Source organism: Ambystoma mexicanum, chromosome 11 (assembly GCF_040938575.1).
Source record: "Ambystoma mexicanum isolate Mex_15411 chromosome 11, UKY_AmexF1_1, whole genome shotgun sequence".
In the NCBI taxonomy this organism is placed as follows: domain Eukaryota; kingdom Metazoa; phylum Chordata; class Amphibia; order Caudata; family Ambystomatidae; genus Ambystoma; species Ambystoma mexicanum.
Genome location: NC_090934.1, coordinates 883,194,591 through 883,482,825, shown reverse-complemented (window position 1 = coordinate 883,482,825; position 288,235 = coordinate 883,194,591). Strand labels below are relative to the sequence as shown.

Below are 288,235 nucleotides of genomic sequence, written 5' to 3'. Positions count from 1 at the left end.
TGCAGCATTACACAGGCTATGATGACCTTGGCCACCTTCTCATGCCTGTAGAGGAGTGCCCCACACGACCGGCTGAGGCACCGAAATCGTGCCTTCAACAGGCTAAAGGTCTGCTCGATTACCACACGGGTACTGCTATGGGAACGATTGTAGTCCTCCTCGTGCCTGTTCTGTGGGTTTCAGACAGGGGTGAGGAGCCACAGCTTCAGGGTATAGCCCCTATCACCTGTATGAGAGGAAAATGAAGTAAATGTCAGGGGAATCATCAAGGACAACTGTACTAGTCACATATGCCTGCAGGTTATCGTTGCCCACATGCACATGTCCCTGGATGCATTAATGCCATTTTCTGTCCCTCCATGTGTCCTGTGCCATGGTCTAATGGTGTGGGTTGCATCTTCAAGATGATACATGGTGTGCACTGCCGTCTTGTTGCACATGCATGGTGTATGCATACAGCTGTGTTTGTGTCAAAATAGTGAGGTGTTGCCTCCGTTGAGATTTACTTAGAGGGAGCGTTGGCAGTAGTCTGTGCAATATTGGGCAATCAGCATTGGCATTCCCATGGTGACATGCAGAACTCCTGTGAGTGCGCCGGCCCTGTGGCGGACAGTAGATTCCCTAGTAGGTTCAGTTTGATGCACTCCCAGGGATGCTTGTCCTGTGTGGTGATATGCTGGAGACAGCAACATGGTGCATATGCAATGCATGGTGCAGGATGGCGTTACAGAGGGTGAGGGTCGCTGATGGGTGGTGCACGTGTTGTGGGATGTGGGGTGATTTTCTGTTAGTCATGTCATGATAGGTGTGGACCTTACTTCATTCATATGGGATTTGTGTGTCTTGTACGGTATGTGATGGTTTGGGGAACAATGTTTGGTGATGTGCACATCGTGCAGGCACATCAACATTGGCAGCATGGTGGTGTGTGCATCTCTCCCCCCTTTTCAATGCCATGTGCCAGTCCTGCTACTTACCAAGCAGCCAGGCACGTCATCCAGCATGTCGCTCCATGGAGCATGGTAGCGTGGAGTTCCCCAGGACCAAAGAGTCATGAGTTAATCCAGGATATCGGGCACAACAATGTGTGATGATCTTGCTGGCGTCGCATACCATCTGCACATTGATGGAGTGGTATTGCTTGGAGTTGCAGTACACCACCTCCATGGCATGCGGGACCACCAACTCCACGTGGGTGCAGTCGAGGGCACCTACACAATTTGGTATGCCTGCTAGTGCATGGAAGGCAACTTTTGTATCAAATATCTCCTGGGGAGTCCATGGTAGGGATATGTAGTCCCTTGTGTGCTTGAGGAGGGCATCCAACACTTGGTTCAGTATCCGGGAAAATAAGGGTTGCGATATGCCATGCAAGTGCCCCACTGTGTGCTGGTAGGTGCCTGTTGCAAGGAAGTGGAGCACAGACACTACCTTCAGTAGAGGGGGGATGGCGGTGCGTATTTCAATGAGGCTCACTATGTCGTCGTGTATCAGGTCCACTATGGTGGTGATGGTGTCCCGGTCCAGACGGTACAGGGTGTGCATCTGCTCTGGGGTTAGGTTGAAAGGACTGGCTCTGATGCGAGGGATTGGGGGCTGCCGGCGTGGTAACAGTGGCTGCACTGGTGGGGCAGGCTGGGCCTGTCTCGCCCTCATTCTCCTCCTGCGTCTCCCCTGTGGTGGCGGCTGTTGTTGTTGTTGATGTTGTGGCAAGCAAGTCCTCCAGCTCCAGTAATGATGCTACTATTGGAATCATCTTGGTGTGGGAGGGGGTGTGGTGTGTGGGTGTGCTCCTTTTGTACTGGGCCAGACTCCCTAGCCTCCACCTGTGCTGATTGTGTGCACCTGTGGCAGTTGGGAACACTGCTCAGGCCATTTAACGGTAGGTCAGCGATGCCAGTATTTACGGCATGCCGGTAAGCACTTTTTCCGACTTCATGAGGCCATTATTTACATCTCCACCTCACTTGGGATCTGCTCCAGTTTACGGCATGCCGCTAATGCCGGCATGGTGGGTTGCGTGCGCGTGCCCAGACCGTTATTAACGGCTCCGTACTTTCCGATGCCGTTAATAGGGGTCTGGTAGATCAGAATGTCCCGTAGCGGTAATCGATGCTGGCATCGTTTTTTCCTTAGCACCAACCTCGGAATGACCCCCATAGTCTCACCACAATTTGCAATGTCAAATTAGTCTCAGTGCAGTGGGTTGCATGCACTTTGCTATTTTGTCTCCTTCAAGTCCCTTAATACTGGACTTAAAGGAGTCTTGCACTCTTCTTCCTCCAGTCACTGTAATCTCTCCTTTGATGTCTAGCTTAAATCTTTCCTACACCCTTATTTTCTTGCATTGTTCTCCCCCTCAGACCGGTCCTGTAAACATTGCTGGGTTTTTCCCTAACAACTGTTGGCTTAAGGCTAAATTCTATTTGAGGCTCAAGTGGACTAAAAAGGGGCAGTTTCTCTCACATCACCCAAGGTTGCTTGAGTAGGGCCTTGTCAACTCCCAGTTTCAGGGTCCTGACCCGTACCCATGTCAGCACCTCTCTCCTGTCCTAATCTTCTCCTGTGCTCCTCAACACATGCACAATCCTCTGCCTACCATGGGTCCCAATCCTTCAGATTGGGGTCTTCCCCTCCCTAACATGCCTTGGGCATAACTGGCATCATCGAACCACTTAGTACGGTCTATCGGCAGGCTGCTACTGCTCCTGTCCAGCCTCCTCTTCTTCTCCTACCACCTTCTCCAAAGGGTCATTAACCCCATATTTCTCTTCTCCTGCCACCTCCTTTTCGTGTTCACCAACGTCCTCCTTATTTACTGCTACCTCCTCTTCCTTATGTTCCTCTATCTTCTGCTCTCCTCCTGACACTCCTCTCCAATCAATCAATAACCAATCCCCTCACTCCTCTAATTTTTCCTATGCCTCTTCTCTTTCCACATCCTCCTCTACTCCATCAACTTCTTTACTAACATTACCACTCCTTCTCAGTTCTCCATCACCCTCCATCTGAAGTTCTTCTGTTGTCTACTTCTCCCCTCCAATATCCAACCTCCACTCCAAATTACCCACTTCTTCCAACTTCGCCAACTCACACCAGCCACAACCATTTCCAACACCCACGGCATCTAAACTGAGAGACTGGGCTTATATAACCCTGTAGCCCCTTCCTTCAGGATGGACTCTCAGTGAGAGTCAGCACCTTTCCCGGTAAATTTATGAAGGACTTGGATTGGCTGAAGTCAGAAGGTTCACCTGGGCTCCATAATTGATTTACAGACAAGACTTTAAATGGTGCAAGCGTGAGGGCCCCATTTCACATGCGCATGATCAGTAGATTATTCATCCATCAACTGAGTTTCATAGGCTGCAGAGTAGTCGAGAGTAGCAATATAATATGTTCAATCCTGTTGAGAAAAAGACGACTTGTGTATTCATTAGATTTGTCATTGAATGTAGGTTTTCTTAACGGCAATTCATAGCTAGTACATGTTCCAAATGCCCTTCTTCCAACGCATTTTGACCTTTCCTTGGTCTTTCTTAAGGCTGTGATGGCTGCTACTACTGTCTAGAGTAGCAGAGGAAGCTCTTCTTATAGAGTTTGCCAATTTAACTCTCATCCAAGTTGTTACACCAGAATAATGTGTACTTGCTTGTACTCGCTAGAGCATAGGATCGCCCTCTGTTTTTGGTATAATAGTTCCATGCTACCTGCAAACTGTAATACTCCCTGATGGCTCACTCCTCATTACACAGTGGCCTGACCCTGGCCAACGCCAACCACTTGTCAGACTGTGCTCTTCAGCTTAATTTCTGTGTAAATCTCCTCTCCTTGGGTGTCACTCATGTCTGACATGTCTTCCCTGTGTGGTAGTTCTGCGAAAAAGGTTTTTAATTTCAACCTGCATGTGAATTTAAACAAGTCATCCTTGATGTTGAATAGGTTAGTGCTGTACGTGGGAACGTATTTCAGTCCTTTCTGTAATGTCTGTGTTTCGTGGTTAGTTAGTTGTCTGTTTGAGAGGTTTACCTCTAAGTTCATTGTGTCTGAAACGTAGTCTTCATCCTTTGACTTCTTCCAGATTGTAGTAGATGAAACCTTAGGGAACCTTTGTTTAGGACATAAATCGTGGTCCATGGCGCATGCGACTAGTAATGGTTTATCCGTCTGAGTAGGTAATTACAAGATTCCACTTTTACTCTTGGAGAGTCTGGGATAAGGTAACAGATGGTAGTTATCTGGACGTGATGTATACAAAAGGAAGGATATAAAAGTGCTTCAACCCCTACAGTCACAAATATGGACCTTTACCCAATACTCGTTTTAAAAATAAGTATATTTTGAATTCTTTTATACATGTCACACACATAAAACACTAAAATACATGTAAAAAACACACTCCACAATAATACACATATGCATACACAAATAGTCAATAGTGGAGAGGATCTCAGTATCTCAATCCAAACTGGTTTACAATCACTTCAATGTGTACATTTGTGAATAATTCTATTGCAAAACATTTTAAGACAGCACTAGAATCCACAACTGAGGTTGTTTTCTCTCCTAGGTTAGCGGGTGGAAGTTTGACTGACATTCCCCTTTAAGGAAGCCAGCTTCAGCAACACGTATAGGTTGCACCGAGTTATTGGAAAATCAAGTCCAAGCTTAACAAGCAGGTATTCCACTTAGAGCTATACATCATATACCCTAGGGGGCAGGGTTGTTTAGAGGTCTAATTATAAGTATTTTTGAGAAGATTTAAATTGAGCCATTATCCCATTAGGAAGCCCAGGGCCTCAGGAAGTTTAATTCCACACATTGCCGTTCAGACAAATGCTATGTTTTTCAATAGAATTGTTCACAAATTTACACGTTGAAGTCATTGTTTTGTGACTAATGGTTGAAGCACTTTTATATCCTTCCTTTTGTATATATCATGTTGAGTGCCCATAAAGTAGGCGGGCTGCGAATCCCTAATGTGGGATTAGCCATCGTGAGATCAGAGTAGTTATCTGGATACATTAGTAATAGATATATTGACACACACTTGCGCACAAGGATAATGACTGGTAAAACACGTGTGATTAGTGGGCAGGTCTTCGGAGTTTAAACTGTTCGTTGTCACGCATAAGTCTTTTGAGATCGGTCCATGAGAGAGCCAGGTTGGCTAATATATGGCGACTCACCAACACTATGCAGCATGGTAAAGTTATTGAAAAGGTGTGCTGAGTTAACTATATACACGTTAACGGAACTAGAACAGGCAGAACCAGACAGGCATATATAACAAAACCCACTATGGGTCCCTTAGATACATGTGTACAACTCACCAGCTCACGCCACTGAATATACAGCAATTACACAGCCATGTACGTCGGGTCTGTGATGTGACCACTTAAGCGGATATCAAAGCTACCGGGTTTGAATCAGCCACACTGGAGCGCAACGCGGACCAGGAGCACACTGTTGGTCCCACAAGTAACTCAGCACCAGCATAGAGCAGTTTACCATAATCTGTCACGATTAAAAAAAGTGTTTATTCATTTGAGGTTTTCCTGATTTTTGTTACCTTTACACGTTGTAGACATTTTGCAGTCTGACAAGTGGTTGGCGTTGGCGTGCTCTTGGTGTAGAACACAAAATAGTGGTTGTTAACTACGGTATCTATGCCTCAATTAAGATATTCAGGCACTGACTCACCCAGGTGATTGTCAACGGGTGCAGGCACTTTTTCTAACGCTTGTACTTTCTTCCCCATTGGTACTTTTATCATCAATCGCGCACCGACACATGGTTGTCATGAATTCATTTTCTTGCATGGTTTATTATGAATCTATGATCATAAATATTTGACACTGGAGTTTCTTCCCTCATCTCAATGACAATGTGCATTACAATCTATGTGTTCTGATGAAATCATTGCATGTTACATGTGGGTGATGGGTTGTTGGCCTGCACATTTCACACTACTGTCACAATGGAAATTGTTCAGATTTGTATATCTTAATAATGACAACAACCCATTTTGGGTGACTTTGATGTATTAATGTTGGATTTGGCTCCATGGGCCCTGGTGACGGCTTCCTGTACTCCATGTACAGCCAATTTATGTGCCCTGCCTCTGAGCTTGTCCGTCAGCTGCTCTGGCATTGTGATGGTAGAGAAGTCTGGAATTCCTGTAGGCAGTGTATCTAGGAAGTCTGTGATCTTCAGAAGCTCAACCATTGCTTGTTGTTCATCCTGTAAAGATTCCAAGTCATCTTGGCCTAGGGAGATCTCGGGGGCAAGATTATCTCTTGCCCCCTAGGTTTTTCCCTAACATATATCCTGGACCAATCATGTTCTGCAAGACAATCTTGTGTAATATGCAAATTAGACCACAATAGTGCCTCTGTTTCCTTTGGATGTTCCCCTTCAAGTTGGATTGTAACTATATACACATAATAGTCCTCAACCATTTCTCCTGTGGGAGTAATAACCTCTACTTTTTGAGTAGTAGAAATTCTATGTAACAGTTTTTGGGTCTTTCTTTGAATATGGAGACTTTGGTGCCAGAGTTCACTTTCACCACTAGCCAATCACTTGAATCCCTTGTCACTGATATGATCCTGTGAGTCTGGCTTAAACCTTTGGCCATTGTCCCCTCTTGAAGCTGTAGTTAGCTTCCTTTCTCCTTTCTTCTTCTCACTCCTGGCAAGCTTCAACTCTCCTTTGGGCTCCAGGACCTGTTTCTTCTCTTTCTTTGAAGTAGAAGAAGGCTAGTCTTCATCTCTGTATCTTTGTAGTTGCCTAAGCTGTGCCGTATCCCTTTAACGATAGGTACTTTTTTCACCACTTCTGCCTTTGTAGAATCTCCTATCCCAACTGCCTTCTTGCCTGGGCCAGGCGCTATCTATTTCTACAGATATAGTTCTGCTATGAAAGGTCTCCCTTTCTTCTTTAGCAGGGGCCATACTGAAAGTCCTTATCCTTCTCTGTCTGCCTCTAGCTGAGAAGGTATTTTTGCCTGGTTCTTATCTGGTACCAGTGGTACTAGTAGGTGGTGCTATTCTAGAGTGTTTACTCTCACCTGATTCCTTCCTTTGCTGTTTCCCTTGGGGTCTACCCAAGTGATCTCTGCCTAGGCACCTGTAGTTAGCTGTTACAATGTGACAAAACTGAAGTTTCCTTTCCTGGTCACTGGGCAATACTGCTAGATGTCTGAAGACATCTAATCTCACTGACTTACCTTTTATGATGGGTATGAGTACTCCTATCATAGAATAATTGCCCCCGGCTATTGTCAATCCCAAACTCATTGCTGCTTCTGCTCCCTGGGAGTTCGATAATCTTCCAGAATGAAATTAAGTGCTGAAATTGAAGGAGTTCCTATTAAATGAAGGTACAGCCAGCTACACACGGAAACCCAAACATCACAGTATTCCATTAGTGGATTACAACCTGTTGGCATTATAATTGCTAAAGCCCTCCTCCTCTGATGATTGACCCGAGGGTAGGCAACCTCTAGCTGGCTCAGTTTAGTGGAACATCATCTAGCAGTTTCCTCTTGCCTTGTGGAGCAGGTGCCCCAATAAGGCTTGAGGGTCCATCCTACTCTGCTATCAATGGTCTGGGTGCTGCCGGTGGAGCTCCCAATGCTCTTGATTCTATAGCTTGAGCGCAGACAGTGTCAACATGTCTCACCAGAATGTCTGAGGGCTCCCAGGTATATGGGCCATTTCCCTCCCGCCCCCTGTTTGGGTGGAACCTAAGGATGTGTTCTAGGGCTAAACCTTCAATTGATGAAGGACCATGTCTAGCACTTGTAGTGGGATAGGTCAAGCCCCCATTGAAACCAGTTCTGGTGGTCTACCTGCTGCAAGGCTAACTCTGAATACCTATAGGGCATGTACTGTATTTGATTTAGATCCTCCTAATGTTCAGCGTTTCAAACATGTCTCCTGGCTTGATGCCAGGTGTCTTCAAATATGTAAGCAGGGTTTTCCCTGGCAATCCTCCAGGCACTGCCACTGTAAACTTAGTGTTGATATCTCTAACACTTCCTTCCTGTATCCACCTGGTCAATGTGCAACAGCAGCAAACAGTTACAGGGACATCAATATGTGGGTTAGCCATTCTAATACCTCTTAGCTATATATCTGTTAAAAGTATTTGCTTGAAAAAACACCTTGCTATTCACTAGAGTGGTTTAAGATATTTCCTCTACACTCTGCTCTTCACTAGAGTGTATACCATTCTTTGTAACACCAGGCCTGTCACAGCCCCCATATCCGCTCTTCAGTAGCTACGTAGGGAGAATATTTTGAGGGTGTTGGAGAGGGTGAGCAGTGTCCTGCTCCAGTTGCCAAAAGTGATGTGATTCTTATCACCCGTAACTCCAGGGCCCCTCCTTCACCCCTAGGAGATTTGTCCAAGACCCCCCCAGCAGGGGTTGTGGTAGGAATAGAGATAGGGGAGAGCATATACCTGCACTGTGCATCAGTAAAGAGTGAAGGCAACAACCCCTGCAGTCGGTGGCTCAACTCTTTCATCTGCCCAGGAGAGGGTTACTAATATCACAATATTTTGAATTGATAGTCCACAGCTCTTACCTTTCAATAACCCTCTATAAGTGTATTAAAAAACATCTACCATATATAACACATGATATCATATGATAGTTTATTTATATAGCGCCTATACACAATGTGTTTCAAAGCACTTCACGGCAGGGGAGGGAACAAGGGAAAATACAATGACATTTTTGCATGCCCATGAACCACAAGAATTCAAAATGAACTATCATACTCGTCCTGGCGATATTTCAGATAGTGCAAGAGCTAAGACACAGATAGGTGGGAAGGGGTGGTAGGGAAATGGGAACAGACTGGCGACTACCGTACTAGGCCTGATGATATTTCTGGTAGAGCCGGATATAACAAGAGGTGAGGTGGAAGGGGAGGAGAAAGGAGGGAGAGGAAAAAAACAAACGACTGTCGTACTAGGCCTGACAACATTTCAGACAGTGCTGGAGGCGGGGACAACTAGTAAGGGAAGGGGGGGAGACAAACATTTGATGCTATCATACTAGGCCTGGGACAATTCTGATGGAGTAAGTGCATAGAAAAAGGTAAGGGAGGGCGGGAGGAGAGAGGGAGAAGGGAGAGAAGGAGAGAACAGAGAATAAACAGTGAAAAAGAGCAGCGAAGCAGAGGGGAGATCGAAAACAGTTGCAGAGGTCAGTAAAACACAATGGGCCTCATTACAAGTTTGCCAGTCCGGAAACAATGGTACCGGTAAGCTTGCCGGTACCGTTGTTTCCAGACCGGCAAACTATGAGGTCTGCGAGCGGGTGCCTTTCAGCCCGCCAGGTCTGACCTGGCGGTCGGAACAGCACACACTTGCAGAGCATGTCAGAATCACCGGCACCATTCACGGACCAATAGGACTCAAATGGGAATGGCGAGTAATATTTTCCAATGCCTGGGAATGGGCAATTACTGGGTCCACCAGGGCTGTAATGCCCCAGTAATTGCCCATTCCCGGGCACCGGAAAATTCATTTACCGGCACGGCAACCGCTAGAGTCATAATGACCCCCAATGTTGCAGGGAACAGAAAATGTAAGCAAGGATTCGAGATGGCGATTATCAGGTTTCATCATGATTCAGGACCACCCTGAGTACGAGATCCAGGGGAGGTCCAGCATGAGAGTTGAGAAGGTTAAGCAACAAAAGTCAATGTGTCAATGAAGTGAAATCCATGCGCTGGCAAGAGGTCGGTGATGGTGAAACAATAGTGAATCAAGACAACTCCTGCGGTAGTTAGGAGAGGGGGGTGGAAGAAAGGGATAGGCGCAAGGGGAAAGCAGCAAGAAGAGATCAGGCAAAGCAGGGTGGGGGGGGCAAAGCAGGATGTGGGCCCAGAGAAGAGGACCAGGGAGGGGGTAGGGGCACAAAGGACATCACAGGGAACAGGGAGGGGGAGGGGGCACAAAGGACAACACGGGGGACCAGTGAGGGGGTGGAGTGCACAAAGGACATCACGGAGGAACAGGGAGGGGGTGGGGGCACAAAGGCCATCACAGGGGCCAGGGAGTGGGTGAGGGAACAAAGGACATCACAGGGCACCAGGGAGAGGGTGGGGGCACAGCATCAATACACAACACATTTAATTAGATGCCCCACTCCTACAGTTCATGTTAAAATGTGTCTTGACAAAACACTCAGTAATGAACACTCAATGAATGCTTTTTACGCTCTTCTTGTGTAAAGTACATCTTTCAATAATGAGAAATAAGTAATAAAGAAACATTACTGCCAACAAACTTAAAATGCAAAAAGCAATTAATGAATAAGCAACAATCATTTTTATTGCCTCTACATCTACTCAAGAATAACAACTGATCAACACTCTCCAAGATATCATAGTAACATAAAATAAACAGGTCTTGCTAGGCTACCTCACCAAATCTTGCTAGGCAATGTTCATAGGAGCACCTAAAAGCACCTCAAAGCACCTAAAAGCACTTCCCCTTTCAATATCCTTTCTCCTCTCCCCCACCTCCCCACGCTGTCCCTTCCCCTTCCCTCCTCCTACCCCTCACCTGTCCCCACCCCACCTAGTCCTACTCCACTATTCTCCCTATCTCCCTTCAGTTAATTGCTCTTCTTGCTGTTTTATTGACTGATTCATATTGTAACTTTGCTTCTACTGTTATATTGTTTACGTTTATGTTTTCTGTATTAAGTTGTTCACTTGTACAGCGCTTTGGTGTAAAGCAGAAAATAAATCAATAAATACAAATACCTCAGTACCTTTCTCAATGTGATATCAATGAAGGGTATTAAACCTTCCAATATCTGTAATAGGTGGGTAGATGAGAGCTGGAGGAGCCTGAAGTGGATAACACAATCTCCACAATCCACCTCCTGGTCATCTCTTGTTTTATCCCTTCTCCTGTCTCCACCTCCTGATCCATCTCCTCACTACACACAGTCTCCTGGTATTATCTCCCTCCACTTGTTTCTACTCTCAAGCTCCTTCTTGCTCTCTCTCCTCCCCAAACTACCCCTGCCTCTTTTCCCCTCTCACCTTTCCTCCCCTCTCTCTCTATCTCTCGCTCTCTTTTCTCTCTCAATCGCTCCACCTCTTACTTTTTCTCTCTGCTGCTCTCCCTTCAAAACTACCATCAGTCACACTCTAACTCAATTATACACAAACTACCAAATTGGTATGATTCTCAATCCCAACTCCTTAACTTCTCTCCAAACACAACAAAGGTCTCATCCAAGTCATTCTCCACAATCTGCACATTACTCTCTTGTCTTTTTGTCTTCCTCCAACCTCACCTAAAACACCTTGCATTGCAGACTGACTCTTCTGGCATTTTATAGGCCTCTCCTTCCTGACTAGAACAGTCTCTCCACCCTCATTAGAAACCTGAGTCAGCTGTTCCCTGGTCCAATCTCTGTACAAACTACTGTAGAAACTACTACCAATCCCTCCTATCACCTCCCCTTGTTTGCAGAGATTTCCCCAGGAAGTCTTTATAAGGGCCTTTTGCAGCGAGCCCCTTTTCAGTCTCCATTTCCTTCTGCCCAGCCACTGTGGTCATTTGACCTCAGGCTCTCTCCTGTATCAAGTAAATGAATGTCCACAAAGGTTCTGGGAATGGTTCTCTGGCCTCCAATAGGGCTAAGCTGCTCTCTTCTGGTTCCAGTCCTGCTGCTCAGCTGTAATATGCTTAGGCAGTCTGTAGTGGGTGTTTGCTCTCACATTCGTCTCCAGAATGGGGAACCCCATCCCATTTGCATTTGGGTAACCAATTGGTTCCTCCTGTTCCAAGCCAGGTCTTTTCTGTTGGCCCATTATGGTACTTGACGTTTTCAGGATGGTGCTGCCTTCCGGGAACCAATGTCCATCTTAGAGTTCTGATGAGTCTGGTGCATTTTTATTTATTTCATTGTTTTTTTTATAACATGCCTAAATCTGGGATTCAAACCTCTGTTGCTCTGCATGGTCTTGCTTCCAAGACCAGCACGTTGCCCCTGTGCTATCCTCCGTTCATGATGGTAACAGAAGTCTCTTTGGAATCACTTTAAAGAGAAGAGAAAGAGACCTGGCCAGGATAGGGGCTGATAGGCATCACGTCCGGGAAACAGGTAGAGGTACCACTTTACATGCATGGCTCCAGGCAGACAAAGAAGACAGCGACCTAGGTCACCCTCAGCTCCTCCATACCATCTCTCGAGTCTTTGCCCACCCTTGGCATGGTCAAACCCATGACCCTGTCACAATGTAAACACCCTCTGCCTAAACATTCCAGAGACACAAATCTTGAAGAAAATATTTCTAATGGTGCCTGTTGAGGCATCCTCCCACACTTTCCGTGCCCCCCTAATTTTCACCATCGACTTGCAAGTCCTAGGCATGGAATTTTACCGTTTTTTTGCTCACTGCATTTTCCTTCGTTATGCACGTGAATGCCGTTACTAAATCTACCTGTTATCACCCAAAGCTTTTGAAAGGACTCCTACCTTGCTATTCAGTATTCAAAAAAATTGCATTAGACCCTGCAGTGGGTATGTCCTGCGGTGTTGGAAGTTAGCAAACATGAATGAATTACTTGTCAGAAATACCAGTCTTTTCTGATATTGCCTCGCTTGTGTCTTTGAAAGAAGTAGCTCTCCACATTGCGCAAATTTGGCCTGTGTCTCTCCCGCTCACGCATCTCCTTGTTCAGATCATGTGGCATGCAGCAGCCTGACCCTAGCCAACGCTATGGACATAGAAAGAGGACTGGATAGTAACGTTCCAGCTACATTATATCGACTGAATTTATGCTGAGAAACCAGTTAAAATGTGTACTGCAAAGTGCCCTCCATCTAATGTTTGGCCTAAACAGATCAGTTTACAATAACTGGACCTTGAAGTCATTGTGCTGGCTGCCTACAGAACAATGCGTTGCTTTCAAGATTTTTTCCTTGACTCACACCCACTCACTTTCAGGAGACATTATAATCGATATATGTCAGGGGTTGCTTTCTCATAAGAGACTGAGATCCTAAAAATATTTTCATAGAGGGTTGTCATCCGGCTGAACCAATGCTTAATTTGTAAAAAGAAATATGTGCCAGTACCCAAATATTTTAAAGCAGGTTGGGGACACATTGGGGTGGACAACTCCCGGACCACTGGTTCCACCATTCACGGCAGCACCCCAAAGTGTCAGCACATTTAGGGTATGGATGCTCACACTGCAGTAGCAGAGCTGCGGCATTGTCATGCAAGTTGACTGGGGCACCCAGCATTGTCACCTTCCAACTCATTGTTATCCATGAAAACTAGCACGGTCCTGCCCATCTGGGTCATTGAGCTCCGGAATAACAATGTGCCGGCCCAGAATGAAGACACTGCACCCAATACACAATGTTGTTGCTTGTGGTGTGACAACTACTGAATGAGAGTTAAAATAATACAGTGTCCAAAAACCTTGTCATAATCAGACTGAGTCTGAGAAAATAGTGCTGGGGCTCAGAATTAAGTGCCAGGGCTGAGCCCTGGCAAACACCCCCACAAATCAAGCACTGGGGAGACCGGTCATTGGTGTGATAACTGAGTGCTTTGGTTGCTTAAAGTCAAACCACAACACTTAACTGTGTGGGTCTGTACATATGTGAGGGGACTTCATGCATGGAGCCACGGGGTGACACTCTTAGGGTTTATTTGTAAGCATGCTTGCCTTCATTTTTAAAGCAACCCCCTTCATTGTTTCTGACAATAAGTCCCTCCGCTCTTCATTACAGTCCTTATATGATGTGAGTCAAACTAGCAGAGCTAGTCGTTAAGGGCGCTACTCTTGTCCAACGTGTGAGCTGGGAAAAGGCAAAAATAGAGGCAGTCGTGGAGATGATTGAGAAAGAAAAGGAGAGTTGAGGAGTGAGAAGGCAGAGCAATATCAGGGGAAGACAGGGAGGGAGACCATTAAGGGAGAGATAAATACGACAAGACAGCAGACACTGAGAGGAAAATGAGACCATTCAGGGGGGCGTGCATATTGGTTGAAAAATGACATGAGGTGATTGTACAGCAAGCACCCTATGATTGTGTGAATACATTTGTAAACACACAGAGGATTGTGTCGGCACATGCAGTTTGTGGGTGGCAGTCACGCCAAGATTTCTGCAGTGTAAGGAAAAAATAAGTGGGATTCTTCCGTTTTTTTTAAACACAACCTATGGTGAGAAAGGCACAATAGTGGAAACATGCCCTGGCTTGCTCTCAGCACAGACACCTTTCTATCCAACAACACATGTTTGCGGTGCACCCACCCTTACATCTGTTTGTAACCATTGCATGAAATATGCATAGTAAACTGAACGTAGGGAAACTGGAAACAAAATAACACCAATCAGGTGCAAGGCTCTGAAGCTGATAAAAGGTGCAAAATAGTCAAGTATTAGGCAGGTCACATCAAAACCAGAGTTAATATGAGTGCCAAGGTTGGATTTGGATTAGTGGCATGGTGTGAGTGTTTATACGTCTGTTGAATTTGCAGTAGTGTTTGTGCCTTAAAAGTGATTTCATAGAATATATTATACATATATATATATATATTACACGGCTTGCGGTAGCGGCCGTGTAGTTATGGTTAAGTTGGTCATCTCATAGGTAGAGCACTTTTTGTGCGGCTTATAATTCCACTCCCCTTGGACAAATCCTCACTAAACTGTGCAAAAAAAGTGCATGGCTTGCTCTGAATTGTTTTGGTAAATTTGGTGAGGTTTCGTGAAGGTGGACAAGGTTATAGGGGGAGGTCCGAAAAAAAATGTCTTTTTTCCATAGACTGAATGTAAAATATTTTGCTCATACCTACAGCTCAAATCGCTAGACGGATTTTCACCAAATTTGTCGCACGAGCGGCGACTGTGTCCCGAAAGTGTGCTTTTGCAAAGTTGGTGAAAATCCATCCAGTAGTTTTTTTTTAAAACATGCAAAGTGTAGGTAAAATAAAATCAGTGCTATCTAGCTCAGCTCCACAGATCCATTTTCCTGTTCGCTCCATAGACCGGACTCTAATTGGCCCGTAGGGACGCATCATGTCCGCGGACATCCAACGCGCTTGCTGTTTGGCTGGAGGGAAGCAAGATGTGCATCACATTTTCATGAAACGACTGGCATATTGTATACGCGGATATCTGCGGATATCACGTCGACGAAAGAGTCTGGAAAACATGTTTTGGGGCATATGGTGTTGGGTAGAGGGGCTGCAAAGGGTGGGGGAGTGAAAGATGGTTCATATGATGTATTTGTTTAGGTGGAAGAAGACTGTGATGTGTTCGCTGTGTCCGCGGACAGCACAGCAGTTCACGGGTAGGTCCCCTGGCGAGTAGGTTATGAGGTGACATCAGGCAGGCTGTATTATACTGTGTTGATTGTGACCAGCCACTAGACTCTGTAAGTAGTGTAAAGGTATGTGTACAAAAGGGGACACAGTTGTGGCAGGTGGCTTTTGTGACTGTCCTGAGATTCTTGGGTGTATGATAATGTATGCAGTGTGAGGTAATTGTGGCCAGTTACTCAGGTGGCTGGCTTACTGCACCCAATAGTGTAGTGACTGTTTGCAGGTACTGGAATACTATGTGTACAGAAGTGGACATTCTGAGGCGGCTAGCTTATGTGTGTGGGTTATGGTCAGTGTACAGATTGTTGGGTGCATGGCTGTATTATGCTGTGGTGATTGTGACCAGCTACTAGACTCTTGGGTGCAGTCTGCCCACTGGCTGCAAGTTGCGTAATAGTATGTGGACAAAAATGGACATGGTGTGTGACAGTTGGCTTGTTGGACTGTCCTGAGATCCTTGTTTGTATAATAGTTTATGCAGTGGGAGGTAATTGTGGCCAGCTACTACCATGTACCCAAGAGTCTAAGAGTCTGTCCACTGGTTGAAGTACTGTAATAGTATGTCTAGAATTGTGCACAGGGCCTCAGGTGGCTGGCCTATTGGACCCAAGAGTGTGCTGACCAGTTGTATGTTCTGGAATACTATGTATTTTTTTTTATTATTATTATATAAAGGAGACAAAAGGTACATTCCTCCACTATATACTGATCCATACATATGGTATGATGTGGAAATACCCTCCTTGTACCAATAGTCTTGAAAAAATAGACTTAGTACTTTGTTGTTTTTTTCACAATATCAAAAGACAGTTTATTTTAATAAAATTTATCACAACCCAATTTTTCTTTATAAAACCAACTCTAAAAACAGAATTTTCTTAAAAAGACCCAACACCACAAAGTGGGTACACATACACTACAAATTACTAATTTCACACACATGCATTTCTATAACATTACAATAAAGTAGATCAACATATAAAATTTATATAGTTTTTTAACACTTCCAATCACTGAGTGTTATTAGCTCAGGTTAAACAGTCCCAACATGTTTCAGTTCCTCATTGCGCTAAATGCATGAACATTCTTCAGGGGGAGAACTCTTTTATTCTTATTCTCCACCATGTAATCCAGGGCCACACAAAGACTCTTCAAATTGTACACCTATAATCATATAATTCACAAAGACAAGAACAAGAGGGTGTCACTACACATCAACATCATACCAATATATAAGTCAGAGATAGCTACACACTACTAGCTGCACCCCAGTCACATTGATATATATATATATACAATGTACTGGTAATATTCCAGATTATACAAACAAGATAACCACTATATACCTCACAAGCAGAAAATAAAACTCAGCTCGGCTGAGTTTTATTTTCTGCTTCTGCGTGTGCAGCACCTCAGCGGGCCGGGTAGTTTGTAGCTTTCTCTCTGGACTGGATAATACAGTATACGATATTTCATTGGCTGTTTGTCAGCCAATGAAATTCGTTATAGTGGGCGTGTGGGGTGAATGATGACACTGCTACCCACATGCATGCGCCCATGGGTGGCTCCTTCTGGGGTGTTCTGGGCGAGGGCAAGGCACGTGCGCACTGCGCAGTTTCACTTTCCCCCACGGACGGTGACAGTAGGAGTGTGCCTTTTGCCGACGGTGCCCGTGCTAAATTGCTTGCAGCCTTGTTGTTGCAACTGCAAGCACCCAAACGAAGATTCAGTGATCGATTTGCAATTGCAAAGCACAGCAGGTAAGAAGAGTTTTTTCATTCTCCCAGTTTTTGCAGCATGCTTTTCTTTGCCCTGGACCTGGCAGCACGGTCCCGTACACAGCCTGGCCAAAACATCTGTAAACTGAAGCTGAGAAGATACGTACATCGCACACTGGGCAAAAATCCCGATTTTGCTACTTAATCCTGTGTGATCCTGGGCAAATGTTTAATCTTAATATGTGTTAGCTCAGCTACCAACATTTGAACTTGAAGACCAAGGAATTCATTGAGTGTGCATCTTTTTTTTATAAAAATCAAATTCACTCTGATGGGTTGCTAGACTAGAATGTTACTACAAGTGCAATAATAGTAACCAGCTATGCATGAAAGCCCACAAAAAGTCATTGGGCCTCTGGGCTTACACAATGAAATGTCTTTTTATTTCACTACCAGTTATGCCCTGAGTATCAAAGTCTGATGACACTCCTTGTAGTGTTATTTTCTGAGCTGTTACTTCTGAACAATACAAATGCAAATGATGTTGTCTGCATGATTTTTGCTGCACAGGGCCTCGGAAATCCTTGTGCTGCTCCCAGCCCAAGCCCCCCCCCACCAACTCCCCCAACCGCTGAGTACGAATATCATTGCTGGGCCTGCCCTTTATGCCATAGCTGCTATAAGCTGTCACCCTAATTGCTTTTTGAAGAGCCTCGTGCACCCCTAGTCTGAAGACCATTGCACTAGGGGAAAAAGCTACTATGCCAGTCAGTTCCATGTATGCATACCAGCCCTACAGCCAGCTTGATCGTTTTTATTTTGCGCAGTTTTTGTATGTTGAAATGCCTTTTGCCACTAAGGATACCATAAAAGGGAATATGGGGGGTGGGGGGAAAGAGGGGTGCTAATGGTGTGTTATGGATGATGTGCCACACAAACTAGTCTGTTTCCGAAGCGCCTCCACATCTAACTTGTCCAAAGAAACCATTTTGTGAAGTTGGCCAACCTGCTTCCTGCAGCAGCTGACAACGCCAATGTCTGCAGACGCTGCAGGCCCAACTCTATGTACGCGCTGCAGCCACACCACACCATCCTTTATATGACACACTGCATCGTCTGCACACACTGAAGCCCTACCACAATGGCCCTTTCTATGCCACACTGCAGCAGCCCCAAATCCATTACCCTGTGTACACACTGCAGCCATAGCATGCAGCCCCTTGTACGATACTGCAGCCATACCACACAGCCCTTTGTATGGCACACTGCATACACTGAAGCCCTACCAATATGGCCCTTTCTATGCCACAATGCATCCCCATATCTATTACCCTCTGTACACAATGCAGCCATAGCACATAGCCCCTTGAATGACACTGCAGCCATACTGCACAGCCCTTTGCCTGCACACACTGACGCCCTACCACTATAGCCCGTTGTACGACACACTGCAGCCCCATCTCTATTACCCTCTGTACACACTGCAGCCATAGAACATAGCCCCTTGTACGACACTGCTGCCATACCGCACACAGCCCTTTGTATGGCACACTGCAGCCCCTGTACACACTAAAGCCACTGTGGATACTTCAGTCCCTTCTCCATTGCCCTCCATACACAATGCAGCCCATCAAGTTTTCATTTAACACCTGAGCCCCCCCAAATAGTCCTTTTGTAGAACACACTGCAGCCCCTCCTCTGTACACATTGCATCCATACCTCCATAACCCTTTGTACAACACTACAGCCTATTTTCACACTGCAACCCCTCCACTATTACCCTCTTTACACATTTCATCCACAGTTATAGCCATTTGTATAGCCATTTGTACACACAATGTAACCCGTTTGTTGTCCACTAAAAACACTGCAGCCCTTTTTATAGCCGTGTGTGCCTGTTACGCTCACCTGGCTGCCACAGGGGTGTTGGTTGGACCCGGACTGCTGCGGCCTCCACCCACGTGATGCGTAGTGCAGCGATGACTGACTGGATCTGCCCTCCTAATCTTGTCTGCTTGACCCGTAGAAATATTCTCCTACAAGTGGAGAGATGGATTTAGCCACTTGTGGATTCAAGTGATAGCTCCCCCACTGTCCTCCCCACTAATCACCTCTGTGCCCTCTCAGCAATCTCACCTTATATTCTTGAAGGATGAGCCCTCCATCCTGCGAAGCACGCAGGGGCGCGTTGATGACCAGTTACTTCACTGGCCTGAGGATATTGGAAGAGTTGTAGACGAATCCTGACTCCAAAAGGTCCTGGCGAAGAGCCGTAAGTATATAGTTCGTTAGAGTTCAAAATGTCTGGAATTCACTCCTGCCCAATTCCTCTTTTATCTTGCAACTTTGACCCAATAAGAAGATTGACTGCTGAAAGCGCTCCGGTAAAAGTCTGTGTTACCCAACAATCTCCGGTAAATAATGCCAAGGGTTAAACTTGCTGCTTTCTCCTTTTCTTACAGGTGCGGCATAAGAAGATGTGGCGTGCTGATGAATAATACCTCCGGCGGTAAAATCAGGTAAGCATATGGCGGCTAAAGAGATTGTCTCTGTCTGTTCTCTCTGCTCACCTTGTTGTTTCTTGTCCCCCTTAAGTGCCGGGATTCAGCGGTGTAAAGATGGAGACAGCGCCGGATCGAAGAAATGCTGCGTGGAACTGTGAGTATGGCGCGGCGCTGCTGCTGCGATGCGACGCGTTTAAAACAAAGTCTTTCCTCTGGTTTGAAGATGCGATGAATCCGGAATCAGGTAAGAAATCAGGTAATACTCTTGTTCTAACCTTTGCTTCTTTCCTTCTTTCTAGGTGCTCCAGGTTGGAGGCGGGCGTGGCAGAAGGCTGGATGCTGCTGCTGGCACGGTGAACGTTGCACTGCTGGATGCAGAATAACGCGAAGCGTGTGCTGCTCTTCGGATGTGGTTTAAATAGCCTCCAAAGTAGTCCCAGGTAGGTATTCCTCCCCGACCACACCCGAGTAACAAAATAGTCCCTAAGGTAAAGTAGTCCCTTCTAGGCCTCACATGGGTTTGGATCTTCTTGCAGCATGGTCTACATCAGGTAAGTGTGCACCTATGAGCCTGGCGTCCCATATGAGCCTGGCTCATAGACAGCCCCTAACAGGGGTTGCTGGGTTTTCTCAAGGCAACATGGTGCCTGCTCCCGGGGCTGATGGACGTGGCCTGGATGCCTGGGGGTATGCATCATGACAGTGCCTTCTGTAGCTCTTTGTGTACAAACACACCCACCTCTGTACACGCTGCAGTCCCTATAGTGGGCTCTCTACACACTGCACCGGGTTGCCACCTCACACAATTTCCCAGCAAAAGGGTTTCACTTCTTTGTGGTATTGGGCCACTTCAATAGAAATGAAAGGGCTGAAATGGAAATAAAAGCAGGGCCCAGAATTGGAGTAGGGTATTCTTCCTGACACGGAAGACTGACAGGATCCTTTGGTAGGTTTGCATTTAAAGTGTGCCTTAGGAACGTCTTCAGTGCTTTACTTTTAAACCTGATCCGTGTGCAAAATGTGCAGGACAATGCCTGAGATCTAGAGTTAATGCTCTGTTAGGAGTCTTCCATGCGGCCCGGGCCCCCTTGCCAGTCACACCCGCCAGTAAAGCGTCTGCAGGAGGTGGAGGTCTCAGCTGATGGAGGCAAAGAGTTTGTAGAAGAGAACGTGGGGTATTGCTGATACTTTTAGCCCTTCCCTCACAATTTACATTCTTGTGATGAACGTAATTTTAAAGTTATATGGCACAGCAGCAGTATGACTTATTTTCCCTGGATAATGGGAATGCGAGTGCAGGGTTAATGTCTGTTGGGGTCTCATCCTTCCAGAAGGCAGTGCACTGGAGGGGTGGTCCTGGGTGAAGGAGGCACACCATCCATTGCTGAAAAAGGTAGTGTGACACGTCCTTTCTGGACCGGATGGTCCATGAAAGGGGACGGGACGGGCCCGGCCAGGCACCTGGAGGGGGAAGCAATGCAAGTGGTGAAAGGGGAGGAGGACAAGGTCTGGAAGGGGAAACAAATGTGCATTGAAGAGGGCCTGGGTGAGTCAGTGGTTGAGGTTACAGGGATATCTCCTGGATTAGTGGCACCAAGTGTAACTGGGTTGGTGTAGGGGCAGGTTTGCGTTGCTTCCCCCGAAAGGTGTGGCGGAGTGGGTCGGGGTACCGGACAACAGATTAAGCAGCCTGCTGTTCTGGTCGGTGAGTACTCCTGCGAGGTGCTCTGGAGTCGCACACCCCCGCCCCTTATTCTTTGTTCTGACAGCCTTTCAAGTGGGGCAATTTATAAATTTGGCTCACTTAACAAGCCATTGTTTTTACACAGTATGTCGTGCTTAACATTTCAGTGTTAAGAACTGAACATGGGGCATTTGTATTCACCAGGCCAGCACAAGTATCAGTTAGCTGACCAAACCTATGCAATATTCAAAGAGAATTAAAATGCCACACAGGAAAGTTTAAAACTATTTTCTTTATTTTCATGTCTCTTTATTTGACCCAGAAAAACGTTTTTTTTTTATATTAACTTTTTAGTTACATATGCGCATCCCTGGGAAGGTTAACTCTAATTTTCCTGCTTCAGTATTCTAGTGGCTGCTTTGAGACATGGGGCCTCATTACGAGTTTGGAGGTAACCATGGCGCTATTAGCGCCATGGCTGCCTCCAAATCCTTACCGACTCCACCCTGGTGAATGGAGCTATTACCGCCCCATTCCAAGGTTGGCGGGGCGGTAATTCCCCATTCACCAGGGCCCTTCCCCATTTCCATTGAGCCCTATGCGGTACCGTTATTAGCTCCAAAACCCCTTTGCTGGTCCCGTCCTTAACGCTTGGTAAAACCAGGCGTTAAGGGGGGACCCGCAAATGGAACTCGTAGTAGGGCGGTATGGGATTACCGGCACCGGTGCCCTTACCGGTGCTGGTAATCCCTTACCACCCACCTCGTAATGAGGCCCATGGACTAAATACATCTGATCAGCATCAAACGTTGTTTAATTGTCTAAACAAGCCAGCCCCTGGCCAGCGCGCACATCAGATGGCAACTCAATGTCACTTGGCACCTTGATTTGGAAAGTAGAGTTCCTTGTCTGTCACCATGCAGACAGTAGTCCATGGCAAATTAGTGCAGTGATATGTTTGCAGCAATGATATGTGCCCTGCACAAGTCACTACCCCATTGGTTAATGTCGCCTATGTGGTGCTCCCTTATGTAACAGCACATATACCTGTTTTTGTCTGATGTGCCCAATGTCCGTACAAGAGCACACTGGAATGTTTTGTGTATATGATTCTGACGAGCATGCCATACTGTTCACACACTTAAACACATAAAGCAAAGACGTTGCCTCAATTTATAAATCCACTAGGCCAAACACCCTTTCTACACTGCTGCACGATGATTTTCACTAGCTGCAGGCCAGCACTAATAAGAGATGCTAATGCATAAAACATGGGCCTTCTCTTTTTTGCCAATAACTGCCCTGGTGGCAATAATCAAACACCAGCCCCCTTCTGCCTGCTTGCGGGCCCTCTTTAGGTAGAGGGGGAGCAGGCTTTTTTACTGTTGTCAATGCAGTGAATTCTAAAGGCCAACTGTTGTGTTATAAGTTTCCTAAGACTGGCGTGTCTTTAGAATTTAATTTTAAAGATACGCCACCAGTCTTATGAAAGTTATAACCAAGCACGTCTGCAATGAACTCTTGTCGTGTAGTACTTTAGTCTTATCCCTCAGTGCCAACGTCTGCCCACTCCACCGCACCCTTTTTTTCATTTGTCATGATGATGTCCCCCCCCCAACATTTTCAGCAAAGTTACTCCACTGATGCAGTGGGAGGTAATTGTGGCCAGCTACTATAGTCTTGGGGGCCTGGCCGGAGGTGAAGCACTCAAGAGTCCAAGTGTGTGCCCACTGGTTGAAGTATTGTAATGGTATGTGTAGAAAAGTGGACAGGGCCTCAGGAGGCTGGCTTATTGGAGTCAAGAGTGTGCTGACTCATTGCACGTACTGGAATACTATGTGTACAGAAGTGAACAGGGCCTCAGGTGGATGCCTTATGTGTTTGGGCTGTGGCCACTCAAGAGTCTAGGCCCTGGCCACAACCACTGCAGCATAATACAGCCATGCACTCAACATTTTGACAGTGGCATATGGATTTCATTAATATGTGTATAGAATGCAATTAGCAGATTACAAAGAAGTATGACACCAATAATTGTATACTCACTGTATGTATTGTTGAGGCCCTGTGCACCTTTTTTGCATGCACTTGCAGACTACTGTTCAAGCGGCAATAGCAGATTTTACTAATGTGGTATGTGGAAATGCAGGAGAAATCGTTGTTTCATTATCTGTGATAAAAGAAAACATAACATGTTAAAGTAGGTACTTCGTAATGTCATATTGCATTGCATTGCAGACATTTGTGTACTTTGTGGACCCTCATAATTAGTACTTCACAAGTACTATGCTTTAAACAAGTGCAATGTGCAATGTGCTCAGTTCCAGTGTTTGTTTGCATAATCATTGGGTCTGTGGAAAATAAAATCCATGCAGGATTAAAGGAAACCTTCTACGTTATTTTGTTGTTATGTGGAACACTCTGTTTCAGTGAAGTCTGCACAACTTACAGAAATGTTTAAGGTGCATATCTATGTGGTATTCTGGTTATAGGCAGGCACTGTTGCAGTAGGAGGAATTGAGGAGGAATGGAGGAATGTAGGAGGAATTGAAATTGTGTATGATTTTCCTTTTGGAAGTGGTGGTACTATGGTTGCAGTTAGATACCAGTTGGCGTTTTCTAACTGTTTGTTTTCTCTTTTATGCAGTATTTGTTTATGCATTTGCTTGCTGTTGATGTTTTCTAAGTACTGTGGTATTGCAGTCTAATATTGCAGGATTGTGAGGGAAGTTAGATACCTGTTGGCATATTCTAACTGTTGGTAGTTTGAAAGTTGTTGATGCTATGTTTGTCGCACTGTGATTGCTGAAGATTTATTTTGGCAGTTTGACCACTGGAAGTAATACTGTAGTACTGCAGGTGCAGTAAGTTACCAGTTGGCTTATGCTGGTTGTTTATACTTAATAAGTGTTGAAGGGTTTCCTCAGAAGAACTTTCATTTTTGCTGGTGGATTAATGGGAAGTAATATTGTAGTATTATGGTTGTAGTTTGATATCAGTTGGCGTATTCTAACTGTTTACAGTTTCTCATGTGTGATGGTGGGTATTGTGCAGTAGATCAATAGTACATTTTGGTTTCAAGAATATTTCAAGAATATTAAGTAGGCATTTGCAAGATTTGCTGGTAATCTATGCTTCAGAGTAATGAAAGTATCATTGCATTCAAACCATCCACATTTATTTTTAATGTATGCAGTATAGTGACCTGCACTGGTTGTGGCGCCCTTGTGCTAAATTATGCCTACTGTTGTGAAGGTTTTCTTGCCAAGTGATACTTGTCCGTTTGTGAAGCTTGTAAGCTTGCAGTTGTTTTTGGTACCATCTTCATTGTATCGTAAAAGCATTACTATTACGTATTGGCTATGTGATTGTATCTGTAAGGTGGAACGATTGTCGGAATTGCAAGTAGTACGTAGTATGCCATGATTTGCATTTTGTACGAGCTTCTGAAATGGAATGGATTCATGGGACTTGTTCGTGGACCACATGGCTGCAGAGAGTGCATGTATGTTTCCACACGTATGAAATCTGGAAGATTTCATTTATAGGTATGATTTTGCTTTCCAGTACTTGCAGTAAGCACATCAGACATTCTTGAGGATCGTCTTGTGCGAATTTCACTATTCCTGCATAGCAGTCCAATTCCTGCCTTAATCCTGAGTCACTGTAAGTGTTCTCAGGATTGTTTATTGCATTTCTGTGAATGAATAGCATTTGGAAACATACCTGGTCCATGCTGTTTAAATACATGTTTTCAACAATTGGTGGCAATTGAAATATAACATTGATTGCTACATTTGCATAGCAATTTACACCAGTTGTATTGGAAAATTTGAATGGACCAGACAGTTCTGTGTCCGACTCATTTGATGGAAGTCCATGTGGTTTCTTTGAAGAGGTAGTTCTCTTTGTTTATGCAGTTGGGTATGCATTTGCCTTTTCAGTACATGCTTCTGTGGTTGTGGTAAATGATGGAGTACCAGCTGTTTTCAATTTCGTTGGTGTTACTCTTGGGAGATCATGTATACGTTTTGTTTGCTTTCGTTTTCTTTTACAAAGTTTGCCTTTTTGAGGAACAGGGTACATTTTGAGATAGGGTGTGTAGAGTGCACGTAGTCTGTTGTAATCTACAATGCAAGGAATGTCAGCTTTGACTTTACCTACATCACAATTGTCTAGAAATAGTCCTTCAAGTGTACATAGGTGTGAAAGTGCTACGTAGCTCATGCCTTCTTTAAAGACGATGATGCAATGTCAATCAATGCTTGATCTAGGGTTAGACCTTGCAATTTATGAATAGAGACTGCGTATGCTAGAGACAGAGAAAACTGTTCTCTGCGTACATACATGTCATTGAAAAGAAGGAATCGGGCTGTTGAGCATCCTATTCTTTTAACTTCTGAAAGTTTATCAAAGTGAATATTGACAAACTGAATGCTATTGTCACGTGGGTATGTTTGGAAACCAACAACTGTACCAAGTGCTCAATTAACTAAGCCTTGTTCTATGTCAAGGTTACGCTTTAGCATTACCCTACAGTTTAAACACAATGTTCACATTTTCTCCAAACCAGCTGTGTTAGAGATAGAGTTCTCTATGGTATATAGTCGGGCTGTGGCTTGTTGACACATGGGTACTGTCATACCGTGCACATCCAGTTTATCTGTGGAGTAAATTTGCACTTATGGTTGCATTTCTTTTTTCAACATTGTTACATTGAATTGTGCACAGATTGGTAAGGTTGGCATTAAGGACATACAGTTTACATTTTTGTGTGCTAATTGTTACATGACATCAGTAGCAAATCTGTCATGCCCGTATAGCTCATGGATGTGTCCACTATTTAAGATAGACTGTGCTTCCTTAGAAAGCACACCAATGCAAATGCTTTTCAAAATGTTGGCATAGGTGAGGTCTGCATACTGATGCATGTTTTCAGTTAGTTCTCTGTATTTGAAATGTTGCCACAGATTTACATTTCCTAAGCTGCCAAGTGTATTACTGCACAGTTTGTGTCCTAAGGTTTTAAAAATAGGTTCACCTTTCACTATTGTTAATTGAAGAACTCCGAAAACAATAATGTGTTTTCCTCCAAAGAGTTCTTTGTAGTCTGTTTTAAGGACCTCTTGCAAGCTGAGGTGAATTAAAGCCAACATTAGGTGCATTTTCATTTGTTTGAAAACTCTGTGTTGCTGCATAGCAGCTTCTGCTGAAAGTGTGTATCAGTCTAATTTGTTTTGGTGTTCTACTGGAGGGAGTAGCAATCGGTGTAAATTAACACCACCTATGTTCTAGGCAGCAAAACCTGTTGGGGCAGTTACAACAGCTGAAAGCTTGTTGTTTGTCAATTGTTGGTGGAACTTGCTGATAATTTATATCAAGAATGTTTTGCCTGAACCAGCTTGACCCCTTACATAAAGGAGTACAGGTTTATAGTTTTGACAGGTACAAGTTTTAGTTTCGTGCTGCACACCATGTTCAATTTATTTAGTTACCTCTAGGAAAATGCTACGCTGCTCATTGTTTAGTTGTGATTTCAGTAAAGCAAAGTTTTCTGCAGATTGCTCATACTGAGGCATGGGGCCTCATTACAAGTCAGCTGGGCCAGAAACAACAGTGGCGGTAAATCCGGCGCCACCGTTGTTTGCGGACCGGCTGATTCCAAGACCTGCAGGTGTGAGGTGTCACTCATGCCAGGTCTGACCTGGCGGAAGTAAGAACACTACCCGCCTTCAGGCGGACATGGAAACACTGGCTCTGTCATAGACGGAACCAGTGTTTCCATGGTCCCCATCCCCATGGAGTCCTATGGGACTTCATGGGAATGGGGCCTTACAGAATTCCGCCTCCAGAATTACCGGGTCACCAGGGTTGTAATGTCCCAGTGATTCTGGCAGTCACGGAGGCGGAATGGAATTACTTGTCTGGCAGCAGCCTGCTGGTTTTTCTGGCACGGCTACCGTTGGACTCGTAATGAGGCCCATCGTGTTTTCTACTTCATTCATGGCTAATTATGCCTCATTTGCTATGAGTGGCTGTCCAAGTGGTTCTTGGCTTTCTATAAGAGAAGGTTGACTGCTCTCAGGAGTGTTTACATTTAGTTGAGCATGAAGTTCTTCTTCTTGTTGGCGTTCATTGTCCAACACGTTTTTGTACTGTGTAAAATTTGTATCTGTTATAGTGCTTTCAGTTGCATTGAAAGCATCTTCATAGGAGACATGGGTGTCCAATAAATCATCTTCTTTTCTCCATGGTTTAAAAAGTTGCAGTAGGTACATGTAGTACAGTTCTCTATGTTGAGGAGTTTTTTAACGATAACTTCTTATGATTAATGAGGCTGTGTTTGGTTAAGTTTAACCAGGCTGCCCTCACAATCTTTGACTATGTATTTGCCTTTTTTCTCATCTGGTTTAATATTATTTTGTATGAGAGGTTTTGGGGTATGTGGTATAGGCACATGGTTTCCAAAGCAGTACTCCTGTTTGGTTAGTATGTGTCCAATAAGTTGTTTTGCAAAAATGTCCTAGCTGTTGGGATCGTTTTTGGTAATTGGTTCTATGTCTTGATATGATTTGAGAACTCTTTTTCTGGATGCAGCAGTACCAAGGTTTAGCCAGACTATGTTTTCAGATTTCCCATACAAGGCGGTACCGGTTAAATGGTCTGCGGCTTCATGGCAGCCACAGCCATGTGGGAGCATTTTTATGCCAAAGCTGTACAATTTTTGTGACAGTGTTTTGTCAGATGATATGTCATCACAGAGGTCTTTCAGCTCTGTTTTCCCTGCTGTGGTTAAGTAGGCTGTGACATACTGTGCAACTGCAGTGGAACTGTCTGTAATGCATTGCACATCTATGTTTGCATTCCATAGGGGGGCAATGATGGCATTGTAGTCATTGATGTACTTTGATGCTTCGGTACTTTTTATGTAGTATGTGTTATTAGGCGATTTGCCTTTCACACTGTGTCTAACAGAAGGCATGAAGATGTTTACTTGTCCTTTTGCTCAAACAGGTCTATGGAAACCAAAGTGGCATTTGGTGTAGTATTTGCCTTTGTTTTTATATATGCGCCAACAATACTTTTGTCTTTGAAACTGCAAAATGTTTGCATGTAGGTCACTATGTGTACTTTCTGAAGGTATTTCACAAGTCACACATTTATGAATGAACTGCAAAACAGTGGCATCACTGTCCTGACCAGATTTAGGACCATCTTTAATCCACAAAATCATGTGGAAGGGTGGTGCTCCTCTGGCTTGATATTCTTTTCTCCAAAAGAATTGTTCCACTTCTCCGAGGGGAGGAATTGTTTTATTACAAATGAAGTGCAGCATGGCAATAAACAGACAATGGAAGTACCTTGATACATTTACAGGGTCAACATAGCAGAGTTCTCCTGGTGATTTCATGTCTATCCCAGCTTTGTTTTTGTTTGCTATGCGTAGGAAAGCAGGCAAGTCTCCCCAGGCATACTCTGCACAACTTAAAGTGACAAACCATGTGGGTGGGCCAAGGATGCGTAGCATACACCGTACGTCTGCATGATGTCAGAACCAGTATTCTTTCGTACCACGCATGTTTGCCTAGAGATTTGTAATACTTCACTGTAAAACTTCATCTTTCTCTTGCACCTTTTGAAGTAGCTGTGTAGCAGACATGTTTAGAAAATTGGAACCTGTTTTCAATCTGTGTGCAACTCGATAACATAGAGTTGCTAGTTCACTTTCAAAGAGGAGGTGGAATATGTATTCCTCGTTTTTTCTGAATCTGGGGTCTTCAGAATACATTCGTAAAGAGTGGTATTCTGATGCTGTTATTTTTGTAGGAAACAGTAGAGGAAAAGCGCATGCTTATTCACTTTTTTCCCATAAGCTTATTGGAGATCGTTTGGCTTTCCGCATTTGATATATTTCTAGTGCATTGTCTATGGTGTAGCGTGTGAATTGTATACTGGTCTAAAATATTGGAGGCTGTAGTAAGATCTAGAAGTTCAAATTGGCCAGTTGACGAGCAATCCAGAATTATTTTGGTGGTTTCTCTCAGGTTTTCTTCAATGTTTATTTCTCTATAGTAATATAGTATATATTGTTGTCTTTAAGATATTGCAGGGCTTCTCTAACTTTGTTTAAGTCTACTAGTTGCTACCAAATTTGTTTGTCTTTTGTAGGTACACCATTCACTAGGATAATCAATGATTGATCTATTGGCCGTTGCACTCCTGCAGTGTCTACATGTTCTTTGAGATCTAATGGCAAATAAACTACTTTGCCATGAATGCCTTTCACTAATTCAGAGGGAGGTAATTTCACTGTTTTCGGTTGAAGGAGTATTATCGCTTGAAATGGGTGCACTGTTTGGATTATAATGCTTTTATACAAATTAAGCTGTTGGAGAGGTTTTGGCAGGGGGAATATTTCCAAGTTATTAGTGATAGCTCGTGAAGGCATTTGGTTATTGTCAGGTTTTGCAGTGCAGTATGTGCAAAGTATTGAGGGGTTAGCAATTTGTTTTCCACTATAAGATAGAGAGCTAATTGGAACCATTGGGATTGCTCAATGACTTCTATTTTGTACGTTATATCTACAGTTTTGGTGCTCTTTGTATAAAAAGTTCTGCGGCAACACACATATACTTGGTATTGTACTTTAGCAGATGTGCTTTTAAACTTTGCTATTTCTTTTTTGTACGTGTGTAATAGAAGGTTGACATCTACAAGGTTGTCGATACTCTTTTCTAAAGTTACTGGATTTTTTAAGTGGTCTTCAGTTCCAAAATATTTGTTTTGGATGTGGTCTATTTCTTTGGTTTAGTTGTACCATGTAGGAGCATGTCATTTAAATGCTCCAGTGCTAAAGCATGACTTTTTGCATAGTACAGTCTGTGAACGAGATTTTGTACAGTAGAATGGTGTGTTGCTAACATTTTGATGTAGTGGAAGGTGTTTTTGCAAGCAGGTCAAGAAATGCAGGCGTTTTTGCGTAGTCCTGTGTATTCACGCACTGGACAGGAATACATTGTTTGTAATATTTTAATTTTTAATTTGTCTTTGGCTTTCACATACTGATTGAGGAACTCCTGCAAAGATTTGAAAGATTGTTTGTGCACATTACACATTGTTGTGCATGGCCATTTGTAGATGGGACATATTGGTTTGGTGGAATGGAGAGATGATTGTAAGTTTGTTGGGGATATTCTTGCAAGCAGCATTTCTTCTTCCATAATGGTATTGTCTACCTTTTCATACCCTCGCCCCCAGTGCTATGTATAGCAACTGGGTTTGTTTGCTCTTGTTTATATGCCTCTTCACTGAAATATGGCTCTGTGCTGGTGGTGTGAATACACTCACCTACACAGATTTTTGCAAAGGTATCTATGCTGATATTGCATCTGTAACAAAGTACTGTTTGTAGTTTACTAATTAATTATGTTATTGGTTTCATTCGGTTTAAAACTAATATAAATAATTTCCTTATAAGGAGCATTGCACTGTCTATAAGAGCTTCCAGGATCAGTTTTCTGCGGTAAGTTTTAAGGTTGGAGCGTAATTTATCCCCTGTTTTTATAAAGTTCTGAAGGATTCTATGGTGGAACATTTTTTGTTAAATACATTTTTTGGAATGCTTAATTGTGGCTATGTTGCCGTTGATAGATGTAATGTTAGCACTAATGGTAGTTGCATTCTTCTTAATGCATTTAGTTTTAGTTTTACACTTTGAAAGAGAAGTCACCCTTTTTTTGCTGGTACCTGGCTCCGTTTTTCTTAGTGACTGTATTAGCTGTTTTGTTTGAACTTTTTGTACAAGGTCTACTAGAGGTTGATGGCCATTTAGCATTTCTGGAGTTTTGTATGGTCTATGGTGGAGTTGATATTCGTTAGAGATTGTCTTGTGTGTGTTTGGAAGTTGTGCAATGTGTTTGTGTGTACTGTGCATGAGTGTCTGAATATGAGGGTAAGTATACATAGAGGAGTGTGATTTTGGAAAGGGCTGTTACTTTTGGTTGGGAAGGTTGTACTGCTATGTGTGTGTGTTCCTGTGGAAAAGGTTTGCCTGAGTGTGCATGACAGTGTAATGTGCCTGAGGAAGTAAGGGCATTGCAATGTTTTTTATAAAACTAGTGGGTGTTAAGATACTGGTGGTCTGATGATAATAGAAACAGTAGACCTGGCAAGGTGCAATGAATAAGAGTGAAGAGAGTGCTGTGGGCTTGGATAACATTCTCTAGGCTAAAATACAAAAGCACTGCAGTGTCTGAGTAACAGGCAGAGCACAATATCACTATTGCATTTACTTTTTTGGATGTCAAGAGTAGCTTTCTTCTGGGTTTTATCTTCCAGCAGACATGCAGGACAGGCAGGCTTTTAGCAGGCGGTCCTTCACTGCAATTGCAAAAGAAGGAGGTTAGTGGGTATGTGTGTTAATGGTACAGTAATAGCAGTAGGAGAACACATTGTTTTAGATCGTAGGAGGATGTGTTGGCAGGAAGCGTTAGTGGGCGTGTGAAATTGTACAGCACTGCATACGAGTGGGGACTTGCAAGTATTAGCATTGTTTGTATGGAGCCAGTGGTGCAGTGATAACTGTGTCCTATGGGGCTGCAGTTTTGAAGTGCGTGAGATGTTGTTTCACTATTAGTTTTGGAAATGGATTAGTGGAAGTCATAGTGCAGTGTGAAAAAGGGAAAAGGGTAGAGATTGGAAAGGGGAATGTTACTGTGTGTGGAATTTTGTTAAGTTCGTCACACTTAGATGCTTGCTATGTGAGTGCAGAAATGATTTTCAGTTGTTGCATTTATGTATGCAAATGTACAGATGGCAGTGTTTCCAATGTACATATGCATATCTTTTCTTTCTTTCCAATGGTGCATTTTGTCAATTGTGCAGTGTATGTGGTTGGCATGCTTTCCTATTATATATGCAGTTTCCCTTTTTTGTGTCCATTCTGGGCATCTCACATAAGATCTGGCACTTGCATGTGCTGTACAAATGTTCCCAATGTAGTTTTTTATTATAAACAAAAATCACAGGCAGTGGTGCTGAAATTAAAATATGTGGTTTGCAGTTGTTATGCTAATGGGCAGTACAAGAAAACTGTGAAAGCAAACAGTAGTGTTAGTTGATGTGAGGAGATGGTACAAATGACAGCATTATTATTTGGGAGGTTATGCAGGGCACGTGGTAGGCACCCTGTTCGCATGCATGCAATATATGCACTTGCTATGCTTTGCTAACATACATGCATTTTTGATTGTTTACATGCATTACAAAACATATGGATACCTGTAGTTTGCGTTGATGGATGTAGATGTGGATGAATCTGGAAGTAGAAATCTTGGAGTGTTTTGGATGCAGGTTCTTGGGACGTATAGGAGATCTGTGCTCTGAGTGTTGAACAGTGCATCTGCAGTGTTGTACTGAGTTGCTAGAGGTAGATGTAGAGATCTTGGATGTGATTGGTGCATGGATGTGGGACTGCTTACAGTAGCCAATTACAGAGTGCTACAAAGAGTGAAGTGGAAAGGGAAGTCGGGCCACCCCTGTGTTACGAGATCCACGGACACTGCGGATCACACATGCTATATCCGGGGATTTTCAGCATGCCTGGCATGGAAATGGGAGTGTACTGTGGGGATTAGCCAATCAGGTGTTAAGGGTGTGGTTCACAGGAAGGGAGGGTAATACTTTTTTCATGTCTGTGTTGGTTGTGCAGTGAAGATGGCAGGTGTTGTATGGATTGTTGGAGATTGTTCTGATTCTGTTGTAGAGAGCTATGCAAAGGAAAGAGGTGTTTCTAGAGATCTTAGGTTTCCAGGCCTTGAGGCTTTGAGGTTGAGTGTGTCTGGATGCCATGTGCAGGCACTGGCTTCTCTTTGCAGAAACATGGCTACATTTGGTAGTCCTGATATCGCTGTGGTGCACTGTGGTGGAGAGTATGTTGGGGTACATCAGTGCCCCAAGTTTCATTCCTGTACTGAAATCCTTGGTGGAGGAAATAATGCTAATTTTTCCATGTGCAAAGATGATTTTTTCTGAAATCCTACCAACAGCACAATGGAACAATCCAAATGGCTTCACTCTGCAGCAAAATGTTGGAAGGTGCCTTGTGAATAGAGGGATGGGTATAGTTCTGCAGCGTGCAAACATGTCTGTTTTCTCCAATGACAATATTCACTCGCTTAATGCGTACTATTTTACTGCTGGTGAAGTGTTGTTATCCATTTTTGGAAAAGCTTGTTTTTTTTCAGAATGTAAGGGATGCTGTGCAGAGGCTGCTCTGAGGAGGAAAAGAAGATGAAAAAAATCCCCAAAAATACAAAATAAAAGGCATTTGTTTTCAAGCACCTTTAAAACATTTTTTTAAAAGGCTCTTTTCAGAGTCACCACTAAAGGGGAAATCTGCTCTGGTTGAAAATTCTTTTCCCACCCCGGTGAATTGCACGATATGTCCGTGGACACTGCGGTAGTTCACGGAGTGCACGTCACATCTGGGGCTTTTGAGGATGGCAGGCATGGAAATGGACTGCCGAGGCCAGGGGATTGGTCAATAAGGTTTATTGGGTGTGGTGTGCAAGGAGAGAGTGTGGCAATAAGATTGCCGTTCTTCCACAATGAAAATATTACATTTCGTAGCAGCAACATTTCTTCACAGAGATGGAGTCCATGTTACTGATGCTGGTAATCAGCTTTTTTTGCAGAATATCCAAAATGCATTGCAGCCCTTTTTGCAACTGCAGCAAGCCTTTTTGCAGTTGGTTTTGTGAACTTGAAAGCTTTCACAAACAACAAAGATACCCCAAAAAGGCTCTTTTTCAGAGCCACCACTTTCTCCCGGAAAAGTATGCAATTTTTTCATACCGCCCGCCCTACATTTTTTTAGAAGTCTGCAGACTCCTGCACTCTGACTTCTCAGAATGCCTAGGGACCTGCACCATTTCATTGGCACTTCTGTTTTTAAACTGTGAAAGGGGGCTCTGAAAAGAGCCCTTTTTGGGGGGATTTTTCAGTTTTGTGTATTTTTTGGGATTTTCTAAACATGACACACAAGGAAGGGAATGGTAGGGAGGGTAGGGAAGGGGCACCAACCACAGGGATAATAAAGGGCAGATGGAGAGAGGGAGATGTTGGGTGCACCTCATTAAGTTAGGGGGCACTTACCGTCGTGGTCCTGGACCTCAGCCTCGAAACCACTCGGGAACTGCTCAACCATGTAAAGTACTGCATCGCAGTATATACATAAAAGAGAGACCTTTGAAAGGTAAGGATCCACTGCCATGTGTATAGCCTGTGGGGCTGCTTGAGGAATCTCTGTCTGACAGGAATGTTCTGTGTGGTGACAGTAGCAGATGTTGAGGATGCTGCACTGGAACTCAACCTACTAACCTGTTTGAAAGGGAACAACCCTCCGAGCTGCTGCTTTGTGGCTGGATCTTAAGTGTCGCCGCATGGAGGTAGTCCTATAAGTGAACAGACCTGGTTTGCTGCGACTGAGTACCATTCTGCACTCATTGCAGCGAACCTTGGCTGCACTAGCCTTCCGCCTACCATCAACGGTGGTAAAAAGCCTAAACACCCAAGACTCACATGGGCAGCTGGAAAGGGGGACTTCCAGAAACTCATCCCCATCCTCTTCTTCCTCCTCCTCTGCATTGTAATGACTGTTCCCCTCTACAAGCCCTTGGGGAGGAGGTGGTGGTGTTGGTGGGGGTGGGGTGGTGCTGAGGCAGAGGCAGCAGATGCCATTATTCTGGTAATTCAGCAACTCGGCAGCCCAGCAATGCAGCAATCCAGCAATTTGAAGTAGTACTGCAGCAATCCAGCAATGTGGAATAGAGAGGCAGCAATCCAGCAATCTGGCAGAGGGCTCTGTTCAGGAAATCCAAAAACAGAATGAGGAGCAGCACTGGGGTGTGGCCTTTTATATAGGTGCTGGGGATTGCTTTGCAGACAGTAGTGCGCTCCGCGGACACTTTGAACCACAAGCTGGGCTCAAAAAGTTCCGAAAAGTGTACAGATTGTGAGGGGCATGGTGTGGGACCTCAGCAAGGGTGAGGTTTCACAGTTAAACATCTTGGATTGCTCAATGAAGCACTTTTCTGCTGTCTTGGAGCCCACACCCTGTTCGCGAATGAGGGCCGACGCTCAGTGTGGGTGCGGTCACATGGTGACGTCGTGGATGTTTGTGAAAGGGACAGCTGTCCGTAGCACACCTATTGTGCGGGATCCATTGTGCACATGCGCATAGGTGTCCTGTGGACAGGGTTATGCACCCCAAACCAATTAAAAGTGCGACACACGTGCAGCGGACAGTTCCGAACAGGCGTGGTAGTCGTAGGGTCCAGGGGATAAGATGCACATGTGCCCAGGTGTCCGCCGGGCATGAGTGGGGTCCCCAAACTAATTAAATGATGTCACCACATTGCGGACATGGCGGATAGGCCCCTTGTCCGTAGGACCCGGGGAAGAGATGGACATGCCCCAAGTGTCCACCGGAGCGGGCCAGGGTCCTCGAACTAATTGAAACTACACCACAACTTTGTGGACAGGCAGCATGTTTGTAGGATTTGGGGGGGGGGGGTGTGCATACCCCCAAGTGTCCACCAGACAAGGTTGGGGTCCCCAAAGCAATTAAAGGTATGTCACAACTTTTCGGACATGCGGACAGGAGCACAGTCCTACAGACACCTCCATTTTAAATGCAGACTTACCGGACCAGCGCGGTGTCCATAGGTCACCGCCATTTTGATTGATTTCTGACATCCCGGACAGTACCACACACACACATACCAACAGTATACACAAAGAACTTTATTTACACACATAAATACACACAATTAGGAAAGGGAAGGGATAGCAGAAATGGAGACATATACAGGGGAATTGGGGTTTTCCACAGGTTGGGTATTAGGGGAGGAAGGGATTGAGGTCTCATCATAAGGTCTTTGCTTACAGGGAATTTGTGGGGATGGTTGGCTGGCACAGGGAGAAGGGGTACAGGTGCAGGTGGGCAGTGGTATTTAATATTGTCCATTAAATGTCTCTGCAGAAAATCTTTTAAGTCAGCAAAAGTGTTCATTTATTGGTCCATTTTTGCTACCAGGCTCACTAGTTGATTTTGTACACTGTTACTTTGGTGTTCTATGTGGTCCTGGACTAGTGGGGGAGCTGCTGTTTCTGGGGCATTCCCTTCGTTTCCTTTATGTACTGTTAAAGAAAAAAGATGTGTCAGGTACATGTGAAGCAATGTGTACTAATTGTTTTACTTTTCAAATTGTATTGTGTACCAATGGAGTTACTGTCTTCACACATTTCATCCCGAGGGAAATTCTCTTGAAGCCACTTAAGGGTGCTTGCCATTTCTGTGTAAAATAAAGAGAAATAATTTTTCCTAGCACTGCACACTGAACAAACTGCGGAATGATAGGAAAACATGTTGTGTACTTACCACTTAGTAGTACAGTTCTGCTGTCAGTAAATTGCAGTTGTCATGCTGACAGTTGCTTCTCAGTTTTATGTAAAGCAGCACTGAGGTAATACTGTTGGAAGCACAGGTTATTTATCTTCTTGGAGCATTCCATTATTTTGCATACCCTATGCATTTGCACTGTTGCTTTCATAAGTACAGAGTTTGTAGACATACTTTATTTTTCCTTCTAATTTACTTATGTGTTGATCTTTCAACATGGCCAGTGTCTTTGCTGCACACTACAACAATGTAATAGAACCCCTGAGCTTTTGGGCAGTGTGGATGCTTCCTGAGGTCCGCGAACAGTTGCACAGTCTGCAGACCCTGTGGTTATCTACATGGGGCTAAGGGGTTCAGTCTGTTGTATGGTACATCTATACAAATTAAGGGTATTCTGGTAAAAAAGAAACTATGAACTTCAGTGAAAAACTTTGTTAAAGGGGCATTATGGTTAAGTTGCGCTAATAAAAACCTATCAAATTCAGTGAAAAAACTTTGTTAAAGGGACGTTATAGTTACTTTGCACTAATAACAACCTATCCATATTATGGTTACAAGTAAAACCGAGAAACAGAAATTCGCCAGTTATGGTAAGCTAAGCAACCATAACTCGCGCCACCACCGTGCACTGCTAAGACTAACACCAAAGACATCACAAATGTCATTGATGACATCAAAGATGACATCACATGTGCATTTATTTTTTATGATAAGTCTCTACAAGGGATTCTTATTATAATGTTGGCAAAAAAGTGTTGGGGGTCATTGGGATAAATATGAGCTATGTAGTTCATTAAGCAATGCATTGCTATAAACACCATTGTATTACAGAGTTCTTTCCAGTATAGGAACCTACTCATGTAGAAAAATAGGCATTGTGTGCAGCATACACCATAAAGGTGCAATATTCATAATCTTGCCATGTTGGATAGTAAAATGACAAATGCTTTCATTTTAGAGTTTTGCATACTGTGAAAGATGTGATAAGTAGCTAATAAAGCCCCACTTACTACATAATTGTATTACTACAGACAAAACATAAAGAGTCCACAACACATACAAATATGAGCATAACAGGGAAAGTAAACTAAGCAAAAAAGCACCAGTACTACCAGAAAGTGTTCATTACCTAACTATCTTCATGTACAGAAATGATTGCTGTGTTTCAAGCCTGCTTCTTCCCCCTATGTATCATATGATGTGACTGGACCCTAAGGAAAGTAGTGTAAAAACATATGAGAAGAGTAAGGTCTTCAAATATAGTACCTTTTGAATGTTTAGTTCCTGACTGTCAGTGAAGCAAACCACCTGGCCTAGATATGTCAGTAAAGAAAAAAGAGGGAGCCAGACATGTGATGGCATCAGTGATGTCATCTTTGATGTCATGGGTGTTACCAATGCATGGTTGTGGTGCGAGTTATGGTTGCTTAGCTTACCATTACTGGCGAATTTTTGGGTTTTTTCAGTTTTACTTGTAACCATAATATGGATAGGTTGTTATTAGTGCAAAGTAATTATAATGTCCCTTTAACAAAGTTTTTGCACTGAATTTGATAGGTTTTTATTAGGGCAACTGAACCACAACGTCCCTTTAAAAAAGTTTTTTCACTGAATTTGATAGATTTTTAGTAGCGCAACTTAACCATAACGTCCCTTTAGCAAAGTTTTTTCACTGAATTTGATAGATTTTTATTAGCATAACTTAACCATAACCTCCCTATAATAAAGTTTTTTTTCACTGATTTTATATATATATATATTGAAAAAACAAGGAATGGGCGCACTCCAAATCCCTGCACAACCTACCAGGCCAATGGTGTTCTCCTCGGACCGGTTTCTGTGCCAATACACGTCATCAGGGAGGCTGTCTTAACTTGCAGCACACCGCAGGTGCAGGTGATGATAATCTGCTGCAAGGGCTTCTGGTGGATGTAGTCATCAGGTTAGCAAGGAAAACGCTCACGCCCAATCCCACAGTGGAGAAAGGGGGAGAGTGGCCTACAGTGAGGCACTCCAAAGCCGGGCATATATCACCCTGGAGCGGCACCCTGTCAGGTCTTGAAGATTCCACCCTTCAAGATCCTGCAAAAATCGAAAAAACAAGGAATGGGCGCACTCCAAATCCCTGCACAACCTACCAGGCCACTGATGTTCTCCTCCGACCGGTTTCTGTGCCAATACACGTCATCAGGGAGGCTGTCTTAACTTGCAGCTCACCGCAGGTGCAGGTGATGATAATCTGCTGCAAGGGCTTCTGGTTGATGTAGTCATCAGGTTAGCAAGGAAAACGCTCACGCCCAATCCCACAGTGGAGAAAGGGGGAGAGTGGCCTACAGTGAGGCACTCCAAAGCCGGGCATATATCACCCTTGGAGTGCGCCCCTTCCTTGTGTGTGTATATAAATATATATATATATATATATATATATATATATATATATATATATATATATATATATATATATATAATCACAGATGCTCCAGTACTAGAATGGCAATGAGTTCAGAAGATGGGAATTAAGGGGCACTTGCAGAGCTGTGTGGAAGGGTCCCTTTGCTCTAAAGTTCAGGGGATGCAGGACAGCAGTGTGTCATAATCTCTGTGGGTTGTTTAGCAGTGGTAAGGAGGGAGATGTGTCCTAATCTGTGCTTGGGGCCTGATTGTGGGCTATGGGCTACTGAGTGGGTTGTGATGTCACCGTGGAGCCCCGGGAGATGGCCTGGGGATTCTAGGGATGGGAGTTGGTCCTGCTCCTCTGGATGGGAAAGTATGTCCCGGTATTTTCTCCACATACTATCTTGAGTGAAGCGATAAACTCATGTATATAACTTACCTGGTGAAGGTTCTTCAGTAATAGCACTGGTGACGAGGATGGGATGTTGCTGGGAAGGGGCAGCTGCTAAGGAGTACCGCCTTCCAGTGGAGACATCGATTCCACATTGCCAGATCCTGCCGGCCTGAAGGAGTTGCCTTGGCGGACCCTGCAAGCCAGGTGGTTGCAGGGTCAGCAGAGGTGTGGCATCAGGGTCGAGGAAGGGGCCCGTGGTCAAGGTGCAGGGTTCAGTAGTCTAGTGGTCCGCATCGCGCCAGGCAAGACAGCGGGATCGTTATCCCAGGTGGGCTATCAGGTGGCTGAAGTCGTTGCTGCCCAGACACAAGCCGGTGAGGAATGGGACGATTTAAGTTGGCTGTGGATGTGGTGTTTGGGAGCGCCAGCCAAGGGTTCATGGTCATGGCGTCTGTGCTCGGGGGGTGGGGCGGCAGTCGTTGCTGGCTCCGTTGTGAGTGTGTGTGGAGTGGTCTGCATTGCTGCCGGAGCTGCTGTGTTTGCTGAGGTACTTTGGGGCAATGTGGATGTATGCAGCAGGACAGGCATGTGTATACAAAGTGGCAACGAGGAGTTGCTTGCAGATGGGGAAAGTGTGGACGGCGATGTTTATTCGTTGGAGCTGATGGAGGGACTGATGACATCGGCTGGCCGGGAGTGTGCGTTTCAGCTTGGAGAGCTGGAATGTGACATTGCCGTTGACGGCGGCGTTCTGCTGATGCATGGTGCGGGAGCCATGGTGGCAGGCCTGCAAGGTTGTGGAGCATCTCCAGTGGGATGGGGGCCATCCCCGGGCACAGCAGTCCCTGTTGCAGGAGCAGCGGGGTGTAGTGACTGTGTTCTGGAGGACGTGTGGTCGCCCCAGCAAGAGGGTGGACCGGCGTTGGAGATCTTGGGGTCGTTGTCACAATGCCTGCCCCCAGACATCCGGAACAGATCCATCTATCCAGGGAACAGGCATCCACAAAGACCTAGGAATTCCCAAAACCCTGTCTAGGGGCTATATGGGTTCAGTCCTGGCGGCGTAGGCGCCAGGCTCATATTGTCATCTTTAAACTGTGCAGGTCATCCTGCAAAGAACTCACGTACAGGCCATCATGAGGCCATGAAGGGACTACTTTCCTTTAGGAACTATTTTACTACTTGGGTGTGGTACTGGAACTCTTTACCTGGGAACTACTTTTTTGATACTATTTAAACCATGCCCGAAGAGCAGCACACGCTTCGCGTTATCCTGCATCTCAGCAGCGTAACGCTCACTGGCCCTCATTACGACCCTGGCGGAAATCGCGGTGCAAAATGCACCATGGAGCACGGCGGAAAGCTGCCGATAGCGCCATGGGGGTTGGCGGATTTACCGCCCCATTCCGACCTTGGCGGGGCGGTAAATCCCCATTCCCCATTTTACCCTTCCCCATTCCCATTTTTGCCCCATAGGGTATAATGGGAGTGGGGAAGGCGTTAATTACGCCACCGTAAAATACGGTGGCGTAATTAACAACAAGGTCCCGTAGCGCCATGGATTTCTCCGCCCGGAAAAACCAGGCGGAAAACGGCTCCATGGCGCTACGGGAACTCGTAGTAGGGCGGACGGGTCCGCCGCGAATAACGCTGGCGTAGACCCACTCCGCCAGGGTCGTAATGAGGCCCACTGTGTCTGCAGTCCAGTATTCAGTCTACAGCTACACCCGTTTGTTTCCGGAGCCGATCCTAGAGAAAAGGAAAGAAGAAGAGAAGGTTAGAACAGGAAGATTCCCATTTGGTCATCATCTTCACCTGGAGCAGCCGCACCTGTGAGAAAGGGAAAAAACATTTAAAACAACCGTGTTGCATTGCCAGCTGCAGCACCGCGCCATACTCACCTATCATTAGAGCATCTTCACGACCCAGCGCGATCCCATTGAATAGCTGCTCGCAACATCAGCATCTGAAAAAACAAGAACAAACAAAAGGTGAGCGGGGTTCCGCCAAAGGCATTCACTTACTTACCGCAAGATACTTACTTGGCATATTACCGCTCGAGGCAGCGATGGTCACCATTCTACGCTCGACATTTTCGCAAAGGCGCCGCACCTGCAACGAAGATAGAGAACTATTGGTTAATCGCACTTGGAACAATATTACTTGCTAAACAGTGCTTGGTGCAAACTGACTCTTACCAAGGCGCACCTTCATCCATCGAGGCGAACTCGCTCCTTGGACCACGCTGCATGGGGAAAGGTATGAAAGGAGCATGAGCAAATTAACTAACATTTGAACTCTAAAAGAACTATACATTTGGTTGACACACAACTTACCTCGGAGTCATAATTTGTCTGGAACTCTGCCAAATACCTTCGGATCAGTGAAGTAACTGAAGTTCTACGCGCCCCTGCACTCCAAACGCAGGATGGAGAGTTTATCCTTCCTAACTATAAGGTGAGACTTTACGAAGGGGAATACTAGAAGTTTTCGGGAAGATAGTGTTAGTGATAACCCCTCTACCACGTGTGGATAATTCCCTTTACTGCTTCTAGGAAAATCCTCTTGTGGGCCAGGCAGACCAAACTGAGTGGGCAAGTGCAGTCGATCATCACTTCGCTACGAGTCACACTGGTGGAGACCACAGCAGACCAGCTTCGTTCGGCGCCCCCTTGGAATCCAGGTGAGCGTGACAGTCATTCCCTGTTGAATTCGAGGCATTTATTGAGGACCGGGATGAGGAAAATGGGAAGGACTGCTCGTGGATGGTTATCCACGAGCAGTCCCTCAACAGTGCGGAATAACCTATCAGGGAAGTTCCATGCTTCATGTGTGCCAAGGGGTGGCAGCAGCAACAAGTTCTTCCGCAACGGGTGTCGTGACATTGCAGAAGGATTAAGAGAGTTGGATCCTAATTTGTGGGATTTGTACATCAGGAAGAAGGCTTCCACAAGTTCGGAGGACTGACAGAGGTAGGCGTTGGGGGAGGCCGGTTATACTGTTCATGCTGTTTGTGTATATGTTGTGGCCTCTAGGGTTAGGTGTGTATGGATTGGCTCTTGGTGGTGTCAGTTGTTTAAGGTCTGTAGTGATGTTCTGTGACTGTTGTCTTCATGTGGTGGCCTATTCTGTTAAGGATACTGTGTAGGGGCTGTGAGGACTCGTGGGTGCGGGGCTTTGGACATGTATTGTATTCATGTGGCTTTGTTCTTCTGCAGGGGGGTGGTTGGACTTTTCTCTGCGGGCTGTTTGCGTTTCTGGTTTCATTGGTCTTGAGGGTGCGGGGTGCAGCACTGGACTTTAGTGCAGTTTGACTTTGGTTATAGTGTATCTTTGTTCATCTCATTCTGGGGTTAAATGCTTATAGTGTTTTATCTGTGGTGTCGTGTTGTTTTGTGTTTGTTCGTAGGGGAGTGTCCCCTGGTAATTCTGTAGTGGGGCAGTGAGGTGTTGTCTTCTGTTATTGGTGGGGTACTGTCTATTTGGCGGATTGGTAGTAGTGAGGTGCTGTCTAGTTCGCGGATAAGGGGCAGTGAGGTGCTGTCTTCTTTACATTGGTGGGGCAGTGAGGTGTTTAGGGGTAGTGGTGATAGGCAGTGGGGTGCTGTCTATTAGCATAGGCATGGTTAGGTGCTGTCCATTTTGGTTTGAAATTGAGGGACTGTCTTCTTGTATTGGTGGGGACAGTGAGGTGTTGTTTAGTGGTAGTGGTGATAGGCAGTGGGGTGCTGTCTATTATTGTAGGGGTGGTTATGTGCTGTCCATTTTGATTTGAAAATGAGGTGCTGTCTTCTTGTATTGGTGGGGACAGTGAGGTGTTTAGTGGTAGTGGTGATAGGCAGTGGGGTGCTGTCTATTAGCGTAGGCGTGGTTAGGTGCTGTCCATTTTGGTTTGAAATTGAGGGACTGTCTTCTTGTATTGGTGGGGACAGGGAGGTGTTGTTTAGTGGTAGTGGTGATAGGCAGTGGGGTGCTGTCTTAGCGTAGGCGTGGTTAGGTGCTGTCCATTTTGGTTTGAAATTGAGGGACTGTCTTCTTGTATTGGTGGGGACAGTGATGTGTTGTTTAGTGGTAGTGGTGGTAGGCAGTGGGGTGTTGTCTATTAGCATAGGGGTGGTGAGGTGCTATCCATTTTGGTATTGGAGGTGAGGGGCTGTATATTTGGTGGTGGGCAGTTAGGTGCTGTCTATTAGTCGCGGGGGTAGTGAGAGTTTGCATTTTTGGGGTTTAATATGCTGGACATGGACTTGGTGGCCACATGTCTGTGTGGGATTTTGATGGTGAGTGGTCTAGTTTAGAGGTTGAGGTGTGCAGGGTGTCTAGTGGGGGTAAGATTCCTTTTGATTCAGTTATCTATAGCGGTTGTTGTTTCATCAGCGGGTTGTTGTTGGTGTGGGCCTGTAGACTTTAGGTAGGGTTTGTGGGTTTTTTGTTCCGGTGTTTGTGTTGGTTCAGTATAGGATTCTAGTGGGATTTTCTGTGGTGTGGCATGTTGGCTCCAGTGGTAAGGTTTTTTTTATCATCTCAAGGCTAGTGTGAGTTGCAGTTTTCCTTTATTATGATGTGTTTTTCCATCTTTTTGGTTGGTGCACAGTACCAAGTTCACCAGCTGATGTGTTGTTTAGCAGTGGTAAGGAGGGAGATCTGTCATAATCTGTGTGTGTTGTTTAGCAGTGGTAAGGAGGGAGATCTGTCATAATCTGTGTGTGTTGTTTAGCAGTAGTAAGGAGGGAGATCTGTCATAATCTGTGTGTGTTGTTTAGCAGTGGTAAGGAGGGAGATGTGTCCTAATCTGTGCTTGTGGCCTGATTGTGGGCTATGGGCTACTGAGTGGGTTGTGATGTCACTGTGGAACCTGGGAGATGGCCTGGGGATTCTAGGGATGGAAGTTGATCCTGCTGCTCTGGATGGGAAAGGATGTCCGGGCATTTTCTCCACATACTATCTTGAGTGAAGCAATACACTCACATATATAACTTACCTGGTGAAGGTGCTTCAGTTATATCACAGTGAAGTGCTTTGGCAGGCTGAGTGCAAGTCACAGAACTGCAATAGCATGTCGCGGTGCAGGGCCGACTGGGGAGGCATTGACACATCTGGGCTGTATTGCTGATAACCTGGGCATTTGTCCATTAGCTCAGCCGTTTGTATCCAACATTACTCATTTTGTCAGCCCCTTTCGTTTCCCCTCCAGTAAGGTGCTGCATGAGACATTTCCTTTGGTTTGGCATAACAAGGCCGCAGATTTATTTTTACATATACATAACCACTGCAAACAGGTATTAAAAATTAGTTCCAAACGGTGTGGCGACTGCTCCTCGTCCTGCTTCCCCCTTTACCTCCATATTGATTGCAGGCACAACTCCCCCAAGGCCTTCGAGTCTGAGAAACCGCCTGCCCCTGCAGGTCTTTGCGGACTGGGGGAGCGCCGTTTGTTGGGGGGAAGTTGAGCCCCAATTGCTACCGCCAGACACCCCCGCCGTTTAGGCTCCCAGGAGGCGCTGGCTAGAATGGGCGAAGCCCCTTCCGGTTTAGCAATGGCTCATTCTGAGTCTTTGTCTTATCATAGGTTGCCACAACCCGCCACGCCAAAGGTGGGTTACCGCCCACCGTGGCTCCCCCTTTTCCTAGTTTGTAGCTCTAGAAGTTTTGTGTACACCTTGCTGCCCGGTGCCAGTCCTTCTATCCTTCTTTGACCAGGGATGTCACCTTTGCCAGTTGTGCCTGATCCTGGGGTACCTCAGTCCCACCCCACATTTCCATCCTCCTTGACCAGCTCTCGCACCACCGGCTCCTGGTTCTACCACTGCTTTGAAGCCAACTGCCTCCTTCTCTTCCAACCTTCTCTTTACTAGGCACAACTCTCCCAACACTCCGTGCCTGGTAACACCCTGCCCCTGCAGGTGTTTTAAGGGTGTGAGAGCGCCATTTGTTCGAGGAGGCTGAGCCCTCGTTGCCAACACCAGACGCCCCTGCCGTTTTTAGGCTCCCAAGAGGCGCTGGTCCGATTCCGTTCCTTGCATTATCCAACCATCTCCTTCGTGGACACAACTCTCTCAACCCTCCGTGCCTGATACCTCCCTGCCCTTACAGGTGTTTTCGGGCTGAGAGAAAGCCATTTGTTCGAGGAAGCGGAGCCCTCGTTGCCACCACCAGACGCCCCTGCCGTGTTAGGCTCCCAAGAGGCGCTGGTCCAACTCCCGAGTAGTGGAGTCTATACACGAAGCTCCTGTACATACTGACTTGTCTTTTGGCTCAAAACTTATCCCCCTTTTGCTCCATACTACTGATGTTATATTGATTCCACCGAACTGACCCATGTGCGCCAGCCCAATAAATTGCGTTGTGTATTAGTAACTTTCGTGGCCACTTTCTGCAGCCCAATGGATAGCCTGAGCCCTCTCCCCCGCATCAATGCCCTTGCAACTACCAGGCCCTGCCGTGATAAGGTACCCCACCATGACCCCACCTGGACAACCTGTTTTGTAGGGTATGCCCTCCTGTGCATCAGCCACTGACCTGCGTGCCCCAGCAACCTTCACCCCCTGGCCAATTCATACTGGTGTTATCTTGTTCCAACCTAACTGACCCGTGCACACAATCCCCAATAAATTGCGTTATGTGTCTCCTTCGTGGCCACCTCAGCAGCCCAATGGATAGCCTGAGCCATCTCCCATGCTTTGATGCCCTTGCAACTACTAGGTCATAGGTCATGCCGTGATAAGGTACCCCACCATGCCCCCAACCTGGACAACCTGCCTTGTAGGGTATTCCCTCTTGTGCATCCACCTCGTTGGCCCCGCAACTGACCTGAGCGCCCCAGCAGCCTTTACCCCCTGGTCAACTAAAATATACCCTATACCGAGAACACCAGTTTCTGCTCAAGTATGACCGCCTACAAAGGTATCCATCTACCTCCGTGCCCTTATCACCTCCCCGGGCGCGGGTGGAGCGAAGGAAGGGCCCAGAAAGCAAAAGCACTAACCGCAACTTAACTGAACTTCATCGGTATATGCTATGCTGCGTTATTGTTAACATGCTTAATACCCAGAAGTTTCACCGAGCTTATTCGGTGTCTGCACATGTGCTGTTCCCTCTCCTCTTGCTCAAAGGGTGATCATGCTGCCAAGCCCCGACCCCTTACTGCTACAATGTGCCCCCATCAATTGTGACGTGCGTTCCTAAACCTTTGGAACCCTGATAACTAGCCTGTGTCCTCCACTTGCCACTTTCTGAAATTGGGAGGCCACGAACGGTAGTTGGTGTCCGGCTATCCTGTCCTGCCCCCCTAAAGGCAGCCGAGTGGCTCCCTAGCGCCACTGATTCTAGAATGCCACCACTGGAGGGCACCGGCCCGCAAAGCAATGTGGAGATCTACCCTCCTTCCAGGTGTAGAGAGATTCTGAGTATCAGTCCCTTCCCACTCCACCCCCGAGTGAGGTGTATGGGGCACAGTTTGTCCAATTAGACTTGAGCTACAAAGCTGTATTCCCCACCCGCAGACCATCCCCAAGCCTGCTTGCCTTAGGCCCGCTGCGGGTCCAACCTGAACTCTGCTCTTCACCCCTCCTCAGTTAACAAACTGTGGCTAACGACGGAAGCTGCACCATCGGCCCGCGGTAATGAATACTTTGCAGTCCCCGCAGGTACAACCTGTACCTCTGCGACAAACATGCCTGTTAAGTCCACCTGTCCTGGGCCTAACCCACCCAGATGGGACGATGTGTAAGCCCTCAAAAAACTCTAAATAAGCCGTAGCCCAACAGTACAAAGAGAGGAGCCCCAAATGTTCCACACCATCATAACAAGCGGTAAGACTGCAGCTACCCTTCCGGCAGATGGGTGATATTAATACCCACGCGCGCAAGGCTTTCGCTACCCATCCTTCCCCATGGCCTCTTATGGTTGGAGTTGCGCGCCGCTGTACAAGCTAAACCCCATCCCGGCTGCTCCAACTTTGCAACCCAACTACCACCTCTTGCCCTTATTTACCAATACATTTCTTATGCCCCCGCTGCAAACAATGGAGTAATAAACCATAGAAATCAACATGGCTTACCCCCTTCGTTTACCAAAGCCTGCTAACTGCTTCCCAAGGGCGACTATTAATTCCTGGCAGCCCATGCCCTGCTGACTATAACCAAGACTCAATTACACGTTCCGTCCCCTCGTTCTTCGCCACTGAATAAATCCACCAATTTTTTTTTTTTTTCACCCCTTAGCAGTAGAAAACCAAACACTGGGCCAACCATAGAAAATGCCATAGTCGAGCAATAGGACCAAGCAAACATAAATTACCAGCCTACTATCCTGCAGATACATCTTGTTACAACTGCACATTTACCGGTTTCGCCCCTTGAGTTCACTCCCTCAAACACAAATCGGTAATGCCCCATGTGCCAACTAACCCCTTATCAGTGACATAGCCCACAAAAGGGAGACCTCTATCTCCCCAGTGCCCCCAGGGACAATTTTGGCTAAGGGCGGAAGGCGGTGCGACCTGCTCGCGTTTACAACATTATTGGTTCATCCTGAATCTTGCGCGCTTTCCGGCCACTGCACCTTTTCTTATATTGGTGATGCACACATGCCATATACTTTAAACCGTGTACAAAATACTGTTCGCACTTACCACTACTCTATCATGTACATTTTCCAATACTTTCCCCCTGCCCCCGTGTCCCACGATGGTGGATTACACAATACTACTTGAACGAGGGCAAGTCGAACACCCTCACCCCACAACAACCCAACTGAGAAACTAACAAGAGGAATTAAAAGGTGGCAAAACCCATAATTGAAAGGAAAGAGTGAACAAGGTGTCCCAAGCTGCCTGTGGAGAGGTAACTAAAAATAGCGTTAGGAGCAAAGGGGCACTGAACCTGGGCACTTTGACTGCTGGATGGAGCAGCTAAACCTCTAGAGCATAGCTGCCCAGGCTGTGGCAGAACCCCTGAGCCACCAAGCCCACAGGCCAATGGCTACTCCGAGCATGAGTAGGCTTCGACTCAAGTATTGCCAGTGCAAGATTCTGTTCCATTTCTCCACGGGTAAACAAAAGCAGGGGAATAACAACAGGACTATGAGGTGCTTTTCACGCAAAGCGAGCATTGGCACGATGACGCTCACATTGTAATGTGCTCTGCAAGTGACAAGGGGGTTGCTGTGACCCAATGATAAGCCAAAATCGAAGGAAAGAAATGTAAACAGGTGGCCCAAGCAGTAGTGCACATTTCAGTCAAAAGGTTGCCTCGGCCACCAGGCCACGAGGGACATTGCTGCCCTAGTCATGTGTAAGTTTCACCCCCCTATTGCCTGTCATCGTTTTTTTTTTTTTCTCTTTGTGCCTGCAATTTGCACAAACCTCGATACGAAATATACACAGCCGTTTCAACCCCCTAGTATTTCCAAAATACATCGACTCTGGCGGGACCCGAACCCACAACCTTTGAATTGCTTTACAGCATCCTTAGCAGTCCAACGCGCTATCCATTGCGCAACAGAGCCTCCCAACAGGCTTAGCACAGTGTGCATTTTTATAGCGCTACGAATTTTTACCCACAGTGTGCGGTGCTCATTTATCGACCTCGGACGGTTGAAAGGCAGCGTTGGGCCCCGCCGGGTTCCTGCGTTCGCATGTTCTGCACAGATGTCCAAAGCTAGCGCTCTGCTCGCTGTGCCACCTGACTGGCTGGATGGGGGCCTCGGGCATTTGCAGAACCCCAGTACAAAAGTCTGTAAATATGAGGCGATGAAGCCTAGGCTCGAGGACTATTTATTTTCCGCCCCTATTAAAAAACAGGTGGGCCGTTTCAGATCGGCCCTGCCATTCGATCGCCTTCATGAAAACATCCGGAAAACCAACCCCCGCTCGCGTTATCTCTTGCCTGCCCTGCAAGTGCCGTAAACTCATGAAAACATCCGGAAAAAACAACCCCAGCGGCGTTATCTCCTGCCTGCCCCGCAAGTGCCATAAACTCCCCCAACTCAATTCCAGCGGAGGAAATGCCTGCGGATTCTTGGCCTCGCGGCATAGGTGGCGCCTAGCGCCACCCATCAACTCCACACCCTACCTTAGGTAAATCTGCCGAACTCTCGACTAGACGCCCTGCTCTCTCCGCCTCGTGAGCAACTGGATTCCTCCCTGGACTGGAATTTCTGCCGCCACTCCAACCGGACCGCTTCTCTCTCCATAACCCCCGAACAAGAAACAGGAAAACTGAAATCGATCCTTTCTCCCCCAACGAAATCCTCCTTCCATGGCACGAAAAACGAAGTCCTCCACTTTTGGCGGGCGCCCGGCTGTTGGAAGAGCTGCAAGTGCTCCTGCGCCGGGCACCCGCCGCTTTTATGTCCCCAGCCCCGCCTCCTTCCTTTGTTGCCCTTCGCGGGCTTTCCCGGGCTCTTGGCGCCCTTTCCTCTGACTCCTTTGCCGCCCTCTCCCCTGCCCCTGGGGGGGAGGGGCAAGAGAGCGTAAAGGAGGAAGGCCCCTGCCCCGGTTATCGGGGTGCCTCCTCCACTCGCTGTGCTCCCCGTTCGTCACCTTCAATTACCACGGACCGCTTCTAGCGATGCTTGCTTGGCATTGTCAGAGATACAGGGATGGGCAGCCGGGCGCGTGAGCTGCGGGGGTTAGGGGGTTCACTGGCCAAACGGTGTGTGTACCGTGCTCCTTCAATAGCAAAGATTGCCCCCCATTTGGGGTGGTCGGAGACCCTGCCTGGAAAAGCAGAGGATGCCACAGTTCAGGACAAGGGTGCGTATGCAGTTGTCTATGGCTGGGAATCGAACTGGTCCAGCAGGGGGGCTTCAGGCTAGCACAGAGCCATGTATGCACCCCCAAGCTGGAACCACAGCAGGCACTGCAGAGCAGGACTGAGGTGCGCCTGCAGAGCGTGGGTGTGTCTGCGCGCTGCTGCTGCAGCAGATGTTCGCAGAATGTCGCCTGCTCTTGGAGTGATGTACTGCTGACGTCCATGCCCGCACGCCAGTATCCTAGAAACACTGAAGCAGAAGAGCCAGCCAATCACAGCTCCAGGCCTAAACCCGCCTGCCGGACCCTCCATGAGGGCGAAACCCTAGAGACTGTACTCCTGAAAGCGTGCCCCGGAGGAGCAACCGCGCCAGGGTGCACAGGTGAGCGTGCAATGGTGCAAGCGGTGCGAGGAAAGGTAGTGGAGTGGGGAAGGCTGTGGCCGGGGCACATGCAGGGGCTGTGGAGAGACGCGGCGCGAATGACTGTAGCAAAAGAGAGCTACGCGAAGACACAGGCTTCGTCACAGGAGAGCCTCACAAATAGACATCCTAAACCAGGTTGGAGGAGAGAGGGCGGAGCGGAAGCGAAGACAGCTATAGAGAAAGTCTGAAAGACCAGCAGCATGGCAGGAATAGAAGTGATCTCGTAAAGAGACAGGCAGTGATCTAGAGAGGTGCTGGAACAGACGTTTGAAATACACAGTTAGTTACAGGGCTGCAGAAAGAGAGGGAAGAGTCTGGCGAGGGATAGAGCACAAAGAGCAACACAAGGGGAGACATGGTACTTCCCGACTTCGGTGTGGTGTGGAGTGCTAGTGCTACGGGAGGAGACACGTTAGAGACCGCGAAGAACGGCAGAAAAAGGGAAACAGGAAAGAAATAGAAGCGGACTGCTTTCGGGGAGAGAGAACGAGAGGGAGGGAGCAGCAGAAAGAGAACCAGAAGAAGCCAAAAGACAAAAAGACCTCTGCGGACACAGGCTGGCGCAGAAAGAACACGAGATAAACACAGGGGATAGAAAGAGAGGGGACATAGAACAGGGAAAGATAAGAGGCTAATAACCGAGCTTGCAATAGATTTGAACCAATGCGGGCGGAGAGTTAAAGTCGCAAGAGCAAATGAGAGTCCAAGCCCAACCCCACCTGCTACTGCTTACAAACTATGCAAGGTGAGCACCAGACACAGGGACACCCTGAGAGAGCTAGCAGGACTTTCCAAATCCCAGTGAGGGGAGAAGGGGCAGAGTGTTCATCTCAAGGGGACTGGTGAGCTGCAGGCATTTCTCTGCAGTGAACAAATAACCTACATAATACATCATTTGATTCTTACATTGAAGTCTTCCCATTAAGAACGACTGGATGCAATTCATTAATAAATAAGAATAATAAATCGTCTTCAATTGAATTGTGGGAATGGAGGGAGGGGGGGATATTACTGCGAAGTGGAGAGAAGAAGGGGGCATGACAGAAGCAGCTGTGATAGACAACAGCACAGTTCCTGCGAAAAATGAGTGGGGACAAAGGACATCTCACAGAAGGGTTGAGACAAAACAAGGCGCCACAGGCAAAGGCTGCGCAATAAGAGGACGACCCAGGGAGAGCTTAAGAGTAAAGGAGATGTCCCTGGGCCGGAGAGGGGAGGGAGCACTTGGGGCGTGTGCACCTTGTGCGCACTCCTGCTTAGAACCTTCTCAGAAACAAACTGAAGTGGATGATAGATGTCTTACTTATGTACACCCGAAAACGGGGGTCATGCTAAGGGGAGGAACATAAAGAGAAGAGATACTCTGTGAGAGAAGAGACTCCACTTGACAAACCAGCGAGGAGAGAAGGGGAGGAGAAAGGAGGAAACTGATGCTATTATACACAGGCGGCACTTGGAGGGAAGGCAGACACATGCTCAAAGAGGTAGTAGCCAGGATTGTTTAACAAGTGGGGCCTAAATCTAATATAGTTGGGCCCACCTCAAGCGAAAACTGCAGAGGGAAGGGGTTTGCACTCAGCCAAATATGTGGAACCAACCAAGCATAGCGAGGTAGCCAGGACTAACCTAGAGGGATCCAGGTAAGATTCTCCCCTGAGGACATGTTTTAAAGAATGGGCTAAAATGAAGCATTTTACAGCACACATTCTGTGAAAAAATGGATAAAAAGCCACACAGTTTGCAATCAGCTTTTAGGGCAAGACAGGAACAATCCATTATATGCCAGGTCACCAAGCGTGCACAGGAACACTTTCATGATTCCTTTACTCACTGTATGAAAGTAAAAAAAACATGCTCATGCTCACTGTGCCCACACATGTCCATGCTGGCTGCACCAGTATATGCCATTATTCCTACATAAGAACATGCTCATGCTTGCTTTGCTGATAATGCCGGTAATTATACTGTAATAATACCTGTTCATGTTGTCTCTGCCAATATAGGCCAGTACTCACTGGTTGGTAGGAGACACTAGATTGGAGAGGGTGGAGACTTTAACTTACTTGGGCTTCACCATCTCAAATAATTTTGGTCGCAAGATGGGTGAAGATAAATTAAAAGCTAAGATTAAAGCTTTATCCTCCCAATTCAAGCGTATGTACGTAAAACTTTGTACATTGTCACTACTGTTGATGATTGTTTTATTCTGTGAAGATTGTTCTGGTGCTAACATATGGACTTAATGTCACGCTATTCAACTTGAGCCTGTTTCTTAGTACCTTAGAAGGTACTTTGTGGGAAAGGGCCCTAGGTGTCATGTTATGTATTCCAAGCGCAGTAATTAGGCATAAATTGGGCATAATTTCTTAGAAGGCCCTGGTGGAATGGAAGAAAGTGGCCCTGTACGCAAAATATAACACACCACCCGCAGATTCTCTCTTCTCTGATCTTAAAGTTTAACTGAATAATAAGGCCCTTTCAGTAACTGCATTTGGAAAAACCCAGGAGCGCCTCCTATTTGAAATAGGGTCAGGTCCCTGGGAATTAGCCCACAATCTAGCCCAGATGAAGAAATAATGATACCAACATGCTTGGTGAGCCACCATAGAATGGTTACATACATGCTCTCTATATTCGGAATATGCCTCTTTCTTTTGCAAGAGAGAGGCTCCACTGAAATACATTAGGCTCTTCCCTTGTAATTGGGTAAGAAGTGCCTATATGAAATTCCAATTTAACCAGGCACCCACGCTACTATGTATGAGTCCCAGAAGGGAACTACAAAAGAAGAGAGGATCTGTAGACTATGTAGACATGAGGAAACCATTTAGACACTGAAGCATTTAGTTATTTATTGCCATGCTTTGCATAATATAAGAAATTTGTTTTCAAAAGGTCACTGATTTTAATTGTGTGCGTGGAGGAGAGAGCTTCTGAGGTAGACTCATGTTGGGCGAAAACATCTCCTTAATTTTAACTTGATCAAGATTTTAAGCAATTTTATATGAGATGTTGGATCTTCATACAATTACATAGAAGTTTACATTCACACATTTTACTTGAATTGAAATCTGTTTTGTGATGTTATTACATGACATGATTTTAAGTATTCAATGTAATGATACATTTAGAGTATTATGGTACTTTTTTATCTTTCAATTGATCTGACGATCTATTTGTAATATATTGTATATTGCTCTTGTTGTTGAATCTTGTGTAAGGTTTTTATGAAAATCGTGCCACAATAAATAAATAAAATAGACCAGTATCGCTATAATGCCAGTAAATAATGCCATGCCACAGGAAGAAAACATCATCCCCTTGCTGGCTGCAAGAATGCCTGAGACCGCCCCGCTGTGTAGGAAGGCTCATGTTGGCTTTGCCCTTAACAACAGTAAACAATGCGATGCCACATTAAGACATATTTCTTTGCTGGCTGCACAAATGCCTCCCACCATATGTAAGAACACCCATGTTGGCTTTGCCCTTAATGCCAGTAAAAGAATATTCCATGCCACAGTAAGAAAACATGCCCTTGTTGGCTGCACAACTGACCTTCCTCCCCAGCTAAGAACACACATCATGTTGGATTTGCCTTTAATGCAAGTAGAAAATGCTGTGTCATAGTAAAAAAAGTGTCCAGGTTGCCTGCCACATTGTATTTTAAACCCCTCACCCCAACCCCTCCTCCACGCAATAACACTCATCAAATTGGCCTTTCCCAAAAAATACCAGTAAAACATGCCATTCCACTGTAAAAAAAAAAAAAAAAACACCCATATACCAGTGCCCCTGGGTCCAAGCCTCACACGTGCACACATATTAATACCCATTCACTTTTAAATCAAAAGCTTTTCTTTCAATCATTGACACACTGCATTCTCATTTACACGAACACCCACACCCATTGACACGGCACTCTCATTCATACATGCACTTACACAGACACCTCCTCGTATGCATGCATATGTACATACACACACAAACACGCACATCTTACATCCACTCGTCACAGCAGAGGAAAGCATGCTGTGTGAACATGAAGTCAGAGAGCCCTTGAAAGCCACTCATGTTAGCAGCTGACTTTCACAGTATCTCAGAAATGTAAACAAGGAGGATAGGAGATTTTCGAGTTCCTTTTTGAACCATAAAGGACCCTTTCTTGGCCATTTTATTCAGCCTGTTATCTTTTATTTTGGGGCAGAGTTTGTTGAGTCAAACAAAATTGTTTCTAAAAGTAGCTATATCCTCATATAAATCATGACATCTACAAATAACTCACACTATGATTTGAGCTATTTTCAAGCACCAAACACTCAATGCAGGCATTTAAAAAAGCTAAAAGCATTTTTGAGTTATTGATATCTGCTTTTAAGGCAACTTTTTAGTGTCCAGAAATGGTAGCACACATGCCATTTCAGGACACTAAACACAGTTACGTGTATGCGAAGACGTGTTTTGTGGGTTTCACAAACTGCAAAAAAGTGGATTTATTGAAGCTGTGTCAACGATAGATTCGTTTTTAGCACTGGTAGTGGCAGAAGAATTAAATGGAACAACATGCCCCCGGTATGGACCTTACAGGGCTGAATACGAAAATGACTGTAAAACAACGTCCAGTACGAAACATAGGTGACATCATATGTATGGCGGAAAATGCCACTGTGTTTTCATTAATTGATTTAGAATCAAGCTATCATCAGGTGAATTTGCATCTCAAATCCATCAGTCATACGTTTTATAAGGCCTGTTGGGTTGTTCGGATATAAGGTAAGTCCTTTGGGGCACTGCTGCTACAAGTGTGTTCCAAAAGATAATGATTTTACTCCCTAGCCCAAATTTGCTGTTTCATTCACAAATGCAGAATTTAAAGTTACTTCCTTTTCCACATGTCCATGTTTTAATTGGTTCTTTAAACTGAGACAACATTATAACATTTTTGCAACCAAGCGCATGTCAAATATTTACACTTCAAGTCTCTGTAGGTTTTTATATTATAATGCTGATTCTCAGTCCTGCCTAGAAGAAAGCAGAAATAATGTACGCATCAGTTCAGTTTTCACTTTTCTATAAAATGCTGTGTTTTTCATCGCATACTGACTCTTCTCCATTTAATACATTTTCCTGTATTCTTCCATGTAACTGAACCGATTTCTTTTTGGGCCTTGTCATTTACTGTGACCGTTTACACTTTTGTAATAGCTGGCCTGCTGGCATCACAACATTGCCTTGCATGTGTGGCTTTCAAATGCTTTGCGCAGGATGCAGTCCATGTATTATTTTTATATGTAGCGTTTTCCTTTGCATCCTTCTCTTTCATATAGATCTCCCGTCAGAAGGACACTAGTTAGCGTGATTCCAGGTAGAGTAATGGGTCAGACATTTTGAAGGAAGCAGGTTGGACAGTAAGTTGGACAAAGGCACATTTGATCACCCCAGGGTGCATTATTTAGGGTACACATTGTCAGGTTCTTGTGTTTGAGCAAGAATGTGGTTTATTGAAGCCAATGAGAAAGTGGGGAGACCAAAACATTTGGAAGAAGTTGCTTATTTTTTAGGTCTCATCAAATTCTAGTGTGTTAAGAAGTCTTGTTGGGCATCTTTGTTGAGATGCTCTACCTTATTAACAGCTCACTGATGAATGATGTTCAACAAGGAAGAAACACGTGTCTGGGATTGCTGTAGGGTCTTGCGCACATCCAGATCTTTCCAAGTGTGCAGCTTCTGCAGTGATGGCCAGATTATAAGGGGAGTGTAGCTGGAGTGTTTACCATGTGCAGGTGCACAGTGACCAGTCTTTCCTTGTTGTTTGTTGTGCTGAGGAGGAGTTACTGCACAAAAACTGTGTCCAGACACAGAGCATTGTGTAGCATAGCTGGAGTGTTTCCGTGTGGAGGTGCTCAGTGACCAGTCTTTCCTTGCTGTTTGTTGTGCTGAGGAGGAGCCACTGCACAAAAACTGTGTCAAGATGCGGAGTGTAGCTGAAGTGTTTCCCGTGTTCCCCGAGTTACCTGGGGGGGAGCAAGCATTTAGGAAATGTTCCTAGGACCTCCAGCTGACATTGTGATTGCTGCTTCGGCTTCTCGGGAAGGACGTAACGCCATAGAGCGGGAGTTCTGCAGAGGACCAGACGCAAAGCATGCCTACAGTTTCTAGCAAGTACTTCCGTTCTATGATCTGCTGAATCAAGTCAAGGTAATCAAGGTAATTCACTGTCAGCATCCCCTGTGTCTACCCCCAAAACTTCCCTATTTGCCTCTTTTGAGGGGGAATTATGTTAAAAGGAAAGACTCTAGACCTGGGAAGAGTCCGGAAGATAACATGGGGGAAGACTCAGGTGGGCACGTATCTCAAGACATCCTACTGCTGAGTTTTATGGTATCAGAATCCAAGGCAACGGGTGTGGCAGGCAGAGCTAAAGAATTGGTGGAACCACTCTTTACGAGAGTGAGCGTGAACAGACTGACTGCAGCCATGCCTATGTCTACCTGTTTGCTGCAGGAAGCAAGCTTCCCTGTTGAAGTGACTGTGGACAAATTGAGTATGAATGGCACTCCAGGGGGGCTTATGTGGTCAGAGCCGACTGACGCTGACCTGTTGGCAGGTGTCGCTCCCTCTTTTGGCTCGGTATATCCGATGTTAATGCCTATTGATGCGGTGACCATATTGGAAGTTAATGGAGCGCTTACACCTAAACCTCCTATGCAGATACGGCCTATAGTCGCTTCAACGGGCATGGCACTAGCTCGTAATCTGAGACGATTATCTACGTCCCTCGCTAGGATGCAACCCCAACCTGCATCTCATTGCTCGGCCAAATCAGAAATGGAAGCTAAAATTACTGGGAATTAAGTCTGGCTGCAAAGCTGTCTTGCGACATAGCAGACATCTCGATACAGCTTGAAAATTGTAGGAATGCTGCTCGAAAGAAAACCGACCCAAGCAATCAATTTAATCTGGGGAACGAGAATCTGAGTATTCCAGAAAAGAAGCATCAGAGAGCTGAGTCGCCTGAGTTACCAGTGATGCTGGCAGTCAGTACTGCTCAGACCTCCTCTTTTGAGGACTATTTGGACTCTTTAGAACCCGACTGTGCTAATAGGAGAGTTATCTTTTTGGACACATGGTCTTCATCCTCTGAGTCATCTTATATTCAAAGAGAACTACCAAAAACAAGAAGAACCCGTATAAAGCAAAGAACCAGTAGCGTCAATATTTCTGAGAAACCGACAGATTTACACACTCAAGCGATCCTGATGTCCACGTTAACAATATTGTTGGCCGCATTCTTAAAACGTTACGAGATGATAAATGATAGTTACCAGGACCAAGCTACCTTGACGGCCATGATGCATTCCGAGTTGATCTACATTGAGTCATTTATAACATCCATGCAAAGTAGATTGGAGCGAGGGAACGAAGCTGAGAATCAAATTCATAAGCACCTACTAGAACTCTTAACGGAGACTAGGGATGACAAAAAATTGCTAGCCGAGATAGCAAAAGAAGCACTAAGGATGCTGAAGTACAGCAAGGAAGGAACTACTTTACCATTGAAGTTAATAACGATACAAATCCGAATAAGAATGACTCAAGCATGCAGAATGATCATAGGAGACGAGATGAAGTGACAATTAATGGTAATCAGTGTACTCAATGTTTGGAATTTCTGCATGCAGTTGGTTTGGATATTTTGCCTATGAACCTCGAGGCGAGGAATGTGATAACTGAGGTTGAAACCTAGAGAAATCCTTCTTTCTCTGAAACAATGACTAATTAAGTCAATGTAATTGTACTATCGCCAGGGGGAGAATTAACTGAAATGACTGATGACATAAGGCTGAATACATCCGGAGCCCTTCAAGACGATACTCATTTCATCATTTTGTATTCATAGCAGAAAAAAAACCAGCTGAGTAAAGCAAAAAAAAAAAACAGCAGATAAAAAAATAGAAAAACATGCCACATGTGAACAAATTTAAATCAAATGACTGTGGAAAATGTCTGCATAATTTGAGATGCTGCTCACCCTCACCAAAAACGATAATGGACCAAGATCCCACAAAGAGGAAAGTTGGAACAAAGAGTACAGATCAAAAACAAGACGTAAATCCCCCTGCAAGAGGTAAATGGAGCAGTACAGTTCTTCTCACCCAGAAATTATGTAATTAACATGTCAGTTTACAATGATTAGGAAATAGAAGAACTAGTGGCAACGCATTTATCTTAATTCAAACACTCATACAAGTGTCAACCAAAAAAAGAGACAGCACGTAAGTGATTACGAGGAACGTCCAAACAGGCCGGACCAAAGTGTTTGTTTTTTTTTACTCTTGCTAAAAAATGCCTTTGGGCTGATAATGCTTTCAGAATGGGGGAAAGACCACCAGAAAATGAAAATGAGTTGTCCAGAATATTTGCAAACAAAGACCCACAGATGGTTGGTAATTCAAAGATTAAGGAAAATGCAGTAACAAGGAGGCTATTAGTCAATTCTATGGAACTAAAATCTAGAGCCCCTCCAGTGTTAGTTGATAGGGTGAGATGTGTGGACAATACTCTAATGTTAGAGAGAATATTGACCATGGACGATGGCCTGATATTGAATCGTAATAATGTTTTGCTTCTCTTTCATCATATACCAAATTTAAGAGCCACTGAATTGGTCGATATTGCTGTAGTTGAATACATTTTTTTAAAAAACATGATCGGGTTCGTCTGCATATAAATTTAACCTTAATTCGTAATCTGCTACTAGACGCCTCAGTGACTTTATGCCTTTTGGGCTTTGATATATCAGAGAGTAAAAATGAGTTCCTTTGGACTATTAAAGAGAGGAATGGGGTTCAAGACAAGGAGACAAAGTCAAGGGTGGGGGATGATAAGTAGAACCCACAAATTGATTTAAACGTGTTTTCCCTTGTCCCGTTGATAACAAAGCCACTGAAGGTTCAATGAGGAAGGATGGGGAATTACATCCCATAAAGAGAACATTCAGTGCTACAAACAATTCTAAAAGAACAACTGTACCTCAAACGTGGGGAAGGTTAACTCTTGGGATTGGTTGGCAGGAGCATTGATAACTTACAAAAAATAGTTATGCCAAGAGCCAGCCCTGGCTGAGTCTATTACCATGGGTTTCTGAAATACAAGGGGGGTTGTACATTGATTTAATAATGCTGATTGTGCTGTTGGAAATTTTGATATCTTATGCCTCCAGGAGACATGGATGACTAATATCCCTATGTTAGATGGCTATAGTTTATATTAGAATTGTGCCAATAAACGTGTGAAAGTAAGACACTCGGCTGGCCTACTAATAATTATAAAGAATGGGGTAGGTCTGAGGGTACTGTGAGAGCATAACCCCAACCCATACATTCAAATATTGATAATGGAATTGGGGATGCAAAAACAAACCAGGAAAAGCTTGCTAGTGGTTATCAATTTGTATTGGAACCCTGTGGCCTGGGAATCAATTTGTTTTGTAGATTGTGTGATGTTCTTGATTGACAATGTTAACACTTAGTTGCCCGGACCATGGATTATCGTGTGTGGCGACCTGAATATAGATTGTCTGGCAATTGATCCAAAAGAATGTAGGAATGTCTGGAGTGAGTGGTTGGGGAAGAAAGGTAGAGCAACTATCTGGGTCCGGGATTTACAAGAGAGACATTTAAAAATGCTAAATGGACAAACAATATGGAACATACCTGGTGCCACCACATTGCATAGAGGCCACCAGAATTCAACCCTTGACTATTTGTGTGCATCCCAAAATGGTACTCACTTGGCTAGAGGTAATTCCAACACATAACAGTGAACATGATTTATTGAAAATGACATGGTGTCTTCCAATTGAGAAGAATCAAGACTGGTGGGTGGCCAAGGTAGAGCTAGAAAGCAGACGCAATAGGTTATGGTTAAAGCCAGCAGACATGCCCCTATTGACAAAAAAAATACTTCACCGCGGTGTGGTTCAACTCTATTGGAATTGATTATGTCTCTGTACTCTCTCACTTTACTGAATATAAAACAGAGAGGGGGGAAAACCCACTTCAAACCAAAACACACTTATGATAAAGACTTCTCCCTCCAAAAGAAAAAGTTACATAAGGACATCCGGAACATGCAAAATCTTCCGGGGCTGGTTAGAGCCGCATGCCAAAAAAACCCCGAAAGCAACAGTATACGAATTGGCTGATTTCACATAAGAGCATTGTCCTCCAACATGATGTGCAGTCAATGCTTAGAATGCAATGTACCAACAATTCTAGGAATTTGTGGCAAGCTTTAAATAACACAGGGAATTCCCAACTAGCTTCACAGAGTAATCCGGTGCCGAAGATAAATGGGCTCAACATTATGGGAGGCTGTTCGCTGCTCTGGAATTAATTGAACCAGACTCACTTTTATAAAGAAGAGATCTTGGTTTTTATTGGGAAAGGCAGCAGCTCCGGCTCCCCCGGCCCAGACGGACTGACAAATAGCATGTTGTGGTCTGCCCGGAGGAATGGGTGGAATTTATTTTGATCCTCTTTAGCCAAATCATGAAAGCCAAGGAAGTTCTGCAATCATGAACATTGGGATATATTGGGTCCAATCTTCAAGATGGGCAGTAGGGCAAATCCTAAAAATCCTTTGGCCCCTGCATTGTTCAATCTATTCATTTCAGATCTGAAAGACGTTATGAATCCACCTAACGCATTACCGCAGGGGATAAATGGTACCCCAGTGGGATATATGATGTAGGTGGATGATTTGGTCATTCTTGACTAAACCCCCATTGCACTACAGTAGAAATTGAAAATCTTGCAGGATCACGTAGAACATAATGGACTAAAAATAAATATAGCCAAACATGAGATTCTGGTGTTGCAGAAGTTAACAGGTAGCAATGGTTAATAGGAGAGGAGTTTGTAAAACCAGTCGAAGTGATAAGATACTTAGGAATGTGTGTAAATTTGAGTGCAAATGGCACTATCCGGATCACCAACCTAAAAGTGAAAGCAAAGAGCTTGGCGGGTCAAGGAGTGGTGATATACAAAAAAATTGGACATTTTCACTAATTCCAGTATTAAAGTTCTATAAACAGAAAGTAGTCCCAGTTCTATCATATGGGGCAGAGTCTTCTTTGTGCCTTACATTGGACACGGGGAGAGCGCTCAAGGGCATTTTTTGGAGAAGAATGTTATGTCTGCCAAACTGTATTCTGAACACAATCAGAAGATATGAGCTGGGTCTCCTTTCAGTCCACGCTATGGTGACGTGGAAATCTCCCGTAATGTTTCGTAAATTAATCATGGACGATAGATCCCCAATTTTGGGTCTTGAAGGATGGCAAAGGATGTATTTATGACTGGGCATTGGCATTGTGGGTCAGTTAGTGCAGAGAGATACTAAGAAGTATGGGTGTAACTGAACAGTTGGTAAAAATCAATCCCAATTCCATTAAAAAAGGTTGTGGTGTAAAGACTGGATGGAAACAGAGACCAGGAAAAGGGAGTTCACATTGTTTGTACATTTAAATAATGATATTACATTTTTGAATATGCTTCCAAAATACCTGGTTAAATTCCATAGTCCATATAATCGGGAATTGGTTTTGGGATTTTGATTGAATACACTGCACACAAAGGAGATCTTACTATATCGCGAAAGCAAGGTGATTTTATAGACAGAGTGTGCAGACGGTGTAAAAGTGCGACAGAGACCTTGCAGCACTTAACCTTATTCTGCCCAGCACTGAGAACCCCAAGAACAACTTATTTGGGCAAATTCATATTGAAAAAAACATCACTCGGTGCGGATGAGTGGTGGGAGTACATGTGGTGGGAGTACATGCAGGAGTGTTGACCTCAAAATAAAATTTGCTCTAACCAAATATTTGGATTAAGTGTTTAAAAAACATGTTAAAAAACAAATGCATATGGACTCATTGTGTATGGTTATGAAAACTCATTATTTTACTCTTTAAGAGAAACAAGGATGAATTAACTTTTAAATGATTTTAAACTTATGATGTGATGAATTGTGGACATTTCTGTTTTTGTTATTGTATTGGTAATGTAACATTGATGGTAAAAGTTTGTAATAAACTAAATACCAATACAAATATTTTATAAAAAGAATACAACAAGGTTTTGTTGCGCAATATTATGTTGCTTTTCTCACACAGATAAATACAGATAAAATGCTTTTATGTCCATAGTCAGGCAACACACATATAGTACCAATAAAATCACATTTTCATACGTGCTTCCGCGCATGTGTACAATCTTTAATAGTAGGTGTTATTACCCATATTTAATAGTACTCATTTTATCAACCTTGCAAGGATGAAGTGCTAAGGTGGTCTTGGGATTCAAGCATATTTTCTGCAGGCTGAACACAGACGTCTCAGGTGAATGCTTAACTAGTTCAGCTATTTTGCAGGCTTTGTGTTAATGTGTATCTTTTCACAGAAGTGTAGTTTGCACAGTTGTTGTCAGGAAGACGGATACAGAGCATTGGCCATGATTCCCAGGAAATGGTGAACAAGACTGAATTAGTAGTATTTTAACAACAGGTCTGTTGCCAGCGTTGCAGTTCTGTGTGCGGGACTTACTTTTACACCACTACCAGCTCTCCTTGTATATAGCTCATGACACTTGGTAAACAATTATCAGAGCATTTGGCAGACTTACCACCAAGTTGCGAGTTTATGGGAGCTAAGTACTGATTGGAGGGTCTGGTGCACATCATCCTTTAGGATGGGGCAGCGCCTGCGTGGGTCCGCCCACGCATCTGATAATTAAGAAGAAGAAGAAGGTGATGAATATCACTCCTGGGATGTTATGATAAATATAAAAAAATGAATACCAGAATAAATTACACGCGTTGTCACAGGGACTATGTCAGGGACCAAGAAGAATGCCAAGAGTATATGTTTCAATTCACCATTTTATTGGGGGACCTATTACAAGAACTGGCAACACAAAGGAAAGTGGATCTGCCCCAAGACAATGATAGTGATGATGGTTTAATCCAAATTGCGATCGGGCACCTATTCTCCTCTGAGACCCTCCCTGCATCTAACGTCTCTTCTGTAGGATGTGGTTACTTGGGTCTTCCTGGCATTGGAAGCAAATACCCCAGTTCAGAAGGGATTTTCATTACCCCTCTGTGTGTTGTGGAATTAACTGTTGTTAAACCCTTCTTCAGTGACAGTCCCTCATCCATCAGCTGACTTATTGTGGCTTCTGTGGTCCTCAACCCCAAAAACCAAATCGTTATTAGAGTCTCTTTCACAGGTGAATCAGTTGGTCCAGGCATCAGTGAAGGAGGCTCAGGGAGACAAAGAGGAGCCCCTTTTGGTCTTTTCAGCTCTAACACATCTTGGATGCTCTCCCTGTCACCTCTTTATTCCTGTAGTAATCTACCTGACCCATGCTTGATCCTCTTTCTGTCGACTGATCCTGTTAGGACAGTCAAGGCCTTCCAGAATCTGCATGTACTGGTTAATCAAGTGTTGCCTTGCTCCCTTCACCTCAGGCCTTCTCTCACCACCTGATAATTTTGTCTCACTTTCCAACTTTGTTGTTGTTACCCCTTTCTCTTCTCTGCATGCTGTTGTTAACTCTAAAACACCTTCTCCTCTGAGTACTATCTTCCGTGCAGTATTGCCTTCCTGTAATGATCTTACACTTGTAACATCTTCTGTAAAACCTTCACTACCACCTTTACTATCTCATGATGTTCTTTTTTCCCCTTATATTATCTTCGCTGTGATCTCTCCGACTTCTGTTGTTACCACCACCTCCCTGGGCTTCACCAACTCTTTTAAAATATCATTTTATTCTTTTGAAATGTCATAAAACATGCAAATACATCATTTCTAAACATACAAATTCTTTCTAAATATAGTGAGCAAAGCACCAGTTCATTTTCAACAATTATATTTTTTAGAAAAAACTTTTTTTGTGCAAAACGCATTTTTATGTAAACATCTCTCACATACATATATATATACACACAGCACAATCATTTATTTTCTCAACCAAATTAAATTTAGAGAAAGGTTTTTATACAAATCACATTTATGGTTGTCAAATTCCTACTTTGTAAGTCCACCATTATACATCAACTACAAGTGTCCAGGGTTAACAATACTCTTCTCACCATTGAACTTCCTATAGTTTCGACTTGACATCAATTGGTCAATACTTTCATAACCATTGGTCAATGTCTTCTTCAGGATTAGCAGACTTTTTGTGTACTGTTAAGTCCGTTTTCTATTCTCTGACTTTGGAAGAACTTCTATTGAGGAAATATTCCTTCCTCCGTTTCCAGGACATTATTCCTGGCCCTAATTGGGCCGAGTAATTCTAAGTCCCCTTTTTATCTCTTTCTGTTTGAAAGAGTTGCAGCGGGATTCAGTGACCCGGATATGGCCATGTTTATTAAGGAAGAAGGAAGAGAGGTCATTGTTCAGTCTGCTACAGCTGATTCCGCAATGCAGTGACTTCCGCAATTCTGGACGGGCTTGGAACGTGTGGTTTTTGCCTTTCTCTAGCTGCGCTATGTCCAGGCACAAGAAGAGCTGGTGTCCTGAAGTCTCTTCACCTATACTAAGGTAAATTATTTCAGGATAGCATCTCTGTGCCTATTCTGGAGATTGACTAGAAGCCTAAATGAACATATTTTTTGGCTTTTTTCAGTATATGTTTGATGGAAGAAATGCCACGAGTATTGTAGTCCGGAAGTGCGTGCGCCAGCTTCCTAAGAGGCGACAGACTAAGGATGCACAATTTAGATGACTTAAGGTACAAGCAGTTTTGTAATATAAGAAAAACATTACTAAATCGCTTTTATAGTTAATGGCATAGTAAATAACAAAGCATAAGGCTAAAGCATTTAAATAACAAAGTAAAAATATTTTGGAAAAATTAAACAACATATAAGAAACAATTGTGCCTTTCAGAAAAATGTTAGGAACTGGCCTGACCAGCTTTATTCATTTCTTTGATATCTATAGGAATCTAAATTAGCTAAAAAAGTACAACACTGAAGCTGAAAAAACGAAGCTGTAATCGAAATTAGCGGGAAGCTGAAAAGACGAAGTGGGAAGCCACTAGAATAATTTTCTTGCGAAGAATGAAAAGGAATGTTTGAAAAAAGTGATATTCAAGGTGCATGTGCCATTTTATTCTTCACTTTTGCCCCTTGGGTTTTCTATAAAACTTCAGAATACTCTTTAGCTAAAATTATTTGGGGTAATGTATTGCCCATAAAATTGTGTGGAACCACCAAGGGCAAGTATGACCTTGCCCTCAGTGGACAATGGAGCTATGTTAGGATTTTACACAGGGAGCTGTTCTGGTTCAGATTGAAGACATTTGGGGACTGACTGGCCCATTTCTAAGGTTGTAATTTGTTTACTTTCTGTATAAGGAGATCAGCTGACCCCTTTCCATCGGGTTTGAGTTTATATAAAATTATTTTTTTGCTCCCTGTCTATGAAATAATTGATGCATATAATGAGGAATATGAGATTGTGGTTTTTAATGTTTTGCAATGTTTTAAAGTGTTTTTAAGTGTTTTAAACATGGTGTTATTGTTGTTTTATGTATCGTAGCATTGATAAAGCCTTTGAATAGCTGCTGGGTAAAAAGTCTGCATCGGTTCATTCGTTGCCCGATCGACAGCCCTATGATGTAGAGTTCACCCTCCGTAACTAGTGTCTGCAGCTTCCAGCAGGACCTAGCTGGAGAAGGTCCTTTCCTCAGCCTTGGCCTCTCAGTTGGCTTAAAAGATATCTAGGCTTAATAGATATCTAGTTTTTTCTATGACCCTGGAACATTCATTGTCATAATCAGAAGAAATACATATTAGAAACAAGAAATCCCCAATGAATGAGGATTTGCATCTGTATGTTGTATTTCACAGCATTGTTTTATAATTTATGCACTATATGTTAGTCTGTATGAGCAAATAAATCTTTGCTTTTGAATTTTTTGAATTTTTTGTACATAATTCCTTTGAACACAGGGAGCACTTTGTACATTTCTTTGACTCCGTGTTTGGACCTGCCACTAAGCAGACCGACCTCCTTTATTGAACCTTTTGGACCAGCCCAAATACCTGAACTGGTCCAATCATATATATGCCTTTGAGCATTGTTCTCTAGCAAGGGTAGTCTCATTTTTTCTCATGTTATAGAAATAATGTTTTTACATGTTTTATGAAATTTCCATAGAATAAAATGATATTTTTTAAATAAGAACACAGTCTCTGGTCCTCATCATGCAATTTCTGAAATACATTTATTGAGGTTTCAGTCCATAGGGCATCACACCTGAGGGTAACCAAGCCCCATGGTGGGCTGAAGAGAACCAAAACCCAGTGTGAGTTGTGAGACCCAAGACCCCAGGCACGGTACCCAGCAGGATGGAACAGAGTGGAGAAAATACAGCGAGACTCAGTGGAGGACACGCCCAGGAGAGTACATGGAGGGATCCTATGAGCCAAAGTATTGCCATGGGTGGCGGATGCCCCAGAATTGATACAAAATGGCCAGAGAATCAGAGAGAGAGAATGAGAGAGAGAGAGAGAGAGAGAGCGAGAGAGAGAGAGAAAGAGAGAGAGGGAGAGACAGAGAGAGAGAGAGAGAAAAAATAGACTAACCTAAAGACGCACTCACAATCCAAGGAGGTAAATATATGAACTCTGAAACAGGGCCAGGGACTTCATTTTATGCAGAAACATATCAGTGGGTTCAGAAACCAGCTACAACTCTATAAAGGCCCTTATAGCATCTTTGTTTAAGTTTAGTGGTAGCAACAGGAATCAGACTAGATTAGGTTTCTGCATGGTGGACAGAGGTTATTTTTGTAGGGCACCTTAATGAGCACCCTTTTAGATGTATTTCTTTTCTTAATGATAGGACCAAAGAACATAGGGACAGATACACTATTTTGGTGTTCGAATAAAGAAGCATCTTTTCCAAAATGCCAGTGTTCAGGAGGAGAGGAATTCACTGACGGGCCCATAGGTCAGCGCTCACCCTCTAGAACTTGTAAGACAAGATAGCTGCACCATGTGAAGACAGGGGGTGCAGGATTCATTTACTCCAACACGACTCAATAATGAGGACTCAGTAAATTGGAAAAGGGAAGTCTGTTTAATGACAAGTACATCAAACAGAGAAACAAATGGAAATCAGCAGCATTGCGATCACCTGTCTCGCTCCGACTTCCTCGAACTTCAGTTGAACAGCAATTCTTATAGGCAATATTCGTCATCATTGACGTCTAACTCTACAAAAACTCGACATGCAATATAATTGGTTAGGAAAGGTAACTTAAGTATAGGTGATATATCTGTATATGATAATAGGGTATGCGGATCTGCTGGTGGTAGAACTAAGTTACTATTCTGAGCCCCCATTTCGAACGAGTTCATAGTCTATTTTAATTCCTTCTCTTATTCCGATCTCGTAGCTCAAAAGTTCATTACTACTAAAGTGACGAGTGCTTTTCGAGTGTCCCCCTCTTGTGAGTGATGCGGCTAGTCTCTAGGTAGGGTGTACAGTTCCTTTGCTAGTCTATGGAAAAGGGTTAGGCTAGCAACTTTGGTACACCACATTCATTATGCATATCTATAATAGGTAAGGTCCCAGTGCACTCCTCGAATTTGCTTTGGTCCTGAGGACATGCTGGAACTTGTTCAATGCGAAGGAATGAAGAGATGGAACTGCTAAAAATCACACAAAAATAAAATGTTGTAAAAATAAAAATAAAAGCGAACATGAAAAAATAAAAATAAACAAAAAATAAAAATAAGGAACAGTAGAGGAAAAGTACAAAGGAAAAATAGGACGGTGTAGTTCTTGTCTTTGCTCTCCTCAATCTGTCCTGTGGCTGAAAATTGAAGAACTGTGTCTCTGTCCTCTGTTTGTTCCACGGCGGAAAGTCTTACTGAAACCTCCTTAGGTATTCTTGCTGGAAGTCGGATAGCTCCACCTGGAGCATTGTGCCGTGGAGAAGTGTGCGCATGTGTGGGGCGTTGGCCGGATCTCTAAGGAAGGTGATGACGTCAACATCTGCAGGCCTCCCCACCATTTCCGGATAGTCTGTCACTAACCTAAACAGGACGTTCTGTGCCAGCCGGGTGTCCTCGGGTGATAGGGACATTTGCCCTGTTTGGCTGTGTCCTGATCACAAGCTTTTCTTTTGATTCGCACAGTCTTTGCACCTTCCCGTTGCGTGGATTAGCACCAAATGATTTAATTTAGTCCACAGCTGGCTCAGTTGAGCTAGGTTTCTTGGATCTCTGATATAAGTGCGTGTATCAGTTGTTCTCCCGACGAGCCCTGGGCATTTCTCGATTATTTGGAAGAACAAATTAAACGTGAGTTCATCAATGTCTATTGGCGGTGGAAGCATTTGTGTCCTCCTCGCTGTGCTCGGGTAGTTCGGCGAATGCTTCCGTGATGACAGTTAGCAGTCACCTGAACACTTTTTTGTTGGCTGGATCTTGAATAAAGTCTGTGACACCGGCTTCTCTCCCTATGAATGACGGATAGGATAACACCACGAGTTGGAAATAGGTGAGTACATCCCACTTGAGACTTCTGCTGGAATGTACCATACATTCTGTAAACAAAGTCTCAATACTGGTCGCATCAGGATACCGTGTTACACTCTCAGAGAATATTTTGTTTACAGTCTATCAGAGACTTGATTCTTTGTACTACTTGGGCATGACATGCTTTCAAAAGGTTGTTTTATCAATGTTGTTGTGGCTTTGGATGTGGTTCTCTTTACCCCGCAACTGGGATGTACAGAGTGTTCGTTATGTCCTTATCCCCCTTTGTTTGGGGAACCTGTCCAGTTTTATGCCACAATTTGCATCCGGGTTCTTTGTCTTGGTTTTCCTGCTCATGCGTCCTTCTTCCTCACCATGGATCTTGTCTGCACATGCTGAGGTTCTTCCCCGTTGTCTGTGGTTTCTTCGCAGTTGGATGCAGCAGGAGGGCTCTCTCCTACATAAGGTTTAATGTCATTTATGAAGATCCATGCCCTTCTGCCCTGGAGCTTGACGGCGGAGGGGGTGCAGTCCTCTACGATGAAAGGGCCATTAAATCTTGGCTCGTCCCACCTCTTCCTGGTAAAGTTCTTCACAAGCACGTTATCACCAGGGAAGACAAGGGGCCATGTAGACCTTGTGCGGGGTCAGCTTCAGCACTTCCTGATGTGTTTTGTGCTGCACTGTCCCCTTTTCGCCATTGCTGCAGCTGGCCTGAAATGACAGAGGCGCTGGATGTCATACAGTTAAGGTGCTCCTGCATCTCTGTTCCCAGAACCTCTCTAGTTGGCTGGGCATCACATCTAGCTCTATCTCGGGGGATAAGAGGGGTCCTCATCCTTCTGCCTGTAACTATCTCATGCAGCGTAAGATGATGGTCGGAACCGGGCTGGTTCCGAAGTGCGTACAATGCCAGTGGTAGACAGTGCAACCATCCCTTTCATAATGTGAGCTTCAACTTGGCTATTCTCCTTTAACAGGCCGTTGAGCCGCTCACATATCCATTCTCCTCCGGGTGATACGCCGACGAGAACTTGTGCTTTATACCAAGCAACAAGCTGATCTGTTCAAAGACTGCATTAACAAAGTGAGCCCCGTTATCTGATCTCATTACTTCGCACACCCCCCATCTAGGGAACACTTCCCTCACTAAAAATTTGGCAGCACAGGTAGCGTTTGGGTGTGTACAGGGACCTGCTTCTATCCATCTAGAGAATGGACACACCACCACAATCAAATACCTGTCCCCGTTGCACACTTGAATCATGTCGACGTAGTCGATATGCAAGTGCTGGAATGGCCCATTCGGCCAGGGGATAAGTCCTCTCAGTACTTTTAAGGTGTGCCCAGCAGTAAACTGTTGGCAGATAATGCAGTTCACCATGAAAAATGCAACATGCTCTGCTAAATTCGGTGTGAACCAGTCTTCTGCGAGCGTTGCAGCAAGATTTTCTTTTGTTATATGTATAGGGTAGTGTAACTGCTCCAATGCTGCCTTCAGTAGGGCGACAGGCATTACCGGTTTACCAGTGCTGTCCTCCCACCACAAACGTCAGAGGGGTTTAAGGAACACCCTCAACGCTTCCACAAATTTTTCTCTTCTTGAGGTGCCTCCCCTTGGAGTTCCATTATCTGAGTCTGTCCCATGTTACTATAGGCCTCAGGTGTGGCTCGCGCTACCATCATCCTCTCATGGGTACGTGCCACCTCCACGTCCATGATTGTTTCAGTTTTGGATGCCATGCGCTTGGCTTCCGTGTCTGCTTCATTGTTTCCACGTGACACGAAATCTGTCCCGTCGGTGTGGGCGGCGCATTTCACGACCGCTATGCCGACTGGGAGCTGTAGTGCTTTTATCAACCTGTCCAATAAGGCTGCGTGTTGCACTGGTGTGCTGTCCGCTCGGAGGTTGCCCCTCCTTTTCCAGCGCGCTAGACCTGCATGTACTGTGGACTTCACATAGGCGGAGTCACTGTACACAGTTACTTGCTGGTCTGCATGATTCTCAATGGCGAGTATCAGCACCAATAGTTCTGCAGCTTGCGCAGAATAGTGAGAGGGTATTCGCGCACTGACGAGTACTTGGAACTCTCCTTTCGCTAGGTGTTTTACCACGGCCTCGCCTGTATATCTTTGTCCGTCTTCTTGATCGATTCTTGAAGAACCGTCAATGAACACAATTTCGCCACCTGCCACAGCATTTTCCTTTACCCTAGGGATTTCATCATAGAATTCCTCATAATTCGCATAGGTTCTCCTTCTGCGACTGGCTCAGCTCTGAATGTGGCAGGGTTCACAGTTTTACTTCGAACTATTTTGATTGTTGGGTTGGAGATAATCACCTCATAGGCAGATGCTCTCTGTGATGTCAGCGTGCCTTTTGGCTTCTCTAGTATGGCGAATAACGAGTGCTCGACGTACAATGTCATGGAGCACCCCATCACAAAAGATGACGCCTTTTCAATGGCGAACGCGGCAGCAGCTATATTTTGTTTGCATGGGAAGTGGCCCCTCATGACCGGGTCCAGACTCCCGCTGTTATATGCTAGGGGCTTGTACCCCAGCGAGGTTCGCTGCGCGAGCACTGCCGTCATAAAATGACCATCAGAGTGTAAGAACAGGTAGAATTCCTCGGCATAATTAGGAATCCCGAGAACTGGGGCCTTACAAATTGCCCCCTAAGTTCTGCAAACCCCTTCTCCATTGCCTCAGTCCATTCAATTTCTCCTTTTGTTGCCTGGGCTTTCTTCAAAGCCTGGAGCAGGGGCTTGGTATACGAGCTGTAGTCGAAAACCCATGCTCTGACATAATTGCACAGGCCTAAGAAGCTTTGTATTTGTTTTATCGTGAGTGGTTTAGCCGTGTTTATGATAGCTTCAGCCCTTTCTGGGGTTACATTTTTCCCTTCATGTGAGATTAGCTGGCCTATGTACAGCACCTCTCGCTGACAGTATTGTAACTTTTCCTTATCAACTTTGTAGCCTTTCTCAGCCAGGATTGTCAGTAGCTGGACAGAGAATCGCGCCTGCATTGTTCCTCAGTGATGCTGCAGATCAGAATGTCATCCACATAATGCAAAACACTGTCTACTGCAATATTGTTTAGGTCCATCTGCAGGACTTTGTTGAAAATGGATGGAGACTCACAGTACCCCTGTGGCAACCTCGTGCTTTTCAGGCGCATTTGTCTGAAAGTAGATGACGTCAGATCTTGAGAGTCATGGTGCAACGGGATTGAGAAAAACGCATTTTTCAGGTCAATCACCGTAAAGTATTTTGCCTGATTTGGTATGTTGCACAGAATTGTGGATGGATTAGATACTAGGGGGAATTCGACTTCAACTATATCATTTAATGCTCGAAATCTTGGATTAAACGCCAAGACCCTCCCTTTGATTTCTTGACAGGGTAAATAACCGTGTTGCAAGGTGATTCTGGTGTCACTAGGATGCCCTGCTCCATCATGGCGGAAATTGTCTTTGCGTTCCCCTCATCTGCCTCTCTGGACATGGGATATTGTCACGCTTGTGGTAAAATTGCTCCTTGTTTCAGTTTAATTTTTACTTCACCTGCCCCCTTCAGGAGGCCTACGTCATAGAGCGCTATAGTCCATACCGCGGCAGGCACTTGGGCCATGCGTCATCAAAGTATTCTGGACGTATCGGCGCCAACATCACTCTCTGTGGCACCTCCCGTTTGATCATTTTGACCCAAAATGTCAGACTTACTTCTACTCTTGTCTCTTCCAGGTCTGGGTGTTCTTCGAACAGATCGTCGTCAGTGACGTCAGTCACTCGATACCCTTTTTCGATGGCGATATTAGCACACCTTTGTCTGCCTTCGTCATCATATCCTTCACCAATACCACTTTCCCTCACACTGCGGCAGATTGTATCATTAAGGGAAATACTTTTCCCTCCTCTTCGTGCATAGGTATTCTGGGTCTGAATAAAAACTCATCAGGTGTCCTCAGAGTTCTATCTGCGAGGCCTGGCAATCCCGCCATGAGCACCCGCACCCCATATGCGAAGACTTCTGGCTCTAACGGTATATAGCTCTCATGGCTATATGTCTGGAGTATTCTCTGATCATTTCGCACATGTTTGAATAATGCATTCCTGGAGTGGAGCACACTATACCGTTCTCGGTAAACAAGATTGTCATATTCAACTTAGTCATTAAGTCCCGACCCAGGATGTTTACTGGGGTCTGACGTGAGTATAATAAGGATACATTCATTGCGCGCTCTCCCACGGAGACTGGGAGTGCTTCTGTAAAGGGAACTCTACTGTGAGCTCCCGTGAAGCTCTGAGTATCTATGGCCTCGCCGGACAAGGAAAACTTGCCTTCTCGTATGCACGAGCGCATCGCACCCATGTCAACTAAGAAGGAATATTCTTTACCCCCTATGACGACATTCACCCTAGGTTCACTATTAGGGTCTGGTGTCACTGATAGGATAGAACACATTAGAGTCCCCCATGAGCTGTCCTATTTCATATATATGTTTGGCCCACTGTATACTTGTTGATTTCCCCCAGGGTTGACTCCTCCTCTGGAGCTAGTGCCCTGTGACATTTGCAGTGGTGCCTGCTGGGATTGTCCCTGCGGTACGTTTCCCATGTGCAGGGGTTGAACCACTTGCTGTGCACCTTGCTGCAGGCCTGGCGCCTGCTGCTGCACTGTGTGATTTTGTGTAGTGTCCTGCTGCGGGACGGCAGACTGATTCACCATGCCTGCCCCCATCCCTTGGCTATTTTGCCACATGCCTTGGCTTCTGCACCACACGTGCCACATGTCCTGTCATTCCACACAGCCAACACACTGGCGGTGGTCGGGCCATCTGTCCATCTGGCATAGCTGGACCACCCATCTGCGCGTTCTGAAAGCCATTTTGATTATTCTGAAACCCTCCCTGATTACTCTGCCATCCTCTTCCTCCAAAACCCCTTCCCCTCGGGTAAAATCCTGCACTTCCTTGGTTATCTTGTGCCGGGTTAGTCGCCTGCTGTGCACGTGGTTCAGCTGGGCTTGTGAGCATGGCTCCCTCGAGAGCTTACTTCGAGAGCTTCTTTTGCACCAGCTTCGCTTCCTCCCCTTTACGAGTTGCTTCCCTTTTCCATTTTTTTTCTTGTAACAATCTGCAGTAGTGTGCAATTGTCAATTGGATTTCAGCCCACGGTTTGGCTTCTATTCCTACCAATTTCTTGAGCTGTTTTTTCACTGGTTCAGGCAACCCTTGGCACAATATGTGGTAAAATACAGGGATAGATTTTGACCAAGACTCATGCGTTTCAAGCACCCACATGTCTTGAAAATTCTGGATATAAATCAACGGATCCTCTGATTCTTTCATTTTCCGAGTCATTATAGCTCCCATATCTGAAGTGTCTGGGTACAGCGTTCGCAGCGCTTTCCACACTGCTGCTCTACAATTATTAAACAGCGCTCCGTCATGGGTGGTGTTAGTTATTGTTACCCTCGGGTACCCGGCCCGCTTCCACACATCGTCAGCACTTTCACCAAGTATGGCGATCAGGAGGCCTTAATGTCCCCTATAGCTAAGGTGACTCCCCCAGTCATTTTCTCTAACTCGTGTATCCACTTCCCAGCTCCCGATGTCAGCATTGGAAGCTTATTTTTCAGGTTTTCTCAGTCTGTGTGTGGCCATGGAATATATTGTGGTCTTGCTCCCCCCTTTTCTAGCAGCGGGAACTGGAACGCACAGTCTTCCTTTTCTTTTCCCACAGCTCTCCAGTCTACTGCTTGGGCAGCATTCCCACCTTGCTGTCTACCGGGCAGTGCCCTTAATTTGCCTATATAGGTAGATGCTGGCTCCCCCCTCTGCCCATGGGGAGTTCCCTCATGTTGGCCATGCACTGTGGCAGGCTTCGATGTACTGGGCTCAGATTTGCTAGCATCGTACCATCGTACCATCGTACCCCCTGGCCCCTCGGGAGCCGCTTTTCGCACCGTCTCCCTTCCTCTTGTGCCTCATCCTCCGTTTCCCCACCGGAGTCGGTTTTTGAATGATCCCAGTTTGCGCAACTCCTTGCATCTTCTTCGTTCTGCCTGATCTCCAGCCTCTCTAGGGACAGTCCCCTGCTCCCACTACCTTGGGTGATATCCTCAGTGTCATATAGCTGAGTGCTCTCTAAGCGCTCATCTTCCCTTCCCCCTTGGAAAATTAGTTCCAGCCCCATCTCGTCATAGATTTTATCAATCGTTTCCCTGATGCTTCTGGTGTCGAAGTCATCTTCAATATTTGTCCCGCTTGTGCCTGGTACCGCATCGTTTGCAGGAAAGAATTCTTCTATGTCTTCCCATTCTACTGTAGGATTGGGTTTATTGACTTCCCGTTCTAAATATTCAAGATCCTGTGCCCTTTGTCTGTGTTTACGTTCTACTTCCTCGTCTATTTCCTTGTGCTTCCTTGATTCTTCTCTAGCCTTATCTATTTCCCTCATTCGCTCATTTCTACGTTCCTTTGCCCTTCTAATCGCCTCATCTTCCCGCTTTTTTACTTTCCTTTCGTGCACTCTCCTTTCTTCCTCTAACGTTAACAGGTTCTGCCTGTATTTTTCATAGGCTGCGTATTGTTTGGGACTGAGCGGTACTCCTTGCTCTTCGCGATATAGTTGTTCTCGCCTCAGCCTATCCTTTCTTCTTATCCTTTCGTCCCTCATTTCCTTCTCCTTTTCTTTCTCCCTTCTTTGACTTCATCAGGCCTTTCTCTCGGCCTTACATCATCACTTCCCTTTCCATCTAATTTCAATAGTATCTGTCCTCCCATCCACTCGTCTTTTGCAAGTGTTAATTCATCACTTCTTTTCCACTTCTTTCCCTCTCTCTCTTTCTCGAGAGGTGCCCTAATCTGTACCTGATCCTTTCTTCCACCATCGCATCCCTCCTTGTCACTCGGAGTGCGGAGGCTAGATTACTTTCCTGCTCCTTCTCTTTGATTTCGTCACTACTGCATGTAGGTGACTCATATGCAGGGTTGCTATACCCCGTGGCTGCCTTGAGTTCTCTTAGCGGGTACAGACCCTCTGACTTACTCCCTTCGATCACTGGCTCTGGTGGGGCTTGTGGCGCGGGAGGCATCTCACCCCCCTCTGTACATACATTTAATATCCAATCTGCGGGTGGTTCTTCCTCCTTCGTCTGCTCGAACATTTTCCAAAGTTCGAGAACAGCAAGGCATTTTTCTAACTTCTTGCCGTTATATGTGGCATGCAGGAAAGTCGTCATATGCTGTAAGACGGCTTTAGATAGGGAACCGTTCTGGGGCCACGGCATAAACATCTTGTGGGCAGTACCCTTAACCCACTCTGTGCTATACTTCTTCAGCTTAGGTGCATGCTTGGGTAGCTGCTTGCACAAATGCGCAAGTGGGGTAACTTCCACCATTTTTAATTTCGTCACTAACAGTATTTATAGAGTTCTTTAACCTTCCAATAGTATGAGCGAGCACCACATATGCAAGCTCCAATCCAATCTTTTCCCGCCAAATTTTATACCAACAATTTACTCAAAACCCATCAATTCAATGGCGATTCCGTCTTAGTTACAGAATCGCGTAAAGCCAAAATGCATTTCAAACAATCATTAATACAATTATTTTACATTTCACATACAACAAGACACGTATTACAGACACTTGACAGACTAGACGAACACCAGCTGGTCATACGTATACCTGCCTTCTAATCAATACCCCATCATGGGATTGAAACAAACTCCCTTGATGACGTCTTTAAACGTTACCGTAGCCTAATTGTCCCCCCACTGTGGGCTCTGAGTTCACGTTTCTTCTGACCGCTGTATTAAAGCGCAGGAATAAGGCGAATCCTTCGTTTTTATCTCAGGTGCCCCCCTGGTAATCCTTATGTTTTTATCTCAGGTGCCCGCCCTGGTAATCCTTACATTTTTATCTCAGGTATCTCAGGTGCCAGAGTCATTAGCCCCTATATATATATATATATATATATATATATATATATATATATATATACAGTCTTCTCTACTTCTGACTATTTAATTTTTTCTCTGCCACCCACCATTACCTTTCCCTTACTGGCTCTAATGCCTACACAACATTTGCCAAAGTAACGAGTTTGTTGTTTCACTCACCGATCGCATCTTTTCCTCTCTGGGACCTCGGGATCACCGCCCCTTTCTCTTCCAGCTTTTTAAGGTTTTCGTCCAATTGGCTGCCTGTGGGAATGAGAAGGGTTATGCTTGGAAAGGCGAGTTCCTTCAGACCCACTGCAGATTTTTTATGGACTTACTCTATCATTGTCCATGGGGAGCTTCTCACTCTACTCAGCCGGAATGGCGAAAAGACTTGTGATATTGCCGAAGGCCCGGAGTTACTTCGTGCCGTCGGTCTAAGGTGTCTTAGTATTATAGAATCAATAATTAATGGCCAAAACCATCCTCACGCTACCAAGTGTTCAGGAGGAGAGGAATTCACTGACGGGCCCATAGGTCAGTGCTCACCCTCTAGAACTTGTAAGACAATATAGCTGCAGCATGTGAGGACAGGGGGTACAGGATTCATTTACTCCAACACGACTCAATAATGAGGACTCAGTAAATTGGAAAAGGGAAGTCCGTTTAATGACAAGTACATCAAACAGAGAAACAAATGGAAATCAGCAGCATTGCGATCACCTGTCTCGCTCAACTTCCTCGGACTTCAGTTGAACAGCAATTCTTATAGGCAATATTCATCATCGTTGATGTCTAACTCTACAAAAACTTGAGATGCAATATAATTGGTTAGGAAAGGTAACTTAAGTATAGGTGCTATATCTGTATATGATATTAGGGTATGCGGATTGGATAACTCTTATCGGGTGGGCGTCTACGCCCATCCCACTACACCACACGTGATTGACGTCACTACAAGTACGACGTCTTATTGGTTCTACTATCTATAGAACTCCAGATAACTTGGTCCATTGTGATTGGGCAGGTTACACCCGTAGACATAAATCCCCATTTTAATTAGCTGCATGCAGAATGGACACCCATGTGCCTGGTGTCCCAAGTTTCACCCTGCCTCCCTTCCATCAATCAGTATCTTAGGGCTATGTGTCAATTAGTTGGCTGGGTATGGCCTCGAAACTGTAGCCTCTTATCAGGAAAAGTTATGGCATCCTCGGGTCCTGGATGACATCAGGCGGTGGTACTTCTTGGCGCCTGACTGGTCACGTGTTAGTTCACCATGAATCTGTTTCAGTTTCCAGCTTTTAGTGCATTTAATTCTGTTTCAGCCTCGCCACCTGCACGGGCCCCCCCTTATCTTGACCTTCATGAGGCAGACTGGTATGCTATGAAGTTTGGGTCTTCTTAGCTGACGCTCTCCTCCCTTTCTCTGGTTGACCTTGATTTCCTAGGTGTGAGCCGCTCTTTGTTGAGTTTCGATTCCGCTCCTTCTCTTGCCTTTGGCTGGGTTACGAAACTTGGCCTGTCGGGCCTCTGGCAGCCTGGGTACATTTCTGCTTTTACAAAATGGAGTCTCACTTGTATAATGTGCCTTATTGAGGTAGATATATGTTTGGCGCTTGACGCTCTAATCTTCTACTAAGCATTGCAAGCAGTATCGTTTCTTTTGCCTCTTGCGTTCCAAGCCTATTTACACACGTTTGACAGGTCGGTTGCTCCCATCTTGTCTCATAGCAACGTTTCCTCACATTTTAACATCATCTCTTCTCTGTGTCCATTACATTTATTTTCGTAGTTACTTGCACTGGCGTGCTATCTTCGATAGCTGCTTTTGTTCATTCACGAGTCTGGTACCTCGAAATGTGAGGATTGGGTGCAGGCCATGTCTGGGACCTCCTCTACACCACCTTGTCTGTCTCCTGATTCTGATTTACCACAAGTGATGTCAGAAGTGGGATTCGAACAACCTGATACAAGGTTGGGACCCATATTAGTGAGACACAGTGCCCTAACAGCTAGGCTCCCTGGGCGTGCAACATCCCAATCCATTGACTTCCTTCAATTCAGTGTTCCCAGGCAGGCAAGAAGACTGATACCAACGGGCATCACTATCTCCCCTCCCCAGGGTAGCTGCCTAAGGTTCGCTGCCAAGTTGGGGCTGGCATGGAAACACTCTCTAGATGTTGCAACCGCTGTCATAGATCCAGACTACCAGGGGGAAATTCAAGTGTTGTTGCACAATGCCAAGGAATCTTCAAACAAGCACTAACGTTTTACATGAGGTAGAGGACCTGTCCCACAGCTCCCGGGGCACCCAGGCTGATAAGAACCTGACCCCATCCTCTCCAAGCAATTGGGAAGACACCAGCACCCTACCAAATTTAGCATTCGCACAGAGACAAGGTGGACCCTTTTTGTTATAAAGAAGGGCCTACTTTATCGAGGGTATATTGAGAAACATGGGAGATGCTGGGTAATTAGTATTCACGTGATCATAGGTTACACTACCCGCTATCCAGAGGCTTTTTCTATAGGAAACAACATAACATATATTGAAACACCTCATCCCCTTCCTGTCCCGAGTGGGGCTCCCAAAAGAAATACTAACGGATCAGGTTACCAGCTTCATGTCCTGCCATATGCAGGAAGCAAAGGAGATGCTTAACATCAAAACCCGCTGGATATCCAGATATCACCCGCAGGTGGATGGCTTAGTAGAAATCTTTAACCAGCCCTTCAAGTACATACTATGACAGTAAATAGAAATAGACAGCGAGAGCTGGGACCTAATGATACCATGGGCACTGTTTGCAGTCTGGAAAACCCCTCAATCTTCATTAGGATATTTCCCTTTCGAGTTCTTGTAGGGCAGAGAACCATGGGATGTACTTGACATGCTATAGGAAACTTGGGAGGAGAGAGAAGCAGCTCCACTTCCTCTATCGGTGTGAGGGAAATCGTTAATAGCCAAGTCACCTGAGCCACAGAACACCATAAGGAGAACTTTGACCAAAACAAAGTGGCTAGGTCCATCTTAGTGGGTAACCATGTATTAGTCTTATTAAAATTCTCTTAGAATAAGATGATCTTGACATTGTATGGGACTCAGAGTCCTTGAATATAAAGGTCCTCTTAATTAGCTAATCTCCCAACCAAAAGAAGGCAAAAGACCCAAATCTATCATATACATTTTCTGTAGGTTTGCAAGGTGGAGCCCATAGAACAATGTATGGTCACCATAGCGACAGATCTGGTAGAAAGTGAGGAAAAATTGAGCAAAATCCCAGAGAGCATTAGCCAGAAGCAACACAGGGACAATCAGGATTTGCTGATGCAATTTCCCAAGGTTTTCTTGGAAGAGCCAGGTAGGGTTAAACATGTCTTCCACTCCATCGGAACACCTCCAGTGCAGTTACTCAATTTAAAGCCCTATCGAATCTCTGAGGTTCTAAAAAAGACTATAGCAGAAGAAATAACCAACATGTTAAAACTAGGGGTGATAGATCCCTCTGAGAGCACCTGGTCCTCTTCAATAGTCCTTGTTGCTAAGCCAGATCATTTGTAGAGAATTTGTATTGACTTCCGAAGGATAAATTCCATCTCGGTCTTTGAAAACTACCCGATTCCCAGAATCGACAAATTAATTGAGAGGCTGGGAAATGCCACGCTCATGTCCACCTTGGACTTGACAAAAGGCTATTGCCAGGTCCCCATAAATCCAGCAGATAAGGGGAAAACTGCCATCAGCACACCCCAGGGTCTATTCCAGTTTACATTATTTCCATTTAGCCAACATGAAGCTCCGGCAACCTTCCAAAGTGACAGCAACCCGACTCCAAGGTTGGGTGAGAAGAAACTGATCCCAGGTTAGGGTGAGAGCAGACCAACCCCTAGGCGGGGTGAGAACAGACTGACCCTAAGGCAGAGTGAGAGTAACCAAGCCCCAAAGTGGGATGAAGAGTACTAAAACCTTGGGAGTGGGTGAGACCCGAGACCCCAGGCGGCATACCCAACAGGAAGGAACAGAGTGGAGAAAATACAGTGTGATTCAGTGGAGGAGTATTCCCAGGGTTGACAGATGCCCCTGGAATGATACAAAGTGCTGAGAGAGAGAAAGAGAGAAAGAGAGCGAGAGAGATAGAGGAAGAGAGAGAGACAAACAATAACCTAAAGACTCTTTCTTGTCTGTGTGCCTAATTGTATTATGGTACTTGCATTCCGAGTTTTCCATTACTTGGCACTGCATCCCAGGATCCATGCCAGGTTTCCGAGAAGTCTGTTGCATGCTGGTCATTATTGTCTCTGAAAGAATAGAAAAAGAGACCTGGCCAGGACAGAAGCTGCTAGGCATTGGGTCAGAGAAAAGAGCACCAGTTGGCGTACATGGCTCTAGGCATATCAGTGAGATGGGGTCAGAGGTCCCCTTTCTCACTTGACAGGATAATACCACTGACCCTGTTAGAGCACCTAGAGGTGGAAGGGGAGAAAACCCATCACATCCACCAACAGCAAACCACACGTGGTCATGTATTTTGACTGCATGCAGCATATACAGCCATAGGTGAAAAGAAACTGCTGGCCTCATGATCTCATTTGGGGTGCCATTGCAGTCTGCTCTGTCATTTAGTGGTTGGGAAATCCTAAATCGCATCTAACCTCGCCCTGCATGAGGCCCTGAAGTATTAGACTGCTGCCACTTCCCTTCTTTCTATGGCAAGTCTTCGTGTGGCTGTGCAGCGAAGCTGGTGGCACTTAGATTTGTTTGGCCTGGACCAGCACAGACCCTTTTGTTTTTCTGACTCTCCCAAAACTTTACGGGGGTTTCAGATAGCTGGAATGAGCTGAAGTCCCATTCCTCAGTATGGACTGGTTTCTTCATGTGCAGTTGTTTTCTCCTTTCCCATCCTTGTCACCCTACAATTTCTCTGGTCTTTTTTGTACTTGCTGTTTATTGTTGTTTACCGTACATCCTACTGTACAATCGTCTCAGCAGCAAGGTGCCAACTAGGGACAAATGACTGTTCTTTAAAACAATAAATTAAGTTATTAAACTAGTCATGAAATGAAGTCATGGTCGTAGGGGATGTACAGTACTACTTTGCATCGAATTAAAAAGCATCGAATGTCTTACCATAGACAAAAATGCATCGAAAAAAGCATTGAATGCATTTCTTTTAAGGTAAAGGGTTTATTTTAATTAGAACAGGGTTTAAATGTTAAAATAAATGGGGGTTGGGGGAGGGACCCCCCATAAAAAAATGGGAACAAAATGAATTCAATGTTTTTTTTCAATGCATTTGTTTTCGATGGCAAGGCATTCGATGATTTTTAATTCGATGCAATGGCTATAAACCACTTGAACCAAAGGGATGGTTTCCACGAGAGCACAATCCACACCAGGGCAATGCGTATGGAATCTGGGAATAATCATGAACAAAATCAAGGGGCACACATGTCCATCATATGGTGGACAAAATGTTCTTCCACTTGAATCTATTCAAATATCTTTCCAAGCAACACTACATTCACTTGATTAGAGCGCAGGTGTCCACTGACATCGGGGTTATGTCAATGCCACGTGGTGCATGGCTCTGCCTGGCCAGGCTCTGCACCTCTCTCAATTGGTTAATCCTTGAAGAATGGTGCCAGCATAGCCATTTTCAGCCTACAGTTTAGGGAGCAAGCTCCACCATCTTTGATGTCCTTTCGCCTTTAGTTCCCAGTATCAAGCAGGGTCGTTTTCAAGATAGATTGTCACACTTACCAGGCGATCTATTCCATCCTTCTCGTTGTACCCATAGTGATGTTTTCTGCTGCTGTGTCCTCTTTTGGCACAGGACTCCGTTGCTTCCAACCCAGGTTCACGCTATGTAAATCCCAGTGCATGCATACATCTATGGCAGGAGTCTGCGACCCTTGGCTCCCCGAGGGTTTATGCACTACAACTCCCACGAGCACCTGCCAGAAAATGTAATGGTGATGGGTCATGGGAGTCGTAGTGTAAAGCATTGGGAGAGCCGCAGGTTGCAGACCCCTGACATATGACAAGGACCCCAAGCATCCTGGAACCTTCGACCAGACTGTTTCTCATTCCATGAGCCTGTGTGTGGTGATAATGCACTGATTAGACACAAGCTCTTGCATCAGAAGGGGTATTACTGTTGCTGCTTACACGTGACAGCGAGAGCAGACGGGCCAATACCAAGCTAGACCTCCACACCCATGAGCTTCATGCAGAAAGGTCCTATGCGTATCTTAGATTTCTGCCATTCTAGATTTGAGTGGGATGAGTGGGAAATAGTAGTTTAATGAAGGCTATCTGGGGTTAGACCAGCCACAGCTCAATGTCATGAGGGACATTTGACATTGAATCAGATGTTTGATATTGAATTGGGCTATATGTTACATTTGGGTTGCACAAGGGACATTTCAGCACAACATTAGGGTTATTTTGGAATTTGATTAGGGGGTGTGAGGGTTACAGCAGCAACATTTAGAGGCAAAACTACCAATATTTGGGATGAACAGAGGGAGACAGCAAGGAAATGCAGTTCCATAATGAGTGACATTTAGACGTTGAATAAGGGGTAACTTACTTTACGTGAGCAATGTTTATTGTGCCAATGTATCCAATGTTTTTCAGTTATATAGAGCCCATTTCAACTCCAAAGGTTTGTTGGTTTATTTTGCTTCTATAGTGCTTCACGCCGAAGCGCTTTGCAGTAATTAGTGAGATGGTACATTACGTTATATGAAGACATACATTAACGGAGACGAACAAAAGAAACCATAGAGAAAGAAATGCAATGATGAACCAGAAAACAATACACATGAGGCCCAGCAATAATGTCACTATGCAGCACAAAAATAAAGACAACTCTCCCTTAAGCTTCAACATTAACTATGCAGGGAGGTAAAATCTGCCAGTCCACCCTTTAAAGTATTACTGCACTAAGGAGCTGCTGCTGTCCGTAAAAATATAAGTAAAACCAAAAACACAGAGTAAGGGTGTAAAGGTCCGGCCTTTCCACTAATATAACCTGTTGGCATTGAAAGGGCACCCATTGTGATTAAAAACACCGATTTTACTTGCGATGCCGTTAGCCAATTGCAGTTGACGATTCACTGTTGCCTAACATCTTCAGGAACGGCAAAGTAATAATTCCCCTTGAAAGGTGCAATATAAAATTGGGCCTATCAGCTTCTTCAATTCACATATCAAACACACATTGGGAACGATGGCCACCCATTGGAAGTGGTATGAAACAGTATCTAATCGGATGGTGTAGCAATGTTTTTGATCCATACTGGATCGAAAAGTCAGCTACTACAAAAGAGGTGATGGCTGGAAGGTTTGGAATTAATCCTAACCTCGGGCATTGCTCTGGGCAACCCAACAGACCACTGTTCTTCGCCTGCCAACCCATTAGAAAAGGGGAAAGACAATATGCAAATCAGTCTTGGGCCCACCCCAAAAGGGGTAGTCCAGCCTGAACTGCTTGGTCACATCCCTTCTGCACAGACCGCAAGCATCCCAAAACATGTTTCGGCCTTGTTGGGCCTCATCGGTGAGGAGTAGCTTGGGTCTCTAGGCTCAGCAGGCACGGGACCCACTCCTGGGCATACCCGTCCCACTATTATTTAATGGCACTTGAACTCTCATATGGCCTGCATAAGCCATCCTATGCTAAGGACCAAAGAAGAAATTGTTGCTGTGCCAGAGGATTTAGACTAAGTTAAATTATTTCTTTAACCGATCAATGTCAACCTCTATCTATCCAGAAAGTAACATTTTTATTCTGAAATCGAATTATTTTCTATTTTATTGAAACCAATCGCATTCACACCTCTTGACAAGGAGAAAAAAACAACACAAGGAAGAGAATTCTAAATCATTCTGTATTCAATCTTTTAAACAAAATAAATGAACATGTGTATAGCTAGAAGACAATAGCAATAAACCAAAAACAGCATCAGACATTCAGACATTTTTATAAATAAAATATATTTTTAACATACAGCTGATGTGTGTTAATTAAAAAGATCATGAATTGATTCAAAAACAAACAGACCTAAATATCTGTGGTGCAAAAAAAATCATCATGAAACATTGGCCCAAAAGTAAACGCAGTGGGGGAAGAATTGGAATAAATAAGAAATGGAATAAATAAATAAAGGGTCTAATATGCTGGATATATTCCAGGGACCTGTGGACCCCTCACAAATTGCCATGATTCCTGCCCCTCATGTCCCCAGCCCTCCAAGATGTCAGGCTGGAGCCAGGCCACGATCACCTACATGGCCCTCAAGGGCCTCTCCATCCCTCCAAAGACCCACTTGGAGTCAGACTTGGCGCTTGTGGCACCAGACTCACTCACTCCCATAGGATAACATTGAGGATTGGACTTGTAGTGCATTGATGGGGACAAGATGGATGCCCCCACATATTTCGGTTCCCAGAACTGCATGTGCAGTCTAGTCTTTTGGGTGTGGTTCAGCCCAGAGACACCTGGGATACCCAGAGACTATTTAAGCCACGTCCAGGCTGAGAAACATGCTTTGTGTTTTCTGCACCTGCAGCGTGACACTCACCGTGTTCGGATGGGTCTCCAGTAGGCCTGCATCTTTCTTCTGCGCTCAGCTCCTGCAAGAACAAGAACACCGTTAGGAACAGCCTTACCTTGCAGCACTTCTGCCCATCATTCATCGCTCCTTCTGTTCTGCGGGCATCTTCGGCGGTGTCATTCCCATCCCGGCACGCCACTTCCTAAGGAAAAGGGAAAAGAACAGAATAAAGGCATTAGTAAGCATTCAGCAAATCTTTGCTTATTTTTAAAGACTGTACGAGCTTCAAACGCTTACCTGAATCCCTGCCGCTCTGGGGGAACTCTGTCTCCGGAACTTCTCATCCATCTGCAAGAGGGAAAAGACACTCCAGGTTAGCGTGGAAACATCTAGAGGAGCTGCATACCGCGCTTACTCACTGCATTTCTACTTCGTAACCGGCATCCACGCTGAAAACGTTGCGGCACCTAAAAGACACAGAAAAAGAACTCAGTTCAATACAAATACGAAAGGGTCGCATCGCGCATCGCGCTCTCACTCACCTTCAGCGCTACTCATCTCAGCAGCACGTCGCCATCCCCGGACACCGGCCATCATCTAAGGAAGGAAAGGAATGAAGTTAGAGAACTGTTCAAAAGACTCATTATACTTACCTGTCGGACTCTTGCCAGTGAAGTAACTAGGCAGCAACGAGCCCGCATCAATCAACGCGCCCCTGCACTGAAAGCAGGACAGAGAGCACACTTTCCAAGAAAACAAGGTGAGCTGTGGATCAAATGGAAGGGTTGGACCCCGGGGAAGAAGGGGTTCAAGCACACAGAGACAATAGGGAGTTAAACTCTACCAATCTTGTGTTTCAGGCCCAGTCTCCAGTCGAGTAGACTCCAGGGAAGGGTTCGAGGTCGTAAGAGGTCAGAACAGGCTGAGTGACATCCCCGTGGATACCAGGTGAGCGTTACAGAACACAAAGCCTCACATCAAAATCCACCTGGGCATCATGGAAACGTCAGAAACCGACCGGTTAGCCCTCATGTTGGGACAGCTACGTTCCGAAGCACATGCAGCCAGGCAGGAGACCAACACCCTGAGGAGAGAGCTGATAGTAGCCAAAGAACGCACTGATGATTTAAACCGGCAACTTCTCCAGTTACAAGCAGGGCATGCACCATTGCCGGGAAGCGTGCCCTCGATGCCAGCACCATCAGCCAATCCTGTTCAGATAACCCTTCCTGGGGCAGTTCCCTTTGCCCCGCCCGAATGATTTACGGGGGATCCCAAGAGGTTTTCAACGTTCATGAACCAGTGCCGCCTGCACTTCCTTTGTAGACCAGGGGCCTTTCCGAATGACCAATCACGGGTCGTTTTTGTGCTATCCTACCTGAGTGGTAGCGCCGCGGACTGGTCTGTAGCCTTTATGGCCCAAGACGATCCTTTGCTTCATGACTTCAGGGGCTTTCAGCAGGAGATGGAAAAGCTGTTCGCCCGTCGTACTCATGGGCAGGCATTAGACAACGAACATTTGTCCCTACGCCAAGGGAATCAAGACCTATTAACATACGTAGCCACGTTCAATAGACTCGTAGTTGAAGCAGAATGGCCAGTGGAGAAGAGAACCACGTTATTTCATCAGGGGTTGCGGGGGGAGCTCAAGGGTGTTCTCGCACAAGTAGTGAAATCCCCAAAAGACTGCTCAGAATTCATTGACCTTGTTGTTCAACTAGATCATAGGTTGCAAGACCGAAGAACAGATCGAACCAGACTGGACCCTCGCCCTATGTATGTGCGTTCAAAGGACAATATTGCCCGCACAACGGAAGGTTCAGGAGAACCAATGCAAATCGGGGGGGTCAGATCCACCTTTACTAAAGCAGAAAGGGATAAAAGGAGACAGCAGCAGTTATGTCTGTACTGTGGAAAGTCAGGTCATTTCCTTAAAGAGTGCCCTGTGAAGCCACCGAGGAGGACGGTAGGGGCCACGAACAAGGAAGATACCATCAAGGAATCGGAAAACCCCCCAGCCCGGCAAGTGCAGTGGTCCACTTGTCGAGCGAAGAAAGTGAACTACAGACCTCCCATTTTGCACTATCTGTGGTCTTGATCAATCACCAACAACCATCTCGGATGCACGCAGTCAGAGCGTACATTGACAGTGGAGCCGTTGGGAATTACATCGACCAGGATCTAGCGGCAAAGATGGGGTTTCCTTCACGCCCTAAATCAACTACCGACACTGTTACCACTGTCGACCGCACGGAAATAGCTTCTGGTCCAGTATCCCAATGCACTGCAGCTTTAACCCTTCTGTGCCAGGATGGACACCAAGAATCTATCGTTTTCGACCTCATTAAGGCACCACAGTTCAGGTTGATTTTGGGAATGCCATGGTTGGTAGCTCACAATCCTCGAATCGATTGGTGAGCAAAAGAATTGGCCTTTCCCGACACTTGCGCCCACACATGTTATCGCCAAGAGAAACAACCAATAGACACCTGAACCTCCACGCTTGCGAGTGTGGCAATCGGCACCCTACCAAGTGAATACCAGGACTTTCAAGATGTCTTTCAGAAAGAACAGGCTAATACCCTGCCACCGCATAGACCATACGATTGCCAAATCGACCTGATACCTGGTGCACAAATCCCTTGTGGGTGAATTTACGCACTCACGGAACCAGAAAACCAGCACCTGAAGGCCTATCTTGAGCAATACCTGGCCAACGGGTTCATCCATCCCTCGAAGTCTCCAGCAGCCAGTCCTCTATTCTTCGTACCGAAAAAGGAGGGGGACTTGAGAACGTGCATCGACTATCGCGCACTATAAAAAACCGCTACCCCCTGCCACTGATCCCTGAATTGCTTGATCAAGTCAAAGATGCCCAAATCTACACAAAACTAGACCTGAGGGGGGCATATCACCTTGTTCGCGTAAAACAGGGGGACAAATGGAAAACTGCTTTTCGCACCAAATACGGCTTGTACGAATATCAAGTAATGCCCTTTGGGCTTTGCAACACGCCTGCAGCATTTCAATACTTCATGAACAATGTCCTACGGGAATTGATTGATGTCTGTGCTCTAATGTACATCGACGATATTCTAGTATATTCCGCATCAAAGCAGGACCATATTAAGCACGTCCGATCCGTATTGGAGAAACTCCGTCAACACCAGCTCTACGCCAAGCTCGAAAAAAGTTCTCATTCCACGTCTCTGAGGTGGAATTCCTGGGCTTTATTCTCAGCCCGAATGGAATCCGAATGGATGTACACAGGGTAGATGCTATCCTGAACTGGCCATCCCCAAATTCATTCAAGGGGGTTCAAAGTATGCTGGGTTTTGCAAACATCTACCGCCAGTTCATCCCAGGAGTTTTGCAAATCGTGCATCCCATCACGTCATTGCTAAGGAAAAGCAACAAAAAGTTCCAGTGGACAACAGAAGCCGAGGAAGCTTTCCAGGAACTCAAAGCAAGATTCACATCTGCCCCAATCTTACGCCACCCTCGCCCTGATCTCCCATACCTGGTGGAAACGGATGCTTCAAGCATGGCTATGGGAGCTGTCCTCTCACAAAAGGACCCCGAAACGGGCCAGTTACACCCGGTTGCCTTCTGGTCGCGTAAATTCACACCCCCTGAACTCAATTACGCTATCACAGACAAAGAACTCCTGGCCATTAAGTCAGCCTTAAAGGCATGGCGGCACTACCTCCTGGGCGCCAGACACACAATCACCGTAATAACTGACCACCGGAACATCCAGTACCTAAAAACGGCAAAGGCCCAATCCTCACGACAACTACGTTGGGCTCTTTTGTTTGCTGAATATGACTACGTGATTACATTTCGACCAGGGGTGAAAAACGGGAAGGCCGATGCCCTTTCCCGTATGGGGGTGGAAGAGCAAGGGTATCAGACCCCTGACCCAATAGCAATCATCCCGAGTGACAAGATCCTAAGAATCACAGCAACCATAACTCAGAAAGAATTACATGAAGAAATCCAAAACCTGATGAGTCCGGAGCAATTACAAGTGTGGAGTGCACACGGAGAACATTACATGATAAAAGATCAGTTGCCCTACTTCAGTAATCGTTTATTCTTACCAAACCAAGAACCACGAGAACAAGTCATGTCCGGTTATCATGATTCCTTGATCGAGGGTCACCCCGGAATCGCTAAAGCCCTAGCCAAGGTAAAACGAAATTATTGGTGGCCCACTTGGCGTAAACACATTATCCAATTCATCCTATCTTGTGGAGTGTGTGCTCAAAACAAGTCATCCAAGCAGAAACCGGCTGGGCTATTACAACCATTGGAAATCCCACCAGCACACTGGCACACGTTGTCCCTCGATTTTATTACTGACTTACCACCCAGTCAAGGGTTTTACACTATTCTTGTGGTCGTGGACCTATTTTCAAAAATGGCACATTTCATTCCTCTTAAGGGGCTCCCAAATGCTTCCACTCTGGCAAAGGTATTTCCTGAAGGCATCGTACAGCTCCATGGGTTTCCTTTAGTTTTGGTCTCAGACCGAGGTACTCAATTCATATCTAACTTCTGGAGAAAATGCTGCTCTATGGCCCAGATCGACATCCGGCTATCCACCCGTCACCATCCCCAAATGGATGGTCAAACTGAGAGGACAAATCAGATGCTCGAGCAGTATCTGCGGTGCATGTTACACCAAGCTGAAGGAAGCTGGTTCAACCTATTATGGATAGCTGAATATGCTTATAATAATTCCCTACACACCAGCACTGGGCAGACACCTTTTTATACCATGTATGGCAGGCACCCACGTACTTCTGAGTTGGACGTTCCTACAACCCTGGAAATGCCAGCAGTCAAAACCTTGCACACGACCATTTCTCAAACCTTTAAAAGGGCAGCTGAACACCTACTTCAAGGTAAGAATCGCCAAAAGAAGTTTGCGGATCAACACCAAGCTAAGGCCCCCAACTACCAAGTGGGAGACAAAGTCTGGCTGGCGTCTAAACACGTGTGCATTAAAGGAACCCAAACTTTCCGTCCAAGATACCTGGGTCCATTCACCGTCACCTCTGTGACAAATCCTGTGGCGGTCAGACTAGCTCTGCCGTCAAACATGCAGATTCATCCTGTGTTCCACGTGTCTCTCCTTAAACCTGTTCAACCTGGGACCCAGGTAGCAACGCCACCGCAGCCAGTAGTAGTCGCCGGGGAGCCAGAATTCTAAGTCAAGGACATCCTGGATTCAAAGTACATCAGATCCAAATTATACTACTTAGTAGACTGGAAGGGGTATGGTCCACAAGACAGGACATGGAAGCATTGTGAGTACATCCATGCACCTTGCTTGCTTAGACGATATCATCAAAACCATCCAAACAAACCAGGACCAGACAGAAGAGTCACCTTGAGAGGGGCCTTGGGGGGGAGTGATGTCATGATTCCTGCACCTCATGTCCCCAGCCCTCCAAGATGTCAGGCTGGAGACAGGCCACGATCACATACATGGACCTCATGGGCCTCTCCATCCCTCCAAAGACCCACTTGGAGTCAGACTTGGCGCTTGTGGCACCAGACTCACTCACTCCCATAGGATAACATTGGGGATTGGACTTGTAGTGCATTGATGGGGACAAGATGGATGCCCCCACATATTGTGGTTCCCAGAACTGCATGTGCAGTCTAGTCTTTTGGGTGTGGTTCAGCCCAGAGACACCTGGGATACCCAGAGACTATTTAAGCCACGCCCAGGCTGAGAAACATGCTTTGTGTTTTCTGCACCTGCAGCGTGACACTCACCGTGTTCGGATCGGTCTCCAGTAGGCCTGCATCTTTCTTCTGCGCTCAGCTCCTGCAAGAACAATAACACCGTTAGAAACAGCCTTACCTTGCGGTGCTTCTGCCCATCATTCATTGCTCCTTCTGTTCTGCGGGCATCTTCGCCGGTGTCATTCCCATCCCGCACGCCGCTTCCTAAGGAAAAGGGAAAAGAACAGAAAAAAGGCACAAGTAAGCATTCAGCAAATCTTCGCCTATTTTTAAAGACTGTACGAGCTTCAAACGCTTACCTGAATCCCAGCCGCTCTGGGGGAACTCTGTCTCCGGAACTTCTCATCCATCTACAAGAGGGAAAAGACACTCCAGGTTAGCGTGGAAACATCTAGAGGCGCTGCATACCGCGCTTACTCACTGCATTTCTTCTTCGTAACCGGCATCCACGCTGAAAACATAGCGGCACCTAAAAGACACAGAAAAAGAACTCAGTTCATTACAAATAAGAAAGGGTTGCATCGCGCATCGCGCTCTCACTCACCTTCAGCGCTACTCAACTCAGCAGCACGTCGCCATCCCCGGACGCCGGCCATCATCTAAGGAAGGAAAGGAACGAAGTTAGAGAACTGTTCACAAGACTCATTATACTTACCTGTCGGACTCTTGCCAGTGAAGTAACTAGGCAGCAACAAGCCCACATCAATCAACGCTCCCCTGTGCTGAAAGCAGGACGGAGAGCACACTTTCCAAGAAAACAAGGTGAGCTGTGGATCAAAGGGAAGGGTTGGACCCCGGGGAAGAAGGGGTTCAAGCACACAGAGACAATAGGGAGTTAAACTCTACCAATCCTATGTTTCAGGCCCAGTCTCCAATCGAGTAGACTCCAGGGAAGGGTTCGAGGTCGGAAGAGTTCAGAACAGGCTGAGTGACGTCTAAGTGGATACCAGGTGAGCGTTACACAAATCTTGCGTTTCGGCGGGAAAAATACCCAGAATACAATAGGTAAAAGGTTCCTCCTTCCTAAGGGCAGCAGTCATGAATTCTGCAAAACAAATGGAGAGTCTAATAAACAGAGATAAAATGTAACTACATTGGTTAGCTAATTGAATGTTGAGCTCAACTTGTCAAAAAGGTGAATTTAACTAAAATAGAGAAAGAATATTAAACTCTATGTCTTATGTTGCATGGCAACTTTGTTCCCAAAACACCAAAGATGGAGAGGAGTTGAGGTGAGTTTTTTTCCTGTCACCCATGCACCGAAAAAAGAAAAAAACATGCTAAGGGACAGACTCGTGGGCACATTTTTGTTACCACACATTTTTTTGTTTTGGTATTTAAAATAATGCTCACATCGTGCCTGGAGCTACTACTAGGAGCTCAGACATTGCAGAGTGATGCATAGCCCGAAAAAGGCAAGGTTCGAGTTGCTGCAATAACAAGAGTAGGAGCATTGAAGTGTTAATGACTCCAATCAAGCATTCCCACTAAGTCAGTGCCTGGTCTGGGATTGCTCAAGGGAAGCCCTTATTTATATATTTTTATGACAAGTTATAATCTGGATGATGAACCCTTGTATAACGCCCCTCTCTTAGAATCCCCCTGTCCCCACTGAGCCAAGAAGTAGGTTTGTTTTGCAAATTAAAAAGGTTTATTTGAAAAATTAAACAATAGATATACATCACACTTTTATAAATAAATTAATATTTGATATCACACTTAGACATATGACAGTGATCAACAATGGATGATGTTATACTAGCACACTGGTTTAATTACTTAGGAGCAGTATAGAGGATAAGGTAGCTGAGAATGCTTTATATGGTAAAAGGAAATGCAAGGTGGAAAAGAAGCAACACAGGAATAAACTTGATATGATTTCAGCAAAAGGTAATAGAATCACTTTTACCCTTTTGGCAATTCACCCCCCCCTATGCAACAGAAGATGGGAGGGAGAGCACACAGTTCTCAGGAATACAATCAAATGTACAATACGAATTCAGTTCCCCCCTAGCAAGCTTAGAGAAACAGGGATGATTTTAAACACCGGCAAAGTACTTTAAAGGTGGTATGCAAAGTAGGGTAAATACGCTTAAAATGCTTTTAATTCCCTCTAGAGGTTCAGGGTGAGTGAGAGCTACTTTAAATTAGTTCAGGATCACTTTAGCAATGCTCTATGAATGATTGTCAGGTTGCAAACGAATTTCAGCAAAGGAAAGCAAGAAGCTGCTATTTTAACAAGTGAAGAACTATGAGCCAAATCGCAAAGCGCTGCACTTTTTCCGAGAGCGTCGAGCGCGATTACGGAAAAAAGTATAATGAATAGAAAGTCGGTTCTGGGCTCGTTGGAAAGCCTAGAATCTTAGCTTTACATTGAAAGTTAAATCTTGCTTCTAGCACAACGGTTCAAGAGATACGGACGATTTTGTGAAGGTAGTTTTTCAAAAATTAAATAATGATTCAAAATGGCAAAATGACACTTTTACAGGCTTAAAATCGGAGAAGGGACACGCGATTCTATGATGCAGTTCTGGACAGGTTCAAATGTTTTGAATCAGATTAATTTAAGCTAAGAGATTGGTTTTGCACAGTTCTAGCTTGGTACTCGCTCCTAATTTTGGAAGGAATGGGCCTCATCACGGATCTGGTCAACAGCTTGGACTGGACTTCTGGGCAGTTTCTGGTACTGGTTCTCTGGTTCTGCTCACAGCGATCTGGTCTGGGACCGGTCTGCGGTTCTGGATACAGCTCTGCTTTCTGGGTGTTTCTGGCACAGGGTTCTAGGCCAGAATCCGATAGCTCAGCCCGGCTGTTTGAATAATTTGCAAATGATTTTGAGGCCTGCTGAAAAAGGATTCAGCTTGTGGATTCAGGCCTCTCTGCTACAAGTTCTGGAGCCTGGATTCAAAGTTCTGGTCTCTGTAGATTGATGGATTTGAAGTCTGGAGTCTCCCGGCAAAGCGTCTCGCAAGAAAGTGGAAAGTGAATGTCCCTGTCTGGCTTCCAGTGGCTCTTTTTATGTCTTTTGAAAATGGGTGTGGATGCTAACTTTCTTTGCCCAACCCACTCACGATTTGATAGGTCAAGGATTTCTCTTTGACCTGATTTGAGAAGGGAGCAGTGAGTCAGAGTGAGTCATCTTTATGGCATACAGAAAGAACACTCCCCTTTGCTTTTACCTTAGAAAATAATTTTCATAACTAAACACATTTCCCAGATACACAAGTGGTTGACATTACATATACACATCACATATCACATAAGGTAGTTTCTGTTCCAACTCTGTTGTTTCTAGGAGCTTGCATTAAGAAATGACAACATTTTGCACTTTTTGGTGGGTTTCCCAATATTGGACTTTTACCCAAATTTACACAGAGGTACCCTGTCTCTCTACACATATTCCAGTAAATGTCCATGTCTCTAGCTTAAACCCAGTGCCTGCAACATGAATAAATTGCGGGGTTCGGTCCCAGAACATCGTACGGAATTGAGTTTAGACTCAAATTGTAGGTACATTATCCATTTTAAGGATCTCCAAATTGTACATTCCTGTCATCTGGTTACAATGAGTTATCAGTGTTTTTATAAAACATATATTTGCCTTCAATTCAATTCACAAAAAGTGTCTGGCCAGCCCCTAGGAACTGGGTGAGTCAGGGATCACATGTCTCTTCTTCCAGGCAGAGCTCTGTTTACAGTCCACACCAAATTAGCATATCCTATTCTATTGAAAGAGACTATTGTGTTGGGTCCTGCAGGCTGGAGGAGAAATCCCTCCCTCTCAATTAACAGGGCCATGTGATATCCTGCCTCCTAGTGTGGGTCTCTGGGGTGTTAAGAGTTCTCAGGAAAGGCATGTCTTTTGAACTTTTAATTACATAAGACCCCCTCCTGTTCACTGCACAGTTCTGCAAGACAGCTCTCCTGTCAGGATTTATAGAGCACCAGCGCCGGTCAGTGTCCAATGCCGGTACTGCACCTATTTTTGACAGCTGTCTTGAATTAATACATTTCAAAAGGAAAGGAGTTTACTTGATAGTATATGATCCTTGCTTGACATGGCTTTGATGTGGATCCATAGTAGAGTTAAGTAAAACACTCAACCATAGTTGGATTTTTGTTTGGTGGTTCCGGGCCCATGATCTTAGCAATTTTTGACATTAATAAAAACAGGTTTTGAACAGAACCATCTTTCTTTGCACTGGTGGGTGGCAGGTCAGAGGACCATTTTGCTGTGCGCAAAACTGCACGGTTCTCCAGGATTCTGGTGCAAATGTGGGCTTCTCCACCCTCTTGGATTTCCTAAGCCCACAGCACCAAATGTTGCAGCATAATAGTCCAAACGTGGGTCAGGACACCCAACAAGCCCCCCTGCCCGACTGCGCTTTGATTTCGAGTCGAGGGGGAGTCGGGTGCAAAGGATGTTTTGATCCATGCGCTGGTATGTCCGCATCATCTTCTTCCAATTCCGCAGATGGCACAGTTCAAAACAAGATATAACAGGAAACATTTTCATACCAGAATCATGATATTTTAGAGACTATATGCGGGATATTTTAGGGTTGGAACTGAATTACTCTGGAGCGGCTCCCTCTGGGATTCCAGAGGATTCCTCCAGTTGCTGCAGAGTGTGCCTGGGATGGCAACACTAACTGATTTATATGGACCCACTTGTCTTCCCCTTCCGCCAAACTACCTTTGGGGATGCGGATCTTGTATGCAACTGGGGAGACCTTGTCTATAATTTCAAAGGGTCCCTTCCATGTAGGCAAATATTTTCGCTGTTTGGCCTGGTTCCTTTGGAAATTGTATAGATAGACCCGGTCCCCCACCTTATATTCCTTCCTGGTGGTTTTCAAATCATAGTGAGTTTTCATTCTATCATCTGATCTTTCTAGATTCCGCTGAGCATAGGCAAAAGCATGTTGGAGGTGTTTCCTCAAATTCTCCACATACTCATGAGTTGTGGAGGCATTGATCAACGTCTGCTCTTGGGTCCTGTATAGCAAATGCTGGGGAAGCACCATCTTGCTTCCAGTCATCAACTCAAATGGTGACATTTTGGTTGCAGATGAAGGGGTAGATCTGATGGCCATTAGGACCAGAGGTAATCGGATATCCCAACTTGGCCCAGAATCTGCCACAACCTTTTTTAATATGCTCACGATGGTTCTGTTGTATCTCTCTACTGCACCAGAAGAGGCTGGCTGGTAAGCAATATGTAGCTTCCTTTTGACCCCCAGTATCTCCCACATCTTAGTCATTACTTCGCTGTTAAAATGGCTACCTCTGTCTGACTCAATCCTTTGAGGTAGACCAAAAACGGGAAAAGATGTGGTTAATCATCAGGGCAGCTGCTGTTTCTGCCTTGCAGTTTGGGGCTGGGAGACATTCCACCCACTTGGTAAACAAGCATGTGACCGTCAACATGTACTGGTTTCCCCTAGACGAGCGAATCACAGGGCCTACGAAGTCGATTTGCAAATCTGACCATGGCAGTGTCATCCCCCTCTTTTGGAGAGGCGCACGGTGTGTGAGGGATGATGGCTGAAATTGTGCACACACCAGACACCCCTTCAAGTATTGATCGAGGTCCTGCCCCATGTGTGGCCAGTATGCAACCTCTCTTAAGATTTCCAGTGTTGTATGAAACCCCCTATGACCGGCGGTGGCCGCATCATGGGCGTGACTTAACATCAGGCTTCGGAATGAGGTAGGAACCACCCACTGATCATGGCCAGCTTGGGATTTCCTTACCAACAGACCGTCTTGGATTCGGAACATTTTTGGACATTTCATCAACACTCTAAGGTCCTCTTTCCCAATGTAATCGGTATCCATCAGGGGAAAGTTCTCAGGGTCCTCAATGTGTTGGTAAAACTTACCAATTATTGGATCCCCCTTCTGAGCCGTAATTAAATCGGCATCAGGGGGTCTCCTTACTCCATTGTGCAGTTGAAAGATCACTGTGAGCATTTGTCTGGGACCTAGTGATAGCACTGACCTGGATTTTCCCCAACAGCGACTCTATTTATATTAGATCCCCTTGGATGGCCCCGGTTTTGGCCAGCTGATCAGCTAAGTCATTTCCAGTTTTGTCTGGTCCCTCTACTTTGGAATGACCCTTGATATTTTTCCAGTAGATGGTCATCCCATTCCATGTGACCAGATCATCAATATTTTGGATTAACTTCCCATGTTTCAGGGGTTTGTTATTAGCACATAACATGCCTCTGGTTTTCCAATTAACCAGGTGCTCCACGAACCCGTTCCGTACATAATCCGAGTCTGTGATTATGACCAATTTGTGGAGTTGATGTTGGACAGCAGTGAGGATGGCTTGATACACAGCCATCAATTCTGCCACCTGACTACTTCGGGGACCAATATTGTACCCAGCGGAGGGTTCTGGGGACTCGTTCACCCATGCATTTCCTACGCCGGCCACCAGTTATTTTTCCCCGTTGTTGTCAACATGGTAAGAGCATCCATCCACATAGACAGTGGGCATTCCCTCACACTTGTCTTCTTCAAAGACTTTGGGCCTCATTACACGGATGGCGGTAAGGATTTACCGGTACCAGTAAAATACCGGTACCGGTAAATCCTTACCGCCTTACTACGAGGTCACTTTGCGGGTTGGGGGATTTAACGCCTGCTTTTTGCAGGCGTTAAAAACCAACCCGCAAAGGAACCCAGGGAGCTAATTACGGTACTGCAATTTGCGGTACCGTAATTAGCGCCTTCCCCATTCCCATTGAGCCCTATGGGCCAAAAATGGGAATGGGGAAGGGCAATGGTGGAAGGGGGAATTACCGCCCCACCAACCTTGGAATGGGGCGGTAATTCCCCTTTCCGCCAAGGCGGTGCCGGTATTTTACCGGCATGAACCATGGCGCTAATAGCGCCATGGTTCTCCGCCATCCCTGTAATGAGGCCCTTTGTATGGGGAATTAAGGTATGCCTCCATGTTGTCCTTGATTTTTAGACTTTCGTCCTCGAGACAGTTTTCTCTGCCACAATCATGCAAGTCAGCCAGACCTTGCGCAAGGGGACTCTTCTTGTTTTGGCCATATCTACCTCCACAGGAAAGCCTTGCATTGACAGAATCCAGGAAGTAATTTGGGAATTACTCACATTTCCGGCCCGGATTCTGTCACTTTGGAGATATTGCAGAGGCTGGTGTGGAGTCTCCACTATGATGTGTTCCCCCTGGATGAACGGGCGGTAATTCTTCAATGCCCACACCGTTGCCAGGAGTGCCTTCTCACAATCGTTGAATTTTTCTTCCACAGAGGATAAAGTTTTGCTCGCATAGGAGATTACTTTATTGACCTTGTCATGCTTTTGGTATAACACTGCCATCAAGCACGTATTAGAGAACCCTGTCTCCAGGAAGAACTCCTTGTTTCTGACAGGGTAAGCTAGGCAAGGCGCTTGTGAGAGGCTTCTTTTGAGTTGTCCTACTGCCTCAGATTGTTCTGGATCCCATTCCCACTTGACCCCCCCTTCAAAAGATGATTCAGGGGTCTAGTGATCTCTGCGTAGCCCTCAATGAACTTTCTGCTGTAATTAGTCAGTCCAAGGAGGCTCCTTAGTTCCCGCAGAGTTGTGGGATCCTTCAGTTTCTGAAGTGCTTCCACTTTCTTTTCTTGGGGACAGAGACCCTGAGGACTAATCTCATGCCCCAAGAAATTAACACAGGTTCTACACCACTGTGCTTTCTGAAAGGAAAGTTTTGCTCCGGCGGCCCTCAACTGTGTCAGAACATAACGGATCTCCGCTATATGTTCCTCCACAGATGAACTTTTGATGAGGACATCATCTACATAGCCAGGTTACCCCTAGCACCCAGGTCGGGCATGGCCTTATGTAGGAAAATGTTGAATTAATTGCCGGAGTTGAGGTATCCGAAGGGAGTTAGGGTCCATGTGTACTGCTGGCCCCCAAAGGTAAAAACCAGTTTGTATTGGTCCTCCCTACTGACAGGCACGGTCCAGTATCCATTGGTCAGGTCTATTGCAGTGAATACCTGTGACCCCTGAATCTGGGCCAGCCCTTGGTCAATGTAGGGCAGAAGCCATCGGGAAGTATGGACCCGTTTGTTGAGCGCAGAGTCTCCACTGGCCGTTTGGCTTCAATATTCCCAGCACCGGATTATTGAAGGTGCTGTGGACTGGACGGATTATTCCCTGGGACTCAAGGTTCTTAATTATTTCAGTAAGGGACTCCATGGAAGCGAGGGGCAAACGATATTGCTTCACAAACACTGGAGTCATGCCAGGGTCCGTGGGAATTGTTGTTGTGTGGATGTCGGTGCGACCACAGTCATATGAGTCTACCGCAAAGAGATCTTGGAAATCCAAGAAAACTTGTTTCAACTTTTGCTTCTGTTCCAGAGTCATGCAGGCATCAGCTAGGTTAACTCTCTCTTCCACCATCTGCCTGAAGCCTGGAAAGACTTCTGGTTTTGCTATCTCAGCGGCCTCCTCCAGCTGGGTGGAGAAGTCCCTGGTCAGAGTGCTGATTTGGACCGGAGGCTTCAGGTGGGAAAGGCAGCCCTCATGTACCTGGAAAATCACCTCATCCCCTCTGAAGTCACAAGTCAAATCTTCCTTACCATAAGGGCAAGAAGTGTACAGCAGGAAATTCCCCCCATGCCGGGTAAAGATCCTGTCTGGTGTTGTATTGTCATCACTGTCACTGTCAAAACAATCCTTGGGGATTGGTCCTAACAGTTCATTTCCTAAATCAATAGAGAAATGTCGGTCATCAACCGCCATTCCAATAATGGTGCCTGCGGCTAGAGTAATACTCTTTAAGTCGCTGTTATCCACCTCTATTGGAATGGTGCATTGTTCTATGTTGACTAATGGTGTTGGGTTTACCCCTAACCCTTGCTGTTGGAGGAAAGCATTTAGATGAATATAAGCATCAGGGCTTTTCAATTTTTGTCCTCTTTTAACTTTCCCTTCCAGGGAGAATTGTTGGGTCCTTTCTGGGATGGTGACTTCCTCCTTAATCTGAATTTCAACTGCATAAGGTAGCAATTGAGCTGACCTAAATGCTTTTTCTGGATCATCAAAGCCCATGGCATTATCTGCTAATCGGGACCAAGCTTTGAAGTTTAGTAGGTCCAAACTAATGGCAAAGCGATTGAGAATGTCACTGCCTAAGTAAAAGGCGGCAGTGACGTCTCGCACGACCCAACAATTATGGACTATGCTCTTGTTGCCAATGAAGATTTTGAGCATACACCTACTTGGCAGGAGATGTTTGGAATTAGGTGCTTCCAGGTCCATTTCCCATTTGTCTATCAGTTTGAATGAGGGAATGGCTGGATCTTTTGGGAGTTGGCGGAACATGGCTTCGCTGATGAAGCTCTTACCGTTGTTCACACACACTCGGGCGAGAACAAGTCCTTCCCATCATTTAACTGAACAGGGATGAACAACTGCTCTCCAATTTGCTGAATATCAGCCAGGCTCTGAGCTGATTTCACATCTTTCTGGACTATCGGAGTGGGAATGTCTGATTGTGGATTAGTAAAGAATTTCAGAGTATTTCCTTCCAGTGTGGAATACCACCTTAACCTGGAAGGAAGGTTGATTTTCAGAAATAGAGAGGACCCCCCATCACCAGTCTGTTGTCCTACTGCTATTACTGTCACGTCTGGAATTTGGTTGTTCTGGAAGTGAAATTCTACTTGGTCAGATTTTCGTTCAACCATGTGGTAGGTGCCGTTTAAACTAACATGGTTGACACTCTGTTTTAATTTTATTGGTCGGCTAGTCTGAGTCCAGAGGACCTTGTTTACGCAATCTGTTAGGGGTGACAACCTTCTCAGGAGGTCATTCCCTAGTAAACAAGGGGTGCCCTCTGGAGTCACTACTATGACCGGGTGTTTCACCTTGTGTCACCCAATTTTGATGTCCAAATCTGCAGTCCCCTCGACGGGAATTTCCTTCCCGTCAAAGTTCTGAAGCTGTCCAGGAAGAGAGGTGAGGGGAATTTGGTACTTCTCCCCCCTACCTGAATTCAGTTCATCAAAGGCCCTCTTGGACAGAAGGGTAGCTTGGGATCCAGTGTCCACCAGTGCCAAAATTGTACCCTGCCCCTGTACTTGTACCGGGGCATAGTATCTTCCCTCCTTCTCCTCAAGGGGGCACAGATAATGCACATTTTTGGACAACTGGTGGGCTAATTTTCTGGTTTTGGACATTGCGAGAGAAGAGATTTGGGCAGAATTCTGTGGAGAGTCATGGGAATCTAAAAGAAAAAGTTGGCAACTTGAAAGAGGATATTCGAGTTCCCCTGGTTCCGCTTCTGGGCCGCCCCCCCCCTTTTTGGAGGCAGTCATCAGGATGGGTTTGACCCATGGGATTTTGGTATTGTTGGTTCTGGGATAGAATGATGGGCGGCAACAGCTCAATCCCCACATCTACCCAGTCTAGGTTGGAATCCCTTGGGACCCATTTTTCCTTGGGAGGAGTTCACCCATCTCTGAAGGAGAACATCCTTTTCCCAGGATCCTCTGAGGATCCCTCTCCCTTAAATTGGAAGACCTGTACCTCCTCCACAAAATGGGTCTGTTTGGGTCCTTTGTTTCTCCTACCTCCTCTCTGCTCCTTGGGCGGCAGACTTCCAGGGGTAGGAGATTTTGTTTCCGGTTCCTGGTTTTCCAGGGGCTGTTTACAAGTTGGGAAGGAAGCTTCCTCTAAGGCTTTACACCCCCCTTCCCCTTGTGCCTCCTCCCTGGGAACCGGTGGGTTATCGGGGTGCTGCCTCCGTCATTGTTCTGGAGCACCAGGCCCAGAGTTTGGGGCATTCTGCGGTGGCATGCTCATCTGAGGGTTCTGTTGAGCCCTAAGTATGTGACCCAGATCCCGTGCCATATTTTGGACCTGGCGCTCAAGTTGGGAAACCCGCTCAGGCTGATACGGGGTTCTGTTTTCTCCCCTGGGCTGATCCCGGGAAGGGTAGCTATCTCTTCTCTGGTAATACCCTGGGTTGGGAAGATTTGGGTACCCCTCCACCCTTGGCCTCCCCACTCCCGGATTAGATTGTCTGGGCTCAGGAAAGTGGGGAAAGAAGGATGGATGATTTTGGGGCTGGAAATTGGGTGGATACCTGGAAAAAAGTTCTGCCCAGTGTTTGGGGAATTTCTGCCCTCCTGTGGGAAGTTTGGAGGGAAGTTCCCTGGGTTGGGCGCTTGGTTGGATCCCCCCCTTGGGCCGGAGGAGTCCACATATAACTCAGGATTGGACTGTTTCCCTTATAGCGGGGACTTACATAGTCAGGGGAGCTGGGGGACCCCATTTGTGTGACTACCTCCTTGACTCCCTGTCTGTGACTGGCCCGAGGGCCTTCTGGGCTGTGAATTATTTGGTGCAGGCAGGTTTTTAGGTCCCCCCATCTCCAAATCTAAAACGGGGGCAACCTTTACCTCTGCCACATTGGCAGCAGCAGGGGTGCTGTTGGATTTGGGGTTTTTGGGCTGATTCTTATTTTCCACCGGTTTCTGCACCTCATAGATGCGGGTGGCTTGCTCAATGACCCAGTCTAAAGATCTTTTCTCGTGAAAATCTCTCACGAGCTGGGTCATTATGTACTTGGTGAGAGCATGGAAAAATGTGTTGATGAATTCTCTGCTGTCCGTGCGCACCCTTCTGGTGGTCTGGGCAAAGGCACGCTTCAATTCTTGCACGAATTCTTGTGGGGCCTGATCCTCCCCACATTGCAAATTGTAGGCTGCCTTGCGAGCCTCTTGGGGATTCTGGTGAACGGAAAAATATTTCAAGATGGCCGCCCTATATGTGGACCATCTTGAATGGTTTTGGTCCTCCAGCCCGCAAAGAAACTGGAGTATTCTGGGGAGACTGTCCATTTGACATACTGAATGCAGCTACTGCTGTCCTTCAAATGGAAAGTCTCCATCATTTGCTCATAGAGCTCCAAGTGTTCGCAAACAGAATACTTGGCGTTCTTGTTATAAGGCGTGATGACACTCCTGATTGCCTTGATCTGCTTTAAGGGGTCCTTAAGCAAGGCCCTTTTTGCCTTATTGGCCTTTTTAGTTCGGGTAACCCTGGTCCATTCCTCCTCTGACTCAGAAGCACTGCTCCCAGAGGTGCTCGTCTGATCTTCCAGGCTCTCCCGGATTCTGCAAGCCTGGGAATGGCTGGCAGAATGTGGGGACCTGGTCTCCTGTGCCCTGGGCCGCTCAGAGGAGTCTTCAGATCCCTCCTTGCTGCCAGGATTTGATGGGTACCCCTCCCCCACTGACCTAACTGGGCAGAGGTTTTTAGGATGCCCTTAGTGGGTCTACTTTCCTGGGGTTCCCCACTAAATGGCACTGTGCTTGGGTGCCCATACCCGGATGCCCGCCCATCCATTCCTGGGAGGTACTGGCCTATGAACCCCATGCTCTTGGCCGGATAGTAATCTGCCCTCCCTGTGGCCCTGTGCTCATTTGCACCAGGGGACATGGGGGTGGCAGAGTCCAAGGACTGGGAGAGATGAAGGCCTCTGGTACTAGGGCTCCTGAGGTTATGCTCAGGTGTTTCCCTTTCCCAGCGAACTTCATCTCTATCAGCCCCTGCTCCCTGTTGCAATGCAAGAGCCTGCGCTTTCAGTTCCTCAGTTAAGGCCTTACTAGACTTTATCAGTCTCTCCTGCATGGCTACCTGTTGCTGGAGCCTATCATTGTGCTGACAGAGAGCCTCATTCTCTCTCTGTGCCTCCTGATTGGTCCTGGAATACTGGGTCAGTCTTTGCTGCAGGAGGGTTACCTCCTGAGTCCCATCCCTACTGGCCTGCTCCTTTCTTGCCAGAGCATCTTCCACCCTCCTGGTGTGCTCTAACAAGTTCTGATGTTCTTTTTGGAGGTCACCCAGCCCCTGGAGGGCCAGGTGATTTCCTTCAATTTTTTCTTTTAATTGGCATACTTCCTGGCCTAAGGTGTCCCTTTCCTGACTAAAAGCCTGCATCTGTGCCGCCAGGTCATCCCTCTGCCTTTGAAAGGCACCAGCTTTCTGGCGTTCTTGATCAAACTCTGCCTGGGTATCCAGGTCTTTCAAAATCAATGTATTGCTTTCCTCTTTCTCTCTGTCCAGTCAGATTTGCAGGGTGGCTACCTGCTCCGTGCATGCCCTGTTAAAGTCCAGTTGTTGCTCCAGCTTTTTCTGGCTCTGCAGTAGGGAGTCCAAACCTTCTTGGTACTCCTTCTACAAGGCCAGAAATCTGGTATCCTGGTAAGCCTTTTCCTGTTGCAGGATATCCATATCCTCTTTTATTTTACTAATATACTGCCTACTATCATTTTCTGACTCCTGGCTCCTCTGCAGCCTCTGCTCAGAAGAGACCAGGTCAGATTGGGCCTTCTCTAATGCCATCAGTTGCCTATTTGCCAGATCTTGGCCTTCAGCACATTTGTCCTGTATGGCTCCCATATGTAAATATAAATATGCCGCTACCCTGGAAATCTTGTTGTGCTTATCCTTAGCCTTAGGGGCCATATACAGTTCACTCAGGGCCACATGTAAGAGACCCTGATCTCTCCATATATCTGACCCTGTTTCAGTGATCTGGGGTGCGATTGCCTGCAACCAGACCGACTGGTCCTGATGAGCCCACTCACCTCTCACAAATATCTTATGTAAGAGGTGTTCTCTGGCTATATTGATATCTACCAAGGTCGTCATTCTGGAACTTGATTTCCTTCCTGACTTACAGAAGTTTGTATTTTATTTTGCAAAACAGACCGTTTCCTTAGGGTGTTCCTTTGAGGGGTGTTTTTACAGTGTAACACGGCGTGGTGATCCAACAGAATTTATATATTCTGTCAGTTAGCACCCTGTATTAATCTGCACAAGTGATAGATCTAATCCAGAATCCCCGGCTACGAGCCCCCACTCTGTTAATGACTCCAATCAAGCACTCCCACTAAGTCAGTGCCTGGTCTGGGATTGCTCAAGGGAAGCCCTTATTTATATATTTTTATGACAAGTTATAATCTGGATAATGAACCCTTGTATAACGCCCCTCTCTTAGAATCCCCCTGACCCCACTGAGCCAAGAAGTAGGTTTGTTTTGCAAATTAAAAAGGTTTATTTGAAAAATTAAACAATAGATATATATCACACTTTTATAAATAAATTAATATTTGATATCACACTTAGACATATGACAGTGATCAACAATGGATGATGTTATACTAGCACACTGGTTTAATTACTTAGGCGTAGTATAGAGGATAAGGTAGCTGAGAATGCTTGATATGGTACAAGGAAATGCAAGGTGGAAAAGAAGCAACACAGGAATAAACTTGATATGATTTCAGCAATAGGTAATATAATCACTTTTACCCTTTTGGCAATTCACCCCCCCGCCCCTATGCAATAGAAGATGGAAGAGAGAGCACACAGTTCTCAGGAATACAATCAAATGTACGATACGAATTCAGTTCCCCCCTAGCAAGCTTAGAGAAACAGGGATGATTTTAAACACAGGCAAAGTACTTTAAAGGTGGTGTGCAAAGAAGGGAAAATATGCTTAAAATGCTTTTAATTCCCTCTAGAGGTTCAGGTTGAGTGAGAGCTACTTTAAATTAGTTCAGGATCACTTTAGCAATGCTCTATGAATGATTGTCAGGTTGCAAACGAATTTCAGCAAAGGAAAGCAAGAAGCTGCTATTTTAACAAGTGAAGAAATATGAGCCAAATCGCAAAGCGCTGCACTTTTTCCGAGAGCGTCGAGCGCGATTACGGAAAAAAGTATAATGAATAGAAAGTCGGTTCTGGGCTCGTTGGAAAGCCTAGAATCTTAGCTTTACAATGAAAGTTAAATCTTGCTTCTAGCACAACGGTTCAAGAGATACGGACGATTTTGTGAAGGTAGTTTTTCAGAAATTAAATAATGATTCAAAATGGCAAAATTACACTTTTACAGGCTTAAAATCGGAGAAGGGACACGCGATTCTATGATGCAGTTCTGGACAGGTTCAAATGTTTTGAATCAGATTAATTTAAGCTAAGAGATTGGTTTTGCACAGTTCTAGCTGGGTACTCGCTCCTAATTTTGGAAGGAATGGGCCTCATCACGGATCTGGTCAACAGCTTGGACTGGACTTCTGGGCGGTTTCTGGTACTGGTTCTGCTCACAGCGATCTGGTCTGGGACCGGTCTGCGGTTCTGGATACAGCTCTGCTTTCTGGGTGTTTCTGGCACAGGGTTCTAGGCCAGAATCCGACAGCTCAGCCGGGCTGTTTGAATAATTTGCAAATGATTTTGAGGCCTGCTGAAAAAGGATTCAGCTTGTGGATTCAGGCCTCTCTGCTACAAGTTCTGGAGCCTGGATTCAAAGTTCTGGTCTCTGTAGATTGATGGATTTGAAGTCTGGAGTCTCCCGGCAAAGCGTCTCGCAAGAAAGTGGAAAGTGAATGTCCCTGTCTGGCTTCCAGTGGCTCTTTTTATGTCTTTTGAAAATGGGTGTGGATGCTAACTTTCTTTGCCCAACCCACTCACGATTTGATAGGTCAAGGATTTCTCTTTGACCTGATTTGAGAAGGGAGCAGTGAGTCAGAGTGAGTCATCTTTATGGCATACAGAAAGAACACTCCCCTTTGCTTTTACCTTAGAAAATAATTTTCATAACTAAACACATTTCCCAGATACACAAGTGGTTGACATTACATATACACATCATATATCACATAAGGTAGTTTCTGTTCCAACTCTGATGTTTCTAGGAGCTTGGATTAAGAAATGACAACATTTTGCACTTTTTGGTTGGTTTCCCAATATTGGACTTTTACCCAAATTTACACAGAGGTACCCCGTCTCTCTACACATATTCCAGTAAATGTCCATGTCTCTACCTTAAACCCAGTGTCTGCAACATGAATAAATTGCGGGGTTCAGTCTCAGAACATCGTACGGAATTGAGTTTAGACTCAAATTGTAGGTACATTTTCCATTTTAAGGATCTCCAAATTGTACATTCCTGTCATCTGGTTACAATTAGTTATCAGTGTTTTTATAAAACATATATTTGCCTTCAATTCAATTCACAAAAAGTGTCTGGCCCGCCCTTAAGAACTGGGTGAGTCAGGGATCACATGTCTCTTCTTCCAGGCAGAGCTCTGTTTACAGTCCACACCAAATCAGCATATCCCATTCAATTGAAAGAGACTATTGTGTTGGGTCCTGCAGGCTGGAGGAGAAACCCCTCCCTCTCAATTAACAGGGCCATGTGATATCCTGCCTCCTAGTGTGGGTCTCTGGGGTGTTAAGAGTTCTCAGGAAAGGCATGTCTTTTGAACTTTTAATTACATAAGACCCCCTTCTGTTCACTGCACAGTTCTGCAAGACAGCTCTCCTGTCAGGATTTATAGAGCGCCAGCACCAGTCAGTGTCCAATGCCGGTACTGCACCTATTTTTGACAGCTGTCTTGAATTAATACATTTCAAAAGGAAAGGATTTTACTTGATAGTATATGATCCTTGCTTGACATGGCATTGATCTGGATCCGTAGTAGAGTTAAGTAAAACACTCAACCATAGTTGTATTTTTGTTTGGTGGTTCCGGGCCCATGATCTTAGCAATTTTTGACATTAATAAAAACGGGTTTTGAACAGAACCATCTTTCTTTGCACTGGTGGGTGGCAGGTCAGGGGACCATTTTGCTGTGCGCAAAACTGCACGGTTCTCCAGGATTCTGGCGCAAATGTGGGCTTCTCCACCCTCTTGGATTTCCTAAGCCCACAGCACCAAATGTTGCAGCATAATAGTCCAAACGTGGGTCAGGACACCCAACAGAAGGTAGGCTCTACATCTTCAAGCTAGCTTCTAAGAAGACCGAAAATGCCCTGCATTTATAGGTGAGACAGCTAGGAGCCCTTGATGACACTATCAAGTGAATGTGGGCTTCTACGCGTAAGTTAAAAATGTAATGTTTTGCCTTGGGGCTGCTTCCCGGATCTGGGTTGTCTGATCGCAAACTTTTAGTTTCTGGCCAGACTGCCCACACTGTAACTGCTCGGGCCCCCATTTTGACCGTTCATTGTAAATGGGGGCCCGAGCTATTTGTTTCCCCTGCCCCCAATGTTAAGGATGCCGTGGCCACCCCTGCACCCCCGTCACCCCCTAAAATAGCAAACATGGGGAGCGGGGACATCCCTGCAGCCCCCGCTCCTCATGCTCGGTATTATCGGCCACAACCTGATTGGTAACACCCAAAACGAACAAAACAGCCATACAGACAATTTTTTTAGATTAAATTGGGTGTTACCTGATTTCCGGTCAGCCCCCACCTTGCGACTTTCCTTTTGAGGTTCCAGTGGTGCTGTGAAAACACAGTCCTTGATAAGCCTGTGGGCGGGTGTTGTTTTATCATCTGCATATACCGCTCCTTCACACATTCGCTCCTTGTGTTGCAATTGAAGGCTTACGCACAACAGTGAGAATCATTATGGCCAGGCACAGTTTGCAACCATCTTGGAGGAGAAGAGGGAAACGTATACAGCAATACTCAATGGAACATGGAGCGGTTTGGATGCTGCTTTATAGTCTATTCGATACTGACACATTGACTTCCTTCAGGCCTCAACAGCAGTAGGACATAATTATTAAGCAATATGACCCGAGCGTCGGGGGCATTACCGACTCAGGTAATGCCCTGGGGCCCATAGTTATAGGCCCGAGCGAAGCGAGGAAGATGAGGAAGAGGGGTGAAGAGGCATTGAGTTATAGAAGTCAGGAACTTAGGCCTAATGGCCAATGCAGGGGTCAGGCAATTGAAACTAATGGCTCACACCTGAAGCCAGTTGCCAAACCTTTGAGGCGTAAAAGGCTGCAGCAGGAGAGGAAAGAAAGAAGGAGCAGGAGTTGGAAGGCTGGCAGTAGTAGCGGAAGAGTAGAAGAACAGGGCTGGCAATTTACGAGGAAGTGGGCGCACAGAAAGGACGCCATAACGTGGAGACAGCACATGTCACCTGCAAGTTCTGAGAGGGTCCATTGTCCTCCAAACCTGCATTGCGGTGGCTGCTCCAAGGAAGACATGCTGAGATTAGAGTTTTCCCCATGTGCACAGAGTTGCTCTGATTGCAGAGCCATGACTGTGCTGAAGCCCGAGGCTGGCAGCAGAAGACAAGCCAAGAGACTGGGGAGTGAAGGAGTCTCCGTATCAACGTGGCCGGACCAGAGACACCCGTGCTGTAGAAGGGTGTGGGTCCCAAGTGTGCCCAAAGCAGTAGTATAAATTGAAGAAGTCGGGAAAGTGAATCAGCCCGCAACGCTGTGCTACTGGAGCTCATGGGTGAAGCCTGGCGTTCAGGTTCACTCAGAAAACCTTTCCAGTAACTATAACCAACACTAAAGTAACTCACGTGTGTTTAAAAGCAAGTATAAACTGTTTGTCGCTTTGAAAATCTAAAGCTTTTCTTACAATGGAAATATAACAAATGCACTAACAGTGAAAGCTAAAGTGTTTATGTAGGAAATAAACATTATCTCCATTGTTGAACGTTTTCACTGTTGCCGGAGGGAACGCCCGACAAAACCATTCCAAAAGCTAACTTTGACTTTCACAAGAAGTTACAAGTGAAAACAGCATCAAAGGATGGTTGCGTGTGGCCAATTGTGTTTCCCGAAAGGGGTTTGAAAGCATCTCTGTGATAGTTAATGGGAATACACTAACTTGCAGCCCTTCAAGAATAAGCATCTATTTTAAAGAGTGGTTGCGTGTGTGTGCCTAAATCTGTTTTTCCTTTGAAGACTGAAACTTGTAGTATTCTGAACAATCATTCTTTAATTCCAGAGGTTGTTATATTGAAGCTGAGAGAAGAGGACAAGCATTACCCAAGCCAAGGAGCAAACCCTTTCCACAGTAAAGCAAGGGGGCCAATTCATAGAATCGACAAACAACATTTAGGTGCACTGCGCATTCATGGATTTCCCAAGCCATTTGCAGCTGTGGCGCAGTGAACATCCAGCAGCGCCAGTGACGCCCCCCCAAGACACCTGTTGCGCCAGAAAAAGCCATAGAAATCCCCAATACAGCGCAAAGGGCCGCGCTAACCCTGGACCAGTTTACAGCCCCCCTACACCATAATCGCGTGGGGGCAACTGGCGCATAGTGGGTGCAGGGGAGGAGAGGGTCAAAAGAGCGGCCAGCACATACAGGAACCCTGTGACAATGAGCCGTCCTAGCCAGTTCAAGATGGCACACAGCTGTTTGTGATGACGTGCGTGGTCCTGCCTGGAATCACACACATCATCACGAATCACGCGTGTGCGCATCGCGACACTGACTAGGACGGTCTCAACCTGTCACAGATTGCCTGGTCCACAGGTAGAGGAAGGTCAGTTGACATGGACACATCCCTAACCCGCTGACGGGCCTGGTATGAGGCATCCCTGCCGGTGCAGAGTGATGCAGTCGCAGAATCAGGGACAGGATTACACATAGGCACCTCCGCAGCAACCTGTGCTGCCTCCTGCCCCTGCACTGCATCACTTGCACCAGTGGAATCACCCACACCAGGACCCATGTGTGGCTCTAATGCGGCCTCCTCGTCCTCCTCACCCACCACCGACCTGGATGCCTCCACACCATCTTCCGCATTGTCCTGCCCCTGTGTGGGCTCACTTGCCCCTTCCGCTGCCGAGGAGCCCACTTCCAGCCTTGCCCTCTTGGGCCTCCCCTCGGCAGCTGCAGCCGCAGACACGGCACCAGTCCCCTTGCTCCCGGAAGATGACAAATGGTGGGAAGATGACTGGGCCCTGCATCTCCGCCTGGTGGAGGCATCTCTGCCGCTTAGCTCCACAGCGCCGTCTGCGCCCTCTTCCTCAATCCCCGCTGTAGATCGCCCCTTGGCCTCCCCTCTCCCAGATTGGGTTGTCTGGGCTCCTGAAAATGGGGAAAGAAAGGAGGGTTGCCCTGCAGGTTGGGGTTTTGGTGGTATTGTGGAAAGACACTTAACCCTGGATTTGGGGGATTACTGCCCTCCTGAGGGAAGTTAGGAGGGAAGTTTCCTAGGGAAGTACTTACCTGGTGGGACCCCCACTTGGGCGGGAGGAGTCCATACATACCCCAAGATAGGCTGGTTGCCCTTGTTTCTGGGATTTATATAATCAGGGGAGTTAGGGGTCCCATTGGTGGGATTACCTCCCTGACCGCCACCTGTTTGTGATTGGCCGGAAGGCCTTCTAGGTCTCTGGTTTTGCTGGTTTGGGATTGGTGCATTTTTAGGCTCCCCCATCTCTAGGTCTAAAATGGGGGCAACCTTCACCTCTGCCACCTTAGCAGCAGCAGGGGTGTTAGCTGGTTTGGGGTTTTTGGTCTTGTTTTTATTTTCTGAAGGTTTTTGGACTTCATAAATGCAGGTCGCCTGCTCTATTACCCAGTCCAGAGATCTTTTGTCATGGAAATCCCTCACCAACTGGGTCATAATATACTTTCTGAGCGCATGAAAGAAAGTAGTTATAAACTCCCTGCTATCCGTGCGCACCATCCTAGTGGTTTGTGCAATGGCGCGTTTTAGCTCCTGCACAAATTCTCGTGGGGCCTGATCTTCCCCACACTGCAAATTGTAGGCTGCTTTGCGAGCCTCCTGGGGGTTTCTGTGGGTGGAAAAGTGTTTAAAGATGGCTGCCATGTAGGTGGACCATCTTGAATGGTTCTGGTCCTCCAGTCCAGCAAAGAAGCCTGGAGTACTCTGGAGAGAACGTCCACTTAGCATACTCTATGCAGTTCTGGTTGTCTTTAAGGTGGAAAGTGTCCATCATCTGCTCATAGAGTTCCAAATGTTCCCAGACAGAATATTTTGTGTTTTTGTGGTATGGAGTTATGAAACTCCTAATGGGCTTAATCTGCCTAATGGGGTCTTTTGCCATAACTGTCTTTAGTTTATTTGCCTTCTTTGGCCTTGTCCCCCAAGTCCACTCACCCTCAGACTCAGAGGCACTACTGTTGGAGGACCCCTCCTGATCTCCTAGGTACTCCCTGTTTCTTTGAGCTTGAGAGGGGCTCGCAGAATGGTGGGGCCTAGTTTCTACTCCCCTGTGGCGCACGGGAGAGTAGCCTTCTGACTCCTCTCAGCTTCCAGGGTTGGCAGAGCATCCCCCCACTGCCCTAATTGTATGGAGGTCTTCAGGATGCTCTTTTGGGGCCTCTTTTCCTGTGGTTCCTGGGCAAATCGAACCAACTGGTCCCTTTGGAGGTAGTGATCCTGCAGATCTAATTCCTTGACTTTCCCCTCATAGGAGGTTTCCTGGTCAGAGACATCAGCCTTTATATTTTTGTACCTGTACAGGGACGCCCTTCTATCAATTTCTGGGGGGCATTGACGTGTCAGCTCCATCATGCTCGGCCTATTTAATTCTGATGGCCTTATGGTTTCCGGTTCATGTGAACCAGTAGCCATGAAGTCAGCAGTGCACAAAGTGTTAAATGGGTTTGAGTCCCTTTAGTACAGAGGTCATTATACTATGATCAGGGGCTGCCCTGTCCCTTTCTACCTGTTCGGGGTCCCTCCAGTTTGTACTAGATCCAGGATACTCTTTCTCCAACCTCGCTAGTTTTTCCTTTTCAGACCCTATCTCTTCATGATAGGCAAAGATTTGTGCCTTTTGCTCGGCTATCAGGGCTTTACTGGCCTCAATGGCCTGCTCTTGAGCTACCACTTGTTTGTGGAGTCCATCATTCTCCTCACAGAGGGCCTCATTATCTCTTTGTGCTGCCTGTATAGTTTGGGCACCCTGAGCCAATTTTTGTTGTAGGAGGTGAGCCTCCCTTTTCTGTACCTTTTGGAGCCTATATGGCCTGCTCTAATTAGAGTACAATTTGTCTCCTATGTCCCATTAATTTATCATATTCTTCTTTTAGGCCAGTCAGTCCCTGAAGGTCTGACTCCCTTGTCTCTAGATTGGTTTTTATATTCCATATTTCCTGGTGGAGGGCCTCTTTCTCCTGATAGAGAGTGCCCCAGTGTTACGCCGGGTCATCCCTTTGTTGTGTTATGGTGCCTAATTTCTGGAGCTCTTCATCAAATTTTGCTTCGGAGTGGAGGTCTTCAATAATGAATTAAACCTGATCTTGCAGCATGGTTATTTGTCCTGAGCAGACTCTGTTATATGTTAATTTTTGAGTCACTTAACCTTTTCCTGACAGTCTACTTTTAATGCATCTAATTGGGTCTCTTGGTCTACATTATTCTGCTGTTGGAGAGCCAAGTTCTCTTTTAATTTTTTAATGTAATTTCCAGAAACTTTTGGCTCGATTTCAATTTTTGTTCTGCTAATTTCAGTTCAGTCTGGATTTGAGCTAATAGTTGGGATTGATTTTGCTCCATAATTGTATTTTCCTCATGCTTTTCCCGCATCACTCCCATATGCAAATACATATAGGCCGCAATTCTAATAATTTTAATCTGCTCCTCTTTAATTTTCGGAGTGATGTATAACTCGCTCAATGCTTGGTATAATAGGCCACCGTCCTGCCATGTGCCTATGTCTATGGCGGTGACCTGTTGCATTATTTCTTCTAGTCAGGCATTTTCATCCTGTTTTGGCCATTCCCTCTGACAAATAATTTGTGCAGAAGGTGCTCCCTAGCTATGTTGATCCCTACTGTGGCCATTTTGGAAAGTGCTCTTTCTTTATTAATTTATTTATATAAAGGTAATCTGTATTCTATTGCTTTTTGTCTATTTTTAGGGTTGATTTAACTTTAATTTTATACACAGTCCTGGCACTTAGGATTTTTGTTTTGGGGAGGTGCTTCTACCGTGTAACACAGTATTCCAACTGCACAAAGTATTCCTACCTTGGAGGTTAGTCTGCTGTGTTAGGCTGTCTCGGGTCAATAAACAAACTCAATCCTGGACGTGCCCCTGATTTGTCAAGGATTCCAATTGGGCGTCACATACGAGACCAGGACACTTGGTCTTAGCCTGGGATGTGGTGTTCAATAGGAATGCCTTATTTTTTTTTATTTCAATGAATTCAAATTGAGCCGGTAACCAACCTGTCTCACACCCCCTTTTACAAACACCCCGGGTCACAATGGACAACGAACCAGGCCGGTTGGTGAAAATCGAATATTTATTTATATTTAAAATACACAAAAAAATCACACACATTTTTATATTTGGCAACAATCAACAATTGGGTGATTATTACAATAGAAATGGAAGGAATGCGCTTGGTTAACCCTTTAGTAGAACATATCCAAAGCACAAGTGAAAACGGATTTTAAACCCTTTGCAAAGGCCTAAAATGACACTTAGATTTTGTAAAATAATTAATTATATGTGTGTTTAAATAATTATATACATATGTTTTATCACAGTATTAGGGATGTTACCTCAATATCAACCATCAGGCAAGGTAGCACAAAAGCAAACAGTTCACAAAACAGATTGAAATTGAAAACCCAGTGCAGCCGAATTCACACATGGAAAGTTGCAGTTTTAAATACAAAAACGTTTTTTTCAAAAAAATGGGTGAAAAACACTGAATCGGAACAGGGTTTTTGGGCAGAGTGAGAGATGCACAGCACATGGACAATATAGAAATGAAAGAAGGGTTATAGCTGGTGAATTGAGAGAGATTTGGAAGGTAGAAGGAGGTTAGTTTTTAGGGAAATAGAGCAGTTAAAAGAGAAAATCGGTTTTAAAAATGAAAGGCAAATTTTACTTAAACTAAATTATTTAGACTATATTGTTAAAGAGGGACACAGTAAGATCCACGGTTGATTCACAACATCAACCTTGTCACCCCAGCCTTCAACTTTATGTGGAAATTAGTTTGATTACTCAAAATATGACTAAGGGTTTAGGATCTACACAAGACAGAATTAATAGAGATATGGCGCTAGCACTTAGAAAGTCAAGGACAGGGTGCACAGAGAATTCTAACAGTTTTAACAAGTTACCAGGGTATGGATAGGATTGCTTACAGAGTGGGTCAAGATGGGGAGACTATGTATTTCTCTGGGATAGGGAGATACTCACATTCCACACTTGAGTTTTGGGATTTTGGAACAGTCAGGGTTCTGGTCACAAAAGATTCTGGTCACCGGATAGCGGACTCTCCTGGCAAAAGACAGCTAGGCAAATGTCTGGTCACCGGATGACAAGGACAGCTGGATGGCAGGGTTGCAGCGGGCATGCAGTTAGTGGGCAGCAAACTTGTCTGCTCACAGGATACTTCCCAAAAAGGGTACCACAGCTTTTCCCTTTGGTCATTGGGATTCTCAGTTTATGAGGTTGCATTTTATGAGGTGAAAAGCCTTCAATCATAGCATAATTTACACGTTTGTAGAGTTGTGGCAGTTTGACAAACCACAGGGGCATATTACATATTTTATGTAGAGCATAGCAGTCCAATCCTCACAGTTGTAGGACCTTGTTTCGCCCTTCTACCAGTTTTTTGCAGTTTTTCGCACTTTTCAGTGAGAAGTATATTACTTAAAATTCTATTACTTTAAACATGTGTATAGATTATTATTAGGCATATCAGTAGTAAATGTTACAGTGGCATCTGGTACACTTTCCTCAGAATATCTACTTCTTTGCCATTTATGTTCCCAACATGGCAGTGAAGTCTACGACTTCTTAAATTAAAGCCCATATAATCACATTTAACTTTTTACATTTTTGCGAAGTCCTGTTGCAAAGATAAAAGTCTTACAAGTTTTATTAATAACATATTCTTTGGGAGCAAATGTTCAGTATTGTTCCCCGTATATGGGCATAGCTTCCAGGGCTGCTCTTGAGTTGGCTTTGGAGCTCCCAGCAGAAGTCGCGGGGAGGTGTGATTTCCTTTTTCACATCTTCGTGTCCCAGATTTCCATTGTAAGAAGCCTCAGCCTAGACTCTAGTCTGCCAAGGTAGCACTTAGCACTTATGTGTCCAACATTTTACTGTGAGGGGCCTTCTGTTGCTAGCATCCACCAAGCAGAAACCTGTTTTGTGCAGATTTCCCCCCATGTAGCCACTGCTTTATAATTCTTTATCTTACTTATTTTTGTCCTGAATCAGAAGAAAGCCTGCTGAATAAAACCTCCCATATATATATTTCACAGCACAATCCCCTTTCACATTGCTAGGCAAGGATAGGTTTTCAAGATTTGTACTTTTAAAACTGGCATTTTCTTCTTTGGTTTGCAAAAGCCCATTTTGACATGTTATGAAAGCTGGCATTTTTCTTTCAAATTTGGTTTTTCCATCTGACTTCCCAATATTGTTTTGCATCCATGGTTTGTTCCTTGTAGGCAGCAATTTGTTTGAACACTGATGAACTGAAATCGACATAGGCCCAGAGGGATGGAGTTTCTTTGAATTATAGATCTTTGACACTTTGTAACTCAAAAAGTAAAGCGTTTCCTGTGCGGCTGAAAATGAAGTTTCTTTTATTTTCCTAGGTTTGGCTTGAAAGAGCCTGTCATTCAGGGATCATGCTTTCTTCTGCTGAAGCACAATGGGGGATGGATGGGCATGGCAACGCTTTATTAATAACAGTAGTTTGATGAAAAACAGATGAAAATAACATCACAGCAGCATTCTTTTTAATTTGAAATATTCCCTTTATCAATGGGAACTTTTTTTGTTTTTGCAAGCAGCAGAGCAGCGCTGCTTTGATTTGCTTCATTTGGGTGCATGCCAGAACACCCTGGCACCTTTCTTTGTGTGCTCCCTGTTCCAACTCTCCCATTTTGTGTTTGGCAAGATGGTGCAGGCATCCTTTTGTCGCTGCAAGTCACAGTTTTGACGCAATTGTGCCCCAAGGAGCCAGCACAGCCATTTTGTTGTTCAATGCGAAAGTGCACCTTAGTTATGGAGAAGAATTCTGTTGAGTGGGTCAATGTAGCCCACAGGAAGAGTGGCAATACAGCTTCAGGGTAAATACTGGAACCAAGAAGGTGTGAATAATGCAGGGGAAGGGCGCTGGGTGCGTGTAAAGAAGACTACAAAAAATAACTTGTAATGCTGAAGACTGCTGAAGATGAGAGAAAGTCAGTCTTGGGGTAGAGACAGGTTATACTTGTGGCAGTAAGGCAGACAGAAGAAGCAAAGAGGCTGCCCTTTTCTTGAAGTATAGGAAAGAAGAGTGCCTTGCCTACCTGTACAGGTCGAAGTGTCTTGTCATTAGATGCCTAATAATTTTACTATATAAAATTGAAGCAGAAGTACCTGAAATGTGGTGGTGTAAAACGGTCAGTGGATGTCACATTGAAGTGCTTTGGCATAGTAGCATACGGTGGGACAAAGGTGACTGATCTCATGGTAGCAAAGGTAGAAGGGTGGTTGTTAAGAAGGAAGCAGCAACCCAAAGAGAAGCATCCTGATAAGTATCCCAAATGTACTGCAGAGGTCCTGACCAATTGTGAAATAGTAGAAGAAGCTGTCTACCTATTCTTTGAACTGAGGCAAATATTTGTGAAAAGAAGATATCCAAGATGCTATTGGTGCTATTTTATTGTCTGGAATTGGAAGGGGAACTTTTTAACAGAAACCGGACAATTGTTACAAGTGAAGTTTTGTTTGATGAACTTTTGTTTTGACTTTGAACTTACAAGAACTGGTTTAAGACTTTTCCTTTGCTTTGAACATTTTGAAGTACTGATAAGAACTGGATCAAGACTTTTCTTTCTTCATTTGAACATGACTTTGAATCCCTGGGGAATGGATTTGCCCAGGGCAGGTGAAGGTCACTCACATACTGTTCACTTATTGGTTATTGTCTTATATTGTTTTATTATTACCTATGAATGTTTTGTGAGGAACAGTTTACCTATGTTAGGAGTTGTTCCCTTAGCCTTTAGACTAGGTACGGAACTCCCAGATAGAGTAGGGCAAGCAAGGCTTTATTTTCAAACCTTTACTTTAATAAAATGTCTGATCTTGTGAAAAGTACAAGTAGTTGTCCGCCTTGCACATATGTCAACCAATTGATAGAATCTGGGGACCCCTGCTGTTTACGAAATTAAGTCCCAAAGCCAAAGCCCCTACTCTGGACACTGAAGAATCATTAGTCTTCGATTTGCAAAGTATAGAAGAAATCTAAATATCCGCCAGGCGAGAGGCGTTTGATGCCTACGGGACTTACTCTTGCTGCCCCCCAGGTGCTTATATTAGGCTAGCCTCAAAATCATGATTAGCCTGGAGATTTGGATTGGTTATGGCAGGGGTCATAGATCCTGACTTTAGGGGAGGCATTAAGGTTCTACTACACAACCATGAGAATAATCCCTATACAGTGAAGGAGAGAAAGAAAATAGCACAGGAATACTGGAGAAGACCTTATTTCCAGTACTGCAAGAGGCCGAAGTATTAATAGAAACGGAGAGGGGGTCAAGAGGGTTTGGAGAAGCAGACCTCCTTATAGTGGAGACCCCCCCCCAAGCAGAAGCAGAGGAGTCTCTCCCTCTGCCAGACCCAGCCTTTGCACAAAGAAATGACCTGGTCCTTACAGAGGCCTTTGCTAGGGTAATCACAGAGGAAGTTGGACACAGCCAAACAAGTCCCTTTTTCTTTAAGAAAAGGGTGTTCTTTTATCAGGGTGATATAACCAGAGATGGCTTAGCCCAAACCCAGTTGGTGGTCCCTCAAAGTCATTGAAGAAGTGTGTTAGAGTTGGCCCGTTCACATTTAACTGCAGCTCACCAAGGTGTAGGGAAAACCCTGAGTCGGTAATCCCTAGATTCTACTGGCCGGGAGTTTTTACTGATGTAAAAAATGACGTTTTGGTATGTGTGATATGTCAAAAGACAGCAGCAACTCCAGTCCTGGTCGCCTCCTTGCAACCCTTACCCATTATCAAAGTCCCTTTCTTTAGACTAGCGATGGACATACTAGGTCCACTCAAAACATCTAAGTTAGGAAACTGCTTTATTTTAGTGAATGTGGACTATGCCACCACATAGCCGGAAGCATTTCTCCATTGCATTAACACTACCTAACAGATATTAAAACATTTGATGTGATATGCTAGGTCATTTATAATGCACCTGAAAAGTGTTTCTAGGGGCAACAAGACAAAGGAGGGAAGACAGAGGGATGACAAGGCAAACGATGTTACTAGGCCTGTCATTCAGATTGTGAATGTGCGATGACATAAAGTGCAGGGGGAAAAGAGGAGGGGGAGTGCCAGGGAGAGGGAAGGGGTGGAAGTGTTATCAGGGCAGCAGCTGCTCTGATTAAGTGTAGCTAGGGCAGCATGGCTCTGGGTAAGTGCAAGGAGGCAGGGGTTTGTGGGTAACAGTTACAGCCCCTAAGTGTGCAGTAGGCCTGGAGGCAGTGCAGGGGTGACTGATCATGGAGGAACCTGGTACCCAGGAGAGGCTGAGGGTAGCCAAGCAAGCAGTCGGTGCAGGAGACAGGTAGGCCCGCTGGGGGGAGAAAGAGAGAAAGCAGAGGAGAAAAGGAAGATCTTGAGCTGCTTACAGAGCTTCAGGTGGTCCGGTTCCAGTTTGATAGGGGCAGGGTGGCCATTCCAGAGGGAGGCACCCAAGGAGAGAGATCTACCCCCCACTCTGTGCCTGGAGAAGTGTCTGACCCTCAGGGAGTTAGAGGTAGCTGAGCGAAGGGCTCGAGGAGGTAGGTATTTTGGAAGAGAAAGTTGGATGTAGTGCGGGCGCTGGCCCCAGAAAGCCTTGTGGACAATGCAGAGGGTCTTGAACTTTGTCCTTACAGCCACTGGGAGCCAGTGGAGAGATTTCAGGGCTGGAGAGATACGGTCCCTGGGCTTCAGGTCAAGGACAAGTCTTACAGTCCTGTAATGGATTAGCTGCTGGGGCAGATAGTAGAGGAAGACAGATTGAGAAGGAGGCTGTTGCAGTAGTCCAGCATAGAGAGAACTAGGGCTCTGGAGACAGTGGGCTTGTGGAGGAAGGTGAGAAAGGGAAGAATACCTCTAAGGAGGTGCGGCTGGCAGTGGGCCGTCTTGGCAAGGTCTGTGATGGGAGGAGAGAAGGGGAGAGTGGAGTCAAAGTTGACACCAAGGTGTTTAGCCACACAGGAAGGCAAAGGAAGAGGGCCCAAGGAGGGCAGCCAGAGTGAGAGGGGAAAAGCAGAAGCAGAGGTCCCAATGAGAAGGATCTCCATCTTATGGGCGTTAAGGCAGAGATCATTGGAGGCGCACCAATCCTGAATCATGGATAGACAGTCAGGAATGAGCAAGAGTGAAGACGAGGCTGAGGGGAGCCTGACAGAGAGCTAACGGACATCAGCATAACAATGAAGGTTAGAGCAGAAGGCAGAGATCAGGTGGGCCAAAGGGGCCAAGTAGATATTGAAGAGCCAGGGCGAGAGGATAGAGCCTTGGGGAACACCACATGTGGAGAGAGAGGTGGTGGAGAGAAAGGACCCAAGTTGGACCCGGGAGGGTCGGTCAAGAAGGAAGGAGGTCAACCACTCCAGGTCCTGATCCGTGATGCCCAGGTCCTTACAGGAACGGTTATCCTTTTTGTCTCTAGCAGGATTTATGAAGGAGATTCTTACTAATCACCACACTACATTCATGTGCCTACCTCATGCAAGAAATAAAGGAATTATTTCACATCAAAACCCTTTGAACGTCTGTGTACAATCCCCAGACAGATTGTTTGGTGAAGTGGTTCAATCAGATGTCAAAAGGAATCTTGCAGACGTTGGTGGAAACCGATGGGAAAAATTGGGATATCATGATACCCTGGGATTTACTTGCAGTCTGGAAGACCCCTCAGGCATCCATGGGTTATTCTCTTTTTGAGCTACTGCGAAGGAACCTTGGGATGTTTTGGATATGCTAAAAGAGACCTGGGAAGAGAGAAAGTAGACCATCTTATCAATTTCCCAAACCACCCACTAAATCCACCAAATGGGGAAAAGACTGCCTTTTCAACACCACAAAGCCTTTTCAGTTCAAGGTCCTAGCCTTTGTATTACATGGAGCTCCAGCCACCTTTCAACAGTTTATGGACCTTGTGTCAAAACCTTATACTGCTTTCTGTGAGGCCTACCTTGACGACATAGTGATCCACCGTACCAGCTTGCAAAAGCACATACACTATCTCTATTTGATCTCACCTGCTCTCAGGAATGCAGGCTTAAGTGCAATTCCACAAAAGTGCCACTTAGCCCAATCTGCTGTACAATACCTCAGATATTTTATTTGAATGGGATGATCAAAGCCCAGGCTGAGAAAAAGAAGGCTGTGCAACTAACAGTCAACACCTAAGACTAAGCTTGATCTGCAAACCTTCCTGGGAGTAACTGGGTATTAACAAAGATTTACTCCAAATTACATCACTCTGGCAGCAAATCTCACTGACAAACTAAACAACACTCAACCCCAAAAATGAGCTTGGGGTGAGAAAGATCAAGAGAGCTTCGAGGGTCTGAAAACCAGCCTCTGTCAGGACCCAGTGCTTAAGATGCTGGACTTCAGTAACAAGTTCCTTTTATAGATGGACGCTTCTAAAGTTGGCTAGGGGGCAGTGCTCTCTCAAGAAAACTTAGGTGAGGGGGGATATCTCAGGGGCAACTCGCTTGTCTTGCAGCAAAACAATGCAGCGCAGAACAGGTTTGAATCTCGATCCCGCGCTTAGAAAACCATCTCTGGTATTAAGTGTGTTATAAAAGAACAATTATAAATTATAAAGAGTATGATGGGATTGAGCATCCGGTACTATACATCAGTAGGAAGCTCTTTCCCCTGAGAGCAGTCCTTTGCCACGGTAGACCATCACACATCTGAGGTATTAATTAATGGGCAGGAAATTCAGGCTCACCATTAACCTGGATGAGTCTGAGGGAAGACACTAACCCGAGAGTGATGAGATGGTTCTTGGACCTACAACCTTTTCGTTTTACTGTGGACACCGAAAAGGAAAAGGACAAGGGCATGTGGACTTTCTAAGCCGGTTCCCTGTCAGTGGAGATGGGAAAGGCACCAACGTAAGGGGAATGGTATGTGATGAATCAAAGGTATTTGTCCCTTCTCCCCAAGGGAGAGCCTGCCCTTTTGAGGCAAGACCCTCCCTAGGGGTCTGGGCAAGTGGGAACTCACTGGGAGAGACCACCCCCCCTTAGGGGACAAGGACTCCCGTTCCTGTGAGGAACTCCCTAAGCCACACAGCATATTAGCATACTTGGGACTATCTTCTACAAAGACTAATGTAAAATCTATATATTTGGCTGACCTGAGATGTGCCGCAGAGCCTGCGACTTTTTAAGTACAGCTTTGTGTGAAGGATGAAGAGGATCCTCTTGGCATGGAAACAAGGATGTCGATCAAGGAATAATAGCAAGGCACAAAGAGAGTCAAGAGGATAAGCCATGGACATGGCACATATTTCTCTTAGATTAAGCTAAGAAGAAGAATTCCACATGTGGCAAGTATTGGAGAATTAGAAATGCAGAAAGCATTTGTGAGATGGAGTGATCAAATCTCCAGAGGCTAAGAGGAGTAATAGCACCTGGTACAATTAAATCAAATAGCAGTAAATAAGAGGTCGAAATGGACACATTTGTGGTCTCCTCACACGTGAGTCAGAGGGTGAATACAAGACCCATTCATTAAGCTCTGGATGAAGATAAGGGTATACTTCAAAGATCCCAGAGCAAAGAACAGGTTGCAAGGTCAACTACAAAGCAGAAACCTTGGCTAAGGGCCTGACCAATGAGAGATGATGGACTAATTGGAGCAAGTGGGTGATAGTCTGACATTGTTCTGTGCACCTGGGTTTTGTTTTGTTTATGTGCTGCTAATGAGCCGAAAGTCCAAGGTTGGGAGAGAATGCCAACCAATCATATGGGTCCATGTAGAAATCTGCTATACAAGGATGCACATGCCAGTCCGCTACTGTATTCTGTTATAATCAGTATTAAAATTATTTAGAGGTAATTCAGGGCATGCCTACTAGAAAAGGGGCAGCCAATTGAGTTATTAACACATACACATACTATAGGTGCATATGTTCCCTTAATCAACCCCTCCCTTCAATAGGTTTTAAGTTTGCCACGTAGGATGGCATCATAGCTGACACATATTGAGTTATAAAGCCTTTGAGTAGTTAAAATCGTGTGTGAGTGTGCAGAATTCTGCTTGTGGCTCGCCAGATTGCTCTACTTTATTTTGATCTGACTATAAAGTAGTACTTTGCCATATTCTTTGGGTTTGTTCGGTTATTTGAGTCTGGGATCATTTAGTATGGCAATTCCATTCTGCGCATACAAAAATGCTTCAAGGTGCTATTGTATAACTGTACAAAATAGGGTGGTGAATACAAGGATAGAACATTGAGGAGAGCGATGGGATTGGAGAACAATTAGTAGGGTTCATCCCCTTTGGCTACATACACAAACCAGGAGATCTACAGAGATCTGTGGGGAACTTGCTTTCATATCTTCAAATTATGGCAGGGGATTTTCAGCCTTACAATACTAGGTTGAAATTGTGCAATTTATAAGCACTGTTTTTATTTCAAATAATTGGGCAAAACACCATACAATTTGCAAGCAATTCTCTAACACATGGAACAATCCAATAGATGCCAGGTCGCCATTGTGCATGGGATATGCCAGCAGTGTGCCGGCACTGCCACGGGAAAACACATGTTGATCCCATTGTACACAATATGTCATCATTGTCATTTAAAACCATTTTTGTGAGGCTGGAGCACACAATATGTCTGAAAGAGCTGTTAGTGCAAGCCAGGCGTGGGCCATTGATCATGCAGCAGAATGACCTGCATGATTCCTGCAGGGAGAGGTAGCAATCCTGTGAGCTGTTTGCTGCGATACTGCCTCCTTCATAAAGGGTAGAACGGAGGCAGGTTGCTGCCCATTTTTAATACGTTGCTCCTTGCTACAACCATATATTCTTTGCTCAAAATGTTAACATAATGATGCATATATTGTCTGGTCGAGTTTGTTATATGATTCGTGCATGTTTCAAGTTATCACTATAAAACTCAATGTTACTTTAGCCCTGTGATTTACACTCTTTTGTACATAACTTGACCACATGGTTTTCACATGTTAATTTTTTTCGATCTTGCCATTTATTTTGACATAAAACCCTTTAAGGGTAAACAACAAAGTGGCTGTGGCTTACTTTTCCTTGGCAGAATTCTTTGACTTGGCCTGTGAGCAATTTTCATGAATTGGGGATATGCTTTGGATTTTATTTTTGGACAAAGCAGAACAAGGTATGTGCTGATTTAAAAATAAAATGTATAACACATTGAAATACTCCTCAGATTTTGTTTGTGTATGCAGCCCCAAAGGCAACAAATAATCTCTCCTTGTTGAAATCGTGGATGCAGGCGCACCATCCAACAAAATGCAAAATATGTACAATTTCCATCCAGAGTGGGAAACCAATTTATTTTCGTCTGGCATAAAAAGAAAATGTGCATCTTTCATCTTTGGTGCCAAGTTACAGTGGAGAACAGTAGTAATGTTGAGAAGCATCTTGTAATAATAAACACAAATTATGAAAATGTTCCCAAAGGAAGCTGTCTGTGATCCTAAAAAGTAGGAAAACTAAACTCAGCAATGCAAATGCTGCTACAGAGGCATCCTTCAAGGTTGCAAATTATTTCATGAAAAACAAATGTACTTTTGTAGGTAGTGCAATTGTGAAGGCTGCAGAGATTTCTGTCACTGCGTCTGTGGTAAGAGATTTTAAAAACTGTCCTGAATTTATGTCTGCCATGTCAGTTAGTGCAGATACTTGCCATAGTGTTTGCACCTATCAGCCTATCAGCCAATGACAATTTTTAGGAGACATCTAATAATATAAAAGAATGAAATAAAGTTTTTTTGAAGTTATTAATATCATGGTACATACATATGCTGCTGATCACGTGACTAGGTCCTGCCAATCGGTTGCTCCGCCCACCACCAGTTTTCACACCTTCCAAGCCTCTGTCAACACAGAGAGGGCGAAACTTCCCCAATCAGCCTCATTCCCCAGTCAGCTGGTTAGTATTTTGAAATGTCCCTGCACCTATAATGCGTTTGCAACCACTAGAGCGCATCTTGAGCTTCTCACCTTTGCTGGTCCTCGTTACTCAATTCAGCTTTCTCGTCGCAGTACTTTCACATGCATGGAATGGTAGTTAGTTCTTGGTAACTTATGTATAGAACACAGGAAGGTATTCTCAGTAGCTTCCATGGTGGTTGAAGGGGACCATAACAATATGCCATTAAGGCATGGGAAATGGAAGGGGTATCCCTAAAAGGAAAAGGAAAAGGGATACTATGGGCCTCATTAGGACCCAGGCGGTAAGGGGTTTACGGCGGCGTAAACAGCGCCGACCCTTACCGCCTGATTCCGAGGTCCCTTAGCGCCATGGAGGATTTAACACCTGCTTTTAGCAGGTGTTAAAATCCATGGCGCTAAGGGACCATGTTGTTAATTACGCCACCGTAATTTACGGTGGCGTAATTAACGCCTTCCCCACTCCCATTATGCCCTATGGGGCAAAAATGGGAATGGGGAAGGGTAAATGGGTTAATGGGGACTTACCGCCCCGCCAACCTCGGAATGGGGCGGTAAGTCCGCCAACCACCATGGCGTAAACGTAGTTTACGCCATGGCGGTAAAGGTACGGCCCAGGCGGTAACTTACCGCCTGGGTCGTAATGAGGCCCCATGTCTCGTCTGTTGATGTCAACTCCCCCCCCACAAATGTTCAGACTGTCCACGGGAGAAGCACTCGGTTGAAGTTGGTTTAAAGCCTTGCCCTTCTGATTTAATTCCCCCATTCTTTGCCAATTACAATTTATTTTCCCCCTCCCACAGTCTTTTAACCCTTGTTTAGAGAAACTGTTCCCACTTCTCTCTCTTGTGGTTTTTCTTTCTCCTGAGGGATATGGGGGATGGGAAAACCCCTTTAGATCTTTTTTAGCTTCTTCACCCCGGTGGATCAATCTTAACTGCCGATTGGCCTCTGCGTAGTTTTGGGCAGTCTCAACGACCATTGCTAGGTTAGGTTTATTTAACTGAAGGATGGTCTTCTGCAAGTAAGGTGGTAAGAAATTAGAATACTGTTACAATGTCAAGGTCTCTGTTACCTCTGGTAGGGTTTTCTTCCTGAGCCATAAAGAAATGGTGTTTTGCTCTTCGGCCCTCAATTCTATAGGTGTTTCTCCAGGGTTCAATTTGATTATCCTTAGCTTCTGCTTGTAAAAGTTGTCTGTTTGGCCAACTCTTTGTAATAACTCTTGTTTGATTTAATTAAATATTGCTGTTCCCAGAGGATTTAAAAGTTGGTATGAATTCTGCAATTGTCCTCTTAATAGGGGACCTAAATAACATGTTTTTAACTCATCTGCCCAGCGGAATTACTGTGCCAACGTTTCAACATTGAGAAAAACATGTCCCAAATTCTCCCCATCTATATAAGGTTGTAACACTCTGTGGAGCATAATAGGTCTTTGCTGGGAGTCAACAATCTGATCCAGCCCTGCCAGAAACGGTATCTCTGCTTGGATCTGGTAGACTGTTCATTGGGTTAACAGATTTTCTATAGTAGCCATTTCGGGGTCCAAGAAAAATGTATTCAACTTATCCTCAATTACAGTTGGGGTCTCCTAGTAGGTTCTCTGTCGAATAAACCAATTTCTTTTTCAAAGGCACAAAGATCAGGGTTCTCAATGGAGTCTTCTACTTCATCAATTGAAAAGAAAGGAAAAGAATTTCTCTTCTGGTTTTTGAGGGTCCTCTATTCCTGTCTGGGTTATTTGGTCTGATATACCACAGTGATCTATAAGCGCCCCAAGATCTTCCTTTTCTACAGGGATTTTAGTGGGTTTCATAAGACTTGGATTACTGCCCAAATAAGCTACTGGTGGGAGGTCCATATGGTATTGCACAAAAATAATGTTAACAAAATCTAGAATTTGTGTTTTTTGCACATTCGGCATAGCAGAACATATTGAAGCCCAAAATGCTGAACTAGGTGAGCAGGGGTTGCGGGGGTGCTCCCTGCTTCCTTCGTTCAGCATTATGGGCTTCATGGTTTGCGGGGGTGTCCCCGCATACATTCAATGTAAAACAGGGACCAAATGAAAAAAATTCCAAATCTCGAGTTTCAAAATGCGAACAAGTCAGCTTTGCAATTTTGTAACTCAAGCTTTTGGGATTTGTTTTTTTAATGTAGATCTGTCTATACTGGTCTTGACCACAAGGTTTATCTTACTATTGAGTTTTATAGCATACTCTGACAATCTTAAACCATCCAACAAAGGCCATCCTTGGAAAAGAAACCACTGGCATCCAATGGTGAGATGAAACATACTTACTATTACTTGTTTAAGGTTAAGAATCATTTCATCTGCGGCTACTTCAATTATACATTCTTCTCCCTGTAGCTGTTTGATAATTAGTGTCACAGAATGACTAATATGTGATTCTGATGGGTTCCCCAGCTAATGTCAGCTACGTCAGACTCCCACTCCTGACACCATATGTGAGGAGCCAGGAATGATACAGGGACACCGAGAGTGCATAGTTTTGTTTATAAACCTTTATTCAAAATAAAAGGTGTTGGAAAATGCCTTGCTGTTCCTATTTTAGGAGGTGTTTCCTACCTGAACCGAAACTAAGAATCAGTTGTAAAGATGTCCAAATCAACAATGTCCTGTGTCCAAAATACTATTCTGGCCCTAACATTCTAAAAGAAACTTTAAGGTGAAAAGGATAATGTATTTGGCTTTTAAAGGCACAAATGTTCTAAAAGGGAAAATGTAACTCTGGCACGAAGGTTCCCAATGGATACAGTTCACAGTTCCAGGGGATTGCTCTCTTCCCCAGGTTTTCTCTTCATGATACTCTAAACTCCTAAGGGTATGACTTTTCCTTGGAATTCTCTGATTAACACAAAACAACTTGTATAATGGACAACCTGGCTCTTAGTTTACATTTCATAGGATACCTGGTGTACTGCCCTGCCTGGTTTCTTCTTCCTCTTTAATGTAACACTTTCTGACAGTATTGCCTTTGCCTGGCTTCTTCTCCTACTGCTTTATACTCTTGCCAACTTGACTTTGCTTTCTATACTCTCCTGCCAGGGTTTTCTAATGTGCTTTGTTTAATATATGTGCAAACGTGACTTGCTTTACATACTTGTAAACTCAACTGTGTCTTGTATATTCTCCTAACAGGACTTTTTAAGGAGTTGCTTTATACACTTGTAAACTTGTCTGTGTCTGGTATGCTCTCCTGCCAGGGCTTTTTATGAGGCTTGCTTTTTACACTTGTTACGTTATGTGTGCCTGGTATACATACTCTCATGCCAGGGTTTTTTTATGTGACTTGCTTTACACACTTGTAAACTGGTATATTTCTTGCATTCATTCTATTAGTCTTTTTCTAATAATATCGGTTTTCATATTTCCTCTCATTTGTTCTAGTTTGCTTTATCCTTCTTTGGCACCATTCCTGACACTCCCCAGTGTACCAATTCCAAACTGCAGTGTTCTTTGGTTGCTCTTTGGTGATTGGGAACGGGCATGGTGTCCCGTCTTCACCTTGTAGGCTCACCAGCTTCGTCCAGTGGCTTTCGCGTCCTTCGCAGCACCTGATCCTCTCTCTGTCTTCGGATGGCATTGAGGCTGCTAGTAAGTCACTTCCACCCTTTCTCCCATAGTCTCCACATGGCGAACCGGCTTTCGGAGGCCTCTGTCTTCTGCCTTCTCCCTGAGCCAGCAGTCTCAATGGACTTCTTGGCTCAGCTGCCCCTTAGTCAACACTGAAAGGGTGAAACTTCCCCAAGAAGCGTCTCTCCCCTGTCAGCTGGTTAGCATTTTTAAATGTCCGGGCACCTATTATGCGCTTGCAACCACTACAGCGCACCTTGTGCTTTCACGTCGCAGTACTTTCACATGCATGGAAATGGTAGTCAGTTCTTGGTAACCTATGTATAGAACACAGGAAGCTATTGTCAATAGCTTCCATGGGTGGTTGAAGGGGACCATAACAATATACCATTAAGGCATGGGAAATGGAAGGGGTATCCCTAAAGGGAAAAGGGGATACTATGTCTTGTCTTTTGGTGTCAACTCCCCCCCAGGAGGGTCGTCTCCCCCATGTGATCCTTCCTCATATACTCACCCCTGGGTCAGGATCAGGTATCAGCTGCCGTCCCCTGGCCACATGGGGAGAGGCTACCTCGGGGAAAGGAGCGATGACATCATCAGATTCATCACATTCTCCCGTAAAAACCAGCTGTGCTTAGACCAAATCATCCTCCCATTGGAATACCCCAAACTCGACATCAACAAATGGTCAACCAGAGCCCTAGAAAAAAAGTGGCACAAAAACTGTAACATTGGAGACCACACCAATCTCAAATCTCTCTGCACCAACCATAGGATTCTGATTACAAAGGGAAAAGCTCCTTACTACTCTGCTATCATTGTGGCAGCCTCTAACAGGAGAAAAGCCATCTTTGAAGTAGTAAAGCATTGTACCAAACCCTCCCCAGTCCCTGAGGTACCAGCAACTCAGGAAAAATGTGACAGAATCAACACATTTTTTAAATAAAACAAATAGCCATAATCCGAGAGATCATCAAATCAACCTTCCACAGCATTAGTGCCCATGCACCCCGGCACACACTGCCCCTCTGAATATTCTCCTCTGATCTCCCCAGATCTCCTAAATATGATTGACTCCTTCAAACCTACTTCTTACTTTCCTACTTTGATGATATCATTCCAGCCTCCATCATTAAACAATTGACAGGACTGACACTCAACGTGCTCCTCAGCATCATTAATGCCTCTCTCACAGATGGGTCATTCCAGGCCACCCTCAAGACTGGTATCATATGACATCTTTTGAACAAACCTACCCTAGATCCAGACAACATGGCCAACTACCGGCCCATCACAAACCTCCAGTTTTTTGGCAAAATCTTTGAAAAAGTAGTTGCTACACAGCTACTCAACAGAATCAAACAAGTTTGCAACCTACATGACTATCATTCAGCGCCCCCCCCCCCCCAGTGTAGCATTGAGACAGCTACCATCTAGGTTGTGGATGATGCCCTCCACATAATGGATAATGGTGACTCATGCCTGCTCATCCTCCTTGACCTCTTGGCTGCATTCGACCCCCGCCGACCAGCCCATTTGTCCCTCCCTTCTTGCCAACAGGATGGGTTTCTCTGCCACTGTCCTGAATTGGTTTACCTCCTACCTCTCAGGCAGATACCAGGCCATCTGAATTAACTTGTTGCATTCTATTCGAATCCAGGTCTCCTGTGGAGTCCCTCAAGGATCCATCCACCAATACGCAGAAAATTCTCAGGTATACATGAGAGTAAATAGTGCGCAGGACATCATGGGTCTCTGAGATTACCAAGTCCTCATCCAATCCTGGATGTCGACTGCCTACATCAACTATACTCACCCAAGACTGAATTTGTCCTCATCGCTTTGCCCACCATACAACAACTTGTCCAACAGTGGCGCAATGTGAAGGGTTAGCAATGCGAGGCAGACAACTGTTTGATGATTGTTAAAAACATGCCATTTTATTAAAATAGAAATGATCTCAAAATGCCTCACTTTCCCTACTCTGCTGTGGGTTTCCTTACCTAACAAAACTAAAGGGGAACACTAACACAGGAGTTCTGTCCCTCACACTAAACATCAAATACAAAAGAAAATATATGGCATTTCAAAAGGAACATTAACAATAATATTCACAGTGTCTAGATAACCTTCTAACAACCTTGGTAAACTCCCTTCTCCAGGATTAAAGATGTCTTCAGCTTCAATGTTCATCAAAAAAATATAATCAATTCCACATAGGTAGCAAAGTCTTAGTTCGGTTCTTGAGGAGTCAATATCAAGGTAAAGATCTGTCAACCACAGTTCTAACAACAACAAAGGTTCTTCTTAGTTAAACAAAGACTTTTCGCTTCCTCAGAATAGCATCAGTGTTATTCTCAGCCTCAATGCACTTTTACCACTTCCAGTTATGCAAGAACACACAGTTCAAAAAGATGTACAACTTCTAGAATGCTAATGGAACAAAAGTCTTGGTTAACAGTAACTGTTCATCTATTCAGATTAGAATTCACAATAGGTATATTTGTCAGGATGACTTCTCAGTCCTGTTGCTTCTACTTCAACAACTTCACTTCTACTACAATTTACCATGAGGATATTCTCCTTTGCCTCATAGCATACCACTTCATTTGAACTACTGAGGTCTCGCATCTACTGACAACCAGACATACCACCACAGCTTCAGTACTTTATATTTTAAGACATGTTTTGACAAGATTCACTTTAAGACACTGCAACACCTTCAAACAGGCAAGGCACTCTACCTCTGAATATCTCTCTTCAAAAGGAGCAGTCGTCTCTTTGCAACAAGGATTCCCTTCCCCAGATTGGCCTGCACCTCTTTGCCAACTGTTAGCCAATTTATTACCCAGAAGCCTTGGTGCCACTCTCTTAGCTACAGGTAATGCTTGCACACTTGTAACTTGGGCAAGGTTGATCTTCAATTGGCGCTCACAGTAATTGTTAGAACGTTTTTGGCTTTGAGGAAGGCTATCGTCAATCTCAATGAGGATATACTCTTGGCTGGGGCAATGTGTCTGGTCTCTCCAACTGCAGTTACAATATTTAAACACTTACCTTCTTTTAAAAACAATGGTTGTTTGTAAGAATTGTGAGAAACCATGGGGTGTCTCACCCGCTTGTCCTCTGGGACTTGATGAGACGAGGTATTCCCCCATTCCCAAACACCTAAGCCATCCTATTTCATAGGATTCCCCGATGTCCGAACTCCCCCCCCCCTCATTTTCTACACAAACACTGGGCCGAGTAAGAGGGGGACTGAGAATAACAATGCTGACCCTTATAAATCACATTGGACATGTCCCTCTAATTGGGTCAGACAAAGTCAGGCACTTGAATCTAAGCACATATATCTGATATCAATTATCTCTCCTCACATGGATAAAAGGCAGAACATAAGAGTCACACTCTGAGCAAGGTGGACCTTGAGTAAGAGCAGAACTTCTGGCGCAAAGGAAAACCTACTGGAGTAGAGCAACAGACCGAGGGATGAGAGGCAGGGGTAGAGAACTCTAGGAGTTACCTGCAGGAAGTCATGGCCTCCAAAAGGCCACAAAAGATACATGGAGAAAGCCAAATCCCAAACAAGAAAGCTACATTTTGTTCCAAGGACACCAGTGACCCTCCCGGTGAAAAGCAGAATTGGGGAGGCGAGGCCAAGCCTGGGGTACTAACCTTGACTTGCAAATTGGAAGAAAGTAAAAGACACGAAAGAAACGTACACAGCCGGTGAGTGTCAATCAACATGAGCGACCAGTGTGTGCTAAAGAAAGAGTGAAGTGGCAACATTATATCACAAAATTGAAGGCTGCACGCGTATGGATGAGATGAGAAGAAAGGCAGACCTATGAATTAACTTTGAAGTCATGTTAGCTGGAAAGTCAGCGATACTGAGTTACAGAGTTGTCTGGCGAATGGAAGTAGCCCGCTCAAAAGTCTCTGTGAAAGGTAAAAGGTTGTCTCGATAAAGTGAATGAACTGTGAAAGCAAGGTGATTGAAGCTAACCCCGAAAGGAGGGGAACGTGAAAAACTGAAAAACTGAACGTTGAACTATCGTACATAATACAGTGAACTAACCAGACCACAAAGCACTGGGGTAAATAACATAGGAGTGTGAGTTGAAAGATGGAAAGTCAAAGTGTTCCTGCGGAGGTCTGTCACCAAACCACGCACATTTGTAAGTCTTCGACATCCGTGAAAGGTCTGAGCCCGACTGAGGGAGACCTGGAACCTGAGATAAGTTAGCGGAAGGGAACCACTAATGAATGTGAATAAAGTTTGGGGAAGGGAACACATGCAAGTGCTGGAATTGCGAGGTCTGAGTCCGGCTGTGGGAGATCTACCTTGAATCAGTTACTTTTGTGGAGAGGTCCAAGCCCAACTGAGGAAGACATACATGAACTATTGATGCCTTGAGAGGTCTGAGCCCGACAGAGGGAGACCTACGGTGAATTTTATTGAACCGTGAAAGCACTTTTTGGTGAACTTAAGTGACTTTAACATGGATGGCCAAGCGGACCTCGACCCATGTTTTGAACTGCCATTTTTTGATAACCTGAGCCAGAGAGGAATATATGTATATAAAGGAATGTCAGTGTTCAAAAGAATAAATGTGGCTGAGTCAGCTCTTCTCCCCACGTTGGACAGCACAGGGTAAGGCGGTCCGTGTAGAATTCCAGAAAGACAAATTATTTGTTATTCCTATTCTTTCTTATTTAGGGTCACTGTTCAAACAGTTACACTTGTGGAACCCCCTGTTTTTTTAAGAGTCCTGAACACGAAAGTCAGCCACTCCAGAAATAAAGAGCCACATGACACTGGCCACAGCCGAGGACCTTACCTAAAAATAAAAAAAATAAAACATTTAACAATAACTGGCAGGAGAGTACACCAGGTCTGTTTAATTGGACATTGAGTGAAGTAGAGGGCCCCTAAAAATAGCACACCAAGGTCTGGGACCCATACGAAGTCGGGCAAGCCCCGCAAAAGCAGAACACAGGGGTCAAGGACCCACACAAGTATGAAGAAGCACACAGACTAGGGGCTTTGGCCCAGAACAAATCAGGGAGGACCAGAGATAATATAAAGGGTATGGGGCTTACATAAAATAGAAACAAGATACAGAACGAGTTGGGGAGCTCCCAAGACAGCCCGGAGTGGTGTGGGACCCACGCAAGAGAGAAATAGCGGTGCAAGAAGCTAAAACAAGATAGTGAACCAGGCTTGATGCTACATTTGTGAGCTGGAGAAAGAACAGGGGATGAGACTCCCCCCTGATAAATGGGAACTGTGTTTTGTGAAATGGAGGTCTACAGTGAAGTCTGACAGGATAGAGAACCAGACTTGATGCTACATTTGTGAGCTGAGAAAGAACAGGAGAAGAGACTGATACTTGGAAGCTGTGTTCTTGTAAAAAGAAGATCTACAGTTCAAGTCTGACAGCATAGTGAACCAAATGTGATACTACATTGGTGAACAAGATAATGAATAGAGGAAGAGACTACCCCCTAATATTTGGACACTGTGTTTTGTCGTAAGAAGGCCTACAGTCAAGTCTGGCGGGACAGTAAACCAGACTTGATGTTACATTGGTGAAAGAAGAGGTGAAGGGAGTCCTCCCCACCCCCGATACTCGGGAACTGTGTTTTTCTTTGTAATAAACAGAGACTGGGAAAGAAAGAAGTGGGGAGAGAATTCCCTGTTAAATCCTGTTGTGTTTTTGTATACATGTGGAGGCCCAGTTTTTCCTTAGTTAGTCTAGAGTGTAAGAGACATATATAGGTTTGGAAAATGGGACAGGGGAAATTTTACTTTACTGGACAACCTGACACCGTGCTTAGTATTTTAGTTGTGGTAGTGCAACCCCTCATAGAAATAGAGCAAGATAGGTTTTTCTGTTTATATAAATAAAAGCCTTTGCCAACAAACATGCCACCACTGTGTCAGACTAGTACTTCTGCACCCTTACACCTCCCAGAAACACATCGGCAAGAAGGGACAAATAGCCTGGCTCAGACCTCCACCATTTGCAAAATAAAACCCTTCATACCACCGTAGGACTTCCGGACCGTAGTGCAGGCCCTTACGGTCAAACACACACACCTCGATGGGGGGAAATTCCCTCCTGACGGGGCTCCTAGCTGCTCAGAACCACACTGCAGCATGCCATATTAGGGGGGAACAGAAATGTGAACGAATCAGCTCCGTCCCATGCCAAATACACTGGCTTCCTCTCCAGGCTACGACACTCTTAAAGACTGTTGTGAGACAGGCATGGTATCAAGAGAGACACATAAAATAAATAAATGTGACACAAATAAAGTTCTTAAAAATGTTTTAAAAAGAGACACAGATTCAAAGATAATAATTTCAAAACCTTTATTTACTAAAGTTCCTGCGTTGGTGTAATGCCTACTTGGCCCTAACACTAAAGGGATGGTTCCCTTCATTGATTTTTCTAAGGGGTGGCAAAGTCTGGACGTCCAAAATAAAAATCTGACTGTGTCTAAACCTATGCTTGCCCTCACTCTTTGACAAAAATGTGATAGGAAGTCTCCAAAAAAGGAAAATAGTAGTTCAACTGAAAATGGGAAACCAAAGTTTGTTTCAGGTGGTCTTCTCGCTAAGTGTAGTTTGGTCAATGTCGCAAGAATGAGATTAATCAAAAAGGGACTGTTCCTAAGACCTTCTCCATAGAGCCGTTGTAATGGTTTCAGATACCGTCAGTGTCTTTGGGTTCCTTGGGATTCCCTTCCCCAAGCTTCAACTTGTTCAAGTTCAAAACACCAGAAAAGAAATATAACACTTCCTTTTGAATCCTTTCAGGTTCCCTCTTGAAAGCTCAGGCCCCTTCCAGCTTTCAACACAAAGTCAGTTTTACTTTCTTTAGTTTTACTTTCTTTAGTTTTACTTTCTTTAGTAGGCCTCCCGGGCTTACTTTCCCCAAGTTCAGGCCTCTTCCAAGTATAATTACAAGTTCAGCTCTTAGGCCTCTCAGGATTCCCTTCCCCAAGCTCAGGCCACGTTTCAAAACACTAGTTCAGTTTGTCAGGATGTACCTTTCTTTCGTATATAGTTCTTTTTTGGGGTAGCATGAGAGACTTTTCGAAAATGCCAGGTTCTTTGCTCCTCCTAAGCATGACCACTCCCAGCTTTAACCCTTCCCTTTTATTTCCTGCTCTTAACTCTTTACCTACAGGTGCTTTCTGCACCCCTTCTTGTTCCCCTCTGTTTTCTTGACTTATTTCTCGTGCTCACTGGCACCTTCTTTAAATTCCTCTGTGCACACTTGCACCTTCTTTGTCCTTTTTGTGCCCACTGGCACCTTCTCCAGCGTTCCCGTTGTAAAGGAGGCGCCAAATGCCTCTACTGGAAGTCCCGCCCCATTCTTCCTATATGTTGGAAGCGGAAATTGCGACACGCACAACGTCAGAATTGGTATCTATCTGACAAAGGATCCTCAAAACAAGGTATCCATTAAGAAAGCCCTACATAACATACCCACGGAGAAATGACAGCCTCTTAAATGAGGTTCTTGAAGAAGCGTGAAGTGACAAAGGCAAGAGACTGGTGACGTCACATGAAGCAGAGATAACACACCAAGAAGAGATGCTGAAGAAGAAGGTAGACCTTATAGATTCTGTTGATGAGGTAAAGAGTCGAGTAACATTTCATGTGCGAGAATGAAGATTGCACGTACAAGAGCACTGAAGAAAATGCAAATCGCTTTATAACTGTACAGATGCTGTAACGCAAGTAGACTAAGTAATCATAAGGCTGGCTATACGTAGTGAATAGACTGCAGGCAATGCCACCAATATATATAGAATCTGGATGTTCCATGTCGTGTTTAAGCAAACTAGGACCCCATGAGTGAAAGGGCTGAAAGTGTGGCGCAGTAAAAGAAAACAGCTGATGATGGAGGAAGAATCGAGAACGCTTGCCTTGCCCAGTGTCAAGGGTTGAGGCAGCTAAGAAACTGTTTATCTATTTGAGAAGATATAAGGAACGTGAGAAGCGAGGCAATCTCCTGTTGAGGTGTAATGGAAAAAAACTATGAGTGCCAGGTTTTATTCATTTATTAGTATTACATATGAAGAAGGAGCTAAAAACACGGTCTTTTGTCACATGGTCTAGATGGAAATAGACTTTGGGCAAGCTACATCGAGACTGAAGATAAGATTGTGCTCACACTCCCTTTTATTCTCAGGCGCAGTGATACTTTGCAAGGTCGAGTTCAAAGACAATTCGAAAGGCAGACAGCAGGAGTGACGATGGATGATGGGCTAATTGGGTGGGAAGGCATGGTCAAGTCCATCCACAAGAACCTGGGGTACCAGCTTGCATGCTCCTTGCGAGTGGAATATTCAGAAGGGTACAAGCGTGCCAACCAATTGTAGAGGGCCATGTAGCAAAGAGCCCTATAGTTTGAAAGCCAATAAAATGTGTATTTCATGGCAGCGAAGATGAGGGGTGGGCATAAGTTGTCCACCTGACTCTTGAGACCCATTCATAATCCTATCCCACATAGAAAGTATACCTAGAAGTTCCCTTACACCAACCACAACCCCACGTAGGTTTTTTTTTATTTTTCCACGTAGTATGACGTCAATGGTGACAAATTTTCACTGTATGAATGTAATTTTTTTTATGAACTGCTTTCAGAATTCTCTCTCTCTCCCTCTCTCCCTCTCTCTCTCTCTCTCTCTCTCTCTCTCTCTCTCTGTCTAAAGAGAGAGAGAGAGAGAGAGAGAGAGAGAGAGAGAGAGAGAGAGAGAGAGAGAGAGAGAGAGAGAGAGAGAGAGGGAGAGGGAGAGGGAGAGGGAGAGAGAGAGAGAGAGAGAGAGAGATTTGAGGAACGTCTGTTGATGTCCATTGCACTACCTGTTTTAGATAATTGCAAATAAAACAATTAAAGTTTTGCCAAATTCCTGAGTCGTTCTTATTATTGGTGTCAGAGTAAATTCTGCATCCCATCCATTTAATAAGTCGTTACCTTGCTTAAAGGGCCTACAGGCTCACATGGTAGCAGAGATAGGATGGTTAGAGTACCCATCGACCAGTGGGTTTCAAGTGTTTCAGACAATCGGACACCCTCCGCAATCTAACCGGAAGATCGCAAAGTTTCCTGTGGAGATCCGCCGATATAGAAAACTTGCAAGTAGATCGATACAGGTGGGGCAGACACCTCTTTCACAAAATCCCTCCTGGTTTCCACAGGTGCTGAGCGGACGGAATGCAAGGGTGGTTGATTGGAGGAGGGAAACAATACTGAAGGTCTTCAGCTGAAGAGCAAATGGTGGGTAGATTGAGGAGAATGGCAAAATATGGGGATGGGAGTGTGATAACGCAGAAAAGTAATGGGGTGTTTAAAAAAAATGAAGAGTGAATATAGAAAACGAGGAGCGTTTTGCAAGCCGGTTTCCTAACTCAAGCCAAGTTTAGAAGGAGTAAGTTCAAACCCCAATCTGGGTATAAAGTGTGCCACACGTGCGCCAACCATTTAGGGAGATGCTGACTATTTATATGGTACAACAGGTAAGATGTTTATCTGAATAGCTACCAGTAGGACGTTGGTGGATGCACCAACCTAATTAACGTTTCTTCGAATATGCTGCACAGTGGCGATGTCCCCAGAACACAGAGGAACAGATACACATGAGTGCACTTGCACTACGCACAAACTTCCGGTCCCACACACATTGATAGGTGGTTGACAACATGCGGACATGCATAGCCTGCTGGTGGCATACAGATACCTCCATTGTCATTGTGGAAAGGCTGGACAGCTCCAATGTCCGTAGGACACCTCCCTTTTTCTTACTTGCGGTCATTGCAAAGATGACTGTGTGCCGCTGAGTCAGAACCCCGTTTCAGGTCAAAAAGAATACCACACAAACACTCAGCAATATTCTCATTATTACTGTTTCCTTGTACACATGCATACACCCCATTTGGAAAGGAAGGGGTAGCAGAAGTACTTATTGTGGGGAAATGGGGATTTGCACAACTTGGTTGTGAGGGAGGAAGAGATTGATGTATTACCATAATGTCTCCCATGAAATGGTTTTTGAGGGAATGGCAGGCTCCGACATGGGGAAGGAGTACATGTGCAGGTGTGCCATTGCTGTGTCTTTTTGTCCAAATCATATCCTCGTACACAACCTTTAAAGCAGCACAATTGTTAACCAATTTCTCCACTTTGACTTCCACGCTGTCCATATCCCTATGCACAGAATGTCTGTCCTTTGCTATTCCCGTATGCTGTTGTGGAAAGGTTGCCGCTTGTACGCCATTGCTTTCCTTTCCAATATGTTCTCTTACCGAAAACAGAATGTGTTTGGTGTATACGCAGCAATATATATTACATAACTTATGGTTCACAGCACTGTGCGTACCAACGGGGTTACTAGAGAAAGTCATTGCATCATGAGGGACATTTTCTTCCTGCCACTCTAAGATGCTTGCCATTGCTGCGTTACACCAAGACACGTTATGTTTCCGTACTATTGCATACTGCAGCACCTGTGCAATTATTTTACAAAGTTAGGGTCCTTACTACATTGTAGGGATGTTTAGGTTTTAGCACTTACCAGTCATTACTCTGGCCGTTCGTTCTTTGTTACCCTTTACAGTAGCAGTGCGGTTAGATTGGTGAAGGCAGACGTCACTTCTGTTGTTGATGTATTCCGTTATGGTGTACTCCCTATGCCTTTGTCCTGTTTGCTTCATAAGTGCACAATTTGCAAACCTACTCTATTTTCCCTGGCGATTCTTGCACATGGTGCTGTTTGTCTATGTTCTTTACGTTTGGTGATTGGTATCACTATGTAAGAGAGCATCTGCCTTCCTTAGCAGTTTGGATGCCACATGATCTCTACAAACAGACGCATAGTCTGCGACTGCTGTCCGCTTTATCATGGTGCCAGCAGTTGCACTATGTTGCACAGTTCTTCTATACAAACTAAGGGTATCCTGCTAAAAACCAATGAAATTCACTGACGAAAAACATTGTTAAAGGGACGTTATTGTTAAGTTGCACTAGTAAAAACCTATGCAATTCAATGGACAAACGTTGTTACAGGGATGTTATGGTTACAGGTAAAACCAAAAAATCCCAGAAATTCACCAGTTATGGTAAGCTAAGCAACCATAACTCGTGCTACCCCTGTGCACTGCAAGGACTAACACCCACAACATCAAAGATGACATCACAAATGTCATTCATGTCATTTGGGAATATCCAATGAAAGCTGAGAAAAGGGTTTTGAGGTGGCATGGAAAAAGGGGGAATGTCATGTCTCACCCTCTGATTTTCCCCTCCCAATCCCCCGTGGACCTCCACTCAGGTGATCCTCCCTCGCTTCTCCACCCCCAGGGTCGGGATCCAAAAGTGATGGCCCTTCCCTGGCCACCTGACTAGAGGATCCTGGAAGAGTAGGTGGGAGAACACTGTCAGGTTTCTCACAGTGCACTGCTGCGCTAAGGTCACTGTGGGGCTCTGGCAGCTGTTCTTGGCTTCTCTTGGCTATTTGAAGCATGGGGCACTGATGTTAGTTCTCTTGCTTGGCCTTCCCTGTTGTTCTTTCACCTTGTTGTGAAATTTTCTCAAAATAAAGAAAAACACTGGCGAGCATCTGAACCAGGAGGCAAGGCTGAAGATAAGGGTCTGCAAACACAGACCGGCACAATGGTCTCTCTCGGGTGCCACTGTCTATCTCAGGGGTAGTACTAGCTGTGTATTCCACCCTGGTAGCCCTCCCACCCCCAGCTGAGAGGGATTCCTGCCTCCCTTGACAATACCAGGTTAATGGCCTTGTAACACAAGGCTGGTACCGATTATGCCACCCTCGTGAGTACAAGAGTGGTTCCTGGAGCTGCTTGAGATGTTAGTAGAGGACCTGATCTTTCTCCAACAGATCTTGTGAGACCCAGCAAAGCTTCCACACAGACTTGTATTACAAGGATTACTGAGCCACGTAGCATGGTTGGCTTCAGGGGTGCCTGGCGAAAGCAGTGCTTTCAGGAGTGTCTGAACACCTCATCAACGAATCATGGGCCCGTGGAATGGCAAAATATTACAGATCAAATTGGAACAAATGGTGCAGCTGGTGTCTGGAGAGGGTCATTCCTCCCACTAGAGCAAATGTGAGCGATGTCACACATTTTCTCACAACCTTAGCTGCGCAGGGCAGAGTGTACAGGACCATAAACTTTTTCAATTTTAGCAGGCCACAAACACATAGGGGGAGCTTCCTGTGGGAAGCATTTATTGATGTGTAGACTGCTCAACGGACTCAAGTGTCTGTGAATCCCAACACCTAAATAACAGTGCTAATGGGACATGAATGAGGTCCTTCAATTATTTTGAAGGTAGATGCAAAATAACGAGATCTCCAGGTAGGCTGGAGGCCAAGGCGATGATGCGCCTTAATTTATTATCATGCAAGAGTGTTTACGATGTCAGAGTTCTAGCAGAAGATGGCAAGAGTTATTCTCCAGCAGTGACTTTTCACATCAGCATAAGAACAAAGACAGGTATTAGGACACAAACCTACCTCACTAGTGGGGGTCAGCCCAAGTTTTATTCGATCAGAAACCTCATGGCTTACGAGGTAGCAAAGGAGCAGCTTTGGCCCCTGAGAGACAAGTAGTTGCTGTTCACCCTATTGATGCCTTTTAAGGCAGTATCATCAGCTACTCTAGCTAGATGAGTAAAGTAGTGTATGCAGCAGGCAGGAATAGATATAAACTTCTATGGGCACAATGGCCTCTAAAGCCTTCAGGCTCGTCTGACGGACATACCAAGAGCTGCAGATTGGTCAAAGGAATTGGTGTTCGAGAACTTTTATTTTTAGCCAATCGACCCAGTAGCCTTGTTGGTGGTTGGCTTTAAACGAGCATAATACAAGCTTGCAGTCTTGACATACAATGCATATTTTCGATAATAACATTAAGGAAAGTCATGATTCTATTAAAAACACAGAGGCTAATTATTATTACGGCCATGCAGTCACCGAAAGAGAAATACAAGGAAGCAAGCTCACTAGAGATCAGCGCAAGGCAGCGGCAAGGCAAGTTTTTACAAAGTGGTGCAACAAAGGTAGTGAATGCCCGCCCAAGACTGATAGGTTTCATGGTATTTGTGTTTTACCCTTGCAGCTTTGGAAATCAAACTATCCGGATTATGAAGGTGTAGTCATGTGTTCCGGTTCAAGGCCTTAGGAGATCAGAGTTATACATTTGTTGACGTTTCAGTTGTGTGGCAGTGGAAGAAAGAGAAAGAGAGAGAGGAACCAGTTATGGAAGGCCATGGAAAAGGATTGATGGATGATCTCACGTGGTCCAGCATCAATGAACATTTGAGATGAAAGTACAAAAATGTTGTTCTTTGTGGGTTTTGCAGTTTTTTATCTTGTTCAAATGCCCTTTACTGCTCGAGAAATAAAGAGAAAAGTGGAGCATACAACTTTGCTTCTGTGTCTTTAATAGAATTATGGCATTCTTTAACATAAGTATGGAAAATATGTATTATCTATTAAATGTGGTTTAATAATGCTTGGAAATTGTTTTTTGTTAGTCATTTTATATTGGGAAAGTTGATCATTTGTGGTATCTACTAGAATCTAATGGATTAATTGAAGTAAAAATAAAACAATGGGAAAAGTTGTATTACACTGTTTTATTGTTCCGCTGCATTCTTTTATATATTGATATTCTGATGTCGCTATCGTTCACTTAAACAATAGAGAGACTATAATACAATTTATTTTAATTACTGTCTCACTGTGTCCGATTTAAATTTTCCATATGTGATCGCGCCTTCGTCCAGGACCTGCATGGACTGATTAAGCCAATGTCCTACTGTAAGGAATTGCCACCTGGCAAGGGTGTAGAAGCCCTGGGCTTTTTGATTTTCATTATTGATAAAATGATGTGGGTAATTCCATCGCTGAATGGGAAATCTGACAATCAGATTCCCCTTTCATAAGCTCCATGCCAAAATGATGTTTAGCTATTCCTTGCTGTACCTGATCTGCAGCGCCTGCTCTACCAGTGGTACAGTGCAGGTTCAGATGCCACAGGTGCCATTTGACATCTGCAGTGACAGCCAAATCTCTACAGTGCAGGGGCTGCATTTAAGACATGCACCACTGTACCAACACACTATAGTTATGGGTTTACTGTCCTAGTCGCAGATACATCTTTAAATATAAGCCACACCTGAGTTATGGTATGGTGGATGGTATTTCTCATAAGTATTACAGTCACAGTGATTTCATATCACACGTATCAGGCCTGTGAGCCCATCTGGGAAAGGATTATGTGGATTCGTCCGAGAAAGGCCTGCCCTGCCACTGCTGGCAGGATTGTAGCCTTGGAGAGTGCCTCTCTGTGTTCTTTTGTGAGGGCAGGTAACACCATCCCCAGAGAGAAAGCCACTCCACAGGAAGCTGTCCTAGAAACAGGAATCAAAGGGCACACCCATTCACAGCAGGAGTAGCCTCACACCAGGGGGCTGCAAATCAAATTGCCTTTGATCTTATTGAGAAGGAAGGGGCAGAGGTCTTCGAACTGTGGGGTGCGCCCCCCCAGGGGGGCGAGGTCGCATCCCATGGGGGGCGCCAGAGCCCAGCATGAAATGTAAAAAAAAAAATTAATTTTTTTTTTTTTTTTTAGATGGGAGGAAATGGGAAGAGGTAGCTCACATGGTCAGACTGGGCCATAAAACGGTTTTAGGCACCAATGAAAAAATGGCCAGCAGTTGTAAATGGATATTCAGTGTTTAGTCACAGACTGTTTGAACAGTACCCAAGGGGTTGTTTTTTGTTCAAATGTAAACAAATGGTGATATTTAAAGAATATTTATTCAGCAACAATGGTCAAAACTACTAGCTGCATAGTGAAGTAACTCCTCAAACTGGCCCACATTGGCCAAAAAAGTGGCCCATTTTTACTGGCCTACACCAGCATTTTGCATTTTTGGTACGGTCATTGCCCTATTGCCCTCCTCCAAGCCTTCCGGCTCATCCATAATGGGTGAGGGGGCGTCCACCCACTGGCCACCTCGCCCATTATGGAGGAGCCGAAGAGCCAGCCCAGTGAAACACTGAGCACTCCCTCAGCTGCTTTTTCCAGCTGAGGGAGTGCTCCTGGGCTGGCTGAACTGTCAAAGGGAAACTCTGTTTGCCTTTGACAGTTCATTTCCCCAGCCGCACATGATCACTGAGCCATGCAACGCTGGGGGTGTTTTGCTTCACCAGCCTTGCATAGCTCATTGGAAATTAGGGATGTAACGGTATTACGGTATACCGTTAAAGATACCGTGAACCACTTAATTGAACAATAATAACCGTCACATTGTTTTTACTGGTATACCGTTCATACCGTTAAGTGTGCTTTTCAATCTGATTTGGAAAGGCTGCAGTAAGCAAGTGCTGCGCAGTCTTCGTCTTGCACCGTTGGATGTGCCGTCTGCCAAGTAGTTTCAGTTGGAGCAGTTTTTAATGCCATTCCATAAACCACACATGCCTGACACAAAATCAATATGTTAGCAATAGGAAGAATAAATACAGTGCCAAGAAGGAAAAGGGTTTACTTTGGGTTGGCGGCTTTGGGGTTTATATATTTATAATGGATAATGTTTTCTAAACATATGACAATGGGGGATTTCCCTGATTCGATCATTAAATTTACATATAATAAGTCACACTGAAAAGTTTACTCATCTCTGAGGGTATTCCCTGCTGCCATACCAAAGGGTAACATGTCCGTGATTACTGAACACCTTTTGGCCCGCAAGTAAACTAAAGGCTGTAACGTAAAGAGAGAGTGCGTGTGTGTGTGTGTATGCGCACAAGCGTATACTACCATCAGGCTCCAATGATCTGTGGCATGCAGGTTATCAAGATGGCAACATGTTCATCTTCACCAGTAGCCAGTGGGGGAGCTAAAAGCCTAAAGGACCACTTAAGAAAAGCTATTCAGTTTGCTTTGCCAGTCGCAGCAGGGCTGCCCGCCCGCCCCCTCCTCCTCTCCACATGTGTGTTTGTGCTTGGTGGAAGCACGGGGTGGCATTACATTCGAAAGTATGTTGAAAAGCCCAATTCTGACCCTGGGTGCCTGGTTTTGTTTATGATGATAAATCTGACAATTTATGACCTTTTAGAAAATATTTGTTAAGATTAGTTAACTCCACCTGCTATACCGCAATAACCATGATATACCGTCATTTGGCAATAAGGTTATTGTACCATCATAAAACTAATACCGTGACACCCCTATTGGAAATGCTGGCTGGGGCACTGCATGTATATATGTGCGAGGGGGTGCTCCTGCGCCTCCTCACATATATGGGCAGAGCAATCTGGAGCGGGGCATTTTAGCAACCAAGCGAGGTACGTTTATGGCGATTTATTTTTTATTTAAATGTGTATGGATGTGGGTATGCTTGTGTTATGGGACTGTGGTGGGAGCACTGAGATAGTGGTGGGAGTAGGGTGGGGAAGAGCTCAGGGTCTGTACTGGGAGTAGGGTGCGGTGACGGCACGCAAAGGTTCATAGCGATTTCTACATACTGTCCATCTGGCACTTTTGGGGGGGCCGGGCCTGCCCATACTTTGCTCAGGGGGGCCCAGGCCCAAAAAGTTTGAAGACCACTGGTGTAGACAGAGAGAGCTGTTCACACCTGGAGGATGTTTCCAGCATCTTGTTTTTCTCTGCCACCATCTTTTGTGCCTGTCCCCTCCACCTTGTGGAGCGTAAAGCATTTTGGGTGTGATATTACAAGCCAAAGTCCACTTGCTCCCTGAAAAGGGATTAGACCCCTAAATCAGGCTAGCTTTAGTCCAGTCATCCGTGAGCTTTCACCTTTAAAAGAAGGGGTCCCCACTCCACTAGAAGACTTTGTTTAGACGATGTTGGGCTAGCAGTCCTTTTCAAAGTCCTCCAGTTGTGAGGTAAAGACAGTTGGCCATGGCACAAGCATGGTCTGCTCCCTAACCATTCCCAGTTGACGTGGGGGATGGCCTGCTGCTGGAACAATACCTGCCTCTCTGCCAGTCACAGTGGTACCCTTGACTTCACTGTGTTCAAGGAGCGCTGAAGTTGTGTGCCAGCCGCCCCATGTTTGGGCGCCGCAGAACAAGGACCCATCTTGCCCTGTTGTCCTTGGAGGGGGGACTCACAGCAACATGAGGAGAGACCTGCTGCTAGAACAAGATCTGCCTTTCTGCCAGCCATAGCATTACCCAGAACCTTACCATGTTGAAGGTCCCATGCACTTGAATGCCAGCCTTCCCTGTTTTAAGGAGCATGAGAAAACCCCTGGATTGGGACTCACAGCTCCTGAAAGCCAATCCCGCCGGTATCCTGGTATGTTCACCATTGAACTGCTTGGCGGCGAGTTTCAAGAACCATTCAACACATTTGAATTACCAGGACGCTGCGGTGCTGCCTTTTGCACTCTCCTGATCTCTGAATGGCTTGCACATCACCAAGAAGTATGGTTAGGCGCTGCCGGAATACCAAGAACCGAGAAAGGCATTATTGACTGGTGTGTGTTCGAACTTTGCAGCAGCATTGATCCTAACGTGCTGCATTTTTGAATTTGTCTTCGGTTCCCGGCACTGCGAGCGAAGGAGCAAAGCTCTTGCCGGGAACTACATTGCCGCGAACCGCTTCCTGGAGGAGGCAGAGTTACAGCCGCCCACGTCTGTGGTCACGTGATCAGACCAAGCCCTCATCCCTGCGCCAGAGTCGCCCGAGCGGCATGTGTGTTCGAACTTTGCAGCAGCATTGATCCTAACGTGCTGCATTTTTTAATTTGTCTTCTGTTCCCGGCACTGCGAGCGAAGGAGCAAAGCTCTTGCCGGGAACTACATTGCCGTGACCCGCTTCCTGGAGGAGGCGGAGTTACAGCCGCCCACGTGTGTGGTCATGTGATCAGACCAAGCCCTCATCCCTGCGCCAGAGTCGCCCAAGTGGCGTGTGTGTACGAACTTTGCAGCAGCATTGATCCTAACGTGCTGCATTTTTGAATTTGTCTTCTGTTCCCGGCACTGCGAGCTAAGGAGCAAAGCTCTTGCCTGGAACTACATTGTTGTGACCCGCTTCCTGGAAGAGGCGGAGTTACAGCCGCCCACGTGTGTGGTCATGTGATCAGACCAAGCCCTCATCCTCGCGCCAGAGTCGCCCGAGCGGCGTGTGTGTTCGAACTTTGCAGCAGCATTGATCCTAACGTGCTGCATTTTTTAATTTGTCTTCTGTTCCCGGCACTGCGAGCGAAGGAGCAAAGCTCTTGCCGGGAACTACATTGCCGCGACCCGCTTCCTGGAGGAGGCGGAGTTACAGCCGCCCACGTGTGTGGTCACGTGATCAGACCAAGCCCTCATCCCTGCGCCAGAGTCGCCCGAGCGCCATTTGTGTGTTCGAACTTTGCAGCAGCATTGATCCTAACGTGCTGCATTTTTGAATTTGTCTTCTGTTCCCGGCACTGCGAGCGAAGCCGGGAACTACATTGCCGCGACCCGCTTCCTGGAGGAGGCAGAGTTACAGCCGCCCACGTGTGTGGTCACGTGATCAGACCAAGCCCTCATCCCTGCGCCAGAGTCGCCCGAGCGCCATTTGTGTGTTCGAACTTTGCAGCAGCATTGATCCTAACATGCTGCATTTTTGAATTTGTCTTCTGTTCCCGGCACTGCGAGCGAAGGAGCAAAGCTCTTGCCGGGAACTACATTGGCGTAACCCGCTTCGTGGAGGAGGCGGAGTTACAGCCGCCCACGTGTGTGGTCACGTGATCAGACCAAGCCCTCATCCCTGTGCCAGATTCGCCCGAGCGGCATGTGTGTTCGAACTTTGCAGCAGCATTGATCCTAACGTGCTGCATTTTTGAATATGTCTTCTGTTCCCGGCACTGCGAGCGAAGGAGCAAAGCTCTTGCCAGGAACTACTTTGCCGCGACCCGCTTCCTGGAGGAGGCAGAGTTACAGCCGCCCACGTGTGTGGTAACGTGATCAGACCAAGCCCTCATCCCTGCGCCAGAGTCGCCCGAGCGCCATTTGTGTGTTCGAACTTTGCAGCAGCATTGATCCTAACGTGCTGCATTTTTGAATTTGTCTTCTGTTCCCGGCACTGCGAGCGAAGGAGCAAAGCTCTTGCCAGGAACTACATTGCCGCGACCCGCTTCCTGGAGGAGGCGGAGTTACAGCCACCCACGTGTGTGGTCACGTGATCAGACCAAGCCCTCATCCCTGCGCCAGAGTCACCCTTGCGGCATTAAGCCCGTCAGGGAAAAGGGCGTCGGCTGTTGTGCGGCTGTTTGGCGAGTGATCGGCGCAGTGGGAAGTAAAAGACTCAACATGGACTCTACATCGAACATGACTGTGGGCGATACGGTAAGCATTCAGGCACCTAACACCTGTAGTCGTACGAAACAGCCCGGTGCCGGGGGCTTTATGGGGGAAAAAAGTGAGGCACCGAGTGGTGCACATGTTCAAGGCAGGCTATGTTCTCTGCCCCCAGCTGCGCCCATCCCCCCCACTGACGGTACAATCCACACAAACAAAGCCGCTGCCTCCCCGATCCCCCCCCTCACCTACCCCTCCATGTTCCACCCCCCCCCCGGTAAACTCCTTACCCGTCCTGGACAGATTTCAGTTCTCACCTTTAGGCAGTTCCTCTGCCAGCTTCGACAGGTCGCAGTCTGCTGCATGCGGCGGTGCTGATGGTTATGTGCTTGCACATGCCGATGAAATCATGATAGCAGACTCAGGCAAAGTATGTGGAGCCGAGCAAAGTAAAGGGGAGCGACTGCAAACTGGAGAGTCGCTGCCTGGGAGGGGGGGGGGGTGTCGGCGAGGGAAGTAGCAAGGAATGAAGGCTTCTGTCTACCACAGGAAGAAGCCTCTTTCGCAACAAGGCAAAAAATGAATAACAAAGCCAAAGCACCAAAAACATTTATACCAAGCATTCTATACGAGAGCATTGAAGCAGCAGCATGTGTGGACGGCATGGAAAGCCAAGCCACAAAAATAAAACTACCAGCAGCAAAACAAAATGGACATAAACTGTGTGAGAAGGACAAATCAAAGCTACTGTCCCCCCAGAACAAAGAACCAACGTGTGTTCCAGGAAAGAGTCTCGCACAGTGTAATACCCAAGAATCATCTAATGTCGTGGCACATGAAAAAACAAACGCAAGAACAAATTTAATCAACGGGGCAGGTGGCCCTCAGAAACAAGTTCCTATTCGGAAACCCAAACCGCGTGCCTCGTCCCTTTCGGGAAAAAAACCATAAGATGGCACTTTAAAAAGAAAGACTTACTTTCTTATCAGAAATATCATACCTTGGGAAGTAGGGTCATGGACTCCAAACAGCAGCAAACTGAAATGGAAATGTCAGACCATGACCTTCTTCTAGCATCGGGCCGATGTGAGCAAACAATGTCTCAAGACGACCAGAAATAGATAAAAGCGGCTCTACAAACATACTTAATAGCAAAATAAACATAGAGACCGAAGGAATTAAGAATGTGCCCACAAAAAATGCAGCTTCTAACCAACAGAAACAAGCGGATAAATTGGAGGAAGCCCAAAAGATATCTATAAATGAACCTATAAGTAGCTCAACTCCGCAGACAGCTCGATCAAAATGGCAATATGAAGAGGTGGAAGTAAACAAACCTACTGCTGTTATGGACCAGGAAAAAAGAAAAAAAAATGAAAACAAAAGTGCCATGAGTGCAGAAGAGGTAGTGAATAAAAAAATCACTTCAGAACTGCAAGACGATGTCTTTCTTCCATCACAAATGACCAATGAAGATGTATCCCGAGAAATAAGCAGTAGCACGATTTCAGCCATACAGCAGGGTGACGAAGAACACATCGAGCCAAGCCCCAATAGTGTGGAAGCGAAAGAAAAGGATCTTGGAAGAGACCAAGTTCCGTCACAAAATCCATGGCCATTAATAGACATCTGTCCAAATATGCAAGCTGCTGTAGGGTCAATGATGACGATAGCTCTTGCACCATATTTAAAGCTATATGAGGCACTACATGAAAACTGTAAGGATCAAGCATACGTATTGGCTCAAATCCAAACTAAATTAACTAAGGTGGAAAAACAGTTTGAGGTAGATAAAGAAAGAAAGATACAAGAAAAAGAGTCAGAAAAAGGCATAATCAAGACCTTAAATGACCTAATTGAAGAGGCACAGCAAGATAAGAGAGCCTTTTTGCACTGTTTCAGTGATACCATCAAGCTACTTAAACCAGACAGCCAAAAAGACCACATCCAATCTGAGAACAAAAGTACCCTAACAAAAAAATTGGACACAACCCCAAGGCCGAGTGAGGAACAAAGAAGGGTAATTGTGACGGACTTGCGGAGTAGAATAGCCGAAACAGCAAGCTCTTGTGTGACAGATCAAATGGATAGTCGAAATTTGCCAAAAGGCAATCGAAGAACTGAAAGAAACTTGAAAGATGCCTTGAACAATGGCCAAATGGTACAGACCTCACAACATAATGACGGCCAAAACCAGCATAATGGTATTTATCCATTATTCTCCATTGAAAATATAAAAGAATTAATACAACCAGACAAGGCTGATAAACCAAAGGACGACAAAGAAAAACAACATAAAAAACAGAAAGAAGTCATGGAAAAATTAGACAAAAAGTCTAAAAACTTGCCAAACCAAAAAAAATGGACATACGAAGGAACACAGCAGTTTATATGAAATCTAAAGCCCATAGGACCAGAGACACCGAATCCTATTCAACAAGTGCAAATAATGAAAAAAACGGATGATCCAACACAAACACAAAACCAAGATCGAGAATATATCAAAGATGTGGAACTAGAGAGTACCTTAGAAAGTTCCCTAAATGAGTCAAATAGGCAAGAATCTCTACTACTCCTATCAGTATATGAGAATGAAAGCTCGCAAGAGTCAATGGAGGACAATGAAGTTCCTGGAAACAAAGAAAACAAATCATTGGAAAATTTAGAAGGCCCGGCTTCGCCCTTTCAAACTCTGCATGAAAAATAATGCAAATTGAGAAGAAAAAAGATCTGGAAAAAAAGCAACAACATTTGCTTAACGCCATGATTGAACAATCTAGCAAAGGACGGGCAAGAAAGAGCACAAACGCAAATAAGAGCTCAGGATTGAAAAGCTCCCACGAACACGGCGAGACAAAGGATAGAAGGAGCGATAAGAACAAACTAGAGCCCTTCAATAACCAAACCCATTCATACAAACTAAGAATGGAGAGAGTCTTAAGAGCAAAGGAAGGCTTGATCTTAAATAGATCAAACTTAATGAAACTCCTGCATAATGTCCCACAACTGAGAGTTATTGAACCGAAAGATATAAAAATTGTAGAATTCCTGAATGAAGAACATTTGGACAGACTATGCATTCATTTAAAATCAAAGGCGGTCATGAACTCAATATGGCCAGCAGCAGACAACCTCCGAGTACTGGGTTTTGATGTCAAAACATAAAACCAACATCAGAGTGAAAAAGATCAAAAAAAGAACATACCAAAGAAAAAAAGCTCAGAAGAGCCAAAACAGGCCCACGGGGACCAAAGTGAAGATGAAGTGGACTATAGACCTACACGGTTCTCTCCAACAGTACTACGGGGTCCAAATGCTCTTCGGATGAAAATTAAAGGAAATGAGAAATTGAATCTGGTATCCGAACTGAACATTGAGCATGCCATTGAAAGAAACATCGATACAGAAAACTCATGGGGATGGCTAGCAGAAACACTGAATACAAAAACAAAAGAAACAAAAAAATTGATTGATGGACAGGATCTCCGAAGAAAAATAAAATTTGCCTCCTGGAACACAAGAGGATTTCATCACTTGGTTGAAAAAATAAACAATGAAATCTTGACCGCAGATATTTTTTGTATTCAAGAGTGTTGGCTACAAGAAAAACCATATTTACATGGTGCGACCTGTTACCTGAACAAAGCTCTCAAAGGAAAAAAAGGTAGACCTTCTGCAGGCCTCTTAACCATTACAAAGAATATGTACGGTGGAAAAGTAATCCGTACGATTCAACCATCCTCTCAGATCCAAATAATAATTCTGCAACAAGAAGCAGAAAGAAATGGCAATCCAAACGAAAGAGAGAAAACAAATACTCTGATTATCTTTAACCTGCATTTGAATATTAAGGCCAAAGATGGATAAACTTTTCTGGACACACTTACCAACTATTTAGATCAACTGAGATCAGAATACAATAATCCAGCATTGATTCTGTGTGGTGATCTTAACATCACCTGTGTTAAAAATAAGAATAACCAGGCAAATAGGATGAATCATAATCGACAAAAACAATCGAGAGCAAGAAAATGGCAAATGGAAATGGAGAACCGTGACATTCTACAAGTGAATGGTAGTGTTCAAGGAGATTTAGTAGGACAATCCACATGGGCATCGTACAATTCAAACGCAACTCTGGACTACTTCTTTGTAGATCGAGAAACTTTTGGCACAATAATGTCTCTAAATATTCTACCAACAAAAAGTAGTGATCATAAAATTCTAATACTCACTTGCTCAGAGACAAATATCGCTAATGAAACTGACAAGGAACAAAGGAAGATTTGGCCAACTGAAGTTGATATAAACGAGGGTCGAAACAGACTGAGAATAACAACGAAAGTGATTCCTTTGCTAACCAAATCAATAAACAATGGGAATCTACAACAGGAAAAGATGTTGAGTATGAAACTTGTCTTACTATCTTCAGAGTGGCCACCGCAATTAAAAGAATGAACACAAAAAACAGGGTGCACCATTTTAATGCTGAAATAGCGGATAAAAAACGACAGTTAGCACGAGACTTAAGAGCCCTGAAAAAATAGAATATTGCTTGTGATGATATGTCAATAAAGAGTAAGGCTCTGAAAAAAGGGCATCGAAATTGGGTCAAATCCCATGGGGCGATACTGTTTCAAAAGGACTCTGAACAGATGCTTATGGCAACACGAAACAAAAATGCAAAATGCCTATGGTCCTTGCTAAATCAAAAAGGAAATCAACAAGGTGAAGAACAACTTAATCCTATACATGAAAGCAAATGGGAACAATATTTCGAAGCAAAGAACAACTGTGAGTTTACAAATGAGTTATCCCCTCAAGTAAACGACAAGGAAAATGGCTGGGACATCAAATTTACGCAAAGCGAAATCCTACCATTTATCACTAAAGCAAGTGGATCCAGAGCCCCAGGGCCAGATGGCCTGACAAATGAAATATTAAAGCAAGCCCCGAAGGTATGGGCAAACATGTGCTTTGTTCTCTTCACACGAATAGTAAAAACAAGGCAGATTCCGGAATCTTGGACAACATCTATTACTATTCCGGTACATAAAAAAGGAGACAGAGCATGTCCAGAGAACTATCGCCTGATATCTCTTTTGGATGTCTTAGGTAAACTCTTTGCCGGTATACTACTAAAAAGACTAAAGGAATGGATTCAAACTTCTGAAAATTTCGATTACAGACAAGCAGGCTTCGTGGAAAACGTAGACTGCAGCCTGAACCTCCTTATTCTAAATCTATTAAAAGCAAAGACCATCCAAGAAAACCAAAAACTCTTTATTGCCTCAATAGACATGGCGGCTGCTTTTGATAGAGTGGATCGACAAACTCTATGGGCTAAAATGACAGACAAAGGCTGTCCGCGAGATCTGATAGAAGCCATCAAAATTCTCCATACAAACACATCTATGCGTGTTAGATTGGATCGAAAGGGAAATCTAACAAAGGCAATCGTAACAAAGTGTGGGCTCAAACAAGGATGCCCACTAGCGTCCATACTCTACAACTTCTATATTCTGGATGTAAAAGACTGTTTGGAACCACCAAGAGCTTGCTCTCCTAAATTAGGAGAAACAAAAATAGGTCATCTACTATATGCAGATGACCTTATAGTGATGGACAAAACCCCAATTGGGCTACAGAGGAAACTGGAATACTTAAACACTCATTTGAAAGAAATCAAACAAAAAATGAATCCAGAAAAATCAGTCATAATGATAATCGTAAAACCAGGTCCTACTACCAAGAAAACTTTCAAATGGCACATAGAGAATGAAGCAATAAAAATAGTGAAAGACACAAAATACCTGGGAGCAATCATGAGCACGAATTGGAGTGAGCAACCTTGGATTGATCATCTACAGAGAAAAATAGATCAACTAACATCACAGGCATTAATACTAAAAAGAAAGTTTTGCAAATTCTCCATTCGCCCGATTGTAGAATTTTACAACGCTAAAATAATCCCTACCGTAACATATGCGGGAGAAACGGCCCTGAGGATCCCATGGGAAACGTGGGACAAACTTGAAGCCAGATTCTGGCGTAAAATGCTGAAAATTCCTACATGTGTCCCAATAAGTATTATACGGCATGAGCTAGGATTATATTCTATGCAAGCTCGAATAGTTTGGAAAACACTGGCCACCTATAGGAAAATCTCACTAGAAGATTGTCCGAAACAATATCAAATACTAAAGAAGGAAGGAGGAGGAATTTCCTTTTGGCCTATGGACGAATGGAAACTGAAATGCAAGGAACTATTGCAAAATATGAACGTATCAATGAGTGCCCTATGTCAACATCCGAAGAGAGTAAAATTACTTCTGCTATCAATTGATTGGGCAGAAACAGAACGTGCGAGAGTGAATTCGAGTCATCATACCCTGTCTAAAAAGATAACTAGATGCCCACAGATATTGCCAGGATATCTACAAAAATGCGCCAATCAGAAGCATAGAGACCTAATAATGCGCTTCCGCTTGAACATCCTAAGAACAAGGATAAACCTGGTCAGATACGGCCTGGTAAAAGAAAAACTTTGTAGATTATGCAAACAAGAAGATGAAACGACTTGACACCTAATCATGTTTTGCCCTGAACTTATAACCGAAAGGGGATGCCTATTACAACCAATATTGTCTCCAGCATGTGATCTAGATTCTGACCTATGGTGGTCAGCCCTATATAACAACCCAAATAGGAAAACTACTAAAGCCTTAGGGATTTTTCTTGAATCAATGTTAAAGAGACTTGAAATGGTTTAAAAACACAATGAACAAAATCTGGTTAACACACAGCCAAGCCTGGACCCAATCTGATGTAGAACCAAGAAAGAAAGAAAATAATAGGTTTGGCTTGTGGGTGATGGAAAAAAAATTATATAAGCAAAAGTTTGTATTTTTTTACGCTGAATGCTTTGAATAAAAAAAAAAATAAAAAAAATTATTGACTGTTGACTTCTAACTGCCCCCTTGGTTCATCTTCGGTCCCTAGAGACTGGCAAGATCACATTAATCCCTTTTGTAGCTCAAGAACATACCCTTTGGGATTATTGTGGTTTTTATTCCCTTTTTATACCCTGCCTCCTTACTCAAGTGTGCTGCATCTTGATATCTTGCATATTCTTGTGTTCTTTCTACAGGGGTGGGTTTTCGTAGTGTTTTGTATTTAGTTATTGCATATGGTGTGTTTAATGAAAGTATATATTTTTATAGAACCTTCATTAGGCTCTTCTTTATTTTGAACTGTTATACTTTGCTGTTTGGGTTACTACTGAACCACGTTCACAGCCCTCTTGCGTGTTTAGCCTTTCCTTGCCCATGGCCCAGAGGATAGGGCAGGGGCAACGCGCAGGTCTTGGAAGCAAGACCACGCAGAGCAACAGAGGATTGAATCCCAGATCCACCCTTAGAAGGCAAACTCAGGTGGGGTATTAGGCGTGTTATAAGAAAACAGGTAAATAAATATTACAACAAAAAGTGAAGGAGGTTTATGTGTAAGCTGTGCATGTTTGACCTTTATGATTGGGTTGCTCTTGGTTTGTAGAAGTGTGAGTGCTGAGTAGGCGCTTTAGCCTCTGTTCATCATTGTACTCCTGCAGAGCAGAAGTCAGTTTGTCAGACTTACACTGACCTCTGCTGACTGTGCAAGCTCTGTGCGGGGCACAGCAGCTACACTTCCTGCTTGCCAGTGAATATAGCAGCTTGAGGTGACTTCAAAATGCTGATTGGGTCAGACTCATGAGAGAAGCAAAGTAACAATTGGGTCTTCCTTGCACAAGCTCTTTTCAGTAGCTACACCATTAAGTTCCTTACCAACTACTACCAAGGCTGGAGTCCTAAGAAAAAGGTGGGTGCACTCTGACACACACATTAGACATCATAGAAAGTGAGCATATTCTGAAGTGTAATATGCAAATTTAATTCAACTTGCCTTTCACAATTGATGAAAGTGCACAGGACTAATAAGTATTCACCAAGAGAACAGATTCTCGTATTCCATTGCTAGAAAAGTATAAAAGGTACACATCTTTTTGATTTAACCATTGGTAATCCTGATCTATCGTCTCCGAGATACCCTGGGCATCATGGATCAGGCTCTGGCGCGGCTATCCTACTGCCTTTTGGACCGACCTTCCCAGGTTGAACTTGGGTCCTTCACCTCCTCCCTCACACTCTCACCATCTAATGTTCCCCAGGGATCTATCCTCTCCCCTGGCTTTTCAATGTCTATCTGGCCCCCTTGGCCCAACTGATCTCTACCTTTCAGTGTTATGCGGATGGCACACAGCTTTCTTTCATGATACTCTCTGCATCCTCCTCCTCGCTCATCCCTGACTGTCTTTCTCCTATTCAGGCATGGTGCACCTCCAATTATTTCTGCCTTAATAACCCCTGCTCCCGCTTTTCCCCTTTCACTCTGGCCAGCCTCCCTTCGCCCTGTACCCTCACCCTCTTGTGGGGCAAAAAGCCTTGGGGTCATCTTCGGCTCCACTCTCTCCTTATCTCCACACATCACCGACGCCTCTAAAAAGTCCCATTTCCAACTGTACCTCCGTAGTGGTATTCTACCTTTTCTCACCTTCCCCAGAAACTCACTGTCACCAGAGCCCTGGCTCTCTCTAGGTTTCCCTATTGCAACAGGTTCTTTCTCAATCTTCCTAACTCTACCCTCCACCCTCTGCAACTCATCCAAAACAGGACAGCAAGACTTTTCCTTAGCCTCAAGCCCAGGACCCACACCTCTCTGGCTCTAAGATTTCTCCACTGGCTCCCATTGGCTGCAAGGATCAAGTTCAAGGCCCTCTATATTGTCCACAAGGCCTTCTGGGGCCAGGGCCCGTACTATCTCCAATGCTCTCTTGCCAAGTACCTTCCTTCCAGAGCCCTCCGCTTGTCTACCTCCAATTCTCTGTGGGTGAGTCGCTCCTCCAAGTAGAGACTTGGTGGTAAATCTGTTTCCTCTGCAGGTGCCTCCCTCTGGAATGGCCTCCCTGCCACTCGCTGCCTTCGGCCGGACCTCTTTAGGTTCCAGACGCTCCTCAAGACCTTTCTCTGCTCCTCTTCCTTCCCTCTGCCTCTGCCCTGCTAACCTTTCCCAACATCCTTTTCTCTCTACCACTCTCTGCTACCCTTCCCTTCCTCCTGCTGTTACGTTGTCTGGCTGCCATGTGCTCCTCTGAGTCATATGGGACACCTGCCCCCCCCCGCCCAGTCCCTAGCACTTGCCTTTGGGACCTCCAGCCCTGCCACCTGGCCTTCCTTGCACTTCCTGGGCACGTTGCCTTACTGGGTGCACTTTTCCCCCTTCCTCTCCCTGCACTTCTTGTCTGCGCGCTTGTACACTCTAAATGATACTAGGCCTAGTAAGATTGTTTGCCTTGTTCTCCAGTTTCCCCCTCCCTGCCTGGTTGCACCTTAAAACACTTGTGTATAGGCACATTATAAATAACCTATCAATCAACAAAAAGACTCATCCTCTATGGCAGTATGTCAACATGAGACAGTTTACTGCACCATGTTAGGTGGTTCGTGTGGTCTTGTGGCTGTGTCTTGCCCCGCAGTCACTGAATTCCAATCAGGCCACCGCACTGCCCACTTCAAGTGGGAGCAGAATATCATATTTTGTTTAGTTCCTTAAACACTGATGACAGCCCTCTCAAATTAACAGCTGGACAACTGGTCCCTCTACTTGTGCCCCGATTTTTTTTTCAAGCATGCTAAGCGATTCCTTTGCGATTGATCAATTAAGTATACGTGGCATGTTATGTTAAAGGTTCTTATACAGCGCACTGTCATCACCTGCGTGTTCCCTTTGTGCTCTGGTGGATCTGTAAGGCAAGAGAGTGAGGGGGCTGCAAGTTAGTAGGAATGAGTGGAAGAAAAGAGCAAGGGAGCTGTCATGTATTGTTGGCAGCTTCTTTATTTATTGTAGTGCTCATTTGTAATGCACTTAATAACAGCGAGTGGTTTCTAACACAGGATTTGAACATGTTTTGCGCAACTTTGTCTTGCTTACAAGACAAACACATTTCCCCTGAGCTATCCTTCATCCCCCTTCATGTCGGTTTACACCGTTCACTGAGCGTAGGTGTGTTTTTCAGTTGGTAGCCGTCATGTGCTGTTGTGCAAGGTTGTGTGGTTTGTTTTGTTGTTGCGGTGTGGTGAAGTGCATGCGGTTTGTTGTGCAGTAGAGATGTGGTTGTGTTTAGTTCAGCGTTTGACGTGTATGCAGAAGGGTGAGTTTTTAAGTAGGGTTGGTTAATGGCAGTACCCTATCCTACCCCCACTGTTGTGATTGACTGTGGCCCTTTCCCTTCCCCTATCGTATATTCTGGTGTGCTAGTTACCAGTCCTACGTTATGTGCAAATAAGTGGGTCCTTAATGAGCTATTCAGTGGCAGTACCTTCCCAGCTCCAGCATTCAGACCAAGTGCCGCCCAGATCCCTTGCCTCTTAGATCACCATGGTGCGCAACAATCACCACCCCCACATGTTCCTCCAGGGGAGGAGGGTGCTCCCTGTGCCTCGCAGTCCATCGGTTCTGAGATCGGGATGCCTCTCTCCACATTGATTCCTCTAAGGCTCTTTGTCAGTTGTCCAATTAGGCTGTGTCCATCTCTTTCCCCTGTTTCCCATTTGACACTCTTTAGGGAAGGATACCCCTAAGTCTCCCTCCCATTTGGACATTTAGTCTGTACTCCACTCTAGTTCGCCTTACTTCCCAGCCCTTCTTATGGGATGAACTGCTAAATTTGGGGCTCAAAAGCAAATGCAGTGACACCCAGATCTGAGACACAGCAGCAAATGTTAAAACGCCTCAGTGATAATATTACATGTTAGTAGACATTTTTCATAGTGCTATATAGCCATGAATACATACGGATTTTTATAACTGATTGTCTAAGCGTGTTACAGACTTTTCACTGTGTGCACTCATTGGGGACAGCTTATATGATATATGATATGATAGGTTATTTATAATAAGCTTAATACCCAGAGGTTTGTAAGCGCGGATCCCGGGGATCGAACCTGTGTTGCTCCATGTCATCTTGCTTCTAAGGCGAGCACGTTGCCCGTGAGCTATCCTCCCAACCCCTATGCACCTGATGAGCAGGAGCCCCTCCAAACACTGCAGGAGCAGTGCAACGCGTGGGAGAGAAGCCAGAGCTTCTCTCCTTCTACTGAGGTAGGTCTGTTGGCTCACCATCCATTTCTGCCTAACCGGCAATTTCTGCAAAAAGCGCTATTTAAATGCGCACGCCCTCAACCTCTGCTACTAATAGACCCTATCCGTCTGGACCCCCACCAGCGACACTCCAACATGGCCGCCCAACATCGCTAACCTGCCAGCCTCTTCTTGTTGCAGACCCTTGGCTGCTAGCTCGCCCGATTAGCTATCGGGCTCTTTTACCCAGCCAATCCACAAGCCGGTAGGCGTAGCCGGCCATAGCACGGAGGCCTGCACTAAAGCCGTTCTCCTGTCCCTGCCTGTCCATGCCTTCCCAGCTGTCGGCCGGACACTCTGCACAACGGACACCTTCTCCGAGGATGAACTTACTAAAGGTACTTTCTACTCCAGCCCAGGCATGCCACTAATCTCTGCATTATACCCATCCATGTCTTCATTACCTGTACGCTCTCCCAAGCCAACATTATCTGAGGCCTAGGTATCTTACCGATCGCCGGTGCATTGCTCTCTCTGCGCCCTATCGCCTGTCCTCTTCCCGCCACACGCCATCACAGCTACAAAGTTTCCATTATCCCACCTAACTATATACAATTTACCCACACGTACAGAACCTGCACCCTAGCCCTACCTCTCCTCCCATTATGACATGTATAACCCCTGAAAATCGTTTCTAGACACTGTCTGTAAATGATTAAACTGTTACTCTCCAGCTACCTACCACTACTGAGCATTTCCTGCCAATACTATGGAAATCAAATTTAGGCACTGTCTGGAAGTGTTGTAAAATCGAATCTAGACACTGTTGTAAATGTTAAAATCTTTTGCCCACCTGTGACCTACCACTACTGAGCATTTCCTGCCCATACTATGGAATTCGAATCTAGGCACTGTTGTAAATGTTAAAATATGTTACCCACCTGTGACCTACCACTACTGAGCATTTCCTGCCCATACTATGGAAATCGAATCTAGGCACTGTTGTAAATGTTAAATCTGTGACCTACCACTACTGAGCATTTCCTGCCCATACTATGGAAATCGAATCTAGCCACTGTCTGGAAGTGTTATGAAAATCGAATCTAGACACTGTTGTAAATGTAAAAATCTGTTACCCACCTGTGACCTACCACTACTGAGCATTTCCTGCCCATACTATGGAAATCGAATCTACGCACTGTTGTAAATATTAAAATCTGTTACCCACCTGTGACCTACCACTAATGAGCATTTCCTGCCCATACTATGGAAATCGAATCTAGGCACTGTTGTAAATATTAAAATCTGTTACCCACCTGTGATCTACCACTACTTGAAAAGCTTACATAGATAATCCTTGTCACTTCAACTGAGCAGACTACCCACTGCTCCTCCACTAGCTGCATGATCACGCTGATTTCCCCTTGCCGTACACCAGCTGCACGCACTCACATCAGTGAGTCTTCCCATCATGCTGCCCAAGATATCGCACTCCACTCACAACAAAGACTCACACACCCTCTCTCTTATTGCCACACTCCGCCCGGCCATCCTAATAACTTTTGTTATAGCCTTCACAATAATGGTCCCCATACTTCCTCACCCACACCCGGCACATCTCACTCACTGCCGTGCACTGAACTCACACTCCACCCCACCAGACCATAACATCACACAGCCTCAGCCACCTAGTTCAGCAGTCAGACGCCACAGACTCAGAAATCGCACATCTCCCAGACACCTACCATGTTCACCCACACCTCTCACCTCAAGAAACTCTAGACTAGGCACCCGTACTGCGCCGACACCCCACACCAATTGCTGCAAAGGCACTGCCCCTCGCTCATCACCGTTCCAACCTTCATCAGCACTACCACACACTAAGACTCACAGTACGGCACACCACGATAAGTACACATTATCTCACCCCAAAATAAAAAAACATAAAAACGCACAATACCCACCTCTCAAATGTGCAACGCTGAACGTATGTTCCCTACCTGCACATGCCCTAGAGATAATGACCTACTATCCACCCATAATCTTGACATACAAAACATCACCGAAACATGGCTCAATGATGCCTCCTGCCCAGCTATCTCACTAGCCCTACCCCCAGGCTACGCCATCTTGAGACAAGATAGACCTGACAGAATTGGAGGGGGATTCACCCTTATCCACAAAGATTCACTCTCCATTAGGTTATCAGATCCTAGTACATGGGGTGGAAATGCCGACAACCTTTCAGCCAAGCTTACGCTCTCTCCCAACAATTTAATTAATATCCATATCCTGTATAGGCCTCCTGGACTCCCAGCAGACTTCCAAGACCACCTCTCCCACTGACTCAGTAACAACATCAAAAAATCCTCTAGAATCCTTCTACAAGGGGACCTAAACTTAGGATATAATGACCCGAAAGATAAATCTGCCTCAACCCTAGCAAAAGAGCTAGCAGAACTAGGATTCTCTCAAGGAGTACACACACCCACTCACTCGAAGGGCCGCACCCCTGACTGGGTCATGGATCACAAATGTGCATCCAACATTATCTCATACAACGCCTATCCCTGGACAGACCACACGTGCATTGAATTTCTTATCCCCACCATCCCTAGTCCCAAAGCTCTAACCCACGTGCCACCAGCAACAACAAGAAGCTCAAAAAAAGCTGACAACCTCCTACCCTACCTCAACAACCCTTGCTTAGCACCACCTTTCTCTCAGGATCCTAATGTGCTATCAGCCATCTTTAACAATACTCTTACCAATGCCATAAACTCAATAGCCCCACTTGAAAGTAAGAAAGAAAAAGAAATCCTTTCACTGTAACTCATAGTTCTCGGATGAACTCCAAACGCGCCACGCACAAAAGCGTCAGTTACAAAAAAACTGGCAAGCGGACCCTAGTGACCTAAATAAGAGCCTCTTCAAACAGATAGCTCCCAAATATAAAAAAGCTAAAAAGCAAAAGCAAAACTCTTTTAATGAGAGGATATCAAAGGCCAACTCGCAAGCTAAAGAGATATTCACAATCTTTAACGAATTAGTCACACCCCTCAGATGAGATAATTAAAGACAAGGCCTGGTGCGCCAGCATCCAGTCTGCAATGCTCAATAAAATAGAGTTCATCCAAAAAAAAATTCACAACCACTGCAAAGCCCTCCCTAACCAAAAGACTAACCCTCTAACACAAGCCAAGAGTAGTAATCCCAAACACGCCCAATTCGTCTTCAGAGACACTACTGAATCTGAGGTCATTGAACTCATCAAAAACTTCAAACCATCTCTCTGCAAAGGGGACATATGCCCCCCCCAAATTTATCAAGGAATGTGCTAACGATCTAGCACCCCTGATTACTGCTTTCATTAATGCTTCATTCAAAACAGGTTGCGTAACAAACAGTCTCAAAGAAGCCTGGGTGCGCCCCCTTCTAACAAAGACCACACTTGACCCAGCACAGCCCAACAACTACAGGCCTATAACGACGTTGCCGTTCCTTCTGAAAATCCTGGACAAGGCAGCTCATAATGAGATCCAATCATACATAGAAACCAACTCCATACTGGGTAAAAGGCAATCTGGTTTCTGTGTAGAGCATGGAACAGAATCCGCCTTACTAGACCTAAAAAATCAAATCTCACAGATCATGGACGAAGGTAAGCCTGCCCTGCTCCTCCTTCTCGATCTATCAGCAGCTTTGATCTTGTAGATCACAAAACACTAACTACCCATCTCACTCAGGCAGCCATTTCTCTAAACAAGCAGCTTCTTGGATTACGTCCTTCCTTGAAGGTAGAGCCATGAAGGTCTTCTCTAACATAGCAAACGCCGACCCTACCACCATAAATTGCGGAGTTCCCCAAGGATCATGTACAGCCCCCACCCTCTACAACCTCTTCACTAAACCCCTCTTTGACCTACTTGGCTCAATGGGTGTAGCATATACCAATTATGCAGACGACACTCAAGTACTCCTACCACTATCTGGCTTCTATCACCAAGAGGCCACGGCCTTACATGACATCTATGCTACAATCCAAGCATGGATGGCGGTCAATGGCCTTTGTCTTGACGGGGAAAAGACTGAAATCCTTATCCTCGGTCAGAAAAACACAATAACAAAGGTAAGTCCCCAATACACCAACTTTAACATAGATAACTCCACCATCACTGTATCGTCATCTGTCAAGACCCTAGATGTCCACATTGGTGCAAATTTATCTATGAACAAACAAGTAAACGCCATAGCCTCTGTGTCAGCCTACAGCACCAAACTTATCAATGCCATCAAACCCTACCTATCCGCACCTGTCTTGCAATAGCCAGAGCAACAATAGGTGCCAAACTCGATTATTGCAACACTCTCCTGGCTGGCACCTCCTCCAAAAACATTCACAGACTACAAACCACACAAAACAACTGTCATGATGCCTACCTCCAAGGAGCCAGGTCCGACCCAACAACCCCAGAGGCAGGCATCATTTCCCCCAGGGAAGTGCCAGCGGGCCCAAGCTGGGGCCCTTTGGACGCCTAAGGCGCCAGGCTCATAAAGCTAGACATGTGTTCAAGTGTTTTAAGGTGCACTTACCTGATGCAGACCATGCTGCTACATCCAGGCCCTCTTGAGGCCTGAATGGAACTACTTTACCTGTGGACCTACTTTCCCCTGGGTGTGGTCGGGGAAGGGTACATACCTGATCGGTGGAAGGATACATACCTGGAACTTCTTCCAAAGCTATTTAAACCACGCCCGATCAGCAACTCACGCTTCGCGTTGTTCTGCTCCTCGCAGCTGGACGCTCACCGTGTCAGCTCCTGCATCTGGACCTCAGCCACGCCTGTCAGCATCCTGGGTCACCTGCTAAGAGAGAATTGGAGAGAAAGAAGAACTCACCTGCTAAAGCTGCATCACGGAGACTTCACACCGACGATCCTGAAGGGGAAGACATCATTTTAAAAGCATTTCGCTTTGATCGCTGCAGCGCTGCATTTCACTCCCCTTTCCTGGGCACCTCCATCTTCAGCAGCGATCATCCGGATCCGCAGCCACTTCCCAGAGCCTAGAGAGAAAAAGACAAGAACACAAGGTGAGAGAAGGAAGGGAATAGGAAAAGCTCAGTTTCCTTCTAAGACTTACCTGTTGGGTCATTCCCATTTCATTTCGGGTCCTGCCGCTTCCTGGCATTCCAGACCCCGGCCCCTATGGGGAAAAAAGACAAAGACATTGAATGAGCGAATGCAAAGACATTACCCGAACGCTCATCCAGAACTTACCTGTCATTTACTGGAACTGCACGTTTCACTTCGGGTCGGCGCCATATCTCCGGCATTCCGAACCCCGGCCCCTAAGGGGAAAAAAGACATAAGCGATTAGCGCTTGCTGCAATAAGACAATGAACATTATTATAAGGCTTGAACTTTTGAAATTGCTACAGAACTCTTACAGCGCCTTACCTGAATAGTCAGCTTATTTGAACTCCCATCAAACCTCAATCCAGTGAAGTAACTGGGTTTCTACGCGCCCCTGCATCAGAAGCAGGATGGAGAACTCCTCCTTCCGGGCCCTAAGGTGAGACTTCACAGGGAATCGAGGCAGGGTATCGTGGAGGGCTGGAAGGGAGTGGGAGGCTTGAGCATTATTCTGTCAGTAGGTAATACTCCCTTTTCACACACAGGGGAATATTCCTGCGAGCCAGTGAGTCCATCTTCAGAGTCCTGCGCTTCACCATAGAAGAAGCATCAGCACTCAAAGCCAGACCTGCGCCTCCGTGGGAATCAGGTGAGCGTGACAACAATGCCCTAAGAGCCGCTATGAGCATCCCTAGAAGAGACCATATATCCCAAGCCAGACAAGCAGCACGGCAGCTACAGGTCAAACACCGCATTGTTCTCAAAATCCTCACTATCACACACAGATGCATCAACAACACAGCTCCCAAATATCTAGCTGAAGCTATATCAAGAACCCCCTCAACGTGCCGTACCAGAACTCAGTACACCAACCAGTTACACATACCACGCATTAGGAAAGCTACAGCTGGCGGGCTAGGCTTCTCATACATTGCACCTAAACTATGGAACTCACTCCCTGCTCCCCCTCAGAGCGTAAACTTCCATCTCTGCTTTCCGTAATAACCTCAAGACCACTCTCCTGAACTAACGCTGATACTACGTCCTCTGTTCTTAACATGTATATTGTAATATAAATATAAATGTAATATAAATAGAATGTAGTCTATGTACATATATTGTATCATTGCTCTACACTCACTGACAAATGTAATACCATTGTATTCAAACTGCTCATTATATGTAACAAATGTTGACTTGATATTTTCTGTAACTAAGCATGTTCATGTAACAAGTGCCACGATGCCTATGGACTGTTGTGTGCTATATAAATGCAAATAAAACAAACAAACAAACACCTCTTGAGGATTAGCCTAGACCACTCATCCACCTACATTGAACTGGTTTGGCTACAACTCCCAGAGTTGTACCTGCCACTAAACTAGGTTGACCTTCCGTACATCTGTCCACCACACCAGAGTATGGAAAATCAGTCCTAACATGGGTTCCGACTTGCTTCCAGCCAGGATTTAGGATACGAAGAGGACTCCTGCAGCCATTTCTTCAGATCAGCATGAGAGCCAAGTATTCAGTGTAGAAGAACAGCTGACTGAAATTCTGTGGACGACTCCTGAAGAGTCCTGGCATCCCCTTAATGCATTTTGCCCGGTGAAGCCCCTCTGGACTACCTGATCAGAGATGGCCCTCTGCGGTGCTTCAAAGCTTGGACTAGTGGGACCAAACAGTCTCAAGGATCCAGCTGCCCTGAGCCTTGTGGATCGTCCCTGGGCCACCCAGTGCTCTGACTAGCTTTCCAGTGGGCTCCCTCACCAGAAGCGTTGCCGTTCTGCATTTCAGAACTCTGGTGGCCGCCAGCTCGTGCCATAAGTCGTCTTCCTGCCATGTTTAAGCTTCCTAGTATCAAGGGATCCTGTCCTGGAAGGTCTTCAACCAGGACTGGAGAGATTTTTGATTTTGATACATTTGTATAGTGCACTTGATGAAATACATTGTATCGAGGCGCAGATTGGTAACAATTAAACCACATAGGAACCAACAAAATATTTGCTACAAGGGGGTGAATCAAATCAGAATACCAGTCTCAAGATTAACCTCCCGCCACTATGTTATTTGAATAGGTACATTTTCACGGCCTTACAAAATTGAAGGAGTGATTCGAGGGCATCAATATGCAAGGGAAGACTGTTCCACAATGTTGGTCCATACACTCCAAATCTACACAAGATTTAGAAGTCGGTTCTGCCCTTTACGGTGAGTCAGTATAATGATCGCCCTAAATTGGAGAGGATTTCCTTACTCTGAATATCAGTCGCACAGCTGCATTTTGTGCTTTTTGCAGGCGGTGAATTTGTGCGAGTGCAATACCTGCGAGATGGCCATAACAATAATCCGGTTGGGAGTTCACCAGAGCTCCAACCACTACTGAATGATCATCCGCTGGAAAAAACGGGCGAGCCTGACGCAGGAGGCACAAGTTACCAAAGAGACGCCTGCTATTGTCACTGTGTGGTGACCGTTTGTGAAAGTCACTTCCATGTGTCCTGTGAGGTGTCCATAAGAGTTCTGTTTCATTGAATAATGCTTGCTTTCTTCTCCAGGGGTTACATCCTACAACAGCAGCCAACCCTCCCCCCAGACCCTCCAGTCAAACCCACAAAGTCAACTGGCAAAATCAGAATCAGGTGGGTGAGTACTCGCAAAGCATTCAGCCGCTCCTGTCTCCACTATAATAAACCTTTATATATGGCTTTCATGCCCTGCTAGGAAAGTGAACATGGCCTTTAAAGGCCCGCCAGCCTGTGCTAAGGCAGGCCTGAGCAAAGCGAGGGCCTCGCCTTGGCCTGTGGGCAGTTAAAGGCCAAGTTAACCCTCCTGGCACGGCATGAAAGACATTCGCTCTGCGGGGTTTGTATGGCTTTCATAAATGTTCATCTAGAGATCCGCGCTGCTAGCGCAGCAGATCTCCCGATGAAAAATGGAAAAGAAAAGAAAATATGCCCGCCACCATATGGAAAAGGGACTAAGACCCTTTTCCATGTCTATGAAGCGGCCAGACGAGAGGAGCTCCAAGACCGGAGCACAATGCTCCGGTCCCGCAGGTAAGTGGAGGGGGTGGAGAGGCAACAGGCAGAGGCTCCCTGTTGACTCCCTGTAATGAAAACGAGGAAGAAAAGAAAAGTGCCACCACAGGAAGGGCCTTGGGTGGGTGGGACAGCAGGCAGGGCTCGAGTATTCTTGTTCCCTGTTCCAGCCACCTGATTCACTGAGTCCCTTCCCCGGGTGCGAATAAATATTTATTCCATTACATCGCTTTTTGATCATTTGATCTAAACGCTGCATCTAAAGAAAGGGAAATAATGTTACTGACCTGTAACATAGTTGAAATATTTTCTGGAACATTTTCACCACCACAAGAACTCTTCCTACATCTGTCCCCTCTCCTAAGAAGAAGCTTTGTGACATTTGGACACACGGCCTCCATTCATCATAGAGACTTGAAGTATAAAGTTAGGGTATCATTCTACTGCATCACTACTTAACTTCTTTTGTGTCAAATACGTTATTGAATGCATTCCTACAAACCTAAAAGGTGTCTGTATATGTTTTGTGCTATAATTGAGTGTTGTGTGATAATGCTACGTGCTTAAAATGGCGCGCAACATGGGGCCCCACCGAGGATGAGGGCACTTTGACTAGATGTGATGGAGAGGAACCTGCCGAATGGACTGCTTGGTTTCAGGATCCCTGCCATCATATTTACTCGCAGCTGACCCTAGCCTCTAGCGGCGGATTTCTCTCCATAGACGCCCTCTCCCGGCTGGGGCCCTCGAATTGCATGCAATATTTCACCCACAGCAACTTAGACAGAACGTTGTTAGTAAGTATCATTTTGGCAGGTAAGACTTGGTTGGTGGGGTTAAACCGAAGACATTTGCAAATACCTTCTTTTGCCAGGAAAAATCAGAAGGTTTTATGATGTCCGGTCCCAGTAAACTTCATAAATGTTGGTCCAGACTTTGTTGCGTTTTCTCTGCACCCCGGCATACGAGATGTATGTCAAATACAGGTTAGGGGCGATTGTATTTAATAGTTCATGGCACAAACAAACAAAAGATATGCCTAGTTTGCGATGGCCAGAAAATGGCCCTTTTGATGTATCTATAATTCAGCATTTAGAATCTGTATTATTAAAGAATAAGGCTAGACCTTCCACCTTTGATGTTATCCGCGATTGGCACAAAGAAGCCACGCAGAAGATCAAACGCGAACAGAAATTTGCTCGAAGATTCATGTCACAGGCTGATAAAGCTTTGGTTCATGATCAACAAAAATATCAGCAAAATAATAGGGAGACAGAGATTGTCAGTTTCAATGAACAGGAATTTACCCTGTTATACCTACTACTACCCAAGATCCCGTAATAGAACAGATCTGTAATAGCCATCTCCAACATCTTCTTCCCTCTGTGCCTCCTCCTCCGTATGGTCAACAACAGAGCCCATTAGTAGTGGGGCTCCCGGCCCTAATCTTCCTCCCACTTTCCCTGATCCCCAAAATGTGCCTCCCTCAATAGAAGATGATGTAACAGATGCCAGCCTAGATCCTCCCAGTGAATATATACATGGCCCGTTGACTAAAGAAAAGGCACGGAAGTTAGAATGTTTCATTAGGAACACACAATTTGCTTTAATGCCTACCCAATGCAGGACATTAAGGGAGCGGGCTGTTCGGTTAGTATTGAGCGGGGTCAGACAGAATGTGGTTGAGGAAGTTCTTGAGACCAAAGGTCCTGAGCGACCTATTTTGTGAGAATTTCTGGGTGATGAGATTCAAATTCAGTGGGAACAAAGATTGCCATCAGCAGTTCCTAGGGAATTGTAAGATTTAAATTTAGCTGCTGTCTCTTGTCATATGGAGAAGAATGCCTTTTTGCATGTCAAAGGACTTTGGGAGATATTGGATGAAATGAAAGGACTAGAGACAGCTCGATTGGGTTTAGAAACTGAATCGAATACTTCTGAATATGTCCAGCAGCATATAATTATCACAGCATGTAAAGAATCTCGTGTGTCAGATGAAGACTTACAGTTAATTACGCAAAGCGCTCTTAGATGGGCCACCACTTTGACCCCTCTTTCAGTCATTTGCAATACCTTTTGTCTTTATGTCCCCCAGATGCAGATGCATGCTATAAAGTAATGTTGGCTGAAGTTATACAACAGAATGAGGAAGGTGAGTTAGAAAAATCTGCAGAGTTGCAACACTTGAAACTTATAATTGATAATGCATCCTTAATGAGTATCCCTGAGCTACTCATTCACTATTAAAATTACGAAAACGACCTAGTTGCCAGCTGCCTGTGGTTTATATACCACAGCAGGCAATGCTTTATGCTCAAGGAAGTCCTATCCTTGATAATCAAGGGAAGCCAATTATGCAGCCTGCTAAATATGATACCCAATTTGTACACGTACCCTTTTCTAGGCAAGAATTAAATATATTCAAACAGACCATCCCTGATATTAGGACAAATCCCACAGGGATTTATAAAGAATTGGAGGCAGTTTTAAATACCTCTGTCTGCACCAGTAGGGATTTGGAAACGTTCTCAGTAATTTTTCCATCAGATATTTTGGACACCAATTAGAAATGTCACTGACCCTACAACTTTGTTGAGGACATGGGATGCACTTTTTCAGCTTGATGCTAACAGGACAGCTGTCGAAATGCCCGCACTGGCAGTACTTCACCTTCCCACTGTGATAGTTCCACAGCTTAAAAGGGTGGTACCGGAGAAAAAGATTAATTGGGATAATCTGTCCGCATGTGTCCAGAATTAAACTGACAGGGTAACTGAATATTATAATAAATCTGATTTTTCAGGACGAGAAATGGCTACGCCACCACAGAAACAATTATTTGTAGATAAATTAATCTGACAATTGTTACCTGAAATTAGCGTTCTTATAACGCAATCTGAGAGTGCGTGGCAGACTAAGATCCATTCAGACATTTTGCATATGGTTCAATATTATGAAAATAGAGTAAATGTAGAGAAAGAGAAAGCAGAAAAGAAGAGAGTGGATCTTAAAATAATAGTGTTAATACAGCAAGTGCAACAGGGAACAAGGGGAGGGCCGCTTATTGTCTCAAGAGGAAGAGGTGTTGGTCCATTTGTACCATTTTCACCGCCAGGGCCAAATCAGTGTGCAATTTGCAGACAGGAGGGCCACTGGAGAGCACAGTGTCCAGCCTTGTTAAATAGGGGAAGCAGAATGAATCAAATAAGGGGAAGAGGACGTCAGAGAGGACAGGTAGTAAGTAGGGGTGGATGGGTACCACCTGGGCTGGTAATTGGCCCTGCACCAACTACTACAGTCCCTACTAATGTCAATGTTTTCGATAATCCAAGTGAGTCTTTTGTCACTAATCAATACAATATTGAGAATTTCTCTTGAGATTTCTCAGAATAGGACAGCCCTCAAATGAAAATGGAACGAATCCCCATCCCTGTGGTTCAGTCAGGACTCTACGTTCACATGAGAGTTGGGAGACAGGAGCATCGATTTCTAGTAGACACAGGGGCGCAAAAGAGCGCAAAGGAGCTCCATAGATCCTGCTAAGGTTCAGATATTCCTTTGAGTGGGCATACTAATATTTCAGTAGGGTTTTCTGTAACACCTGTAATTTGTAAAGTATCAGCCGCAGTCCCTGTCCTTTTAGGACCAGCAGCTAGTGAGATACCCTTCTTATTAACTACAAAGTGTGGAGAAAATGTTTTGGGGTTAAATTTGTTGAAAACGTTGTGTGCTACTATTTATTGTAGACCAAACGGAGAGCGCATTACAGTATGTATTTCGAAAATGAACCAGTTTCTACAAAAATCTTTGCCACCCGAGATTGATAACATCCATGATACTTTATGGGCAGTATCGGATAATGACGTTGGTCTTATGGATATTTCCCCAGTAAAAATACAAATTCGACATGGAGCAATTCAGCCCTTGAAACTATTGTCTCACACTTAGTAAGACAAAGGGTCGTAGAAGAAATAACAGGGAGTGTGTGCAATAGCCCCATTTTACCGGTTTTTTAAAAAATGGACACGGGTCTATCATATCTTCTTGTTATTGATTTAAACGTGATTAATAAGATTGTAGTACCTCAGTTTCCAACAGTTCCAGACATTCCTATCATTCTTACCATGATACCGCCATTTGCAGAATATTTTTCAGTACCTGACTTAAAAAATGATTGTTTTAGTATATCATCACATCCAGAAAGCAGATTCTTGTTTGCTTTCTCCCTCTGTGGGCAAGTGTATACTTTCACTAGAATACCACAAGGTTATACAAAAAGCCCAAGCATATACAGTAGGGCTCTTAAGGAACAGTTGGATTCCTTGAAATTGTCTGAATCTGTTACATTGGTTCAATATATTGATGATTTGCTTATAGCAGCTCACATGGAGGAACTCTGTAAGCATGCAACTATATTGTTATCGTCATATCTAGCCTGCCATTGTCATAAAGCTTCTTTGAAGAAATGTCAGTATTGTAGACAGAAGGTAGCTTATCTTCGGTACCTCCTGTCTATGGAGGGTAGGAAAATAGCACCTGATAGAATACAAGAGATTTCTAAAATGCCACAGCCAAAAAATCAAAAAACAAATGATAGTGCTTATAGGCGCTGCCTCCTATTGTAGACAATGGATACCCAATTACTCGCTTATTTTCAAACCTTTGATACAACTCACGACTAAACATTTACAGGATACAGCACCACGGAATATTGAACATCAAGAGGTGTTTGTTTTGTTGCACACAGCCCTTTGTTCTGCACCCGTTTTAGGGACTTTGGATTATAACAAGAAATTTGTTTTGTTTGTGCATGAAATTGATGGATGTGTTTTGGCTGTTTTGACACAGGAAAAATAGAGGAAGGAATAGACCATGCAGCTATTATTCCTCCACGTTAGACCCTGTTTCATGTGCTTTGCCTATATGTTTGCACTCAGTAGCAGCTTTGTCTGGTCTGTAAAACAATGGTAAGGTATAGTTTTAGGTCATTCTTTAACCGTGATGGTACCTCACCCGGTCAATGTCCTTTTACATAGATTTACATAGGACTCAGACCCAATACATGACTATGGCCCGACTTAACCAGATATGAATTGATATTGTTCGCAGCACATATCAAAATTAAGCACTGCAACACACTCAACCACGCTGAACTATTACCCATACCAAATCAGGGTATCGGGATATTGAGGCAGCCGACCATGATTGTATCTTTGCAACTGAGGAAGACACTAAGGGTCGAATTGATTTGTGAGAAAGACCCCTTCCGCAGGTGGAAGGAGAATTATTTTGTGACGGATCATGTTTTAAAAAATGCCAGCTAGAACTAAAACCGCAGCCTATGCGGTTACTACTTTAAAAACAATAGTAGAAACTAAACAAATACCTTTTAATTCAGCACAAGCAGGTGAAATCCTAGCTCTGAATTGTGCTTGTGAATTTTCGGAAAACCTTTCTGTAAATATTTTTACTGACATTTGTATGCCTCTGGAGTAGCACATCATTTCGGAAAACTATGGGCGTAAAGGGGATTTTTGACCTCACATGCAACTAAGATACAGCATGGTTCCTTAACAGTGCGACTGTTGTCATCCCCAACGCTACCAAAGAAACTAGCAATAATTAAATGTGCTGCCCATCAAAAAATAGTGACTGAATTTCAAAAAGGAAATGATTTTGAGGAATACGTGGGAGGAACATCCAGTCGAAAGAACATACCAGCTGGTAAGTAGCTTGGTCATATCTACTAATCAAAATCATGAAGTCATGGCCACATCTGCTACACCTACGCGGACGATACACAAATAATCTTCAAAATACAGGACAATCTACAAATAAACTCAACGCTAGAAAACTGCCTTTGTGATGTATTGAACTGGATGAACTAACTACCTCAAAATCAACCCAGGTAAAACATAAATAATGATTGTCACAAAAAAATTGAGGAGAAAACCACTTCATCCATTGGCCAAGGGAACTCGGGACAACCCCAGCACCTTCGCCGACTGTAAAAAAAACCTGGGGGTCCTGATGGACAATCTCACCCTAGAGCCACAAGGATATGCTTCTTTCTCCTGGGAGCGGCAAAGAGGATCCTACCGTTCCTTTCATTTGCCAACAAAACAACCACCATCATCGCTCTCGTCATGTCCAGAGTAAACTATGCCAATAGCCTATACTTGGGTATGCCTGAAAGACTTCTAAAAAAACTACAACGCATACAAAATGCGGCAGCCGGATTGCTTCTGAAACTACCCCGAAGAGAACACATCACACCTGCACTGAAAACACTACATTGGCGGCTACCAATAAAACAACAAATAAAATTCTAAACAATGTGCATCGCGCACAGTGCAGTACAAAAACGAGGCGCTGAGTTCCTGAGAGACAAACTGCACCTACATCAACCAACAAGAACGCTCAGATCAAGCAACAACATCTGCCTGGAACCGAAACCCTATAATAAAAGAAAACTCAGAGGATCTTCTTTCTCTCACCAGGCGGCAAAAACCTGGAACGACCTACCAAAGTACATACACAACGCAAGAACCCACCTACTATTCAGGAAACTACTCAAAATCTGGCTCTTCACTTCATAACTAGAAGACCGCCCACAGGGGGACACACAACTAAAACAAAGATGAATGAAGAGACAGATCCCGATTCATACTAAACAATCAACTGGGAAAAGATTCTAAGGAAGATACTCCATGACATACCGAACGACTAACCGAGAGACAGCCATGATAGGAGGACACTAAAGACTGAATACATAGGCTGACCAAGACGGAAGTACTATGATGTTTCATTAACAGCACTCTGGCCCTGAACCACACCAAGCTCCAACAGACCAATGTCACAATAGATAGCAAGGGAATAGGGAGTACCTAACCTCAGCTCCCACACCAGAGGGAGAGATATCAGACATACCCTATCACACCATGCAATGCTCATTAGGATACACCCGAAAAGGCCCTGCACCATCACACACTACAGTCAGATGGGCTATAAGGAATCAACAACAGCCCAACCACAGGAATACAGCTCAAATGGAGCAAGAAGTATTAGAACCAGCATACAGACTCCACTAACCCAACTTTCAAATCTCTGCATACTCAACCCACCCAAAACTCACACAACCACCTGTCACCCAGCAATCCGCACACACTTTACCACACTGCATCAACACACAAACACATAAATAGCACCTACAGCAAATGAGGTCTCACCCGATCCGATACTCGCACCACAGCTTAGAACACTGTGCATACCGAACTGAAGCCGCCAACAGCACAAAACTTCTCCCACTCTCCAACTCCCCCTCCACCAGACTAACCCTACCCGCCCTCCTTCTTGTTTACAGATCCGCCAGAGCGCCTGGGGACCAATCCCATTGGTGACGGTGCGCTATATAGGTACCTTTAACATAACATTTGGCTGACACCATAGCTAAACAAACAGCTTTTGATTGTTCCTCAGGACTTTGTAATGATGAGAATATTAGAAGGGCTCAGGATTTAGGATGTAAGGAGGAAACCTCTGTCAGCATTAAAGAGATACAAGCAATGGCCACTGAAGAGGAAATCGGGGGGTGGGAAGACAGCTCTGCTATGCAGGATGAAGAAAGGTGTTGGGTCATGGGGTCTAAAAAACAGTGGATGCTACCCAATGCTTATGTACCCCCGGTTGTGCGAATGGCCCATGCTCCCGCCCACATACATGTTAAAGCTATTTCTAAACAATCGGAAAATATTTGGTGTAATTCATTGATTACCGCAACAGCTGTGAATGGGGTAAGGAACTGTGTAATATGGCTAAGCCATAATGTAGCTGGAGGGACTATGGTCTCCGCAGGACATTTTGACCCTCCTCCCTTTCCATTTGAACTGCTGCATTTTGACTTTGTTGAATTAGAAAGATGTAATCATTTGAAATATGTGCTAGTAGTAATCTGTGCCTTTAGCAAATGAGTAGAGGCTTTCCCCCTGAAAGATAATACCACCATCTCCACTGCAAAAGGTATGTTAAAAATTATTTTCCCAGGTTTGGATTTCCCAGGGTAATTTGGTCTGTTAATGGCCCCCACTTTATTGCAGAAGTAATACAAAATGTGTGTGAAGGATTGCAGATCAAAAAGAAATTTCACACAGCTAATCATCCTCAAAGTGAGGGGTTAATTGAACGACACAATGGAATTTTAAAGAACAAGATAGCTAAAACATGCGCACACACAGGTCTTAAATTGCCAGATGCTTTACCTTTAGCATTACACTCTATGGAGATTACGTGGGGTCCAAATCAGGGCTATCTACTTATGAATTTGTTATGGACAGATCAGCTAATGTTTGGGGTGCTCCAAGACCACAATCATTGAAAGACAATGTGCTCCCACTGCTTGTTGATTATTCTGAACAATTGAGTTCTATCCACCAGAAGGTTAAGGATAGCTTACCAGACAAAAATTTGCGAGAAGGACATCGGGTGAAGCCTGGAAACCTGCTGATGGTCAAAAACCTTCAGCGAAGCACTGCACTGGAACCACGTTGGTTAGGACCATACTAGGTGTTATTGGCCACCCAAACTGCAGTTCGAGTAGAGAGGAAATGGCATTGGATCCACGCTGCTCACATCAAATTGGTTCCTTTGCCCTCACCCTCTGATAACATCATCCTCTTTCATCTGAAATAAAGGATTCTTGCACCCCTGTGAGTTTCTCAAAATATGAGATAAAGTCTTCAGTAGAGACACCCATCTTGCTTGAAGATCATACTATTCAGGGAGCAGCTAGATACAATTTAAGACCCAGCAAGGAATAGAAGTGCCCACTGGAAACCTAAAATGTGCAGATCTGGTACTGAGGTCAGACTATGCCCACTGGAAACCTATAAGTGCGTGTTTGATATTGGGGTCAGCATTGCACCTACACAAAATCAGCGTGTCCTGATCCCTGCGCACACCAGAAGGTAATAGGGTATCTAAGGACTGAAGAAAACCTGCATGATGGAGTTGCATCCACTTGATGCTCAAATTCGAATGATAAACAATGAAGTGACTTTACCTTCTCGCTCACAAAAACTATGGACAAAGGAAGACCGAATAGTAATATTGACATTTTGTACAATTTCAGTAGTAGGACTTTCTGCCTTTTTCTGGTTCCTTGAACATGATTGTGTGCATCTTTTAAAGACACTTCTCCCCAATGACACTGAGGTTACCACCGAGTTCCCTTTTACCCCCATGTCTTAACCCATACTCATCACCCCTTGGATGTGTTTCAAAGATATAGTTAGCGTAATAATTTATATGTACAGGTTTTGGATAAAGTTCAAAAAGCCATTAATAGAACAAATTGTTGGCTTTGTTCACATGTTCCACAGAGTGGAGATGGCGTAGGGATACCCTATTATGCGGTCCCAGTTAATAGATCAATATTGTGTGCTGTACTTTCTTTATCTCATAGTAGGTTGATAAATGATTGGGCTAGAGCACAAGCTCCTCCTGGAAGGATAATGCTCAACACTACTATTAAAAACCCTGAAATATGTAATAACACCCTTAATAGCAATCGTTCAAGTCTTAAAATGGTGTCTAACCTTCCATGGAGAACCTATACTTCTTATATGAATGTTACATATCCTTTATTCCAGCTAACCCATAGATAGGGGAACCTACGTTTACTATAGGTAGGGACAAATATAATATGCAATCCTTTGATACTATCGTTGATTATACCAATTATATGAATTCCATCCTTCCTTATGGGAATTGGTATGATGTTTGTGAGGACAGAACAGTATATAAGTGGTTGACGGGTTGGACAGGTGTATGTTATCTTGCTAATATATTCCCTGGAGTTTATGTGGCCTCCACAGAGAATATATACCAGCGTGTACAACTGCAGAGAGGGAAAAAGAGAAGTGGACCAGACTGATACTGATGGCCAGGTAGCAGCAGATTTGGGGAAAGGAATAATACTGTTGTTAGGGATTTCTCTTAACTCTAGAAGCATTCATAGACTCAGTAGAGTGGTAGAAAGTATGTTGAACAAGACTGCAACTATATTTGTGAATTTAACAACTGAACAGAATGCTATTAGATTGGTGGCACTTCAAAATAGGATGGTGTTGAACATTCTCACGGATGCGAAAGGAGGGGTTTGTAAATTAGTGGGCTCTTCTTGCTGCACTTACATACTTGATAGCGCTAGAGATATCTTTGATGCTATTGATAGATTACATGTGTTGGCAGAAGCAGTGCATCATGAGGTGGGACAGGAGAACAGCTGGTCCCAATGGTTTTGGAGTCTGCTAAAGGATTGGGGATGGAAATTACTGTCTATATTGTTAGTGGTTTTTGGGTTAATGTTAGGTTGCTGTCTTCAGTGTAGCGCTGTATGTTGTTCCTTTATATTTCAGAGTTGTTTTAGGGTAGTAAAAATAATTAAGTCCCTCCCAAAAACTAGTTATAGATTGAATACTAGGATGATGGAAGAAATGCAAATTCAGAATTTAATGGGAATAGATATTGAAAGTGTCACCAATTTTGGACAAAAAGACAGCTTAGGCTAAAAAGAGGGTTTGTTAGAATATAATAATATGCATCTTTGAAAGCCCTAGACTAATCCCATTTTCACAATCAAAATGCTGTTCTTTTAGTATTTAAAATGGGGTCACATTTGTCAGTCATTGAGTAGAAACAAAATAGAAATGTGTTCTTGGCTTCCTCTGTCAGTCATTACAAGAAAAGACTGGGTCCGTGTAGAGGACATGCCTGGCCTTCACTGATAAACTTAGGTTAAAACAACATTAAGGACAGGTCATTCTATCTAGCGAAGTAGGTTAGGCTGTTGCAAAATGGCTCTATTCTCTTCTTTAAATGCTATGTAAACACTGGCTGCACCAAACAGAGGTTAGTTACACATTGAGTCATAGTGTGCCGTCCTTTCACTTTGTTAAACGCACAAAAATTATCTTTTTAAGATTTTCAAATAAGGTAGTCATTGTCGGAATGGAGGGCAAGTGGATTCTGTATTTAAGGCCTCAAACATAAGTCACCGTCCGTGAACTGATAGAAATAGCTTGTATTTAAAGCCATAAGTAAAGTGGTATAACAATAACATCTGTTGAATATGCAATGTGTTCTGCCTTCTGGGGATTAGGACATTATTATGTATGTAGTCTGAACATATTTGTGTTGTTATCTCTTGCAAATGAATAACTAAATGACCTATGCTGATGCAGGCTTCATTTGTTGCATAAAAGGAGAAGCTGTGTACTATTCAGGCATTTCACTTCTCTCTCAATGAAATACTGGTCATGGATGAACCTGAAGTCCGCTCGAGTGTATATGCCCAAAATAAATCTTACCTTGTAATTTGGAAACTCTGTCTCAGATACTCTACTTTGTTTGAATCATACCGCTTAGAAGTCTCAACTTAATTTCTTAGTGTGTGTTTTTAGGCCTATAATAAATATACTATGTTAGTACTTACCTGTCTTAATTAAATTATTGTGTTTCACTGTGTGGAATCATTGTGGAGCCCTGAACCCACTCACCTTTGTCTGAGACTAAGCCTTGACCACTTTCCACGCTTGCATTGATTCGGTTTGGCTAACCTCTGAGTTGCCCTGTTCACTACAACCAGTGTGGCCTCCTAAAATATTTCCACCAGGCCAGATTCCAGAAATCCATCATATAGTCTTGCATATATTAAGGACAGTGTATCTGTAGTCCTATAGGATGGACAGTTGAATTTATCTTTCAGTCTTTACAATGCACTATTCCATTTTTGGTTTTTGGCCAGTATTTGCTAATATGGGGATGAATATTGCAGCTAATGGTAAGATGCTGCTATAGTTTGTAGCCAATGCTGCCCCTTTCTGAAGTACATAAGGCTTCTTGCAAACGTATGCACCTATACTTCATTTTAAATGCCCTAATATTGGCATTCCTAATAGTTTTAATTGTTTGCAAAAGTCCAGTAGAGTAGCGAATGATTGCGGAACAAGTGCATATGCGACAAGTACCTTGATTAGAACATTTTACAGGATGTAATTATGATACACATGATTTTTTTTACTTCATTAGGCTTTCTGAGACCAACATCCCTATTGTAGATTTGGTGTATTGTTTGTTTCCTGATAAACACATGGTTTGTTTTAGTTTATTTGCTTATATAGTGCGCTGAACCCGCAGGTATCTGGGCGCTTTTACTTGAATATACATTTGTTACAAGGAAACTGGTAATGATAATACCAGGACAGGTGAAGACAAATAATGGTGGGAAAAGTGCAGTGCCCATAAGTCCCTTTTTGTTCAAACCAGTTGTGGGCTGGGAAAATATCAGGATTGTCGCAATGAACTTTAAGAAATATACCAGAATGTAATGCCCAAATGTATTTGTATTAGATTTATTGAATTTCATTTCAATATCCTACCGCTTTGCTTTATGGATATTTTTCAGGTTGGGCATAAGTAGTACAAATAATAGAGATGTTATTTTAAAAGATTTGCAAAAGGTATGAGTTCGTGCTGCTTGGGGAAAAGGGGAAATATATTTTGTATTAGTATTGTTCTCCATAGGTAATGATTTATTTTTTATTATGAAGGTTTGAAAATCGTGTTGTTGGATGTATCACCGAATTCAGAGTTGTTTTTAGTTTATAGAAAATCATATCGGAGTCCCGTACAGTAACAAGTTGTGCAGATTACGCAGAGGAGGCTGGTGGCAGCTGCGATTTGTACTTGCTTAGTTGTTTTGCCATTCTCGGGACAAGTCACGAAACTGGCGCCGTGAGTACTTAACTCTAGGAGTTATTCTTTGGATTTACTCTCCGGGTTCACTTGGTTCTGCGGTAGTGGGTTTCTCCAGGTGCCCGTCATACCACGGTGTGCCACTGACCTTCATTGCCCCAAACCCAAATTCTGCTTTGCTTCCGGGTGTTCAAACTGGAACGCTTCAAATGGGCTCATTTCTGGGGTGGCATTTAACTAATGTAACAACAATAACCTTCAATACGGAGGTAGTTGTCCCCGTTAAAGTTTGAAAACGTCTGTGTTTCGGGGACCAGTAACAAAAAGCCACAAGTCGCAGCGATAGAATAGACTGTTCCGAACAAAAAAGAGACTACACCACACCACCGTTGATGAACACCCAAAATAAGTGAACGTACTAACAATACGCGTGACATCATACGCACGCTGCGCACTTTATTTGCGTGTCAAGCCTCGTCTCGGCGTGCTCCTATGTTTACTTATCTTAAGTCTTATTGGTGCTACCGAACTGGCCCCTCCTCTTTTGTAAATTTGGGATGTAGTTTATTGGCAGTTTCACAAAATACGCTATGGTCCTTTTTACACCGCTGCGGAACAAAGATAGCCTGCGATCAGTGCGATGTGGATCTTAAACGAGGCCGCTGCGTAAATGGTGAGGATACGTGTCTGTGTGGGTCTGCGTTCGTTGGGCGATGGCAGTGTAATGAGGAGGTTTGATATCTGGATTGGCTACGTGATGGGGTATTTTCTAAACATCCGGCTAAAGATGCGTGAGTGTCCATTTGAAAATAATATTTGCTCCATTGCTTGCAGCTAGGATAATCTGTCTGAGACAGATGTGTGCTGCAAAGATTATTTACAAGGGAGATGTTTCATAATGCAAATTCTGAGGATGTTTTCATTGTGGTCGCATACAATGAGCCCATCTTTGAACCACACCAAAGAGTTAAAAGCAGGGACAATTATGTCTGTGATAAATGAAAACATCTTAAAGAGGATTGATTTTGGTCGGTAAGTACACGTTTTAAAGTGACACAGACGTTAGTTTGGGAAGAGCAATGCTTCCTTAGGGAATGTGCGTCCCATCAGCCCCACCTGACCTTGCAACTTCGTTCTTTGGCAAAATCCTAGATAAAGCAATGTGGGGGAGATGGTGTGAGTTTCTGCAGATAATCACTGGACAGGTTTAATAACTTTTGCAAGCACAACCAAGAGAGGCAGCCAGCAGGGACATGAAGTACTAAATAACCACTTAGTTATTAAACTTTATTTGCCATAGCCACAGTGCCCACCTTTGCCTTCCCTTAGGTTCAGTGGGCAATTTCAGTTGGTATGGGTGAAAGGTGCCGAGGCCGCGCCTGCTGAGCAGGGTGAGGCTGGGCTTAAATTGACTAGAAAAGTGCTAGTGGTATTTGTTGAGGCGATGGAACCACGTTTGTTTAACATAATTAGGTATGAGGTGAAAACAAGTTGGTGTATGTTCGCGTTGTGGATTACATGGCTGGACGTGGAACAACGTTTTTCTTGTAACCTCTCAGTGGTGGCAGTTGGGCTAGGGTCGGAGTTGTGGCAGTCAAGTGCTATCCTGACCACGAACTGACCCCCGCCCACACTGCTTCTGTCGACCTGTCCATAAACATAAAGTCAAAATGGCAGTGCCACTACAAGGTGCTAAACATTTTCAGTCTTTTTACTTGTATGGTATATTTGCACGTAGCTAGCGCAACATTGCCAATATACATTATGCCTTGTGAAGTAGTTCATCTCAATGGCAGCACGAGTCAACTGAAGGTAAGTACACTTCTTTATTAATAGTTGCATCAATGTCCTTGTGCTACCAATGCTGTCCTTTTCCAACTGCCTCTTCCTGTTGCACGCAACCAACATTCATACATTTCATTCTGGAGCAGGGCACGAGGCCAGCACAGGGATACTACACACTTCCCTCCCACCAAACACAAAACAGTGAAACCCCATACACAAGATAAAACGGTATGCAAACTTTAGAACTTGACTAGTCAAATAGCTCAAATGTTAAATAAATAATTCAAAAGACCACCAGGGGATCTTCTCAACACATGACCTCCCGTTTGGTCCAGTGATTGTCTTCTCACCCTCCCTGGTAGCACAACATGGTCCTTTGAACCAAAGCAAATGCTCCTCCAACTGTCATCCACAGCACCCATGTTCACTGGATTCTTACTTGCACTGTTGTCATCAAAGACTTCATTTACGTAATGGAGGAAACCTTTGTCGTCATTCTTGTTTTCATGCGCAAACCTGCCCTCTCTTGGACCATCCCAATTCCACTTGTTCACTAGGTCCACATTCCAAATAGACCCATCCTGAATTCTAACGGCATTGGTAAATACTTTCTTTATCACAACAGGCTTTGAAAACAGTCTCTCCTTTTCCTTTCAATCTATTCTTCATAATCCTTACCAAGTCACCTGCTTTGAATAGTACTGTTTCTAATCTGCACTCACTCATTTCCATTTTACCATCTTTACGCTTCTCCCAACTATTGACCCATACATGATTCGACACTGTGTTGGTCTCCTTTCCTCTCATCATCATAGATTTCACAGTATCTCTCCAGATGGATATCCTTATAAACCACAACTTGTGATCAGTGGCTGCATCAATCATTAGATTATTCCTAATCGCTTGTTCCACAGTTTTAACCAAGACCTTGTTGCACCTCTCCACCATCCCATTAGTCTGGGGATGGTAATTGGCTGAGAACCTTACTCAATACCCATAAACCTAGCTTAACTTTTAATTTTATCACTTTGTACTCCATTGTCGCTAACCATTCTTTTGGGATAGTCTTGCCTTATAAATACTCGCTCCAATTGATTACATCATTTGTGTTCGGTATCTTGGCCTTGACCTATTTGGAACAGTAGTCCACCAGTAAATAAAGGCATTTTTCCATCTTTCAAGATTAGCATACAGGCCAATAATGTCTATACCTAATTGCTCCCTTGCTTCTTCCGGCCTGTACATGACTAACGACTCAGAATTTTGCACCTTGCTACATTTGTGAGTTCTGGCTGGGCCAAAAACGCCTCAGATCTTTCAACCTTGATGTCCATGCCAGGCCGCCAGTACTTTGACCTAACATTCTGCTTGGTGCCTGTCGAACCGGGATGACCCTCGAGTCCTCATCGGTTTTTCTCAAAATTTCAGGCAACATCGACTTGTCCCCTCTAGTGAGTAGATCACCCATCTACCAAGCACTCCTCTCTGACCTCCCAAGACAGTAAGCTACATTCATCTGATGTGCTCATATTAGGCCATCCTCTAATCGTGTAGGCTGAACTCACTTCGTTCCACCTCCTTTTTAAATTACATCTAAAACCCCTTGCACTACTTCAACCCCTAAAAATAAAGGAGGAATCCCGGCTGACACTTGAATACTGCTAAATTGCAAGTTTCATGTTCTATCTGATCCGGGGGAAGATAGATAACGACAATAAAGAGATGGAACAAAGGTGGGCAGGTTGAGTGAAAAAGTAGCTAGAGTAGCAGGATAGAATAGCCTCTAGCAATTAAAATACTAAAGTTTATTACATGAAAACATAGTTAAAACAATTATTAAATACACATACATGTGACATGTTAATCACAAATCAAAAAAGTTAGGTAATATCAACACTGGATGTCGTAGGAATACATTAACAGAAAGGCTTATTAGGGAGCACGAAATGATGAACAAGTTGAGCACCAAAAATCATTGTTGAGTCACTGTGTACAGTTTATAGTCATTTAAACATGTAATTCAATATTAAGAGCTCTGAGGTTCTCCAGAGTCAAGTCTCGACATGTTTCAGTTCTATGTCATGTGTACAGAACGTTCTTCAGCAGAAGGGTTTGAATGGGCTTCCTATAATCAAACAATGTTGGCCAGTCGCAAAAACCTGTCAAGGGTAAAAGAAAGAAGAGATCAGCTATTATTGCCTTGTGTGTCTTCAAAGGTACCCTAAATGGTTCATAAACCTACATAAATTACCTTGAGACGGGTTTGGTGGGTGAGACGGGTTTGGTGAGGGTGGGCAGCTCTGGAAATGAGATGTCGAAGGATCAAAGCAGTACTACTTCTGTGTTACTGCAAAAAAAGCGAAAGAATAGCTTTAAGAAGCGCTAGCAGTACTGGGGGTACACCGAATACAGTGTGTAGAGATCGGGACTAGAGAGGCCACGGACACCATCTAGTCCCTTCTGGGGTGATTCTCAGCCACACCAATAGGTGGGTCCTCTCCGCCCTGAAACTACTAATTGTTGATTTCTACGCACTGTATTCAGTGTACCCCTTCTTAACTTATCCATAGTCAGCCAGCATTATTCCACACGGGTAGTCTCCAACACTCTCCAAGGGTCTCATTGCTGCCAGTGTTAACACGCATCTAGTCCACCCACAATCCTGCTCCACCATTCATCCGCAGATAGTGGTTATTTTCTCAACAACATTTCCCAGATAAAGGAGTTCTCAGAGTTCCTAATGCTGGACAGCTGATCAATAGGTGCTTTGATCTTTTACACACTTCAAGTCTCTTGCAATGTCTATACCCTTGAGTGTTTTGCAGGTGCTTTTTCCAGAGGAATAGCATTTATCCCGTTGGTAATGTATTAAGGTGAAATCTCATGAACGATTCCCAATAGTTCCTCAGAACTACTTAAAATGCACATTTGGTTAGCAGACTTTAAGGCTTGCGTTTGTATCCAGTCGTCTTCTTTTAACCTTTTTTTGACCATGTCTGGATTGCTTTTTGACATGTCCTTTGTTGCCCCAATTTCATATAAGCGTATTTGGCACATAGGCTTCCATTGATCCAGTAGCTCTTCTTTTCTCCCATTCACTTCTGTTCTTAGGATTTGAAATGTTGGAGTAATCTTCCATTATGCACTTCCTTAGGAGAGAAAACGATTTCCATTGCACTTGCGATTCTAACGACTGCAGTCCCAATTCATATCTAATCAAGCTGATTGATATCCCTGTAGCAAGCACAACACTTTTCTCCAAAAGAGACCTTAAAGTACTGGCCATGTCTTACAGGATGGAATTAATAAGGTTTCCACTTTGTAGGTTAGCCCCGCCACTACCTTCTGCTTGTAGAAGGTCATTGCTGGGATAAGTGTGTATTTCCCCTATTTGTTAACAATTGCTTTCGCCTGCTCAGTCAAACCTTTGGTTTTTAGACGTAGTGTATCCATCCATTCTTTTTCATTGATACCACAGCTAAATGGAACACCTAGGTAGACAATCGAGCTGACTTGATTTAACCGTTGCCCTCCAATTTGCCAGTTGAAGACTCCTTTAGCCTAAATTGTTAGCTTTGGTGTAGTCTACAAATGCATTCAGCCTTCGTTGCAGACCAATCCTAGTTTGGTCAATAATGACCACATCGTCTGCATAGAGGGTCCACAGTATATGCTGGTTAGCCATTTTGGGGGGAAAACCAGCTACCAACTTTTTTTCCAAAGATCTCAATTTAAGAACATTGAGGATGAATACATTTAGGGCTGTACCAATGCCCTTCATAAATCCTGTTTGACAAGGATCTAGGCGTCAACTTTTCTTTGCCCATGTGGTCAGTTCCTGTAGAAGAATTGAGCAAAATATTTTTGCTCAGAACATCAGACAGCGATATCGTCCAGTAATTTTTGGGGTTTTCCGGTTTTCCCTTTCTTGAACATTGGCACTATTGCATTGGTACACGAGGAAGGTATTTTATTCTGTTGCACAATTCTTTCAAATCATGTCATTATGAAGATGGCGCAGAGGTCTGGATTTTCTTTCAGTGCACAGTCAGTTAGACCATCCGGGCCTGATGTTTGTGACACTTTTAATTTGCCAATCGTTGCCGTGATGTCCTCAGTATCCCAAACAAAGTGCCATTGCTTAGATATTTGTTTCGTTTCACAATTGTTATCTTGTGCTATAGCAGCATATAGCTTTGTATAATAAGTTATCCAGCCTTCCTCTGGCACATTCAATGTTAGTAGGCTTTCTTCGAATCTTCCATTCTTGTTTAGTAATTCCCACAGATATCTGTTTTGCCTCGTAATGGTTCTCATTATGGTTTCAGCATTTAGTTGGGTTCTGGGCGATTCGTCGCTTTTAGCCAGTTTTTGTATTTTTGCCACCTTGTTCTTGGGGCCTACGACATGTTTAGATCTTGTCTTCGCCTAAAGGTCCTTATATCTGATCGTACCTTCCTCTTGGCTTCCACAACCAGTTTATTATACATGTGGACTGGTTCAAACGAGGGCTTTCCACACCTTTTTGCTGTTTCTTTAAAGCTTGATAACCGGCCAGCATATTCTATGGTGTTGGCTGAAGTCCCTTGGGTATTATCCAACAGATTCGTAATATATTTAATGTCTCCAGCTTTAATTCTGAGTCTAATATTGAGGCCTGTCTTCCCAGTTTTCTCCTGGCACTAATCTTCCATTTGTTTGCTAAGGGCCAAAGCAATCTAGCCCCATTCACGATCCTTCTCACAGTTCCGAAGTCTTTCATCTCAAATGGATTGTCCTTGCTATGTTAGATCAGTTGCAACATTTACTTAGATCCGTATCGGAAGCTGTTCCTTCATTTCCCATCTCCAATCACTTTCAGATGATGCTGTGGATAATTTCATGTCATATGTAGCTTGTTTTTTTATTTTCAGAAGGATTGGTTCATTCGTTCTTATTGAATTGTGATTTTTCATCCTGAGGTTTCATAATTCAAACCCTTGAGGTAGGAAGTCATCTGTCGCTTCCAATATGCTCTGCGTAATTTAGTGGGGATCCTAGATGCAAATCACCCTGTCATTGTGCCTTTAGTTCATGAACTGGACAATCCTAATGTCTTCAGAGGTGATGTACCTAAGCTTGGGCCTGTGATGCAGAGGTTTGACCACATTTTTCCGAATATCCAGTTGTCATGTGAGTGGCGAATCCTTTCAATTGAAATCAGATTGCGTCTATCTTTCCCTTCATCTATTTTAGAATGGATTTTTCTCTCTCCACCCCTACATTGTTAATCTTTTTCACTAGCATGAGGTGAATGTGTCCTGCCGTTTGTCTGAGATATGGTTTGTTTCTGCTCCAAGGTTAAGAATCTGTTTGATCAATCCCGGAGCGTGTACTAGATCCGATTCCTCGATGTTAATGGTGATGTCTTTATTCTCTTGAATTTCAATTGCATCTAGTATTTCAGACATTCCTGTGTAGATTTCACTCCTGTCACTTCCTATATTTGTCATTCCATCTGGATTTCTCTGATCTAGTGTAGAGTCCTCTTTCCGCTAGCTGCTCACACATTCATTTCCCAGGTTCGGTTGGAGATGAATTCTTGGGTTTTTCATTTCAGGCAAAGACTCAGATAGGTCCATTTGGACAGCCTTTGATGTTTTGTTAGGCTCAGTTGTAGGAAGTCTTATGTTCCGCCGGAAGGCTCTAGATACATTAGTCTTGGGCTTTTGTACGATGTGTACATTCTTAGACTTTTTCTGCTGTGCACCGTTGGGTGCTCTGATTAGTTGCAGGCAGAGCGATCGCCATTTCTTTTGACCCATTGCCACTATTTTTGTTGAAGCACCTAGTTTCCCCTTTATTTCCACTTCCTGCATTTGAAGTTGAGGTCAAAAGCTCCTCTTACCCTATTGGACTGGACATCTTTATCATTTCTGTCCAGACAGTCAGGAGAAATTATACTTATTAGTCCTTTTTCGGTTTCAGTGGACTGGTCTTTCTTTGATTTTTAGTTATTTTTTTATTGTATTTTTCTTTCCCGTCTGCTACTAGCATTAGTTCTGTACTCTTGTTGGACGTTGACATTATTTCCTCTTGTTCATCATTTTTGTTCTTCTGTTGGTTTGGCAGATTTGCTAAAACTCCAGCTGAAGTATTTGGTTGTGGGTTTAGGTGTATGCTGAAATTTTGTTAGTTGACGCATCCATCAGAGCAACTTTTATCCGATTCCTCTCTTCTTGCAAGATCGCAAAGTCTATTTTGCCACATTAACTTCTCGGCTTTTTGATTTAGTCTCACATTGACTTTGTTCACTATACCTTCCAGGTATATTAATTTGGTATGTGACATGGCTATCAATGTTGCTTGATCTATCAGCTTGTCATGAATTGCCTTGTAAAGTTTTATAAATTGGGTCATGCAGTTGCATAACATGGGGAATATACTGTTTTGCAGTTCAGTTATTGTTTCTGCAGTGATGTTCACGTGATAGCCATTGTGTTGAGTGGCAGAAATATTTCGACATTTGCCCACAAGAATTTGGTAGGAGATCCGATCGAAATGCTCCACCATCGTATCCTGGTTCATTGTTAACATGGTTAACATGTGACTGGAGGAATTCTTCATCCAATTGTAATTCATTAGGCTTTTGAGGAGCTTCTTCATTTTGGTATCGGTCGCTGACTGCCTCAGTATTAAATAGGCCTTCCCTTCCCTCTTTCATTTTATACACCGCCCTACCCATTAATGTGGTTTTATTATTATTTCTGGCAGCTTCAGTTATCATGGAATAGGAAGCCAAGTGTTTCTTATTTTCAGCTATGTCTTGAGTTAATCTTACTGCAGGGGCAGAACGCGGCTTTGAACTATTTTTCAGATTGTGTGTTTCGGGCATATGCAGATGTTGAGCTACCTTGTTCTATTGTGTGGGTTCAAGTTGCTGGTGCGCCTGTCGCCAAAATGAAGTAACTCGCCTCAACGAGCATCATAAATCAACTGAAGGAGCATCATGAGTCAACTGAAGGTAAGTACACTTCTTTATTAATACTTGCACCAACAACCCTGTGCTTCCTGTTACCACTGCTGCCCCTTTCCAACTGCCTCTCCCTGCTCCACGCTAACCCACATTCTAACTTCAGTGCACGCACTTAACATTCATACATTCCATTCTGGAGCAGGGCACAAGGCAATCACAGGGTTACTGCACCTTCTAGCATGTCATTGCTAGTTTCTTGCAAATATAAAGCGAAAACTCCTTGCCATCCGGAAATCCTGGGCCGATAACTCAATTACCAGTTAACATTGTGCTCGGTTATCTAATCATCTGTCTTCTTAGAGATTTCAGAATTCTCGCTCTTGTACTAATTTACTCACTTCCATTTTCACCCTAATTCATTTACATGCCAATTCACTTGCACTGATACACTACCAGTCTGAATGGTTTCACCTTATTCATTTATTACATTTGATTTTACGCCCTAACCCTGGTGTATCACGGCGTAGATTTACAAGCATATTTGATGTCTTAGCAGTTACAAACAATTAGTTACACTTTCATTTACACACAGAAAACACAGAAAATTATGATTACTTTGTAAGGTCCATTACTGATATAGTAGAAGGGTCTTAAGTACAATTTTTAAAGGTGTTAAACTTTGTTAAAAGGCCATGTTTTTAGTAGTTTCTTGAAACGAGAAATCTCGAAGATGTTAGTTGGTAGGGAATTCCAGATTCTGGGGGCTGCTAGGTGTAAACTGGAGCTACCTGATCTAGCAGTGGTGAAACGGGGGATGGTAAGGTGTGTGTTGGTGCTGGATCTAAGTGATCTAGCTGTAGTTTTGGCTGAGATAGATCGGGGCATTGTTGGAGATACATTTGTGAGTGCTTTGTGAAGTATTCCTGCTTGTACGGGTAGCCAGTGTCTTCTCTCCTCTGCTGTGAAATGTGTTCCCTCTGGGTTTATGCTCCGAGGGCTTTATTTTGTAGTAGTTGCAGTTTTCTTTTGTATTTTCTTTTCCGAGGTGCCTAGTAGGAGGATATTGCAGTAGTCTATCTTAGTTAATATGAGGGCTCTGCCGAGTGTTATAGTTTTTAGGAGTAGAGTTCTGCTTAGTGCAATCAATTTAGCTGTATATGCTGTTGAGGAGGCGAGTGAGCTAATGTGTTTTTCCGTGGTGAGGCTGGAGTCCAGGTATACCCCTAGAGTTTTGACTTTGTGGGATATGGAGATTGGGGTGCCATCTATGACGATAGAGGTGTATTCTGGGCTACGTTTCTTTTAGGTGGGAAGGGGCGCCTACTATGATATCTCTGTTTCTTTGTTTGAATAAGAGAGTACATTTTATTGACGCATGGTATCCTATTCTAGGTTGCCTGTGATAGGAATGAGAATTTGTGTGTCGTCAGCAAAGTTGGTGTAAATTACTCCCATTGCGTCAAGTGCAGCAAAGAGTAATTTAGTGTATGCATTGTGGAGGGTGGGGGGAAGGCAAGATCCTTGAGGGACACCTAATGGGACTGGTATGGGGTCTGCTTCATCACCTATGGCTACTCTCGGTCAGAGAAATGACTTGATCCAAGTGGTCGCATCCTTTGAGAAGTGGAAGTTATTTGCTAGTGTTAGACATAGTTTGTTATGATCCACTAAGTCAAACGCCGCTGACGGTTCGAGTAATAGTAGGATACATAGTTTTCCTGAGTCCCTAATGTATCCATCTGGTTTTTTAAATCCAAAAGAGCGGTCTCAGTGCTGTGTCTGGGGCGGAAACGTGATTGTCTGTCCCCTAGTAGTTGGTTTTTCTCAAGATGGGTTTGGACTTGAGGTTTTGAGGAGGAAAGGGACTGTCGTGATAGGTCTGTAATTAGTGGAGTGGTGGGATCTAGTGGATGTTTTTTGAGAAGGGGTGTGTGACCCATGCTTCTTTTATGGCTGCTGGAATTTTGTTGGCGTTAAAGGATTTATTTTTGTGATGATAGGGGCTAAGGTATTGGTGCAATCTTTAACTGTTTTGGCTGGGAAGCTGTCTCCTTTGCAATTAGACGATTTGAGAGAGGCTATCGTTTTGATGACCTGATCATTAGAGAGTGGGGTGAAGTGGAATACGGCACTTTAGCTGAGGTCTCTGTGACTAGCTGGGGGGGGGCGGGGATTGGTGGAGTGTGCTAGGAGTTTTCTTTGCAGAGTTATTTTGTTTTGTAAAATATTCACTTTGGAGGTCAGTGCGTCCTGAATAGTGGTGCACACGGCTTTGTTTGCCGTTACTATGCTGGGGGGAGGAATAGGAGATTCGAGTTCTCTAATGATGGAAAATAATTCTCTATTGCTTGATGCAACATTGGCGATGTGTAGAGAGTTGGCTTTGTGGGTGAATATTCTATATTTGTAATTTTTGGAGAGTTGCTGAAGTTCTTGTTGGAGTAATGTGGTTTTTTTTTTCTAAATGGGTGTTCTAGAGCTCTTTTGGTGTTTTTTCCTTCTGAGTTCAATGAGTTTGTCGTTGAATTCAATGAGTTTGTCGTTGAACCAGGGTGCACTATGTTTGGTCTTAGGAATCTTAGATTTGAGTGGAGCTACTTCGTTTATAGCCATTTTCAGGCAGAGGTGGTAGTGAGAGCAGATGCTTCTGGATTGGCGTTTTCTAGTGGTTCTGAATTGAGTAATTTGGTGAATAGTTTTCAGATGTGAGTTTCCGCGTATTTTCACCGGAATAGGTGTGGGATGGGTTTTGTGCACTATTGGGTCAGTGGCTGTGATTAGGTTAAATTTGACTGGGCAATGGTCAGTCCAGGGAATCTTAAGGATGTCTTCTATAGTGACTAAGGTGAGTATCCAATCAAGTATTCTGCGTTTAGAATTAGTAGGGGCATTAACCATTTGTGTGAATTGCATTTCAAGGAATTCTTTGTGGAATGCTGTGGCTTTGTTGTCTGTAGGGTCATTGTAGCCTATATTGATGTCTCATAAGAGGATGAATTTAGTTTTTGGTTTGGGGAGAGGGGTGATGAGTAGTGGTAAGTCGATGTCAGGGTTGTTTGTGGAGCTGGGAGCTCTATAAACTATTAAAGGTGATGGTGGATTTCGGGTCAATGGGTAGTGTTAGGGATAGGAGTTCATATCCTGGTAGGGTTTCAATTTTGTATTCTCTAAATTGGAAGATGGTTTTAAAGATGATGGCTACTCCTCCACCAGTACCATCCTTGCGATCTGCTCTGAGTAGGGTATAATCTGGTGGGATGGCTAGGGTGACCAGTGGGCCTGAGGCTGGGTGTAACCATGTTTCAGTAAGTACTAGAAAATCTAAATTGTGTTCTAGGATAAGGTCATGTAAGTCTATGGCATGTGCGCCAATCAATCTTGCGTTCGGTGGGGCTCCTTTAGATGACTCTTTGGTTGTGTGAGAGTTGGGGGTTTGGGTAGGCTGTAGTGTGGTTGGGGAGGCGGAAGGGGTTATTTGCATGGTGCTATTAAGTGGGATGGTGGTGGTGGGGGGGATGTCCTGTGTCACAGGGGGTTTGAGTATTAGAGGTTTTGGTAAACCTGGGGTGATCTGATTCTTGGTGGTTGGGTGCAAATGGTGCGTGCAAGCTGAGAGTCTTGCTGTTCTTTTGGATGCTAGGGTGGCTTTCGGGGAGGCAGCAGGGTGAAATGTTCGTGATGAGAGGCGAACATGGCGTGTGCTGCCTAGCAGATGAATGGTTTGGATGGTGTTGTGCGGAAGGGCTGGAAAGGCTAGTGTTTTAGGAAGGTAAGGGGTAGGTCATGGGAGGGGGTAATGTCTTGGACAGTGTAGCCGTGCTAGGCCAGCGCTTAACTGGATGAATATTCCCTAGGAACGTATTGTATTTTATTGTTCATGGTATTGGTGTCTTAATAGAAAGGCATTGTTTTGTGTGTGCCTATGTTATTAGTACTGATGAGGGTCTGGTGTTACATGGGGTTCTGGAGTAAGAGTGGCTCTGATTAAGGTTAATACAGTATATACTGGAGTCTTGTCTCTAAGGTGAGTTTTTTTCTGGTCTATTTCTGAGGGGGTCCTTGTTATAGGGTGGGGGTGCAGCGGCACTGGAATTGGCGTGAGATCTCATTGGGGCAGAATGTGGGTATAGGTAAGAGGTGAGAGACCAAGTAAAGGCTACGTATGGGGCACTTACTTCATTCAGGTAAGAAAGAGGAAAACATTCATAGAAGTAGGTAAAATGCAATTTCTATGTAACATATAATGTCTGATCTATTTGTTGTTGAAGGATATGGTTTTGACCCTGACCTTGAACCATGGCCTGCAAAATTATCCTCCTGTTGCCCGCCTTCCTTGGCCAGGAAAACCTTGGAAAAAGTAGTCCCGTCCCAGTTACTAGAACGTGTGGAACAGAGGTGGCTTTTGGCAGCGGTATGGAATAAATTGCTACAATTCTCAGATGTAGGTGAATTATCTTTGCTTTTAATGCTGGACTTAACCACATCATTCGATACTGTCGACCACAGAATCCTCTTAGCACAGCTGAATGCGGTCTGAGGAGTTTCAGAGCAGGCCATTAATTGGTTCAAATCCTTCTCGTCCAACTGCTGTCAAGTGAAATGTGGAGGTTCCTTGCTATTTCCTCTCCTGTTCAATCTTTATATGCAGCAGCTAATGGGCATATTGAGGAAATATGATGTGGGTTTTCATTCATATGCCGACGTCGTACAATTCGACTTTAGTGGGTCATTTTGAAGAATCCCCTCACAGAGTGGGTCGGTTTCTGGAAGAAGTGGGGCATTAGATGTCTGTGAACTACCTGCATCTAAACTCAAGTAAGACTGAGGCAACGCTGTTTGGCCCAATCTTCTTCAAAAAGAATGCATGTACTCCTTCCCACTTGTTTCATGGGTTCAAACATTGGTTATGCTTCTAAGATCAAGAACCTGGGCTGCATCTGGCAATCCAACCTAGGCCGTGAAAGCCAGGTGGGAGCAAAGTTACAGTCCACATTTTATTTCTTATGCCTGCTGCATCTTGCCCTGCCTTTTATTCCACAGGATGATCATTCAAATACAGTTGGGACATTGTTCAACTCCAGACTTGACTACGGAAATGGCATGCTAGCGGGCATCCCAAAGAAACATCTGAGTAGGCTCCAGAGAGCCCAACATGCTGCAGTCACATACATTTTATAAAGCCCCTAAACCAACCTCCATCTCAGTATTTCGGTGATCTCTCCATTGGCTTCCGATTTAAGAGGAAAATTGACTTTTGAAGATCCCTTGTTTGCTCTTCAGATGTTTACATAATCTGGCTCTGATATACTTGGCTAATAAAGTAACTGGGTACTATCCCAAATGTCCTTTGTGCTCGGCTGACAAACTTTGTGGTGGTACCTCTCTCTAACTGTAGCTCGAGAAGTGACAGAAGTTTCGTAGTTTACGGACCTAAACTGTGGAAAACTCTGCCTTGGGAACTTGAGAATATTAAAGAGCTGACACAATTTCGAACAGCTTTAAAAACCTATTTGTTTAATTGAGTTATTGAGAAGTCTTCCCAACTTAGAAAAACAAAAAAGAAATGGGAGATTTATCTGCAGATGCAGTTCAGTCTGCCTAGTCTTCCGCGGTACAAATATATAAAATCAAATATATCCTCTCTCATGGACTTTCTAACTATTCCATCACTATTTGTTGGATGGTGGTCTAAAAGTGGATTGTGCCATTCAGACACTTGCATGATTTCTTCCCTTCTTCTTCTTCTTCTTCTTCTTCCTCTGATGTGCTTCTCTTGCTGCCAACTCTATACACCTCCAGTCCTTCTACTCCCTGCCTCTCCTTTCTCTGTCCCTCTGCTATCTCTCATTCCTTTGCCCCACCTCTACTTTTTGATGTTCCCACTAGCTCCCTCTACCCTCCAACTCCCTACTCGACCTTTTGTTCAAACACTCTGTTCACTCACAGAATCACTTCACACACACTCTTTACACTTACCACTCTTTCACGCCCACTCACAACACTGAACCACTTTCAGTCACTAACCAATGCCTCACCTGCTCCAAAAAACCAAATCCACAATCCTCACCACTGTCCTTCCTACTGCTGGTCTCTTGGTCCTTCAACACCACCGCCTCGGACCTCCACTGAACAATTCATAACTCTTGCTTTATGGAGCCCCCTCCTCTTGGACCATCTCTCTGGCCCACTTGGTTGTGTGTTCGTCGTGGAGCGCTGACAGATCTGTTGTCTATGCTGATTTATCTTGGTTGATCGTGTCTGGAAAAGGGAGAAACCACCTGGAATTGCTTTTGTTTTAGAAGCATAGGGTGAGGCAATTCCATACTGCAAAGAAACAGACTGCTACTTTGGGGCAGTCATTTGGGCTCTCAACTGCCTCTGTGCACTTCTGGGGTAGGACTGGCTCTGGAGTTCTCCCAAAGTAAGCCTGCCACCCCAGGCTGAGAAGGCCTCCGATCCCGGCCTGGCAAGGCCAGGGTGCTGCTTTGTCACACAAAGTAAGGCACCTAGAGTGGGGCAATGTCATACTGTGAAAGTTGCATGCTCTTTGAGCATATCCCTTGTGCCCTCGCACACGCCTTTGTCTGCTCTCTGATTCTGTCACAAGGTTCTCTGTACACTGCTAGCTTACCTAGACACGCTACCCCCACCTCATATTGCATCTAGACCGCCATGCCCTAAAGTATCTGGCCCCTATGCCAATGTTGCAGCCCACTGCCTTAACTGAATTAATGGAGCTAAATGGGCCTGCTGTTGTCCAGAGCTCCCTGTGTAAACTCTGATCATTTTGCACTAGCATCTAGCCTGCTGTTGCCATTGTACCTCAGCAACCTCAGCATTTAAGCAGTAATGTTATGTACCCAGAGGCACCTGCAAACATGCAACCACCTGCACTTACCACTGCTATCAACATAGTCCACTTGTGCCCTACCATTTGTTTCTGTCATCTAGCCCCATTTATGCCTTTTACTTGATATTTGCATCGAGCCCATTTGTGCCCTATACTTTACTTTTGCATTTAGCCTATTTGTGCCCTACCATTTGATTTTGTCCTCTAGCTGACGCATGCATCCAAGCACATGCTTATATGCCCCACAGCCCTTACCGATACGCCATGAGCATCTTAACACTTTGCCTTTGGTCCATCACCCACCTACTGCTCCTATCCTGCCCTACCTCGGGTACTATCCTCCACCTCATTACCAAGAATCTCCAACATAACCCCACCCATTCAGCCACCTTCCACTGCACCACCATGGAGCAAGTCGATCTCACCAATGGACCCAGGACTGAATACACCAGCGAACCACTAAGCTTACCTTGTCGTCCGCCTACCAGAAACTCCAGACTGAGAGCCAGACTCGCGAGACTACATGAGCCACTGACTAGATCCCTCCCTGTCGCCAACAAAAGAACCATCACACAACACACCAGTACTAATCGTACAACTAGGTCATCGCTAACCTCCTCTATCAAAACTAATCGAACTAAAACCACCACCACATCCCTTCACTCAAAGGTGGATTAATAAACACCAGATCCCTAACAACGCATGCAACCGACATCTGTGAACTCATACTGGCTAATGAGTTGGACTTCCTCCCCATTACAGAGACCTGGTTGCACGCCGCAGCCGGACCCCTACTATATCTAGCAATCCCAGAAGGCTACACCATCCTGGGACAAGATAGAAATAACATGCAAGGTGGTGGTGTTGCCATCATTGCCAAAATCGGCCTCAACATGAGAACCACTTCTATTCCAGACTTGGAGCATACTTCGGAGGAGTTTATCAAACTCCCACTTCACAACTCCCAGACCCTTATTATCCACCTCATTTATAGGCCTCCCGGTACTGTGGGCACTTTTGAAGAAGACATTAACTGTCTACTATCTACTAATCTCAAAACCTCCATTCAACTTTTGATTCTTGTAGACTTTAATCTATGTTATAACGACCCTTCAGACAAACAGGCCATCAATGTGTCTAATATCCTCAATGAACTAAGATTTACCCAAAAAATGATGGCACCCACCCATAATAAAGGGAGAACCCTCGACTGGTTGGCAGAATATAACTGCTTCGCAGCCATTACGTCCATCTCCCCACAACTATGGACAGACCACTATTTGATAACCTATGATTTATTTACCACTAGGCCAATTCCTACACCAAACATGGCACCTTCATGCCCTACCAGGAACAAAAAAATATTACTAAGGATAAAGTTATTCCTGCCATTCTACCCACCCAAAACAACTTAATGAACACCTAGACCCAAAGATGCTCGTAGATGAATATAACAAAATCATACAAATCGCTCTTGACAACGTCGCCCCTCTAAAATGTAGACCAAGTGAACCTAAAGCCATCCTTAACAAATGGTTCACCCTTGAGCTGAAAGATCTCTGTCAACTCAAAAGAAGCTGCGAATCCACTTGGAGACTTACCCCATTAGATGACCATAAAAACAAACTCATAGAAATCTCCTCACAATACAAGAAGGAAATTATCTTGGCCAAACGCATCTCGTATAACAAACGGATCTCCTCAGCCAACTCAAGTATGAGGGAGGCGTTTGCTATCTTAAAGGAACTAGAGTCGCTTACTCCCAGCCCAGATATATGCATAAAAGATAAAGCCTGGTGCACAGAGATGCAACAAGCTCCAGCCAACAAAGTTACCATGCTCCAAAAAAGAAAATCGGTCAAGAAAGCAGCCCTTAACCAACACTAACCCGCCCCCTATGGAACAAAACATTACCACCCAATTTAGATTTGAAAAAACATCCATCCGAGAAGTGGAGAAAGTCATGCTCTCCCTCAAGCCCCCCAACTGCCAAGGTGACTTGTGCCCTGCACAACTTATAAAAGATGCCGCGAGAGAACTCTCTCCCTTCATAACTAAACTTGTGAATGCCTCCTTCACCTCAGGCATTGTGCCGTCCAACTTGAAACAATCCTGGGTACTGCCACTGCTAAAAAAAACAATCCTTAGACCCCCCTCATTCCTACCAACTACCGCCCCATCACGACAGTCCCCTTTCTATTAAAAACTTAGAGAAGATCGCTTATACACAAATCCAACAATTCCTAGAATGTCACAAGCTCTTAGGTGTAAGATAGTCTGGATTCCGTCCGCAACATGGAACCGAGACCGCTCTCATTGATCTGAAAGCTCAAATTGATGAGCTAAGAGACAAAGGTCAATTAGCCATTCTCCTACTCCTGGATCTATCGGCCGCATTCGACCTTGTAGACCACAAAGTCCTTTGCAACCACCTCAATTCCGCGGCACACTTTTCCAAAGAAGCCATAACCTCGGTTGAATCCTTCCTCAGCAAAAGGACCATGAGGGTGTTCTCCCCCGCAGCAGACCCAATCCCCATCTTATGCGGCATTCCCCAGGGATCCTGTGTATCTCCAACACTCTACAACATATTTACTAAGCCCCTCTTTGATGATCTGGACCTTCTTGGTATAACCTACACTAAGTATGCAGATGATACCCAGATTCTCCTCCCGCTTTCAGGGGATTATAATGAGGATTTGGCCTTGGTAAATAGGGTGTATCTCGTCATCCAGGCATGAATGGCCACTCACAGTCTATGCCTGAATGATGACAAAACAATCATTCTGGGCAACCACTCTAATCTAAAAAAACTAAGCCAGAACTACTCTGCTTTTGAGATTGACGGGAACACTATTCAGGTAGCCAAGGAAGTGAAGACTCTAGGCTTCCATCTAGATGCTACCCTCTCCTTCAACAAACAGGTGAACTCATTGGCTTCGGCCACAGGGTACACATGGAAGCTTATCACAGCAGGCAAACACTTTATCTCTAATGACAATTGCATGATCCTAGCTAGAGCTCTTGCTCTATCTAGACTCGATTACTGTAATGCCTTATATATCGGGGCCAACAAACGCACCATACACAAAATTCAAATTCTATAAAATAACGCCCTGAGAGCTGCCCTTGGTATCACTAGACGAGCACACATTTCTAAGATAAGGCGCAATAACAACTGGTTGTCTACCCAAGATAAAATACTACTGAAAGTAGCCTCCCTCACTCACAAAGCCCTCAATAACATGGCTCCTCCCTACCTTACTGGCAGATTTGTAGAAAAAAGATACTCCAGCCCCTCAAGAATCTCCAATGCCAACACACTTATTCCTAGATTTAGGCGCCAGCTTCCCCGTCCGTGCACCCCAAGTATGGAACTCACTACCCCACACTGTACGCAAGGAGAACTCCTACCCGAAATTCAGATCCAATTACATTAACCATCTGAAACAGTTGATCAGCTACCCAGCACTACTTATCCCCCACTATACTGATGATATACTCCCTGCAAACTGTTTAATATTCTGTATATAATTCTCTCTACTAGTGATACAACTTGTATATATTGTTAATTATAAGTGTAACTATGTAACCTATGCCTCGCATATCCTTTACTGCTGCGCCCTATTACCCCCGGGTCTGGTGCACATTATAAATGAATAAAACAAACAAACTGGTAGCCTGTTCTTCCTGCCCCCATTACCTCCTCAAAATAGGTTAAATCTAGTTTTTGTTCTGATGACGAGCTCTGCTGGGTGTGATTCGGCAACACTCTCCGTAAGCCTAGAAAGTGAAGCGTGAGCCTTGGCTCCATGCCTAGTAACTACTGCTTTCAGGGAGTGGGCTTGAGCAGCGGTATGGCTTTGTATTGGAGGTGTTGGCCTTTCACTATCGGGGCTTGCTCCAGTATCGTGTGGTATTTTTGTGTGTGGAATTCTGGTGATGGTCTTTGGTCTGGTAAGTGGTCTCTTGGCTGCTTAATGGGCGTTTGTGTTATGTGAGCTATTTGTGGAATATGTTTTCTGTTCATTTTTCTATTGATTTGTCCTTAATATATACTAGTCACCTTTGTGGGAGGTGGCGTTAACCTGGTGTTGTAAGCTCCATGGTTTCGTGAAGTGCTATTTTTGTGTTTAAAACAAGTCCAAGGCAAGGGCCAGATTCTTCTATAAAACAGGTTTCCTTGAATCACTTGGGCACATGGTGCTGTTTTGAGCTCTTAACAGCCAGTGGCCTTATTCTGCAGACCAGTAAATAACTGCAGGTGGCTGTAGGGTTAAACTCAGTCGGGCATGATCCATGTTCCTTGCCTTTGTCAGGTCCAACAGACTCTCCAGGTGTTTTTTGTGTGTGTAACCTCTTGGTCTGTAGTATGCAGTCCATGATCTGGGCATCAAATCACCATGTTTGTACGCTGGCTTGACATTAAACAGAACAACATATTCTATTTTACTAACAAAGTACCACAACTGTCATATTTACACACAGCTGCACAAGTGGGTGGCGTATGAGCGATGCTGCTGGATTGGGCTGAACTTATAATCGTTTCCTATGGGAATTCGGGACAAACATAGGCACCCTAAGCACTTACTGTTGCTCTCACTGTGCCAGGGTGTGGTTGATTCGTATTGCTAATACTGTCTGACTGATCTTCCCAGTCTGTTTGATCTCTTTTCTTTCTCGCTAAGAGGCAGTCATGCTATTCTAATCCACTTGACAAAAATACACTAGAAATGCATGGCATCTAATTAAAGAATCTTAGTGAAGAAAATCCTTTCAGTGCCTCAGAAAAGCTAAGACTTAGTTTATTGACCCCCCCTCCACCCCATGCTTTCCATCGAAGTTGGAAATATTTTACAAGAATCCATGGTGTGCTGAAAATCTTTTAATTTTGCCTGCTTTGGAATCAACAGCAGGGAGGAACATGAAAGCCATTGGTTCTATGTATATGTACTAGTTGGCACCTGGATATATTGACGAATGTGCGAAGTTAAAGAGACTTGAGGAACTAATTCAAGGACTTTGAGGGTGGGAAAATGGCCCTGGCAGACTAGTTAATGAGAAAGTGTCAAACCATCGAAGGGAGAGGTATTATTTTATGGACAAATAGTTAGTGTATACTCTTCGACAGTGCTCCAGATAAGATTTTGAGGTGGGAGTATTTTACTCTCTATTTTTAAACTTTGTGAGTAAATGTGATTTTAAGAGAGTAAAAAAGACTTTTCTCCTTCACAAGAGTAAAATGTATGCGACATCCAGCCAACGTGTGTAAAAACTGTATATGGAAATCATTACTATGCGGTAGCTTTCTGCATTGTGACAGAATACACCTTTCATTATTTCTGGCCATTTGACCTCTCCTGTATATATTTAAAGCAGCAGTAGGTGCAGTCCTGCAGTCTACTCTGGAGCAGTCTGTTTGCAGTGTCTACTGTGGGTGGAGCAAAGCAGAGCAAATTCAACAGTCAAAAACTCCATTCTCCAGCTGAGTAGGTGCGGAGTAGGTGCTGAATAGGTGCAGTCCTGCAGGCAGGAAGGCATGAAGGAATGATCCCTACACCTTCTGTGTGTGAAGCTGAAGACGACATCAGGAGACTACGCAGTTCTCGACTACGCCTAGGCTCGGACGCTGTGATTGCCAAGCCAGTCTCTGGCAAAAGAGGCGAGCGATCACAACTGCCTCATAAAACTGTTATCACGCTCCCTAATGAAAGCACGAACCATTCAAAACTAACATTGTCACCTATGCAAAGCGCGACACAGACAAATGTCCCAGAATTTCCCCCCCCCTGCCCAATCAGCATAATCCTGCGCTGCCCTCCCCCAGCGTGGCTGGCGACCCAGAGCCCACCAGTCCGGGGGCTCTTAACTTGGCGACGGTTGTGGCGGTAACTGGGACTGGCGTATGGAGAGAAGAGGAGGGGTACGGAGTGGAGCCGGCAGCAGCGGAGGACGAGTGGGAGAGGGGGGGTGCTTCCTCTGCCTCGACTCCGCGTCCCCAGGCAAATGCATCTCGGAAGCCGCCCGAGGTGCAGGGAAGGGATAGAATACCCATCAACGAGCTTACGTCATCAAGGGCCGTGGAGGCTAACAAGGGGGGGGCTGCCCCTTAGAGCCCCACCTCCAAACATAAACTGGGAAGAAGGAAAGGAGCTCGTCCCAAGGGCCCCTCCTACAAATTCCAAACAAATCCAGGAGTTTGCAGGATGAACAGTCTTGATTAAAGCCATGATCCACCTTCCCCAGGTACCCCGTGAGGTCAGGGCCGACCAGGTGAGCCCTACGGAGAGCGAGCAGGAGCTAGGAGCCCCAGACTCCCTGGCGGTCGAAAGAAACAAATGCCTAAAAAGAAAAAGGCAACAGGTTGACACAGTAAATAGGGGAAAATCTAAGAAAAGACAGATTAATAGGAACTCTTTGAGTAAAAACAAAGCCGCACCAAAAAGAAATTTAAAAGGAAAAGTACCAAATCGAGCGACATCCCGCGAGGGGCCCCAAAACAATAGTATGCTCAAAGAGCAAAATGGGGATCGAAATGAAAGATATAATTTAAAAAAACTATTTCCAACCTTCCCACAAAACACACAGGCCATTGATAGAGGAACTTTCAGACGCAGAAATCCTCCAGGCTGTTAAGGATTGTTGGCCTTATTCGAAACATCGTAGAACGGATGTGCCAGAGCCTCAAACAAACTTTACTCCTTGGGGAGACCCCCCCCAGACATTATAAGAGGAGAAGAAAACATGGGACCCGAGGAATTAATGGAAAGGTCTTTGACACCAAGCAAGAAAGTGGGATCAAAATTGAGCTCTGCTCCAACCGGCCAAATCCACGATGCAACACCGTCAAGGGGCGATGCGACAGCCCAAACAAAAGCAGGCCCACAGACAACAGAGGAAGATCTTACCACACTCGTAGCCCCTAAACTCATCTTCCATAGCGTCCCGCACGAAAAAACTCAGCTGCGAGGAAAACAGATCGACAGGAGCAACCACAGCACCCTTCCAAAGCCCAGGTCCTGAAAACTTGAATTCACCTCCAGTAAGTCAAAAAGATCTTGCGATCATGGCACAAAACGACAAGCACCTTACAGAAGATCGAATTGGTGAGAAAAACATGAACACAGGAACAAACACCTGTGACAAACAAGGGGACATCGACCTCAGTAAACTTAAAAGACCCTGCAAGCTTGGAGAACCTTCAACAAAGACCTCAAAAAAGTAGTAAAGAAAATGTAAACTTACCTTCAATAAGTTCTTCAACCATAAATGAAAATGTACGACCACAGAATCCTCGAAGACATTCCTTTGACGCAGTGGGGAGCCAGGGCATCTACCAACCAATGAGACAGCCCAGGATACAGGAACTCCAAGAGAAAACAAGAAGCAATGGCCAACAAAACCTGTCACCTCCAGGCACACCAACGAAGAAAGGTGACATGCTTTCGATAATGTCAGCAATTACAATAGCTTTAAATCACTTCTTAAAGCTATATGAAACAATCAGTGACAGTTTAAATGACCACAGTAACATTCAAACTACAATGAACAAAAAACTAATCTGCCTGGAGGCTCATATCCTGGCACGAGAGCAACTGGAGGCAGCGCTGCTCTCAGGTAGGCTAGAATCACGCTCCTCTGACAAATCCACACAAGGCAATCTTACACACCTGGAAACTAAAACATCTAGTAGCACTCAAACAGAAATAATAATTGATCTGACTGAGGAGACTAACAAAGTGTGACAAAAAACTCAAGTATCTGGGGCCTGTGCATTAGCAATATGAAGGAATGTATTACAGAAGAGTCAACAAACAACAACCTAAGTGCAATAAAGTCTAGAAAAGTAACATTGGGACAACGTGATCAAACTACCGGTGAGAAAACAACAAAAGCAATTACGAAAGAACGTATAAATACGATCGTGCTGGCGGGCAATGAAACTCCATTGGGCCCCAATGTTTAAAAAAGTGCCCATCACGAAGGCTACTAGATCCTCTACATCTACAGCTTGTACTTCGAACAAAGGTGATCCTAAACCGACCATGGATGAGAAGAATGAAACTGAATCACAAATTAAAAGTCCCGAGGTCATTCTTAGACCTGTAGGCTCCCCAAGGTCGGTAGAAGATTTCCTGGCAGACAAGGAAATGATGAATTTAAGCCAACATATAATGGATGAAAATAGAGGGGAGGCTATTTCATCCCCCACACTTGCGACCGCCTTACAGAAAAAGAAGCCTAGAGAAAAAACGAAAGCTGACGGTTTCTTAACATTGGAAGATCGATGTAAGAAGACAGCTAAGAAGGATGGATGGACTCAAGGACATCAGAATACTGCAATCGCATGCAAGAGGCGAGACCACAAGATCCTATCCCGAGGGAAATCGGGAAGAAGTCCCGGGAATTACATCAAAAGGAGAACCCTAGAGAACGGAAAAGGTCTAACAGAGCTTCTCCAAGTATTTATCACACGCATAAAGTAACAGTTGAAAACAGAAGACATGAGAAGAAAAGGGGAAATGATCAGCCTCTAAGAAAAAAGGAGAACATCAAAATAAAGGAGACTGACCCTGAGAAAAAGAGATGGGTGATCAAATTGGAACAGATCCCAGGGAACGAAGATTACGTGATTCTGAATAGAGGGTCAGTTTTAAGGCTCTTTGCCTTTATCCCGAAACTAAGATCTATTAAAACGGAGGACCTATTGATTGTCGACCCCAGCAAGATACATCAAAAGGCCATATCCCACCTATACCTCTCTTCCAAAGGGGTGCGTGACCTGTTAAAAGAAGAGACCAAATCGCTGTTACGAATGGGCTATGACATTGCCGACTCGTCAAGGTTGATTGCCTTGATGCCAAAAATTAGGCGCGACGAGGAGCTTAAATCAAGAACAAGAAACTCCAAGTCAGCTCAGCGAGGGACTCGTTATGGAAAAAGGTCACCCACCAAATCTGGAAACCAAGAGGAAGAGATCCCGGCCCAAAAAGACAGAAACGAAACAGTACTTCGTGGACATATTCCAGGATCATCACTTTGTACAATTCTCAGAAGAAGATGACAAGAGCGTGGACAACAACACGCATGAGACGCAAAAAAACGGAAGTACCAGAAGAGGGAGTGATAAAAGCAAAGTCATTACGATAACGAGAACTATAAAGAAAGTAGAAGCCAAAGACAACAATGGACCTAATCTAGAGTCAAAATCGTCGCACAGCATTTGGTCTTGGCTACCTAAAGCCCTCCAAAGGGAATCTAAGAGATAGCAATCCAACGAGCAAAATCTAAAGAGTGGCAAACGACAAAGTAGCAACACACAGGCAAATTTTCCGTATAGGCTCATGGAACACCAGAGGCCATACTCATTTGACAGTACAAGGACCTATAAAATTAGCAGACTACGACCTACTGTGCCTCCAAGAAACGTGGGACACAAGAACCAACATTGGATGGCTACGAAATAGCGTTCTCTCCAGCAAAAAAAGGACCAAGGGGACGACCATCTTCGGGGCTTCTGATAGCCTGCAGACAGGGAAGTGGCTGCACTTTGGAAAAAACGTTGATCAGTAACCCTTCTTTGCTATTGGTCAAGGCCATATGGCTAGAGGGTATCAAGAAGGGAGACAAAGGCAAGCCACCAGTAATTATAATTGCAAACACCTATTGGAACCCGGCGACCCTCACTGATTTAGAGTACCTGGAAATGCTGGAAAGTGCAATTGACGAAGCCATAGGTGTCCATTTGGCACCCTACCTTATGATTTGTGGTGATCTCAACGCCACGTGCATACAAGATTCAAACAAGCTAGCACCCCACGATTCCATGAGCGCAACAGCTAAAAGAGGTACGGCTTGGCTCAAATTGATGAAATCTAGAGAAATGCACAACATAAACAGTGTTTTCCCAGACCCCTCGCGCTTGCGAACTTGGAAAAGAGTCTACAACGGCCACAATAGATTACATTTTCATATCCACAACGTTGCTATCAGTTGTGACGGCATTTGAAGTAATCGAAACAGCAGCAAGTGACCACAATCTCCTCTGTGCAACGTGGCCCAGAAAAAGGACGGTAAAACCTATGGGGGGATTACCATTATGTATCAACAATCAACGCTCAAGACTGAAGCTATCAGCAGCAGCGATCTGTGACCTCAGGTCAAAGTATAACACCCAGTCAGAGCTTACCTCTGAAAAACAGATCGACTATTCTCCATTGCTACTCGTATACAGCCATAAAACTGGAAATAAGGATCCCAAAAGATCACATGTTCATAGGTATGACCTAAAAGTGGCAACTAAAAAGAGAAATGCAAAAATTGAAACGACAAGCCAGTAAACTAGGTACACGACTCGCAATCAAGGCAGCGAACGAAGGTCAACGAGAATATAAAATCTGGGTCTATAACCATCGTTTGGCCTTATACCAACAAGACACCGAGAACATCATAACTGCAATAACAGCTAACAATACCCGAGAGTTTTGGTCTCTCTTAAAAATGGCCTCTTCTCCATCTGTGCCGGCGTTTATCTCAAACATCGCAGAAGGGACATGGGTGAATTTCTTCCAAACGCTTTTTGAGAAGACGCAAACACGGCCAAGACCAGCTAAAGAGACCATTCCAACAGCATGGAGACCTCTAAATGACAAAAAAGAAATAACAAGACAAATAATGAAATTGAAAAATTCGAGAGCTCCGGGTCCAGACGGCGTAACCAACATAGATCTTAAAGCCTTTCCAGCGGAGTGGGCAAGTCTCTTGAGTGATATTTTTAAGAGATGTGCAACATTACACTCTATCCCACCCTCATGGAAATCCTCCATTGTGGTAGCTGTCTTCAAAAAAGGGAACAAAGCCGACCCGGCAAATTACAGGCCAATAGCCTTATTGGACTGTATTGGAAAAGTCTTTGGTTCCCTGCTCTTGGAGGAATTTAACTTATGGGCAAAATCAGCTCCGTGCAGCGATTACCTTCAAACGGGCTTTAAAAAAAACCTGGGGACTTAAGCTAACATTTTGTTACTGAGCGCCCTAAAGAGCTAAGTCTTAAAAGGGGGCCCAAGGCTGTTTGTCATTTTCATTGATCTTACACAGGCTTTTGATCGTGTTGACCGAATTCTTCTGTGGAAAAAACTGGAAGCCTGGGCATGTCCACAAGATATCTTGGACCCAATTAAGGCGCTATACACAGATACCACCATGAAAGTGAAGCTAACTCCACAAGGCCTCCTTTCTAAAGCTATTCCAATGGCCAGAGGAGCGAGCAGGGGTGTCCCCTGGCGCCTGGGCTCTTCCTGGCCTTCTTGGGTGATCTACAAGAAGTAAATTTGTCGACTCGATGCTTTCCGCCCAAAATAGGAAGCGCCCATATAAATAGACTGCTATACGCTGATGATCTAATCTTAATGGATCACACTCCAATTGGATTGCAGCGGCAGCTGAACAGTCTGGAGGAATACATGAGGACAAACAATTTGGAGATAAATGAAAAAAAACAAAATTCATGATTATCTCAATCAGCTCCAAAAAATCGGAAAAGATATCACTGCACCTGACGAAAGAACCAATTGAAAAGGTGCCGGAAATTTAGATATCTGGGAGTGATCTTGGACAGCTCGAAAAAAGAAAATGCAATGCAGATGCACTTAAAACTGATTAGGCAAGGCAAAGCCATTACAGGAAATTTGGCCGCTTTTCGTTACTGCATGTGTTGGAATTTTACAAAAAAAAGGTTGTTCCATCATTAACATATGGGGCAGATGCAATGCCAACTCTTCCAACTACATTTTGGCTGAAACTTGAAGCACAATTCTGGAGATCAATACTAGCCCTGCCGGATTCCACCTCTATGGCAGTGATAAGACAGGAACTAAGTTTACTATCTCTGGAAGGCACAGTAAAAATCAATTCCTTGATGCTATTTCGCAAATGCAGAATGGCAGAAGATCAGTCAATTCATAACTTGATACTAAGAGAAATTAAAAGTGGAACCAACAAAATGTTAAAGGTCTGGTGTACCCGGAATTGTGAATATCTAGCATCAGTGCAATGCGACGAAGAAACTCTGTTCGTAAATCCAACAAAAATACAAAAGAAATTGAAAGAACTGGACTGGATCAAAACTAAAGAAATAGCATCGCAAAACAAACTAATCCAGCACTTGCCACCAAATACAAGGAGGTTAAACGAAGTGCAGCCTTACATTAAGAAATTTCCATCAAAACCAGCGAGAGACCTGATTATGAGAGCGAGATTGAACCTCTTACAAACTAACTAAATCCTATTCATTAGAGGCTTATCGAAAAAAGAATGTCGTTTTTGTACTGATCAATCAGTAACAGAATCAATTTGTCACCTGATCCTTGAGTGTCCCAGTACCAGAGGTGTAAGATCATCATATCTTCCGGACATTCTAAGCGAGTTTGCTTTAAGCAACCAAGAAAATTGTTGGGCTAAGTTCATAGGGGGGGACAGAACACGATGGCAACTGGCAACCTTTAACATCGTAAAATATGTAAACTCTGTACTACTGCCACAAACCCCCCCTTGTCAGACACCTAGCAACTAAAAGTACTTCTCTTTTTCTTAAAGAATCTGTGAGAAAGAGAATCTGTTTCTCAACATCATCACTTTGTAAAAAATCTTAATGATTAAACACAAAAAAAAAATATATAAGCCCAGAATATATATATATTTAAATGTTGCAATCACTAAAGCATACATGAATTTGCATTGTGCGTTTTGTGATTCGATAGCAGAATTGTCTTTTGCTATTTAATGAAAGTCCTAATTTCCTGGAGCTATTACTGCCTAATGGTATGATACAACAGTGCAGAGAGGCAAGGACTCCATGCTAAATTCTATATCTAATCTAGTGGTCAAATGGTTATTTATATAGCTCTTTTGGAAAAGCATTGTACATAGAACATATTTATCACAATTACCACTAAACCAAAGTCGGTACTCCTTTATCGAGCTTGAAAGGATGAAAGGCTGAGTTGGACTTGCCGGGATTCGAACCTGCAACCCACAGATCACGCAGAGTTTGCAGCAACAAGTGCTCAACCAGCTGAGCTATCTTATTGGCTAACACCTGTCAGAGGTTGGTTAACTGAGTATCGACTGAGGTATAATGATCACAGTACCTATATGTATGACAAACCATTCATGAAGCGCTACATAAAGTTAAATACCTATCAGGATTATCACAGGGACAGGTTTTGCTGAGTTTCTATTTCAATTACCAATGTAACTTTCATTTGTTTTTGAACAGCGCTTGCACTTGAGAGTCCGGTTTTGGATGTTTTATTTGTACTCTTGAAGATTTGAGAGGCTAGAACACCTGTGATCAGTGTAATGACAATTACTCACCCTTGAGCAAAGACTCTGCTGTCACTGACCATTTATAGTAATGTACCCCATTGACTGCAATGTTGAATGGGTGTAAACTAGACTGTGCATAGTCATCATTTTACACACTGTTTTTATAATTGGACTGTAAATTAAATTAGAAGTGTAAAAATGAACTGCCTCTGCATGATTATGCACACAGCACCGAAACTCTGAAAAATACAATTGTGCAGTACTGGTTTGCTTTCACTGGAAAAAAAGCATAACGTGTTTAAAAAAATAATAATTCTCAATTGCAACTTAGTTTTCCATCTTACTAATTATACAACACTAAAATTGTAGGAAAACATGCACAATGCTGCTGAATGGCAAGAAACCATTCCTTTTATCACAGTGTGCAGTTTATTTTTTTGAAAGGCTTCAGAGAAATGCATTCTGTTTCAGAGGTAGCTTGCAATCACATCCATGTAGATAAAAATTACAAGAAGCCTTCTGGTTTCTGTCAAGTAACCTGACCTTTGCACTGCCCTCTGCTCTAAACCTGTGTGTAAATGTACCCAGGAAAATAATAAAGCTGGCATATTTACAGGATTTTCATGCGTAAAAAGGCCTGGTACTCGCCTTATCTGGAGCCTTGCTCTTTGGCATTTCTGAGATCTACAGCTTCTACCATACCCTTCTTGGTTCCACGTGCTGGGCTTGATTCCGTATGCTGGTTGCGTATGGTTATGGGGCTGAATGGTTTTGGGGAAGAATTGCCATTTTGTGGTAACTAAAACCAAACCATTTTGCTTGAAGTGGAGCCCAGCCCCTGGTTCATAATGACAGGAATATTTAGATCCTGTGTACACTTCTTGAATCTGTGTTTGATCCCCGTGATTTTCAAAAGTTCAGGAAGGATGCCTTCAAAGCGAAATTGCAGAGTAATGATAGAGGCGCGAGTAGGGCAGATCGTTGCAGAAGTGAAGAGCAGGAAATATTTTAGGTTGAACATCTATATGTACTAGATACCTATGGCCGTGGAATCCCCATCTCCTCTAGGAGAGTGAGGGCTCCTGCAGAGAGCAGCTTGGGCTGCGTTTTTGGAAAGATCAGTCTGTCTTGTGTCATACATCCTAGGCATGGTGGACCAGTGCAGACTGTAAGTCTGAAACCAAGCAGATTTATTTTAGAAGTACATGGAATAGTGAGGTTCATCTAATGGGCGAGGTTTAGCTATACTAGTGGATTGACAACTGATTCTATGTATTTTTATTATTTTACTCTCGCATTACCCATACCTTTACCTAAGAAAAGTGTAAGTAAAAACAGCAATTATTTGTATAAAATCTGCATTCCTTAGCCTGCGTCACATCTAGACAGGATTATGAATGTTAGCTTGTGCCACACTTAGATGGAATTCTTAACCTTGGCCTGCGTCACACATAGACAGGATTATGAATGTTAGCATGTGCTGCACTTAGATGGAATTCTTAACTTTGGCCTGCATAGCATCTATGATATGATATATTTTATTTGTATCGCGCTCGTACACAAGTGTTTCAGAGCGCGAGTAGGCAAGGGAGGGGAACAGGGGAGAACACAACACAATGATTTTACTAGGCCCAGTGACGTTGAGAGCGCGCAAGTGCATGGGAAAGGGAAAAAGGGAAAAACTGCATGGAAGGGGGAGTGTGGAAGGTGCGGAGCAGAGGAGAGCAGAATAAATAATAAATAGAACATTGAGGCAATAAACAGTGGTAGTGCAGCCGGCAAGTGCTGTGTTTAAGGCAGCAGACTGGGTAGTCTGATAAGTGCAGAAAACGAAGAGAAAAAAAATGGGGGGGGGGCTGTATGGGTACGGATACAGTCCCCCCTGCAAGGGGTGGCCGGGAGGCAGTGCAGGAGGGTGGCAGGGTGAGCAGGTACCTGGGCCCAGGGGACAGAGGGTGGCCAGGTGCACAGTGTCAAGAGAGAGCAGATCAGCAGGGGAGAGGGGGAGCGAAGGCAGAAGCAAAGACGAAGATCTTGAGGAGCTTCCGGAACCAGAGATAGAGATGTGAGTGTTAGCATGCGCCGCACTTAGATGAAACTGTGAATCATGACAAGTGCAACACTTGAATGGAATCATGATCACTAGCCTGCCTCACGTCTAGACAGAATATTGAAATTAGCAAGTGCCACACTCTGATGGAATAGTGAATGATAGCAAGCATCACACCTAGACATAATTGCAAGGACAGCAATGCCAACTAACCATTCAACTAACAATTTCATCCCTCTGCAGACACCTCTCAAACTCTAACCAAACACAACCACAAGCCTAAAACGCAGCAATCCGCACAAACTTCACTACACTGCAACAACAAAACAAACCGCACATAGACACGCACAACAGCACACGACGACTGCTGACCGTAAAACACCCCACACCCAGCCAATGGACCCACCGGACCGAGGCTGCCAACAGCACATCACTGCTATCTTGCACTTTTCCATCTTATTCCCACTAACTGACCCCACCCCCCTTATCTTTCAGAGCCACCAGGGGACCACTCCGGTGGTGACAGTGCGCGGTACAAATATCCTTTAACATTAACATTCCCTTTTATGCCCTATTTTTGTTTTTCGGAGTTCTTAAGTGTGTATTTCTCGTTCCCACTGCCCTGACCAATGTACCCGCTGTGGAATTTAAAAAGCTGGGAAGTCTAAGACATTGGGAGCAACTGATCCCATGCAATGACATTGACATGTTGTTGAGTGTGCCTCTTGTGAATTGAAACCTCTTATTTATCTTTGTTTCTTTCAGGCTTTAGAAGCATGGAGTCGATGGAGAAACGTGGTAAAGACATCGCCCCACTCAAGCATCTTGACAAGAAGCCGGTCACCAGGAAGAATGGGGTGACAGGTGAGAACGTGATGCAGGCACTTATGAGATGATAATACACACATGGATGTGTCTGCGTGGAAATGTGAGCCGGACCCCCAGGGTGACCCCATGATAAGCATGTTATTCAGAGTGCAGATCATAGTACTGTGGGCATTGGGGATCCTCGGTGCAATTGGCTTTCACGCAACAGCTAGAAGGCCTACTAATTGGTGCCCACTGCCTGTCCGCACTGACGCAACAATTGCTCTGCATGGTACAGCTTCTGCCTGCTCCGACGCAAACGGCCTTTTTTATTGCGTCTTCTTAATTTGCCACTGGTCCAGTGGCTACCATGTCTGATTCCACTTGGTGGTGGACTTTAAACAACCAGGATACTGCACCTAGCACTGATAATATGCATTCCTGAATGCGGCAGAATGTCAGTCTCTCCAGATTGAAGGTAAAGATTAAAGTTGCAGGTCAGCTTTCAATGCCCCTTTTCTGTTTTGCCTTTCCTCCACTGTTTCTTGATCTGATTCCATTGGATTATGAAAGCTGCAATTCTATCTTCCCTTCACAAAATTAACTAGCCTTGTGTTATGCCCAGACCTGATATGTTACTTTCTTGAAATGATTCCTAAATTAGCTTTGCACTTTCTCTGAATTCACTCCCTTCATAGCATAGATGAAAAGCCCATGGTCACAGTCAATTTCTGGACTGAACAACATCAACTCATTTATTCACTCACTAAAAGCGCTCTGGCATTGGGAGCATCCAATATGACGTGTTGAACTTTTGAAAGGCTCTCAAATCGTCCCTTTCTTGTTGGAAGTGTCTTTGGACATGCCCAGTTGGTGCCTACAGAGCCTCTGCCCAGGTGTATTCAGGAGCTAGAAAAGATTAGGAGAATGCCCACTGCGCTATGCATTGTCCCCAAGACCACTCTTGTCGGCACATGGGCAGGCTTTGGGGGTGTGACTGCTGACCTGGAAGCCATTGGCCCCAAGTGTGCTGAATGGATTACCTTTCATTGACGCTATAACAAACGGTGCAATGTTAAAAATGAGAAAAAAAGTTTGCAGTAATCCCATATTCTCTGGTACATTAGTTGTTCTTTGCTCCCTTCTTGATAGGTGACTTACGGTTGCGGTTTATATCAATAAAGTGCCATGCTGGTACATTACTAATCTTGTGTTTTTGTTTTTTTAGCACAAAAATTGGTCTGGTAAAATATATTCTTGCAAAACAGTCAGGTGATCATTTCCCCTTAAGCCAGAATGTCTGTCTCTGCAAACGCCATGTTTAAAAATGTTTGTATTCTGAGATTGTCTGGTTTTCACAGTTATTCTTATTTGTGCATTTATGATGTTTGACCCCCAACACTAGGTAGAAAATGGGCAACAAGTTTAGTGAGCACAGTGATTCAACCTAGTTTTACAGAGAACTTGTAGGTGGTCAAAAGCCATTCCTAAAAGAATTGTCTACCGTCCTTCTGAAAGTGCTTGTGTCTTGTCCTCATTGATGCATTTCATTGGCTAGATTGTGTTTTGTGCAATCATTTTCTTTTGGAAGATGATCCTTGGGTGTTAACTAGTAGATTTATGTCATTTTACTGATGTGACCTTTCTGTTCACAGGAATCATTGCAAAGCATCTTCAGAAAACCCAAACAATGCCCTTGTCCCTACAGCTTCCTGGGGCAGGCCCGCTGTCTCAGCATTGTACAGGTATGGAGCCACAATGGCAGGATCACGTGGCCAATTTGTCCCTCCTTTCTGTTATACTTTCTCTAACTTCAGTCTTTCTGACTCTATGCTACACAGACTCTTCTACTTGTGTCTTTTGCTATGTAAGCTCTTTCAGCCACCATGCAGGCCATAATGCTCCCGTTACTTTCTTGCAACCAGCCCTGCGATGATTTGATCCCTTTATTACACATGCCACCTTCTTCATATGCCCCTATCCTTTCATCTCCCACTACCCTATAAGGCCTCGCCCCTTACACATACCTTCTGAAAAAACCTCAAGTCACCCCCCCACCCCTCAGACCATCACCCCAGGATGTTTATATTCATAATACTTTCTCTCACCCCTCACTTATAATGCCTTTCCTCCCCTGTAAACTCCTTTTCTCATAAACAACCCCTTTTCATCCATCCTGATGCCTTGCTGCGTAATCATTCTTTCACTCGTGTCTCCTCTTATTTCCCCTCTTTTTTGCCAACATGGTGATGTTGCATCCTTCACACTGATACCCCTCACTTCTCTGATTTCCATCCCTCTGTGACTGTCCTCTCATGTGAGGCTTGTCTCCTAACTTTGTCATCTGGCTTCTACTGTCTCCTTTTTAGGGCATGGTTGTCATTTCAAATGGAGGCGGGGCGTAGCTTTGTGGAACTTTTTTTTTCTTTCTTTTTCTCTATAGGCCAATATGATTTACTTTTTCTGACTTTGTTGCAAAAGTTGTCCATCTTCGTCTGTAGTGCTTTGGGGACTGGATCCGTCTTTCCTTAATGGCCTTTCGTGATCCCACGCTCCCCTCCACTATTCATGAGTAAGTAAGAATGTCAACCACTGAATGTCCAATTCTGAATTTGAAGGTCAAAGGATCCCACAGAAGATGGTGACCCATTATTGCCATGCTTGGTCACCAGAAGGAGACAAATCCACTTTGATGTGGTTCACCTCAAAAGTGAACAGATCCAGCCCATTGCTTCCTATGTGACCACCAGGGAAAAGGGACTGATGAGGCCACTCCCTTCCATGTGGTGTTAGATGGGAGGAATCTACACTGTCCCTGGCATTTGGCATCACTAGAGCATAGATCGGGCCCCAAACTGATCAGTCCCTCCCTTTCAAAATGGGACAGCAGAGGAGGACACAGATCTGGGTTTTCCTTTTGGGCAGTGGGTTGAGACACCACCAGAACACGCGAGTTAGATGTGTCATTCAACCAAACCTTTGACTTGGTCGGGATGGTATTAGAGGGGATAAACTCCTATGGCGATAAGGGGACTTCCACAACAAAACAGGATATTCATCTCTGAGAACAATCCTAATAAAACAGTCAAAGCCTAGAGAAAACGAATAAGGTATCGGCGTTCTAATCTAATGGATATGCTTCCCAGAGTTCTTTTCGTCTATGGTCCTGAGCATACTTTTCTTGGTTTCTGTGCCATTTGGGTTATTGCCTACAGGGTCTAGGAAAATCGCACTAGAAAAAAATGGGGGTTCTAATTTATTAATGGGGTACCGATGGTTAAATCTTGAAGGCCTCCCTGTATGATTTCTAATCTCCCCCCCGACCCCCCCTTGGTTTCCTATTCTAGTACACAATCTTGGGGATATAGCACCCATGCTTTTTTGCTTGAGATCTTGCCCTCAGCAAACTCCTCCCCCTAGGCTCCTCTTCACCACTCTGCTTTCCGGTTGGTAGCCCGGGTTGTCCCTTTCCTGTAGAAAACGTTTTTTATTTTAAAAAATTGATTTTTTTTATTTTTGCTTCCTTTATCAACGACGTGCCATACCTTGTGACTCTTGATATGGGATTCCTTGATGGGGAAGTCACCACCTGCTTTCTGACGCCACCCTTGCAAGGCTGGTAAGGACAGCAGACAGATGGACGGTACTGACTGAATAAAACCCAATGATGAGTAAAAACCTTATAGTGCTCGGCAACCAAACCACTTTGACTCTTTGGGGCCAAGCTAATGAGAGTTGTTCTCGCTTGTATAGTAGAATTGCGGACAGGGGGTACCAACAAGGAGCAGGAGTGCTGAAGCAACACTATGTCGAGATAGTTCGCAGCATTGTCAGTAGATCATAGTGTGGGGAAGAAGCACTAAGCAGGATCATGGTCCAGAGCTGGCTGTCATGGCATCACAATGCAGGAGAGAAAGCGAGGAAATGGGAGCAGCGACAAGCGAAGGAACAAAGACCGTTAATACCTGTGTAGGGCAATGCAGAAAACAGGAAGAAAGAAGCTTTGCGACACACTGGTCCTTGGAGCTGGATGATTTATGTTTATTTATAAAGGGTTCAAACCCTGAGGCATGAGGGCACTGTTATTGGAACAGTCGAGTATAACCAACAGGCTTAGCCAGACAAATGAAGAGAGAAAAGGTTTCCAACGCTTTCTGAAATTTTCTAGTATTGGGTTCACATCCTAAGAGATGATCCAAGGCTAGGAACCTGAAGGTCTACTCCCAGACATGAGTGATTTAAAAAAAAAAAAGAAGAAAATGATGACTTATTTCTTTGATATGTGCAGATGGATTCCCAGTCTAAAGGGCGTCTTCTGTCACCAACCCAAAATAACCTTTTTGCTCATTAGACCCTTTTAATAAAGTGATTTCCCACTAACCTGTCTAATAGGTCAGTCACTAATCATTCTTCATGATAGATTATACCCCTTTTCATTTGCTTGTTATCAGATGTTTCCTGTTACCACTCTTTGGATAATAAATACTAGTTCACGGCTGCATGGTGCCAGTTGAGCGTTTATAAGGCATGCCTTCTGTGTTTGCAGTCCAGCGTCACGAGTTTGGACGCTGGTCTTTCGTGTCACTCTGTAGCATTTGCAGTAGAGGAATTCCTGCTTCTGACTACAGTTTTAACTGTTTGGGTTGGAGAATTGGCCATCAGTTCTGTGCTGAATTATCTCCATTAAGGGACTGCTATCCTTTGTACCAAACCTCTTTTGTATTGTAGAAACTGCATTGATGCATTAAAGCCAGGAGCCACAATGGAGGTTGCAGCCCCTCCAGCAGTTCTGAGATCTCGAGACTCCCAAATCCTAAATTATATATGTTTGATCTGGTTTGTTAATTCAAATCTTCCTGTCTCTGAATTATCTCTTTAGGCATTATGTTGTCTAGTTGACAGTTCAATGATGCTTCTTCTGTTCTCACTTCATTTTGCTTAAAGGATTCAAGAACCACATAATCGTAAGGGAAGTTTTATCTGTCCTCCCTGCTTCATTTGGTGGAAGACGTGACACAAAATGTCCATAATCCCAGAGCCAGCCTCTTAACATTTGACTAGTTTGTACAGGAGAATACTTGCTGGCCAAGGTATCCTGATGTAGCATTGCTGACTAAGAATGTTTTCACTTATGGCCTTCTCATCCCTGGCAGCACCTTTTCCCATGTGCTCCTCTCCTTGCCTCGAGTGACTACTAGCCACTTATTCTCCAGCCATTGTTTCTGCATTAACGTTTTGTTCTTCCTTTGCTCCGTAGTTGCCTCTCCCCATGCCCCTGCAGTGCCCCCTCCCTTCCCTTTTTCTGTTTGACTCCTGAGGCCAGGGGAAGCCACCAGCTCAATTAGGAGGTATATTGCAAAGAGCCAAATCTATGCTTTAACTGCAGAGGGCCTTGAAGGGGGAGGAGCTTTTAGCAAGCCTGCTGGGGGCCACAAACTAGGGCCTAACTGCAGCCAGAGAACCGCAATAAAAGCAAATCAAATGGAGTTTGTGACAGTTTGTGGCTCAGCCTTGGAAGGCAGCTCTTGGCCGATTGGTGAGAATAACTTTACTCTGAAAAGCACTCATGCTGTGGGGTGAGGCATTCCTGTCTGGTAATATTCTGTGGACATCCTGCAACCAAGGGGGATTCCTGTGTATTTGCTAGCAGACGGTTCCTCTAAAGCCAGAGGGAGTCGCAAGTGCTTATCTCATGGGCATGTGGAATCTCTAGCCCATGAGGCAAGTCAGGAATCTAGAACTACTAGCAAAACAATCAAGCATGATGGCTCATAATAAACACCCTCTAAATGTGATATCCTGGAAATATCCAGCAGGGAGCTTTAGCCTTTGAACAATGTTTTGCAGAATAGGGGCTAACTTGGACTAGGTCTTCTGGTTTCCTTTAGTTTAAAACCTTTCCTTTTAGTTTAAAACCTCACACTATTTTTGCTGTCCACCCCTCGCCACCATACCAAAATCTGACATGCCTTAGACAATGCTAACAAATTCCTTTTTTACCCAAAGGTTGAAAGTCCATGCATCAACCCTTCCTGTGATAACTAATGAAGCCCATAAACGTTTCTAGTGTCAAGTGTTCTGTTGATTTCCCCCAATCAAGATGGATGTCTACATTCGGAGGCCTCTCTTCTTTGTCATGATGGCAATCTTTGGGTTATTGATAATTGTTCAGGTTGTAATCTCCACACTCTTTTTCTCCCTGGGGATCTAGGTTCCTGTCCTGACCTGATGATGAGCAGGAACGAAATGGCAGACCTTCGGCCATCATCCACGCCACAACTGCAACGCCCCCACCGCCCACTCTGTCTCTCCCTTTCCTCAGAGCCAGGGCTGGGGTCCCGGGACTGGCGCAAGAGCCTCCAATCTCAGGTAAGGACCAGGGAAGGGGCGCTTTTTAGAAGGAATGGATCTGACCAGATTAATTATGACAATACTGTCTTTTCTGTACTAACCCTTTCTGACGGCTGATGGTATAAACTGCAGATGCTCCAGCTTGAAACAAAGCTAAACGTATTTTTAAAACTCCCCCAATTTCTGAAATGTTTCATGGTTGGAAAAAGTCTACTCTTCATGCATCTTCGCTTGTTTCACACAGTCTGGTGCATTTCATTTAAGGTTTGGATATCTGAATGACGCACATCCCCATAGCACACAATTGATGCAATACAAACGTTTTTCAATCTTCAAAACGTTATGGATATGTGCCTGGGATAATATAATGGCTGTTTGTGCCTGTAGTGATAAACAGTACCCGCACCTCCCTGGGATCCAGCCCTTTGTGCAAAGTAAATCACTCCTAATTACCTTCCCACACAAATAAAGTTTAAGAAGCACGATGAACTCAGTCTGGAAAAAAGCCAATCACACAGAATATGATGCTTGCATTTATTATCTACAATGACTAATGAAAGCTAAGCAGCAATTTATAATAATGTGGAAATAGAGAGTGCAAGCTACATAATGCCAATTATCAATCACAGATGAATATGCAATTATTTGGTCTTACGCTCCTAATGAAATGTAGATGAAGGTACGATCTGATCACACCCAGGACCCTCGCCGCTACAGGTGCCCGGCACTCCTCAGCAGAGGAGGGGAGGACTGGCCAAGCCCCCACAGTCCTACACCAGAGCAGGGATGTGATGTTAGGAGCCTCGGCCCTGATAGCGCACAGCTGGTCGTCCAGGCACTGTCCTTGATACGCGCGTCTTCCCAACAGTCCAGGATGAGTCCCCCCTCCCTGGTCCAAGTATAGTTCTCTTATTAGGAGCTGCACGTCAATCATCATGACGTGTCAGCTCTTCGAGAAGCTTCTAGGCTCTCCCCTCCTGGCAGTAAACATGTTTTTTGCTTGGAAAGTTACAAGACTGGAAACAGCCAGCCTTGGCTCCCAGGCTTCGGGCACTGTGTTTTGCTTTCTTGCCTTATCAGTGCACCTGACTCGCAGAGCGAAGACGAGCAAAGCTATGCCTGACTCCCAAGGGCTGCACAGAGCCTCTTGTGCTAGATGTTTTATGTCTTCAGAAAAGGCCTTTGCAATTAACCCCTTGCAAGCATGCAGGCTCACCCAGTTCGAGAGTCCTGGTTGATGTCAGCATTTTCCTCCACGCTTCGAATAGGCTCTAGTACACACAAGATAGCTCAGTGGGTTAGTGCAAATGCAGGTTACTGCAAGCGCCTAGCAGCTTATCACGACAGTGCCTTCATTCAATGTTATTGCAAATATGAAGTGTGTGCCACAATATTTTCTTATGCATGATGTAACACTTTGAAATCCTGTCCGAGGGAGTCTTGAGGGGGCTTGTATGCAAGCCGCCAATCCTGTAGCTAATGTTCTGATGTTTGTGAATCTGCTTAGATCACATGCGGTGCATATAGTCAGATATCTAGTGGTAATCGCTCCGTATTGCATCTTTTTTTCCAAGATCGAAAAGGTAAGTCGACATGGGCGTGACTGTAACACTAGCCCTAACGTAACGTGTAGTGTGCCCAAAATCCTTCACATGTTGAGGTCCCACCAGATTGTGTTTTTCCACCAATCTAGTCGGTCGCGCATAATGCAGAGAAGAGTTGTATATTGCTGTTTCCTATTTCTTCTGCGGTTCGCTTGCCTTTGATGACTCCTTGATGCCTGATTTTGTCCACTGACGATCCTTCCAGTGACTGTTTTCCACATGGCCTTGGTCTTATGGCCCGGTCTTTACAGTGGGGACCTGTTCGTACTATCCTCTCTTGAGAATGGTTTCTCTTCACCCTTCTCTCAGCCAAGACTTTGACCTAACCGCAGAGCACGAGTGGTGCTTGCAAGAGCACATTCTGCGCAACGTCTTTAGAGAGTGTTGTTTTCCAGGCATCGATCTGTTTGTGACTCTGGAGAACGCCTGATGCCCAGATTACGCCTCCAGGTACCAACAGAAGCACTCCAAAGGGAATGGTCTCTGGATAACATGGCCCATGAGATTTGCCTACGCCCCCATCCCCATGATTCCCCTTCTCAACAGGATAGTGCACAAGACAGGATCCAGTCGCAATGATCCTGCTGGCACCCTTATAGGCCCAACAGCTGAGGTTCTCTGTCTTTATGAGGCTGGTGGTCAACTGCCATGACCGTACAAGCCTGCACCCAATGCCCCCTTAAATGTGCAGTAATTGATGCCTGCTCCCTCCCAGCCCATGCCTTAGACGTTCATGACCTCCTCATCAGTGGTAACATTGACCTATTGATACTTAGTTAAACTTGGCTGAACAAAGCGTCTGGCCCAGCCCTTGCACTCGCCATCCCAGCAGGCTACACTAGTTTTAGCCAAGACCGTACCCTCAGAAGAGGTGGAGGGGCAGCTCTTATTACTAAAGAGACTATTTCAATCAGAAGGGGACCTTGGTTGAAACTGCGACTACTCTCCTCTAACTGTACCATTACTCTACATGTCGTCTACCGACATCCTGGATAAGCCTTGTATTTCCATGAAGCCCTGATTCACAATCTTTCAGATATTTTTTTAAAAAAACTACTAAATCCATGTTCTTGGGAGATAACTTGGGCCTAAATTACCCTAATGACGCCCAAGCTGCTGCGCTCGTTAACTCCTTATCCACCCTAGGGTTTACTCAAGCTATCTCTGAGCTGACCCATATTAAAGGTCGTACACTCGACTGGGTGGTCCACCATAATTGCTCCGTTTTGGTTACAGAAATTTCTCCTATTCCATGGTCTGATCACCACTCCATTCAATATGACCTTAATGCTACCATAGGGGCTCCCAAGCAAGTGAGTCCACTTCCTGCGGCACTCACGGGAAGCTCTCGACCGCTTACTAAGGAAAAGCTCATGCCTTGCCTTAAGGGGCCTGCTTTTCAGTCCCCTTTTTCCAGCCACCCAGAAACTCTTGTGAGTGTGTTCATATCGGTCATCACCCATGCGGTGGATGCCATTGCTCCACTTACCCTAAGGAAAGCTAAGTGATCCAAGCATGCCAATGCCTGGTTCTCTCAGGAGCTGAGGGTAGCGCTCTCATCCTGGAAAGCAAACCCTAATGACGCCTCTAAAGTAGCCTTTAAGACTATCTCTAAAGAATATAAAAGTGCCATAATCAATGCCAAAGCCGCTTCTTTCAATACTAGGATAGCAAATGCAATATTGGGGACTAAAGCCATTTTTGCCATTTTCAGAGAGTGGGAAATAACCCCAACACCCCCACACATCACCATGGACTAGCCTTAAGGATGCTATTTGGTGTAATAACATCCAATCTGCTATGCTTGATGTTAGGAAAGATTTCATAATTGTATGTAATTTTCCCTCCATGTGTACACCCCCAAACCTTTTGCTGCTGTTTAGACACCATTGACTGACTTTGCCAGAGAAGCACAGCTTTCAGCTGCACTCCTCTGGGCTTTCGCTCACTTTTTATGGGGAAACTGACATGCCCTTAAGGCAGTCAGTACTGGGAGACTTTGTTTCCCTTGGTTCTTTTCCCATGTTGCAACTTTTGTGCAACATGTAACAAGTGTGCACTGTATCTTACCATACAGCACACTTGCGTCTATAGTCCTTTTCCAAAGGCCCTAGATACACTCGTTGGACTTTTTATGAACTGTGCAGATGTGCCATAGACAGGATTGGTGGCAGTTATCTTGTCACATTATTTTTAACCCTTTCCTGCCATGTTAACCGCGTTAACCATGTTTGGCACAAATAGGTGGCCTGGCTCCAAAATGGCCATGCCATGAGGTTCTTTGTCCTGTCCTTTGGCCATCTTGCCCCTTCACCTTCCCCAGGTCGAGTCGACCTTTTAGTCATGCACTTTCCCGCGAAACCCAATGCTTATGCGGTCTTCTGCATGCCTTGTGTGTGTGCCTCCTGGATGTGGGCTGGAACGTCTTGAGTCCAATGCACATCCTGGGTGCCAGATATTCTGGAGTGCCCTGAATGAGTGGGACCACCATGGTCCGTGATTGGTCCACGTATGGATTGTGTGTTTGTGAGCAGGTCTCCCATTGGGTCCTATTCGTTTTGGCGCAAAGGGAACTTTGCATAAGAGGAGGCCAAAATCACCCTGACCATGTCGATCTCCTGAGTTCCCAAGGAACAAAGGATAGGATCCAAGTATCCTGCAACTACGAAGCCGAATCGAGGAACCACTGGTGACCCGCTGGAAGGTTTGGCACCCTGAGCCCGCTGTCGTCCTGTGAGGCCCCTCTGCATCTGGTCGTCCTAGAAGGTCTGCGAAGACGCTTCGACCCATTGGAATAGTGGGACCACCTATTCTCGGCACCTTCACCAAAACCTGCAAGTAAGGTTTCTCTGAAGTGTCCCTGAGCCAACCAATGGGCTGACCAGCTTACGCAGAACCAGGCCCTCGAAACTTGGTATACTGCTAGCTCTGTGTCCCCGGAACCCTCACACCGAATTTCATACACATGGTATTCCCAGGTCTGAAGTGTGACAAGTGCGCCAGGACCGGAGTAAACGTGGTTACTGTGTTGCCCTGCCGCGGCAACGTCTTTTGCAAGTACGCTGCATTTGTGACCCTCTTGCCCCTGAAGCCTGCTGCAGTGAAACTGGGTCGATTCATCCACCCGGAGCGGAGAAATCGCCACTGTCCCGTTTGGGAATCATCGCTGTATCTCAGGAACTGAATCCCGTAGAGACGTCATTTTGTTGGCATTCGAACCTGCAACCCGAGTGGACTGAACGGGCGAAGTTTGGGTCCAAGTGCGCCTGGGACCGGTTAGTACTTACAACACTAACCGGTGGCCCCTGGCGCCATGGGCCACTTTTACGCAGGAGTGGCCCCTGGTGTCCCTCTCCTTTCCACTGCTAGCGCAAACTAGCGACTCCATCCCGCTCTCTGGAATTGCCTCTGACTTCAAGTGGAGGTCCTCCTCCCTGAATAGTGGGAACTTGTTCTTCATCGCCTCATCCACCTTCCCCTGAAGAGACCCCATTTTGTCCATTGGAACAACCGTGTGCGCTTGCATTGCCTGTACTATTGACCACAAGGCTCCTCTCTTCTTAGGGCTTGGACTGCCTCTTAGTTAGGTTTGTTGTCGATGTTGAAAGGGGCCTAAAGACCCTCTGCACTGCCGGTTTCCTTCCCATATAGGTTGTCGAAATGTTTTGTGCATTTAACCCCTTTAGACCCCAATGGTCTTGTGTGTGTATATACATTGTATTGATACTCTTGTGTTGGTTTACTTAGTGTTACTGTGATTCTTTTGCTATGGTCTATGTTACAAAGGCCTTGTAATAAATGTGTCTATATTTTTGATTTAACACCTGTCTGGAGTAATTTGTAAGTGTCTTGCTGTGTGTGCTCATTGAGGTCCTTCAGTCACCCTCACCCCTCCTGAGACATAGTCTTGACCACGTGCCATAGCTACCCTGATTGGTCTGGCTTGTCCAGAGGTTACCCTGTTCCAAGAAACTAGGCTGGCCTTCTGAACCTCTGCCCTCCAGGTCAGAGTTCAGAAATCCATCTTAACACTTGACAAACATAATACTCTGCAAAGTAAAATCCTAACTCATCAACAGGCTCTCAGCCACACAATAGCTAACCTACACAGTAGCATGTCTGCTGAAACTGAATCTGTTGAATCCCTGCCTTTTTGACTTCCAGGACATGAGTGAACCTGAAGTAATTGCCCAATCTATTAAACCATCCTACTGTAAAGGGGACGCCTGTCCGGCTCAGCTCATCAAAGACTGTGCCCCTACCCTTGCCTCCTTCGTTGCTGCCTTCATTAATGCATCCTTCCAGTCTTGCCATGTCACAACTGGTCTTAAGGAAGTTTGGGTACGCCGTCTCCTTAAGAAACCCACCCTGGACCCAACAGCCCCAGGGAACTATAAACCCAGCACTACTCTCCCCTTTTTTGTTTTTTTATTTTCTTTACTAAACATCCTTGGCAAGGCAGCTTATCTGCAAGTCCAAAAATTCCTTAAAGCTAACCTTCTTCTCGGCCTCCGGCGGTCTGGTTTCCGTCCACGACACAGTACCGAAACTGCACTGTTAGCCCTTAAAAATCAAATGGACGACTTAGGAGACGCAGGCAACCTTGCGCTCCTTGATTTATCTACAGCGTTTGACCTAGTGGATCACAAGACACTCTGCCACCATCCCTCCTCTGCAGCAAACCTCTCCCCGAAGGCCTGTGCTTGGATCACCTTGTTTCTTCAGGAAAGAGTTATGAAAAGTCTTCTCGGACTCAGCCTTTGCCCACCCAAGTCACATCAAATGCGGAGTCCCACAGGGCTCCTGCATCTTGCCTCCCCTATATAACCTATTTACTAGGCAACTGTTCAAATTTCTGGACGCATTGGGGATCTCATACACCAATTATGCTGATGAGGCTCGGGTGCTTATCTCCCGTTCTGGGGATTACAAGTCGAACATGAACACCCTCAACTCCATATACTAAACAATCCAAACCTGGATGGCAGAAAACTGGTTCCTCAATGGCGAGAAAACCAAACTTTTTTTAATTGGATCCCCGGCCACGATTGGTAAATTAGACAAACAATATAGTTCCTTCATGATTGATAATATACCTCTGTATCCCATGTAGTCAAGACATGATTTGGACTCTAACCTTACAATGAACAGACAGATCCATTGCCTCCTCCTCAGCATACCATTCCAAACTGCTCAATGCAGCTAGACCCTTTCTATCTGAACAGAACTGCCTTACCATTGCAAGAGCAATAATAGGAATCAGATAGGATTACTGTAATGCCCTCTTTGTAGGGACTTCTGGCAAAAATATCTCCAAACTCCAAATTGTACAAAACAATGCCCTTAGGGCTGCCACTGGTATTTCTAAAAGGGAGCACATCTCTGATGCCAGGTAGCGGGTTCACTGGCTCCCCGATAAAGAGTGGATTGTCTTTAAAACCCTCGCCCTTAAGCATAAATGCGTCCACAACTTGACACCACCCTGCCTGGTTCTTAGAATAGCCAAGCCAACCTCAGCCAGACCCATCATATCGGCTTACACCAACAGAATTGCCATTCCCAAGACTGGAAGAGTGTGCGCAGGTGGGACTAGCTGCCCTACCATGGCTGTGACCCATTGGAACTCTCTACACACCCCCCCCCCGAATGTTAGGAGGATTGATTCGCACTTAGCATAGTTTTTATCACTTTACGGAAGGCTATTTACATGTACTTTCTGTGTAACTTCCTTACCTATGGCCCTTTTTAGGCTGTACGTTAGCACCATCTACTTGGAATCCTTCATGTACTGCATTATACTAAGATGTAACCATGTATGTATGTATTCTACCTTATTTACTGTCAGATTAAAAGTACATTGTAATTATGAGCTATGCCTTCCTACTGAACCACCTGTATTTTTAACTAAGAAAATCTTACTGTTGGGCTGCCCGTTCAATGTAACCCTGAACCAAGCCTTCTTACAATCTCATGCAATTGCACCTCGATGCCTCTGGTCTGTAGCGCGCTCTACAAATCCAAAAAATAAAATAAAAATAAACATGCTATCGAAAGACCAAGGGGAAACTCTGCACCCATACCCCCAGACACTCAACGTATCAGTTTAGCTCCTGAAGCCCTAGAGTTTGGACACCTCCAACTCCCTTAGATGTATGGGCATACTCAGGGAAGCACGAAAACGCAACACCAGGCATTGCTATTCCAATAAGTGAAAACGCTTTATCTGGTGCAATGGTAAGAACATCAATCCCATTGACTGCTCCCCCCAAAGATATTGTCATGTACCTAACACACCTAATAGACTCAGGACGTGCTTTCAATTGTCTAAAGGTCCACCTGGTCGCTCTCTCTGCGTACACCACATCACAGAGCAATGTTTCATGGTGGAGGATTCCTGTCATTAAGGCCTTTATGGAAGGGGTTAAAAAAAACTTCACCCCTCCCCACCCCGTTTCCAACCCAACTCCTGGATGGTACTTGAATATTGTCCTTGCAAGATTAATGGGATCTCCTTTCGAACCCATGCATAAGGATAGCCTTAAGGCCCTCCCCTAGAAGACTGCCTTCCTAGTGGCCATCCCCTCGATAATGAGGGTGAGTGAACTGCAGGCCCTCTCAGTTCAGGACCCATTTGTAACTATTCACAAAGACAAGGTGGTTTTGCACACTCACCCAGTTTTGTGCCTAAATTTATCTCGAAGTTCCAGGTGAACCAATCATTTGAACGTCCCACTTTCTTTCAAACCCCCACTAACTTGACAGAAAGAAGCCTCCATAAACTATATGTGAAGAGGGCAGTAATATACTACCTTGAAAGGACTAAGCCACTAAGAAATACAAACCAATTGTTTGTCTCTGTGGCAGCTGGTAGAGAAGGCGATCCTGTCTCTAAATCGGCTATTTCCAAATGGATTGTAAATTGCATCACACTGTGTTACTCTTGCCAAGAGAGATCTACCCTTTACGCCTAGAGCTCACTCTACTCTGGGCACAGGGGCGACCATAGCATTCACTCCAAATGTTCCTCTAGATTCCATTTGCAAAGCAGCAACCTAGAGTTCTGTACATACTTTCACCCAATAGTACTGCTTAGACACACACTCAAGTCTGATTCTCATGTGGGACAAGCGGTACTAAGACATCTCTTTGCTACTGTTCCTTCACACATCCCACCACCATCTCCCGGTACTGCTCGCTAGTCTATGCACAGCATGTGATCTAAGCAGATTCACAAAAATCAAGTGGCGCTTCTGTTCTGTCTGCCTCATTCAGGATAGCTTAGGAATCGAAGGCCTCATCTATTCTCGATTGTAGTGCCTAACACATTCATTCATACCAAGCACTATACTGAAAGCTCAATGCATACTCTTAAGTGCACACTCGTACGTCTCTAAATGCATACATAATACGTAACATATCTCTACATGTCTCTACAAATATAACATGTGTCTCTACATGGCACTTCATATATAACAGGCCTCACCCTATAGCAAATGCAAATGGCTACATATATGGATAATGGATAACTAATATCACACTAATCAGAATGATGGATAACTAAATCCCTACATGGGTAATGATTCTCCAATGATAACAAACCAGGCTTCTCCGTACTATCTGGTTTTACACCACAGTAGTTAAAAGTAAACCACTGCCACCAGCCATTCATCGAGGAAAGGGTAACATCAAAATGTTACATGAGAAACTAGACAAAAAGGTATACTAAGTAACGGTGGGGCTAGAAAGTTACAAATGTAAGTAAAGTAAATTTCACTTCACTGCTCTTGGAAACCGTAGTTTATCCAAGAGAAGGTATTTAAACCTTTGGGGAATCTGAAAAACTTACCTGTGCCACTGCACTTTAGGTGCTGTGTGACACAATGTGAAAGATGATGCCTATGGAGTTTGTCAGACTCCACAACCAAAAGAAATGGAGTACAAACATCACATTAAAATACATGAGAGTGTGGGGGGAAAGGGTCTCGCTCTCTCCAGGTTAAAAATGTAAAGTCCTAGAGTCCAGCAAGATTGCTGGGGGAGAGGAGTTAGAACATTTCTGAGAATTCTCCCCAACAGCCTCCATCGAAGGTGACGTCATCCGATGTTATAAGTAGCATGCACAGCGCCCGTTGGCCTCCGTTCCGTTTTCCGCAAACGTGTTTGCTTCATGAAACTCGGTGTGCCTTGTACTTCTGAAGTACTGCTGTTATTACTCTTTATCGACAATGTCTTTGTCTTCTACCCCGACAACTCCTCGTTCTGGGTTTAAGAAATGTGTCTGGTAAGATTTTCACAGAACTGGTCAATCTTCCTGGCCTGGGTCAACCCCAGAACTTTTTTCTTTACTAGTGGGATATTTTTCCGTAATACCTCAGTGAGTGGGAACCTTTTCCACACTCACATAATCTGTAACTCTTTTTATGGGTGTCATTTTTAAGACTCTCCATAGTGTCTTTTTAAAGTTATCCTCTTTAACAACTTATTGGCAATACGTTCCTGTTGTTGCTGGGTTGCCCTAAGGGCTCCCCTTTTAACCTTCTTTTTGCTAACCTTGAGAGAACTACAGTTCCCATTTGTAGATAGGCTCTTTGGATCCCTTTTTACATTTTATTCTGTGAAGCCAGCACACCCCACCTTATGTGGAGTGCTGGGGAGATACAAGGTATCCCCTTTCACACTAAAACTGTAACAATGCTGTTACTGGGACAAGCTTACCTTCAATGGCTGGTGGCAGCGATACCTTGCATTAATTTGGTGGACCTTTACTGCGTGCTGTGTTCATGGCTGCAGTAAAGGCAGCCATTTTGCCGTTTTAGTGTTACTTGTTGTTTCTTGTTCCTTCCCCTGACATCCAGGGTGGGAAATTATTCTTTTGTGACTTTTTTTTTTTTTTTTTAATGTATTTATTTGTTTTAATCTTCAACGGGAGTGCCCTGGACTCCCTGCCCAGGCTCCAGTCTCTTTGGGCAGGAAGCGAGCCGTGCCTGAATGGGGACAAATCCCAGTGGGGGGCAAATCCCAGTGGGGGGGCTGGCTGTCTTGAATGGACACCCAGACCGCCACTTCTTGTGAAATGCGTGGAGAGAATGCAGAGGGTGTGCTGTAGTTTCTGATAAATACTGCGGACCTGGAAGCTGAAGAAAAGTCGACCACTGGAACCGAAACCGAAAAGGATGATGAAGGAAAATCGGCTGAAAGGATTTCCAGCGACCAGGGAGCCTGCTTTGTAACCAGAGCCTGCTGTAGCCCTTCTTTCCAATCCACCTGGCGACTTTGGAAACGAGAACCCCGACCCAGAGCCTGGTGAGACCCACTAGACTCATGAAGACCTGCCTTTTGAACCATTCCACGCGTTGCTGCAACCTTGCGTTGGGGGGTGGGGGGGTTGCTACGCTGGGTGCTGTTGAGTGTGGGGACGGGTTCCGCGATGGCAGCTCTTGTCGCAGCCCCACCCCACTGACCCCTGGCGTGGCCTCCCGGCCCCTGTGCCTGCGGGAGGAACTGTCCCAAAAAAAAAAACATGGGTCAAAATCCCGACTCTTGCCATAATGAAGATAAAATGCCAAATGCAGAGCTGACACAACGCCTACTGTGCCCACCTTACTAAGAATTATTGCTTGGCGTGTGTATGAGCAGAACAAAGAAAAATTATCAACAGCTCCTCCTAAAATGCACGACTACAACGACGTGCAACATGTTAATGGGAGCATAAATCATACACCGTCAGCGGAACAATGCAATGTGACTAACACAGCAAATGATGTAAATGAGAGAACGGCGACGGCAAGTAAGCAAATAGACAATAGACTCAATGAGGACGTTTTTCATGAGGCCAGTGCCTCTACACTCTTGAAGAGTGCTCCAGAGTGCTCCTGATGAGGAAAGTCTGTTAGATCAACGTGCAGCAAAAAACGGGAGGAGAGACTCATTGTACTTAGCTGATAAGCTAATAGAGGATTTGAAAAAAATAAACGGGAAACTAAATGGTGGCATCTTGTTGGAGGATCAATCCCCAAATACAAACAGAATAAATGAGAAAGCTGCAATGCCAAATGATCAGCATGACAGAATGTGACTTGCAGAATGACATCCAAGGCGACTCTAAAAATCAGTCGCAAAGCATGCCGCAAAACTTCCATTGGCCTAATAAACGCAGAAGAATTATGTGAAATATGAGCCCCACATTGGTTGCCTGCTCACAGAATTCTAAATATCAACCAAAAGTGATTGTATATCCAAACAAGAGAATGAACTTAGATATGAAAAACAGTGACAACACTGAGAGCCATGAAAGACGGTACCCCGAATTAGCTTCAACAGAATCAAGCGACTATCGCACGTCTGAGAAAGACTCCTCACTAGCGGAGAGGGAATTTCCTAAAGTAAAACGCCAAAACCAGCAAATAAATCAAAACTTCAGGCAAAAAGCTGCTGATCCTAGTAAAGAATGTTTTGAATTAGTGGAGCAAGTGTGCACACCAACTAAGACCAAATATAATCTCGGCTTTAACAATAACTGTTGCTCCACTAATAAAACGTTATGAACATCTAAATGAAAGCTTAAAAGACCAGTCTACTTTGACAGCCTTGGTAAACTCAAAACTAATAAACATGGAGATGCAATTACAAGAGGTGAAGATTCACACAATGAACAATCAACAAAACAATGCAAGCTTTGCCACACAAATTAAAGAGCAAATAAAATATAATACAGAAGACAAACGACTGCTAGCGAAAGTGGCCCGCGAAGCATTAAACATATTTAAAAAAGCAGCACCCAAATAATGACCAAAACTAGAGGTGTGGAGAAGAACAAAGACAGGCACCAGTAGCCAACCTTAAAATTACTGCAACTGAAAAAGTCCAAAGCACAACGAGCGATGAATGCAACTGCCCAATAGTGACGAGTAGAGTCACCTATGAACAAGTAACTAAAATCTTGAACCAAATGCCAACTCAGTCGGACGATCATCCAACCATCTCGGGTGAGACTCCGACCAGAGAGTCGGCTTCTACAGTCAGCGTCCAAGAACTTTGTAATGACAGCGAGAAAAAGGAAAAAGATAACAAACGTTCAACTCGCCTGCCCCTCAACCTCAGCAAACGCATGATGGCAATCTTGCCGATCTTCCAGTAAATATCCCTGCAGAACCGGCTGGGAAAACCGATACGTTTGCAATTTTTGATAAATCCAGAAGTGAAATAGTTGATATACAGGAGGAGAAAAGCAAAAAACCTACAAAACGGAGAAAACAAAGAATATGCCTAATAAGAAAAATACTAACACCAGAAATTCGTGCAAATTACTACGGAACATTAAAACCTTGAATGTTACCATACAAACAGTAACAGCTAAATCAAAAGCAGACTCGGAGGAGTCCAAAAAAGCTAAAGCGCCGGCAGCATCAATAAATCAAACTGGAAACGTCCAAGAACTGAATGAAAGTGTAGAAAAGGTATTAGGCGATGAGCAAATGATGGAAGAGGTAGCGAACGTATCCACTTACGAGTCAAACAACATTGATTTAACGCAAGATGAAGGCAAATATGACGAGGAAAATCTAATTTTAGACTGGCATAAAACAAACTCAACGAATATGTGGCAGAGAAGAAACCCAGCAAGGACGTATATGTACTATGACTATTTCATCTGAAAATGTAAACAAACGACATATTCAATTTCACGAGCTAGAAGAAGAATCACAACCAAAAAAAACATCAGACGTTAGATGAAAGATGGGCCACATCCTATCAAAAGTCTACCGACATGGGCACCCAATTGCAAAACAAAGTGCCGGATGCAAAACTGAGAAGCACAGTACCATCCTATAAGGAGCCAAGATGCACCAAATCTGCTCCAAACAACAAAATGGAAGAAATGGAAAGAAAAGAAGGCGCTAAAGATGATTGGAGAGAGGAGAAGCGAAAGCCAAATGATAGGACGAAGTACACGACAAAAAAGTAGCAAGATATGATTTCAAACTTTTGCTTGCTGCTAGAGTGGACTTGTAAATCCAATGATGGGTTGATTCTAAATCGATGTAATGTCTTGCAACTACTGAACCATCTCCCCCAGCTCTGTGCGATAACAAACAACGACATAAAAACCGTTGAATTCATACAAGACTCTATAACAGAGTCCTGCTTCACATTTTCTCAAGAGCAATAAGAGATATCATTGTTAAAAATGTTACCGAGCTTCAGGAGCTTGGTTTCAGAATAAGTGAACCATGGATGGGCGAAACACAAGACAAACAGAAGGTGGAGTTAAAGCAACAAAAACAAAAAATGGAGTGGTCAAATCCAAACAGAAGATTGGCTAGAAATGAGACAACTAAATTAGGAAGTATTGGAGATCTAGCCGAAGATGAGGGTGACCTGTATGCTCTTGAAGAACTGCGTACAGATTCTAAAAAACTAATAAAGATCACATTTGCAAGTAAATGTGAGAATGTGGAGCTCACAACTCAAGTCAAAAATAAGTCCAGCAATGTTGAGGACGACCAAAAAGGGAGATGGGTGTCAAATACACTAAATGCACAAGATACGAAATAATGCCAACTCAGCAATAAAATCCCTTGCTTGCTAATGGGCACGTGGAACACACGAGAGTTTAACCATTTGTTTAATAACAGTCATAGCGAGCTAGAAACATTGCAAATAATGTGTCTGCAAGAAACATGGCTGTTGTCACAACCTCTAGTTGAAGGTTATGAAGTTGCATGGAACCCGCTATCAAGCGGGCAAAAGGAAGAACAATGTCAGGACTACTAACTCTGGTCAAGATCAAACAAGGGCTGAGGATAATTAAGGCAACAAATTTGACACCTTATATACAACACGTAATTATAAAAATCAAGAAGCAAAGCCTAGTGCCAACGACAAACTGCATATAATCAACTTGTACTGGCAACACAAGGCCTCTGATGTATGGGCCTATTTGGATGCCATAGGCGATCTTATTGATTCAATAATGACAAATGAAAAAAATGCCAACATAATACTTTGTGGTGACCTTAATATGGAATGCTTAAAGACACATAACGTGGAAGTCTCGAATTGTTCAATAATTGACAAAACAAAAAATCAACTAAACTATATGGGAAGAAGAAATGGAGGCCCGGAAAATGACTATTTTGAATGGAAATCTCCAAGGTGACATCCCCCCAATACCTACGTGGAAAAATGGAAATTTGAAATCCATTTTAGACTACTTCTACGTATCAGACAGCTTGTTGGGAAAGATTAATGAATTGACTGTAATCAACATGCCACACAGTGATCAAGAACTTGTGCGAATAAACATACAAGAGCTAAATTTGAATAAAGAAGTTGCATGGGGTCAAAACATTGCAGTCACGGCTTGTCGAAACCGCCTTAAAGTAAGCAGGCACCAGATTAGGACCATGACAAAATCTCTGGCTGGCGAATAAAGCGAAAAAACATCAGAAATGATAGAATACCCGGCCTTACTCTCCGCCTACACAGAAACAATTTGTGAGCAAAAGAAAAATACCTTTAAGAAAAAGCATGTGTTTGATCCGGAGATTGTAGGTAAAAAAAAAGAGAACTAAGGAAAGCCATCAGGGCCTTACAGAAAAATCCGACAAAAGACTGTGCGAAACCCATAAATATGGCCCAAGAAACGTGCAAAAATTGGCTAAGATCACATAAAAGTATCATGGCTCAGAACGATGCAGAAAATATGCTAAACATTTTGTTAACGAAAAATGCTTGCTCGTTCTGGGAAGTCATTAACAACTTAGAAGTGCCACAACAAGCAATCCAACTTAACATGGTGTCTGAAATTCAGTGGATTGAGCATTTCTCAAACCTCTTCTCAAAAAATATGGATATCCAGTACGAGTCGTCACTCTTAAATTCTTGGGACCTAACCATAACCATGACAGACATTTATGCAAATATTAAGAGGCTAAGTTCATCCCGAGCCCCAGGACCCAATGGTTTTACGAACCAGAAATTAAAATGCTATCCTGAAGCATGGGCAGATTTTTGCTACACGTTGTTTAAGAACATCATTGAACACAAAAAGATACCAGATTCATGGAAAAAAGCAATAATCGTGCCGGTATTTAAAAAGGGAATAAGAACGGACCCCAAAAACTACAGGCCGATTGCACTTTTGGATGTGTTAGGAAAAGTGTTTGCAACGCAACTGCTACGCTACAACAGTTAACTGAATGGCCTAAAGCGGCAAATTATGGACGACCGCCAGACTGGCTTCGTGAGAGGTGAAGGTTGTGCACTAAACCTCCTCTTAAATTAATTTACTAAAAATGGAAGCAATACGAAATAAAACCAAAATATATCTTGCTTTCGTGGACCTAGCTCACGCATTTGACACCATAGATCGTGAGTTACTTTGGACCAAACTGAGTAAATGGGGATGCCCTAAAGGTCTACTTGCCGCAATTAAAGAACTTTACACTGATACTAACATACAAGTCAGGTTAGTCCAGCAGGGTACCCTCTCAACAGAGATCCGAACAACTCGAGTGAAACAGGGGTGCCCCTTAGGCGCCCACTCTATTTAATACATTTATATCCGACATAGGACTTGCATTCAAATCAATAAGAGCGCATTTGAATCCATAAGAGCTTTTCCCCCAAAAATAAATGGACACAGATTAGGCCACATCCTATGTGCGGATGATATTGTGCTAATGGATGTAACACAGATTGGGCTACAGAGGAAACTGACCGCTCTTAAAAAATACACAGAAGAGAACGGTCTTGTGATAAATCCTGCAAAAATAGAAATATTGGTTCTGCAAAATCTAAGGGGTGCAAAGACGGCCGGAAAGTTCAAATGGAACTTAGGCCTTGACCCAATCAAATTGACAAAGGAGACGCAATGTTTGGGTACGATAATAAATTCTCACATCAACGACGACCAAATGGTTGAGAAAATTCACCAAAAATGCCAACCTCTAGCGGCCCAAGCGGCTGTTATAAACAAAAAGTACGGACCTATTCATTGAAGCCAGTAATTCAATTCTATAAAGCCAAGGTCATTCCAGCTATAATCGTTGGTTGCGAAGCAATCCTAGGATGCTCGGCGGACACCTGGTCATGGTGCGAAAACACCTTTTGGAGTCGAGTGCTAATGCTGCCTAAAGGAACTCCCATTGCCTGCATTAGATGCGAACTGGGACTAACCTCGATCAATACCAGAGTAATGTGGAACATGCTCATGATCTATAGGAAGGTGTTCAGCGCAGACAATTTACCACAATATCAAATTCTTCACCTGGTTGGTGAACAGCAAAACGAATCAGTACTATGTAAATGGAAATCAGCCTGCGCTGGCATCTTGGAGCAACTAATGGTGGATCAAACCCAGCTGATTGGAAACCCTGAAGCAGTTAAAAAGAGAAGCTCTGGAACCAAGACTGGTGCGAAAACCTAGACAAAAGAATGCTTCATAGATCTATGGCGCAAGTAGCACTAGAAGCAAGAGCTTTCAACACTCTTCCGGTATATCTCCAAAACTTCCCATGTAAAAAGAGAAGGAATATTTTTATGAAATTTCGCATGAACTTATTTCAGACTAAATCCGTAGCCAACATAAAAAAGAATGACAATAATCAGGAAATAGATTGTAGATTTTGCAAACTCGAACCAGAAACCTTGAAGCACCTGATGCTATATTGTAAATAATGTACTCAGTTGCGATCGACTCACCTGGGACCCGAAATTACTAAGCGACCAAGTTTAGGCCCGGGGGAGTGGTGGAATTTAATGACATATGGAACAGTAACGAAAATAACGCTTGCTTTAACAAACTACTTAAGTAAAGTCTTTTGGTAGAATAATGCATACTAACGATAATAAGTGACCAGCCGGGTGCTGTCAAAATTTGAGTTATAAATGTATACACGTTTTAATTGTATGATGTGAAATTTTGGAGCTTAATAAGTTGTGGAGTATGAGAAATGTTGTGTTGAATCGCTATATTCAGAACATATTTTAAAAGTTTGTAATGAACTATAAAAAATAAAACTAAAAAAACTAAAATAATAACTGAGTCATTCAATAAAGTGTACCATGATTTATAGTGATAGCATTGAATGCCGTAGCATCTAAAAAAAAAAAAAGCACTGAACAAAAAATGCATTGAATGCATTTTTTTTTTAATGGGTGGGTCTCCAACCCCTGTTTTTTTTTTTTATTTTACCCCTTAAAACCCATTGTAATTAAAATAAAACCTTTACCTATGAAAAAAATGCATTTGATGCTTTCTTTTCAATGCTTTCGCATTCAATGGTTTGTATTCGATGCAATCACTGGATACCTGTAACATTGGGTTTTACTTTCCCCTTCATTGTGAGGTTAAAGTATGTGGGTTTTACTTACCTTGTGTTAGCTATGTGCCATCCAAAAATAAGTTACTGCTCATCTTTATCTGTGTTTCACTGATCTCAAAAGGACCTGTAATTGAATATTACATCCTTAGGTTTTACTCACCTAGTATAACTGTGTTATCACAAAAGTAGTTATAGGTTTTTACTGTACCTGGAATAAGTGTTCCACTATTCACAAAAAGTATATTTTTCCAGTTTACTGATTAAGTGATTTGTACTAAGAGTCAGTGTATAACTGTTAGGGTCTACTGCCCTTGCATTACTGAATGTAATTGTGAAAGTAACCAGTGGTTTGTACTCCCCAAAAATAGTTGTGACCTATACTGAATGCGTATGAAAGGTTTTGACTTCCGTAGAACTACTGTCAGGATTCCAAATAAGGTTTATACTTTGGTCTGTGTACCTTCAAGTATGGTGTTGTGTTCTTTATATTGTGATTTAATATAATGTGTTGGTGCTTACTTACCCCTAAATGTATCTGGGCCTACCTGTATTTAAATAAATCCTTTATTTTTACAATACAAAGTGTTTCAGTGTTTCTTTGGATCATTTGTATTACAATTTCATTTGTACTGATTCTACAGCCCTCTCTCCCTCCTAAAATATGCCTGGCTGCTCTGTCTACGCTACCATGAACTCAGGTGGTACAGAGTAAGAGTGGAGTCTTGTACTGCCTCAGTTGTATGGTTTTACTAAGCCCTTAGTTGGACTTAAGAAATGTAAGGAGTGCAGCTCCAAGATGTTGATTAGGGATCCGCATCGGTTCTGTGTGTGGTGCCTGGGTGAGGGCCACGAGACGAATACCTGCTCGAAATGTCAGAGCATGACGGGGAAGGCCTTGCGGGAACGGCTGGGGAAGTTAAAGGTAGGGAAGGTGTCCAAGCCCCGTAAATCTTGACTGGCTGGACTTTCGACCGACTAGTTGAGGGGCAACTCTCCTTGTCAGAAGAAAGCCAAGCCTTCACAGCCCTGTAGTGTTTTCCGCCACTCTTCCTCCTCATCAAGGCGTTCGAAGCGAAGGCACCGTCTGTCACCTTCCTTGTCTTCGTCAGGGGCTACCCCCGAAAGGGTGACATGCCCGTCCAAAACGTTGACAGAGTGGGATGCTTTCCAGTTGGTGATGCTTAAAATTTTCGAGAAACTGGGCAAGGCTCCGTTCGTCGCCTTCTTTGGAAGCCGGCAAGGAGCGGTCTCGGCATGATACTTACACGCCATTGAGCCCGGGTGTTAGGGTGAATTCTCAGAAATGTGCCAATTCCCTCTATCTTGGAGACCCCCAGCAACTTTTCTGGATTTTGAGGACTTGATTTTCTTTAACCTGGAGAGAGTGAAACCCTTTTTCCCACTCTCTCATGTATGTGTTTCTTTTGGTTATGGAGTCTGACAAACTCCATAGGCATCATCTTTTACATTGTGGCACACAGCACCTTTAGTGCAGTGACACAGGGAAGTCTCTTAGATTTCCCCATGGTTTAAACACCTTCTCTGGGATAAACTACTGTTTCCCAGAGCAGTAAAGTGAAATTGACTTTACTTGCATACATTTTTTACTTTCTAAACCCAGCGCACCCTATCTTACAATAGGGTGCTGGAGGGGTTACCTAGTATTCCCCTTTTGTCCAACTTCTCATGTAACAATTTTATGTTACCCTTTCCTACCCCAAACCAGGTTTAGTCCCTTTGTTCGTTTTGCCTTTGGCGGGATTCACGAGTGAAGCCCGCCTCTGGCTCCAGGGTGTCTAGGCTAGACAGGAGGTAAGCAAGGTGCCTGAAACTCCCTGTGCTTAGTCTCCTCCTAGGAGACCCAAATGCACTCTTTGATGATTAGCTGGCTCACTGCCCGGCAAGGACAGCCACCCTGCTGGGTGAGTGACAGCTAGGCTGGAATGAAAGGGAGAGAACTGTATAAAAGGCAAGTCTTTTGGCTTGGAAGAAGAAGCAGAGAAGCCCCTGCAAAGGACGACTTCTCCCCTTGAGTTGGTGGGACCAAACGCCAAAGTAAGTGACCTGGCCATCCATCTCGGAGCTGGTTGAATTTCCACAGAGTTGCTGCTGGAAACCGTAGAGCCAGGGAGAGGAACACCAGTTTGTGTGCGTTTTTTTAAGTTGGCCAAGAGCTCCAGGAAGATCCTCTGGACTCCCAGGAAGCAGGACTGACCAGGTCTGAACCCCCTCAACAGAGTGGGGGACGCCAGAAGCAAGGAAAGTCCATCTCGACAGCCAGGAACCGCAGTGTTGCTATTTGCGGTAGATGTGAGGAGCTGAAACACTGAAAAGCCACTGAAAGTGACGTTTGCCGGTTGCAGGTTTTGACCGTCGCAGTGCAGGAGTCCCCCGACGTCCTCCCTCTTGTCCCCACGACTGAGGCCCAGGAATGGTGAGATCTGCAGAGCTGCACAGGAAAAGGAGTCATCTGCTGCATCTTTTCTTCATTTTTTAAAGGTACTGTACACATTCTAAGATAACTTACCTCTTGCTGTAGAGTTGCTTGAATCATCTACTATTCACAAGTCTAACAGCTTGTGGCCCTACATTTATTCATCTTTTTCTTCAAAGACTTCTGAAACATTGTGCAAAGACTTTTCTACTTACCTTTTAAAGAAGTGCTTCAGCCTATCTAGACTCTTGCCTATTGACTTTGGCCTAGCCTTTTTTAACTGAATGACTGTTCTTGGGAGATCTGAAAGTATTTGCCTGCTTAAGAAATATTTGTGGTAACTTGTTGGCTCTAATAATCTTTTCCTTTTTACCTGCTCCCAACAAATTCTGAATGCCAACAGTAATACATTAAGGTCAACAGGTCAACAGCACCCTAGCAATTGAATTCGCCTGTGGGTGTATGTCTCTGTTTATTGTGCAATTTTGAAGTATATTTGTGTGGTGTTTACAGTGCTCCCTTCTGGAGAAGGCTTACATTAACTGACTGGTAAATAAATTAATAATTGTTTTATCAAGAAACCCTTTGTGTAAGTGTTTGCTTGGATACCTGTCACTGTGAAACTGTGTAACTCCCCTATAGCTCACATTGCCCCCTCTTGAGATTAGCCTGGCTACTCATCCACACTACCAACCTGTGTAGTACAGACTTATACCAAAGGTTGGGTTACTACTGCCAGGAGGTCAGGGTTGTTGTAGTACACCCTATGGGTACTGCATACAATCTTGCCTAACGCCAGGATCACGGCGTGATCCACATCGAGCGGCCACGAGACAAGGTGTCGAAGGATCACTCGAGACGGAGAGAGAGGTCAAGGTCTCCGTTGTCGTCAGAACCTTTGAATCCATCGACGCCATCATTGGCGCCCATTGGGTCTTCGATGCAAGTCAAGCCTTCTGCGCCGTTGTCGACTCTGATGGGGGCCTAGTTTACTGACTCAGCCCCCAGGTCCTGTGGATCTGCCCAGGAAGGCTCTAGCTAAATCTAAGTCGACACCTCCGACGCTTTCTAAGCCTCTGGGCTCCATGCCAGAAAAAAGCTTTGTCACCCTTCCTAAAGAGATTTCTTTTTAGGATCCGCACTTCGATTTTTGAAGAGGAGGAACATTTGGATGGGGAAGATGCCCCCTTTGGGCTCCAGAATGGGACTCCTAATGTGCTGTAGTTCCTAATTTCTGAGGAAAGCAGGATGCAGGACCTGTGTGACACTTTGTGTAACGCCAGTGGTATTGATACCGCTCCGGAGTTGGAGTTCGGCAAGCCGGAATGTGGGGAGCATGCCGACTCTTCATATCGATACCGTATGTCAAAGGTGGTAGAGTACTTGGGCTGGTCCAGGCCCCCAGCGCATTATGATCAGGATGATCTAGCGGATATTTTGGATAAGGGTCTTTTAGAGAGAATTCTCATAAGTGTGCTAATTCCCTTCACCTTAGAGACCCCCAGCAACTTTGCTGGATTTTGAGCACTTGATATTTTTTTTACCTGGAAGTGTGTGAGCCTTTTTACCACTCTGTCATGTATTTTGAGTATGTTTTACTCTTGTGTTCTTTGATTGTGGAGTTTTAAACAACTCCATAGGCATCATCTTTTCTTTTGTGTCACACCGCACCCTCAGTGCAATGACACAGGGAAGTCTTTTAGGCTGTCCCAATGTTTAAATACCTTCTCTGGGATAAACTACTGTTTCCCAGAGAAATTAAAGTGAAATCGAATTTACTTGTCTTTTCAAATTCCTAGACCCAGCACACCCTATTTTACAATAGATTGCTGGAGGGGTTACTTGGTATCCCCTATGTCTAGAAACTCATGTAGCAGTCAGATACTACCCTTTCCTCTCGAAATGGCTGATGGCAGTGGTTTTACAACAAACTACCATGATTTTTCCGACCACGAACACCGCTAGCGTTAAATCGCGGGAGCCATGTTTTTCAAGGTGCCACCTGGGCCCCCTTTTGTTTAAACAGGTCCCGGTCTTCTTTTTTTGCCATTTCTTCTTGAAAAGGTCCTTCAAGAGTTTCTCTCCACGCCAAACGGGTTTGGTTCTTTTGTTACTACGCCTTTGGCAGGCTTCAGGACTGAAGACCGTCTCTGGCGCCTGAGTGTCTGGGGTGGGCAGGAAGTGAGGGAGCTACTCCTAGGAGACCCAAATGCACTCTGGTGTGATTGGCTGGCTGACTGTCCGGCAAGGACAGCCACCCTGCTGGGTGAGTGGCAGCTAGGCTGGAATGAATGGGAGGAAACTGGATAAAAGGTGAATCTCTTGGCTTGGAAGGCAGTCAACCACTCGAACGAAAGAACCGAAGCCAAGCTGGAAGAGGACGGCTGCTGCAACTCCTGGACCGTTGGTTTGCTCGGAGAAACCCTGCTGCAGGTCCGAATCGCCAAGTTCATCTCGACAGAAGCCCTTCAAGGACAACTTCTCCCTTTGAGTTGGTTGGACCAATCAACTCTTAAGCCACCTGCAAACCATTCTCCGAGTTGGTTGTATTTTCCTCAGCGTGCTGCAGGAAACCGAATAGCCAGGGAGAAGGATGCCAGTTTGTGTGCTTGACTACAGCTACCGGAATTGATGATTTGCCTTTTCCAGCTTTTTGACAATGTAGGAGTCCCCGGACGCCCTCCCTGTTGTCCCCACGACTGAAGCTCAGGAACAGCGAGATCTGCAGGAACTGCCAGGAACAGACGTCTTCAGCTGCTTCTTTTTCTTCATTGTAAGGTACTGTGAAAACCTGACAGAGAGAACTTACCTCTCACTACGAAAGTGCTTGAAACTTTGGCACCTTGCAGGCCTAGTCAGCTTGTGAACAACCTTTCTTTTATGAACTACTTCTGAGAACTTTGGCAAAGACTTTTCCGTTTATCTTCCAGAACAGCTTTATCCTATACAAGACTTCAGCCCATTGACTTTGGCATAACCTATTGCATTGAATCGGCTCCTCTGGGGAACTCAATCTATTTGCACTGTTTAAGAGTAACTGTAATATTTGTGTTATTATCTTATGCCTTTTTGCTGCTACTTCAAATGCTCTGAATGCCATTGTGCTCCTCCTTCAAAGTAGTTTAAATGCCTCAGAACATGATATTGTGATCTATATTTTTGGTGATATAGATTGCCTCCTTCTAGTGAATGTTTTCTAACTGACTGTGAAATAAATTAATAAGTGTTTTACCAAGAAACCTTGAGTATAAGTCTATTTGAATACTTGTAATTATAGACCTCTGTGTAACATCCTTACAGCTCACATTCCCTCTTGAGATAAGCCTGGCTGCTCAGCAACGCTACCACAAAACTGTGTAGTACAGACCTATACCAAAGGTTGGTTTTGCTTACACCTGTAGTCCTAGTTTTATGTAGTGGTCCCAAAGGGTACTGCATACAAACTTTGCCTAACCGGGTCCGCCGACGGATCCTATGATACCTTTCCATATGGCTCTTCAAAAGAGGGTGGCCAGGAATTGGGAGACCCCAGAGACTAATCTGACGGTGGACAAGTCTCTTATACTGCCCCTCCAGTAGCGACCCCCCGCTATCTGTCCCAACACCCCAATCCCGAGTGGTCCAGGCAGCTATGGCTACCTCAAAGTAGGCCACGTACCCTACCATCCCTCCTGATATGGGCGATAAGCGCATAGATGGATGGACGCAGATGGTATTTTTGGCGGGGAGTATGGCGTTGAAATCGGTCAACTCCACCTGTGCGCTTGCAAAATGTTCATACACTCTTTGGGAGTGCATCTCCGTGGCGGCGGAGAGCACATTCCAGAAGAGGATGAGGGGGACGACAAGGAAGCCATATGCGAGTCCCTCCAGTCTGGATTGGATTCTGCGGATGGTATCCGCAGATCCTTGGCTACGAGCACCGTAATACGCAGGTTTGCGTGGTTGCGGAAGTCGGGCTTTGCATCTCAACATGTTATTTGACGTGTCTCATCTTTTTGGCGGCAAGGCTGATGAAAGCCTTGAGAAATTGCAGACCTCTAGGGCGGCAGCCAAATCTTTAGGTGCTGCTGTTAGGCAACGTCAGCCTTTTCGTTCCAGCGGACAACCAGGGAGGGGTAGATCTTTTCACTAATACTCATTTAGAAGGGTGAGAGTAATGGCCAGTCAAAGAGGCCAGCGAAAGTTCCCTTGTGGTGGACGAGGTAGAGGGGCCAAGTCCGCTCCAGCAGCAGCCTCTTTACCATCGGCTGCTGCAACGGCCGCTTCAAAACCATTCTGAAGGCTTCAGTCACAGTCCTCCAGTGGGGGGCAGGCTGTCTCAGCATCTCGAAGAATGGCGAGTCATTACTTCAGATGCTTGGGCTCTGGAAACAATAGCCCACGGCTACTGCCTTCCCTTTCTAAAAAAGCCTCCGACCAATCCACCAGGGAAACACTCTTTGAGGATTCTGGATCCGCTCCTTGTGCAGCAGATTTTAACCCTGCTAGTTTAAGGTGCTATAGAACCATTGGCTGTGGCGGAGAGGAACAAGGGTTGGTATTCCTCATATGTTTTGATTCCCAAAAAGAGCGGTGGACTGAGACCCATCTTGGACTTGAGAAACTTGTACAAGTTCCTCAGGAAAGACACATTGAAGATGGTCACTTTCTCAGATCCTTCAGGCCCTCCAACTTCAGGATTGGTTGGTGTCATTGGACCTTCAGGATGCTTATTTTTATGTGCTGGGCTATCTCAAGCACAGGAAATACCTGAGGTTCGCCGTTGGCGGCTCACACTATCGGTTTCGGTTCCTGCCATTCGGGTTAACCTCCGCCCTGAAGATATTCACCTGATGGTGGTGGTGGCAGTGCATCTTAGGAGAGGGGGGATGTTAGGCAGAGTTTGTATGCAGTACCCTTTGGGACCAATACACACAACTATGACTACAGGTGTAAGCAAACCAACCTTTGGTATAAGTCTGTACTACACAGTTTTGTAGGGGAGCTGAGCAGCCAGACTTATCTCAAGAGGGGAACGTGAGCAGTAATGATGTTGCACAGAGGTCTACAATCACAAGTGTTCAAACTCTTACACTCAAGGTTTCTTTGATAAATACTTATTAATGTATTTATCTGTTAGTTATAAAACATTCATAAGAAGAAAGAAATTATATAACACACACATATACTTCAATACTATTTCAGACTACTTTTCAAGAGTATTAAAAGGCAAACGTTGTTAGAAAATGAAGGGTTACAATTATTCTGTGTAGATATTTTGAGTTCACCAGAAGAGTCAATTCAATTCAATAGGCCAAAGGCAATGGGCTAAAGTCTTGGATAGGACAAAGCGGTTCTGGTAGCTCAACGGAAAAGCCTCTGCACAAGTTCTTAGAAGTAGTTTGTAAAAAGAAGAATCATATGTTGGGTCACAAGCTGATTAGGCATGTGAGTTGCGAAAGTTTCGAGCACTTTCACCGTTAGAGGTAAGTACTCTCATCTGATTTCACAGTACCTTACAATGAAGAAAAAGATGCAACTGATGACTTCTGTTCCTGGCAGTTCCTGCAGATCTCGTTGTTCCTGTGCCTCAGTCGTGGGGACAAGAGGGAGGACGTCGGGGGACTCCTGCACTTGGACTGGTCAAAAAGTGGCAACTGTCAAACTTCGATTCTGGTAGCTGTTAGTAAAGCACACAAACTGGTGTCCCTCTCCCTGGTTATTCGGTTTCCTGCAGCAATGTGAGGAAAATGCAACCAGTTCTGAGATTGGTATCCAGGTGGCTTACTGTCGAGTTGATTGGTCCGACCAACTCAAAGGGGAGGAGTCGTTCTTGCAAGGAATCTCTGTCGAGATTAACTTGGCGATTCGGACCTGCAGCAAGGCTTCACCGAGCAAACCAATGGTCCAGGAGTTGCAGCAGCCGTCCTCTTCCAGCTCGTCTTTGGTTCTTTCGTTCCAGTGGTCGACTCTGCCTTCCAAGCCAAGAGACTCGACTTTTATTCAGCTCTCTCCCATTCATTCCAGCCTAGCTGCCACTCACCCAGCAGGGGGGCTGTTCTTGCCGGACAGTCAGCCAGCCAGTCACCACAGAGTGCATTTGGGTCTCCTAGGAGACTAAGCACAGGGAGTGTTGGACACCTCCCTCACTTCCTGCCCACCCCAGACACTCAGGCAGCAGAGGCCGTCTTCACTCCTGAAGCCCGCCAAAGGGACCAAACTAGGTTTGGCGCGCAGAGACAAACTCTAGAAGGACCTTTCCAAAAAGAAATGGTGACTGGGACCTGTTTTTACAGAGTGGGCTCAGACACCAACTTTAAAAACATGGCTCCCGCGGTTGAACGTTACCGGAGCTACAAATAGTTTGCGGTCGGGAAAAATCATGGTAGTTCGTTGTAAAACCACTGACACTAGCCATTCTGAGAGGAAAGGGTTGCATCTGACTGCTACATGAGTATATAGACACAGGGTATACTAAGTAACCACTTAGCACTCTATTGTAAGATAGGGTGTGCTGAGTCTAGGAATTTAAAAGACTAGTAAAGTCAATTTCACTTTACTTACTCTGGGAAACAGTAGTTTATCCCAGAGAAGGTATTTAAACCTTGGGAAAGCCTGAAAGGCTTCTCTGTGCCACTGCACTGAGGGTGCTGTGTGACACAAATGAAATGATGATGCCTATGGAGTTGTTTAAACTCCACAACCAAAAAAAACACAAGGTAAAACCCATCTCAAAATACATGAGAGAGTGGGGAAAATGGCTCATACTCACTCCAGCCAAAAATATCAAGTCCTCAAAAACCAGCAAAGTTGCTGTGGGTCTCTAAGGTGAAGGGAATTGGCACATTTTTGAGAATTCTCCCTAACTGGGGATTCACGTCTCTACCCCTACCTGTACGATTGGCTGATCAGGGCACGTTCTCCCGACAAGCCTTGGATCATCTCAACGTTACCTGCCACTCCCTTCATGGGCTTGGCTTCTCTCTCAATTTCAAGAAGTCTGAGATGACACCTTCCCAACAGCTCCTGTACATCAGAGCTGTTTTGGATACTTCTTTGGAGAAGTACTCGCCTCCCAAGGTGAGTGCTGAAGACATTCTCCAGATGGTAACGAAATTCCAGAATGCCCAGAAACTTCCGGCCTTTGAGTTCTTGAGGTTGCTCGGCCTCATGGCATCCTGCATTTTCCTGATGCCAGAGGCCAGCTTGCGAATGCGATCCCTTCAATGGGCTCTCCGATCTCAATGGTCCCCGTTCTCAGGACAGATGTCGGACCGCCTTCCGATTCCACCCAGAGTCTCACAGGATCTTCTGTGGTGGGCCTACGAGGATAATGTTCTGAAAGGCGAATACATTTGGCAACCATGGCTGGGGATCACTGTAGTGATGGATGCTTCACTCAGAAGGTGGGGAGCTCACACCAATGAGTTAACTGTCAGTGGTTGTTGGTCTCCTTCGGAGTAAAAGCTACACATCAGTCTTATGGAGCTGAGAGCGATCGGACTAAGCGCTGAAGGCTTTTCTGCTGTCTGTACGGGGAAAGAATGTCCTGATAATGACAGACAATACAGTGGTCGTGCACTAACTGAACAAGAAAGGAGGCGTAGTGTCTCTACCACTGTGCAGAGAGGCAATGTAGCTCTGGTATTGGGCAATTCAAGAAGGAATCTCCCTCTCAGCGGTTCGCCGGTGCAGGGGGGAGGGACACAACGGCAGACGGACTGAGCAGGCAGAGCAGTCTCCCACGAGTGGGAACTAGCTCAGGAAGTCCTTCAAGAGATCTTTGCCCTTTGGGGAACCCCTCAAGTAAATCTGTTTGCAACCAGTGTCAACCGGAAGCACGGACTGTACTGCTCCAGGGAATTTCCTCCGAGAGGAGCGCTAGGAGATGCTTTTGATGGATTGGGAATTCCCACTGCTGTACACGTTTCCTCCAATCACTGCCATTCCTCAAGTAATCCGGAGGTTAAGAAACTTTGGAAACCGCATTATCCTCATTCCCCCGGATTGGGCCAGGAGAACGTGGTACCTGGACCTTTTAGACATGTTCATCTGTCCTCCGATACGTCTTCCACAAAGGGAGCATCTTCTCTTGCGAAAGGAGGGTCGGGATCTCCATCCAGAGGTCAACACTCTCAACCTTCACGCTTGGTTTCTGAAAGGTTGAGTTACAAATATTGGGACCTCCCGGATGACGTGACGTGATGTGATATGATAGTTTATTTATATAGCGCCTATACAGTGTTTCAAAGTGCTTCACAGGCCATGAACAGTAAGGATGTGAAATTAACTATTATACTCAGCCTGACGACATTTCAACATTCCAGATAGTGCAAGAGCTAAGACATAGATAAAGAAAAGAGGGGGAGAGTGGGAAGGAAATGGAAACAGACAGGCGACTACTGTACTAGGCCTGACATCTGGCCTTAGTACGAGGTTATCATATTAGATCCAGAGAACATTCTGATAGAGCAAGTGCATAGAAAGAAGTAAGGGAAGTAGGAGAGAACAGAAAGTAAGCAGTCAAAAAGAGGGGAGAGCGAATTCAATTTCAGAAGTCTGTAGTAACACATAATGTTGCAAGCCAGGATATTAGATGAAGATGGGAACAGCATGATTCAAGGCCACCATGAGTACAAGATGCAAAGGAAGTTCAGCATGAGAGTTGAGAAAGGGTGACACACCGTGTATCAATTGAGGAGTTGCTTTCGGCAAGACAGCCAGCAACAAAGTCTCTGTACCGTTGGCATTGGAATACATTTTGTGACTGGTGCAGAGACAAGAATGTTGGTCCTTTTCAGTGTACGACACCAGATTCTATCATTCAGTTCTATCCTTTCTGCTCCCATTGGCACACAGAGGTCTTCAGGTTGGTACCATTAAGTGTTACCTGGCAGCGCTTTTGATTAGTAAGCGCTCTTCAGAGGAATATTCCTATTTTAAGAACCCTCTGGTCACTCAGTTTCTAAAAGGGCTCACAAATGTGTTCCCACCTTCTAAATTTCAGGTTCTGGTATGGGACCTCAACCTGGTTTTAAAATTTCTGATGGGTGCTCCTTTTGAACCCTTGTACTCCTGTCCATTGAGGTTGTTGACCTTTAAGACTATATTGTTAGTTGCTTTTACATCTGCAAGAAGAGTGAGCGAGTTGCAAGCACTTTCTTGCCTAAGTTGGTTTCGAACTTTCACGTACGGCAGAAAATTGTGCTGCCAGCATTCTACCCTCCTCTGCATCCTAGTAAGGAGGAAAGGCTACATCGGTTGGACCCTAGGAGAGCGCTGAGCTTTTATATTTCCAGGATGTCCAAATTGAGTGTGGACAACCAGCTCTTTGTATGGTATACCAGACGCAGACTGGGCCAGGCTGTTTTCAAGCAGACCTTGTCTAGGTGGGTCATCTTCACTATTTCTGAATGATACAGGCTGGCAGGCAAGGACCCTCCTGAGGGTTTACGTGCCCATTCCACCAGGGGCATGGCCACCTCGACTGTCCTGCAAAGAGGGCTCCCTATTAAGAACATCTGTGATGCGGCAACGTGGTAATGTATACACGTTTACTAAGCATTACTCTATGGATATTTGCCACGCTCAGGATGTTGCAGTTGGTAAGCAGTCCTTTTATTCTGCCCTCTGAGAATTCTACATGTCCAAATTCTTCTCACTCCTCCTATCATGGATACTGCTTTGGGAGTCTGCCAAAGATGAGGAATTCATTGGAGGACACAATCCATTCAAAGAACAAGTTACTTGCCTCTGGTAATGTTCTTTCGACTGGATGTTCCTCAAACGTATTCCTCATCGCCCTCCCAACCTACCCCTCTGTACACTTTCCCATGCTGTTGCAGCTGTCGTTCCCACAAGGCTGAGTACTGTCCTGCCCATATTTATGGGCGCTTCTGATGCACGAGGAGGGGGAAAACAGAACTGAGCTGAGGCCAATGGGTGCAGTGCATTCTCCTTATAAAATCGGATGACTGTCACCCTTGCCAGAGGCCTTCGAGGGACACCGATTCAACGCAGGGCGCCCTCTGCCGAAAAAATTGACAAAGCTGGACATTACATGTCAAAGATGAGGAATATGTTGGAGGAACATCCAGTCGAAAGAACATTTACCAGGGGTAAGTAACTTGTTCGTCTTATCACTAGTATGTTTAGTTTGGGCATCCTACATCTGACATTCCAAATTGTAGAACTAGATGATATCTGCATGTAGGCATTGAAAAATGTGATTGATGGGAAAAGGTCAAGTGTCGCCCGCATAGATTTACTGAGGACATATTTTATCCATGGAAGAGCTGCATTATAGAGGCTGAGCCAGTCATTTGGTCATGTTGGGAGGATTGCTTTCTAATGCCCAAAATGGCTCTTTTAGTTACATGTGAAGGCTTGATTCCAATTAAAATGAACAGCAATTGATTACTTGGTTCTTGCAAAGAGGGGATGAGGGGATGGGGCAACGGTCTGCACTGGGTCTTACCCACATGTAACAGTCTAAAAGGGCTTGTGTCGGAAGAAAACAGCATTTCCGCTTTGACAATGAAACATTTCAGCACTCTGTTGGATAGGACAGACAACCCTGTGTGCTTGGGAACCACATTTTATTTTTTCCTGCATCGTTCCAGTTGCCCACATGCATCAATGATTTGGAGCCGGGGTCTGCAGCCTTTGGCTCCCCAGATGGTTTGGACTCTGACTCCCATAAGCCCTTCTCAGCATAGTCAATAGAGAGTTGTCATAGGAACTGCAGTCCAAAACATCTGTAGAGCCTCAAGTTGCAGAACCCTTATTTAGGGAATATAATTGGAGAACTGCTTCTTCTGGGCATGAGAACAGTGTTTTAGGAACTTCGTTTGGGTGGAGGAAGGTATTTGGTAAAATATGTAAGCTGTTTTGTAGAGGATCTTCAGAGCCCACGTGATGATTTGTCGAGGTTGTTCAGCCGAATTGTAGAATACAATTGGAGAGGGGTTGCACCAGAAGTGGATTATGGTGATTTGTTTAGCTAAAGTGAGTTTGATATGTCGGTCAGATGTAAAGAAGCCAGGAAGTGATGAGACCAACAGATGGGCGTAGTGGAGAGGTCATTAACAACCAGTCCATTAGAAAACTGATGTCTAGGGAGTGACCGCTGGTATCTATGGGTCAGCGAGCATGGTAGGTGATGTTGAGGTTGCCATACTTTTGCAGAGTGTTTTCTTTTATATGAATAGTTGTAATGACCCATGTGGATTGGGGGATACCTCCTCCACACAGCATATTGTGTAGCAATGCGTTGAGTGAGCTAAACCTAATGCTGTTATTTTTGGATAGTGGCGTTCAGCTAATGCTAAGCACGTCTTATTGGATAAAGTGGGATGGTTTCACACAAGGGATAAAATAATGCAGTATTGAATTAAAATGTACAATATAATTCAGAAGGTTTGCTAATTACATTGACGCTTGTGTAGTACAGCTGGCGATTTATTTTTAAATTACCCTGTTCAAAGAAACAAATGTCACCCTGTATTCTTCTCTTGGCCTCGCAGCTCCCCCCACTTCCTTTGTTGAATGTTGAAAGGTCAACAAAAATGTCCACTATGGATTGGGCTGAAGTCACATGTAGTCCCTTCTCCCTTTCCATGGCGGCCATTGAAATGAATAGAAAATAAACAAAGGAAATTGCTGCCATGGAAAGGGAGAAGGGACTGCATGTCCCTTCTCCCTTTCCATGGTGGCTAATTGCACGCCGTAGATGTGCCGGGAAGAGTCCTGTTCCTGGCATCAGTGAGGGACAATGCTGCAGAAGGTTAGTGTGGAGGAGGGGGGAGGCCTAAATATGTGGAAAAGTGGGGTGGGGGTGAAGCAGAAAGGATAGCGCACTTACCTGATTCCCGGCAAGTGAAGATGGCGGCCACCCGCTCTGTGGAGTCTTGGTGCGTGGTCTTAACCTGTGTGGTAAGGACCCCGTTCCAAGCCTCCTAATTGGCTGGGAGACTGCCACACCCCCCTCGCCAGGTACTAATAAAGGAAAGAATGTCTTCTAACCCTACTTCTACGATGAGTTCCCTAATCTTCAAAGAAAACTACTAACTGATGCTCATTAGATCAGGTTTTCTTACAAACAACTCTGTGCTCTTTCGAAACCCAAGCTAACCTACCACTATTTCAAAAAAGATAGCATACACTTATCCCAGGGAAGTATTACTTCCCTTTATGCGGTCTAGTGTGGAGGCTGCTTTACTGACCTCCGCCCAAAGAGTTCAATGCTTTCTCGGGCCCCAGGCCTGCTGTTGTAATACAAATGACTTTTAGTCTTCCTCTTTTTCCTGGCAATATATCCTCCTGGAAAAGTCATTGTTCCTCCGCCCACCATGCAGTTTGTGTGGCTTTACCTGCTGGCTACTCCTGAGAGGGACACATTCTCTCTTCTGTGCGGCTACTGTTGGGGAGCAGGGGCAAGCTCCTGTGAGATTCAGAATGAGGCAATTGTAGGAGGAGATACTGTGGGGAAGTTCAGAGAAGGGAGGGGGCTTACCTGTAGAAGCTGGATTGTAGTGGAGTTGCAGTAGATTTCGATATTAGTATCACGTGTGTAATGAAACTCCATTTTCGAAGTGGGATGTAGTTTTGAAATTGAGGCCTAATGTCATGGCTATGCTAGTGCATTTACATTCTGTCTCGAGGGTTAGAAGGGTGTGCATGCGGTCTTTGCTCGCAGCACTGGTAGCTTTGCCGAAGGTTAATTTCTTCAACACACACGCACATTTCTTTTATTATGTCGTATCAGTAGTGCATGCAACCCTGAAGGAATGTGCGCTGCAAGGCCAAGAGAGGGCCGGAATGGGTCTCTGAAGAGTTAACCCTGATAAGGGGGAGTGGGGCTTGGAGTGGGCAGGGTGAGGGCGTTGGGCCTTCACCATACAGATCTATAAGTTATAGCGGCCCGAGACCCTCAAGTCCCGATCACATAAATGTATGTACACTGACCAGCCCCAGACCTCTGGTAATAAATCTGTAAAGTGACCAATCGATCAAGAAGATCAGAGGGCAGGGGCGGGCTGCCCCACCATTAGTTCATGTGATTCGTGCTGCAAGGTGCCAGAGGAGAAGGTGACAAATGTATGCCATGGATGAGAAGGTTGTGGAGGCGCCAACGTGTCTGGGATTGGAGCGGGGGCTCACGTAGGTCTGAGAAAGTTATCATGACCCCTAAAGTGTATCCTCCTCGCTCATGTCCTTGGTAGCAGGTGCAGTGTAGAAGCTAAGAAATAATGACTTGTGTAACTAAAATCGCCAATTAGGCCCGTTGTACCAGATGACGGAAGATGAAAATCTGCACGTGGAAGAAGATGGACAGAAGATGCTGGCACCAATTTCCTGGCATCCCACATGGAGCAGGGTGTGTGTATAGGGTTGCACCAACCAGCTACTTAGATTTGTAACCTATGGAACATATGTCACTCACATATGATGCTGTGTACCTTTTTTTTTAAACCTATTGCTCATGCTGTTTTTGTTAGAGCACTGCCTGGCAGCAGATTGGCGCATACCTGAATTTTTTCTGAGATTAAACCTTGTTCTCCTTGCAAGAGGTGTGCTGGGCCTCTTTCTCCCGAGTGGGGTGTATTTTCTCTGGTGTGAGCATTTGTATGGGTTACTCCACAAATTTGACCCCCTATGTGATCCCAGATGTTCCACATGGATGGAGGATTCCTAGCTGCACATCTGGAGGGGCTGTGGCCACCTGCAGCAACCAGTCCCAAGTGTGCAAACCATTGTGGTGTACAGGAAGTTTTGACAGAATTCCTGTCTGCTCTTTGGAGTGGGCGTGGTCATCGGATGGTGCAGGCTGTTTGTTTGTTTTATTCATTTATAATGCGCACCAGACCCGAGGGTAAGAGGGCGCAGCAGTACAGGATATCCAAGGTGTAGGTTACATAATTACACATAATGCTAGAAATATATACAGGCCGTAGCAGTAATACAGTAAATTATATACAGAATATTCTACAGTTTACAGGTATTATATCAGCAGGGTGGTGAGGGGGAAAGGAGGTACTGGCTAGTTGATCGTTTACTTCAGGTGGTTGATGTAGTTGGATCTGAATTTGAGGTAGGATTTCTCCTCACGTATGGTGTGGGGCAGTGAGTTCCATACTTGGGCCGCCCAGACGTGGAAGCTGGCGCCTCATCCTTTGTCAATTTGAATCTAGGAATGATAAGTGGGTTGGCATTGGAGATTCTTGAGGGTCTGGAGGATCTTCTTTCTATAAATCTATCAGTTAGATAGGGAGGAGCCGCGTTGTTCAAGGCTTTGTATGTAAGAGAGGCAACTTTCAGTAGGATTTTGTCTTGGGTCGACAACCAGTTGTTATTACGCCTTATCTTCGTAATGTGTGATCGTCTAGGGATACTAAGCTGCTCTCAAGGCATTATTTTGTAGAATTTGTATTCTATGTAGGATGTATTTGTTGGCCCAATATATAATGCATTGCAGTAATCGAGTCTAACTTTGTAACTTTGTAACTTTGTTGGCCGGAGCATGTTGTATCTCTGCACCAGGCTTTGTCTTTTGTGCATATATCTGGGATGGGAGTGGGCGACTCTAGTTCCTTTAAGATAGCAAACAGCTCCCTCATACTTGAGTTGGCTGAAAAGATACGTTTATTATAGTTGCGTTTGGCCAGGATGATTTCCTTCTTGTATTGTGAGGAGATTTCTAGGAGTTTGTTTTTATGGTCTTCTGATGGGGTAAGTCTCCAAGTGGATTTGCAGCTTCTTTTAAGTTGACGGAGATCTTTCAGTTCGGCGGTGAACCATTTATTAAGGTGAACTTTGGGTTTGCTTGGTCTAAGTTTTAGAGGGGCGATGTTGTCAAGAGTGGTTTGTATAATTTTGTTATACTCTTCAAAGAGCATCTCTGGGTCTAGATGTTCGAGTTGGTTTAGGATGGGTAGAATGGCAGGAATTACTTTGTCCTTAGTGATATTTTTTTTGTTCTTGGTAGGGCATGAAGGTGCCATATTGGTTGCAGGGGGGGGGGAGTGGCCTAGTGGTAGATAAGTCATAGGTTATCAAGTAATGGTCCGTCCATAGTTGTGGGTAAATGGAGGTAATGGAGGCGGTACAGTTATAGTCTGCTAACCAATCGAGGCTTCTCCCTCTATTATGGGTGGGTTCTGCAATTTTTTGGGTTAGTCCTAATTCAGTGAGGGTATTGGCCACATTGACGGCATGTTTGTCTGATGGGTCATTATAACCTAGATTAAAGTCTCATAGAATAAGTAGTTGTGTGGAGGTTTTGAGATTAGTAGATACAGTTAATGTCTTCGAATGTACCCAGCGGGCCGTAGGGGGGGGGGGGGGGGGGCTATAAATACGGTAGATAGTCTGGGAGTTGTGCAGTGGGAGTTTGATAGCGCACACTTCGCAGGATTTTGAGTCTGGACTGGAGGTAGTTCTCATGTATAGGCTGATTTTGGCAATGATGGCAATACCACCACCTCGCATGTTATTTCTATCTTGTCTCAGACTGGTGTAGCCGTCTGGGATTGCTAGAGATAATAGGGGTCCAGCTGCCTTATGCAGCCAGGTCTCTGATGGTGAGGAAGTCCAATTTATTAGCCAGTATAAGTTCACAGATGTCAGTGGCATGCGCCGTTAGGGATCTGGTATTTATTAGTCCGCCTTTGAGCGGAAAGTCTGCAGTGGTGATTTTAGTATGTTTGGTTTTGATAGAGATGGTTGGCGATGACCTAGTTGTACAATTAACAGTGCACGCTTGTTGAGTGATGGTTCTTTTTTTGGTGGCAGGGAGGGATCTAGTCAAGGGCTCATGTAATCTCGAGAGTCTTGCTCTGAGTCTGGAATTTCTGGTGGGTTGGCTACATGGTATGCTTAGGGGTTTGCTAGTAGATCCAGTCCTGGGTCCACTGGTGAGGTTAGTTTGCTCCATGGTGGTGCAGAAGGCGGTGGCTATATAGGTTTGGTTGTGTTGTAGAATCGAAGTAGTGAGGTGGAGGTTAGTACCGGAAGTTAGGCAGGTTAGGAACAGCAGGTAGGTGATAGACCAAAGGCAAAGTGTTATGATGCTCATTGTTTGTAAATGGGACCCAGTGACAGAGGAGTTTGGGTGAACATGCTGATAAGTACACCTCTTGCAGGTGAAAACAACAAGGGTTGATGCTGAGAGGAAATTGGGGGAACAGGGAAAAGGAGTGTGTGGGTTTTGGGTGAAGTGAAGAATGGGCGAGAGTGTATGGTGAAATGGTGTGCAACTGAGTTGAGTAGTGTGTATAGACCATGTGGTGTTTTGTTATTGTAAGTCTATGAGAATGAAAACAGGGGAGGTGGGCGTGGAGAACGAGAATGGTGTAATGGATGTCAGCGGGACCTGGCACTCTCTCCCGCACTGATAGCCAGGGCGGGGAGATGTGATTGCCATTGGGGTACTCAAGTGGCAAAGAAACCGCCAACGAGTTCAGCACAGCCGGTGAGTCAGAAGAACCTGATTGTCAACCGGACTGTGTGAGGAACAAGGTTGCAGTGGCAACTTTAAGATAAAGAGGTCTTTTGTGAACAAACTTGGTGCCAGAGATAGTGGTCCAGCACCATGTGGGCGACCAGTCGAAAGGTCTCTGCCTGGTACCACTCTCTTGAACAAAGACTGTATTGAATATTGTGAGTAAAGAAATTCTGATGCTTGTTAATCTGCTTAGAATCACATGCTGTGCATATGGTCCGACATCCAGTGGTAACCGCAGAGTATTGCATCTGGTCTTTCGGCGAACGAAAGGGGACGTCGGCATAGGCGTGCCTGTAGCACTATCCCTATCGTGACGTGTAGTGTACCCAAAATCCATCACGCTGAGGTCCCTCAGACTGTTTTTTTCCCCGCCCAGGTAACTGGTCGCCCTATAGCTGAGCTCTTAAATAAGAGACATTGTTATCTTAAACCGACTTGTCGGTTATTCCCCCTTCTGTCACTTTGACAGCAGGAACAACTTCGACGAAGACTGTGGGGGATTTGTCTACGGCGGTGGATTTAAGCACCTAAGATCCACGTGGCCGGGCCCACTGGCCAGGCTTCACAGTAGGAAGAGTGTGGTCGGGGTGGCCATATCTTCGTTTGTCTTTCCTCTTTCCCCCTCTTTGCCCTCTAGGTCTGGTCATCTTTGTTTACACCTTTCGCTATGCAAAGGACTCCATTTAGGTTCTGCCCTAAGTGTAGGGTCAGATACCTGTAGAAGGACGAGCACAGAACGTGTAATTCTCGTCTCCCCTTAGATCACGACGAGAAGCGGTGTGCGGCTTGTAAACTCCTTCGGCCTAAGGAGTGCTGTGGAAACCGATGGGCCGCGTACGGTATGTCGTGGGCAGAACCTTCTTCCCCCACTGCCACCCGTCGAAAGTAATTGGGGAACCTCTGATGACCAAATGTTATAGACCTTGAGGTGGACATTTCTAGGTCCACCATGCCCATTCCTGACCCTTCAAGGCCTGATGCTAGTCTCGCTTCAGGGACAACACCCGGCGACAGGGGTGTACAAAGAACGCATCACACTAAAGACACAACCCTTCCATCTATTTCAACAAGTAATTCGAAAAAGGTGAAGGCGCCAGCAAGGCCGTCGAAAATTTCGGCGGATTCCTCTGATCGTTCAGATCAGCAGACTTCCCCGCATCAGCAGCAGCGTTTTGCAACTGGGCATTCCAAAACAAAAAAGGGCATACCCCTAAATCAGGTTTACACATTGAAGTGCAGACTTTCGACGTTGCGACGGTCCCTAAAGGACCGGTAGGCTCAAAATCTACGACTAGGCCTCAAGGTGAGAAACCTACCGCTAGGCCCTCTAACGCTGCGGTAGGCGGTAAATCTACTGACTAACTCACGCCGATTCGGCGATGATTGAACACAGTATTGCAAGAATCACTTTGGCGGTTGGGCTGATACCTACTCGGTCGAAAAACATGGGTCAGGCCGTGGGCAAATCTATAGATACGCCACAGTGCCTGATTCTCGCGAGACCTAAGAGGACAGTCAGGAGCCTCTTTCCAACACCCTGAGTGACAAATTACGACGCCAAGGGGCGGAAGACTCTAAGTGGACAAGGGAGAAATTTGAAGGGTGCATGGATCGTCTTGAAAAAATGATCAATTTTTCTGAACTCCTTCCCCGAAAAGATCTCATGGAGAACCTAATCTTAAATCGGCTTCACGTTTCCAAGAAGATCAGCCCTCGGTCCCCATCCATCATGAAGACCTCGTCCAGATGGACACTTATCAGGACATATACAGTGAAGATGAAGAACCTTCCTTCCTGCAGGGCTACAATGAGGACCAGGCCGATGCCACGGACAATTGGGAAGAAACCCAGCAAGTGGAAATGGACTTATGGACGCTCCCCCAACAAGATCAGGACACTGATGTTCTGTGCCTGGATTCTCCTCCGTCCACCCCAGCTCACCAGGCCTTGACTGTAGACGACAAAATGGCCTTTTAAGGAAGGGAGCAGATCACTTCCAAATCACTACTCAAGAAGCGGTACCCGAGCAGGACTTTGGGGAGGACATGCTCAAGAAGAAACCCTCCTTCAAGCCAGGCCATTCCCCTCCTTAATTCTGTTAAAAGAAGATTGGCCCCCTCCCTGGTGTCGCCAGCTCAGACCCGGGCAGTGAACCCAAGAGTGGAAAAGCTATTTCAGCCAGCTCCTTCGGACCCTCAATACATTAAAGGACACACCACCCCCGACTCCCAGGTAGTAACTACCACCCAGAAATGGGCAGTAGTACCCCTTGCTACGGGGGAGGTGCCTCCGGATAAAGAATCCAAGAGGTTGTATGCCTTAGGTAAGCGGGTTATCTCGGCTGCTGCATATACCACACGCATAGCGAATAACACTACGCTGCTGGCGAGTTATGCAGACGCTCAATGGAACGTAGTAGAGAAAGGTCTCCAGGAAGTCCCAGAACCAGTCGGGTCCAGGCTTCTGACCATTGTGGCCGAAGGCAGGCAAGTAAACCAAAATGTAATAAAGAACACTCTGGACACTGCTGAGACAGCAGGCAGGTCTCTGGCCCAGGGCACTTAAGCGGCATGCTTGGCTTTGTAACTCGGGTTTCAAGCCTGAGACACAGGCCGCTCACATCAACAAATCCATTGAAGAAACTAACCCCTTCAGAAAGGCGGTCGATGAGGCCCTGGAAATGGCCAAAAAAGAGCATGAGACACTTAAGTCTCTGCAAAAGATTACTCAAAAACCGCCCTCCCCCCCCCTAATGGGAGGGAATTCTCATTGGTCCTTTCGAGGGCAGTCTCGTGCAAGTCAGAACAACTATAGCACGGGAAACTTTAATGCTGGCAAACATCATGAAGCCCCACATACTACCCACCAAGGGGTCAGCGAAGCGGCAAAGCCAGAGGTAGAGGCCCCAATCCTAGAGGAGCCGCAGCCTCTCGTCAGAAATGACCATCAGATCCAGGTCCCTTCCCATGTCACCCCAGTCGGGGGGCGCTTAACATCTTTCCTCACGGCATGGGAGGGGATAACTTCCGACCAGTGGGTTATAAAGACAGTCGCTGCATGGAATTCGCCCGACCTCCACAGATCAGACCACCGCGCTCATGGCACCTCTCACCGGACCATCTAGAGATCTAGAATCAAGAGGTGGAAGTGCTGCTGGGAAAGGACGCCATAGAAGCCGCCCCTATTCTTCAGGTAAACAAGGGTATTTCAGTGTACTTCCTTGTACCCAAAAAGGACCTCACCATGTGCCCTGTCCTAGACCTGCTCCCAGCGAACAAGTTCATAAGACCTGCAAAGTTTTGCATGGTAACGCTACACAAGGTGATCCCACTGTTGAAACAGGGGGACTACATTGCAGCATTGGACGTGAAAGATGCATACTTTCATATTTCAATGATACCAGCGCACAGGAAATATCTAAGGTCCATGATAGAGGACAGGCATTACCAATTCAAGGTGCTCCCCTTCGGCATCGCCTCGGCGCCAAGGGTGTTTACAAAGGTCCTGGCAGTAGCAGCAGCACACCTGCGCAGACTATCCATCCCGGTTTACCCTTACCTTGACGACTGGCTCACAACAGGGGACTCGTACGACACATGTTTTTTTTGAACACCCAAAAGACTGTAGACCTTCTGTTCAGTCTGGTTTTCTCTATCAACGAGAAAAATTCCAGTCTATTCCCCAGTCAAATAAAACAATTTCTGGGAGCTCTAATCCGGATGAAAAAAGACTGCCTCGTCTGTCTTTCTCTCCAACCAGAGGGTTCAGAACATGCTTTTTCAGATCTCTCAATATGTAGCCAGTCAGGAGGTGACGGTGCGCAAAGCCATGCGTTTGCTTGGAATGATGGCATCATGCATGTACTTGGTTCCCCCACGCGCGGCTGTGCATGTGTCCCATGCAAGAGTGGCTCAACAGCCAGTGGTGTCAGGCCAGCGGACAATGGGAAGATCTGGTAGTTGTCTCGCCAGCCCTTGTTCTCTCTCTGCAGTGGTAGTCAAGGGAAAACCTCTTGAAGGGGAAAACCTTCACCACCCCTGCAGTGGAAGCCACTCACGACAGACACATCTCTCACTGGCTTTTCTCACCTGCTTCAGCAGACATCGCATGGAGTGTGGCCCCCACAAGTAGTGTCCAACCATATAAATCTTCTGGAGCGATTAGCGGTGTTCAAGGCATTAAAGGCCTTTCAGATGCAATTACAAGGGAAAACGGTGTTCATTCTAACAGGCAGCAGTACAGCCATGTATTAGCCGAACAAACGGGGAGGCACTCACTCTCCAGGGCTATCCAAGCTGTCCCAAAAACATTTGGATCTGGGCTCTCAAACACAATGTTTCTGTTGTCCCAACATGTTCCGGGGGAACTCAAACTTCTGGCAGACGTGCTCAGCAGAGATTTCCCTCTGCCCATAGATTACGAATGGCGTCTGCACGAAGACATTGTGTCCAACGTCTTGACAGAATGGTGCTTCCTAGAGATCGACCTGTTCGCGACTCAGGAGAACACCCAATTCCAAGACTACACCTCCAAGTACCCCCAGAACTCCTCCAAGGGGAAAGATCTCTGGATAACATGGTCAGGGAAATGTGTCTACCCCCCCCCACCCCTGAATCCCCTTCTCAACAAGATAGTGCACAAGATGCACCAGGAACCAGTTCCACGATACTGGTGGCCCCCATGTGGGTCGCTCATCTAATTGAAATGTCCCTCTCCCCACCTGTAAAACTACCCTACCCGTACAACATGTTGTCTCGGGACAGGGGGGGAGACCCTACACCCATGCCCACAAACTCTGAATTTAGCAGCCTGGCTCCTGAGGGTCATTGAGTTTGGACACCTACAGTTCCCTCGGAGGTGCATGGACATACTCAGGGAAGCTAGAAAACCTAACACCCGTTATTGCTATGCCAACTAATGGAAACGTTTTTCATCTGGTGTAATGCCGAGGGCGTCAATCCCCCCATCGATTGCTCACCCACACATATTGTGCTGTACCTAACCCATTTGTTGGACACCGGGTTGGTCTTCAATTCCCTGAAGGTTCATCTGGCTGCTCTTTCAGCCTACAGCACATCACAGCAAAAGGTGTCGTGGTGGAAGATTCTGGTGATTAAGGCCTTTATGGAAGGGGTTAAGAGGATTTATTCTCCCATTTCTCACCCAGCTCCTGGATGGGATCTAAATGTGGTTTTAACCAGGCTCATGGGATCTCCCTTTGAGCCAATGCATAAAGCAAGTCTAAAAGACCTTACTTATAAGACGGCCTTCCTAGTAGCTATCACTTCTATCAGAAGGGTTAGCAAACTACATGCCCTTTCTGTTCTAGACCCCTGTTACAGTCCACAGGGATAAGATAGTTCTGCGCACTCATCCCAGATTTGCGCCTAAATTCATCTCAAAGTGCCATGTGACCTACCTTTTTCCAGAATCCCACTAGCATGGCCGAAAGAAGCCTACACACTAGATGTGAGCAGGGCAGTCATGTTCTACCTGGAAAGAAGAAAAACAATGAGGAAAACAAACCAATTTTTCGTGTCCATGGCAGCTGGTAGAGAGGGGGGATCCTGTCTCTAAATCAGCTATCTCAAGGTGGATTGTCAAATGCATCACACTATGTTGCGCTCTTGCTAAGAGAGAACTGCCCTTCAAGCCTAGAGCACATTCTACTCGGGGGCACTGGGGCGTCCATAGCATTCGTTGCAATATTCCCCTAGAGTTCATTTGCAAAGCAGCAACCTGGAGTTCTGTACACACAAAACACTATTGCCTAGAAACTCATTCTAAGTCTGATTCTCAGGTGGGACAAGCAGTACTAAGACATCTTTTTTTTTTTTTACTGTTCCTTCTCACAACCCACCTCCAACTCCGGGTACTGCTCGCTAGTCTATGCACAGCATGTGATTCTAAGCAGATTAGCAAGCATCAGAAGACGTGCATTACTTACCGTAATAGCATGTCTGATGATTGTATCTGCTTAGATTCACATGCGCTCTCCCTACCTCCCCGCTCGGGGTGGAAGGATCATAGACGTCTTACTACTTTCTCTCTTCATGTACTCACTCACAATAGCCTTGTGCTCCCTCATGGCAGAAAAAATAATTGGAGGGACCTCGGCGCACAGTGTTACAGACACACCTATGCCGAGACCCGCTTGGTATGACGGGTGTTAAAGCGGTCATACAAACGTCAAGTTAAATGGTTTAACCAATTGAAAGTCCTTGACGCATTGCAGAAGGTTTTTGTTGTTAAAAAATTGGGTTTGCGCCTGGCTGAAGGGAACGCCGTACAAACTGTGATGGTAAATAGCCTGCACTTGCTGTCGTCTGAGTGACCCAGCGAGGCGAGATAGCCCATCGGAAGTCTCGGTTTGAATCGGCAAGCGCTCTGGTTGGTCTGAGCCCGACTGAGGGAGACTAACGATTGATAGAAAGATCAGAACCCGGCTGAGGGGGATCCAAGGGTGACAAGTATTCACTCCACGTAAAGAGTAACCGTAGGAACTTTTATTGTTTTGGTGTATTGGGTCCTCCGAGGCAAGAGACTGCATGAGAAGAGACTTGTGTACAGAAGGCCCTGATACTGGAAAAGGAACTGTAACCTTGTGCTGTAGAAGCCTAGGAGTGTTCTGTGCTCGAGAGTCCTGCCTTGTCCCGTGCTAAAAACGTGGGGAAGGGCCTGACTTATTTTGTGAACACTTCTTTCTTTTCTTATGAACATTATCCCACACTCTTTTGTAAACGTGGCAGTAAGGAATGGCAATAATGTGTCATCTTTTTTATTTATTTATTTTTTCGTATAGGCCTTTTTATTGACTAGACGCCACTAGGACAGTATTATTATTTGATGGTTGTAGCTTGATCCCATCCTAGAGTTAGGTTTAGCTTAGGTGTTTATCTCACCCCCTTTTGACAGTTTAATAAACTCCCTTGAACTGTGATCACTTGTGTCTCTTACTTTGATACCATACATTCCTTACAGTAGGCATGTATTGTTGAGATGCCTCAGGTTTTCTTTGGGCACAAGCAGCATAAAAATGTGCTTTCAGTGGTAATGCTAGCATTTGAAACTAGCCACATTACTTTATATGTTCACAACCAGCTTGGAAGGGGGACTGGCCTCATGGGCTGATTCAGGCAGAACCTGCTTAAAAGCATGGCAATGCTGATATATATATAGAGAGAGATAAAATTCATCCAATATCAACACGTTTAAACAAATGATCTTGTGTACTGTTGGTGACCTGGCATCTTTTACAGGGTTTCATTTATTGCCCTGCAAAATAGTGTATATTCTACATTGGTATCCAATTCCTCAGACCATTTTGCACTTTCAGCCTATTTTAAAAATATTTCTGAGGGGAGGCACTGCCCTAAACCTTAATGGATTAGTTCAGGTGCGTGCGCTCAGACCAGTCCAGGGAAAACCTTTACACCCCTTCACTTAAACTATCTAGGTTGTAACTGTATTCTCGGAGTGGGGCATTAGGCCCATGAAGATGGCTGGTGTTGGGTTTTTATTTCTTCTTTGACGACACATTCGAAGAGCTACATTTTCCTGATTAAAATATAAAAACAGGAGGACTTTTTTTTTTCTTTTCATTCATGATTTACCACACCCACGCCTGCCATGCTGGGTACTAGGTAGGAGGCTGCAGGATAACATTGACAGTGGGAAAGTTGGCACATCCACATTCACGGGTGGTATGTACGCGCACACGTAGAATCGGGATAGTGTGATTGGAACATTTCTGTTAACGCCCACTTTTTCGAATATGAAAAAAGATGGAGTACTCTGATGGAGTACTCTGATGGAGTACTCTGATGGAGTACTCTGATGGAGTACTCTGAGCCAACCACTAGATGGTGGTCTATGCAAAGCATGTGATTCTTAGCAGCAACAAGCATTGGAAGTAAAGTAGGTTAACCTCCAACATCTAGTGTCTTGACTTTGGTCAAGTGAAAGATAACGGGTGGGGATGCATACCATAAAGAAATGTGTGTAGAACAGTAGAACTGATTTTTATCAATAATCATTCTCCATAGATAAACACAGCTAACTACTGGATGCAAACCTATAACATGATTTAAGATGCAAAGCATTTTAAATGTGACAGAAGTTTACAAGTTGCAGCATGTTGATCTATGACCCCCACCCAGTATCTCGACGAGATGGGTGTAAAATTCTATTGATTTGCCCTTACGCGATAGCTCAATAAGAGAAGCTGAAGATGGAATTCCCTCCAATTCTGGGGTTGTTTGATGTCACAGTGGTCTTGGATGGAGCCACTGATTTGACTAGACGGAGACCTGCTGTTTTGTAACTGACTTTTTGTCTAACCTTCTCTTCAGAACCACTAGATGGCACAATTTCCCAACAGGTGTGAACAGGTGTGAATCCTTAACTGCCATAGAGTTGCAGAACCAGCGTTGTTTAAAAACAAATGTGTGTCAAAAGATGGACAAAACTTAAACACGTTGGGAAAGCTTTTTCTTTCTCTGGAACTTTCCTCTTTGGCTTCGATGGGCCCTTCAACATAACTGCTATGGATCTGCTCTGACTGACATTTGGAATAGTTTGGTCTTTTGAGACCGGCTCAGCTCCTATCGTTTGAGGTGCACTGGATAGCTGCTTTGACTACTGGTGTTCTCCTATTTGCTTTTCACCTTCACTTTTGAATGGATGCATAAGGCACTTTAAATGCCACTTTGTGTTCGATACAGGTAGTTTGGCTGTGAGTAGTTCACAGGATGATGATGATGATGATGATGATGATGCAGCTAATCTTAAATCTAGGCTTGTCTTGGATATGATGGCAATGCAACCGCCTCTGGAGTCAGGCCTGTCAACTCTACTAATCGAGTAATTGTCAGGTACAGCAAGTAAGGGTGATGGGCCTGCTGCTGCTGCATGCAGCCATGACTCTGTTATGGCCAAGAAGTCAAGGTTTTTCGGCTGTAATTAGGTCGGCGAGATCAGTCGCACTACTCGCGGACAACACTAAAATATCCTCAAAAATATTAATTTTAGGAGACTTTAATCTAGGATTTAAGGACCCTAACGATCACCAAGCAATAACAATAGCCAACACCCTTACAGAACATGGCTTTAACCAAAAAGTCTCCCAGCCTACCGACTGTAAAGGGAAGACACTAGACTGGGTAGCAGACCTAAACTGTGATATTACAATCACTGCCATTGCGCCACAACCATGGATGGATCATCCCCCTCCTCTAATTTGCGTGTGTAGTAAGTAATCTTAAAGTCAAATCCAACCCTTTATCGCCTCCCTGCCTTAGGACCAACGAAATATCACAGCGGACACCATCATGCCACATGTGATCCCTATCCTAAATTCCCTAGCGAATACCACAGACCCAAATGTGCTAGTAGATGCTTACAACTCTACAATTACCAAAATCTTGGACAATGTTGCCCCTCTCAAAATGCGTAAAGGTAAACCAAAAGCTCACCTGAACTCATGGTTCTCCCCGTCGCTAAAATCCCTTTGCACTGAAAAAAGAAAACTGGAAACTTGTAGACTGCGTGTACCCATTTCTCTTTAGCGACTGTTTCCCAAATATACTCAGCGAGTTGTGAACTGTGTTGCCTAGCCATGTATCGCATCTACGAGAACAGTTAGAAACATCTCACATATAGGTGGACTACACTCTAACTACGCTTGCTAGTCCAGACAGAATTGTGGTTATTAGCGTGCGTCAAATCTAGACAGATTTGTGGTTCTTAGCCTCCATCAAATCCAGACAAAAATGTGAATAGTAGCATGCGTCAAATCTAGACGGAATTGTGGTTATTAGCACATGTCAAATCTAGTCAGAAATGTGAAGATGGACTTGCTTCACTTCTAGATAGCAATGTTTATAACCCACTGCACCAAAAAAAACCTCATCCCTCTGCATACACCTCTAAATCTCTGAACTAAGCACAACTAACCGTATGTACTTGACTACACCACAAGGAAACTAACCAAACATTGCCTCGCACAACAGCACTTGAAGGCTACCAACTGAAAAATACACCCATGCTCAGAGAACGGTGTTAACCGAACTGAAGCTGCCAACAGTACATTACAGCTCACTTGCTCTTTCGCCCACCCTGTCCTACTAACTTGCCCTACCCTCTTGCCTTTCAGAGCCGCCAGAGCGCCAGGGGACCACTCCGGGGCGCGGTATAAATATCCTTTAACGTTAACAAGTCATCGGTTTAATTATTAGAACAAAATCATGCATAAGAAGTGAGTACAGACATGGGAGTAGTAAGTCAAGAGTACAGTTCTGAGAATCATTAATGGACTCAATTATGGGGGAAGTCATTCAAGGCCAGGATTATGAGGGTATGATGAGTAGCATTGTCAATGAAGTGTGTGAGCAGAAACTCTGTAAAATCCTGCTCAGGTCATTTTGGAGGGATAATGGCGGATTTCCCATGTTGGGAACATGGGATAGCATTCCGCTACCGATTGTTGGTAAAAGCCCCACAGATGTAGCTCTACAATATCAATGGGTTTTGAACAAGGCACGTGGCAAAGTCTGCTTTTACAATACACTTTATTGTTTTAAATAAGTATGTTTGGAGGGGGGCCAAGTGTAATCTTGGAATCAAGGAATTGCACCCCTGTTTTATCCCCAATACCGGAGGAAGAGGTTTCTTGCAATGTGCTGTTCGGGGAGGGGATCAAAAGCGCTATGTGTTTTTAAGATATTTGCACATCGGCCCACGCTTATGTCTTTACAGAAGTTGGCTTGTATGACATTGTGCCATGTATTATGAAGTCCTAATTGACTAGTCGAATGTTTTATCCTACAACATTATGTAAGCCTCTGTTTGTTTATTTTACTTTTTTGGCTTGGCCTCATTGTTCACCATCCTCCTTCTCTCACCCCCCCTCACCTTCCAGTTACTCTCAATACATGGCTTCACTGGCAATGCAACTCTGTGTCCCTGGGATCCCTCAAAGCCCCCTCCCCCAAGTCATCGGGCCCCAAACATTGCTAGTGCAGGGTGTGATGTGAATTGCATTATTTCCCGTTTTATCTAAACTATTCTTGTCCTTGTTTCACAGATGGAGAGGGCCCACTGTAGTGGAGCCACCAGCAGCACAGGGTCACTAGAACGAGCCTCTCTCTTCTGTGCCACCGGCTCCAGTAAGGTGTCCAGCCCCATCGAGCTGCTCCCCAAGAACAAGTCCTCCAGCCGCTTCTCCCTCTTCTCTCCACCTCCCTGGAATGGTTGCTCTGATCCCGACTCCACTCCGCCATCCCGGACAGGCTCCAAAAACTTTCTCGGCTATAGCCGTCGGGGACCTCCCAAGGCTGAGGAGGTTGAGGAGCCAGGAGATGGTGCAGAGCACTTCCAGTTTTCGGAGCCAATCATTGGCCGTGTTACAGACTGTATCTACCTTGGAAACCTGAATGCAGCTTATAGTGGCCGTGTGCTCTGCCTGCATGGTATTGATAGCATCATCGACATGAGCAGTGTCCCTGGGCACCGCAGCCCTAGTGTTGTCCCTTGCACTTGTTCTCGTGGTGGTCGGCACAGCTGGTCCAGGCTAAAGGTGGCCATCCAGGGGCCTCCAGAGAGTGAGTGTGCTGCTTTGCGCATGCGTGGCTTTGGTGATGTCAATGACTGCCTAGAGGCCTCTGCCGAAAAGAGCAAGCGGGTCTTGGTGCACTGCCGTGATGGCTATTCTCTAGCACCCACTTGCGTCATCCAGTACCTGATGGTGTGTCGCAGCATGCACCTGCTGCCAGCTTATGAGCTGGTACGGGCCCGTTTCCCTGTCAACATTCGCCAGTGCCACCAAGAACTGCTGGTCAGCCTGGAGCAGTCACTCTGGCCTGAAGAGACGGACCCAGAAAGTTTCAAGGGAGTATTGTCACGGAAAACCGCCTGGACGTGATATGACATGTTATATCGCATAGTATGAGTAGAGGACGGCGACGGGACAAAAATCGTGGTATCTGAATGATGTATTTCTCTCTAATGCTAGTTATTTTGCTGCATGGATGTTTTTGTTCCCCTTTTGTGCTCCTGCCCCCCACCTTCTTACAAATTGATTTGTTTAGGGCATTTGTAGGGTGTGGTCTTTGTTCAGCATGACCTGTGGATGGTTAGTGCAGATGAGATTTGAAACCTTTTTTGCTCAGGGGGTGTCTGCTAGTGCCGCCCATTATGTTCCATGCCCCAGTGTATTTTTGTGGGCTGGCTAGGAGTTCAGGGAGAGATCATGCCAAAGGCATTCCTTTTCGTAGAATGGGTGCATCAAATGCTTGTGAAATGTGCATGTGTTGAGAGCTCTACAGATGGAAGCACCATTATTAGTGAAACATTCACGTTGGCTGTTGAGATTCTGTTCCTGTTTGCCTTGATTAAGTCCTGACAGGGGTGTCAGTTGTGAGGGTACCCTTTGCTTTGGTGAGTAGTCCATTGCGTGCCAGACTGATACTAACAACCAAAGGCTGCCAGGTGGTGACCTCCCTTGCTTGGCCAAATGTGGACTGATGATATGTGGGGTGGGGTAGAGTTGATAAGGAATGAAAGGACCAATCTCTGTACTCTATATCATCTCATGCCCCTTAATTGCCCCTTTTGGTGTCCTCTGTCACCTCTTTCTGGAAGAACCATTGTTTAATGCTGTGTGCACCATGCACTATGAGTGGATGATAATTTGGATAACTTAACTGGCAGAGCCTGCTGGAAGGAGGTGAGCAGCATTAGCCAGTCGGCTTGCGTTTGCCTCCTGATCGGGTGTATTCTGATGGAGTGTACTGCCTGTGCTCTGGGTCTCAACAAAGTTGAGTGTGAAGCTTCCTCGGCAATGTAGCTGATTTGGAGGCTCTAGTCTTATCCTCAAATCGAGCTATGTAATGGCCATCTGATTTCTGCAGACCTTTTTAGAAACCAGTTGGGTAGTGGGTGCAGATGCAAGCGGGGCATGCAGGAGCTTAACACCCAGGCTCAACATGTGTGATGGATGCACTTCTCACCAAAAGCAATGTTCTTTAGGTGCTGCGTTTGTACTGTGTACAGTTCCCAACCGACTATGCACTATCAAACGTTGGAATGGTCGGTGAGGTGAAGTATTGGCAGTGATACTTAAATTTGGTGACTGTGTTCTGCACGCTTGCTAAGCGCAGAGTTTAGACTGTGTATGAAATGTCATTTCAGATCTCTGCCAGTGCTGATGTTTGGGCATTGTGTCCATTATTGTTTCAGATCACTGCCAGTGCCAAATTGAGCAGTGGGTCCGGAACTCTTACCAACTGGCCTTTGAACGTACCAGCGTTTAGGCAGTAGGTACTTAACAATTTTGCTGCGTGACTCTTATGGATTCACTTTCAGTTCACATGTTGTCCTAATCCAGACATTTAATGTTTGGGTTTGGAATCGTCTGTTTTTTGTTGTTGTGTTTACCAACCATTGCCAATACTTACAAACACATCTATCCATCAGTTGTAAGCATTATTTACCCCCAATTCTTTAAAAATGTTTCTGCTTCTTTGTTACTCAGAAGAAACATTCCATTCATTATACAGAGCATTCTCGTTCTACGTTCCCTAATTGTCACTTTTACGTTCCCTAATTGTCACTTTTTTAGATGCTGTGTTGTGGTGCAATCAGGCTACAAGTGGACATGAGATTATGGCCGTGGTAATGTTGCCTGGGGAAGAAGTTGCCGGGTTTGTGACTCTGTTTTTCCTGCACCCCGTAAAAGCCTTCAGCCACATTCTATAGCCGGTATTATTTACTATTCTGTACTCCCATCCTCGAATATTTTGGGAAAGTACTTGAAGTTCTTGCGAGTGCAAATTTGGGGAAATGTCGGCCCCTCAAGGCCTTTTCCTACACGGCTTCATCACTGGATGCACAGAATACATGCTAGTCAATTTACCAGAAGTACGGGCTTAACTGATCAATGCAATAATAGTGTATCCTCCTCAGTTTAGAGCCTGTTAGAAATGATGGCACAGACCACAGAGATACTCCCAACTCTGCTTCTTCTAGAAGAGACCTCGTTTCAAAACCACAATTCAGTAATATCCTGACATATATATAATGTAGTAATCCGTGATATTGGGAAACCTTAAAGGAGAAAGGGGTGCATTTTAAGGGAAAATGGGGGGGACTCGCACATTTCTCTATGCACCTATAATAAATCTCCTAGAAGTAAATTTTAATTGTCTGACTGGTTCAAATCTCCAATACAAGTCCTTTTTGAGATGACTAAGAAAGGACTATAAAAAGAAGTGGTGGGGCAAGATTGTCATTTTGAAGAGTTTAATTTGAGCAAGAAATGCTAGTTGCATCTTGGTCCATGCCACTTATTGGCATTTGATATATTTAGTTTTTTCAGTGAGGTCTTAAAATTCAAATCATATAGATCATTACTCAGTGATGCCATTTAATTCCCAGACATTGTTTCATGCACAGAAATGCATTTGCTTGGTTTTCTAGAACAAAGCAGGCCCTATCGGCATTTACCAAGATTGCCTCCGTTTTTGAAGAATTTATTCTGTAACCTGCGCCATAAGCAATTTATTTAGGGGCATTTTTCGATTTTGTATATTTTGCTGTGGACAGAGTCCAATGTCCTCATATATAACTTAATTTTAGAGACTGGAAGTCTTGAAGCCTGCAACGCATGGAGCAGGGTTTTATTATTATTATTTTTGTTTTTTTAAGGTAAAATCAAAACTTGGGGGAGAGGTGGCAACATTGCCTTGCCAAGGGTTATATTGCCTTGTAAAAACCACTTCAATCTTTGCTGCTCTACCTTGTATAGTTGTGAAGAGTGTGCATTTCCTTGTTTGTCATACATTTGCTGTTATGTTGTCCATGCTCATCAACACATGCTTGTAGTTTTACCTCGCCTGACAGGACCTCAAGGCTGGGCCCTACTCATAAATTCCAAAATATTATGTGCACCCTCTTTTAAGGTGCTGGTACACCCCTTACACTGCTGTTTTCAGCCGAAGACTGATACATGTGTCGTTTTGATCATCTGAGAAGAAGGAAATGTGTCTTAGTTTTCGGAATTGCACCATTTCAGGGGCCTGAACATTTCTGTTTACAACTGCCAACTATTTTCCGTCCTACGTAGTGTGACTATTGTGCAATAAACAGTTCTTACATAGAAAACTGCAATCCTGTATTGAAGGCCTGATATAGGGTTTCATCACGATCCCTTTATTCACCTTTTCTCACTGTAGGAGCCTAAAAGTACTGGCTAAGGAGAATTGTGTCCATAAGGCCTGAATCCTTTCTGTGTGCTTGATACACAAGTGCCATGCTTTATTATTCCACTAAAGGCTTTATTATTTGGACTCTGAACTGGGTCTGATTTACTGTAAAATTCAGTTCATGAACATGTTGTAATGTTTGAGTGTCTGAATTAAATCTTGTGGCTATGTTTCCATTTACCATCCAAACCTCTAAATATGGGTACACTTGTACCCCACGCCTCTGTAGTCGTAGATCCACACTCAATGGACTGTTTGTAAACAAGCTCAGTGCAGATTTTAACCCAAAAGATAGAACCTTGAACTGGTGGCAATTTGCACCCACCAGGAAACCTAGGTATTTTCTATTTTTTGGGTGCATGAAAATGAGTTTGTAGCCCGAGACATAGTGATGTCTACTGTTCAGCCTGTAGCAATGGAATGACTTCTTGAAGGGTTGCTATTCTTAACCTTTGCTTTTTGTACCCATCAATTTAGCAATTTTATTCCAGAGTAAAATGAATACAGCACACAGTCCTTTTGGCTATGGGGTTACGTGGAAGAAATGTCCCGTCCCCTGTGCAGTAGAGGTAATTTCTCTATTGCCCCTTTTCTAGTAGTGAATTCACTTCTTCTAATAGAGGGAAATGTTCCGACTTTTTGCTTTTGTGCTTCTTGGCATTATTTCTCTAGATTGCAAAAAAATTTACAAGTGTCTCTGAACAATTGTAATAAAAACAAAGTCTTGCTCTTTGGGGCACTGGGTGCTACATTTGGAGTGAGGATGTATATGTTCACTAGTGACAGTTGATTCTCTTTCAGAGCCATTCCTTCCCCCTCCTCGTGTTTAGGTTTAAGGTGTCCCCTGTAAGGACTATATTTTTGATGCCATGATAAAAATGAGAATTGAAAGCAAGTGCCTTGGCTTGTTTCCATTATTAAAAATGCCCCTTCTTTGAAATGGCCTAGTCACGAGGGCCTCTAAAGATTTGGTAGCATGTCTAGTTTTTACAGTGCTTCATCCGGGTGGTTGGCCAAGCAGTGTTCGAAAAGGCCATATCCGCTATTAGAGACAATCATATTTGAGAACTGGAAACAGTTGCTCATCAACCTGGCGGCGGCCTATCTGCCGGCTGTTTGAAGCTGTGCCTAACCTAGCTTCAATTATTTAATTGGATTCAGTCTGGCCATGCAGCTCTATACACTTTTGTGGTGTTCCCATATGTTGTCCTCTGTTTCATTCCACATTTGATATCTTTACAAATGAATATACCAGTTGAGCAGTTATTCTCATGTTGTATTCCGCAGAAGTATCAATATGCCCATGCTGTGGTATTTAGAGTCTTGCTTTCTTTGTCTCTGATGCTCCATATGCGAAACTTGGAACCAAAGATTTTTCCCCCCAGCTGTAGTGGTGATAAAATACTGTGTATGGCAGGGCAGTATCCCCTCTACATTAAGTCGTCACTGGATGCTGGCTTATACATTTTTCTTTGTGCAGGGTTTCAATGACTTCAAGTAGTCTGGTTTAACAGTCTCCTTAACGTGCTTACTTGCTTATTACTTATATAAGTGAAGTTTAGTGTTGCAACACAAACAATTCCCTGTGGCCCTCTTAATGACTGCATTAAATGTGCCCTGATCTTCTGCAGATGAGGTTAGTGAGCGTACTTGTACTCGCAAACGCTCCATTCCTCAGGAAAGTGGGTGTACCAGTCTTCCCAAATGCTTAGCTCCTCATCCAAAATCTGTTTGATATTTGCTTGGCAGTGTGTACGTCCTCTTGTATCCAGGTGGAGCATTGAGAATACCTATTTAAATGGGGCATGCTAATTCCCAGACAGTGATGTTTTTTGGCCGAAGCTAAACATTTAGCTTTCATGTGCTCCTTTATAGTTGTATATGGACTCTGCAAATGGCATCTTTTAACTGGAGGCTAAAATAAGGCTGTTTGTATTTAGAACACAGGAAGCGTCTAGGTCAAACTCAACCGACTGTATATGTTCCCTGATTATTTCATTGTTGTCCTCGACCTCCTCCACCTGGAAATATAGATGCAAGCGCTATCTGTGTGTCTATTCTGGGCCTTTTTAGCATTGTTTGTGTGCCCTTATTGAAAGTCCAAAACTTCAGTGCTTTTTAGGTGTCAAAAGTAGACTGCACACTATTTGCAGCCACGAACGTCCATGTTGCATTTACGGTCACCAATGTATGCCTCAGTGCAAGGAAGCATTTTTTTTACATCACTAAAGAAACAGCCATTAATTGCCTTTGGTGCTCAATGCCCCAAAGTCTTGAGTCTCCATTCTAGGTCTTTTTGGAGGATGTTTCTTGGCTTGTATGGGAATTTCTATGGGACAATAAGGCTGTACTCTGAGAAACCTTGACTAGATGCACTGCAGTCCCTTGCAACTCCTGTTCCCGGGATGGTGTCGGAGTGCGTTTCCGTTACCCCCTTCTAGTTCTTCCATCTGAGCTTTGTCAGTTGACCCTGGTGCTCTGCCCTTCCTAATATCCTATGCAGCACGCCGTCCCTAGTTTTCTGAGTTTTGGGCTTGATCCACTCACAAGCACCGCATTTATGTTGCTGTGAGCATGCAGTATTCACTGATTGCGAAGTCTGTGTTGCTCCACCAGAACCAATGGTTGTACCACAGTTCAAACTCATGAAGTCTTCCCATTTATGCCCAAACTCACAAAACTATGAATTCAACAAAAATATAAGCCTGTTGACCCCTCCAAAAGACCTGTCTTCCATTCAGTGTGCGTCATGTTTCCCCATTCTGTGCTCCTCTCTCAATTACAAGTTTTTCTCCACGTCCCCTTTTCCATGAACGAAAGAATGGTGGAATTGAACCCTCTGAAGATGGATTCTCAGAGGAGCATTGTGGAGGCATATGGAAGCCATCAAGGTATCTGCTAACTAATATGCCCATATTCATATACAAGTGTGTTAAAAGTAAACCTTTTCCGCAGGAAGTCGACCAATGCACAGCAAATAAATCTGACACATGGGTTTCCTTCTCTACTAACCAAATGGCGAGTATTGATGACTCTTGGCGAGTGAGAAGTAGTGTGCATTCAGAGAATTGATGGGGCCTGTGAATTTGTATGCCTGTCTAAAGATGGGCAAGTTGAAATTTGTCCCTCCTGTAAAACAGATTAATGCTGTCACAATCCTGTAATGGGCAGCTAGTGATCACACAATAGCTTTTGTGTTTTGCAGCAATGGCATTTTATTAAGTGACGCTTTTGCATTCCTTTTATTAATTTTGATTTCTGTAAAAGTATCTACGAATACTGTGCATTACTAAAATATTGTAAAACAGTAGTTCTAGTGATTTTTCTATGAGAATTCTAATTGGTTGTGCCAAAACAAACATTAAGAAATTGCAGTTAAGAATATCTTGTAATTGTGAAGTAACTTTTACGACATTTCATTTTCCACCATGGTAGTCAACGGTTCTAGAAAAGCGGAGGTGCAGCTGATCTTTTTTTAAAAATGGCAATGTTTCAACTTCTGTCTTAATTAGGATAAAATAAAACTTAAGGCAAGACAAGTAATGCCTACAAACTAGAACCGTAGCATTGTTTTATAACCTCAAAACGTACATTGTTGATTTTGATTTGTGTTCCTGTGCTATGTTGGACTCCTCTTCCTTTTAAGGGGGAATGAGTTCCCATAGTAAATTTGCAGCAAGAGAATCTATAAGGTTTCCTTGTGCAAAAGGGCCTGTAGCAATAATGTTAGTATTGCACATGTGACCCATTCATCTTCCCGAAGAGGTTCATGCAAACATAAAACCTAGAGCAATATGTTGAATGACCATCTGGGCAGGGGGGGGGGGGGGTTGGCAGCGAAGGTGGGGTTCTATGTATATTTGTTGCTCAATTGAGGTTGCTCTGCAAAAGGCCTTGTTTTGGCTGCCTCAGGGCAGCCTTAAATGGGCCAAAAATGCCTATCAAAGCCTCACTTCATCTGGTACTTCACCACACCCTGCCGCCCACATCTATTATTCAACATGCCCCCCACCTCCACTGTATCTTCGCATACTAGCTGGTCTCATTGACACCTACCTTCCCTTCCCCCATTCCCCGCCTACCCTGAAACCTTTTTCTTTCTGCCCCCCACCAACACCGGTCAACTGCCCATTGCTTTCCAAACGACTTACCTGCTCATTCACCCATTCTAGGGCTCATCTTCCGATCCTTCGAACATGCTTTTCAGTGTTGGTAGGATTATATGGGAGGCATTTTCTGGACAGACTCTTTTCCCAATGGTCCCAGAAATGTGGTCCATTGGCCCAGAAACCCAATCTGGGTACAGGTACACTATAAACATGGCTCTGAGGTAGGGGTGGGCGATACATATTGAATTTTGGAGGTATATCTATATATTTTCAGAAGCGATGTAGGATTAGACAATTTCGTTCACATCTGGATATGTTTATATATGTCGCCCATTAAATTAAGATGACAAATCAATATGACAAAATGTCACTTAATGCCTACTTCAGTGCATATATGGATGATACTTGTATTTTTTCTGTTTAATATTGCCATTATTGTTTAGATGATGGCCTTTTTAATCAATCTCAATTTTAGTATGAGGTTAACTGACAATGTTAGAGTTGTGTTTTGCATTTACTGTTCAATATTGATACTGTAAGCATCTCACATGTAGTTGGCTTACAACTGTGCGTTTAGCCCACATGAACAATATCTATATATATATATATATATATATCGTATATCGCCATTCAGCTGCAAAATATCGAGATATGACTTTTGGTCCATATCGCCCAGCCCTACTCCGAGTGTTAGGCTGTTAGGCCCTATTCGACATACAGTAGCATCCTATTTCAGACACAAATATACTATGTTGGACTTCCAGGAAAGCATTGAACCCAACCACTGCATTATACATGATATGGAAATCCGTAATGGACATTTGGTTTCAGATCTTTTGTTACCTATGTACATTTTCCAACCGTCTATATTTTACGCTGTGTGAACGGTGCAATATCCACTCATTGTTACACCTCAGGCATTGTGCATGCACACTGCCAATGGTTCTCATTGCTAGTGTTTGGATGGTGGGTTCTGTGGCCTTAACTATTGTATCACTAGTAGGTGCATTGGGATCAAATTCGACACTGGCAGTGATGGATCTGGGCGTTGTACAAGCAGTCTTAGAAGAATAGGCTTGCGTCTGTAAAGGCAGAGCTCATTGGTCCATCTAGGGTGGTCTGAGGGGAGTGGCCAGATCTGCAGAAGGTCTAGGTAGTGCTAATGAACATGTACGGAGGGAGGAAGCGACCCTCTCTACATGAACCTGGTTTTATAGAGGATTATTATAATATATTAAAGCTCTTTTAACTGTGAGATATGAGGTGGGTTTTTTAAAAAACATTTTGGGCATTTCTGCCACAGCCCTCTAAAAATTAACACAAAAAACAGGATGTGTCCCTGAGCAAAGTTGGAAAAGGCCTCTGAAGCTAGGAGGTCGCCGAATGCGTGTGCATGTGAGATGTGTGAATGCCTCAGTCACTAAGCGGTCATTGTATGACTGTAAGCCTCAAAGAAGCCTGTTTTGTACTGGGGAGTAGCTAAGAACACATCACTCATGCCAACTGCATACAGGCCATGATGATTGCCCACCTTGTTGGAAAAACCATATGGATTTTGTTTTGAAACCCTTTTATTTGTATTTTTAATTAATACTCCTGTTCGTTTTTCAGCGGAGAGGATCTACTCGCATCAGATCCAAAATGAAATAAATGTTTACAAATGCGTTTCCTGTGTGTCGTTTTTCCATTCAATGAATTTAAATGCAAACAAAAGAACAACATTCCTGGAAGGTGTCTGAACTAACATGGAAAGGGAATTATATCTAAGAATGGCAGCCTTGTTACCCTTGCATTTCACAGCGAGTATCAGTGCTTGACAAAAACTGGTCCCCAGCATATATGCTGGTACTAATAACGGTGGCTCTGCAGGACCACCTTAATTCTATTCCAGCTCCACAAAACTGTGAATGTCAACTCCCCTGCCCCCACATCCCCTCCAGTGGAGCACTTATTGGACACCTCCTCTGCTAATGGGACCATCCCATTGCCATAATCCCACTCAAGCTCTACCAAATTGTTCCAACTGCAGAGCTCCACTGAACTGCAACCCCAGCATCAAATGACTGCTCGTGTACCCAGGAGCACGCTGTAAGCTTCCTGCCACAAACTGGACCGCCCAAGAGAAAATTAATTTCCTGTCCCTGCTATTGTAAGAGAGGGACTATATCATGGTGATCGCTTCAAGAAGGCCAAGGTGGAATGAAAGGCAACGCGAACACAGAAACCTAGCATGTGCCAATGAATCCAGAATAAGATGAATTACCTTTTAGTGCTTTGGAGTCCAATTTCAACGCCCAACTGGGAAAGGATACCAAGTATCGCCAAATTGTGAAATCTATGCCACTATAATAGGTGTTGGTAGTCAGAAACATTTTGACAATATAGTAGTTATGCAATGAAGTTGGATGCTGTGTTTGTCTCCTGTGTTTTTTTTGTTGTTAGTTGAACTTTGTATCTGGTTAATGTCCTGAATGTTTAAAATGTCATGAAGCTATAATAAGAAATGAACCTTTTAAATGGAAAGTGCTTACAGTTGCACAAGACTAACGCATCTTCTAGCAACTCAAAAAACAATGATGGCTCTCCAGATGTTTTGGACTACGACTCCCATGATCCCTCATCATTGACTTTGCTGGGTAGGTAGTAGTTTGTCTTTTTTATACTCCAGAAATATATTGTCACTTAGTGAATGATGACCCAGTGAGGCGGATCGCACAAAGAGTTGCCATGAAAGGCAAAAGTGCCCAGTTCTGCCTCTGTCCCAGTCTTCTAAACACGCATTGGCAATGCCAATAGTTTAGACTTTTGTGTAGGCATGGGAAAGTCACTGCCCAGGCATTGCCGAAGTGGTATTAACTAGCCATTGATGGTAGCGGGTGCAAAGAATGCCTGGCCATCTGATCGTGGTACCTGGCAAATGACTAATAGTTATACACAAGCCAAAACTATTGGCTTGCACAATGCTTGTTTTTAACAGGACTTTGGTTAAGGGCACACTTAGTGTGCATAAATAGTGTGTCTGAAGACAGACCTGGTTAAAACATTTTTAATTACACCAGTAGCGTGTTTACAACTCTAAGTCATTCACTCTGGGAAGACTGCTTTGAAAAAACACTGTCAGTCTGTTTGAGTGTAAAGTTTGATGGTAAGGCTTGATTAATGTGAAATCAAAGACCTTCCATGAGGAGGTGTTTAGGCGTGGAGGGGCAGGAAGTGGGTGGGACTGGCCATAGAGATTAGCATGGCTATGGGAAAACGATGGGTGGGTAAATGATCAACACCTATAAGATGTGTCTCGTTAATCGTATGCCGTTTTTCCCTATCTGTACTCTAATGCAATAGTTTTGGCTTGTAGGTGGCACAAGTGCCACCTAATAGCCCAAACTAAATACAATGTATTATCCTCTTTATGTACGTTGCCTCAGCTCTATTCACTTTGTATGTTTTCCTCAGAGCTACGTCTTGCAGATGATCACAGCTTGTTGGAGTGATCACCCCTGCACACATTTTACAGGTTGAAACAATATTATCCAACCTTTACCACCAACATATAGGTTTCAAGCACCAGACCCACCTCAACTCTCTACGCTGTATTAAGATTTACTATAGGTCACCGTTTGACAACACACTGCTGCGAGATCCTTCACACAGCACTGCTTTGACTTGTCAGAGTAATGGATGAACAGTAAGTCGTCTGGTTGAAGGAGTAGAGTTGGCATCTTATGCCTGAACTCCTTACGCTTTGAACCTTTTTCCTTCCACTGTAGCGCGCGGATGTCTGTTACTTCAAGCTGTATATGAAGATTAGAGGTTGGTACATACCACCCAGGGTAACCGTCCCCACTTGATATGGCAAAACATTTCTTTATAACTAAAATGACTTTGATTTCACAAGGTAGGATAAAAGCAATGTCTTGTTTTGTTTGTTTTATTCGTATTTATATAGCGCACAACAGCCAGAGGACATTGTGGCACTTGTTACAGTACAAAGCTTAGTTACTTAGTTACATGGTCATTAGCAATATATATATACAGGTTCCAATATAGTTACATATAGTCATTAGCAGTGTATATATACAGGTTACAATCTAGTTATATTACATGTTATATTACAAAATACATGGCAGAAGTGGAGGAGGCAGTCCTCCACTTGCTAGTTGAGGAGAGTGCCCTTGAGGTTGTTGCGGAAGACCGAGATGGAAGTTTCAGCTCTAAGGGTGGCAGGGTGTGAGTTCCAGAGTTTCGGTGCAATACAGGAGAAGCCTACACCCCCCGCTGTGGCTCTCTTTATACGTGGTATGTGTAGCTGGTTGGTGTACTGAGCTCTGGTGGGGCGAGTGGATGTGGTCCTTGATATTGCTGGAGCGGTTTTGTTGATGCATCTGTGAGTGATGGAGAGGATTTTCAGAGTAATACGGTCTTTGACCTGGAGCCACTGGGCTTCACGTCTGGCGTGGGATATATGGTCTCTTCTAGGGATGCTCATGGCGGCTCTGAGGGCATTGTTTTGTGTGGTTTGCAGTCTGAATGTTTTTGGCGGAGGTGCCAGCTAGGAGGGCGTTGCAATAATAGAGTTTGGCTCCTATAGTTGCTCTAGCTATGGCCAAGCGGTTGGGGGTGGATAAGTAGCGTTTAATGGCATTGATGAGTTTGGTGCTGAACACTGATGCAGAGGCTATGGCGCTGACTTGTTTGTTCATCGATAGATTTGCATCAATGTGAACACCTAGGGTCTTGACAGAGGATGATATGGAGATGGTTGAGTTGTCTATGTTGAAGTTGTTGTATTGGGGGCTTAGTTTCGATAATGTGTTTGTCTGGCCCAGGATGAGAATTTCATCTTCTCGTTAAGACAGAGGCCATTGATTGCCATCCAAGCTTGGATAGTGGCATAGATGTTGTGAAGGGCTGTGCCGTCTTGGTGGTAGTCTAGATAGGGGTAAAAGTACTTGAGTGTCGTCTGCATAGTTTGTATATGCTACACCCATGGAGTCAAGTAGGTCGAAGAGGGGTTTTGTGAAGAGGTTATAGAGGGTGGGGGCTGTACAAGAACCTTGGGGGGACACCGCAGTTTATAGTGGTAGGATCTGTGTTGGCTGTGTCGGAGCAGACCTTCATGGCTCTTCCTTCAAGGAAGAAAGTGATCCAGGACGCTGCTTGATTAGAGAAATGGGCTGCATGGAGGAGGTGGGTGGTGAGTGTTTGGTGATCTACCAGGTCAAAAGCAGCTGATAGATCGAGAAGGAGGAGCAAGGCAGGTTTGCCTTTGTCCATGATCTGAGAGATTTGATTTGTTAGGTCTAATAAGGCGGATTCTGTTCCAGGCCCGACATGGAAGCCAGATTGTCTTTTGACTAGTATGGAGTTAGCCTCTATGTATGATTGGATCTGGATGTGAGCTGCTTTGTCCAGGATTTTTAAGAGGAACGGGACTGTCGTTATCGGTCTGTAGTTGTTGGGTTGTGCTGGGTCAAGTGTGGCCTTTTTTTAGAAGTGGCCGCACCCAGGCTTCCTTGAGATTGTTTGGGACAGTTCCTGTTTGGAAAGATGCGTTAATGAAGGCAGTAATCAGGGGTGCTAGGTCATAGACGCATTCCTTGATGATTTTGGGAGGGCAAATGTCTACTTTGCAGAGGGATGGTTTGAGGTTTTTGATGAGATTAAGGACCTCAGGTTCAGTTTCTTCTCTGAAGGAGAATAGAGCGTGATTGAGATTACTATGCTTGTCTTGTGTAGGGCGGTTGATTTTTTTGGTTTGGGAGGGCTTTGCAGTGGTTTAGGATTTTGTTCTGGAGGAGTTTTATTTTGTTGAGCATGGCGGACTGAATGCTGGCACACCAGGCTTTGTCTTTAGTTATCTCGTCAGCGGTAGCCGGAGAAGTGACTAATTCATTAAAGATTGCGAATAGTTCTTTAGCTTGGGAGTTGGCCTTTGAGAGCCTATCATTGAAGGAGTTGGATTTTGCTGCTAAAATGGCTTTTTTTATATTGGAGGGCTATTTGTTTGAAGAGGCTCTTATTTAGATCACTCGGATCGGTTTTCCAGTTTTTAAGCGACTGATGCTTTTGAGCTCGGAGGGTTTGGAGTTCTTCCGAGAACCAAGAGTTGCAGTGAAATTACTTTTTTTTTCCTTCTTGCCTTCAAGTGGGGCTATAGAGTTTATGGCATTGGTGAGAATATCATTGAAGATAGCTGATAGAATATTTGGGTCCTGAGAGAAAGGTGGTGCTAGGCACTTCGTGCTGTGGCAGGTGGTGCGTGGGTGAGGGTCTTAGGTTTAGGGTTGGTGGGGATGAGGAATTTGATGCATGTGTGGTCCGTCCATGGAAGGGCGTGTTTGAGGTAATGTTGGATGCACAGTTGTGATCCATGACCCAGTCAAGGGTGCGCCCTTTGGAGTGAGTGGGGGTGAGGACTCCTTGGGAGAAACCTAAGTCTACGAGTTCTTTAGCTAGGGTTGTGGCGGATTTATCCTTTGGATCATTGTATCCTAAATTTTAGTCTCCTAATAGAAGGATATTGGAGGACATTTTAATGTTGTTGCTGAGTCGATGGGAGGGGTGCTCTTGGAAGTCAGCTGGGAGTCCAGGAGGTCTGTATAGGATGTGGATGTTGATTAGATTATTGGGGGAGAGCGTAAACTTGGCTGATAGATATCCGCATTACCACCCCATGTACTATGGTCTGCTAATCTAATGGATAGTGAGTCTTTGTGGATAAGGGCGACTCCCTCTCCAATCTCATCACATCTATCTTGCCTAAGGATGGTGTAACCTGTGGGTAGGGCTAGTGCGATGGCTGGGCAGGAGGCATCATTGAGCTAGGATTCGGTGATGCAAAGTAAGTCCAGATTAAGTGTGGATAGTAGATCATTTATCTCGAGGGCATGTGCAGGGAGGGAGCGTACGTTCAGTAGTGCACATTTAAGAGGTGGGTGTTGTGTGCCTTTGATGTTTTTGTTTGTACTAGTATGGGGTGAAGTGTGCCTGTTGTGGTGTGTGGTAGTGAGGGGCTTAGTGCGAAGTAGTGTAGAGGCGTGGTGGGGGGGTGAGGGGCCGTGCCTATGCTCATCTTAGTATGGGGTAGTGGTGCAGTGCGGTGCCTAATTTGGTGTACCTAGTTGTGATGGGTGTGGGTGAGCAGAGTAAATACCTAGGAAGTGATCGATTTCTGAGATTGCAGAGTCTGGTGGCTAGGCTAGGGGGCCGAGACTGTGTGTTGTAGTCTGGTGCTGCGGCATGTGAATTTAGTGCCAGGCGCTGGGTGAGGTGTGCTGGGAATATGTGGGGAGGCGTAGAGGTCATTCTAGTGAGGGCTATAAGGATGGCTGTTAGGCTGGCTGAGCGGAGTGTGGCAGGGAGAATGCGGGAGAGGGAAAAAATTGGGAGGTGCATTTTGGGCATCATGATAGTGGAGAGTGGCTGTGTGTGTATGTGTGCAGCTGGTGTGTGCCGCTAGTATGTGACAGAAATGACCGGGGGATTGTGCGACTAGTGCTCGTAGTTCATAGGCAGGTCACAAGTGGGTCACAATTCAACAAAATACAATGCCTAATTTCGATTTTCTAAGTGGGGCAGGCAGAGGCTAAATGGTGGCAGGGCATAATAGGTATCAGTTGGCTGCACAAGAGGATAGAGTACAAGCGGATAAGCAATACTGGTAAATTCGCTAAATAGTATAGTTTGATATTATACATCAACAATGGACCAGGTGATAGCAAGTAATTGTCCACAGCCAGTGAAAAGCAGAGGCACCGACGAGGTGTACCGCATGAAGGGATTAGGTGAAAAGGTTAGGTTCTGGGGAGGTGTGGGCAAGCTGCAGGGTCAGGGCAGGCTTACCAGAAAATGGCCAGAGTCCTTGGCCCAAGCCTCAGGTACCTCCGGACAGGCTCCAGACAGGAAAAGTTCCTTGTGATGAGGATCCTTTGGATGAGGGGGCCGGCGTTTGCCTGCCAGCAACTGATTGGCCTTCTGTAGTTGCAGTTGGCCATTGGGGTCTCTCCTGGATGTCATGTGGTCACCTTCTTGGCAAGGAGGAGGTCGGCGGCCATGTTGAAACAGGAACACCTCATGTGTTCCAATGGAGGCACAGAAAAAAACGCTCAGTGCTTTTTAGCTCGTTTTTTTTCAATAAAAATATAATTTACACTGCTCATGTGTAATTATGGGGCTAGGAGGAGCACTTTTCAGTGGGTGGGATTTTCGAGCCCAGGGGGCTAAAAGTAGGCAGGGAGCCTACCTTAGTGTGGATGCACTCTGGTGGAGGGCTAGCCCACTGCTCCTGCAGTGTTGAGGGCTCCTGCACTTCGGTGGTTCTATGGATCAACAATGTATGTATCACCATGTAGGATCTTTGAGGGTTCTGTGTTGGCTTTGCCATTTTATTTCGCTTTTGGGTCTTTGACACTTTAATGGACATACTCCTGACCGTTTAATCGAAAATATCTAATTGAAAGGAAATCTCCTCAAATCTAGACAAACGTGCAGTGTAATTTTGTATCAACTGCCCTTCCCAGTGTTAGAAAAATGAATGTCTGTCTAGAATTTTCGCCGCCTTTTTTGACCTCTATGTTCCTTTTCTGGACTTAATGGTGAGCCACTTTATCTGAAGACCACGACTATGGACAAATAATTCTTGGACAATCACCAGTCAAGGATGACAAATACGACTTATGTGCATCACATTGGCTCCTGAGGTTGATTTGAAAAAATAAATAATTGAGTCTTCGGCTACAAATATGAAGACCTAATTAGATCTTCGAAATTAAATATATCTGACAATCCGAGTATAATAGTAAAGCAGCATTTTCGTCCCCACATAATGTCTCTGGGCCCATTATCTAATGCATCCTTTGTTTGACCTTTCCAATTTGCAGCTTATGAAACGAGCCCCTTTCCCAAGTGTTTGTCATCCTGTCTTTAAGTGAACACTGCTTGTTGTATAGGTGCTTGCGTATACATATTGTTTTGTAAGTTTAAACCGTTTTTATTTTATGAAACCTAGGCAGTAAATCATACGTTTACAGGGTATTAGTCTCAAATAAAATGCAACAACATTTGAATCGTATAAACCAAAACTGATTTTGTTCTTGATGTGAATAAAATCACAAACAATAGCTATTGCAATACATGCTCATATTATAATTATATGAAAATGATAAAAAAGAATAGATTTAAAACTAGACTCAAAACTAGTGAATACAATCTCTGACAACCTATTAATCTGACTAAGTAAATTAACACAAATACGTATTTTAATAAATGTTCTATGTATAACATTCAACAAACCAAACCGAATGCACACCATTGCCTAGATATTGAACATCAGCATGTACTCCCCGTAGGTGCTGTGCCGAAGACCCTTGCCTGGCCATGCAAACCACTGGGAAAGTGACTGGACCTAGGGCAGAATAAAGCGGCGTCCTGGGTCTGTGATACTTGGCAGGGCCAAGTCACCTGGATGCCACCGGCCCCTTCTGCATGATGGGCAGACCCCACTTGAGCACATCTCCAAGTTAATGAACCATGCACAGTTTCCACGGTCTCAGTGGGCCCAGCCTACTGGACATCTGTTTCTGCAGGTTATCACGGTTATGTCCAGGTCCATGGAGCCATCTGTGGGAATAGTGGACCAATTTGTGACCCCTGCAAAACTGAATGGTCTAAACTGGTGTAAACCAGGCAAGGAACCCATATATCGTCCAGGAGTTTGCCAGAAACTCCCAAAGTGTACGTAATAGATTACTTTAAAAAGAATCCCACAAAAGGTTTGTCTCTGGCAGAGATGGCACGTCCAGCCCCTCCATGCACACATGTAAGGTCCAAGAGAGCCACCCAGGCTGATCAAGGTTTATCCCAGCCCTCTTCCGTACCATGTGACCCCTGGGAGGTTAGCCAATCACAGGGCCATCCTTGCTTCTGTGCAGTGGTGCAGACCCTCACCCAGAGTTCCACCCACAGTGAGGGGCCGTCTGTCTAGATAGGCCAGACACTTTACTCTGGCAGTGTGGTTTACAGCAGTAAATAGGCTAGTGCTTGGAGAAGGCTGGAGATTGGAAGGGAGGGGAAGACCAGGAGGCTGAAGGATTAGAGGAGACTGGGGAGGTGCATCAGCAGGGAGCTGGGAGAGGTCATCCTCGTAGAGTAAAGGAGGGAGGAGGCCAAACCTGGTCTGGAGTGGAAGGTGTTGGTAACAGCAGAGATGGGAGCAAGTAACATGCTTTGTACTGGAGTCGGTAATAAGAACAATAGCAGAGGCTGAATAGGTGTTTACACCAAGAGCAAGACATACGTTTGCAAACTCTGGTAATCAATTTTTGAAAACCAATCAAAATATTCTTGATTAGGAAACAAACTACTTGGATTAGCAATGTTGTAATAATATTTGAATGTCACCAGAAGTTATTTTTACATGAGACATTAAATGAGCAACAATCCAGCATTTTGGTGGTCGCCTAAAGTAAGACAACTGTGTGTACAGGTTAGCTGCAGCTGCATGACTGGACAATGCATAAATGGGTATGAACAAAAGGATATGAAAACAGTTTTCAGTGTGATACTCTGAGCAGCTTCGTGCAGTCGGTGTTGCACAGGGCAGTGCCCCATATGGTGTATGCATGATCCAACATTTTCTGTGTAAGGCGAAGTTCATAAGTTTCATAAATCCGAAATTCAGTGTTAAAGGAAAGTCATAGCCTGAGGCTAACTACGTAGTATGATTTTTCATCAGGCAGGGTATTTGTCAACTTCAGATGGCCCTTGCCTGTCATTGATATCAATGTTTTCAATATAGCGTTAAATGAGACTTTCGGGGGAGGGCAGGGCTGGCACCGGTCCTCAAGCCTGAGCCGCGTAGGCCTAAGCGCATCATTCCAGCCCTGTCCACCCATGAAAGCAGGAATGAACACCATTAGCAATCTGACCCGCCATCTGGGTTAATATTTTTACATATTTAATATCATTTTAACATAATTCATGCTTCCTGTAATAAGAAATTACACATGTCAGTGATAGGAAATAACTATTTCCAGGACAAGGAGGTGGGCTGGTGAGTGGGAGAGGCGGGAGGCGGGAGGAGGTAGAGGTGTGGCACTCCAGTAGAAACTCGGCATAGAGAACTGCATCCAAGGACTGGGTAAAGGCTGAGCAGAGGCACAGGTGCCTGGCATTAAATGCATGCGGCTACTTGCAGATTCTGCCTGGTACCTTGCTTCTTGATTGGCCAGCTGTCCCCTCAGGTGCTCATAGATAATGCAATCCTAACCATAGAGCAAAGTGAGCTTGGGAGGCTAACTACCATATATGGTGTTGCAGTAGATCTGTGGATGGAACTATTGATCATTACTTTGTGTAAATCTAGTTGGCTTTGCATATTCATTGTGTATGGACTGAGCACAGTTGTATGCAACCAGCATGTCACAGAACTAGGTTTGCCATGAAAAGCATATGGCTGTGTAATAATAAAGGACATTTTGAAAAGTGGTCACTCTTCAATATGATGCACCTTCCCGTAGAAAATATAGCTGACATTATGAGATTTAGATACACTAGCCTAAACTTAACTAAAAACCATGGAGATAATGCAATGTATTGTGTAACATTATGTAACAAATTACATATTTGGAATAGAATTGCAGGACTGTTTCTTTTTCTTTTTTTAATAAAAATAAACACATAATGGTCTTTGCCAAAAAGGATGTAGTTGGCTTAATAAAAGTATCATCGTGATTACTTCGGGTTCGCAATTATTTGAAAAATAAAGTACTTTTCTTGCCTAGCACTCCCACACAGGCCTTTGGCACATTTAAGAGTGGAGAAAATTATTAGTTCTGCACTCTCTCTCCCCCATTAGCCCCTTTGTGCTTGCAGTGAACAGAGAAAGGAGGATGGGGACAGCCCTGGGGCCAGGAGAGGAATGCAGGGTGAAATGTGTTTTCATTGAACAGGGTAATCTGTATGTTAATGTTAAAGGACATTTGTACCGCGCACTATCACCACCGGAGTGGTCCCGTGGCGCTCTGGCGGCTCTGAAAGAGGGAGGGAGAGGTGGGTTAGTGGGTGGAGGCTGGAAAAGTGCAAGATTTCAGTGATGTGCTATTGGCAGCCTGAGCCCGGTGGTTCCGTCGGCTGGGCCTGGGGTGTATGCGGCCGGTGGTCGTCGTGTGCTGATGTGCGAGTCTGTGTGTTTTTGTTTTGTTGTTGCAGTGTAGTGAAGTTCGTGCGGTTTGTTGTGCTGGAGGTTTGTGGGTGTGTTTGGTTTGGAGTTTGAGAGGTGTATGCAGAGAAGGAAATTGTTAGTGGTATTGGTTATTTGGTATCTCTATCCTGGATTGACCGGTTGGGCTCGTGTAATCTTACACGACTGGGTGCTTGCGCACCCTGTGCCTCAGAAGGTACATGCCCGTTTTGCATCGAGGCCGCTTGAGCATTTAGCTGTCCCGTCCGTCCGCTCCCTCAATAACTTTGCATGCTCCTCACCCCCACCCACATGACCAGCGCACCTATTAGTGTCCATACTTCCGATTGTGTGGTGATTGGTGGTATCTCGTCTGTTCCACAACCCCGTGGTACCTAGTTGTAGCTGTATGGGCGGTGGGGGATGGTAAGGATTGACTGGGGTTGTTGCCGTCGTCTCCCTGGGTCTCGCAGGTGGACCCCTGTGTCCAGCGTCAGCCCTACTGGTGCTCAGAGTACTTCTGTCGGTTCTAGGGGCTTGTCAATGTCCTTTCCTGTTGAGTCATTTGTCTTATTGTTTCGGTTTTAGTCTCTGGTGTTGAAGAGCCAGGTTTTTAGTAATTTTCTGAATTTAAGGTGATCTTTAGTGTTCCTTATTACTTTTGGGATGTTGTTCCAGGTTTTCGCGGCTAAGTGGTAGAAGGTGGTGCCTCTGAGTTTTTTCTTGATGTAAGGTTTTTGTTCCAGTCGGATTTCGTTGGTTGACCTGAGCGGTCTCGTTGGCTTGTAGATTGTTATTTTCTTTTGTAGGAATTCTGCTCCTTGTCCGCAGATTGCCCTGTGCGTTATGCACATTGTTTTGAAGGTGATACAGTGTTTTACTGGGAGCCAGTGTAGTGTTTTTAGGGCCGGGGTGATGTGGTCTCTTCTGGATAGTTTGAGGAGTAGTCTGGCTGCTGTGTTTTGGATCCATTGTAGTTTCTTCAGTAGGTATTCTGGTATACCGAGGTAGAGGCAGTTTGCATAGTCGATACTTGACATGATGAGGCTGACGATAGTGAGTGTTTTGTGTCTGAAGGAGAGGAAAGGTAGTATTTTTTCT

The 288,235-nt window shown here is 44.7% G+C and overlaps 1 protein-coding gene across 1 annotated transcript; it reads left to right on the top strand.

Annotated features, from left to right (window-relative positions):
* Positions 1-50,505: 50,505 nt before the first annotated feature.
* On the top strand, positions 50,506-276,621 carry LOC138503884 (uncharacterized). The gene is made up of 5 exons (XM_069623948.1): positions 50,506-50,680; positions 212,343-212,441; positions 214,040-214,129; positions 218,596-218,753; positions 266,671-276,621. Exons 1-5 carry the CDS (start codon positions 50,521-50,523, stop codon positions 267,505-267,507), a joined length of 1,344 nt encoding a protein of 447 aa, XP_069480049.1. The 5' UTR covers positions 50,506-50,520; the 3' UTR covers positions 267,508-276,621.
* The last annotated feature ends 11,614 nt before the right edge of the window (positions 276,622-288,235 follow it).

Excerpts from the sequence above, each read along its gene's own strand:
- LOC138503884 (XM_069623948.1), top strand. The coding sequence starts at position 50,521 with ATGCCCGCACGCCAGTATCCTAGAAACACTGAAGCAGAAGAGCCAGCC. Across the intron at positions 50,681-212,342 it reads AACCGCGCCAGGGTGCACAG|GCTTTAGAAGCATGGAGTCG; the intron begins GTGAGCGTGCAA and ends TGTTTCTTTCAG. Across the intron at positions 212,442-214,039 it reads CAGGAAGAATGGGGTGACAG|GAATCATTGCAAAGCATCTT; the intron begins GTGAGAACGTGA and ends TTCTGTTCACAG.